The sequence below is a fragment of the Stigmatopora argus genome, chromosome 10 (assembly GCF_051989625.1).
Source record: "Stigmatopora argus isolate UIUO_Sarg chromosome 10, RoL_Sarg_1.0, whole genome shotgun sequence".
NCBI classification, from domain to species: Eukaryota; Metazoa; Chordata; class Actinopteri; order Syngnathiformes; family Syngnathidae; genus Stigmatopora; species Stigmatopora argus.
Genome location: NC_135396.1, coordinates 8599065 through 8807398, shown reverse-complemented (window position 1 = coordinate 8807398; position 208334 = coordinate 8599065). Strand labels below are relative to the sequence as shown.

Genomic DNA, 208334 nt, shown 5'->3' with positions numbered 1-208334 from the left:
GCACATGCTGGCATTAGACATTTTAAGGTAATTTTAGAAACTTCATTTGATGTTAACATCTAATATTGGGGCAGGATTTAATTCTAAGTCTTTCTTCTCTTGTAAGGAAAGACTTCCAAATCCTGCCCAACATTTTAAAAAGACTTGACGACAACTCTTTACGAGTCAAGTCTTTTTTTTTTTTTGTTTAAAAAAAATACTTGTGTAAAATATTGTCTTTTTTTGGGGCAGAATTTTCTCGTCCCAAGTTTTTTTTGTTTTAAAAACACTTGTGAAAAATATTCTAAGTCTTTTTTTGTCTGGAGAAAAGACTAATCATACTTATGTGATGTTAACTTCTTGTGCACCTGTTAATAAAAACTTTTAACTTGTCATGATACTTGCATTCTTTTACAATGAATAAGACATGTATACAGTTCAAGAAATTTTATTGCTTTTAAGATGAAGCACTGCATTCATCCAACAGCTGGAAAAATCCTCTTCAGTGGAATTCTGGGGGGCAGGAAGTCAAGTTATAAACTGGGGATTAGTTAAGTCAAAAAAACTACTTACCAGGAAGGCTCCAATAACACTGCTGAGTCAGCATGCTTTCATCCCACTGCCAAAGAAGACAACATTAAAGCCACAGGAGGGAAAAATAAATGGCAATATTAGACATACCCTTCATATGATTCTGAAACACTGGCTTGGTTTTCTTTTTGACTACTGCTGAGACTCAAAAATAAGAGTCTGTATGACAGGGGTCTTCCAAGATCAAACTCCTGGACAAGTTGATGTGGTGGGAAATATGGAAAACATACTGGACAGGAGTTGGAGACCCCTGCTCTGGAACGACAAGTACCAGTGAGGGGATATTGGTGTTCAAGACTGCCGTTCAATGTGTCACCCTTTCTTTAACGTTGATTTGGTAAACTTGGGTGGATCCTGAAGAGAAGACACAAAGTAGATTTAGTACACATGACATGAAAATAAGAAATAAAATAACCTGAAACACATGGGTCATACCTCAGCCACGACTTCGTCGATTTTTCTTTCACCTGCTTTGTGACCTCTTCCACCGTCATCGTGGCTTTAGACTGTTACAAAACACCACATCATGATTATGTAATTTGACCATTTTGATGCACAAATGACCCACATTCATTTCCCATGTTATTTCATCCTGCAAGTGTTTCAGTTAATCGTTTTAAATCCATTACTTTAAAAAAAAAAAAATGCCAAAATGTGATAATTGGTTCCATTTTTTTCTTCCTAGACGGTGGAAAAATGGTTATTTTACCATGTTTAAACTTGAGTCAAAAATGACCCCTGGGTTAAGTTGAAAGAATGTCTCACTTAGGCTTTGTCAAAACAACATTTAAAACAAAAAATAAAAAGGTCCAAGCCTAGGGTAAAGGTATTTTCATTTTACAAGTGTACCATTTATTCCGTACACCTCCACTGATGGCAATTGTTTGGGTGTGAGTTAACCACACGGGTAGCTTGCTATTTAAAATAAAAACCAAACCAGTTAGTGCGTTTTCATTCGAAATGTGAATGTATCATTTTTTTTAAAAAGCTGATTGAGCAAAGCCTTGAATACTGAACGATGATATTTAATTAATACACGGAGTGAGAAAATAGAAACTACCCATTTAAAAAATGACTCACTTAGCTGACAAACAGCTCGGTATGGCCTCAACAAGCTGCTCCTTTTCGGCCGTTTTGGTCACATTCTTGATGTTTCCCAGCATTCTGTGCTCGTGAAGGAACTGAAACACACAATGGAATGATTTCTTTTTAAACATAAAACAACTATAAGTAACGCAATGTAGCCAATTTGTTTGCAAACATTTTTCTGTCTGCAACCACGTGGGGCTACATCAGGCGAACGAAGCACGCCACCGGCAAAAAGCACACTTTGAACGAGAACTGGGGCTTCGAAATCCCCAAAAGACAACGTACCGATTGCGCTGCATTGTCCAGTAAGAACTTTATCGGGCATTTCTTCGGTAAATCATCACGTCTGAGCTGCTCTGCAGTACACTGCCATCCGGGCTCCTGGCTCATCCGCCATTTTGAATGATTGGGGGCGGGCATTTGACCTCGGTCATGCGCAGTAAAAACACACGCCCAAAATACATTGTTTTCATAATAACGAGTATTAGAGTAATACACGTTATTATGAAAACCATGTGTTTTTTGTGTCTATTTTTTGTGCATTTCACATCTCCGTCTTCAGTATTACTACGTCTGAATCAATCATACATAACTATTTTATGGCTATTGAAGAGAATTATTTACTATAATAATTCTCTTCACTATAAAACCTTTACTGCAGCTACAGTTGCGACACATAAAAATCGTCAATAATAACAATAACAAACCTCATACAATTGAAATATTATTTAGGAATACGTATATGTATTTGCTTGTGCAGCTCGCTACAGATATAATTTGGTAGCTTTGGCTAGCCAATCATAGTTTGTGAAAACGATGACGATTCCTACGCTTGGGAGAAGGCGTCGGTGTCTGATTGGTTAAAGCAACAGTTTGATCGACGCTTATTTGATGCTGCATTGCCTGTAGAACTGATTGTGAAGGCCTTCAAGTAGATTTCTGACCCTGGCGACAAATAATATGATTGTTTAAATGCTTAAATATGAAAACACACATCTGGAAGCTGTGCAACCTGGGGTAAAGCAATGAAAGGAAGCTGTCAGACAATTTGGAATCATTATTATTAAAATACATAATATTCATGGAAAAAATATATGACGGTTCACCACTGTTAGAACCAGAAATGCTTCCAAACCATGTCTGCCAGGCTTTCATCTCTTCATTTTCCAATCAAGGGATGATTCACGGCAAATTGAGTGAGTCTTTATCACATCGGATGGTCTGCTAAATACAGAAAGACTTTCTGCCCCTCAGACAGGATCAATAAGATGGTTTCACAACAAAGAAGGCCGATAGCTAAAGGCCCTCAATTCTGCCTTTGAACATTTTGAGAATCACAAGTAGCACTGTATTCTGAGAACACAGCATTCTGATAAGGCCCAGTGAGTTCTTTCCGATACTCTTACACTTCAAAATGGTAACGCTTTGGTATGGAGGAAGGATTTTAAATTCTCCTAGTTTTTCAAGATAAAGATTTTTCTGATCATTTCCTCTATGAATTAATCATGAACATTGTGCCGTGCAGGCTGAGTCACAAAATATCGAATCGTTCTCTTTCGCTTCCTCAGCAATGAGCGCCCATAGCAGACAGGGGTACTATTCAAATGTAACGGACTGACTTTTTATAGAACCCCTCTGTACAGTGGCTTACTTTGTTTTTGAGTTTTCACTCTATTGACTAAATACTCATTAGTATTATTTCTTACAGACTTCTTTACTGGTTCACAACTGTAGTTTACCATTAGCAAATAATAATAAGTGTGTTTTTGTGATACCACAAAGCACGTTATACCACTATCTGGCCCTTCGTTGAATTTAGTTTAACATGGAATTTCCAATGATGTCAAGAAGAATACGGGTCTTACAATTGGCTCCATCTATCCATTTATTTGCGAGACTCACTCCCATTTGATCCACGTCTATTTGCGCTCAGACTGAAGTGTTTTCCCCGATAAGCTTGCTGCACTGTCATCGCCAACCGTTCCTGTTTGTGCTTTTTCAGAATCCAAACTTTTGAACATCAGTCACAGCCTCTGGGCCCCAAGTGAAAATTCCCTTACTTCAGGTTCTGACAAAAAACGAATGGGAAAGCTACTTTAAAGGCAGTTTAGATTATATACGTTGGCCTGCCCTTGTTTAATTCCACCGGGAACCCGCTGAGTGTTCAATCTGTTGTATTTCATGATGCCGTTGACCATGACCTCTTGAGTTGAATGTTTGAAATTGGCCTCATTTGAGAGGCATGGAAAACTTGGATGAGCAGTTTGTTTGAAGGTTGTTGTTTTTTTCATGCTGGTTATCCATTTGTTGCTAAAATTGTCAGACTGACTAAAATTGCAGCTAAATTTGTTTTCTCCCTGTTTTCATCATGTTGTGGACTGTGAAACTTTGTACAAAATTTACTCCTGGGGTTACACTGCCACCATGTGGTTAGTTTCTAAATCCTTTCCTACATTGAGTCTGACCTTGCAGTTGAAGCAGAAATGAAATTCATTCAATCAAACTTATAATGGTCGTAGGGGGTGCTGGAGCCATTCCCGGCCAATTATGACACCTTGAATTGGCGAACGTCAAGGAGATGGACAACCATTCAAGCTCACAATCGTATCTAAGGGCAACTTAGAGTGTTTAACCTGCCTGCCCAGCATGTTTTGGGAATGTGGGAGAAAATCAGAGCACCCTGATAAAATCCACGCAAGCTCAGGGAGAACATGCAAAATCCACACAGGAAGATCTGGACCTGAGATCTCAGAACTGTGTGGCGACACACTAACTACTATTAGTCTGGGGCCTTTCAGGATGACATGACAGCACAGTTGTGACAAGTAGAATTGTGAGCATTGCCCTCGTCACAACAAAGTTAAACAATAAGATGCTGTGTCAGTATTGGATGTGGCAGGTTGCATAAATTGCTGTCATGTACGAGTTTGTGGCGGTCTTATAACGGCTGAGGTAGAAGTGGGTCTTCTCCTACACCAGATGGCGGGTATAATGTGCGTCTGTTTTTTTGTTGTTGTTGTTGCCCACTATGCTCGCTCTAATTAAACAGAGGAGATTACGTGGCGGCTTGGTCCCACTCAATCTGCTCCTGCACACAACGTGTGTGCTTGGACATGTGAATGGAGTAGCAGAAGTGACAGTCTTCTAAATCATAATCAATTTTTCCTTAGTATTCTTCACTGTGGCTGACAAAACTTGTTCCTAGCGCTGATGTATGGTGGTGCAGACAGAATGCAAAGCTCGAGTCTGATGCCACACATTTATATATTTTTGTCCTCTTTTGGCGTCTGAAACACACAAAATGACAATTTTACAAACAGGGTCTGTTTATCATGGCTGGGCAGACTTTACATTCATAAAAAATAAATACAAATGAAATAAATTTCATGATTTGCGTATCTAAAGACTTGAAAGGTCATTGAAAACTTAGTTTTATACATTTGAATACATGTTTTTTTTTTAAATCAAATAGCAGACAGAAGAGACGAAATGCATAGAATAGTAAATTGATTTAATTTTTTTGTCTTTTTTTTACCATGCCATCGAACACTGACGCATACAGAGTTGTGCCTGAATTCACACAAAGAGAACACTTTCACACACTTGTGTTAAAAAGCTGCAATGAGGGATTTTACTGTACACATGGCAAGAACAACAACCCTGATTGGATACCAGTTCGACTTTTTGACCTGGCCCTGAGGTAGACAGACATCAACATATCTAAACAATGCAAATCACAGCCTTCTAGGAAACATCAAATAAAAGGATATCAGCATCATCACAACATGGGGGCAAAAAAAAAAACCACACACACTTACAAACATTTAGAACAAAAGTGCTCTAATTCTTTTGGTCCACCGACTAAACTGGTTATAGTGCATGTCCATGTATAGAATAGATATAGAGAATCTGTGTCATGACATCACGTTGCCAAGATGTGCTATACATCGTGTTTTCACGCAAAAAATAGCCCACAGTCCGCATTCCTTGTCCATAGTAATGCAAGTAATCGCACTTGCTGGAACCTTGCATCAGAGCGTCAGCATTACAATCACAGTATGTTGCTTCCAGTTACAGTGTTTCGAGAAGTGGTTTTCATCTCGAATATGGGTGCGAGAAACAAAAAAACACAAACAGCACAGACCCACGTACTCAAGCATGTCAATGCTCTACTTAGAAAAAGAGGCACGGGGGAGTGGGGCCTTTTTTTTGTCTTTCATTTTTTTCCCAGACACATATAAAACACATTAAAGATGCATCTAAAATGATACCAAAATGTAAACAAGACACCAAATTACTGTGATACAAAAATACAACGTGTTTAACTATGGCCTGTGTTAGGCTCACAAAGGGAACGTCAACGCGGGACTGTCTGTACATGACACTTACATCACAACTGACACTAACCGCCACGCGTATGGATTTTATTCTAACAACAAAACCATAAAAAAACAAGCACAGCTTTTAATGTTCTATTTTTGTCAGTTCAGTGATTTTTAAGACATCTAATTATAGATGATTTAAAAAATTCATCAAAGCCATATTGAGGCGCTTTACATTTTTTTTCTTTCACTGATTAACCATTGTGTTTCTAATCGTGGAAAAATGGAAACCACAGCTGTATGAACAGCGGTTGTCAAGGATTTCGGAAAACAGTGTAAAATAATAGGTTGCTCTACCTGAAACTATCGCGCGATGTGGTAATAATCAGCACATATTTTGGTAACAAACAACAAATAGCAAGAACAATAACCAGCACACTGAATTAAATAGAAGCCTGCTACCTCAAAGCCAAAACCACCAACCGTAAGAGAACAAAACTACACTTTGAGGTAAAATATGTAGCCACCATTGAAAATGGGGCCTAAACTAATTTTAAAACTTGGAAACGGGAGACCATGGCTTAGCCTAGCCGATTACGTCTTTGTGAAATAATTTTTGTTTTGATGTTTGTAACGGCATAATCAAGAGAGCCATTCAGAAAGCTCATCAAGCCCAGATACTGCTACCACAAAACTGTGACCATCAGCAATTATTATTCAGTCTTAATTGAGATCAATTCTTAAACGTGACTCTTTAACAAGGCAAGAATCAGAGGTTAACTGATTATATATATATATATTTTTTATGACTGATGAGGACCTTTTTGCCACCAATATTTTTCAGTTGAGAGGGTGCCAAAGCAACAATCAAACATTAAATGCTCTCATTCTTCTTCTTTTTTTGTTTTTGTTTTTGTTTTGTTACAGAAAAGTTGTCAATCACAGCATTTTGTCGAGGAAGAATATACACAGTGGATGTTTTTGACCAGCAGACATGACTAAAATTCTCTCTTACTTGTGTCTTTGCAACTCTTTGAAGCGCCTATTTTAATTCGATTATTCCTTAGTAAAGTTGTTACCCCTTTAGTGTGGAATAACATAGTTGAGAAAATGGAATACTTGAACTTTTAGACACTGAGTCTCAATGAACCAAGCATGCCAGTTAGCAGGTGGCAGTCTTTTCCCCACATCTCAACAGTTTCACAGTTTTAATATTTGTAATTTAAAGACTCATGTAGTCACTAAACTTCTTTTTCAATCATTAAATGGCACAAATCATGTCAAAATTCAAAGTATGCAATTGTTTTTTAAGCACTTGCAAGTTGCATCTCATAGAATGACACCTCTTTAAGTTGCATTTCTATATTAAAATCATCCACTACTTACCTTTGTGTTTGTGCCCCCCGGATCCAAGACCTGCTCAGACATAACAGACATACAGATAAGTCTTTTCTATCCTCCAGTCGGCTGGCACATCCTCCGGTTTGTGGCTTTTCATGTGCTTTTGCATGGCGGCCAGGCTTGGGCAAAAGTCCTGGCATATGGTGCACTGGTACGGAGACGCGCCGTTGTGTGTGCGGAGGTGCTTGATCATAGCTGAGTAGTCTCTAGACCGTTGGTGACAGAGCTTACACTCAAACGGTTTCTCACCTGGAAAAAAAAATAATAACAGCATAATTTTAGACTTAGAAAAAAACCTTTAATTATCTGTCATTGTGAGAAAGTGTGCGAGCACACAGCACAGAGCGGGAGATATTAAATGCATTGACCAAAAACCCAAGGCAGCTATGTTTATCAATTTTTTAAATCAATTATTAAAAAAAACAATCAGGAAGAGTTAGGAGCAACGATTGCATCATTTTTAATTACTCAACTGGTCATATCGAACTATAAATACTGAAAGGATAGGATAGGATTCAAACCAATATATATTTGCATGATGATTGTTTTTTTTTTAAATGCCACATCCGATGAAAGCAGTATTTTCCCTTTTATTATTTGGTTGCAGCCGTCTTAACCAATTATTTGTCTAAAGTTATTTTTGCGTATCTTTAATCTGAACGAAATGTTAGTGCAACTGATGGGTGTTAAGTGTGAGTGTAACTGGGAAGTTTTAGCTTTTTCAACAGTAGCCAATGCATCTAGCGTGCCCATCTTGCCCTCGGCTCTCACCTGTATGGACGCGGTAGTGCGTCTCGAGCTGGTGTTTGAGGCTGAAGCGTTTGCCGCAGCTGTTGCACTCGTAAGGTTTCTCTCCTGTGTGGATGCGTTTGTGGCCCCTCAGGGTGCCATCATCTCGGAAGCAGCTCCCGCAGAACTCGCACTCGAATGGGTGATCGCCTGAGAATCAAAACGGCACACATACACACACGATAACTCACGGCGTGTCACTACCATAGCCTCCACCGCGATGTGGCACATTATCTCACGAGGCTACATTTATCCTTGGCACGACATGCCGGCGTGAATATGGAACCGTGTCCAAATAGTCCAGACAGACACATGTGCCATTGCACGTTGCTAATGTTGTGACATGAGGACACTCTTCTCAAGGGTCCGCGGATGGCTAATAAAAGGCCTCTAGATGTGTGGCGCTCTCGCCACTATACTGTAGTTAATCTATTTCTCTCCTCGGCTGATGTCCTGACTCATTTCCAATGACCTATGTGCCTCATTATCTCAGTGTCCACAGCAACAGCTAAAGCCTAGGATACATGACCCTCCTCATCACAATCCAATTCTAACCCCAATATATGCTCCGACCCACCCACCACCCCGCGCTGACATTTCAAAATGTTACTTCCACGCAGAATGGCATATAAACACGATACGCTGTCATGACAAAAACTCGCCTCTCCTTTGTCTCTTCACATCAATTATGTATTCCTTCCGTCTAGACGTCAAGCCATCCTGACAGCTCAAAGTGTTATTTAAGGTAAGAGAAGAAAGGGGGACATCGCTCTGTTTCTCGCGGCACTAAAACCCACCCTGGCTGGAACACACAAGACAAGTCATTTCCATTTGCTTTTCCTTCAATATTTATTTGGGTTCCCTCTATTGGATTGCGTGAACCACACTGGAACTGACAGCCATGAATTTGCTCAAAGCCCCCACGGGTGTCTAAGAACCCAAAAATATAAACATGGTAAAACTACCCAAAATATACACCCGCCACCCGCCATAACGGTACAGTGCTGTCATAACATAGGTGACTCATCTGATGCAGAAGAAGGCTAAGAGATGATGCTTGCTAATCAATTAACGGAAGAATTTTAGACATTTTAAAAAAAGTATTTACAGCTATCTGTAGTGCCACAAATTCCGTTTTGACAAGTTGCTTTAATGGAGAAAATATGAAATTGAACGTTTATTACCTCTAGTGCCAATGGTGAAACCTGGTGTTTAAGCAACAGGTTTGGGGGGGTGCTATCATCGTGAAGACATCAGGCAAAAAAAAATTACATTTTTTTTCCTGTGGAAGCTGTCAATGTAGCATACTAGTGATGCCATATCATACAGAGAAAAGATAACCAATGAAATAGGAAATGGAAATCTAAACAATTCAATGTTACATTGGCAAATGAACCTTTATCCTTCCTGCAAGATAGCATTCCCAAAGCTACCTTTGAGAAAAGGCATCTTATTTACAGGCACATGCAGACTTGACAAGGGAAGACCCCCGATGCCACTACAGAAGAACGATTTAATTATCTATGGGTGGGTTGACATGTTAAAAGAACGAGTACCCACAGTTTGCAGTGGCGTGGCTCTTTGTTCCTAGTGCCAGGAAAGCTATCTGCCTCAGTGGACTTCACTAAACACTGGGGATTTATTTTCTGTCTGATGTTTGGTAAGACCAAAAGAATAACGAATTGGAGCTAATCATGGCAGAGCGGATTAAAAAAACAAGATATTCACAGTGTGCTATGATGAGGATTTTCTAATACTAGTACTGACACATGGTTGGCCATTTTCCTTTAGCGCTCTGGATTGGATCTCTTAAGACTCCATCCCATGTTTGGCGTGACCGGACGTTTGGTGGAAAGACGTTTGGTCGACCGGACGTTTGGTCGACCGGACGTTTGGTCGACCGGACGTTTGGTAGAACAGACGTTTGGTCGCCGGGTTTGCTCGCTGTCAAATTATGACAGAGAGTTTACTGTTGATATTTTGATATTTAGATATTCTACCAAACGTCCGTTCTACCAAACGTCCGTTCTACCAAACGTCCGTTCTACCAAACGTCCGTTCTACCAAACGTCCGTTCTACCAAACGTCCGTTCTACCAAACGTCCGTTCTACCAAACGTCCGTTCTACCAAACGTCCGTTCTACCAAACGTCCGTTCTACCAAACGTCCGTTCTACCAAACGTCCGGGCGACCAAACGTCCGGGCGACCAAACGTCCGGGCGACCAAACGTCCGGGCGACCAAACGTCCGGGCGACCAAACGTCCGGGCGACCAAACGTCCGGGCGACCAAACGTCCGGGCGACCAAACGTCCGGGCGACCAAACGTCCGGGCGACCAAACGTCCGGGCGACCAAACGTCCGGGCGACCAAACGTCCGGGCGACCAAACGTCCGGGCGACTAAACGTCCGGGCGACCAAACATCCGGGCGACCAAACGTCCGGGCGACCAAACATCTCTCGACGAAATGTCCAAGTACCCATGTTTGGTAGTATTACAGAAGAAAAAGATAAGGTGAGCGATCGGCGGTTTGATTAAACATAATACCAATGTATTACAAGAAAAGCTGCTATTCTAAGGCTAGTCTAGTCCTGGCAGCTTTTACTCCTGAGTTTATCAATACCTATGGTGATTCTGGACAGAATTCAGACCCCCACTTCCTGTACAAGGATCAGTGAAGGCGTGAAGCAGAAGGCGTCTGCTCTTCTTACCTGTGTGAGAGCGCAGGTGTCTTTTGAGGGTGGTGTGGCTGGGGAATGGACGCTCGCAGTGGCTGCAGATGTAGCTGTGCATTCCTGCGTGGACCTCCATGTGCTGCTGCAGGGCCTTCTGGGTCTGGAAGCGCTTTGCACACAGCAGACAGAACACTGCCATGTCAGTCCCTGGAGAAGACACAAAAGGAGAGACGAAGGCGTGTGGTTATTTCAGTACGGCGTGCAGACACGGGGCCTTAAGTGGGGAAACTGGGTCACTTCAACTTTGTGTGATTCCTCAGAGGGAAAAGCTTCTTTCAAAGAGCAAGTGTCTCTACCAAAACCAACTCCCCTAAAAGCCCGCAGGCGCTTTCAGCTGTGAGCCTTTTATGCATTCTATTTCCAACCTTGAAAGTCATTGTTTTCCTGAAGAATTTCCCACCCAACATAGCGCATGCCAATCAATGGTTCCTTCCTGCTATGTTAGATGTGTAATTATTCTCTTCATTCCCCATCAGGAGCGAGCCACAGCCTGAGAAGTCCTGTGTACTGAAAGAGCCGCTGATGGTGGCTCCACCCTAAATGATGCCTTCGCTCTGCGCCCTGTGCAGAATGTTAAATAGTGATATCAGGCCATTAAAGGCAGGACTGCAGGAAAAAACACAATCCAGTTTAATCCTGTGTGTGACCTGGCATCTCTTTTGGGGCTGCTTTCCTGTTGCGCCGAGTGTGGCGAGGAATACAGATGGGCAGCCGCCGGCAGACTCGTTTAAGTCAAAATGGCTACGAGACATGTATCCTTTAGCTGTCATACTGTAGGCCACTTGATCTATGGGCTCTGGACGCCGTCACTCCAAATGCACTCTGTCGGTTGGCACCGACGCTAAATGATACGTGCGGCAATGCCGAGAATACGGCTGATCTGCGGCTTTATGGACAAAAAAAAGTGCCTCTCGAGACAGGGAGGCATTCATCGGAGATTATGATGCTCCTTATTTGTCTTGTCTGCTCAGGTTTCTGATCCTCTCCCAATGCTCGCAGCAGCGCACATCGCTCCTGACTGAGATTCAATCAGACATCTCCAATGGAGGATCATTAGTAAACACAGGACTATGCCAGCACTTCATTGGAATTCAAGTGGGGTTGCTGTGTCACATTTAAAATGCAGTCTGATGAGGTCCACTAAATCAAATCATTTGTTACTGTTATTGAAGTGCCTTGAGGCAACTGGCAATTAAATTGGAATTAACGCAGGGAAAAGGGATGCAGGGTGCTCATACTAAGAGGCAAGAGTGTCAGCCGCCTGCTTTTGGGTTCAATCAAGTTAACGGACAAGAGACAAAGAAACAAATCAAGCCCAGAAAACATTTGCCATGCTTGTAATCTTATGTGGACCAGTCCATTTTGAGGATTTGTCACAAATAGACAAACATTTGTGAGGAAGAAAACAAATGGAGGAACGCTCGTGCCTTTTTTTCCTCCACAAAATCCCCCGCAAAAGCACCATTATTAGTAGTAGCTCATCTGTAATCATTAACAGTGGGAGGAAAATATATTTTTTTTAATTCTCTGTAAAACACTGGTATAAGTGCATCATCTGTAATCATTAACAGCAAAAGGAGTGGATGAAAGACATTCCCTGGTTTTAACAGTCCTGCAGGGAGGCCATCCACTGGATTGAAGTGCACCTGTTAGAGTCTTTGGGGCTGTGAGCTTCACAAAGAGCACACAATGAAGTTCAGGCCCTCTTTGACCGAGACCATTAGTCATAGGCTCCGCATGCACTTCCCACAACCCCTCTCACCCACTGTCTTTATGCAGTTGCCTAATGACCAGAGCCCTCACCCACAGATCACAATATTTGAGTTGAAAGACAACATAGCTTCAACTCTCAACGCCTCCCTTTCTCCCCCACCCTTTGCCCTCTCCCACTGCCACATCTTATCCGCTGACCATACAAAAAATCCCTTCACCGTTTAACCAGATTTACTTTCTACACAATGCCCAAGGTGGAGGAGATCTGTTTGTATTCCCCTGGCAACAACTTAAAAAATTTGATTCGGTCAGATCTTTTCCATCTTAACTGTGTTTGATTCCTCCAGCAGAGGGAGTGCTGTTCCAATGTGTTTCAGAACGGGCAGCTGAATAACACATCATTATTATTTTACATATTTTAGAGCCACTTTAATTATCAGTCGTTTAAATGCATGGCTAATTTTTAAGCAATCTGCTCAGACAATTGACATTCACTGTATGTGTAGAACAATAAAATCATGTCTGTTAAAAATGGATTTAATTTCTAATTTAAATAGACTTTCAGGCTGGCAAGGATTGTATGGAATGTTTAGTCTTGTTTATGGGAGGTTTTTTTTCCATTTTTTTACTTTTAAAACAAAACAGATTTGATTTCTTGAAGTAAGCTTTGGGTAAAAAGTGCAGAGGAGCTTCTTTTTTTCCGCCACGGGATAAGCCCTAAGGTTGGCTGTCATTACCCCCCTGTATTCTCACTCTTAACCAGACAATAGTCTCTGGATTTAGGTTTGAAGGCCCAGTATGACCCCCTGACCCATGCCCTCCATTGGGTCAATAGCATATAATCAAAGGTATTCCTTTAAGGCCACAGTTGAGTATTGTCTTCTCAGGAATGGCAAGAATGATTTACTCGCAGGCTTATCCGTCGCAGGAAAGCACACACATTTAACCAAATGCATCACACTGCTCAAGTATGTTAATAATTCAGGATAGGTCGAGGTGGGGATGCTATTTCGGCACACTAGACCGACGTTTGCGCACGTAACCAAACAGAAGCAGTCTTGGTGCATCTGCCATCAAGAGTCCAGATTCAGTTCATACAAATGGAAAAGATGCACATCGATCTTACAAAAATTCAGATCATCTTTGTCTGAAACATGCATGTAAAACTGAAACCGGATTTAAGATTCGGAGTAAATCCAAACTATGATTTGGGTATTCATCAGAACAATATGTGACAGTGATGTTACATACGATGTCCATAGTAGTAAAAATGTAATATTAAACCTATAGAAGTTGGGAAATTATCAGGGAATATAGAGGGTTATGTCCAAATTTTACTTGTGTTGCCATAAATGTGTAACATTTAGATAAACATACAAGAATGCAGAAATATGTTTAATTTTGCCTGAGACTAGCAGATTCCAATTGAATCAGTGCAGGAATTTTTGGGGTAAATATTTCCTTTTCTGCTTGGAAACACAAAATCAATGATTTCATCTTTAACTTCATTTTTGACTCTAAGTAACTAAGTTTGTACACTCAGAGTACTCATTCAGATTCTTCACTATTGTTTTTTTCTTATTTTTTTTTAGACAAATCCATAGCTCATAGATGTTTAATTGTATAAGTGTGATTGAAAACAAAACAATAAAAAAAAACGTTTTTCAGTTTTTCATATGGGCAGGATCTCACGCTCCCTAAAAGACACAAAACCACGTGTCCAGGCAACCAGATAGGATCACGCTCCATGTTGGGGTGAAGTGTTGGAGCTAATCCCTTCATTCACAAATAAGCGCAGCCTGTTTCTTTTCACACCACAAACAAAAGTTTTCCCACCCTGAGGATCTGGGAGCAAACCCCACTGCAAATTGAACAAGAGATTGTATTCATTGACTGCCCCAATGTTGTATTTCTGCTTTTTTTTGTCTTGTCTTTGCAGTCACGACGTCTTGTTATCGCCATATTACATTTTTTATGAAAAAATAAAAAAAAATCACTACAGAATGTTCTTCCTTTAGTTCAATTATTCGAAGATGATCGTCAAAGGGCTGAAGAACATCAAAAGTTGAAGTGCTCAGCTCAGTTAGCATCAAAAGGAATATATTGCATTTTTATTCCTTGGTTTTCATGCTACCACAAAGAGATACCCTTGATGAGAAAGAAAATTATCTTACCAATCAAGTAGTCAGATTGTTTTTAAAAAAGTAAATCAGATTAGTAAATATTGTAATTAAAAACAGCATGAATTCAGATTTAAGAAAAAAAAAGAAGTGAGGTGGCTGGACAGAGTTCCTGGTTTTGACTTTAATCAAATCCAGTTTGTCCTTTTTGATTTTGGTAACAAAAAAACTTGTCAGAACAAAGCTGATAAGACTATTTTTGCCACCTCTCAGCTGAATTTTTGCGAAACCGGATTCTCAGTGCATTACAAATGAACAAGGGTTTTCTTGTTTCCCTTTAGTTCTGATTTTGAGTCTCTTGTTTTATTTCTGGCTTTGACTATCTTTGGCAGACTATAGAACTTAATAGTACATCAGTTATCATGCAACAACACACTGTCCCTGGTGAAAACCCAAATTTACAACTCTGGCCAATCAGGGGTGTTCCCTACCTTTCATCCAAGTTTGGAACAGGAAAATAGAAGACTTATCATTTTTTTTCCTCAGATGTGGTTCACGTCAATATATTTCGTTGTCAGACGACAACTGAAAGGGGACAAATTAAATTAAGATTAAATATTACACACGGCAGCTAGTGATGTCACATACGCACCAGAGAGCGAGCGGCTTTGTCCGCAGGCTGTGCTTGCTTGGCGTGTACGCCAAGTGAAGCCTCTCAGCTCAGTTGAGGCTACACACCTTACATGACCCTGTGTTCAAGCCACTCTACTGTATGTGTTCATGCACACAGCTCTCAACTATGGTGGCCACTCTACATGCACACACATACACACACACTACAGTACCTTAAACAACCCCGGGCTCTCATCAGTTGACTACTAATCTACCCGACAGAAGAACAACCAAGTCAATAATTCATGCAACAAGAGCTACATTGCTCCTATTTTAACCATTCGGAGGAGCGGTTCATTTAAGTCGCCGTTGTTCCTACAACAACGACGGTTCCCGGGATTTATGCTATTCTCTCCATTTGAATAATTTTCATGTAATAGAACTCGAGCCAGCTACAGAGTGCTTTGTCAATCATCGCAATCAAATGCTTTTTGGGCCGAGGGGGCGCAGTTCAGTCTGATTGACGGCCTGTGTGAATTAAAAGTATACCTAGTTATTGAGAGGAAGCCGCAGATTTATGACCAACCCACCGAGGTGAGCTAAAAGGTCTGTACCTTACAAAGCTGCGGCTGTATATTGAATAGACTTGCGGTGTTGTTTAATCACATGAGCCGGGCAATGCGTGGACACCGTGTAACTGCTGTGAGTACACAAAGCCAGCTCTCATGACCCGAGTCTTAAATGTAAGGTGGCACACGGCTGGACTGTCTGGTTTCCAGCATTGTACACAGTCCATTTCACCAGAGATATGATACAGTCTCCAAAATCACAACAGCCCAAAAGTCCTTACCCCCCACCCCCTAACACCCCCCCACCGGCTCCGACGGAACAAACGTCTTTGTTGTGCGAGCGATTCGGAGACAGATCCATTCTTTTATTTTCGGATCCGACAAGTAGGTCAGGAGACTATGACAGTGCTGTGTGGAGTAAACAGCAGCACATGATGTTGTTTTCCCCTGTCAATGCTGGCACCCAGCACAGCACCAGTAGTCTTTCCCACCCCTTAGGAAGTCCTCATGTAGCCCTTCTTTCCCACCCCTTGCTCTTTGATCACAGCAACCCTCGGCCATTCAACTTTGGCATATCAAAATGCTAACCAGACCTATGAAAATGAGTTGTTACATTAATCCGAAAGGAGTGTTAAGTCTTAATCTAGCAAGAGCAAAACTCATTTTGCCCACATAACAAATAAAAAATAAAAAAGTGAGTACAGTCTGACCCTCAATGTAGTAATAACCCTTTTTTCACCCACATACACAACCCGTTAAACACAGATGATTAGGTAACTTATAGTTTTTGTGACCAGAAAAAACAGAGGGCTCGTCATGGCAAGATCATGACAAAAGTAGGGAGTAATGCCCTGCTGTACTCTGCTCTTGAGACAGTGCCAAGCTTGAAAGTGAGCTCTGGATGTTTACAACTCAGGGGGTGACGAGGGTAGAAACTTCTGGGCATGAACGACACGCCTCATTGGTATTAACTATTCATACTGTGTGTGCCACCTGGAGTTACAGTTACATGCCAACGCGCCTGGAAGGGTGATCACCTTTCTCTGACTGGCGACAAAATGTGTGGGTTGAGACCGACCAGCAGGGACAATGTGACAGTACTATATTCAATTTTAGAGACTCCATAAATCAGATCAATTTAATTGATTTGTTTTCGTTATTTGTCCACTGTACTGTTTGCAAATGAAATTAAAGAATGCTTGAAATCACAGCTTTGATTTAAGACACAAGCTTCTCAATTGTGACATATTTACAGTTGAAAATCAGGTTGGCAGAAAATTTAAATAAAGGAGCCAAATTAAAGTTCAAGGACCCTTTTAAGGACACTTTGATCATGTAACAAGTAAGAGATACAGACTGAACATTGTGTTCAAAGGTTAAGAAAAGTACTTTCAATATTTTTTCAGTTGAATCTAAACAAGTACTAGTAGTATTTAGAACCTGGTCTACATTTAAAAGAATAAATAATCAAAATTCAGGAAATATTCTTTGTGGCTATACCGATTAGTCTGCAGACCAAAAGATAACACCAAATTAAGTCTTGCAAAATCATACGTGTGTCAACCACATTAAATTATTAAAATTTGAGTGTTGAAGGAATCGCAAATAACAATTTAACGCCGTTATTTGAACAGATTTGTGTTTTGCTCAGAAATGCCAATTTCTTTCAAGGTCACAAGGCCAACTATTGAACAAATTCTAGATTCTAAAGACCAACAAAATCCTGCCGAACGTGTGTTATGAAAAAAAAAACATCCACTTCAAAATGCTAATCTGTTACTATAGAATCAGCAACGTGAGATAAGTTAATCCATCAATTTTCCACATTTGATAAATCAATTAGATACCGGACTAGGGTGCTCGAATGCTAGGGATAACACAAGATACATCCCAAACCACCAAAGTACATCATCTAGGGCAGGGGTAGGGAACCTATGGCTCGGGAGCCACATGTGGCTCTTTTGATGGGTGCATCTGGCTCTTTGCTAACCTGTGAGCTAAAATATGGAAATTGCTGGAGACAGAACTGAGATATTACATGTAGAACTGCTTTAATCTTCTTCTTTTTTGCAGTAGACTCTTCTGGAATGCATCCTCTCATTGATGAGCAACAGCATAAGAATCTTTTAAAAAATATTCATTTTTTTCCACTTTAAAAGTGGTGAAATTACAAAAAAAATTGAAAAGGCACTCGTTTACATGTATGTATTTTGACTTTTAAATTCGTAGTATGGCTCACAAGGAATAACATTGGAAAATATGAATTGTTTGTGGCTCTCTTCGTCAAAAAGGTTCCCGACCCCTGATCTAGGGTATCTATTTTTGTCCTAATTACAAGGCTGTTTACCAAGGAAATGACTGAAGCTTTTATTTCTAGGATACTATTACGGCAGTGTTGCCTTAAGAGAAACAAACAACGTTCAGCTGCCTCTGTATTGCGCATGATGTTTTGACGGGTATCAGGTTAGCTAATACCCTAAAAGCAAGTTGTGACACCAAGAGTTGCTACACATTGCTCTAGTGCGTTAAAAATACAAACAAGAATAGAGTCGGACAGTGGAAATTAATTGTTAATTGTTTTGCCCCGGAGAGACTGGGCTTTAGATTTTTGCTTTAAAATGCCATTTAATTGTAGTGGATGCTGTATTTAGAACCCTTCGAGGGCAAACACTTGATTCCTTTAAGAAATTATTCATAAAATGAGAATGAATCTTAGCCTTTGGCTCCAATAAAGCCAGAGTAGCATGAATGCCGCCTTGTCTCCACTAAACGGGTCAGTTCAGTTTAGGTCACAATGGGACAGTATTTATTTTGGGGAAAAAATTACATTGTGAAATATGTTAAAGTTGGATTTGTCTGTAGCATTCTTTTGCAGCTGCAACTTCAATTCATTTGTCAAATTCCATTTTTTTTAGCACAGTCTGGAAATATATATTTTTAGGAAGAGTTCAAGTGTCATTCCTCTATGTTCGGTAGGGGTCACCAATATGGTGCCTTGGGAACCATTCATCGTGCCATGCTTACAGAAGATAGCATTGATATGATGTTTTTTTACAAAGTAAATATTAAAATTAACAAGTGTTACTTGGCGATTTTGTACTCCTGAGCTTTGTACCTCTGCTGACTCATTTCCTATTTAATTAAGGGATTCTGGTCTCCCTCTAGTCTTGGCAACCAAGTTGTGGATAGTACACTTGGAAAGCATAGTCATTTTCTGTCTCCCTGTTGTCGAGGTGCCATGCTGGCCAACTTGAGACTATAGCTAAGCTTCAATTGCCTTGAAAAGTGGACTGGCAAGGGCATCTTAGGTGAGGGTCTGAATTTCAGGGAATGGTTCAAAAGGCACTACGCCTACAGGCTGTAGGGTATAAATTGTTCACTTCACCGGAAGTTGACAAGCAAAACTCTCTGTAACGCAATGGCGTGTCAGTACGGAGCGGGAGAAATGTTCATGTTTTACATTATATAGTCATTAAATGTTCAGCTTAGTGCAGAGCACCGTCTTTATTTTCTCAGCAAGTCATTCTTATTGTCATCAGAGTCATTGTTTTAGTCTCTGCTTTTAGTTCTTCCATTTTGTGTGGGAAAAAGACAAATTCGAGGGGGGAAAAATGCTGTTCTCCATCGTGTTTACTTTGTTGGGGGTTTATGGCGTGTTTAATATGTTGTTATACATATAACATCCCAGGCTAAACGGATCGCTGCCTACACGAATGATAAACTTTTGTCAGTGGAAATGCATGACAAAGTAAGGAAATTTTATACTTTCCTTCCTCTGGCCACCAGACTGTCTGGTGGAAACGGGACTTAACTAACGGTGTAAGGTTAATAACTAAAGAACAAATTGCATTGCACTCAAAGAAATAAAATCTGCTTAAAAAATAAGAATAATAAAATAAAACAAACAAAGTTATGACCTAACATTTTGTATCCTACCTCAACATTATCCTATGCTCAGTATTAGAATAATAATTTCCATTCACCTACAGAATCTAGCCCTACAAAGTCCACAGTCTCTAAAAATACTATTTGCTTTGCTGAGCTTCTTCAATTTGTCTTTACTTACATTTGATCTTCTCTTTTAAATAAGCTATTTATATTTTATTTACAGAATCATCAATATCAAAGCAGGAATCTGACTTCTTCATCTGATCATGAGAAATGTCTATTTTTCCTGATTGGAAAAATGTTGTGGATGTTTTTGTTGACCTGATAATACAGAAAGAGAACTGTGTGTGTGTGTGCATGTGTGTGTGTGCTACTGCATAGGCAAGTGTTGTGGTTCTGTGGTTTGTGTCCAAGTGGCACGTGGTGGAGCTGGATACTGAGAAATATTAGAGGGCGACATGTGAGAGGGCCTTCCACCTCTTTCTCGATAAATTATGGAGCATCATTACAGGAACAGTATAAACCCGCCAGCATGACAAGCAAATTCCAGTTCCTAAGTCATGAGTTACACAAGCATGTGCTTGAGAGCGTATTATGTACCTGTGTGTGTTAGTCGGTGGGCATCCAGAGCCTCCTCAGAGGAAAATGTGGCTCCGCACTGATCACACACCAAAGCCTCAGCGGGAGCTGTGGGAAAACAGTGTTGAGGTCAAAAAAATCATTTGTATAATTTAAAATTCAAATGAACTTGCAATGTTGTCTAAAAAGTTAAAATGGAATAATATGACTTGCAATTTTTTTCCCCATGAAGTCCAAGTAAAAAAGATGTTTAACCCTTTAAAGCACTCATTTGATTATTTTAATTTGTTAATTATTTTGAGATTTTTCATCAAAAAAACGGTCATTTTCTAAACGTGATTTGTTGTAAGTGCTATTTTATTGATCATTTATCATGTAGTAGTCATATCATGTTGTCATGTAGGCATTGTACAATACCATTTGTGTGTGTGTGTGTGTGTGTGTGGTAAACTTGGTACTTTTCAGGTGCTCGCACAGAACAGAGGTACCAACGGGACAAACAAAATCAGCAGACAGGGTGCAATGCCCCTTCTTGCTCGCAGAACGAGCCAGGCTGAAGAGTTTTATTTACCATGCCCCTGTTATCAGCTTCTGAACAGCAAGCAGACTGTCTGCCTGAGAGGCCACACAAGGACTGGGTGTTCTCTCTCTACAGCAGACGCTTACCGCCTGCGGCACATCCTTTTCATCGGGTAGAGAGACAGAGAGACGGAGAGAGAGAGAGAGAAAAAAACCACTACAGAGTCAACACCCCAAATCCCATCACATGCACTGTAACTACACTTGCCAGTTCACCTGTGCTACGCCCTTGTCTATTGCAGTTAAAGAGAAGCTACAGCCTTCGTTTTACACTCATTGCAGTTCGACAAACAGACATTGCAACATGTCGTGCAACCTACTAGTCAAACCTTCCAAGAGTGCAAAAGTACAAATTCAGCAAATTTTATGGGCAACATCCCTTTAAATCAATCTGTAGTGTGAACATCCGAATGTTTGGCTCCCGTTTTGTTTTGGTGATTAGAAAGGTTCAAATGACAACCACGGTTGGGGTTTGTTCCTCAAAAAGGTCATATATTGTGATATCTTGCTTTACATGACCTTATTACTCCTGGCTGAAAGGAATTGGTAAGTATACTTTATTACACTTTAAGCTTGTTTTTCTAGTTACCGTATTTTTCAGACTATAAATCACACTTTTTCATAGCAAGTATAATAGCAATTATTTATTCTTATAATTATTAGAACAACTTTTCTCATTTCAAGTAAGAGGGTGATATTGAACACATTATTTCTCTGACGGACAGGCACCAGGGGGCTCGTGGCCGTTGGTTGGGGACCACTGTCTTACAGTATTCATTAATAGAATAGAAATCGAACCACACTGGCGATAGACCAAATGTGTGTTTACATGAAATGTATTGGATTTTTAAAAAAAAAAGAGAGATACAAACATACTGACTTCTTTCTACTAATTTTCTTGCTAAAAATTCTGTGATTACTTTGCATACTACTACAGATCGCCTGCGCATCACACTGAGGATGACAGATTTGATTGACTAAAAAAGACTATTTTAACCACAAGGTTAGTGGCCAATTGTCAAACCCTCATAGTAGTTTCAATTAGAACAACTTTGAAGTCAACCAGCATCACCGAAGCAATTGTGTTCCACTTTGGAGGCTCCATTCGATGCTCGCTCAAACACACACAGACACATGCACACAAACACAAACACATCCACACAGCTGTTTAGATGTGGGTTGGCTCTCACAAGAGATGTAAATCGGTTACAGATCCATACTGGCCCTGGGCTCATTCACTGATCTATTTTCTGCTCAGCTGGCTTTAAATGAAGTTAAAATGACTCATTAAAACACCCACAAGCTTTGGGAACTCAAAGCGGCGCAGCCCTAAATGTGGCCCTCTTTCAACTCGGCTGGCAAACACGGACGGTGCCACCATTGCCGAAACAAAACAACGGGGGAAAAAAAAAAACTCCAATCTGTTCATCTTTTATAGTTTGCAAAGCGCAACTAGTGTTACACTCGAGCGACACAACAGCGGCTGCAGATCCTAATGTTGTGTGACGCCGTCCGGCGCGTCGTGTTGTTTTGTGTTGTGCTGTGTGTGATTCGTGTGATAAGAGAAAGAGTGGGGGGGGGGGGGGGGGGGGGGGGTTTGCAGAACATAGTGCATTGTCTTGTGCAGTCAAAGGCACAGGGTGTGCTCTCATCCATAAACCATCAAACCGTCTCCAGACGCGGCTGCAATCGTCCTCCATCAAAACACTTTGTCTGGCATACCAAAATAAGAGCCGGCGTCGAGCTGCATACCAAATCAGCCCATTAGAGCGGCGGAGCGCTGGCTCCTTAGCAACCGGCGGGATCTGAGGCTGCTCTCCCCAAATACGTGGCGACATAGAAATGAGATCCGCATCCTTTTTGTTTGTTTTTCATGTCTCGTTACGGGGTCGGAAAACTCTCAGGTTAAAGGTGCTGCAAACAAGGCACGTTTTGTTTTGTGGGGGAAGACGATAAAAGGGACGACTGGGGAAAAGTTAAAAGATCCGCTCTCAGCTGTCACCAGGATGTCAACATGCACGGAAATAAAATCTCTACACAGCTGAGCTTCGTATTTTAGTTGCATTTTTAGTCCCTGATTATCCGACCTCCCCCCCACACCACCGCCACTACCACCACCTCCACCACCACCACCACCACCATCCCATCCCTCCCTTCTGCTCCCCACTCTCTATTTTGGATAAAGTAGCTGGGAGAGCAGTCAGGTCTGATTAAGTCTGCATTTGGGTACAGTGTGTTCCTGGACACACATCTGCGAGCGAGCCATCACACACGCTTCGGAACACTGGCAGAACACCCAGGCCTGCCGGCAGCGAGCTGATGATGTCATCAGTCAGAAAAAAAGAGGGCAGAGCTGGCAAGAGGCCCAAAAAATACGGAAGAGACTTTGCTCTGGACAAATTGGAGGGGGGTGTGAGGAGGAGAGGGAACAGGTGCAACTGAAAGCATAAGAACTCTTGTCGGCCTTACTGAGTACAGTCAGCCCACCCTCCCTGCAGATTTGCCCGCTTTTCTGCAGAACCAGCTTAAGTATTCCCCTAACGAGTCCTTGTCTGTTTAAAAAAATACTCTAAAATGCCAATAGATGGCGGCAAAGAGAAAAGTCACAGGAGAGTAGAAATTGCTGTCCTGGAAGAAAAGTCAAACTCAATCAATACAAGACTCATTCAGCCTTTAGAGCACGTGTGTCAAAGTGGCGGCCTGGGGGCCAAATCTGGCCCGCTGCATCATTTTGTGTGGTCCCGGAAAGTAAATCATGAGTGCCGACTTTCTGTTTTAGGATCAAATTAAAATGAAGAGTATATATGTATATTAAATTTCCTGATTTTCCCCCTTTTAAATCAATAATTGTATTTTTTTTAATCCATTTTTCTGTGTTTTTAGTTCAAAAATCATTTTGTAAAATCTAAAAAATATATATAAAAAAGCTAAAATAAACATTGTTTTAGATCTATAAAAACTGAATATTCAGTGCTTTTAATCCATTTATAAAAAAATATATCTAAATATTATATCTAAAATGGTCCGGCCCACATGAAATCGAGTTGACGTTAATGCGGCCCACGAACCAACCCGAGTTTGACACCCTTGCTTTACAGGGTATTTTTCGGTCATTTAAAAGCTAAAAGGAAGGTAATAGTGCAATGGAGAAAAAAAGTAAATAATAGTAATATTTGGTAGAACTAAGCAAAATAGCCATTGTTAATTTTTTTTTAAATTCTAGTTCTATTTTAGCCACTGAAATGTGAGAATCACAAAGTGTCGGGCCATCTACCCAAGCATTGGCTACCCACTGTAGTATGCAGGGTTACTGGAGGAACAAGCGTTAATGGGCCCACTAAATGAAAGTGGCTTTCTGAAAAAAAAACAGCCCATAAGCGTAAAAAAACCCGACCTTCTACCGTACCTGTGTGCGACAACATGTGCATCCGCAACCGCATGCTGTCCTGAAAGTGCTTGCCACAGAATTCACAGCCATGGCCCTTTTCGCCATCATGTAGCCTCCTGTGACAGAAGAAAAGAAAACACACACACAAAGGCAGCATATTAGCACAAGTGTGTTTTTATGGACCCATAGCCCCCCCCAACCCTCCACCCCCCTCTTGTATCCTCTTCTCAAATGCCATTGTGCTTCTTAACAAGAGGAGCCATATCATCCTTTTGCAAATTCCGGCAAGAGCCGGGCCCAGTTGAATGTGGCATCATTAGTGTAAGAGGCCCCTCTGAGTTTGTGAATCACAAAACGCGTGAATGCGGAGAGAACACAGACAATTGGATATCTGGCTAATTTCAGAGTGCAGACGTACGCGTGCCTTCACCCGCTAGCGCTGCAAGACACTGGTCACACACACACACACACACATGTGAACACGCACTCACACATACAGTATGCATGCACACGCACACACAATTTCCTCATGTAGCGGTGATGGGGAAAAAAAGAGGAAAAAAGACGACTGGCCCGAGTCGAGCCGCCAGCGAAACCCATCATATCATATCACACACATCTGAGCATGTGAGGCATCTGTACTCTCATCCTCACATCACCCCGGATTACGAAAGAAGTTATTGTAAAAGTGTGGGCAAAAATAGACCAAACGAAGAACACATTTATCGGACTGATTCATTTTACTACTCTGAAAATGATACATAGTCCAAAGAATTATGAACAGACTGACGAATTATATGGCATCAAGAAAAATCTGTTAGATTAGTAATTAAAGGTTTGAACAATGTAGTTTGTCTTTTTTTGTTGTTGCTTTTTAAATAATTTAGAATACAGTGGTAACTCTATGTACCTCTACTTACGGAATTAAATCATTCCAGAAGTGGTTTCTCAATTTGGATTTTTTCACAAGTAGACACATTTCCCATGTAAAAGCTTTAATTCATTCCACTTGTTTTAAGATCCTCCTAAAAAAAGCTCCAAAAGCAAGGAGCAAATTGGATGCATCCGAATTTGGGAGTTTTTCCTCCAACTTAAAATGCTCCCGGAGAAATTCTGTCAGTAAAGCACTCCCAAATGTCAATCTGCGAACCAGGTGCATGCTCAGTGACCCAGTTACGGACCTACTGCAACTTCACCACGTCCTCGAGCAGAACCACAACAGCATCTTAGCTCGTCGGCCCGCAGACGTGCCCACGTCCAATTCCGTGAGTAAGACAGCACATCACTAAACATCCTACAGAAAGCCAAAGTGGCACGATGCTGAAATGTCAGTGACCGCTTGGTGCCTGAATGTGTGCTAAAGATCATTGCATTGACAATAATGACCCTTCCCTGAGTGTAATTTGCGAGGGAAAAAAACGAGTGATGAAATGGCCAATTGAATGAAGGATTCAATCTAACCAAGTATAATCATTGATTTCAATGGAAATATTTCTATATGTTTATATACATGCTTTGCTTGCTACTCAAAAGAAATGTTACCATATAAAATTTTTAGTTATGTTATGCTGGTTGCTGTTACTTACTAAATTACATTAAGCAATTGGTGACTTTTTCAAAAATTTATTTATTTCGTCAAAATAAAATAAAATCAAGACATCGTTCAACCGTTGTCAAAAATAGAAACACCGTCTTGGATGTTTTTTACTGCTTTATGGAATCTAACGGATTGAATTAAGTGAATTCATTTATTCATTTTCTGAATCGCTTATCCTCACAAAGGGCGCAGGGCATGCTGGAGCATATACCAGCCAACTATGGGCACCAGGCGAGGAAAACCCTGGATTGGTGGGCAGCCAATCGCGGGGCACAAGGGGACAGACAACCATTCACAGTCACACTCATACCTAGGGGCAGTTTAGAGTATTCAACCAGCCTAGCATGCATGCTATTGGGATGTGGGAGGAAACCAGAGAAAACCCACGCACGCCCATGAAGAACATGCAAATTTGACACTAAAGTCCAAACCTGGGATTAAACCTTCGATCTCAGAACTGCGAGGTCGACACACTAACCACTCGCCACTGGGCCGCCACAACAATATCAGTAAAAAAAACAATTGATCTCTTGTCATTTAATTCCCTTCACATTCTGCGCTAGCAGAAGCTGCTTGTTTCGTTCCAAAGCGCACTTGGTCATCATCATGGTAACAAATCATTGGCCTTGTAGCAGCATTGAACAGTCACGATGAGTTGTTAGGCTAGCTTGACAAAAGTATATCGATGACTTGTTAATTTGTAGGCATTTGTTTACTCTAAAGGCAGTACTTTATGCTTCTTGCTTTGGCATTGGTAGAGATCTGTGTAAGTGCTAGTGTGGTATATGTTGCTGATATTACCTGTGCTGTTCCATGGCTTGCCGACTGTGGAGCTGCAGACCGCATTCATGGCAACACTGCGGCCCCTGAACGCACCCCTCGTGCCTTATGCCCGCTGCGAACTGGCCCAGTCTGCTGAGGATCTCCCGGTGCAGAAGGCCCTGGTGAAACAGGCCACCGTAGGCTCGTGGGTCCAGCGGAACCCCCAGGGTCGGGGCCAACGAAACGGACATTGGCTCTCCCGCACGGTTTGAACGGACGGAATAAATGGATGCTAGGTGCTTCTCGGGTATGCTGGGGAAACAGTCCAGAGAACTCCCCACCACGCTCTCCTCGGGGCTAGTGTGTAGCTCTCGGGTGCTGGTTATCACGCTGCTTCTCAGGGGTGTCCCCGGGCACTCGTCCCGGCTGGGATCTGACGCGCAGCTTCCAGACGAGAGTCCTTCGCAACAGTCCGCTTCGTCCACCTGCATGCTTTCCAACTTGATTCCCTCGACACGTTCCAAAGTGGGGGCCTCTGTGTTGCCCTGCTCCAGTTGCTGGGAAATGTCCATGTTCCTTTCCAGTTTGGGACTCAGTTCTGGAGGTGGATTTGGGTCTGTCCCTGGTGGGAGTCTGTCCGTCATATGGTACAATGCCAGGTGATGCAGAGCAGTGGGAATAGTGCGCGGGGCTCCGTCCTGGATGGAATTCTTCTTGGACATCAGGTGCCGCCAATGTCTGGGCCGACCGAGGTTGGCGTGATCTCCGCCGGAGTGCTTTCGCACCTGCGTGTTCTCGCTCTCCTCGGCCTGGATGGTCTCCAGCACCTTCAGGCACTGCTCCTCCAGAAACTCGATCTCCAGGATCTCCGCGGCGTACAGCAGGTCATCCAGGTCCTCGGCCGTGGCCTGCAGCGAGGCGGTGTACGCGTACTCCAGTATCTGCTGGAAGGTTTTGGGCGACAGGAAGTCCAGGGCGTAACGGAGGCTGCTGCGGTGGAAGAGGATCTCAAACATCTTGCTGGTGCATGCCAGGACGGTGCGATGCGCAGGGAACTCGTGACCGTCCACTGTGATGATGACGTCACACAGGGTCCCCGCCAGACGCATCTGGTTGGCACGTTGCAGCAACGTGTCGGGATGAGCCGGGTTGTGGAGATGGAGAACGCCCATGTTTCCTCAGAACCCGCTCGGACCTTGGCTGCGGCCACACATCAGGCGTCGGCCCACCTTCAGCTGGAGGTGTGTGATCTTTGGTTAGGAATGAAAGTGAACGGAGACGATCAGTAGTGGCAGCACTGCAGAAAAAATACATCTTTACTCATTGGCTGTCTTTGATGGCCTTTTCCACCCAATCCGTTTTAAATGTAAGAAGCTGGCAGCGATTAAACACTGCCAAACGTCGGAGCTAAACTGAATTGGATATCCAATGCTGTCAATATTACTGAAAGATGAGCCTTCACGGCGAGCCCCCCCAGTTTAAAGGAATTGGATCGTTATCAACGGCAGGCAATGAACCATTTCAAAGCCCAACAAATGTAAGCGCAGACTATTTTTATTGTGGGTAGTATACTTAAAACCGTGTGCGGTCGATTGGTCGCGGGTCTTTTGGTCGCCGGTGTTTTGGTCGCCCGGACCGCGACAACGGGCGACCGAAAGACCGACGACCAAAAGACCAGCGACAAAACAACACGGTCTACGCATCAATAAAAGCCAACAATGGCCATGAGCAGTTTCACTGAGCCGACGTGTGAGTGTATAAGAGTTTGTATGTACATGCGTTGTCCCTTTAAGAAGCTACGTCAGTCAGGGTCTTAACTACTTCTCCAACGAAAAACAATAAAAGTCCGGGAAATTTGGAGCTTTTCTTTAGCCTAATAATTAAGAGGGCATTAAGTATGACTAAATAATAATTCGCAGTTTGTATTTAGGGAATTTGAGCAACGATTTAAATGGTAATTATCAATAACCTTCCGGGCGACCAAAAGACCAGCGACCAATCGACCGTGTACCCTTAAAACGACTAGCACAAGACACACAACAATATATGCGCTGGTCATCACACATCTTTTCTTCTAATGCAGATGTTAGCAGTCGTACAAAGACTCTGGGAGAAAGGCGGTGAATTCTAAATGATGGACATTAAAAGGTAATCATAGATGACATCCAACACTCTGTTTAACACACCTGTGAGGTTTTACTAATAGTCATACATTTTGGTTTAACACATACATATAGGGAGGAAAAGCAGTCTTGACATATCCCACACTACTGGAAAACCTTTTATAAAACATTTAAAAATCATAAATTTTGCCATATTTTCTGCAATTTGTATTTTTTTAATGTGACAATCTGATTACAAAATGTAGTCATTTACATGTAAAATTAGTTACAGCAAAATCCAAGTGAAAAAAACGACTTAAATTCCTAAGTAGAAGTATCACTGTCCGGGGAATGAAATCTGTCTTGATTTCACCAAATACTTTCAGCTGGGGTTCACATGATCTAGGTGTGTTCTATCCTTCACCAGAAAGGGAAATTGCTCCAAAAAAAGCCCAATTATCTTCCACGCTTAAGTAGTCACGGTGGTTTAGTGTGAAGAATTGCGATGACTTTTGTCCTTTTTTTTAGATGTTATTAAGTCATGAGCGATCATAGACAACAGGTCGATTGGAGGCGCGCGTGCAGCAACAGTTTGCATGTTGCGGGGGTGATTAGTCTGCGAGCGGGCACGTCGCTCTAATAACGTCTGCATACTGAGAGAGGTGGCCGTGGCCATTTATCAAGCTACGCACGCACACGAGCGCACGCACTAAAACGCCCATCAACAGGTAGACAAAAGCTGATTAGTCCATTAAGGCAGCGCACGTTCGTAATTAGAGGCGCTCCAGACAATTAAGCCCACCGATCAATAAGTTATCAAACTATTAAGATGGACGAACGCGTGGAAACGGTGCCACGCCGTGCATTGACAATGCCCATAAACGCTTGTCCTTGCGGGTGGATTTGTCTGAGATATTTTATTTTATTATTATTTATTGGTCGTACGTGTCACCATCCGACGGACTGATGGATGGATGACGGCGTCAGGTGCAACGCATGCGATGTACACAAAGAGCCTTTCGGTGTGTTGGAAATAAATACAAAAAGAGGAATATATAACTACTACAGGTGTAGTTTTTGCCAGCAAATATCAGCTTCGGGAAAACTTGTGGCCAATTGTGGCGATAAGACCCCCGCCCCCTCAGAAGGACAGCATGTCATCCCGTTTTAAATGCTAAATCCGTATTAAATAGTGAAGTAGTTTTTGTAAAGTGATCGTCTTACCGTTCTTGTCTCCGCTGCTGCTGCTGCCCGCTGATTATCCTGATTATCCACATTTCACAGTGCCCGCTCCAAAAACTCGCTCTCGCTTCCAAGTAGACCAGTCAAGTCGTAGTAAACACAAAAAGCGCTTCCGTGTAGAGCTGTCAAAGTAAAGGCGTCACATCTGCCTTCGGGACGGCGATTGAACGGATGTATTAATTTTGTATTCTACATAATTATCATTTGTAAGAGCATTGACATTTTATACCAAAGCAAAGCTTTCATTATTTACTTAGTAAAATCATACACCCAAAAAACGTCATATTTTCTTATCCATTTTCTGACCTGCTTATCCTCACATGGGTCTTGGGGGTGCTAAAGATATACTTTATGCAAAACACTAAATAAATCATGTGGTACTTTAAACTCACTTCGCCCAAATTATTGGCTCTATTTAATTGCATCACTTTGGTCTGCAGGAAATAATGTAAGTAACTTTGAAAGTGGCATAAGAGTACTTCCGGTAAGGCAACCCTTCACTACTGCTTACTTGTCTCGTCTGTTCCTCCATGCAAGTTCGCATTGTGAGGGTCCAACTTGTGTCACAGCACAAACACTAAAAAGCACGAAGTACATAATTTGTCCTAATTTAATTAAATGCAATTTATTTCCCTGCCTTTTTAAGTTGGACAGGCACACTAACAGCGCATCAAGTCACCAGGTCTGCTGGTTATTATGGAAACATCCAAACTTTGACCTAAATGCACTTGTAAAGGTATCAGATTCTGTAGCAAATGACTTATTTTTTTAAACAAACAAACTTTATGTGACATGTATTTGAAAAGGAAAATCATAGTGTTTCCCGGCCAGTACAACCTGTTTGCAGTGCAAATCTTTCCATGACCAAGCAAAACATGGAACATGTAGCCTTTTAGCAAGGGAAGTTGGTTCCACCTGGTGGCCGACGGTTGCCATTACATCATGCAGAGCCCCCATCCTGTTAGGGCTATAGAACACAAAATGGGCCAGTATCCAAAAAAGGATGAGAAACCATGAATTTATTTTGAAAATGGCTTAGCACTCAAGACTGTACACTGCTGAGTCTTTTATCCCAGTAATAAGGGAGCAAGGTGGTCCATCAATAGTACGTTATAACGTGCCTTATTTCCACAAAAAAAAGTGTTTATTGATGGCGGAGGCTTTTCTACAAATTTTTGCAATGATTTATCTTAACAGTGGCTGGCAGCTTGATATAGATGGCTGTTTTGGTTAGCAACAAATTCCAGCAAAGTCCACAATGGCCACTATTTAAAGGAAATCCAGTCCCATCTTCCCAATCCTAAGAGCAAGTGACCACCCTGCTTCCTGACAAGCAGTTTGTACTAAAGACACAAATTGTAGGGAAAGGGTGAGGGTGAAAAAAAATCACATTACAGAACACTTGGAAGCGAAAATAAATTGGAAACGACACCCATGAATTGAAAATGAGCGATTTACATCCCAAAACGGCGTGCCTGCTTGTTAGTAGTTATGAATTCATGCCTTTCCTTTACGAGAATCACTGATACAACTTGATACCGTATACGTAGCGCTGAATGTGTGTGAGACTGACACCACCTGTTGTTATCAAGATCACGTTAGTCCATTTAGCACACCTTTCTTCTAACAATAATAGTACATTTTAATATACAGTATAATATTTATACATATTTATAGAAACAAGACGCTAATCTCTCACGACAAAGCAGATTATCATAGAAACTGGTGACAGGACGTTCTACGGACACGCGCGCACACACACACAGGCACAGTGCACAAGCTTGCAGGCAGGGATGGAAGATTTTCAAGGTCGTAAATAGTACCCCCCCCCCCCAAAATAAAATAAAAATCTGGGTGTTTTTTGCTTCGTGCGGGGGAGGAACGACCCGAATGAAACGTATTTAGAGTTTTTTGTGTGTGTAATTTCACAAACACTGATGAGGCCGGTGATGTTCGCCAAAGGGGCGAAATCCGTGGCTGTGAGGGGGGGATTGGAGGGTCTAATTCTTGAGGAGAAACCCATAAAGCTTTTAGCAACCATCTGCAGGCCAAACATGCACGAAGAAGCTGACGAGAAAGTAAAAGGGCATCACGCACACAAGACAAAATGAGGATCACAAAGGATGCCTTTTAGTTCTCATGATAATCAAATGCTCAGGTGAGTTCTGATGTATTGTCCTTGTAAATCAAATTAAAAAAATAAAAATCTGGTGACTGCAAGAGAAACTCCTCGGGTGAAGGTGCATGTTATTCGTTTTTCAATGTGTGTGTGTGTACTTAAGGGCACTGGAAATGAAAATTCCCGCAGCTGCAGAATGTTTCAAATGGAGTTATTTGTTGGTTTGTCTTTTCATGCTATGCTCTGCGCGGCTTTTGTCTGAATGACATTGTTGTGCTCGGCGGGCGTCTCCGTCAGAGCTTTGGACAGCTCCTCCTCCTGTCTATCTTTGCCGTCTGGGAAAATCTTCCTGAAAAAATGAAGGTCAAAGTTAGCGATGTTAAAAGTCAAGCTCGATATCCGTTAACATTGAATCTCAAAACAACGTCTTAACCGCATATGTAAGAAGGCCCGTGTGCTTGCGCAGCTTCCTTACATATTTCTTCACCACCATTTACAACAGTCAGGAACAGGTCATGGCGCACTGTTAAGAGTCATCCTTGATCGTATCGCCTTCCCTCACGCGTGAGAGCTTCAAGCAAATGCTCTGATGCAACAAGGAAAACTTTCATCTCGGTCTCAACGTCATAAAGCCCCTTTAAAGGTGACCTTCCCTGAAATGTTCACAAAAGTGTGATTTCATTTCAGTCACTTCTGTAAGTAAAACCTTTATTATGCAAGCAGCTGCCCACTTTCTGCTTCTTACATGCCCACCCGCCAATGGCCTAGTCAGGTTTAAATATTAACACTTGCCACTTGATACACTCACTTGTCATCAGCAAAACACAGAAAGTTTTAATTTAAAGATTTCTGGCAGGAGTGCAATGCATTGCATACATTGTGGAAACTTTGTACTGTCGCTACCACAAAATTTGAATATTAAATGCGCTAATTTACTCTGCTTTGGCAAGTTCTCTCTGAAAAGCACAGATGAGTGCATTGTCTTAAAATGCAACATCTCTGTTCTTAGCGTTGGAGGATCTTACCATGGTTCTTGCTCTACCCACATATATTTGATCACAACTAGCATTGCCAGTTTTGCTCTCTCTTGTCAGATGGCATAAACAATATTCTGTCTGGTAGTAAACTCATTCAGGAAAAGAAGCACTCTGGGAATTGGCGGTAAAATGTGTTTTTTTTTCTTTTAATAGGTAACATGGGATTGTTAGCTAGCGTCCCAATTTTAAGTTTCAATTTTATATTTTGACAGGCATACCTGAGCATGATAGTCTCAAACGAATGTGTTAACTTTGTGTATGAAAGTGGCTTCCCTTGTGCTCATCAGAACTCAGCTTTGTAAGAGCAAAACCGTACCTCCTACCATAGTGCATAACACTCCAACGCAGTTCCTAAATGCGGGGTCGATGACAACGTGGTGGTGAATGAAGAAGCAAGACACGAGTTACTCACTCACACATACAAGCACACACAGAGATAAACCTCTAGAGGGAGCCGTACTCATCGTTGACAGGAGGAGCGGTCTTGGTCAGAGTCTCCGATGATTCCTCCGAGAGGGGGAGGTCTGCTCCGTCTCCGTTGGGCAGAGAAGGGGCAGCTGGCGGGCTCTCTAAACTAATAAGATCGTCGGGAATGGCCGTGGTTTCCTCTGTGCCGTTACTCAGCTCTAAGTCGAACGTGGTGTTATCGAGACCCATGTCGCGGGCGAGTATGTCGTACATGTGCGGCGGGGATGCGTGTAGGTTGTTATGAGGCTGGAGGGAGAGAGGGGTGGGGACATCTAGGACCAGAGGGGATGCGTCTTCTGCATCCGGCCCTTTTAGAGCTTTGAGGATGGCTGAAGACGTGGTGTGAGGGTGGGGGTTATGAGGGTAGGACGGCTGGATGGGCTTCTCAGAGGCGCTGTTTGAATCGGGGTCATTGGGAATAATCGGCGGGCTGGGAGCCGGCTGCTTGTAGTCGGGAGTAAGAGGGGGGTCGGTGGCCAACGGAGATACAGGCGGGCTCGCTTTAGCCCGCAAGGCGACAAGTTTAGGAGAGTGTCTGCGCTTGGGTGGGATGGGCGTCCCGGATTTTTGAGTTCGTTCCGGGGTGCCCGGAGGAGTTTCGCTCTCCTCCTCTTGGTTGGCCGCCTGCTCGCCTCCTCTCTGGTTGACCAGCGGCGCCATCTTGGCCTCGACGGCCGCCCTGCTGATAGGGGGGGTCGGCGGGGCCGTGCAGGTCTCCGGGCTGGGCGCTGGAGCCGGGGTTGGCGCGGGCTCATTGGCCGGAGTGGACAGGCTACACGTAAGCGTGGTGGTCTCGCTAGAAGGGCTGTCTTGAGCGGGGTCAATGGTGGCCGTGGCCGTGTCAGAGGATAACGTGTCCAATGCCAGGACAGCGGTGAAGGCCGCCAGCCTGAGAGAGCAGGGAGAGAACAGAGACACACAGACTAGACACCAGGGTGACTGACACAGGAAGGGTGGCCCGAGCTGCATGCGAGGGGATTAGTCGGCCATACAAACAAAAATAAAGCCACTAAAATAAAATAACTACGACAAAAAAACATGCATTAAGCCGAGGAGAAATGAGTCATGCTGTGTGAGAGGACATTAAAGGTTTTGTTGCATCTCATACACACACCAACATGGAAGAGACCTGACTAGGATGGCTAAAATTCCAGCAGAGAACTACCACGCAGAACCACGTCGAAGCGTTAAACAGTACCAGAGGCAGTGTTTTCGTGTTCGCTTTACTGGGGACGGAAGAGGTTTTTCTTTCGCTGTCTTCTGCTGGTATTGATTTAACATTCGTATCGTCACACAGTAAACAAATACTTCTGAAAGGCGACACACTCTCAGTGGACTCCACTCAAGAATAACCAGAACTGGACTGAAATTTTGTCCTGGGAGGGGAAAGTGAATTCTTGGAAGTGGAGTGCAAAGTACAGCAACTGATGAAAATGTTTTAAGAGCAGCAAAATTATAATTAAAAGAAGAAGAAAAATCGGTGTATCTCTGGATTCTACTCACTCTGGCTCTGTGAGAGGTGTGGTTTCGTTGGGTTCTGTCGGGCCTGCTGCATTATGATTGGCTGTGCACTCATCCTCCGTCCGGACTTCCACGATCGGCTCTTTTGACTCGTCTTTCCTGTAGTACAGACAGAGGAAACGGGCAGTGTATAACAAAGTAGAAGCTGGAAGCAGACTTGTGAAAATATGGACTGGAAACATTAGTTTCCATTGTAGCTTTATTTTTAGTTACTTTTCTGTTGTTTAGAAATACGCATGAATAATAATGGTACACGGTCGATTGGTCGCCGGTCTTTTGGTCGCCCGGAAGGTTATTGATAATTACCATTTAAATTGTTGCTCAAATTCCCGAAATACAAACTGCGAATTACTATTTAGTCATACTTCATGCCCTACTAATTATTAGGCTAAAGAAAAGCTCAAAGTTTCCCGGACTTTTATTGTTTTTTGTTGGAGAACTTGTTAAGACCCTGACTGACCTAACTTCTTAAAGGGACAACGCATGTACATACAAACTCTTATACACTCACACGTCGGCTCAGTTAAACTGCTCATGGCCATTGCTGGCTTTTATTGATGCGTAGACCGTGTTGTTTTACCTTGTTTTGTCGCCGGTATTTTGGTCGTCGGTCTTTTGGTCGCCGATCTTTTGGTCGCCCGTTGTCGTGGTCCGGGCGACCAAAAGGCCGCGACCAAAAGACCGGCGACCAAAAGACCGGCGACCAATCGACCGCACACGAATAATAATATATAGCAGTCAATGAGTTAACGTCTACAAACTTGAAATTCCTAGAAGAGCAGTTTTAGACATTTCTACATTCCTTGTGAACAAACATAAAATGGATGTTTGCTATTGAATATGTTAAGATTATGCAATCAGGTTCTCCATTCAAACTGTGCATTAAGCATCCATTGACAAATGTGCGGCTACATACATGAATGCGGCCTTGCCCTCTTCAAGGTCCTTTCCTTTGGTGCTGGAGGCCGACTTGCCGCACAGGCACATGATGAGTCCGCACTTGTTGACAAAGTAGCACGTGACGTCGACTGCCAGGAGCAGCAGCACGAACGCCACCACCAGAATGCCCGCCCACAGCATGACGCCCATGGGATACCCCGGGTCCTCATCCACGTCTGACACAAATGAGAGTGACCAGAAAAGAGAAGGCACCATGCAATGGTTTAGTCCCTAAATAGGTCGTCAGATGTTCCATTATTTGGAAACAGAAACGACTCACCTCTTATTCATGCAGGGTTTTATTAATGTGGGATGAAAAGCAGCCCTTATTAGCAGTCTTCAACATTTGTAATCATTTGATGTTAGATATTATAATATTTCAAAAACTTTATTTAGTTTAACATTAATATAAAACAGTGATTTGCAGCCGCAAATCAGGAGCGCATCAATAACATGCATTAAACAATTTAAATTAATTTGCCCGTAATATGATTCATTGTCTACAAATTAATCTTTTGCCCATCCATACCATTGGTGTAAGAGTAACAGGTGAAACTTGCATGCTCTTGCATGGCAAAATCTACATAGTACCTATTGCCAATCAAAAAATAAATCATGGACCAAAACGAAAAATGTAAACCTATTAACATGGTGTCCACATATGTGGACATCAAATTTTGGCCCATGCAGACCTCAAAGTTAACACTTGATATAAAATGTGGCCTACCTGACGCAAAATGTCATGTCCACATATGTGGATGCCAGGTCCCCAATTTCATTGTATTTTTATTTTTGTTATTGATCATTATTTCTATATTTTCAAGTCTAAATAAAATCTGAATTTAGTAAGATATTAAAGCATAATTCAAGCGAATAAACACAGAAATAGACTCTGGTTATGGCCCCCAATAACACTGAAGCTGATCCATTATTTTTAAATGTCAAAGTATGGCTGTTGTGAATGTGCATCTTTCAGTGCCAATTAATAGCAATGGATGTACAGTCTATTGTGACTCCCAGTCAAAATGGATTGTACACCATGTGCAATGGCAAAGACTGAAAATACTGTGGTTTGTACATATATTAAAATCTTAAGACAGGTGTGCAGCTGTGTACAAAAAAGCACCTTTCAATTAGCATTATAGAAAACATGGTTAGGTATTCACGAAATACTTTGACATGCAGGAGAAATGTGTCCCATTTACGCACAACTCTTTGTAAAAGATCACATACACTATTCAAATAGTATAATTAGGCTCTTTCCTGGTAGATGTTTTTCTTGCTGTTTAGTTGGTCTTTATATAATATACGCACACTTCAGTGAGCATCACCCAGTGTGTAAAAGTAAAACATTCTAGTGGACCCTGCTCTAGTTTTTTCCTGCCAAATGTAGCTTGTCTACGTCAGCTAACATGTCTCACTGTCAATCTGTGCCGGTCGCGGGGTTCCACTGCCTTTGGTTCGGTTCTGTCGAAATGTTCAACGCACGTGCACACGCGTCTGTCACAGTCTGCTTTCTGAAATGTGCGCGCAGGGACAGCTCGGCTCTTCTTGCGTGGATTACGGGAACCCGCCAAAACTACGAGAGCAGCAATGCGGTGACGACGGACAGGATGAGTGAGACCACATGGCACATCACGGACGGAGAGCCCTGAGTGGCTGGAATGACAATGTCCAGAAGCGGGTCCGCAGATCAGGAACGTCGGAGGGGGAGGTGGTTGACGCGGGGGGGGGGGGGTAAAAAAGAAGGATGGAAGGGGGAAAGAGAGAAGGAAATGGGGGGGAAAAACAGAGGAAGGCAGAAAGTGAAAATATGTCGTCTGAAAAACCAAAAGGTGGAAAATCAAAGTAAAAAAGGGAAAAAACAGCAACACATTGGAAGTAAAAAGCACAAAGCGGGAAGATGGCGTCTGATGAATGGAGAAGATGGTTTCAGGGGGCCGAGGGTAAGCTTCAGTTAGAACCACTGATTAGTCGACTGTTACATCGTAGCAGCGATCAGCCCTTCTCCTACATTCTTGCCGCCACTCCTTCAAATGTACTTTTTCTTTTTAATTGTTGACTCACTGCATATCTGATGAAAGTTTTCAAGCCCTCAGGATTTTGGCGGACAAGGTACTACTGGCTCATGGAGATAAGTGTGGTGTTGAAAAGCAGAGTGTAATGTATAAGTAACTGGCGGCAATCTTGCGTCAGGATTTCGCTGGCAGACTCTTGTGTAATGGATGTGAGTAGAGTTTTTTTTTTTAATAATAAAATTGTCGAATTTTTGAAGGGTTTACAAACAGTTTAGCTCATAAGGAAACTGTATTAATGTGGCTACAATTAGATTGTATTTATTTGAAGTAAGCTGCTAATTTACTCCATCTCTGACATTTATGTATAATCAGCCATTTGGAAATGGGTTGGAAATGTGTAGCTATTTCGCAGAAAAACGCTCCACTGACTAAATTATATTCATGCAAAATAGCCGACAAGAACTGACGCTCGTCCCCATTGACTCACACACGCATCAGACATTGTTTTATATATTTGATATGGATGGCGGAGGGTTGCTTCTTAATGTTACAAAGTGGTGTTCCTACACCTATTGCATTCATCATATACTATATTGATGTTCCCTAATGTAACATACTCATGTAAGTATCTAATGTTAATGTGACCTAGTGGAAATTCGGTGTCACTACTGTCAACACACAAATTTATAGTATTAATATCTACATGCTATTATGTAGGACCCTATAAAAACATTTCTGTCTGAAGAGAGACATTTGATCGAGATGATTGCATTTTAGTGACTCATGGCTCATTAGAATTAAAAATGTATTTCAATCTATTTCGCCCCCCTGCTGCTGAAAGGTAGCAATTGAGGAAACACTGCAATGTTAGACTGAAGAAGATGGCGATTATTCAGGGCGAAGCATTTTCAAGTAGCCTGGCTCAGTTTTGCAGGAACAAACTCAAGCTCATTTGGTGACATTGTCAAAACAATCAAGTGAGGAAAAATCTTCAGGAAAAGCATATTTTCATACTAGGAAATCAATCTATTATTTCTACCTTTGAGGGCTAAACTAGAAGGTGAGCTTTGAGTGGTGCTCCTCAGTGTTGTGATTAGTTGCAGTGTTAAATTGTTAGCGGGCTAATAGGGAGAGAGAAAAGAAAGCAAGTATACCTGGCATGACGGCTGGCTGCACGGACGTCCTGACGGACATGGTGGCCCGCTGTGACTTGCCCTTCTGGTTTTCGGCCACCACGGAAATGTCGTAGTCCGTGTCCCAATCCAACCCGCTCAGGATCACATAGTCGCTGTCACTGGGCATACGGATTTCGGGTTTCCACTGCGATGACTGAATCTAAAAGCACATGTATTTGGGCTTTCAAATTAGGGTTGAAGACTAGATTAGTCTCGATCACAGATGTCAAAGTCATCCGCTCCACGAAAGTCAATTACATGCTTTGTTTTCATGTTTCCTCTAAAAAAATCTACTAAATTTTACTATAATATTTGCTATTAAGGGCCTCAAAAATAGTTGTTAATGCTAATACAAGTTAATTATTAGTTGATTAATCTTGACAATCCAATAAAGTAATCCAAAATTACAATGTGGTGGTGGCAAAGATGAATTTGACACTCCTGTCCTAAATCTTCCCATTGGGGAGTAAATCACATGCAATGTTTGGGTCTTTTCAAACATGAGTTCTGGTTCCAAAAAAGTATGAGGGATATGTTTGTTCCCTTTGAGTCACCGGTTTGAAGTGCACAAGGTAGTGGAGGATGGGCAATCCGCCGTCATCCTGCTTGATCCAGCTGACTTTCAGGGAGTTGCCTATTGGCTGAAGGACTCCTTCCAGTTTAGGAGCACTTGGTTTACCTACAGCCAGAGAGCAACAGTGACGTGATCAGAATTTTTAATTAACAAAATATCAAAATTTGTAGCGAGCAGGGTAGGTTATTAAGCGGGAGAAGCGTTTGTTTTTAACAACCGAGATGAAGTTGGAAAGTTTTACAAAGCATACACACGCTTTTGTTGTCATGGTCCTTTCTGGGTCATTGGCCCTTCCTTAGTAGATTTTCCTCCAGATGGTGGAGCCACACTCATTACTAAATAACACACGGGTGCGTGCTCGTCTGATTCAGTCTGAGTGGCACTCATACGGAATTCAAATTACTGGCTGATACAACCCTCCCGCCCTTTCTGAGGCGCCAGAGCTTTTTTACCCCCCTCAATTACTGAAATATTTACCGCAAAACAAATTAGCACCAAATGACATGTTTATGGTACTTAATGTCTCAAGATTTTGGCACTTAAGGTTAAATGAAGCAGTCTTAGTTCTTACAAGCAAGTTGCAAGGAACGGCTTTATATTCTGACTTTGACCAAGCTGCATATGATATGACAGCATGGTAGGGTTGCCAACTCCCTGGAAAAAATAGGAACGCCTTGTTTGATACTGGTTCTGTCATGTTTTGTTGTTTTTTTTTATACCCCCATTAGACCTGTCCTTTTGCCCATTGAGTTCACCTGTCGTTTCCCTGCTCGCTGCCTCTCGTGTCACCTAGGTGTTTCTAGTTGTCTCATTAACTCATGTCTGTCTATTTAAACCCTGTGTATTATTATCAGGTTTTGCTGGACCTTTATTTTTTTATTTTTGTGAGAAATTATTTCATTTTTGTTAGTTTGTTAGTAAGGAGTCTCACTCAGTGAATCCAGAAAGCCGCAGATTGAAATCAAGAGCTAGTTGCAGAAAGGGAGCTTTGTTTTTGCAGAAAAAGCATTGATTACAGTGGAACAGCCAAAAACTATGCATAAAAAGCAAAATAAAACTCCCTTTTCTTGGGCCTATTTTGTGTTTAATGCTACCACCTCAGAAAAGTACCTGTGATGGCAAAGAGGAAAATGTGATAACCAAAGGAAATAATATTCAGTATTATAGAACCCAATATTTACCTCTGCCAATAGGTAAAGGATTATGTATTTAGCTACCTGTCTGTCTGTACGCTCGTTTTCACAGGAACTAAAGAACAAATGAATCAATTATAATCAAGGAGGAAAATATGTTTGTAAAATGGAATGGAAGAGGTTATTACATTTCGGGCTAATGAGGTCAACAGTCACAGAGGTCAGAAAAGAGATTTTGAGAACAGTTGATTATGGAATTTGGCTGCTTGGGCATAGATGTGTTCTCTCATAGCAATTCACTGTTCACTGTTGTTTTACATTTGTATAAAACTTAGGAGCGTGTAATACTAATCCATTCTTTTTACATAATTTGCTAGGGGAAAATTTGGTTTTAATTTAGTACAATATGGGAGTCAACCAACAGTGCCAGACTTTGGAGGTTCCACTGCAATGTTTTGCACAAATTAGATATATATATATAGTGGTACATCTCGCTGGTAGCATCCTCTCAATAACTATTCAAGTGATGCTGATAAACATTGCAAAGGTAACCATCTCTGGCTCTCATTCGTCCTGCTAAGATGGATGCCTACTCAATTGATTAATGGCGTTTAGCTCCGACTTTGTCGTATATCCGCTTAGAAGCAATTAATGTGGCGTTTAATAGCGGCATTCGTCGATTGAAGCAATCAGTCTCAACGTCAAGTTTACCTTCTGCGCAGCATGATGTCACGATGCCATGCAAGGAGAATAAGCATCATGTGAGTTGTACATGTATGAATGGTTGAAAAGGAGAGGAACATACCAACAGACGTGTATATTAGAACATAGGACATATGACTATCATGCTAAAAGTCAGGAACGGGGCATTTGAGGCTAAGGTGGATCTCTAATGTGTGTGAAAAGGACAGCAGACATTTTAAACTAGCACACTTAACAAGAAGTGATGAGTCAATGCTAAAGGGAACAATGAAAAGAGTCAACGGCATGAAACCAAACCCAAAGGAGCTACGTTTGCCTGTTGAAATGGAACATTTGCTTTACTTCATGATTCTGACATTTGGCTATTCACAGCCCGCTAAATGGATGTCATTATTATTCCTATTTGGATCATTTGAGATGGGGTTAAAAAAAACATCATTCTAGGTCACCATAGCCACCTTTGACACGTTGATCCTTCAAAATCATCACTAGAAGCAGGAGATCAGGCATTTATCCACATTTTCTTCTTGACAGGGGATAATACTTGCCCCAAAGGCAGAAAAAGGCCAGTACGTATCTACTTGGCATTCCGTTTTGGTGCTGTTTTCTGAACAGCGATAGGGAAGAAAGGTGGACAAATACTGTATTTTTCACAGGCTATCAAAAGTGGCTTTAAAACATGTATACAAAGAACTACTACGCTTCACTAAATTGTATTTTTAATTCAAACAAATCTAACTACGGGTATTTTAGTATCACTAACAATCCTCACTAAAGAACAAACCTGTGTCTTCTGAGACAGAACCAAACACGTCATCTTAAGACAAAGAAAGCACACAATAGTAATCAATCACCTGCACAATTCACTTTCCGTTTGTGTTAATGAGGATGACGCTCAAGGTCAGGTTGAGAGTGAGCTGATTGCAAACCTCCTCAGTGAGTCTAGTGTTTTAATGTCTTCTCCTGCCTCCAGAGGGGGCTGACAGCTAGTTCATGGCATCTACAGTAGTGTTTGTTGTTGTAACTGAGATGGCACAGAAAGTCCAAATGATATTCAAAATGAAATTTAGTTGTTTAAAAAAATGGGACTAAAAAGGTTTCTCTGCTAGCTGACAGCTTTATTACATTAACCCTCACTATGATGACCTTCAGCTGCTATGTAGTGCGGCAGCTGGAAAAGCTATAATAATTTTAGCATTTCCAGAGGTGCAAGGAATATTTGTTTACGCTTGGCCCAACAGAGTAAAGCTCACCTTTCGTGGGCTTTAAAAAATGTTTTTTCAAGTTTTGGTGTTTGCTATGTGAGGACTTACGAACTGGCTCTGTCTTGAAAATCTCCACAGAACAGCTATCACCTTCCCCTTTTCCATTAATCGCAGACATCTTAACTTCGTAGTTGGTATCAGGCCGTAAGTCTGGGATGGTCAACTCGCCGAAGGAACCAGACGCTGTGAATGATCAGAAGGGCAGAGAGTAAATTAATGAAAGAGAAACCCTTTTGATGTATAGAGTTGAAATGTGCTGAAAAGTGCTGAAAACATTCACAAGCTGAGAACGAGTGACTGCTCAATCTGAGGTCTAGGCAGATACTCTTTTGGTCTGCATTTTGAAGTTTTTGTTTTTGAGTTGAAAACGCTGACAGTAGCTGTCACGAGCCAAGGCACATTGTAGTCACTGCTTTCTGGGCCCAATCCCGCAATGCACTAAACAACATGGAGACTAAACGAGCCAAAAATGAGGAGATTAAAAAAAAAAAAGCAGTTCATTAAGAGCAACACAAATGGAGACCTATTTTACAGGAACCCCAAACACCTATTGGAGCAGTTAGTGTCCTCCATTTGCGTTATGCGCTACCATGATGTTCTACGACCCCGAAAGAAATCGACAACAAAATAGTGTCAGAAGTGGGAGTAACACATTTGTAACTGGAAAAGGACGTCCGTCGAAAGAAAGGTTTTCATTTCTTCCTTTCTCAATATTTGGCGACATTGTCAAACATGCCACGTTTGTGTTCACAGAGGAAACATGCTAAATCCATTAACATCAACAGTAGCAAGCATCGGGAGTGTGACTGACAGACGGCAGGAACACACCGAAGGAATCCTAGCACTGACAGCACAAGCCAATTTGAAAGACTAATTTTGTGTATTTTTTTTTTTATTCATTCAAATTTTTCAGGCTTGAGCATGTTTTTTCTCTATTTTCTAAATCCAACAATTTATTAATTTTAATTTGACTTAACCAACACGCAGGGTTGGTTTTCATCTTTGAAGCTGTGTGTTTATTTTACTATTTTACCTCAAACTGTTGGTAGCAATCCAAATTGTACACCCCAAGAGCTATTTGAGCTTTAAGGCTCCACTGCATTCCAATTTGTAGGGTTTGGTTCACTGCTTGTATAAATTTTTCGAAGGTGTATCTTGTATAACTTCTGTTATTTTAGTATTTTTTTATTGAAAATTATATAGAATATCACCAAGAATGATGTGAAAAAGATGACATGGACCAAAAGAGAACAACATAAGCAACACCTGCTAATTCTGTATGTGGCCAGATGGTGGGAAAAAAAAATGCACTTTATCATACCATCTTTGAGTTCGTAGATCTTCTGCGACCAGCTGCCCCTGTTTTGTGTCCTCCATGATGCTTTGTACTTGAGCACAGGGACTCCTCCAGTGGACTCGGGCTCCTCAAACTGAACCAAAGCGGTGGTGGAGAAAGGCGACACCTCATTTATGAATGGAGTTGAGGGCACCTCTGTGTTAAAATGGAGGACAAGGTGTCAAGTGATATAAAGGAAGAGCATTCTCTATTGGATTTTTCCTTTTTTGAGACTTACCGGCTTGAATGAGGACAAACTCTTTGGCCTCTGTTCCCATCTCATTGGAAGCAGTGCAGTTGTAACTCCCAAAGTCATTCTCAGACACCGGTGTCACCTGCAGGAAGACAAATTCCAATCTTCTACCCCACAGGTGTCAACTCAAGGTCCGCGAAAGGAAACCACATGCATAGAGTTAATGTTTCTTGCTACAGATTGACTATCAAAAAGATAATTTGATGATTAATATGTCATTGATTAGTAGATTAAATGTGATGGCCAAACTTGGCAGACATAATGGCTCTCCGAAGGAAATCATAAGTACGATATGGTCCACAAAATATGACTTTAACCCCCCTGATGAATCCCAAGTGCAGTGATGCCATTTTTTAGTATCACAAACGCATATACTTTAGGAAAGTAGCTTTCTGCTGCAGTGCATGAGTAGCTCCAACTTAAGTTTACATTGCAAATTTTCAGTTTTGTGGTTAGTTCTAATACATTTGTTATTGTCACACATTTGCCCCTGTGGTCAGAATGTCAGAATGATCTCTTCTGGGGTGAATAAGGATTCACTGTCTTCTATTTGTTAGTTTGTGAGTTTCGCCCAGTGAATTATTCTAGCCAACTCTTGAAATCTTGATAAAGCATTCAAAGCGCATGCCTAACTTACCTGAAGGTAGCTGGCTGAGAAAGACCTGAAGATCTTAATGTTGCTCGTGTTGGCATTGGGCAAGGTCAGTCCATCTCGCAGCCAAACTATGGCAACTTGGCTGGGGTAAGCTTGCACCTCGCAGCTGATATTGACAGCATTCCCCTCCCAGGTGTATACCGCTACTTCACCGTGGATCTTAGGGGCGTCTTGGGAGAAACATGCCATATTGCGACTGTCATGTCCTCAAGGGTGTAACGATGCTTGAAATGAACATATTTATAAGATAGCGATATAAATGCTAGAATGTATTGTCAGACTAATATATATTTGAAATCGTAAAATAATGACAAAAAAACAAAAGGAAAATAGTCTCGGTTATTGAGAACATTTCCAGTGACTGCGTTTTTAGATCTTTTGATTAGATCGAATGGGTTAATCTCATTACATTTGTGATGTTTGGAAACTAGCCTAGTACTGAAGCAATATTTGAAGCAAATTGCATAATATGTTCACTTAGTTCCTCTAAAAAATTGATACCTATTTTCAAAGCATGCACTTGCATTCGCAAGATGCTGCAAAGTCATTCATGTAGAAATGTTTGGATATAAAGGGTTATTTTTTAAAAGCATTTTCGACATTGCTGATCCTTTGAACAGCACCTTATTTGGTGTAAAAAGCTGTCTTTTACATTGATTTAGCATTGCTTTTTGTGTATATTTTTCGGCAATGACAATGTTTGGCGTGTAAATACACAGACAACAGCTGTAACATTACCAGTTTAACTTCTTACATAGATAGGGCGCATGTTATTGCACTGGGGTTTATAGTCGTGTAACATCATTTTCCCCCTTTCAAGAGGATCAGGTTGAAAAATGTCAGGAAGCAATGGAAGCGAGGAGCTGCCACACAGTGAGCGCTCAGATGAAGCGCTCTGGGTGACAGGCCATATACCTCAAACCCCTTGGCCATGTTAGCATCTAGCAGTCAGATGATGTTTTTTTCCGCTCAGTTCATGTGCTTACACGAAACTAGATGTGTATGCTGCAACTATACATTTCCAAAAGACACAAATAAAACAATGATTGGCAGCTTTGGCATTTGAACTGACTGGTAAGATTACTTACAGCGAACTTCAAGATAAGCCCCCTTGTCATCTTCTCCAATGGCACTGCGGGCAGAACACAGGTACTGACCGGCATCGGTGTACTTGACGTATTTTAGCGTGAGGGAGGACACGCGAGCGTCACTCCTCACCACCACATTGCCATCCTCGCTCTGAATAGAAGCAAAATACGGCTTGGTTAAAGAGACAATATACCAATCATGCACGTGTTTATCGAGGAGAATTACGCTGAGGAGAAAAACACATTTTCCAAAAAAAGGTAACAGATGTGGAAACACAAGAGCACAGTTGACAGTAGCGGGGAGCTGATCATTAATTTACAGCAGGAGGAACCACACAGAGTTTTTCCCTCACAGCGCTTAGCAACTTGTGACGGTGTCACTTCACCTTTAAACGGTTTGTGCATTGCTTTCATTCAAGGGTCATTTCTTTTGATTATTTTTCAGGGAGTAGATTGCTTGTCATGATCACTGCTACACCGATTTGGCTGCCAAAGATTTTCTAAAAAAAATCTAATTCAGCGATGGAGAACTCATGTTGTATTCATTGGCAAGGAAATGATAACAGGCAGCTGGTTAATGAGTTATGTAAATGACTCCCACACTGAACTGATGCTACCTGCTTCAGTAGACACCTGACTTCAACCAGCTTCTTCACTTTCAGGGTCAACAACTGTCACTTTAAAACGCCCCTCAGAAAAAAGTACTTCCATTTGTAATACTGATAACGAATAGCCAAACGATAATGGCAACATCTGCTGTTATGATAGCAAATAATTGCCTCCCGCCAACCTTGAAAATGGTCTTTTATGATTGTTCCTGTGTGCATTTCATTACATCGAACTGCAAATGATAAGACATTATAAAATGCCTTTAAAAAGAATACATTTTGTCTGATTGCTGTGCTTGGAAAACTTTTGAGTTATGGTGTTGTAATTAAAAGTGGTCTTTTCAAATTTGAATTTTCCCCACCGTTTCATCAATTTTGTAAGTCACACTCTCCCTATTATTATGCAAGTACCTGCCCACTTCGCGCTTCCTCCATGCCCACTCGCTGATGGCCATATGAGATGAAAGAAAAAATTGCCAAAAACATACCTACATATTGCCATTGACTAATATGAGCAAACAGTTTATGTAGACATTATTGAAAAATGTCCAAGTCACATGTTAACTAATGAATGAGCTGCCTTGGACAGCAATGACGTCCAATCCATTTAAAATAGGAGGGTGTTCATCGTCTTTGCTATCAACCTTCCAAATTCAAATGCATTAGATTTCTACTGGTGACAAACAGAAAAGGACCACATGATTGGATTTCTATCAGCATCAATGACACTGGAAGATTTAAGGAGAATTGAGCTGTTTTCTCAGTTTATTAGAATACAATATTAAAATATATTTTCAAAGTTCACCTTTATGGATTTGTATTTGACATTTTTTGTATAGAATAGCTTTTAGGCTGTTTATTTTCCAATGCTGAGCGACGCCACAACTGGTTGATTGGCGCTCTAGGCTTTTTGTCTTTGTCTTTTTTTCTGGCTCAGATCCGAGCTGCAGGCAAAACAATACCACGGATGCTCTTACACATGTTGATTGAGGAGGCACCTAGGGTAGCCATGTAAAGAGAGACCATGATTATTTTGTATTCCAATTCAAATTAAGCTACGCATGTCTGCTGCATTCATTATGCATCGCGGGTAGCAGGATAAGAGCAATGCTTATATAACACTTTGGACTTTTATATTCTGACCATGGTCCAGAAAACATTCTATGTCAAAGTCTGCAGCATATTGACTGCCTTTGTGCAATATTTCATCATTTTTCAATTGGACACAGCTGTTTAAGAAATACTTCTTCATGGCAGCAGAAGGTCTGGCCTATATTTATCTATCCAACATTATTGATAGCACTTTTTCTAATTAAGATTATTGGTGAGTCTTTCTCAGCCAGGCAAAGGCAGATGGAAACCCTGAACTAGTTTCCAGCCAATCAGATGCCAGGCTTTGTTAGTATAAATTAATTCATTCATTATATATAAATGCGGCATCTCACGTGTCACGTTTATTTATCGGGACACATTTATCTTGATTGCAGTGTGAACGCATGTCTAAAATAACATGATGGTTATAAGCACCTTCCAAACAGAATATGAGCACACACAAAGAATTCTTGCTTTAACGGTAATACGGGAAGACGGTCTGGGAATGTCAGAGCGTGAAATCAAAAATATACTACGGAACGCATTAGCTTCAAGCTTCACCTCATCTTAACTGGCCTGGCATATGCAGAAAGAAACATTCTCTTCTGCAGCTATTCTGCCAAGCCAGACGTATTCCGCTCTAAAATGCTCGGCACGCACACACCATTGTTTCGTGCCCATAACTCTTTTATCCCCACTGGCTGGCTTCATTATGGGATGTACAGAAACACCCACAAAGTGTGACTGTGACTGCACACAACAGCATAATTCTTTGGCTTCTGACTTTTGTTTTCCCACCTCTAATGTAAACCACTCAACATTATGTCAATATAGCATTGTTAACTTAGCACCTTTCAAGTACTCCTTCAAATAAAAACAGCAAACCTCCATTGGTCTGCTCGTTCAAAAGGCACGCAGATAAGCATTTACATGGTTTCCGTCACAGCTGTGCTTACACTAGATATATGATAAATTCAGACAAAATAAATTGCCCTGCACAGAAATGCAAACATGTTCTGGGGTGGAATACCTGCGGGCAAATGTATATCTAATAGTTTTAAGATCTGGTGAATTGGTTATATTTTTAAATTATTATAATATATTTTTATTAGTATTCGACAATGGTCGAATAATATATTTAGGTCGAGAGAAATGCAAGGTGTAGCATAGGGCATAATAATGGTCTGAAATGCACTTGAGACACAAGTTGAGAACCCTGATACTTCTATTTATAAGACATTATTATAAATATTCTGGGGGGTATTTTTGTTCTTTTGTCAACAGTTGTTGGCTTAGATGCAATGAGCAAGAAATCACGCAATGGAAAAGATATTGGAATTGCTTCTTGAGATATAACAATGTGCCAAAGTTGTTTTTTTTCTGGTTAAACTAAACTCATTCATTAAATCGTGAATGCTTGAAAAGGTGACCGCAAAGCCTTGATTCGGAGAGATGAGATGCATTCGCGATCAAAATAGGGTGGAAATGAATCCAATAAATAGACTTTTTTTCTCAAATGGACCTCATCTACGGTGAATAAAAAATTCTGAGGAGCTATTATGATGTGTTATAAATCAAGTTGTAGTAAAACAGTTTCCAATAGATTGCAAGTCATATTCCACAATGCAGCCTCCAATAACTCACAAGCCTGCCGAGGTGTCTGCAACAGTCAGGCAATTTTAGCGTAACACGTTCTGTCACAATGTCAAGCCTTTATATTAAAAGGAGACTTAATAGCAGAAGAATAATACAATTTCCCCACACTATTTTTGACATTAAAAATAAGACTGTAACTGCCAAATAATTATCCATGAAGTGTGGTAAAATATTTGATTAAGGTACTGGCACGTGTTTATTTTGAAGGTCACTAATCCCCACTTTATTCAAAATCTTCTACGGTAGATCTCTAGTTAAAACATTTTTTTTTAAATCTGCCATTGATAATTGCATTCAACTCCCTTGTAATGGGAGATGGATGAGTTTAAGAAAAAAAAAAAGAAAAGTCATGCATTTAGAATACCTTATGTTGCTCAGGACGAGTCCATGATGCCTGTAGAGGAGAGAAAACAACAAACAACAACAAAAGAAGCAGAGTAATTCTTAGAAGGCAATCCTTGTGCGGGTAGAAAAATAAGAAAATAATGTTTTTTTTGGGTGCTGCAAGTAGGAAGTGTCGTATTTTATTTTTTTCCCTTTACGTCTCCAATACCTGAGCATGAAAGTTAGATTTGATTGAAATGGTCTACCCATCCATTGTGGTTATACGTTTCATATTGTCTATTGTGTGACAGTCATGGCTGGGATTTTAAATATTTTCAGTAATCCCTAGTGTCCTCCTTAGAAGAAAAACTGTGTCTGAGCTCCATTAAGACTTACGGCGACTGGCATCATGATAGGCTAAAGGCTTTCAAAGAGAAAATTAAAAAAAAGGTATTTGATTTATCAGGAGTCATTGTTTTAAAATAGCTTTGAAATGGTTGATTTGCTTTCTATTTTCTACATTTTATGCACTAAAACTATGTAATGTTGCATTTGCTTTTAATCAACTTACAGCTAAATATTTGCATTCAAATGAATAACTGGAGTTTAACAGATAATTTTCCCTTTTGAATATGTCCCAGGGACCCATTTTGTACTTTTTAAACCCCGGTAAATCTTGGCAATGATGCTGGTTGCCTTTTGCCGCTAAAGAATGTATTCAACGCCTAAATGGTCGGCACATTTGTTAACTCTTAGTAGGTTGTAATAAAGTTCACATCACATTAATTCTATTTTTATTGTAATAGTTATATTCAGCAGGAGTATTATGATACAGTTTAATGGCATGCTACAAAAACATCTACTATCAATCAGTCACTTCTGAATTTGTACTTTTTTTGGTCTTTTGACAAATAAAATAAAATAGATCCACATCTATGGCCAAATCAAAGGCCTTTGTTTGTCGAGCGCTCGTTAATAATTTAATTTAATTTTGAGACTATTTTGCTAGCACCAGTGTTTAAATTGGAATAGTGGTAACAATTACATATATTCTTCACCAAATAAGTTAATTTTAGTTCCTACCTATTTTTCTATTGCGTTGGAAAACGGAAAGTGCCTACTAGAGGATTTTTTTTTATATGGATAGGATAATAACCTGGCAATTGAAGTACTAAGTTATTAGGGGGAGGGCCCCTATTTGCAGAGACTTCATAATTAAATATTTAAGTGACTTTGAAAAAAATCCACCGAGTGTCTATATTTTACAATCAGCATACTAGAAAAGCTTTCGCACTTACTGGGACAACATGCTATGCCCATTTAAGAAGAAAACTCACCAAAGACAAGAAACTTCACATAAAGCATGCTCAGAGGAGAATGCGTTAGAGCATGAAAATGAGATGCAATGGCGTAACACGTAAAATATCAAACAGCTCTTTCATCAGATGAAACAGCGAGGAAACTTGTGAAATAAGTGAATGCAAACTGGAATAAATCACCAGCCCAAAAAAGGTGACTAAAACCATCAATGCACTCCTAGTCCAAGTCCATCCTTCATTAAGTTGCAAATGATAGAAATGCAGTTCACTGATGTAGGAGAAGTGGACTGCTTAATTGAGTTATTTACCCTGAAACTAACATCTGGACCACCATGCAAAAGTATTTGGAGGTCTAATTGAGTGTTTAAAGGTGAGCGTCAACGTGACTTCTCTATCACTGAATACAGCAAACTGCAATGCAAAATCAATACATGGTAGTGCACAAATGTCTATAGGCCACTCCTATTTTTCTTATTTTAACTACCCTTTTTACACCCACCATTCTAATGTATAAAAAAACTAAAAACCGTGCTCATTTCAAGATTACTAAACCCCCAAATCTGAGTGTGGCATGAGACTTTTGTGCAACAATAAACCTAATACACAAGGTTGTAGTACGCTTGTGGGCTATATATGAGTGTTGTTGGCAGCACGCACATTCAATCCTGTAATATCACTGAAACCTTGCACATCAGTGCAAACAGCAGTTAGCCACGTTGTCACAGTCGCTCTGCGGAGGAGCTATAGCCTTAATCTACTAGGCAGCTTAATAGTGTGGAACATCAGCACCTCATTCGTGCACAAGGCTCCACACTGCAGAGTACTGCGTCACTGTCATATGTGTTACACATGTTGGCTTAAGACCAAATGCATGGTAATAGGTGGTGTGTCTTGGGCATAACAAAAAATGAATGTGTGATAACGCAAACAACCACAGAGAATAATCATTGTGACAGCTACATCAGAACTCATTATTTTACTACCATTGAGGTTTATCTGCTGCACTGTTATCACGAGGGGACGGTATCCTGAGAACAAACCTTTGTAAATGTGCAAAACTCTGTCATTGTTTCAAACCCCTTGATTGACAAAGCATCACCACACTGCTGAGCATTCAAGCCCACACTAGCCTTTTGTTTCCAGGGAAGACAAAAAGTACAACAATATAGTTAGTCTCTGATGTCCTCCCCAAACTGGGGCCGCAATAAAAGACTTAGTCTTTTATTACACGTTAAATAATTTCTTGCGGCATGATGGTAGAAAGGTTAGCGTGTCCTCCTCACAGTTCTGAGGACCGAGGGTTGAATTTCTGACCTTTATGTGTGGAATTTGCATGTTATCCCATGTTCATCAGTTTTCTTTGGGTACTCCACTTTTCTCCCACATCCCCCAAAAACATGCATGGTAGGCTGGGTGAACACTCTAAATTATCTTTGAATGATTGTTTGTCTCCTTGTGGCCAACAATTGGCTAGTAACCAATTTAGGGTTTCCACTGCCTGCTGCTCATAGTTGACTGGGATAAGGTCCAGGACCCTCGCAACCCTTGTAAGGATAAGCGGTAAGCAAAGTTACTTAACCTTTATCACTTTTATGATAAAAAAAGAACATGAAAAGTTCTCAATGGTCCACTAAAAATTGTCTTGTTTTCCACCTGCGCTACTTTAATTTTTAGAATAATCAAAACAGTATGTTAATAGCTGAGATAAAAAAAAAACAAGGTAAGTATTCCCTAGAGGACACTCCTTTTCTGGACATAGTTGCTTTACTCCATAATTTTAATTTACGTAATCACCACTTTTATATTGTGGGATCTTGTGATCTTCTTCCTAATCCTCATAGGGGAACATGAGCTTCACACCCGATATCATACAATGATGTTGCTGAATACTGTGGTAAGCCTAGTAAAAATGCATCTCGGGGTGGTAAGTTTTACAGTGGAGGCCCGCTGTGAGAAGGGTCTAGCAAAACCAGACAAAGACGTCTTTAAGCGAGAGAAACAATGAATCTGTCAGAGCGCAGCAGCTGTAACTCGAGTTGCTTTACTTTTTGCCCTGTAACAAAAGCTGTATTACAACCAGACCCAGTGTGTGTGTGCGTGTGTGTGGTGGGAAGGCTTCCTGTCTGAAAGCTGAATGGTCTACTCACCACATTCAAATAAGTTTAGACGCTATGAATGAATGAATAAAGTTATGTTTCATGTCACTTTTGTTAACCAGAGGGAAAATGTCCCATGGAGTACTGAATATGATAAGCATTCTAATTATACTGTAGGAAAGGTCACACCCTAGAAACTGATCCTGGCAAGACAGTATGTTGAATATCCATCTGCTGGGATTTGTTTATCGAAGAGATTCCATATCATGTAATGTATGAAAATAATGCACCATATCCTCAAATGCTTATGTGAAAGCAGGTACAGTGATGCTAACTTCACTAACATTGCAACACCTTTCATTGTCTTAAAGTATCATTGGAACCAACTGGTAGGCCCTTGAAGTTTCCACTTCACTTCTCTATGAAATATTTCAGAGACTGAAGACATTCCCAAACGAGCAGCTAATTAGCTTGAGCGTTTAGCATAATGCAAAGATAAACTGGCTATTCAATGTAATACAAGCAATCGACACTGTAAAATCAGCCAATGTTTTTTTTTAATGGATGCAAACATCCTGGATGAAATACAGCTGTTGTGATGCGTACAGATGGCATGACAGATGCACATCAGATGAATAGAACAAGACAACAAAACAATTAGCAGCCATTTTACCGTGCATCTTTTTTTCACTCCACTTTCTGCGCATCTGCAGAATATTTACAACTTGGGGTTGTAAATAGATTTTTATCCAGCTCCTTGACTAGACAAAAGGGCCGTTCATGAAGCTGCTAATGGTTTCTTAGAGTCTGTACTCAGGTCAGCAAAACACACTGTTGCCACTGTGCGTGAACAATCAGAAGGTCTGAACTGTTCCTTGCCTATTTTTTGGTTTGCTGGAATTCACTTTATCGACTGCCACATTCAGATATAATCTTTGCAGCGGCCATAAATGTTTGCAAACCCATAAAATGGCTTTAAAAAGATCTTGGCAGTGTATTCGGTTTTGAACACAGGTCACTCGATAAAATGGTAGGTGTGAAGAGTTAAAGTGTGACTGTGCCTCTGCTCCGTGGGCAGAGAGAAAACAAGGAATATCGTGACGTGCTTCATATGGCGGCAGTGTTCTTTTTGCATTCGGAGTACCATGTGTCGTTCGCAATCTATTTTTGATGATCAAACACTCGCCTCGATGAGCTTGACAGGTGGCTGTAAAAACACTGAACTTCTGTTGTCCACGCACAGAAACAGGCTGGAAAAAGTAAACCATCGAAAAAAAATCTTTGCAGGCCACCATTGATGTTGCAACTTGAGTGGGCGAGCGTTTGACTCTCAAAAGACAGACGGGGAAGAGAACAACTTTTCTACACGGTCCATTTAGAGTGACCATGACAACAATGTTAGACAGTCTAGACCAGGAATTCCAAAACTGGTGCATAAGATTGAAAAGGATAAATGGGGGTTACGACACATATTGGTTACGATTTAGCCAAACGTGATTTTTTATGGAGGGGTGGTTATAATTAAAGGGTTATTTTAAAGAGTCATTGCCAAATTGGATGACATTGAGGGCCCAAGATGTCCAATTCATATTAAGCAAATGATCACTGCCAGATATCCTAGTCAAAATGGCGTTGAAAGCTGAGCATTCCTAGCCAGTCCTCTGAGTTTAAATGAATTTGTCTAAAAAGTGGGCAGGTGCAAATTGGTGCTCCATCTTTGTCTGAATGTGGTAGGGGAGCATGGGTTAAAAAGCTGTCAAATGCATCCTTATGTTTTTAAATGAAGGATTCTTTAACAACAAACTGTACTGTAACATCATTTCAGGTAAACATTTTTTATTTTATTTACTAAACCAAATGGTTCATTGTAATACAGTAACCATTTAGGAAGTGAGTTCTGGAGCAAAGTTTTGGAGAGGCTGGTCTAGACAACTACTGTATGGACATGTGCATGGATGAGTCAACCTCATGCTACAATGCAAAGACTGAGTGATCAATAGACAAGAGAACATGGTGTTTCACTTTTTCTTTTTTTTCTTTTTTTGTTACGTGACGAAAAACCACCCAAATGTCATGCTTCTACGGCAAGATAACAACTATTTACAGCTACACTCGGCGCGCATGCAGCAGTTCAGTCAGTGATTTAGTTTTCTATTTAGACTCTGGAAAACTGATTTGAGCCAAAATCTAGAGGCGAATTTTGCCACAGTACACCTGTGTGCCACACTGATTTCATACCTGATAGATCCTGTTTAGGTGTGCCTGTAGGGAGAGAATGTAGTGCATGTAATGGAGCAGCTCTACAATTCCGCCATCAAGAACACCATTCTCTCAACATTTTCCCCCTCATTACTTCACAGCCGTAGCGAGACCCTTGAGAAATAAGGCCGCATGAGCTTTGTGAGGATAATAGCCAGGCAGGCTCATTGTTTTTGATGATTTGACCATTAAATATTATGGGAGAATATTGGTCAAGGATGTAATGGACAGTAGCGCTTCATGCGCCCGATACAAAAACAAATTGAAAGCATGTGTGTAGTGTGAAGTCGAAGGGAAACAATAAAGAGGATACAGTTAAGCGTAAAATGTAGAACCCTTTCAATCACCAGCATGAGCAGGGCAATATGTGATTGAAAATACTAAATAAACACTTGATCATCCAAGTGCTCATTGTAGCAAAACAGGAAGAAGCAGACATCAAGTTTAATCACAGAGCCTGGATTCAATTAGAATGTGAAGGGGAGGATTTTTTTTCCTTTTGACATTTAGGAACATTTTTTTGACATTTGGAAATGTTTAAGTGGAATCTAATTTCCGCATCGAAAGTTGAATGCAGTATTGTGGAGGTAATTGCGTGAGAACGAGTCGCTTAATTTGGCAGATTAAATATGCGATGCACAAACATCTTGGAGTGCATTGCATGCACATTCTTTTAGATAATTATTAGACATCTTGAAATCATCTGTCTTTAAGAGATTGTCCAGTTTGATTTTGGCTACTCATGAATTTGCTTGTTCATCCATATATAAATGTAAGTAACCTGTACTGTTATCCAGTGCAGTTAAAATGTTGTTTCGCTCCAAAACACTGTCAAAGTTTTGGTGCAGACATTTAGCGTTAGTGTGCACATTAGAGATGTGCTAATTAATTCGATCAATTTATTGATGATGACTAACAATAAAAAAATATATACACTGCAGGTCTGAATATTAAAAAAAACTGGCAGTTTACTTACCTTCAGACAATTTCAAGCTATTCAATGGACTGGAACAAACTGAGTTTCATTTTCCAAAAGTATATAATATAAGGCCATGATAACAACACACTGCAAACGTGCATGAACTAATAATAAAGGCATGAAAAACCTCATTTTTGCGGAGCAAATCAGATCACCAAATAAAGTTGGCTGTCAGAAATAAATTCAGAATAAGTTTTATTTTTGGTTTACCTGCTCGCCGTCGGTAAAAACCCGGTTCCCGTAGCTCCAGCTGATGGTGGGCGTCGGATCCCCAGAAGCCTCACAAGTTAGCATGACCTGCTCCTCCATCTCGGAGGTGCTTTGATTCACAATATAGGTGATCTTAGGTTTGACTGTAAAAGACAACGTTGTTCCAAGTCGTGAGTGCTTGAATTGGGATTAGTGCAAAATGACGATGAGTGTTTTGACGTGTGAGGGGGAGGCGTTAAAGCTGAACCATAAGCCGTCTACTCCCAGCAGTAGCAAAATAACAATAACTATGCAAAGGAACCACATTTTAATTCAGGGGAAATTAAGTCTGTGTTAGAAGGCTTGGTCTCTTGAAGTTTATATTTCACCAAACTATAGCTGAGGTGTTTTGAGATTGCTGTCAGTGGAGCAAAGAAAATTAACACGCTCTCACTGAAGCGTGAAGTTGTTGTTTTCCTCGCCCTCTGCGGAGGATAAACACATTGAGGCATTCCTACACAGTAATAATTGAGGATTTTACAATATTCATTAGAGGGGACACATTTGCAACACTGTGTTAAAACTGTGAATAGCCACTGGTAATTATTTGATGAACAAAAGAGCAGCTGTCTTGTTTCTGGTGTCATTACACATTACGCATTGATTTCTGTTTTTTAATTGAATGACTAGAATATTAATATGATATCAGAGAGAGTGAAGGCAAAACAAACTAACACTAGTGTTTGTGTGGGAGCATATAAAAAAAACATGATGGCGCGATGCTTTGAAGATGACAATTGTGTTTGAATTGGAGGATATTTATAGATTGCAGAGGAGAGTAGGCTAAACCATGTGGCTGAACACCACTTCTAGATCGCATAATTAATTATAATTTCTGACTCAAATGTAGCAAAAGGAACACAGCACATACTACTACTCCAAAAAGTCATGCCTACACACTTCACAGTCTATCCTTACCTAGGGTCAGTATTTCCCACTCACCAAATACTCTCAAACTAAGCTCCTGCTCAGCTTCCCCAGCCTTGTTTTTGGCAATGCAGGTGTACTCGCCCTCATCGAGCTTGCTCACATCCATGATGGACATTTCCGAGCCATCCTCATTGAAGCTGTATTTCTCTCCCGCCTCCAAAGTTATTGTGTTTCTGGAGGATGAATAGAACATACAGCTTTTACATATTACACATACATCTGTACTTATTGGAATGAAAATAGAAACATGGTTGATTGGTAATACTATTGACTAAGCCAAAGATAAAATGGTAGCAGTCCAGGGGCCAGAAGTTTTTTTTATTTTTTTTTATTTCAATTTAATTTTTTCTATGTATAGTATTTTAATAAGTGCCACACAAAAGGTTAGAATAGGAGGACTGGCTGCGAATGCTCATGTTTCAGTGCCATTAACTGAGTTAGCCGTCCACATTTGGGAGGGATGGCAGTGCTAATTTATCAAATGGATCAATGAGTGCCTGATAAAGAGTAAAGGACAAAACACTTTTTAATTGTCTTAAGTGGATGAGGCATCCAATGACTAATTAACACAAAACATCTGATAACGAATTGTGGGTTATTAAATTATACCAAAATACAATTGATGAATCAAAGAAAATGTATAGTAGCACTATTCATGCTCCTCTTTCTAGGTGGAAACAGTTACCTTGTCCAAGTCACCATTGGTTCAGGAAAACCATCAACTGCACAGGTCAACATGGCAGATTGGCGCACATCTGCTGTGGCATTAACCTCTGACTGCCATACTCTGATTGTTGGGAGCACTGTGCAAACACACAGATAAGGTATATATGCATGTCATCTCTCTATTCACGAAAAAACAGGAAGGGGATGCAGAACCAAAATCAGTGTTGAAAACAGAACACTTTCATCTTTGAAACCTTGTCCTTTATGGCTTTGAACTCTGAAGGAGACACGCATACATCGACTAGTATAACTGCTTTGTGCTATCCAGTTGCTGTGGGCAACTGTTTCCACATTCATGCCTTAAGCTTCTAAGGATACATACAAGCATGCACACACACATACATACACGGTGAAGAAATATTTTACTAACCGTTTACGACGACCTTGATAACCCGTAAATCAATCTCGCCACGGGCCATCAGGCGTCCCTCACAGGTGTACGATCCCTCATCTGTTTTCTTTATGCCACGGATTTGAAGATGGTTGTTACCCAGCACCTTAAAGCGAACTTGATAGAGAAGATACAAGCATTGTTAGGGATTGTCGAATCATGCAAGAGTTGTGATGGACTAGTGAAAAAACTTGAAGAGTGGCCCAATGGAACCACACGGACATAGACAGGTGGTGTCTGACATATTAGAACTGTCATCATTTGGGTGGGTGGTCTAGCGTCTCACAGCGGTGGCAAACGTCAAAAATCATATTTCGTAGTGGGTAGAGAGAATTTTCAGATTTTGTGACCCTTTACCAGCGATGCATACAAAAATAAAGCCTAATGTTATCTATTTTTTAAATCGCTTTCAAATAGTTTCCTTTTTTCAATCATAAATTCTAGCAAAAAAATAAAAAAACACAGAAAATCAACTATTACTCAGATTTTCGTTTTGTGAACATGATTCCCACCTCTTTTGCCACAGCACATGTAAACATCCACCGGTTTTCCATGGGAAACAATCAAATTGGCCTTAATTGGTTTCAGTCAATTTATGGAACTTTTAAAAGGTACAAATCACCCATGTATCCACCAGTTACCACTCAGACAAAAGAACAGTAATTTTGTGTTCAACTGCACAGACCCAGATTCAGTGAGTAAATTTGTGAGTAATTTGAGATAATATCCACAAATTTCTTGTGACTCCTTTTACCAGCAAGCCACACTGGTCCCTTACCCGCCACTACACTCGCTCACCCGCTTCCCAGCGATACCAAGATGCAGCCCTCACACAGCGAAAACATCCCTCAGCCAATACCTTGTGACAGTGCACAGGGTCACTATCATGCCAAACAAGCACACAAAGGTAGTTTTCTTAAACGGTTCGCGGCACTATATATTTCTACCTTTCTCAGTAGGATGAACAATCCTTGCAAAAAATAAAAACTTGAAGCCACGAAATTGCCAAGAATGTCAATATAGATAGCTGAGTACATATTCAGACCCCCCACTGTCGAAACATATTCAATATTAATGCAGTGCATACTGTATATAACGGAATATATCCTTATAAAACACGGTTTAAAATGAAATGTTAGCCTAATAAATTCGATAGCATTAATTCAAATCACTGTTACAACCCCCGCACGAGGTTGTGATATGATGTGGGAGCGAAATCACATTCAATACACTGTGATATTGCTCGGAGTCTCTGGTGAATAGCACAGTCAATTGCATTTTTACTTTCAAAGGCAAATTACTTTTTACACTCCCTTTTTAAAAGTGAGAGTGAAATGAGAGCGCTGTCCATCACCTAAATTTACATTTCATTTTGTGTTTATTTGATTGCCATCTTACCATCTTTTTCCATCTGTATTCTAGCTCCTCTGTACTTCCACAGGATGGTAGGAGGAGGAGAACTGATGACATCACACACTATGACAGCGCTGTCCCCTTCATTGAACTCTTGCGGTGATGGTGCATTTGTGAAGGTGATTTTCTCTGAAAACAAATAAGTTAAACATGTTTTTTTCATACATATTGGTTTTATAATATATTTATGCAAAGGCATATTCTCAAAGCTTTAAATGATATGATTCCGACTGGGCAACTTTAAAACTAAATTTCTCCAACTCAGCAGGCCATAAAATATTTTGAAATATATTTGCATATTTGTGGGAAGGTGCACACGATGATTTCTTCCTACATAGGAACTTGCTTGCAATATCCTTTAACAACTATTGGAAGTATAAGGTCTGGAGGTTCAAACTCAGATTTATGAGAATAATGTAAATTATTAAAGATAATGGCCCAATATTTTTTTCATTTTACCAATCACTCAACTTGCCATATTTTATTCTTTAAACAAGCTATTTTAAAACAACTAGGTCCTTTTAAGCAGGATTTTTTCCCTCCAGAAATTAGTTTGCTCAGGTTTGCTTTCCATGTAATTTAATCAGGTTCCCCTGGCTGACTATATTTACAGCCGTGTACTTCCATTCTTAACTAACCAAACTGATTGATTGAGTTTGCTGGTGGCATTGAACCACTACGGCGACCTTAAGCACTTGACTCAGGTCAAATGTTGCAGACTCGATTGAGCTGTAATCTTATCTGGTGACGTTCCGTAGATTAGAAAGATAAAAGTGTCCTTTGTAACAGTCTGTGCCTACAGGTGCAAACAATAATTGGAAAAGGGGGTTGACATTGAGGTTAAAAAAAAGGAGTCTGGCCATGCCCCCTTTCAAAATACATGGGCATTTTACTTTGCGGAAAGTAAAATAAATATAAAAAATCTAAGCATCAAACCATTTAAACAGGCTCTCCTATGCATTATACGCATGGCTTACTGCATTCTATCAAATAAACAGTGAAAGAGGAGAAAAGCGAGGCAAAACTCAGATAGACGTGCCGATGCACGGCGTTTATGGAAAATATAAGACTTTCATCACAGTGGCTGAAAAACAGACAGAGTCATTAAGCAGCCTTGTAACGGTCTTCCGACCATTTATCGAACTGATGAAAAATCTATATGCCAAAAAAAGAGCAAAAGAGTAATGTGTTTCCCTACAGTAGTCAATACAATACTACACGTTTAATAAACAAAATGCTTGTTTTATTCGGCTTTGAGTTTGTGCAGAACATACTTACGGAATATTTTTATGTTAACCGTTGACTCCCCTTGCTGATCTCCAGTGGTGGCGACACACTTGTACGTCCCGGCATTCTCTGTCACAGCTCGGTACAGCGTGAGGATGGATGAAGTCTCGTCGTTTCGGGTCACAGTTATGTCGGGTCTGTTGGGTTCTATCCTTTCGCCACTTGGCCCAAACCAGTCTATGTGTTTTGCACCGCCGATAACTAGAGAACAGTGAGGGGGAGAAAATGTCTATCTACAATGTATCTATAATGTATATGTACAAAGTAATAAAGAAACTCAATCAGTTCCCCTGGACCGAATAGTGCTGACAATACATTTCAGTTTTATACACTGAAGCTTCTGCTTTATGGGCTTCAACTCACGCTTCACCAGTGCCGGCTGTGTGACTCAGCAACAGAGGCAGAATGACAATTACATAACCTTAAAGACTACAAAATGAATTACACATGTTGGTGGTAATTACACTCACTAGGACATTGTGCATTTTACCTAGATTTCACTGAGTACAAACAATTCAATATGTAGCGATTATCTTCCATCCATTTCCTTCGGGGTCAATGCAGATTGACAGTCATTTTATCATCTGGATTTTGTTTCAAGTGTATCATCCAAAAAGTGTGATTTTACAGTGTCAGGTCGACTTGTCGTTCTTACCTTCACACATGAAGAATTTGGACTCCCCGATACTGATTTCACCATGATTGGGTGTGATCTGCACGTCCAATGACACTAGAAAAATGACACACAACAACATCCAAGATTAAATGAAAGAATACAGAGATAAAAGTAAACTTTGTCGTGAAAAAGGACACTGTTGCAATAGCACTAACTTGACACTAAACAGTGAAAATTGAAGCACCCGTGTTTGTAAAAAAATAAATTTAAAAAAAGGAATTATGTTTAAGGTCATTAGAAAATACCAACTGTGTCTTGTCTGTTCATTACGAGATATTAATAATATATACAATAATATTAATAACACTGACTCAAAAAAGACTCATGGAGGCAGAGTTGAAAAGTCTAGATTTCTAAAAGCCTAGACTTGATCAATGTCTGAATGACAAAAAGACCATTTCTTTTTGGTCAGAATGGGGTCTGGATTGAAGCCTTTGCCTTCCTAATTAGAACAAAGCTGCACTTGTTTCCCGAGGGGAGCAGTTAGTTTCCCGGGGTTGAGAAATGTAACTAAATAGATCCCAAATCCGGCTCTATATCGTCAGGGTGTCAAGGCGAGAGCAAGTGGAATTACAAAGGGCAGGAAGCTTCAGAGAAAAGGCCAACTGAATCAGCTAGTAATGTGAAAGGATGATTAAAATTAACTTGATTTTGTCCTCTGGTGTTTTGTAACAAATCTATTAAAACATCTAATCTTGCAGTGACAAAAACGTGGAGAGTAGACATCATTTAATGCATGTCAAAACGGACAAAAAAAATTAATTACACTACTGCCGTTGATCAAAAACCTGAGTACGCGATGCAAACTTTCACACGTGCTATTTCTCACGACACTTAGCTGCGAAGTTAGGCCATTTCTGCCTCTTTAAACTGGTTCCATGGAGAAAGAATCAAACATGAGCAATGTTGATTCCCATGTGTCTGCTCATTAGTGTCACAGTAAAAATGGGTAACCTAGGACCCTAGGCGTTTGAAGTTTCAACAACCTGCAACCATATTGTCAGCTTTGGTGTACTACAAACTGACCTGCAGGGATTTTCTTCTTTTTTAAATCCTATGGTTTGTTTTGGACCACTGATCACACTCTCGGGACGTAAATGTCAGCTCCTTTTCAGTACAAACAGAGTAATCTGCCCACCCTGCTGATCGCAGAATCAATATTATTCTCCTGTTTACCAAAAAAATAAATAAAACCCTTTCCCAATTTGGGAGTTATTTGATATAAATCGAAAAATAGCCCTGATACTTAGTAGTACTATCGGAAAGCAGATGCAAAGCTCCTTTCACTGTGTAGTTAGGTACCAGACGGTAATTGCTCTCTTGTATCAAACGTTTAAGAGGCTAAAAAGCTGTGGAAGTCTTGCTAAAGGGCACAGACATGTTCAAAGCGGAGGGAGTGGGGAGGCAAGTGACACAAGAAACTGGAAATTGAATCCGAAGGCGAACCCCCTGGAGACTAATCAATTTGAAACCCAAGACTTCACACCGATAGTTAGGGAGTGTGCTTCAAGATGAGACAGGCACAAATTAAAATGTCAGTGTAATTTTTGAGACATATTCTACACTTACAGACACTAGGAAGTTCTAAATGACTACTTACTAAAACACAAGCACTATACTTATATAATTTGTTTATGCATAACAAATGGCAGATGGCATTTTCAAATGAGTCAGTGGGGCACATGTCAGTGCAAAGCAGGAGCTCTGAGAGGTAACTGAGGATTTTAACAGCCGCCACTGGCACACATGATATTTTTGATGATCTCTCAAAAATAGGTGAATAGTTCAGAAAACCACCCAAGGGGTGCCCAATTGAAGCACACATTTGAAGTGTCCAAGATCAATGTATTACTTAGCAAGCAGCTGGTTCATGTCAGAAGAGGCAACCATAAGTAGTCTCGTGAACAACTTTAAAACAATTTAACAATCTGTTGTCTTAATGAGATTGTGAACATGTTGATGATCTTAACGATCTAATATTGCCATATCGCATATCCTCACCAGATAATGGGCATTTAGCATGGCTAAAATCTCAAAACTGTTATGCATCCAACCACCCTTTGAAAAGTAAATCTGTGTTACAATTATTGAAGAAGGCTGAGGTAAGAGTAACAGAATTGGAATTTGTCAAGTTCCCTTCAAAGTAATATTCTTTGGACCAACGCCGGAAACTGAAAAGGATTTTAAAAATGAACAGGAAACTAAACTACTGGGAGATTGAATGTTTTGCCATAACTAGGTCACCATCATCTACATGAGTTCATTTTGGGTGTCTGAGCATGTCCTGGGCCAGAAAAAAAAACAAAAGACAAAAACACAGTTAGGAACATTACTCCAGTTTATGAGGAATTAAAAACTTCTGGTTAATTTTGTCCATTAAGTTGTACACAGCATTGCTCTTTGGGCATGTGTTCCAGTTTCTCTTGGCAAGGTGACTTAATAAATGAATCATGAATTGTTCATGCTCCAAATGAGTGATGTTACAGTTAGGATCGCCATTATATGCTGGGTAGAACATAATAAATGGTTGTTGTCACTGGGTGATAACATCCTGTTTTTATTCAGTCTTTGTTCCTCACTAACAAACAAACATAGCAATATTTCAAGGTGTGAGATATTTAAAAAATATATATATATACAAAACGCACTATCCATACATACTGCTCGAGTGAATAGGAATGAGAGAGACCCTTAAAATTGTGTAGTCAGTATTTTGAAAATTTTTCCTACAGAATATGCCTCTACAGCTTGGATAACAAACAGGTCTCAAGGACCTAAATTTGAACAATTTGTATCTGAATGTTTCTGTCAGACATCATAAGAGCAGAGTCATATCTGGCCTTCTGTTTGCAGTTGTTGCTAAAGACCTCTCACAAAGAAAAGAAACATTTGACATCTGCAAATAGATATGTGATTTAACATTTTCTTTAGCTGTTGCCAATGTCATATATTTATGCAGAACCATTGTGGTGACAGAGGGGCAGCTTGCAGTATCAATAATTCAGGTGTCTGTGGATCAAAAACTAACTTTTGGTGTTAAATTAATGAACCCAAAAAGCTAATATGTACTAAGTGCAGAGTTCCCAGCCATTTACTTTTGTAGAAGAAAAAACAAAACATGTAATTAATGAATTAACTGTTGAGCAGTCACATGAGTGTTTGTTCCAATTCATGATACTTTCTTTAGCCCAGCTTTTGATGCATTGTGTATTCTACCCAAGCTCACATGTGCACTCATGTGACAGATAAGAGGTTGTTTCATGTATTAAGATGATATAAGTGCTAGCCCTTGAGCGACAGTAATCAGCAACTGGTTCTTAAGTCAAATAAAATGATTGCCAAAACCCATCCTCTCGAGCTTGACTTTTTAAACATTTTAATTCAGGTTCCCTACAGGAGCGCACTGACTTTGCCACGGTTACGCTGAAAGTGACTGATAAGAGCAAGGAGACAGATACAGTATATGGAGATGGGGAATATCTGCAGTGCGTGGTCCCTTTACTCCACTGTCTCTCAGCTATCTTAGAACAAGTCCTCGGGTGAATCAGTCTTTGCCTCGACCTGAGTTATGACTCGCTTTACTTCACAATTATGCTCATTATCTATTCTGCCAGCGTAGCACACGCATGAACTTCAAAAGCACCAAACAGTTGACGGTCAGAGTTAAAAAGTTTAATGACCACTAAGCTAAAGGAGTGTGAGGCACACCTCCCCTAGGGACACCTCAAGGGGAGTAGCAGCGGCTCGAGAAAAATCAAGTATACATTTTTGAACCTGCAAAGCAACAGATATTCAAAGGAATTTATTTAGTAGGACACAGCCCGGTTACACAGTGGTTACCACGTCCGCCTCACAGTTCTGAGATCAAGGGTCTCGTAGACAAGCACATTATATACCTCGAATATAACCTCAAAAATTATAAGCGTAATACTACCATAATTGTATATTCAGTAAAGTTTTTGTAAAAAGAAGCACAGTAGTTAATTATTTTGGTCAGTACCAAAGAAATTTTTGAAAAAATTCTCTCTTGCATCAAATTTTTAATTGTTATTTTATGTTCTCCGGGGAGGCTTACTTTGTACTTTGTACTTTGCCTTTGAAGACCACTGTACCAAACCTAATAGAATGCTAAGCTTGAGGTTACAGCTAAAAATCGTAAAAGACAGACTGGTCTTTTTCCTTAGTAATCTCGCCTCATTTTTAAAGGACTCAAAATAAACGAATAGGACCAATCTTATGTTGTCCAAAATAATCTAAAATGCTATAATTAGGGGGGAATTCATTCTTAAATTATTCATCTGCACATTTGCTTCACTGCTTCCTCTCTTGTCTGACATAAATTATGTTTTTCTCTAATCAAAAGCTAATTTATAATGTATTGATCTTTTTCTGCTTCATTTTCAAGTCAGAATGTTAGAGTCTCTGCGCAGATTATTTCGATTCCCTGAAAAGAAAACGCACAATCTGCTTGGTATTCTCTCATCTTGATTCCTGAATAAGGATTTGGGGATTTAGCATTTAATAGAGAAGTTTGAGTTGTGAAAATGAAGCCATATTTAAGTTAATGTAGCTTACTTAATTTTGGTTTTGAATCGTCAAAACACCACACATCAACAATCAATACCACACTATTTACCTGATTCTTAACAAAACTATTCATGTACGATCCCAATACTGCCCTTTCACAAAAATCTTTGTTTTAACTCTCAAATGCCACCAGAGTTTTATTACTTTATCAAGATTCAAGAAACTAGTGTTTTATATTAATAATTTGCTCATTTTAAGAAATTAAGACCGTATTTGCTTGCTTCTCATGCCTCTCAACTGCATTTTCACTCCCTCACTACCAGTTGCCATGGAAACATGTTTCTCTCTCCCTTTTTTCCCCTGGTGGTCTGACATGTGGGGTGATGGTTCCACACAGGTTGCCCACAACATAATCCAAACGGACTAAATTCCACCTCGAAACCTCATTATGTTTAAATAGCCCACATTTAAACAATTAATTTCAGCCTCAGTTTGTGGCTCCCTTGTGATGGCAATAACCCGGCAGGCTTTATATTTGTAATATTCTGTAACTGGTAGAGAAATGTATCATATAAAGGGCACAGTAATCCCCTGTCCCTAAAGTGTGTTTAAAAAATGTTTTCTCCAAAATAAAAAGCAACTACTGAAAAATCGAAATGACAAACTAATTTTCGTCTCCTCCATTTTGTTTGGTTAATTACCTCAGTGCTATTTGGCAGAGCAATCAAACAAATATTGCAAAGTGAAAAATAAACATTTCACATCTAATCTGCGTCAATGTCAGTAGGGATCCAATGGTAATTTCCGGTTTTACACAACAAGAAAGTGCAGCAGAGGCAACAGCAGCAGAATCTATAATACAGCTGTTTAAATTATTCAAATTTCTATTGGCCCTCAGAAGGAAATTGGCTGCAATAGTCGTAACATGAAATTTATTGTATAATTTCTGTTACACTACATGTGAAGCATATCCCACATTGGAAATTTAAAAACTAAACATCCATTTTAATCAAGTGTGAAACATTTATTCCCATCGTTTTTGTTTTAAATATTTGCCAGATAGCAATACCCTAGTTTCTTGAGTGTTTAGTGCATATTTGAAAGTGGGAGTATAAAAACAACAAGAAGAAACTGTACTACAGATCAGACTGTTTGTAATCTTGCCCAATCCTTTGGTGGCTTTAGAATTATTAAAAAAGAAAAATTCCAACCAATAATGAATCCTTAGCGTCATAAAAGTCTTACTAATTTAACTAAGCCTTCCTTTGAGACATCCCTTTTTCTCTGGCAAAAAAACCATATCTGAGAACAGTCGAGCACTACACTTCAGTTGCAGAGCAGAATTCGCTCTCATTCAGGCAATTTTGTCTAAGTGCCCCTCAGCATCTGCCTCAGCTGTGCATCACACAGCAAAGGCCCAGGGATGTGGAAAGCAGAGCTTCTGTGGCCCATCAGGCTGTGTACTACTGTAATGATTCCATGGAAGAAAAAAAAAAGAGCACGATGACATTGAGTATTTTGTACCAGATTTTTCTTTAAAGAAAAGGGAAGACTACAAAACGATTACGCACGATTAATTGTAAACTCAAACTCTAAGCACGTTGCACAATTACCATAATATCGGATCAAAATTATACCACAAAAGCACGGGGGAAAAATGTACATTCCCCCCAGGGCTAGCAGTGAACTTTGCAACCTGTGCTCATGTCTGTATGAGCAATCTGTCTCTTGTACTAAAAGTGACATGCATAAAGCAATGGAATAGAAAGTCTCCCTCTTGGAGACTGAATTCTGTGGTCAGCGTAATGTCTTTTTTCCCCAAAGAATGAGGAGTCTGTGTAGTCTGAACAATGACTGAAATGTTAGCATCTTTGCAAACACAATGAAACACCAGAGGACAGTCTTGATTTAAAAAAAAAAAGCTAATTCTTCTCTACTAATCATGTCATCCCTCATGGATCCCCTGTTACAGCTAGCCACGACACATTCCCATGAAAAAGCAGGGCCAAATCCGCTGGATTTCTTAGAAAAAAAACAAAGCCATTTAGCTGCTTAGAGGGAATCTGTGCAATGGAATACATAGCAACTTTGCCATTTTCATGGGTGTCTAGTATTTTCTGTATTCACAAAGTGGAAATTAAAGTAGTAGCCAAGAAGATCAGAAAGGCAGGAGGTAAAACAATGACCACCCTGCCACAAGCTGCCCGGGACAACACAGAATCCCTAAGTCTGGCATATGCACACCACTCTCTCTCTCTATCTGTCGATTTACCAGGCAGACACATTGGGACAAGCTGGATAACCCTGCCAGTAACTCCACAAGGAAATACAGGAATCAATAGGAGAGAATACACCATTTCAGGAAAAAAAATTCAAATAAGAGATAAGGGGAGCAGGAGGAGAGGATGAGCATCACTAGAGAAGTCATTATATAGCATGATTGGAATAAGGAGAAACTGCACTGGTTGTTCCAATCTACAAGCACATTATGCAACAGATGTAGCTGTATCTTGCTCATTGCGCTATAAACAAGACAACGGTGTAACGGACCACTCTCCACAGTTTAGCAGTCCATGTACTCCACTGAAAGACAATTCAGTCGTTAAAAACCTTCGCTTGTTTAGAGTCAGCAAATTTTTCCTTGTCCAGCTCAACTGACTACAATTTTGGTCAAGTATATCCTGAATTGAAACCTTTGAACTACTTTGAAATTACGTTGCAAGAGCCTCGAAAATTCATGGAGGTATTTAAAGAGATTGGTCTTACATATCACAGTGACTGTTGTAACAATAAAAACGAACAAATCCCGGTTTACCCTCTTGGATAAAGTGAATTCACATATGGATCAATTGGCACACCCATGACACAAGAAATCAATAATAAAGCTTCTATTCCTTTTTAAATCAAAGCCTTCATCTCCCCATCTCCGTAAAGAAATTTTACAACATAATAGCAATGAAAATTACTTAGGTGCTTTTATTGCTCAGTCTCGTCTTGCAATCCTGCAGTCATAAAGGGATGCAAATAATGTTATCTATCAGCAATAGGAGGCATGAAGCAGAAAGAGAATGTCATTAACTGTTAGTCTGCATCTTCAATTGCTAATTAGAAAAGGTATACATTTAAGAGGGAGGAAAATGGGAATGATTACCTGCTACGACTCTAGAGTCCGATTCACAGAGGCATCAATACGCATATATATGTACACTGAATTTCTCCTCTTTAAATAATCTCTCAACCAAGAATCTTTAGCTATCAGACCATGCCATTGCTTCAGTGTTGCTATCAGATGGATTTACTGTATCCTTTTGATATGGATGTGAAATAAGTCTCCTGCAGTAAGTACTCTTTAAAATAAATCTCTTTGAGGGCTGCACATGAGTAATCTGCTCTGCTAAGAAGCTAATTTGTTACATCTTCTGGAAAATTACACTATGAATTTTTGTGGACATTTCTGTCCTAGTTCTATGGCCTGTCTTTACCTGACAAACATCTGATTTCTTGTTGAGGGAAAATAGAATAGCCAGTATTTTTACCCATCAGATGTGGAAGAAAAAAAAACATAATCACTTTTTAAAAATTAGAATATGATTATTTCTCTGCGACTGGCTGGTAACCAGTCTAGGGTGTTGGCTGTCTTCCGCCCGAAGACAACTGGGTTAGGCTCCAGCAACCCTTTTGAGGATGGGCGCTATGGAAGATGAATGAATGAATGATTATTTCTAAATTAAATTAAAAAGGGAGAGAGGTTAACGAATGAATGCTGTAATGGTGGCAAGCTCAGTTTTTATTTTGGTCGATCATTTGATTTTATACCCTGCAAGCGTTGCCAACATGCACACCCCATGATGATCTTACGAACAGCGGCAGTCCAAATAGCAATAATCACAGGACACACTTTAGTCTCCGCCTGAATGAAGCCCAGTGTTAGGATGCAACCATCATTTCATATCATATCTACAAAAGTGAGTGCTCCCTACCCTTAGTCGGTAATTAGGCGATTCATTGAATTTTTATTTTTTTTAATAATCAGCCTTTTCTAAGATCACATTATTTCCAGCAGCATATCGTTGCTTTTATGTACAGAGATGTCTCTTGTCCAATAGAAAAAAATCCATGTGACCATTAGTCTACTGCCAGTCCAATTCAAATCCACATATTTTCTATAGTAGTATGTGGTTTTATGTGTCCAGAGAAACATTTTACTTCATTAATGTCTTTGGATCTTCATTTCTCTGGATTATATAACTACATTACTCAGTTTTTTATCGCTTCTAGGAAATACAGTGTACTTCTCAATGTTTGGCTACACTCATCAGAAGTCTTTCAATTAAATCCATTAACTGATGAGAAACATTAATGCTACTTCTACATCACATCCCTTCCAAGGTTGTTTGACGTGACCAAGTCTTTGCAGCAGCTCCTTTGAGAACAACAGATGGCACGAGGCACCTTACAATGAGATTACACACACGTAGACACACATCTTGTTGACCAATCAGAGGCAGGACAGTAAAAATAGACATAGGGATCGGGTTAAACACTTGGGATTTGAATGTTCTTCCTTGGGATTGACTCTAGATTCTAGCAGCATTTTCAGTAGAAGACTAAAACTAATAAATCTTTAAATAGAAAGGACTGATGGATATTTTTGAGAATATACTATCAAATGCACTGAAAAAGAACATCTCCCCACATACATGCAATGTTTTTTTCCATTAAAAAGGTGTATATGCTACAGCAAGGTGAATGAAAGGGTAGAATTATGGCTGGAGAAAGAAAGAAAATCTCTTCAATTTTGTTGCAGCTTTGCCCCATAATATAGAAAAAACAAACTGATCGCAATCATAACCATATGCTTCTTATATTTCTTTAAATGTTTAAGTTGCCAGTGTTGACACAAAAGATGTTTTATTTTTTTGACAAGGAGTAGCAAATTACAAGTATGAATGATATCCAAATACGTCATATGTAAACTAAGGTGCTGGCTAGAGGTGGGCTCGTGTTTTGCTTATTCCATCACTGTAATTTTAGAATTATGTGCAATGTCCCCATATTAACTGGGGTATTTCAGCCAGCAGTGATAAGTACTGGTTTCTTTTGCTCCTCTAGGGCTGTCATCTGCTTTTATAGTTTATGGCATTCATGAAAAAGATGCACGGTGGGGTTTGTGGCGCATCCGGCGTCTACTGGCAGCAACAGTAAAAGAGCTCTCCGGCAGTGGATGCCAATGACTCATACTGAGTGGAGATTGTTGTGAGAGACCAAAGAGAGATGGCAACTATACAATCAACATGCTTATGTCATGTTTGGGGTTTAAACTCAGCAAACCAGTGTGGTAAAAGTATTCTTTAAAAAAAAGCTTTCTTTAAGACTAACTTAAATAATCTTCTAGTTCTGTATTGATGTCTGTATGATAGCACTGTAACCTCCTACGCCATCCCTCATCCTCATGCAGAAACTCTTTTTCTTCCTCCCAGCCTCATTTTATTCACAGGATTATTTAATCTTCAGGTTTTATCCATAAAATATATGAATTAAAACCAGGATTTTCAATTTAAGCAGCGTATTCCATATGAATTGTCGAAAGGCTAAAATAACATTCAAATTCATTCACTTTCATGGTAATTTAGTTTAAATGCAGGCAAACTAGATTGTAAAAATGAAAGGCTTTCTATTGCATTAAGAGTACTCAGGACAAGAAACATCCAGTAATTTAATCTCACATCTATACTAATGAGAACACACTTATGTGAAAAATGTGTTACCTTTCAAATATTACACTAAGAGCATTGTTTTAGGTAGATGTGTCCTTGCAAGGGGTAACATGGTCTTTTTTTTTTTAAACAGATCAACTTTTCAGCATTGCATAAAACATCGGAATGACGGTTACTATAATGAATAATAATTTATAAAAATAATAAATAATAATCATTTTTTCCTAACCGATTTAAATAACTAATTGATGTATCAGTGCACACAAAATACATTAAAGACTGCTAAAATGTCAGCACTGTCAATGCCATCTGACCTAAAAGACCTGAAATGAATAAATTCTTACAAATGTAACAATAATCCAATCAAAAATACACTCCTCTTGATTCCAGGTCAGCACCCTTAAGAGTAAATACACAATTTGCTGCTGTAGCATTACAAGCACCGACACCACTACAGCTTTAGATTCCATAATTACTGATCACTTCAGATGCATGTCCTCTACTTAAGTACACGCGATGGAAGCTGTCCAACAGTCCATGTAAATATGAGGTTGGGAAAAATATCAGCATTAATTTTTGGCTACTAAACGGAAGGCATTGCTTCTAAAACTGAGAATGCACAGTATATCCTGTTATCAACAACTGCACAGTTTATTAGACCTTCAACTAAGAAAAGAGACCCGCTTATAGTCCACACACAATTAGTCAGCCTGCCACAGACAAGCTTACTGTGACGGTCTAGTGACCTCTAACTCAAAGGAGGCCTCTAATCTCTGCAAATCTTCTATCTGAACCTCCTGTTAACTGAGTCTGCTAGCACTGTAGTCAGCCTTCAATGATATTACTACTGATTTCCATGAAGCAACCTCAACAGGATGTGTACATTATCCGCAACAGCCGCTCAGAGAGCCTGGGGTACATGAGAAAGGGGAAAGTATCAAAGTAAATGCCCATAAAGACTTATAGCTTAGAGATTGAATGCAAACTATGTGTAAACCAAATAACGGGAGACATGCGTTTTCGGGGAATCAGCAAGTGTTTAATTTATCCACCAAGAGTTCAGGCATCACTGATATAGTGTAATGGCCATTCAATGGTCATTAAATATTCATTGGGATCAATCCACAACAAACTTGCAGAAAAGGTCACGGTGAATGTGAAGCACTCAAATTACAGAGTCAAAAATATCACCTTTGAGAAATGTAACCATTTAAAATATGATTTATTTTTGTTTCCAAGCCAGGGCACATTAGTAAATCATGTTTTTTTGTGTCATTCTACATCATCTAAGAAAAACAATTGCAATAATAAGCGTCATTCCTGCTCCTACAACTTCTTGCTGTTTTGTTCTGGTTCGTACTAAAATATTTATGCCAAGTTATTAAGCAATAACATACAAACTTGGTTGGCCCCTGCAGATGTTGCCAGGTAAATTAATAATAATAAAAATGTTCTCCTATGCCCTTGGGTGGCTGTGAAAAAAATCCACCTAGAGGGTGATTTATTCAACTCAATGACACAATTTTGAACACAGAAGCTCTAATTGTAAAATGTTTCATTTTTAGCTGAGCAATTTAGCTGCAAGAATCAGTGACACAATTTTGAAGTGGATCACATACGGCTTGAGCATCTACAGCTACCCTAGAGATAGACACTTCTTAGTGTGATCTAATTATTGATTAAAAAGAGGCATCATCCTACTACAACTCGTTGTCACAACTTTGGCTAAAGGTTTTTTTTTCGTACCCACCCATAATAATGGTAAAATAATATTACCTTACTGGCCTACTGGAGGCGTCTCTACTTTTCCAGTCAAAGATGAGTTTGCTCATAAAAGAACATGAAGTTAGTAAAGGGACACGCTATGGTGACTATATCAAAACAGACCCTGAGGCACAGAAGCTAGGAATTCAACCTGCTCTGAGCTTAGTGATGCATCCCATAGTTGTTCAATATAGAACGTAGCGTGATGCACATGAATGCATAAGTGAATGTATACTGCCAAACAAAAGAAGTGGAAAGATAAATTCTAGCCATCAGCATGTTGCTTTATAATGGCCACTGTTTTTCTCTCAATCAAACACAATGTGTGCTAGCTTTTAGGTTTGATTTGTGAGGAGTCATAAGCATTTCTTTCACAGATGGGGCAAGGTACCCTCCAGCATTGATGGTGTACGACATTACATGTGAGCCTGAGTACCTCATTCAAGGCTGTAATGAGTTCAATTTGAAATTCAGCCTTGTCTTTCCGTACTTTTCTTTTGAATTACAAATGAGTACATGAAAAAAACTAAGGGTGGGAAACTGGCAATATCGTAAAAAAAGCTTTAAGAAACACTTTATTTTTCAAGTCAGCTAGTTGTGAAACCCTTGCATCTTTGTTTTATGACAATTCGGTTTATCTGGAAACACAAACAGTCACTTTATCATCTTGGAGACAAATTGTTGTAAATGCAACGACTATAACATATTTACATAAATTTGAGATGTTTGGCAACTCTACAACATTTGCATTGAAATGACTCCGAGCAGTTTTAATGTTATCGGAAAAGCCCTAGTAAGATAAACCGAAAAACAGACAGAGTTCTGATAATAAGAGTCTATGGCAGCCTAATCCTAAACATTGGCATTTAATCAGTGTGCCAAGCATGTTCCTACAGAAACCTTGATGGATCCCTTCTCTAAATCCAGCAAAGTCGAGGCCAACATATGCCTAAAGCTTTGACCAACTAATGTTGTGTCCACAGGGATGCAGCGCTCAGCAAACTGGCCTCATTTTAATATAATGAGCGACAAGAACACACTGTTCTAATTTCTAGCTGGAGCTGACATCATTCCATCTTGCTGGATATGTAAAGATTAGTAAAATGACAAAACGAATGACAGCTTGATTTGTTAAAGAGCTGTTACAATAATTTCTGCTATGTGTAACTGTGTAACCTGATTCGTATGTAGGCCTCACAAGAATTAAAGATGCAAAGAAAATAGTTATCGCTGACTCTTCGCTGTGAGCCAGTGTTAAAGGAGAGCCATTTATGGACCTCCCATAGTGCTGCTGCCTTAATATGTCACGTGAACGTGTAATGTCATCTTTTTTGCATCCTGAGGCAGCACTTCTCCTTTCAACGTTTTAGACCTGGATCTGTCTGATCCACTCCCATTCACCACTGACTCGAGTAGTACTGAAGAGGAGAAAATCACAGTCTCTCTATCTGTGACCTCTTACTTTCACTGATAAACCATCAAACAAAATAATATTTTCATAAACGGTTCAAGTGTGAGAAGGGGAATTTTACAATGACCTGTAGTATGTTTGAAAACAAAGGATTCAGTTTAGTCTACTTAAATACTCTTAACATTTGCACAAAAACATTCAAAATGAATAGGAAATAAACTCTAAACCACCCTTTGCATTTTACCTGCCCTTTTTTCTCATAGGAGCTCCTTCCCAAATGTGTCTGTGTCTTTTTAATATAAATTTGCATAATAAAACTAGACACTGCCCACAGGCTTGTTTGCATATTAAAGAATTGCAAAAGACCAAAAGAGACTCAGCTGATTTCAAAAGGAATGCATTTGGGTTTTATTTTCAGTGGTATGTTGATTAGTCATAAATAACAGGATAATTCTAGTGTACTGCAGGATTTTGGCAGTTTTAAGATGTACATAAGGAACCGTGCAGCCTTTGCAAATCAGCCACATGTCCATCTTATGCTTAGAGCATTGTGGAACGAGTCTGTGTCATCACCGCAGTGATGTAACATGGACTAAAAGATACAATACCACTGTAAACAAGTGAGCTGGCAACATGAACATTAAAAGGGAAAAATTCTTGTAGAGCTTACTTTGGTTCCTTTTCCGAAATATGGCCAATTTAACATGTTCTTTAATCACATGACCCGATTATACTGACCAGGCGCTGTCATGTTTTGTGGGATTTGGTCGTTTTTCCTGGTGTCCTGTTTGCAATATTGTACATGAGTGTCACCTGCTGTGTCTTTTCTGGCTCTCCTTCCCTTGAGGTGTTTGTGATTGTCATCAGCCCCTGTCTGTGAATTTAAACTGTCTGTTAGGGGTGCCATCATTTTTCTGTCCATGGTTATGTTGCCTTCTGTCGGTTATTATTTACTGTCCTATTCTACTCTACAGCCATGGGAAAAATATTTTACCCAGAATATTAACATCTCAATGTTGTGTTTTATCTCCAACAGAGTAATATAACTAAACAGCAATCAAATATAGCTGTTTCTAGAGTCCAATTAAATTCTCCTTCACGCATGGTCAACACTGCGAAACAATCAAAAAGAAACATGCTTCTTTTTTATTTGCACCCCTAGCATGCACATGTATCTAAATCAAAATGAGATCGTCCGCGCTGAAGGTTTTTCTCTTAATACTGAAGCCATTTGAGTGGTTTCATGCATAACAAAGTGCCATTTGCTCCAGTGATGAATGTCGTCACCCTTTACTGTGCATGCCGGCTGGGTGGTTTCTCACAACAAAGCGGCAAGGGAGGCACGTGATCTACAAAGCGCAGTCGTGACGTTCTTCTCGCAAACCTGTAAGCACGCAAGGAGGAGTTACAGCCATTACTCCCTCTCTCAGCATTTTCCCCGCCTTGAGGAACACCCTTCCTTCCTACACTCCCTCTGCAAAACAGATTAGACGGCTATCCCACTCCAAAACGTGCATCACTCGATACCACACGTCAATCCTCACATCAACTCTTTAATTATTAACTTAAATGTGTCTGATGAGTTTATCACAAATGTAATCTGAAAAGGCCCCCCCATACCACCACAACTGCTTACGTAATGACACATTTCACCAACTTAGAGGATCTCATTTCAAAGCCTTTATCAGGGAATCGGCTTACATAACAGATGATTCAGAGTAGGAGTTTGTATGTGTGTGTTTGTGAGAATGCATCAGTGTGCTTGAGAGAGAGCAAATGAAGCGGCGCTTTCCCTGACAGACCCTTGATGGGCGCCATGCAGCCCAGCATCGCCTGTCAAGGGCCACCCTCCTCCATTAATCCCCTCCTCACTGCACCTCCTGTACACAATAACAGGTGAATTACAAGTCTGCTCTATCGCCCAGTAACTCTCACTTTGTATCCTTTTAACCTTTTGTAGGGCAAGTGAATATTTTTGGTCATGGAAAAAAACTTTGTATCAAAAAGACCTGGTGTTTGTATGGGATGATGTCACAGTTTGGGTCTTGTGTTATTAATATTTAGTATAGGACAAGTGGTGTCTACATGAGCCGAAATGTAATGGGGATGCCAGGTCTCAATAATAATTCTATATTTTGTCTATTGTTAATAATGTTTTTTTTTACATTTATTTCATACGATATAAAATTCTAAACTACTGTAATTTTCGGACCACCCATCAAATTTTACAAGAAAACTATATTTCCAAAGTGGGGTGGAAAGTAGCAGCTTAGAATCCGAAAATTATTTTAATAAATTTTTAATAAAAACAAAATAAAAAATGAATGAAGACAGAGAAACACTCGTTATGGTCCCCAATAACACCATAAAGTTGCTAAATAATATACCATTAATAAGAAATAATTAAAATTTCAAACTAGCTTTGTTTTTATTTTGAAATAAAATGTTTTAAAAATTAGATGAACATTTTAAAGAACATAATTGCAGTTTTACCTTTTTTACTTAAGATTTTAGAAACCAAATACATTCAAATCAATTCAATAAGAACATTTGCTGCGAACATTTAAATAAATAAATACATTTCCCATTTTGCATGAGCGGACTGTGTGGAGGCTCAGGTTTCGGTGTCATTGTCATAGGTTCTGATAGGGTAGGCAGCATTTCTCCAAGGCAAAATGGTTTGGACATCTGGCGCCGTCAGTGGAAAACAATTATTTAAATAGACGCCCAATAAACAGTTAAATGGGAGCACATCGTTACTCCCCATCCATACCAAACAGATCCACACAAGCGCAGTGGACGACAACAACACAGCAGTGGATGGAGGCCAACATAAATCCCCTTGACACATTACCCCACACATTATCCACACCCTCCCCCTTTTCAACCTCCGAGACTGCCCCACGTCCGCCCCTTGTGGAGGACCACAATTTATGCCATACTAAATAATGCAAAGTCAGCGTTCAAAATCCAAAGAGAGTGAGATGGTGGGGGGTGAATATCGTGCACGGTGGGCAAGGAGGAAGAATTAGAACGCGGAGCGAGCAAATTAGCATTAGCTGCAGCACCTGCCTAACAGGGATCCTTGGGGGGGCGGAGGAGAGGGAAGACCCAAGGATGGCGACCGACACTCATCGCTGCTTCTCCTACTGTTAGTAATCAGAATATCACACTTTAAAGTGAGTTGATGAAAGTGTCTTACCCGCACAACCCACGAGAATCAGGGCAACAAAGATGTCCTCGAGCCGGACCATGGCAAAGTCCCCCCACACCTCCTTCACTTGAGGCGAGCGTCCGTAAGGCGAAACGGCTCGGCGGATCGCTCCTCTATCCACCCCTCCACCGGCGGTTGAGTGAGTCGCCCTCGGCTTAGCAGCGGTGACTCCTCACAAAGCGTTCATCCTCGGCTTTATGCGTTCCGTAAGGCTCTTTCAGTGGTTAATGGCAGGGCGAAGGAGGATGGCGACTCGCTGGTGCTGCTGCTGGAGGATCTAGTGGTGGTGGTGAGCGCCACAGCGCCGTTCAAAGTGTGACTGACAAGCCGAACCTGCTCACATGAGCGTATCAATGCGCGCTAGCTGGAAAATGTGCATCTCGTTAACTAGTGCGCCATTCACATTGAGATGGGAGGACCAGTGGTAAGCTCTTAACCCTTAATAGGGCACTCACTCATCCATTTTGACCAGGAGAGGCTGGGTTAGGGTTCAGCACTGCTTATTGATTGAGCACCAACTTTTCTTGTAAGATGTATTTCATATATTATTCAGGATTACGTATTCACAATTTTTGTTGATGCAGATCTGACATTTGATGCATGTTTTTTTTCTGTGTGCTATCCAAAACTGATAGCATATTTTCTCTATCATGTCACGTTTTTAGCTACCCGTTTTCATCATTCTATATTTGACATTAATGTCTTTGCCCTGAAATTCAGGGTGTCCTCCGCCTATTGCCCACAGTCGGATTGGATTTTTTTTATACATAGGACATGGCTTGTTATAGGATTCCAATTGTATGAAACATAAAATACAATAACCAAAATATGACTAAGTGAGACTCTAGTACTATTGTCAGAGTATCTTGAAAACTTGCTTATGCTATACATGCACATGTGATTGTTTTGCCACCTTTTTAATTGCAAAACCTTAACAGAACCGTAATTCAGAAAAATACAAAATAAAAATCTGTATGAATAAAAAAAATTAAAAGTCCTGATATTGGCTTTCTTGTGACGTATTGCCATCCTGCTCGCAACACAGGGTAATCACTTGAATCCAATTGTACTAATCCTTTGTTTACCTGAATGAATTAGATTACAAATCTTTGTTATATACAAATAATTGGCATAGTTTAGTATACTGCACTGCAATTGGCTGGCAGGGTGCTGCCCATAGTTGCTGGATATTGGCTCCAGCACCCCCTACAACCCTTGTGATGAAAAGCGGTACGGAAAATGAATGAATAGTACTGCATTCACATTGATTCCATGTGAAGTACAGATGAATCTAATGGAGTTGTTAAAAAAATGACTTTTACGTGGTAGCCTTTTAACAAGCTAAGGTTGTTAAAATTCATTAAAAAAATATAGAGGACACAACCTTGATGCGTGACTGTAATGGTCAAACTCATTAGAGCTGTAGGCTCATCATGAATTCAGACATACAAACTAATGTAAGCATTAAACTTGACATTCCAGGTTAGTGGCAGTGTGCCTGTGCCTGACAGACAACAGCAAAGGAAAAATGATTGTAGTCACAGTATCCCACAAGTTCTTACACATGCAGTCATAACTACAAAGAGATACGGCGACAATTGATTTCTCCTTTGTGAGAGAAACCTTAAAGCCTAGTTCAGTGTGATCATTTTCTTTTTGGTACCCCTCTCAAACCCTAGATGTGTATGACATTGAAGGACATTGTGATGACAACGCCACTAAGGATCCTGGAAAAAAATCATTCCAGGAGTATGCAAAGGCAAGACATAGAAAGTGTATTAAACTCCAGTAGGATTACTTTGAAAGGGGAAACTTCTTGTTTGAAGTTAGGATTTAAAAATCAAGATACTTTGCTAAAATGTGGATGTGCCTTCTTCCTAAAAGTACAGAAAATTACTTGTTCTTAAGTCTCAAATGGTAAATTTCATTGCTATTTATGCACCAGCAAGCATCTAAATTCAAAGACAGAAGGTTCAGTTGCTATTTTACTTCCATCCCATATCTGTTCTGAAAATTGACAAATAGAAATAATGTGGAATATTATTTCAACAGTCTTGTTAGTTGTATTTACCACCCCAGTGGCCAAGACATGGTCCCAATGTTGAACAGTCAGTGATGCAAGAGGATAGGATGTTGTTTACTTGCTCAGCAGGGAACTTCTGTAGCATTTGGTTTTTGCAAGAGTGCAGTTTGCCTTTGATTTGTGCATTTGGCCGGCAGAGAGAAGCAATGAGCCAAACTTGAATAGATGCCAATAACCTGTGAGTTGACTGAAAAAGACATCACAGAGAAATCTTCCACATGCTGTCTTTCCATCTCAGGGTAATTCCCTTTTTTTCTAATTTATTTATTTATTTTGTTTTTACTGCAAAATGTTACAGGGTGGCTGCTATGGCTTGGTGGATATCAGGCAAAATGTGCAGGGATTTATCAGTGTTGTTTGAATCATAGGTGGGAAAGGTAAGAGGCAGCCAATGACTCATAAATGCTCTCCAAATATAGTACACAGTAGTGTTTTATTCAGTGGGCACTGACGCTATACAGCACACGATGTCGTTTGTTTTGAATTTGAGGTCACCTTGTTAGTGCTTTATTTATATCTACAAATATTTAAAAAAATGGTAGCTAAACGCATTCATTCTCAATAGTGTTTCCGAAAATAACATCAATCAGAAAAGTGTAACTTTGTATTTTCTTTTGTGAAAATCTATTGAGAGGAAAGTGAAAGTTCTAAAGATTATATCCAGAAAATAGTCTTCATTTTTTCTTTCCTTTTATGAGGCATTATTTTATGTCTCAGATGTATTCTGTATTTGATTGTACTTTTACACATATTTTAACTGTGGTTTGATGTTGTGTATAATTTACGAAACCAATGATTTTATGTTTCTCTTATCAATGTTACTTCATGATGCTTATAAGCATAATATGCCATGCAATTTTTTTCTGTGCGCTATCCAAAACTGATAGCATATTTTCTCTATCATTTCACGTTTTAGCTACCCGTTTTCATCATTCTATATTTTACATAGGTGTCTTTGCCCTGCAATTCAGGGTGTCCTCCACCTACTGCCCACAGTTGGATTGGATTTTTTTATACATAGGACATAGGATACATAGGCTATTGTTATATGATTCCAATTGTATGAAACATAAAATACAATAACCAAAATATGACTAAGTGAGACTGTAGTACTATTGTCAGAGTATCTTGAAAACTTGCTTATGCTATACATGCGCACGTGGTTGTTTTGCCCCTCTTTAATCGCAAAACCTTAACAGAACCGGAATTCAGAAAAATACAAAATAAAAATCTGTATGAATAAAAAAAAATCCTGATTTTGGCTTTCTTGTGCCATCCTGCTCTCAACACAGGGTAATCACTTGAATCCAATTGTACTAATCCTTTGTTTACCTGAATGAATTAGATTACAACTCTTTGTTATATACAAATAATTGGCATCGTTTAGTATACTGCATTGCAATTGGGTGGCAGGGTGCTGCCCATAGTTGCTGGAGATTGGCTCCCGCACCCCCTACAACCCTTATAAGCATAATATGCCATGCAGGGCCAGTCTAGGGTGTTGTCTGCCTTTTGCCCGAAGACAGTTGGGTTAGGATCCAGCAACCCCCGCAACCCTTTCGAGGATGAGCGGTATAGAAGATGAATTAATCCCATGCAGGAAATTCTCACCGCACATCCTGCAGTAGTGCATCACCATTCGTCATGGCAATATGAATGCATTACTTTCCAGGTCATGGGATAAACAGGAGCACCCCTAATGGAACAGCTGTTTCCTTCTATCTTGAGTATGGTTTGACCAAAATTGTAGGATTTTTTTTCTTTTCTAATTTGGTGCATATATGTTTTACTAAAAACAAAAAAAATCTTGTATTAACTTTGAAATTAATTATGGTCTACCTAAATTAAAAACCTAACTGTTCTCCATTAAATAATCTTAAACAGGAAACCTACAGGGAGACTTTGTATTTAGTCACAACAGAAGGTCTTCAATGATAAACTTTGTTAATAAAGAATTGAATAGCTCAGAGCATGAGGCAAAATAGCACAGCAGCTGAAATTAACCTAATAGATAAAGCATATTGATGTATTTAAGCAGAGGTAGTCCTGGCTAATTTTGATCCTGAGGCCGACTACCCTCTGACTCACAGGTTCCAAGTGCCCCAAAATAGATTGTGCCCCAAGCAGTTGCCCCCATTGCCCATAGCAAAAAAACCTGTGTATTTAAGAGTAAATTAAGACTAAAATGAAAGAAGTAGAAAAAAAATGGAGAGCATTGGTGCCTTAGTTATCAAAGTTTTGGTAAATCCGCCCCCGATGAGAGTCCTCAGCACAGGTACTAACTGCGCATATCAGTTAACTTTGAGTGGGTGTTGTCACACTGTGGAATTGTTGTTGTGGGGAGTCTGATATGCTAAAGACACACAAAGAATATCTTTGTAAAGAGTCGATAGGAATCTGTGTAGGCACACATCGGGGGTCAGATTAAGCTCACATACAACCACGCACACTTGATTTCAGACATGCATATCTATTATGGGCGGCCTGACGGATGAGTGGTTAGCGTGTCGGCCTCACACTAGGGGAACTGGGTTCAAATCCAGGCAGCTCCACCTGTATGGATTGTGCATGTTCTCCCGGGCCGGCGTGGGTTTTCTCCAGGTACTCCGGTTTCCTCCCACATTCCAAAGACATGCATGGTAGGCTGATTGGACACTCTAAATTGCCCCTAGGCATGAGTGTGAATGTGAATATTTATTATATAATGACGTCACCTCATGGAGTACAGAAGGTATCATTGCAATGAATGACTGAACTATGTGACGTCACAATGGCGTGTGTAGTATTTGTCACAGCAGTAGTACAATTACATATGTAAAACACAAGACCATTGTCCATATTGTTTAAACATGTTTGGTATCTGCTGCCATCAAGTGTTGAGAAAGACTAAAGTGGTGATTAAAGACCGTCCTGACATCAGCGCTATGTAATATAATCATTTTAACACGTGAGGGAGTTGTAACATCACAAACTGAGTGATGTACATTTATAATCCCATAAAAAAAAGTGGTACTCACCCTTTCTGGCAGGTTTTTTCTACTACACGAAGCCTGTTTGGTGCAAGAGTTTTTGCTGTAAATAACATTTCATTGTGACTATTAGGAGTTTGTATATTTCCTTTGGGAACCATTAAGGTTTTTATATCTGTACATTATGACACTTGCTTAACTAGAAACATGTCATATTCTGATCCAGAATATAGTAAACCTTCAGCCTAGAGAGTATTTTGCCATTCAGTAAACACCTAAGGATTGTGTACATAAGGAAATAGGTGATGTTTTCTAATTGGGTGGTGTCAAATCTTTTCACTTCCTCATGAAAAAGAATATTCTAGAGCAGGGTTGGGCAAACGATTCCACAAAGGGCCGCAGTGGGTGAGGGTTTTCATTCCAGCCTATCAGAGAAAACCATTGCACCAATCTGGTATCTTAGAAGTGCAATCAGTTGATTGCAGTCAGGTGGTTCTTGTTTTCTGCAAAAACCTCATTGCTTAAACATTGTGCAAAAAGCTGCACCCACAGTAGCTCTAGAGTACTGGTTCTAGGGTCATGACAGTAGCAGAATATTCAAAAGGAGGATTATTTACATTATGCTGCACAATAGCAGGAGTGATGTGGTCCTGCACAAACCTGCAGAAATCATTCCACAGGCATCTGGAAGTTACCTCCAATGACTCAATGCCATGCTTCACTTGCTATAGCCTTTCATAAATCCTCTTGGTTATTTTGGAATGTGCCCTTAAGTGTTCAGCATGGGCGTAGAAGCACATACCTCGCAAGAGCTCAGGTTAGTGCTTCTTTTAATTTTTCTTCAGCTGTGTTGTCTAGACAAGAGATCAGAAAACACTTTGTGGAATATATTTCTAAGCACACACACAGAAGACTCAGATTTAGCTTCTTATAAGAAACAATATTTATGGACAATAAATGCAACTTGATCTTTTTTTTTTTTTTTACATGGTTAGAATCAACACCCCCTTCACTATTCATTTTACAGGCAGTCACACACACTAGTTAAAATAATGATGTGGTTGTACACTGAAGACACATCCAGACCATAGACCGTGACCATAAGACCTCAAAGCAGATCCCCTTATGGCAAGTAAGGAGACCAATAGCCACATTAGGTATATAGTGCTTGTCATTATTAAGACATATTCCCTTCACGGCACAAAACTGCCAACTGCAACTTCAGAGCTTTTCAGCAGATTCATGTACAAATATACTTGAAAAAAGTCATTGTTGGTGTGCTTTTTGGAAGACAGTCTGTTTTGAAGAATGTGGTAGTAATGAGCAAAAACAAATCTTGACTAGTTATTATATTTCTTATTCCGTTATTTTCTAAAGCTCATTGAAACGAAGGAATTGAACCAATTTAGAAAGTGCTGCCCATTGCATTTAAGGGAGATGAGACATTTCTATGAAAAGAAGTAACCCAAATTAGTAGTTATTAAATGTATTTTGTAACCTTTACTTCAGTTCAGTAGGATTTTCATTAGTGCCTTTTTTTGGACCCTTGAAAGTTTTCATAAATTCAAAAAAGTAATTACAAGCCTTTTTCAAATGTACAAACTCAAGTGTACATTTGTACTTGAATTGGATATCAATAGTCATTTATTTTGCAAAGACACAGAGCTGTGCTCTGAAGCCACAGGTTGCTTGGACGTCAAATGACTTTCTTGTGGCAGACAGTGCGTAACAATGACATCCTTTTTGCTCTGACACGCCAGTAAAAGCCATTAGACACTGAAAAATCCCCCCTCTCCCCCTCTTCTCGGCATATAATGCATAAGGAGCAGGATTGTAAAAATGTGTAGGTACGCTAATTAATTAAACTTGTCTTGAGGCCTGTCTTCACGCGTCAACCCGGCCCATTAATTTTCAATCCAATAGTGTTGGTTTGTCACACTGTTTTCTTTCCATTTAAAAATAACTTCTCAATTAATTATTGTGACAATGTGAAAATGGATTAACACTATTATACCATTAAATTGCCTTTCTTGAACAAGGTAAAAAAACAACAATAAAAAACAAAATAAATTTCAAGCTGCATCTATGAGCATTAGAAAGAAACCATCAGTTTTCCAGTGTAAGACACTTTGGAGCAGGGGGGCTCATTATGTAGATTGCTAAGGTGCTATTGGTAGATTGCACGACAATAATATTTTGATCCCTCTCCTTTTTTGATTTCCTTAACTAGGCTTGTATGAATTTGGCATGTCCGCAGTAACTTTTGCATGAATTGAGAGGGGATTTTCACCCCCGTTACATACGTGTTGACAAAGTCTAATGCGAGGTATATCATGACTTAATTGCTGAGATTTGTCAGTGGGCTGTAAAAAAGAAATTGTGGAAGGTCAACTCCTTGAAAAGTAGATCTTGGAGTAAAAAAGTTTGAACACCCCTGCTGTAAGCCATGTGTGATACCTTTGCACAAATGTGGTATGTTAGAAGTGGATTGCAGTCAGGTTGGTTAAAGTGTCTGTGGAACAAAAAGCTGCACTGGGAGTGGCCATCCAGGACCACCTTGCCCACCCCTGAATTCTAACCCTAAAAACAAAGTAGATCGCGGTATTTTGGCTCATTGAAAAGTACATCTTGGAGCAAAAAAAGCTGCTTCGGAGAGTTCCCTCCGATTGTATATACCATACACACAGATGGGACTGCCAGCACTATGTGGAGTTCTTGTTCATAAATTCTATGATTAATACATTTTGCTTGTAATCTGTGAAGGCATCCTGGCATGAAGGATGAGGATTCTATATTTTTTTCATCACACAAACTAATTGAAAAAGGCCAGTGGGGCGCTTCTATCGCTCATGTCCTCTGCCAGGCTGAGGTATGACTGACGGGAAAGGGTGGCAGAAAAAAAGGGAGATTTAATGAACAAGCATGTGATTGTTGAATAGGCAGGTGCTGGACTGGGCACTGCTCCATGTTTTAATAAAGATATCTGATATTGGTCGGGATTCATGTGTCCGGATAACACCTGCACTGTGTTGCTCCTTTTGTTCGGTGATGGCAATATAATATTTGGACACTAATTACGCGTGATATGTATTCATTTACGAACATGTTTATTAATGTTGGTGTTATAGTAATGAGGCAAAGAGTGAGTTTGAGTTTTTTATGTGCCAAAATTAAATATAAAGTCAATTTAAAAAGATAATTGCTTTATGAATTAATGAGGATTTTTTAAATTGTCCATTAGTTGATTCAATAGCTAAATATAACCTCAAATATATTGGAGAAAAAAAGATAATCATGATCATAATATTCATTACTAATTCAAATATTTTTATTATAATTGTAATAAAGACCTTTCTGTGCCAAAATTTCAAGAAATATGAATTCAATGGGTGCGGGCTAGCGGTTGAGTGGTTAGTGCGTCGGTCTCACAGTTCTGGGGCCCTGGGTTAGAATCCAGTTTGGTCCTCCTGTGTGGAGTTTGCAGGTTCTGCGTGGGTTTTCTCCGGGTACTCTGGTTTCTTGTTGTGTTCTTAAACTTCCAGGGTATTACAGGTTAAACCCGAGAATTTATAGTAAAAGATCATGTTTTGGGGCCATTGACATACATTCAATATATTTGAACTTGCAACGAATGATCACTGAGTCTATTTTGTACCATTCTGAAGGCTAAACAAAGTAAATATTGAGAATGACGGCCATTCAAAACAAAAAAACCTTGTCTCAAATGGTCACTGAGTCATTCCACGACTATAATTGATATCTAGAGCAATGAGTCACAGAATCAACTCATTCTTATACCAAGTGTACACAAAATCTGAAACATCAGAAAGAAAACCTTTGGAAGTTTTGTGAGCTTTTCACAGACCCCCCAAAAGATATTCAAGCAACCCTTCGGGTGCCTTTCATCTGGATTTTAGGAGATGAAAGCATAGTTTATGCCAGCATTTTCCCCTTCTAATTAATATGCAAATGTGCCCTGTTCTATAAGGGATTTATATTTAGAAGAATTCTAGCTATGGCCTCATACACAATGACTGAAAATACATCCAGTCTATTTAATGTTATTATTCATTGTGTATTTAAACATGCTTTTCAGCTCATTGTGCCTGCCAATGCTGTCAGAAGGGAGTCAGAAAAGTGCTAATTATGCCTGTACATGGTCATAACGCTTGATAATAGACAAGCCATTGCCATGACAACACATGACCAAAGGAGCTACGCTAAATTTCTTTGGCCTGAGATTTATTCCCATTTTTCATAATTAGGTTCAGAAAATATTTGCAATTACTAAAGGTGTTCATTTTTTCTGCTTGTTTTGACACATGGAAATGATTAACAAGCAAATTGATTCTTCCTACTGCTGTTTTGATTTTATCAAAAGCAAAGATAAATGGTCAAATTGATCCTTGTTAGGATTTTTATATATGCAATCTAACATTCAAATTGCTTTCTCATAGCTATTACACAACTTAACTTATTAGACTGCAGCAATATTCCCCCTTCACTTAAAATAGGCAAGCACCAAGCTATTTAAGGATAAAGTTTATGTAACCTAATTTAAGCATACTGGTAGTCTCATGAGGTGTACTTGACTTGAGTTTTAAATACAATTTCCTCTCTTTTTTTTACTAACATTGAAATACATTAGAAAAGAAAAGGTAATGGTAATGAATCAATCAATAAATAAATGCGCAGGTCCCATAATATATGGCTTATATTTGATGAAAGGGCACACATGCATATGGAAAAGTGAAATGAAACTGAATTAGTGAACAGTATACGTATATTATATTATTATGCATACTGCACGCACTTGACTTTGAAGTCAAGACAGCTATCCTCTCATCCTCTGTACACATCCAGCCATGCCAACATAAAATATTATGTGAGGGAATCTGTGGTAGACTTTTACTATGGAAGTAGTACCAGATGAAGCAGTTCAGTCATCAGATCCATTCCCATCCATTATTCATTCTGCTAGGCCCAGCAACCCATTATTTTCCATTTTGTGACATAGGAATAAAGTTATCTGGAAGAGCAGAAGCAATCATGACACTAGAAAACTGAAAAAATAAATGAAAGAAAATTGTGTGGCATAATTAATGATGCAAGTCTCCATAGCATCCTGGCTGAGAACTACAGTTATTACTTTTTTTTTAGTCTCTCCACATTAATTGAGTAGTTTCTGATGTTTTATTCCCTATATCTGAACATTTATTCCAGTACATAGATTGAATGACATCTCCTTTTGCTAGTCTCTTTTCTGTGGTTTCTTCTACTGTGGAATATGTATCACAAATGTGTATTTGGAGGTGATGTTCAAAGCACCTTGTGGGGAGACGGAGTGTGTGAGTGGCAGGCAGAACTAGCAACTGGCAAGCTGCCACAGATAATAACATCTGAAATAAATGTGATGTACGCAATTCAATCTGTATGGAGAAAGTGAGGGAGAGGGAGCGAGCGGTGAACTTGTAAATGCTATCTGCTCATCCATGGAATGAGGACTGACACGGCGGGCCCTGCCGAATAGATTGCACAATTAGCGGCCTTTTGTGGTGTTTGGATGCGTGGGGAGATTGTCACGCTCCCACAATATTCCCACAACTTCCTTCTCAATGTGCAACTTTTTCTAAAAAGAAGACAGATTGTGCACTTTGAAAAAAATAATAATTATTGCAATTTGCTATGAATGTCGGCTGTGAACCAGGCTTTTAGGTTAGAACTGTAGTCAAGACTGAGACCTTTCTATATCACAATACCCCAGGTAAAGACAGGGGGCAGTCTTTAGCAGCATTGAGCTGATAAAGCGCATGGAAACGTATTCATTGATTTTATATTTCCCTTTCACACATCATTTCTCTCTTCCTATAAAACTGCTTTGAGTGTAAAATGCACCCAACTGACGATTTATTATGTTTATATGTGCAGTGTAATTACAATTAAAGGACTGTATGTGGGTTACCATATTTAACTTGGCTATTAGGTTAATTGAAGTCTGTATTGTGCATGTTTTAATGTTGCCATGAGGTCTGCTATGATAGATTCTATCTCACCTGTGACCTGAATGAGGTCAAGTGCTATTAGAAAATGAGCAAGTGCATGTGAATCAATGTTGTGGTAATGGCAGCATTGTAACAATATTCAGTATATTGTAGTACTTAATAATAATACAACTGGGATTCCATATCTATTTTTTAGCCACTTCAGTGGTGAAGACTACAGTATATATGCTAACTTTCCGTCTATAATGATGCAAAAAAGGACCCTTTGACCCTTCACTTTTGTTGTCGCTTTTAACTAATTCACTGCCTATGACGGCAATAGATGTCCAATCCATTTAAACTAGGAATGTTTAAAATGATCATGGTTCCATGCCATTGACAGCAAAAGACGTCCAATCCTTTTTAGTGAATGTTCACGGTTTAGTGTGTTGACAGCATTGTCTAAGTCCCTCTTATCCTTGTATGTTGGTATTTGGGTTCCTTCCAGTTTGGGGCTTAGTGTATAAAGCAGAGGTGGGCAAACCGGGCCTCAAGGGCCGCTGTGGGTGCAGGTTTTTGTTCCAACCGATCCAGCATAGACACTTTAGCCAATGAGATTTCTGCAGAAAACAGGAAGCACCTGACTGCAATCCACAGATTGAATTTGTAGGACACCAGATTGGTGAAAAGGTGTCCTCTTTATGGCTTGGAATGAAAACCGGCTAGAAAGAAGGATTTGATAATGGTGCTCCCTTTCCTGGCCTAGCAGACATATTGCCAGCCGAGTATGCATTGAGTAAAGATTGATTTTTGAGTCCTCCCAAAATGCATGCATAATTCTGAAGATATTGTGTTATATAATATATAGGTGTGGTGTAGAGGTTGACTTTGGTGCATGCAGGCACGGGCTCGATTCCCGCTGGTGGCGGTATGATTGGGAGTGTGGATGGCCATTTGTCTCTGTATGCCCTACGACTGACTGGCGACCAGTCTAGGGTGTACTCTGCCTTTCGCCCAAAGACAGCTGGGTTAGGCTCCAGCAACCCTTTCAGGGATGGGGGGTATGGAAGATAAATGAATGAATGAAAATACAATATAGTATGTATAGATGTAACAATCTTGTATATGTATGTACATTAACATGAATACGAATATTCATTAATATGTGCTATCCCTTATTAAACAAATCAAACTCAAATTGGAAAGATGAAAAGACCAAAACAAATGTACAAAAAGGTACCATGATAGTTTTTTTTCCTTTTTTTGCCTCTCTTGGGTCTTCTGCAATTGAAATTTGGCAGTAAATCCATATTTATAAAAATCTGGAGATAGGATTACGTGTAGTCTAAGTGCATTATGAGAAGGAAACATAAGAGTCATGTTATGTGTGCAAAGCATGCCCATCCATTGCTCCATAATGCACAATGCTTGATGATGGCACTCAGAATGTTTGATCCCTCCTCTTTCCTCTTTCTCCCATCCGTCCCCTCCTCTCTCCCCTCCCTCCCTGCCTCCCTCCCTCCCTCTCTCTTCCTCATGCGTGCACATTACCATCCCATGGCCGTCTCTAGGTGATCTAACGCCGCCAGTCTCCAGCAGGTGTCCAACATGACGAGCACTACAAGCGGATCTCTCGCTCTCAGCCTCTTCCTTCTCGTGAGTTTGATGTCCTTCCTCACCAAAGGTAAGTTTCACTTCTCAACTATACCAATGTTTATGACGCAGCCCATTTAAAAGTGTGGGAAAAGCTTAGGAAAATCTCAAAGGGGAGGGTGACACAAGTAACTCGCGATGGCTGGCGCACGAGATCCCGCGTGTCTTTTTGACTGTTCCCCCCCTTCTCACTCCTTTTCACGTCAATATTGGACTTAGTGACGGAAAAAAATAACGTGTCGGGGCTTCTAGTGCAGCATGGCTGTCAATTCGGTGTTGTCAATAGTTACGTAGCAAATTTGGGTCCGAAATCGTGAGAAGAAAAGTAGCGCACAATTGGAAGAAAGTAGCGCTATTGGATTCAAGTTGAACGTTTTGGATAAAACACTACCGGTCTCAGGCAGAAAAACACGCATTGCAGCTGTGTCTCGATTCGCCGTGTCTTCCTTTAAGAATCTGTTTAACAGCCGACATGTCCGTGCACGAACCCCATGAATCTGTGTTTGCACTTTCACTGCATGCTGGTGCACGAGACATCCGAATTTGCACGCAAATGGCAAGCATCAACGCGTGCGTGCGTCAATTTGTGAATGTGACAGCACATTGACACTTGCTAGTGCATGTGAAGCTGTTAAAATGTCAGCATACTGCTTGCTGGGTTTCATCCAGCTTAGCAGTGTGTTTTATTTTGTTACTGTTGTCACTGGCAGGCTTGGGGAAAAAATGAAGAGCATGTATATAGTGTTGTGTGTGACAGTTTGTGGGGGAAAGAAGTGCCCATAAATGCATCAACAGGTTGACAGAAACGTGGGAAAATGTCATTGCATGATGTGAAAATGTGTAAACATTAGGTCAATAATGGCTCTTTGAGCTAATGGAGCTACTTCAACAGTATTTTTTTGCAAAAATTGGCAAACTATAATGTCACAGCATTGCATCAAATGAATGCCAAAGTAAACAATCGGTCAGTTTAATTTAAGACCTTGGTTTGTAAATAATTTCTCACCAGAGGCATCACAAACCCAATGGATGGATAACATTGTTCAATACTATCCCCAAATGTGTTGTAAGTTCCTGGAAATTTAAAATAATATATATTTTGGTCCGAATAATATTACTTAGCGCCCCATTGGGCAAGTGGTTGGCACGTCGGCCTCACATTTCTGTGATCAATCCCATTTGGACCTTCTTGTATGGAGTTTGCATGTTCTCCCTGGGCTTGCGTGGATTTTCTCCAGGTACTCCAGTTTCCTCCCACATTCCGAAAACATACATGTCAGGGTGGTTGAACACTCTAAATTGCCCCTACATATGAGTATAAGTCTCAATGGTTGTCCACCAATTCATTCAATTTGGCTGAGATAGGCTCCAGCATCCCCCGCGACCCTTGTGAGGATGAGTGGTAAAGAGAATGAATGAATATATTATATTAACTATATGATCGGGGCATTATTTATCTAAGAAATCAATATTTCTCTGCAAAGTGAGTGTTATATTACAAAAGCTGATTCATATTTTGTGTATCGAATGAATTGTCCTGTACTGGTCGTCATCACCGTCTCACTGTGATTGTTTTCCTTCAGCTCGCTGCTCGCAAAGCTTGTATTTCACAGTTGTTGATTGTATTATGTGTTGAATTGGAGTGGAACGGCATACGGCATTGTCTCACCCTCCATTCTCCCTCCACAGCGTCCTTACATTTAATTTAATTAACCTCATAGTCAAACAAAATGATGTATTGTGAGTGTGTGGTACGTGCTGTACAGTAGATGTATTCGTATTCTGATCTGGTAACAGCTGAAAAAACAAAAAACAAAACAAAAACGCGTATCCTAAAGTACAACTGGAGGTTTTTTTTCATGATTTTGTGCAAGGATGAAAATAGTTTTATTCTTTTTTCAAATCACCTAATTCTTATACTACTAAGATAGAAAATAATTATGTTTAGCTCACAAGAGTGAGCTAACTAACTTTTTATGTTAAAATCTGAAAATTATACCTAATTACTGTTAAATATTTGTACACCCCTTCATCCCCCCACTTCTCTTAATTGATGCAAACACTGGATTGTGGTAGACAAACTTTGTAAAAGAGTACTTAATACGAGATTTAGAGTGCTAATCATGTTCTTATCGTGAGTCGTCGCAGCACGTCAATCCTCTGAGGAGTCTGGTCTTACAAGAGGGTATATGTAGGAAAAGGCATTCCACTTATTGTGCATTTGAAGACATTCGGCAGGCCTGAGTGATGAGGAAGTAGATCAATGCAAAGCTGTCACTGAGCCCGTGGGCGGTGCTGAGGGACGCCATCACGGAAAACAAAAGGAAACATACCGTTGTTACGGGCAAGGGGTTTCTAAAATCCCCTCAAGCCAACATGCTGTCGCCTGGCAGCCAGCAGTTTGCCAATGTGAGTGATTGCTTGTGTCCGTCTCTCTATTCTGCTCCCCTAGTGATGATACAAGTGTTGAGATCACTCACGTTGACTTCTTGTACTGGTGGCAGGGGCCCTCACTTCATATTAGGATATACGGTGAAGTGCTTTGTTGCAGCGTAAGTCAACATGACTTTTAGATGATCTGCTATTTCATGAGTAGAATGTTGTTTTATGTTTTGTGGTTCTAAATGCCTGTTTTTAACAATACTTGTATGCTAGGGGGAAAAACTCAAATGTTATTTCTGTGTCATAAATTACAGAATTCCGCAATTTTTTTTCTTTAAGTATTTTATCAAAAATATCACAGACTTGTTATGAAAACATCTGGAAACAGTTTCAAAAATGGTATTTCTCATATATGTCCAAACTTCAAATCTCATTATACACGTATAATGATAATAAAACCATTCAATTCAATCGAGAGCAAACCCCTTCACTTAAGAAATAGCTTCTTTTATTTTTATCATAGTTAATAATTCACACACCTTACTACATAAGTCTTATTTCAGCAACCTGCTCGAGGATAATAATAATCCTGCACTTAATGGGCCGTTGATAGTACCCATGTGTGAGCCTTGCACATTAGTTCACCCCAGTACATCATTTGTAACAATAATTCTGCTCTTCTATTTAAAGAAATTAAATTTATTGCTCATCAAATTTACATTAAACAGCTTAATAAGCCCCACGCCCTAATTGCCAGATAATGCATGGCTCTACTTAATGCGCCGCTAACTAATCTTATTATTGGAAGGCTGCTCCGCATAGAGAAGTGGCAATGACTTGCGACTTGGTCAAGAGTCATTTGGGCTGCTTCGATTATGTTCATCACACTGTACATGACTGTTCTTTTCCTCTCATTCAGCTCTGCCACTGTTTTGCAGAATAGAATAACGGATAAGGAAATGCATTTACTATTTTGGAGAATTTAGTAACTTGGATCTTTTTTGTATCTCGAGTCACTCATTTGCATATAAAAAAAATTATAACCAGAAAATTTCGTATCTTGAGCCATTCGTAAGTAGGGTACTCGGATGAATCGCCGAAAGACGTTTCGCCGACGGACGTTTGACAGACGGACAGGTCGCCGAATGGACGTTTCGCCGAACGTTCATTCGGCCGAACGGCCGTTCGGCCGAATGAACGTTTGGCCGAACGGAGGTTTCGCCGAAACGGGATTCGCACGCTCGCCCCGCTCCCGGATCGTGTGTGTACAAGTTTTTCAACCTCGGCCCGCGGGCCATATACGGCCCGTTAGGATTTTTAATCCGGCCCGCCGCCGGCGTTGTCCAAATTATAGAAAAAAATCAATGATTCATTTCCCTTTGCTGCTCATCACTCTCCGTTCGGCCAAATAAACGTTCGGCGAAACGTCCATTCGGCGACCTGTCCGTCTGTCAAACGTCCGTCGGCGAAACGTCTTTCATTATGACTGTTTTTCTGGCTGTTAGTGGTAGCTAGTTAGAGATTTTGTACAGAAAAGTTCATTGTGGAGGAACTGTATAGCGAGGAAAAAAAGAAGTCCTTGGATGTGAAGTCGCTTTTACATTCTGCAAGGTTAGGCAAGTGTCGAAGTTAGCTCTACATTATGTATCAAATAAATAAAAGCAAATCGGGAAAAAATAAGTCTTAAAACCCAGGAAAATATCTTAACGACCATTTGCCTGCATTGAAATGTAGAAAAAGAGTCAATTAGGACAAACATAGCAGATGACAGGGCCTTTTAATAGTGGTGGGGACAGAAGCCTCTATTCATTCATATCTTTGCTGTGTTAATGAGGAAGGCAAGCATCAATACCGCATTGTTTTCCCTTTCGCTTGCCCCCCATTGGCCGAGGTGGATTTGACGCTAACAATCGGGAGGAGAAACTTGAAATGCCCCTGTCTGGTTTTGAATAGGACATACAGGCCACATTAGTATGGGTGATGGAGCAATCACAAGCTGCCATAAAAGGCAGCCAAGAACACTATTTTCTTTTTCTTGCGACACACCAAACTCCTATTTTTGCCTTATGGTTTTTTACAAAAACATGATTGGATTCTGGCTTGCTTCTCCCTCGGTTGTTATTTTTCAAGAATGATTTCCGTACTTTCCGGGTGGACGCGTCTCAGTTTGGGGCGCTGCGGCGAAGGCTGCAATCATATGTCTCCCGTTGCACGGATGGGCGCAGTTTGGGGAACATTCCCGGCGTCTCAATCTGTGGCTGCCATTTGTGTCACACCAAAGCAAAGCCTCATTCATTAGGTTGTCAGCGCTTACATGAACCCCACAAAAATAAACTTCCCAGTTACATTTATTCATTGGCAGGGTGTAATCTGAAAATCTGGCACTTTTTTGGTCTCCAGTAAAAAATCTGATGTTCTATTTCAACAGAAAGTTTCAGCTGTATGTTGTACTTAATTGGAGACAGAGGGAATCTCATTATTTTTTAATTTGATCTATATTTTTTTAGAGGGGGGCTTATCTGAAGCTAAAATGATCATTTGTCCAGTGTGTATTCCTACTTATGATTATCATTGACCCTTCTAGGTTTTGCATTTTGTTTTTATTGTTCCTTTATTGCCTCCTATAAGTATTATACGCTTTGCTTACTTTCTTATTCCACTTTGTTTTATACCCAACTAAAGCCAATCCGCATCATTGCTTCTGTCCAAATGAATGGCGAGTCGCTCTGACCTTGCTCTCTTTCTCCCTCTTTTTCTTAACCATAGTCGTAAATGTTTCTGGCACGGGCTATCATTTAATTTAAGGGAACCTCTGCATTTGTATTATGCTGTTACAGTCGCAAGGGGCGAGTTATGATGATAGCTTTTCAGACGCCTGGACTAGACTGACTGAGAGAGAGGAGTCAATCTTTACTCAATGCGTACTTGGCTGTCAAGATGTCTGCTAGGCCAGGAAAGGAGCACCATTATCAAATCCGTCTTTCTTTTGGTCATATTTAAACTGATGCATGCATACGTGTGTGTGTGTGTCTGTATTGATGGTGGCTCATCAGGTTCCATCAGATGTGTTTCCTGTGCTCTAATGGCAACCCATACACGTACTAACTACTGTACGGACACAGCAACGCTCTCGAGCATGTTTTATTTATTTTCACACATCTGACTCTGCTGTAATAACCAAACTAGATACTGTACTGCATAATCAGCAATCGTAAAAGAACGGTTACCGTTTTATAAACCTTTTGACGTTCATTCAGTCATTTTTTGGAGCGGTTTTGACACATTTTCACATATTTTTAGCTTGCATTTTATCATGAATCTTGCGTTATGCATGCAGAGATATTATAAAGAAAAGCCGAATCAAAGCAAGTCAGTATGTATCTGAAGAAACTGTAGTAAGGACAGTTATGCATTCAGGGGCCACTATATGATTATACGTAAGTATAGGATGTTTTAAAACATTCTTGAAAAACACCTTCAAATATTGGTACGTTTTTATAATAATATATGTGAGGCAAATCCAAAAAATAGAAAATAATTACAGCAAAACATCTTTTTGAATAATGTCTCATAAAAAAATAGTAGTAGTAGTAGTAGTAAAAAATCCTATAATAAGACGCTAAAGTGCCACAGCTGTCAGTTTTTGATAAGAATCAAAATGGAAAATAGAAATCAATTTGTGGCTGATTTATACCTTGACTGAAAGTTAAGAGACAAGTAGGGTTTTTCTTTTTCTTCACACCTTTCCGGGTGGAGTGTTGTTTGTCAATGTATTTATGCACATAGAAGCCTTATTTCCTTTCGCAGCGGGATCTGTGGCTACACACAGGGACGACTTTAGACCCCTCTTTCCACATCTGTCCACATTACTATTCCTTTTTCCTGCTCCTGCTCCTATTCTAATGTTTCCCTAATTTTATTTAAACAGTACACTCAGGGATAGAGCGAGGGGGAAAAGCCGAGCAATGATTCTGGATAGAAAATTGCAAATGCAATAAAGTAAAACCCATATCCCCACAATAAATCTTTTCTGTGTGTTTGGTTAGTAGGCCGAGTGCTACTTAAGGCGCCAAATGGAAAGATTTTTCATTACTGATTGGACGACTCTAAGAAAATGTTGATAACCCCCAAACCGAAAGTGATGTGCTTACAATTATTTAAGGTACTTTTTATGATCGCTTTAAAAAAATGTTTCAATTAAGGTTAAAATGATTTCTGCAGCGTTCAAAACAGAAAAAAAAATCTTGTGTGGTTAGCATGTCCGCCTCAGACTTCTAAGTGCACGGGTTCAAATTCAGTTCAGAGTGCAAACATTCTTATATAGAGTGGCAATATAGCTGGTTGAATTTAACCCTTAAAGCCCTGCTATTTTCCACATAAAAATGGTTTGGCCTTGGTTGATGTAGTTCTATTCTTGTTGAAACTGATTCAACAGAGTCTCTTCTATTTAGAGCCACAAAGGACAGTCCATTTCGAGGCTAATGTTGGGACACACAATTAATGGCAATTGTGACTCATCTTGCCTGCACAGATAAACAAAATGCAAGGCTAGTTGTCTCCCATGCAGTCACTTGGCCTTTAATCTTTATTTTAGCAAGATTAAGGGACCAACAAGAACAATTGTGAATTATTTGGATACCTCTCACTTTTCCTCGTCTGAACATTTTGTCTAAAGATTCATGAATGCTGCCTCCAAATCAAGGTTTAGTCATAAAAAAAAGGACAATTTTTGTGCTTTCTGAATTCATGAAGTTTGCCATTTGGCTCCCGACGACTGATTTCCAGGGTTGAGTTTGCGTGCTCTCTTATGGGCTTGCATCTGCTTTTGTGAGTAATACTGTTCATTTTGAATGGAAGGCAATATTGTGATCATTATTTCAATATCAAATTTGGACGTCTATCGCTCTCAATGGCAGCCAATGATTAAAATAATAAGATGTTTCACCGTAAAAATAAGTGGAACTTTAACCTTACAATCCTAATTGCTCAGGTTTAAAAATTCTGGTTACGTCACCGCTTCAGAAGCTGAAAACCCTTCATAAACTGAGCCAGCCCTGTACGAGCAATTAAAAAGTCACTTTCCATAATGTGCCTCCTTTAACAGGTTCTGCGCCGCCCGCCTCAGGGACGTCATGCTCCTGATTTCATCCGCATGACGACAGACCATCTTAATTACGCTCTGACGCGGTGCTCCAATCTGTCTTTGTCAGACTGATCGGGAGTGTGCAGACCAAGCACAACGGGCCTGACCAGGAGCCTATTGATTATTTCTCATACTTGAGTCATTGCTCTGCTTACACACACGCACACACGGGAGGCAATAGAGCTAATGGAAGGGGAAAGTCAAAGTCACATTGTTTACATCGCAGATGACAGCTAAATGTATTTGGGAGAAAATACGAGAATGACATGCTGCCTCTCAAATGGCATTGTGTATTGTATCCAACAAGATGCTTGCTCATCGACTGGTGAATTCAAAACATGTCACGTTTCATCCATACTAGGCCTGTTATGGATCTGTTTGTCGTCCGATGGCATCTTAAAATCTAAAATTATTGATGTTTCTGTTTACGTCCGACGGTGACGGAGCAGCGAGAGAGCATTACTCTTGCAATTTTACATGAATAATCAATGCACTTCTATATATTTGGATTATACGTAACTAAATATCAGTGAGAAGTGGTGGATTTTGCACATTAGCCTCGAGTGGAGATTTAAGTGATCTAACACACCTCTTAATACACTTGATATCACTTTGGAATTTGCATAGCAAATTGCTATGCACGATACGTGATATTTTAAAGAGTATTTCTTATATTGGATAGAGAAACTTACCGTAGTTAAAATACATCATCTCGAAACTTCTAAACAGTGAGTATAAACAACTGTTTGTTTTCTTTGTTACACAGAATCAGTCTAAAATTAAACATAATCCTATAGTGGTTTTGAAAATAATTACAGGCTAATACCATACCCAAATCATTACACGTTTTTGTTCCTTTTTCTTTTCTTCCTTCCCTCTTGGGATGTTTTTGTTGGGTCCTTTAATGAGCTGCGGGCTTTATAATACAGTTGACTGAAGTTGCTTTGTGCGTTTCTTTTGTTTTTTTCTGGTCTGGAAGCTCGATGCACAGTTAATAGTTTTTACTGGATCAAAAAGGGAGAATTCTTTGCGTGACATTTGTCTTATGCTTGGTTAACTCACTGGCTTTTATTGACCGTGCTAGACGAACCACAGTTGCTCTATAAATGACCTTTTTATTTTTATTTTATTTTTACGACACAGTGACTTTAGTATATCACTACTTGCAACACAAACTAAGCGACTACATCAACATTCCTACTGTTCAAAAGACTAAAATGTTATTTAATAAAGTACATATTTGACAGCCATTGAAAGACTTAGAAATCCTATCCGTTTGGACTGGGAAGTTCTAAAATATAAGTTTCATGAATAAATTTAACTTATGATAGAAAAAATAAACACACTACACAATCTAATAAGTAGTTTTTGGTGTGTTATCTGTTCAGATGTAAGAGTTTTCTGGTAAAACGCCTGTGGTCGTGATAGGTATGTGCCAAAGGGGGTCGAAATCTCCACTCGTCTGTCAGAATTATTTGATATTGATGGTGATCATTGTTCTTGTAGATAGGCACCACATCTTGTTGATGACATCAAGTACAAAGTAGCAGCCCAGTGTGTTCAACTTTGAGTGCAGAAAGTGAACTTTGCATGGCTCTCATGCTGTTTATCGACCGTATAGATTTTTTCCCCCTGCAAGCCTCTGCGTTGGAGGTAGTGGTGGTGGTGGTGGTGGTTGTGATGGGGTGGGGGGTCAGTCTGTCTTGTGAAAGCTGCCTGCCTTTCGTTATAAGTGCTTTCTGTTCCGCGAGCTTCAATTGTTAAATATGTAATTTACGAGCTTCCTTCTTTTTAACCACAACTTTGATTTTTGGTTTTGTGTGTGAGACAATGCCACTGTCTGAATAAACAGATACATTATTCTCCATTTTACACATTTACTGTGTGCCACTGTTGTTTCGCTCCAAACCCCTCCTGGAATGGCTGACTGAATAGCACTAGGCAGTTTGTTTAGCCTGCCTGCTATTTGCCCTTGTGTCTTTTTTCCTGGGAGAATCTGTTGTATCTGTGCACCATAGCCTACAGTATGTATGGATTGAAGTCAGGGCCACTGAGAGGCGGATGTGGCCCTGAACACTTTTGCCGAGAATGTGTTTAATGCCCTCCGTTGTTTTTCACGTAATGTTATGTTCGAGTGGCAAAATACCATTATTGTGAGAAAGTCTTGTAGGTTCACACCAGGACACTGCACATTAAAAAAAGGATATTTATTATTTGATGTGTTGACACTACATAGAAACAAACTGAGAAGACCATGTCTATACAAATCATACACCACGGTTATTCTCATACTCGGTGTTGTAGCAGATTAATGTGCCATGAGACATCATCAGGTGAGTCATGGGAAGTGATTGAATTTCACTCAGTTGGTCCCAAAATGATTTACTCTAAATAATCAATCTTTGTTCATGTGTCTTTTCCAGTGATCTTTAATGACAGTAAGAAAATTGAATTGCCCATTCACTAGATAGTATCTTATGGAAAAGGGAATGCAATCTGTATTGTAATTTGTAATGATTCCTGTCAGGAAAAATGTAAAATGGAAAAAATGGAAACTGAACGAGTAACCCCTAACCCTAGGACAAGCACTGTTTTGAATAACACCATCACATTTGTAATACATGCTAAAATAAGACATTTTACACTGTCAGAAAAATACAGCCATCCTTAAAATACAATAACAAAACCAAAATTAGCCTACTTTCACAGAAATTATACTTGTTTGAAAACATTACCCAGCATTTTACTCATTTTATGAGCTTTAAAGGTTTGATAAATGAAGACCCAAGTAAATCATAATTTTACAATTTCAGTCTTGGTATTAAGGATCCCTTGTCTGGCTCAGAAAGATTCACCAGCATGCATTTTTGAACACATATCAATACATGTAAACAGGGCCCGGCTTAGTGGCATTATTAAAAAGAATAGCTTGTCCAAACCTCATAAAGTCCAAGCATATGGTTATTGTTAGGATGCTCGAAAGTTGAGTTAATGCCTATGAGCACTAAGATGGCATCCATCAATTCAGACACTTTATTGGAAATGGTAGATGGGCTTCTCGGGAGATGTAAATGGTTTTGTTAGCGAATGGCTATGCTTGGATGGGCCTGGAGGTGCTGTGTGACAGAATGAATTGATTTGACCTGAGGGGTTCTGTAGTATTGCTCTTTCTCAAATATCAGTCAATATGTCAGACTGCATATATGGAAAACTTTCTCTATTGAGTGGAGTCTGCCAATGACCTATATAGTCTTATTCATTGCATTTTATTTTAGATTGTTTTTGCTCCAACTTGTATTACCTGAGCGTTTGTTATCTGTTGAATTTTTGAGTCCATGAATAGTTATTGGCTATGTCTCATTTGAGCATGCAAAAATTGCTTCCCAGAGTTGCTGATGGATGGTATTTGGTTTGAAAAGATGTTCTGCGGGTTCTTCATAGGGTTGAGGTCTTTGGATTGGAAAGCCATCAACCACTATTATTTGGCAGCTCTATTAGTTTTAGTATTAGTATGGCCGGAAGTATTTTAAGGATATTTTTGTCATTTCTTTTTAAGTTTCGGTGAGTTTTCATTCCAACCAATGAAGATGATACATTTTCACCAGTCTGGTGTCTTAAATGTGTAATCAGTTGATTGCCGTCTGGTGTTGCTTGTATCAGCAGAAAGCTCATTGGTGAAAACTGTTCATGCTGGATGAGGATTTTTCAATTTGACGTCTTCCGAAACTGTATTACAGAAATTCTATTTGTCACCTTCATCAAAACATCTCGTGAAGATAGAGCTGATTGTTTCTCATTAGGAGAGCACAAATCGTTCCTTTTTTGTCCATTCATGTTCTTAGGAAAGACTTGGCAGTGAATTGCAAATGACAGCAAATGTAAACGTTTTATACAAGGTGTGACAGTACCCGAATCCTTCCAATTAACACCATAATCCATTCTGATTCAATGCCAGTAGAACGTGGGTGAAATCCCTTTGCTGGCGTTCCGGAAAGATTCTCCGGCTCTTGCTCGTATATTTGCATTTTGCCATGTATCATTTTGACATGTCACCTCTCTTCTTTCACTGTATCTACTATTTATTTAAATTGCGACCTCTACCCAGCGGAGGTTAGCGCTGCATAATCCATCAAAATGGTTTGATTTCAACAAGAGAGCGTTTTGGAGTCTGGTTAAAGTATGTGTTGTGTATTTGAGGAAGTTTCACTTGATTTTTTTTTTTGTTTTCTTTTCCCTGAGGTGGAAAATAGCTAAAAATGTAACACTATAGTCATTGTTCATGACTTGAAATCCCTATTCTTCTCTCACAACAGTGTGTGTGAGTGTGCAAACCTGAGACAACAAAATAGAAATAAATAAATAATGAATTGTCTTCTAATAGACGACAATACATGACATGAGTCGTAAGTGTAACGAACCTATTTAGATTGGTTTATCTTTTTTTGTTTTAATTTTTATATTCATTACACTTTGCTTTCATTTGTGCACATTAATAAATAGTCTGAATGCTTTTTACAATTCCCCAATGCAGAAAGTACTCTGTGCTTTGTCGTTATGTACACGTTATGTCCTTTTTATGGTATTTGATGTAAAAATCAGCGACTTTATTGATATGAATAAAAAGCTAGGATCTAAGGAGACAGCATTAAAGTGAATGATTACTCTCTCTTTAATTTTACATGAAAAAAAATAAGTTGAGAAATTAAAAAGGTGGCATAAATTCACTGCTCTCTCCATTTGACACTCTGAAATGCTGCGGAGAATGAAGATAAATTACTTTCACAGCCCTGTTTTAATGGCATACAGTAACGCACAGCATAAGCCACGACTTTCTTATAAATATCTGTACAGGGGGTCCTTGATTTACGATGGTTTTCACATTGAAGGCACTGGTTTGCTGCTGGTTGTTTTAAATGTATGGCCATTACATGGTTTGCCACAAATATTTTCTGTATATGTGACCCTGCAACGGTAGGGTAGTGATTAACTGCTTGCCTGCAACTTTGTGTTTTGTGTTCCGCTTTGGTAAAACAATGAGTTAACTTTATGTATAAAGTACTTTCCTCAGAAAAGGTCACAAAGCGTTTCACATCGACAGTTCAGCTAAAACAAGATTAATGAAGTAAAAAACAAGTGTAGAAATAGAGTAAGAAATGTACATTAGCATTTAAAAGCCCAAAATTATAAACTTTAGTAGGCCCAATAAACTTAACAAAAAGCCTGAGAAACAAGAAAGTCTTCAATTGCCTTTAAACTCCGGCTATCAAAAGTTTTTACACACTAATTAAAAGATAGAATCTTGTCAGAGTCTAAAAAATGAAATACTATCAAGGTTGGTTGGAAGCCAATTCAGGGTGTCTCTCGCCTGCCTCCCATAGTTGGCTGAGATAGGCTCCTGCACCCCCCGCAACCCTTGTGAGGATAAGCTGTACGGAAAATGAATGACAGGGCTCACACAGATTCATACCATTTTTTTGTAAGCTTTTGCCTCTGCAATAATTGAAACCAATGACATTATCAAAGGCAAAGATTCCGGCAGAAGTGCACATGACTTAATGTAAAAACACTAGTTGAGACTCGTTGACTTTATCATGCAATGAATGAGTCAGAAAATGAAATAATTTCGCATCTGACAATATTAAAACTGAAAATTTTAAATGGTGCGCTTTTGGTGACGCAATAGTGAACAACTTTAATTGTCAACACGTCATTTGGTTAAAGCAGTCTAGTTAAATGTTCTGACTAAAACAACACATTAGCCGACTGACAGACTGGTTCACTTTGGTGTTTAATCCACTCAGCTCGCTGTTTGGTCGGAATAAAAAAAAAAGACTTAATTTGGCTGTGTTCATGTTGGAAACATTTCTGGACATGGTTATTTAGTACTTATTATTCTTGCCAGATGGCAGAGCCTTTACATTTGTCATTTGTACAACCTTGGAAACAAAAAAACCCTTTAAGGTCAAGGGAAAATAAGCAATCATACCTTTGCCAGGAAGTTAATTTTGCAGTTGAGGAGTTTTGTGGCAATCTGTTAGCTGATGCCTTCATTTATTGCTTAAAATTTGCCCTTGTGTTTGGAAGTAAGACTTGAAGCACTTTTGGGCATTTGGTCTCAAGGACCTGTGGTGGACCAGAGTGGAAAAATAAATCAAGCAGCATTTTTCGTTAAGGTCATAGGTTTTCCCCCTCAATTGAACTTCTTTGTACTTTTTCAATCTAAGAGTCATTAAACACAACCCCAGTAGCTTTGTGATGATGATTACCATCAAATGCTGTAATATATAGCAGATCCCTGTAGATGCTGGAATTAAATGTGTTTGATGTCTGCACAGCTTTTCAGTAGAACATGAAGCAAATATTAGGTAGGCTCAGGCTTGTCTTGTGGCTAGTGAGTTTCGATCAGACTCCGTGTGTCATGCTGTAAGTTGTAAAAAGATGGAAATGAATGAGTAAAAGACAACAACACAAGGTGGTCACTATTCACATAGTGTTTGCAAAAACTGAATTTTACCACATTGTTGATTGTTTTGTTCACCGATAAAGAGATAATTGCGGTACCTTTGACTTCTCACTGTGTCGCTTAGTGGATGAAACAGAAGGAGCCTTCACAGCTGTATGGATTGCAGTCGGTGGGTCGGCACCTGTCTGTCAAGACGTTCTTCTAATTGCCCGTGACACTATTAGCAGACCGCTGTCGCTTGTACTGTGTGTGAGTATGCGATGATGCTGGGAATGATGCTTTTGTTTCTGGTAAACAAACTTTTACTGTGACAAGTCTTGTGTTACATGCTCTCATAGATTCGTGACAAGCAATTGCATGCTTTTAAGCCATGCATTACTCGCCTCTGCATATTCATTCCTTCTTATGATGCAATTTTGACAAAACAGAGCTATTGACAATTGGCCTAACCTTACCAGTTAAGCCATCAGTCGTGTAATTACTGTGTATTAATGTGTCATGGTGACACTTAAGTTGTGATGGCCTGCGAGTTTTCCGAACTATGGTTATCGCTGCCTTATTTACAAGAGCCATTTTTTGCCAAGGAGATGTGAAGGTGACTTTGTGGTGTCAAACAGGCAAAAGGCTTTCAGACAAGCTGTCTCCTTTCAGCAAGCGTTTTAAATCATCACTCCAGCCAGCTGTATGACAATAGGCGTGATGTATAACCATTGGTATACTGGCAACGAGCCATCGCTTGTTGAAACAGCCACAGATGTCTAATGCATCTGATTTTATGCTAAATTTTGTTGACCTCAAATTAAAATTGGGGGATTTGAGGATGTTACTCTACGTCGCTATGCATCACTCCTTGATGGTTAACCAACAATAACGGGAAGTGAGCCGAAGTTGAGTGAGATTACTGGCCCTCTAAAATATGTCTGCAGTCGGTTATTTTCAAATTTGAGTGCCAAGTACTACTGGAAAACAGTAATAATATGCAGCTTAGAAGGCCTAAATTGTACGGGGAAAAACAGAGTTGGTTTGTTTTCAGTTTCAGTAACCTTCTGATATTTTCAGAATATTATAAGCATAACCTCAACATTACATAATTCTTCTTTTAAAAAAAAATAAGAAAACACAAACCAGATCATGTTAGAATAGAAAACTTTAATATGAACAAAAGAATAAACAAGCAGGAATGGCTTACAATTAATAGCAAGGTGATGGTTAATAGAACCCCCAAAGGATTAGGTTAAATGGAGTTGCTCCCAAATCTTTAACTATTGACGCAAATGACAGCAGGCAGCCATGATGCGAGTGATGGTAGCCTGGAAACACCACTGCCTGTAGATGGTTAATACCAAATAATGGGAGCAGTTAAAAAATATTGATGTTGTCATCACTTAACCAAAATGGTTTGGAAACATGAATTAATACAGGTGTCTGTTTGAATGATTGTATCACAATGTGCGTGTGTTGTCTCTGCTGGGCTTCATCTTCACCCAGACTGTCCTTGGACACCCACGTTTATGTTATAAGCCGGGCTCACGCCGCGACAATAGATCATCTCCTGCTCTTGAAGGCATTTTCTGCCGTGCACCGTAAAAAGAGCTGTAATCTGATTTCGACATGATTGACGGCAAAGCATCACCACATTTTATTGGGACAATTGCACACTCATTACGCATATGTTTGACAAGTTTGCCCCCCTGGCATTGGGAATGCTTGCGATTAATCACAAACAGGAGTGTGACAAAGAGAGATAATGAAATGATGAAATATATGTCCTGTTTGAAGATTATGTGATATTATTGATGGATGGCAGAGGCACATGTCAGAAAATAACAGCCTTAACTTCATCTATGAATGCCGAGAATATATTTTTGGGTCACTGTTGAGGTTGCTATAACTCTATGTGGATGATATTCTGTTGTTATCAGTCTTGACCTAATGTGAGATGTCTTTTCTTCCTTTCTCCTCTTGTTCAATAGAAAATGTCATTTTATTGGATAGAGGTGGATGGTCACTGCTAGACCTCGCTGTCAATATGGACAGAACATTTACAGCATCAATGGTGGCAATCGAGTCAAATGGGATGTTCGCATTATAGAAAAAAGACAATTGGCCGAATTACAGTCAATGCTGTGTCCAACCATGACCCCTCCCCCCGAAAAACTGGTATTAGAACCAGGAATGGCACAACCTGAATCAGTAGCCAACCATTCACAGCGCGTTCAATTTAATTGGGGAAAAATATGATATAAAGTATGGTTAATGGAAAACAAAAACATCACAAAAGCAGTCAATTTGTATGTAATTACTAGTTATTAAGTTTTGATTGACATTTCGTTGTCTTTTTCACCCCTAAAAATGATTACTTACGCTTTAAGAAAAGGAACAATGTATCATGCTTTATTGAAACAAACTGGATTAGCAGACTCAGCAAAACTGTAAAGCTGTATTATAGACCACGAAATTAAACGGAAATTAATAAAGACTGGGGAATTGTTGGCCAAATCATGCACTTATACTCTAGTCCCCATATAGAGCAGTATTCATGAGGCAGTAATGACCTTTCTAGTGTATATCCAGTGCTCATTTTGTTCATAATGAATTAAGACTTTTTATGGAGTCTCTTTTCAGCAGTTGAACCAGCCACAGACCAATTGAGGCGCTACCATTTTCCAACTATGTTTCATCATTCTCCTAACAGACAAATCAGTCGATAAAATGCCTTGGCACGGCAAAATATTCGAGGTATTGCGGTGGTTCTGAAACATTTTATAACACCTTTCCAACTTTCAAAGTACTATACGTATATAGGACTAACCAACACTAACTTATTGGCTATTATTTACATCATGAGCTGTCTAATCCAACTCTATCCAATTTTTGGCTGCCAGTTGAGATAAAGTAGATGCCTAGGACCATCAATTGCAAACAGAGTTAATTGTGGAAAAATGTTTCCGCCATTTTATAATATTACAAAAGCCAAGCATGACCATGATTGCCTCAAGGAAAAGAAGTTGAAGTCGAAGTTGTATCCTAGATATTTGAAAAGAAACATTTCTGAGATTACGTGAATCTTCATGTCTTTAAATACAACTAAACTTTCTATGATAAATGTACTGTTCCAGATAAATATATAAAATACAAATGATATATAAAAGGTTTGAATATTTAGTTCAATCTAACACGTACCACAAAAGGGAGCAAGGGTACCAAAGGTGACACTTGTATCACACTTTAAGAACGACAGAGCTATTGCATTTAAACAAACCGCATCAGGATGAGTTAAAACACTTCAGAATTGTGCCTAGATAGAGACAAGCGCTGAATAGCGAGAGTCTCAATTGTGATCCAAGAGCGAGAGTAACAAAATGTACCAAATTAAAAGAAAAATTCTCTCTTCAAGGTTGTGATTGCAAGGCTTAGTGCAGCAAATAAAATACTCAAAGAAGACATAAGTCTCATTAAGACCCATAAAGGACATCCTTAATAAAATCCTCTTCCTGACATGTAAGAGTTCTCTAGTGATGGCTGATTAATTGCCAGCACAAATGAAAGCATGAGAGAGACCCACTAGTTGGGAGGCTGTAATTTATCCTCAACTGTCCTTTCTTGCCCTCCTAGACTGTGTGGGCGCCACTGGGAAAATGAAGCTCCCATCCTCAAATTAAGTGCAGGACAACTTGCTAAGAAGTGGTCGTTTGTTATGGATGTTGGCTTTTTATTTCAGTTTGTTTGCTATTAGGATTACTCTATGGCTTGCTCCAATTTTCATTCAAATACAATTTTTAGGAAGCTTTCTGTTGCTTTAAGGCACATGTGTCAAAGTGGCGGCCCGGGGGCCAAATCTGGCCCGCCGCATCATTTTGTGTGGCCCGGGAAAGTAAATCATGAGTGCGGACTTTCTGTTTTAGGATCAAATTAAAATGAAGAGTATGGATGTACATTACATTTCCTGATTTTCCCCCTTTTAAATCAATAATTGTAATTTTATAAAGCATTTTTTTCCGTGTTTTTAGTTCAAAAATCATTTTGTAAAATCTAAAAATATATTTAAAAAGCTAAAATAAACATTGTTTTAGTTCTATGAAAAACTGAATATTCGGGGCTTTTAATCCAGTTCTTTTAATCCATTTATTTAAAAAAAATCTAAATATTATATCTAAAATGGTCCGGCCCACGTGAAATCAAGTTGACGGTAAAGTGGTATGTTTGCTCACGAAAAAAGCATCGGAATCCCTCATGTTCACAATCTGTAATTTGGAGTCATTTTTTGATTGAGAAAACAATTGGTGTTCATAAAATAGTCATATCTCATTATAAGCTATATACACTGAGTCATATCTTGCAAAGTATGTTTTTGGTGCGCTTAAAATGACGTTAAACAAACCACACTGAGTCACACCACACTGATGATGGTTTCATAAAATAGTCATATCTCATTATAAGCTATATACACTGAGTCATATCTTGCAAAGTATGTTTTTGGTACGCTTAAAATGACGTTAAACAAACCACACTGAGTCACGCCACACTGATGATGGCTTTTCAGTTGTATGTACAGTGATAGCAAAATATGCAAGCAATAATGAGAACATTGTTTTTAATGTCTTCATATTTAAAAATGTCATCATTTCACACCCCTGAGACAGACTTTCCTCATTGCAAGTTTTATAATGGCGATGCGTACTAATCACCTAATCATTATGTGGGATCATAAAAGAAAAAAAACTTCTTAAACAGAAGCTGTTCTACTCAAAGCTTTGTTGTGAATGCAATTAGTTGAAAAGTCCAAAGAGTCAAAACAGGAAAAAAAAAATCCTCACAATCATGTCCTTTAAATAGTGTTGTTGGGGATTTTTTTTCCCAAGAGCAGCAGCAGTGCTCCTAGTGGGCGTCACTCAGTTAACCCACAACCACAGGGTAAAAGGATATGGAGGCCATCTGGTTGCACTTTTTCTCTTAGACCGTAGCATTCAGGCTGCGTGCCCACATGCGCGCTACTGCAGGAGTGGGGTGACGGTCACGGGAGGGCCAAAAGACTCTTAAAACTCCCAGTGGGACCACTATATGAATATTCCTGCTCCTGTTTTCTGGGTTGCCTAGATGGTGACTCTGTGGCATCTGTCCACACGTTTAACTTTTGCAACCTTAGCAAAGTTGTATTTTCAGTTCTGCTGGCAAATCTATATATAAATATATGAATAAATAAACTATATATATATATTGGTTTTTATTTATTTATTAGTTTTTTTTTTTTTACATTTATTTTGTATAAAGTAACTTCAAGAACAACATGTTTTACGACAGCACAACATATACTCAGATTTTTTTTTATTAGCTTTCGATTGTGAAGTGAAACAGGAAAGAATAGAGCAGAGGTCTTGAAATGCATCAAAATTGGATCAAATTGACTTTGAGTTGGGCAGCCCAAAACCAATATTGGACTTAGGCAAGCTATTTACAGTACCTTAATCATGTTTGACAGAGGCTTTCAGTCTGAGCAAATCATTGGCCAATTCCTTTTCTCATTTTTTTGACATGGGAGTTTGTCAGCTAAGGCTTCTTCTACTATTCTTTACATTTGTTATTTGCGGAAGACCGTATAAACAAAAACAGAGCGATTAATTGTGAAGGAAGGTTCAGACTGATTGACATTGATAGCGTAGTTAAAAGCAAATGGAGGTAAGCAAATGGGGGTGAGCAATGGTCCTTGATAGACCCTCCTCCAATCATTGGATGTTCTTTCTTGAAAGCCAGCACCCCCTCCTCGCCCACTGTTGGAAGATCATCTCGAAAGGCAAATCTATTTCCCTATCTGTGGAAAGTAAAACCCTCTGTTCAAAAGAGGTGTTTAACTTTTAGAACCATAGCAATATTCTGTTAATGTTTATTGTCTGCTGAAAACAGGTAAATAGCTGGAGATATATTTTGTGCTTGAGTTGAACCTGGAGGACAATAAGGTTTTGCATCTTTAGGCAAATTAATTTGTAGATTGAGGTGTGACAGCATTTAGAGCGCAAGTGGAGAAGTGAAAATAATCAAACGACTCCCACCTTTGGATTTAATAAGCCAGAAAACCCTCATTTCACCTCTCAGTGCATGTGGGCTGTATTTAATGCTTAAATAAAATATCCAACTTTTCTTTGTGTGAAAAGCATGCTTGCACGCTGTGCAAGAGACATAAATGATGTGTTATTCAGGCATTCATCAATGGCAATATTTATCTTCCTAGCACAAAAATACAAAGTAAGAAGTATGCAGATATTCGGGTTCAGTATTAAGATGGAATATATTTGCAGTTCCTGCAAATCTAATCTTTGAAGAGAACTAAAATGAACATTGCAAAAGTGGGAACTTTAATTTTTGGTTAGTTTTAATAAATACTGTGAATGTTGCATGAGTACAGATATTAGATACTTAGGGGAATGTTAACTGTTTGCACAGTGGCGCATGTAATTTGGCCTGGGGTTCACACACAATAGGAATTTATGTGCTAACTGCTCAAGCCTATTTGAGTGACAGGTAGAGGTGGAGCTTTCCTCTATGTTGTGTCAAACACATCACTCCCTTCAAATATTTCCACAGTCAGATCCCAGAGAATTATTTTGCAAAGTGACTCTAGTAAGTCTTGAGCTAAAACTCTTATGATTAAGCGGGCAAATGAAGGAGGCAGAATAACTTTAACTTTCCGGTCGCGGTCGCCCACCAGCTGCCGGAACAGAAATAGTAGTGTATCATTAAGGCTTGCATTGAGGGAAAACACCCTATGTTTTAGTCCTAGCCAGAGGTTATGTGGCTATCACTGGGTGTATTCACGCAGTACTTTTTGCTTCGAAAAACACACTGAATTAGACTGGGGAGCCACGTTATGTCTGTGCATAATTTAATTGTTTGTTTTTTGTGTGTTTTTGTAACATTTGAAAGAAATGGGATTTAACTTGGCAACTATCGCTTAGGGAGACATCCCAATGGGCAATTTCTCTCGACACATATGCATGCACAATCTGTCTGTAGGTTTATTTTGTCAGGGATGAGTCCGACGACTGTGTACAGCGCCCCCGCATGACGCAATGCGCTGCAAATCTACACGCCTTTGAACTTTGCCTTTCATGCTTGTCCGTTAGTATTTCTATTTTGTTTTGTTTTGAAATGTTCTTCTATTCCATAGTTGAGGAGTTCCACAAAGGCTCAGAAAAATATATTTTTTTTCTTTCTTCCACTGAGAAAAGTCACAAGATTGCCCATAGTTTAATAACCATTTATGTTTGTTTAGATTGTGTACAGTTAGTGGCAGAAGAGTAGGGCAGAGTGTGGTGGGTTGTGCCAGTTTTTATGTAGTGTCTTTAAAGCAATAGCATGACACTAGTGCCTTAAAAGTGACGTTTTATTAGTTAGGGACGTTGTGAACAATCTTAAATCAAGTGTGGGAAATATAGCTTCAGAACTTACAACATTTAAACCAAGGAAACACATCAACAACCTCTTTCATTTGTTATTCCATGAGTTAATTCATTGGCTCCCATTGACGGCTATAGACTATACAATCTGTATAGTTTCATTATATCTCACATTTGGCATACTAATCGCTCTCTGCTGTGCAAACACCAAAGAGACTAAACAAATACTGAAAAAAACCTCACAGTAACACTCCAAGGAGAGTCAGTCATTGCCTGTGTGGAATTAGCACTTTTTAGTTTATTTTAGTGGGTTCTCCATTTGTACATCTGACGTTTTGCTTCTGAATAAGTTTTGCTTCATTGTGCTGTCAGATTTCAGTTGATCATTAGTCTGTCCCAATTTCATTCTCTTTTTGTTCTGTATTCGTGGCACAAAAACATTTCCCCGACAGAGTTCTGAGGAATTTCTGGGGTAAGATCCATAAAGTGCCCTCTTCTCCACCTGTTCCTGATGAATATGCAAATATACAAAGTAAAGGGTCTGATTCGCAAGTCCTTTTTATATTTTGATGAAGCGATTTATACTCTTGTTTAAATCGAGTACATTCAGATGTCCATCTATAAATGATGATTTAATATCTCCCTGACTTGTAAATCTAATTGATTGTTGTCCAGCACATCGGCCTTCTGTCTACCGGTACCAAACATTTACTATCTCCAAAGATTTTTCTGCACTAGATTTCATTTCTTTCAGTCTGGCTTTGTGTTTACGATGTCGATAAAACTATATTAAAAATGGGAGAGAAGGGTCGCAAAGTGTAAGTGAGTGGGACAAAATGTTCTTTCATTGGGTTGTACTTCAATGCATTACAGCTCTACAAGTCGTATGGAGAGGTGAAATAGTGATGGTCCATCATTTAAAAATACCATAAGCATTATTTATTGAGTTCAATATAGAGGTTTTCATACACCTAGAGCTGCTTCAAAGTGATGTACAGGCAGAGGAGTAAAACTATAGAATGGGCAAAATGAAAATTAATCCACCCAATAGAGATCTTATAATTAAAGACGGCATTAAATTGGCAAGTTCATATTGCTATCGACCGCTTAAATTGAATGCCGTGTGTAATCAATGTGAAGACCAAAGAGCAGTCGATAGCTGACAAATCAAAGCGAGAAAACATGGAGTCTTAAAGTACATGTTTTTGGAATCACAGAACTATCTTTATGTAGTGTTCATTTACAATTTGACACCGAAAAGTAACATTAATATTACAACATCGTTTTTCAATAGCCGCCTAGAGAGCAGCCAAGCGAATGTGACAGACACTTGAGGAAATCACTCCAAATGCGCAAAATCACCATGACCTCGATTATCACGAACCGCCCGGACACAATTTACCCGCCTGTCCAAATAAAGAAGACTGGAATTAGATGGGAAACATAGCAGTGTCTGAAACACAGGAACACAACATCTTAAAGCAATATGTATGGAAGTCTTAATCCTTTGCCAAAGAGGCTCTTGGTTGAAAGGTGAGGCGCTGAAGCAGCAACTAGACACCTCATATGGCGAAACATGTGCTGTAGTAAATAGTAGTTGGCTTCTCTTCAAATTGGGAAGGAAATTGAGTTTTGTTAACTTGGCACTGCAAGGTCCCCTGTTTAGAGATGGAGAGAATTGAGTGCAAATTGGCCTTTCTGGATAACACATTTTAGTATGATGTCAATATATAATTACTACATTAAACAAAACAAATATTTATTAAAAGAATTACAATGCATTACCTGCTATTTGAAAGCTATCTTAGTGTAGAACAGTGGTCTCCAAACTATTCCACATAGAGCGACAATGGATCCAAAAGTTGTGGAAAAATAAAATGCTTCTCACAGAATTATGAGCATAATGATATTCTTTTTCTTTATTCTCCGGATAATGAATAAACAATCATCATTGGGCACAATGAAATGTACACCTCACTTCCCTATGCTGATGACTATCTTGTTTAAAGTATATCAGCTGGAAAATGCGCTCCCATCATTTAAATTCCTTTGGTTCCGCAGTATGTGTTTGTGAAGAAAATACAATATTGTTCGCTCATATTGCTCATATTGCTTTTTTATCTTTAGGAATTGTTTTGCAGTTTCCATTCAGAGGCTCACAACTGCTTGAAATGTGTAATAAGACGATCATTGCCTGTTTGAATATGACCTTTACCGTGAAATAAAATAGGTGACTTTCGCGTGTGTAAATGTAGTTTGTTTGTGAGAATATGTTGACCTTATGCAAGGTTTTTTAGATAGCCTCATCATTGGCCTGCAGCTTCCTTGAGGTTTTAATGACGATGGCAGTGTGGGGGTCATGCTCCCTCTCCTTTTCTCAGCTATTCTGCTTTTCATGGTTACAAATGTCCAGTTTGTAAACATATTGTAATTGTATGTATATTTGTGCGTTGTAGCTGTTGGGTAAATGAATGGAATGTTTCCAGCCTCTCCTGCTGAAGCGCACCCATTAAACAGAATACAGGAGGAGGAAGATAAAAAGTTTGACCCAATGCGTGCCCCATGTGTTTACATGAGTAAATTGAATTGATCGCAACCTTCCTTGCAGAAAGATGTTAAATTGGAATGTAGGAGATGATTTAAAAGTTGTACAATATGGAGTAAGAACTCACTTTAAAAATTTGGCGTGTGTGTCCTGGTTAGTGGCTGGCTATGTGTGCTCTATCTCCAGGATTCTAATGTCTCTGTTTTTGCTTGGCAATTAATTTACTAAAAGGATCCTAAGTAGGAGCTGGTATTATCCAGCTTTTGGTGAACAAAGGACTTTGGAAATTGTGTACGATATTAGTGTCATTTGCAAGTTCGTACCATCCATATGTTTCACCAAAAAGGGAGATAATTTTACATAACTGCATATTTAGTTTTCAAAGATAACGGAATTCATCTTTGCAGCACCACTTTACATAGTGAAAGTGGGGGCTTTTCATGCACCCCACACACATTTTTTGTCTTAAGCTCGCCTGCCATGAAGGATGAGCCGTTAAAATGCTCCACCGAACGCTCCAGCAAGTCTAGCGTTCCCATCAGTGATGTTTGGGGCTGATATCTCCCCTGCAGGATAATTAAGGAACATTAATATTCAGTTGCGATAACCACCAGCCTGTCCAGTTTCTGCATGAGTGCCACAGAGATAAGCCTGCACTAACTTCAGTGCACTCTGTTAGTCGGTGAAAAAAAAAAAGACAACTCCATCCCCAATTCTTCTGGCGGGAACTTCTGCACCGAGATAGACAGATGGTTATGGCTTTTGGATTTCAAAGTAACAAAGTGAAACTAATGCCAACTCAAAATTTTTTCATGCCGGAGAGTGTAATGTGCTCCGGCCCCTTGTTGGCGACAACAAAGCAAATTTGCTGACTGCCACGACTCCACACATCAACCTGCTGTGTTCGAATGAAGCAGCTTTCCGCACTCGACTGCTTCTGCCTTAGGGGGTGCCGGCGCCCACGGTCCTGAGAGGTAAATGGATGAATGGGTGCTTTATGGAGATGAGGAAGCGTAATGGTACTCTCTTCTCCATCCCCGCGGCTGGAACACTGGTTCTCTGTGTCTTTTATCAGACACATGAAAGCGGGACAATACGCTAGTCTGCCATTAACAATATGGTGTCATTTGAAGCAGATTATCCTTGTGTTATAGAAGAGCCTGAGAAAAAAAAAGCCCTGGAGCACAATGGAGCAAGCAAGATTTCGGCTCTGTGAGGAAATCCAACGTTCCGCTTGATTTTATTTGAAAAATCTAATCTGCCAAAGTGGTAGACTCATTGTCATTCTTAAGAAAGACGTCTATGCTCTTATATGTCTTCCACACACCTTAAATAATAAAATGAGTGTCTGGTTTGCCTCCAATGGATTTTAGCCTTGATCCACATCTAGATGGAATTTGTATTCATTTGATATAACGTTTAGCTAAAATTTGTACTTTTATTGCATTTTACAGTCCAAAAGAGAGAACAGGTGCTAATTTTGGATCAATGTTTTATTTATTCAATTTTTATATGCTTCATTGGGTTGAAGTCTTGACCTCTTGGGGCTTCTTCATGAACCGGTAACCCATACGGTTAACTATGGACATTTTATATGTTGAATAACATATGTAGCTTTGGTTTGAATGCTGAGCCTGACAATAACACTAGTAGCTAGTAAGTCGTGTGCGGTCGATTGGTCGCCGTCTTTTGGTCGCGGTCTTTTGGTCGCCCCGACCGCGACCAAAAGACCGGCGACCAAAAGACCGATGACCAAAAGACCGGCGACAAAACAAGGTAAAACAACACGGTCTACGCATCAATAAAAGCCAACAATGGCCATGAGCAGTTTCACTGAGCCGGCGTGTGAGTGTGTAAGAGTTTGTATGTACATGAGTTGTCCCCTTAGGAAGGTACGTCAGTCAGGGTCTTAACAAGTTCTCCAACGAAAACCAATAAAAGTCCGGGAAATTTGGAGCTTTTCTTTAGCCTAATAATTAATAGGGCATTAAGTATGACATAATAGTAATTCGCAGTTTGTATTTAGGGAATTTGAGCAACGATTTAAATGGTAATTATCAATAACCTTCCGGGCGACCAAAAGACCGGCGACCAATCGACCGTGTACCCTAGTAAGTAGTATTGATCAAAGAAAGTCCTTCAACAATGATAAACAAACTTCAATCCCTTCTCTTGATTTGTACTTTAGCCTATGGCCAGCTATCCATTCTCGTCCGTGTATTGTCTTCCCCTATGGGTCGAACAGAAAGTTCAACCATCTTTCACGCTCCCGCTGACTCGCATGCGGCGAGCCTTTCACACCAAGAGTCTGCTTTGAAAGAAGCCTGCGGGTGCAACCGCTCTTCTTGCTTCCTTTGGGCTCAAACTTGAGTGACAGCAGTTTTTATTTATTTATATATATATATATATATATATATATATATATATATATATATATATATATATATATATATATATATATTTATTTATATATATATATATATATATATATTTATATATATATATAACAACCATGGCTTTTCCATCCGTACACCAGCCAAATGAAATGGTGGTTTAAAGAAATAATTACTATTTTGAAGAGAAATTACTACTGTATTTTCAATGCCATATCTGGCTTATATGCGTTCGTTTGGTAGAGGTAAATTTAAGAAAAAATGCTGTCAGAACAAATGCACAAATGCTCCATTGACCAAAATGTATTCCTTGCCACTGGTTAAGCTTTGTTCTGTTTGCCAGGTAAAAAAAAAGTTTCACAGTTTTTAGATCTAGACTTGGCCAATATACAAGCTTCCATTTTCTGGCATCACAATAGTAGGCAAGTGGTTGATGTGTTTCCTCAGTTTGTGTGTTGTAAAAGGTATTATGCCAAAGTTGCCGTGCGGTCAAGACAAGAACATTTTTTCCACTAGATCTGGTTTGTCCATCACTGTCAAAGGCAGCCAATGTTTTAAAAGAAGCTAACTTTATATGTAGGAGTGTCAGCTTTATTCTATTATTACTTAAAATATTTCCTATAGAGTTAATTACACCATGTGCTATTGCATGCAATGTGAAATGGATTACTTGTGGAAAAAGGAATACTGTCTTACTGAGCGTGAAGTGAAGTTAAAGTGACTGCCCTCGTGTTGTGACACTCCAATAAAGAAAGTAAAGGGAGCCTGCTTTGTGTGTCTATTAATCTGGCTGTGTTTGCTTTTAAGGGCTTCCGACAGTTACAAAAAAAAGGCACACCACCTTCCGCGAGCCATCGTGGTGAGGGCAAATAAATCCATAAATACTGTGTTTAAAAGGCCACGGGACCAACAAACCTTTTAAAGACCAGCAGCTAAAAATCGAGATAAAAAGGTCAGTGGAAAAATGAACTTCTTCAACAGTAGTTTGACAAAACTCCCATAGATGAGAAAAAAAGAGGCCACTCAGCCTGTGCTTTGACATCTTAACCACATGCTACCTTGTGCACACAGCATCAAGTATCGAGAGTGAGATTTAAGATGTTCTCCAACTAAAACTTTGAGTGGCACTCCAGGGTAATGTTGATAATTTTCATAAATATTTCAAGTCAATGATAGCAAGGGCACGGCCGGACCCTCGTCGTGTCTGCTATTACCAAGCTAATCTGAGCTCCCCCCTGGAGAATTTCTAGATTTAATTTAGGTATTTGGGGGATGATGCTTGACGCTGACAAGGGCCATCCATCTTCTCTTAACAGTCCTAATCTTTATAGAGGCTCCAGACTTCAGGTAGTGTGCGTGATGGATAGCACCTCTGGCTGAGGACAGTCCATTAGCAAGGTGGGGGTGAGTGGAGGCGGGAGGGATAAAACCACAAATCCAAGAGGCTGTTTGCACTGTCTGCAATGCAATTCAGACAGGTCTGGCAGCAGCAAACAGTTGCTCTAGCAGACAGAAACATGGTTTTGAATTGCACGTCAAACTTGTAAGTGCGCACATAGGCTAACTTTATTGACGACTGAAGGGAAATCAGCGAGTTGAAAGATTCAGGAAAACCTTTGGTTACCATTTTCACCATCGAAATAAATGGCTAATGAATTGACATCCGAATTCCTCGTGTTATAGCCTGCCTGTCAGAAGCTGATTTTGTTTTCGACTTTTATGTTCAATGATTTATATTTCATGTTCTATATTTATATGATGTTATTCCTTCATTTAATATAAAAAAGGGAAGAACAAAAATGCTTTCTTATGATAGCATGGGAAAATAACTGCACTTGCAGATTTAATCCTTCAATTAGTCATTGAGTCATTATCCTTTTTATTCCTTATTGAGAGTGGGAAAAAAGACATTTTTCGTGATATGTGCCATTTCCTTTTCTGTGGTTAATATGACACCTTTTTGCCATCTCTGGTGACGAAACAACCGAAATATCCAAAAGACACTTATGGATTTAATCCTTTTTCGTAAATCCCTTATTATTTAATCCTCTGTTTTTTCTCTATATTGGCACTTGTCCTGCGCTGCTGAAATGGATGAAGTATTTTAAAATTAGCACACTTGAGTATTTTGTTTTTTCAAGAACGCCCCACCTCCTCCACCACCATCACATGCAAAGAAAGAAACAAATGCAAAAGGAAATCTTTTAGATGCTTACTGAACTGAGTCCTCACTGGACTTTTTTTTTTAGCTGAACAGTGACAGCGAAATCATGCTCACCCCCACTGAATATCCACTCAGTGATGTGAATTGAATTTCTGTCCCACTCCGGATGTTTTCTTGCATTTGATAGTCAGCAGTTGTTTATTAAAGGATCAATAGTGCAGACACTGCCATCAATTAATCTTGGTACTTTCACTGAAACGATGCGTGTAATGTGCATGTGCGTATGTGTGGAAGCGGCATCATCCAGCTCTTTGCTGTTGGCCCAGAGGAGAATTGCTGCCAGTCATTTGTAGTTTGAAGAGAGATGAAGTGCCACAAATATTTCCTCCACACTGCCTGCCATTACCTTCAAATGCAACATCAAGAAGCTCACTGATGTCTTACTTTTTAAGCACTTTTTACTTTTTCCTCTCATCGGCACATAGGGAAAAAAAGACGGTTGGAATATCCACAAATTAGCTCATTTCAATCCATTAAAATTGCTAAAACAAATCTATCAATCAGTTATGTTTTATAATTTGTCACTGCTTTTTTGTTAAATGTGATACAGCAAATCAAAATTTACTGGATTTGCTTCAGTACCGCTGCACTAAATAGATCTCCACTTTTAGAAATAAATGGATAACAGACCATTTTTAGTGTTTAGTTTTTGTTCATTTTAATCTGTCTTGTACTTGATCATACAGATTGGTGCATAACTTCTTCGATCTGAACAGTGTTTCTATCAGACAGATGTACATATAAATGGTTGTGTATTGGATAATCATAACAGGACTGAAAATAGTAGGCGCCATTGGCGACAAAGGGCAGCTAGGACCTTGTTTAAACCAATGCTACAAGGAAAGTTCAAGCCCAACCATGCGTTTTGTGTTTAAACGAGAAGGACAAGAAAGGGTGGAAAAGAGTGTAGCTTTTCTCATTTCCTGTCGCTGTTTTGTGAAAGTGAATTACAATAGCGTGGAGGTTGGACACAAGACCTCTAGAACATCCCCACCATGCCAAATGAGATATGTACAAACAGTGCAGCTGCAGAAAATGAATAGGTAATGTGATAGGAAGGTTTTCTGTTGGCGTTTACACATGTTTGGTAGTGAATGAGTTATTTATATTTGAGTTGTTTTTTTTCCCCCCTCGGAGGAGTGGTCATCTTCACTAAATCCAGTCAATCTTGACACGTCAATCAATCCAATAATCCAAAAGATGGAAGGCAGCCAGTTAGTCAATTACAGCTAAAGCAGGGGTCTCAAACATGCGGCCCGCGGGCCAACTGCGGCCCGCGGGACGATAATTTGCGGCCCCCGTCTTAATATGAAAGATCAATTGTATTTTATTTTTAATTTATTTTTATTTTTATTTATTTTTTATTTTTTATTTTTTTTTTTATTTTTTTTTTTACCCCTTTCCTCATGATGGCGCCGTTTAAGTGGCAGCCAGTGGCAGTAGCTCTGTCCACTCATGTTTTTCTTGTTTTACAGCATGTTTTACATGAAAAATTAGAGGGAACATTGACATGCACCTGCTTGTGGCAGGTGTGATACTGGTGTGCCGATAGCGAGCAATGATGATGTTGTGACCGGATGATTCGCCTAAAGACGTTTCGCCGACGGACGTTTGACAGACGGACAGGTCGTACTAGTATTTGTTAGTTTAATGATTAAATACAAATACTAGTATTTGTATTTAATCATTAAACGCTGTTTTCAGCTGGATTTGACCGAATTTGAGAGCATTTTGAGCCGTTTGGCGAATGGACGTCTATAGACGTTTTTTTGCCTCCATCGCGATATCATCCAGTATTTGTATTTAATCATTAAATGCTGTTTTAGGATGGATTTGACCCGATTGCTGTCATTTTATGGCTCGGTTCTGCTACATCTGCCTGCCCAAGAGTGCTTATTCCCGGACTGCCATTGATGGTAGACGAACATTGATTTTTACTATAATTTGGACAACACCGGCGGCGGGCCGGATTAAAAATCCTAACGGGCCGTATATGGCCCGCGGGCCGAGGTTGAAAAACTTGTACACACACGATCCGGCGGGGCGAGCGTTCGAATCCCGTTTCGGCGGAACCTCCGTTCGGCCGAATGAACGTTCGGTGGAACGTCCATTCGGCGACCTGCCCGTCTGTCAAACGTCCGTCGGCGAAACGTCTTTAGGCGAATCATCCGAGTACCGATGATGTCGCTCACACTGGTACTCAGTGCGCTCGGGGAGGTTGTCTTTCTGCTCAGACCAACAAAAAATTAGAGGGAACTTTGGTTCGGAGCTGAATGAACCAATCACGGTGAGGTATACGGCTCTGGAGGGCGGGACATCGGCCGGGCTGTCCAGTGCCTCGCTCACTCACTCATTCATTCCTCCAATCAGCTGGGCGGAGGAGAAGCCGTGAGGCCGATCACTCCGCTCGGCGCGCACACTCCTCCGCTGCTCTCAGCATAGAACTGAATGAGGCGCTATGATCCGTGATCCAGCCTGTGTCAGTGTCTGTAGCCATCTCCGCGATTGAAACGGAGAGCGAAAGTGCACATGCGCCACAAACCCGCGCGACTGAATGTGAAAGATCAACCCGAGACTCATTCCAAGTGGAAAAACATATTACAGAGCCCCAGAGATGTCTCTTTCAAAGCCTGCCATGAAGAGAAAGGTCGGTGATGAGCACAGACAGTTTCAAGAAAAGTGGGGAGTGCAATATTTCTTTGTTGAACACAGGGGCACACCGACGTGTCTCATTTACACTGAAAAAGTTGCGGTGCACAAGGAATACAATTTGAAACGTAATTGTACTACGAGACATGCTGTGGAGTACGAAAAATACCAGGGAGATGAGAGAGCCAACCAGGTTGCCAGTCTTAAAACACGTCTTCTGAGGCAACAGGATCTCTTCAAGAAGGCTACCAAAGACAGTAATGCAGCAGTCAAAGCTAGCTACGCCGTTTGTGAGTTGATTGATCCTGTGCTAAGTGATCCCAAATGGCTCATGGACTTGGCTTTTCTTGTTGATATCACACATGAGCTTAATGTACTGAACAAGAAGCTACAAGGCCAGGGGCAACTTGTCAGTGCTGCCTATGACAACGTGAGAGCATTCTGCACTAAACTTGTGTTATGGAAAGCCCAGCTCTCTCAGACAAACCTTTGCCATTTCCCAGCATGCAAGGCTCTCGTGGATGCAGGCACACCATTCAGTGGTGAGAAGTATGTTGAGGCCATTTCGAAGCTACAGGAGGAATTTGATCACAGATTTGCAGACTTCAAGACACACAAAGCCACATTTCAAATTTTTGCGGACCCCTTCTCCTTTGATGTGCAAGATGCCCCTCCTGAGCTTCAAATGGAGCTCATTGACCTGCAGTGCAACTCTGCACTCAAAGCCAAGTTCAGGGAGGTGAGTGGAGAAGCAGACAAGCTTGGGCAATTTTTGAGAGAGTTGACCCCCAGCTTCCCTGAACTTTCCCGAAGGTTCAAGCGGACCATGTGCCTTTTTGGGAGCACATACTTGTGTGAGAAGCTCTTCTCCACCTTGAACTTCAATAAGTCCAAGTACAGGTCCAGACTTACTGATGAGCATATTCAAGCTCTACTGAGGGTCTCCACTGCTTCCTCCCTCAAGCCAAATGTGACTATGTGAGAAGAAGCGCTGCCAGGTCTCTAGCAGCAAGGAGTAGGCAAAAGAAGCCGTGTTCAGAATATTTCATGTTCAATGTTCCATTCAAGTTCAGAAAGTTAAAGGTTAAAGAGCTGTTAATACAGACATTTGAAACGGAATAAAAATAATTCATTTTCTCTACTTAGCCAGCCAGTGTATATCTACTGTATGCTCATTAGTATTATTTGGTTTTATATTACTGATTGATTGATTTTTTATTCATCTTTAAGTTAATTTATTTAATTCATTATTTTTTGTTAAAAAATAAAGGTATTTGATAACGTTGGAATGTTTTATCAGTGCTTTTCTTGTGGAAATCCTGATGCGGCCCAGTCTCACCCAGACTCGGCCTCTAGCGGCCCCCAGGTAAATTGAGTTCGAGACCCCTGAGCTAAAGCATGGAAGGCTGCTCGGTGACACTGTCAAATGGAGTCGGCCAATGAAACTAGAGTTGATAGTTAAATTAAATGAAAAATGCATATTAGGTTTTTTTTCCTCTGCACAACTCCACTTCTTGGAGCCTTAGCACTGGACGAAGCCAACAAAGTGGATTTAACATTCATAGTAGCAGAGAGAGAGCAACACTTGTTCTCTGAATGCCTATCTCCAGTAATTTAATTTCTTCAATAAGTGAACACAGCACAACATCACTAGTGTATTTAATTTATTTCTGTATATTTAAAAACTTTGTACCTGTTGTTAGTACAAAAAAATAAAACCATGGCCTAGAAGCTGATAAACAGATGAAATGGTTTGAATAAATGTGAGCCCCCCTCTAATTTCCTCAGGATGCTTAATGTCAATGCTAATTTTGATTCTAAAATTGTGGCAGTGCAATGAGTACATCTTTTCCAATCTTGATATCACAATCGCCCCCCCAAACTTAATGCATATCATGAAGTTTTATATTTGCATACATGGTCAAACAATATTTTGTCCCATATCTAGCATCAAGTCACGGGAATGGTGGAGGATCCTTGGCACTGCCGATATTCGCACCAAGACTTGCAAATCCGTGCTGTCCTGACGGCTACAATTAGTGTCAGCTAGAGTATTGAGTCTTTAAAAAAGATTCCTGGCCTTTTGGCTCCTAGCCTGTCTGGCTATGGATGTCTCTAATGAGTCATTAGCTGCATGGCCTCTTCCTCTCATGAGCCCACCCCGTAATGGCACACCTTTCATCTTTTTACAGAGAGCCTGTCGTTGGTCATTAGTACAGCTCTGAAGTCCCATTACCTTTACGTCAATGATGAATGAATAGAACACCACTGCCAAGAAACACAGTATCTCTAAAAGTGTCCAAGTGGTTGGACGCCACTATTAAAATAATAATTTAAATCAATGGGTATTTTTGATAATTAACCAAGAATGGAAAAAGTTTCAAATGGCACACATGTATTATGCTGATGTCAAAAGCCTAACAAATCAAATATGTTAGATACACTTTTTATCTTATAAAAACATCCACTGCTCTCTGCCTTTTCTACTGCTGCGTCAATTTCACATATTACGTCTCAAATTACCATGAAAACGGGATGCAGGAGGCACTTGTTGAGCTCCAAAGTATATGATGTGAAATGTATAATACACTTGAGTATTGATTTTATTTCCACTTGTTGAGGTGGCTCTTTGTCACCAACTGTAATTTAAACCCCAAATCCATACTCCAAACAAAAAAATCCTTAGATTTAAAACAATTCAGCAGCACTGTTTAACACAGCTTTAAACACCTAACTTCAAACTCATTAAATACTAACTTAAAACTGCACTTCAAAATCTAGTTCTTGACTGCAAACTTCAGTTTTGTCCCCAAGCTTTTGTTTCAAAACCTGACACGGATTGGCCTCAAAACATTTTTTTTCCAAATCTCCTGTTTGTTTCAAACCCCAAATTGTAATCAACTCAGTGTTTAAAACAACAACAACAACACAGCATGAAATCCCAACGTTGAGTTAAAACCTTACCAATACCACAGCGCCTAATTTGAAAGCCTTCAAATCCTAATTTAAAGTAATTTAAAGAATTAAGACCTTAATTCAGATTTAAAACCAGATCTGATTAACTGTGCTTCTTGTTATGGCCAAGGAGTGCAGCCTCATCTCAACACACAAATATCTCCCATGTCTCTTGCAATTATTCATCTATTAATTGATTGTTGGTTTGTTTTGTCATTCTTTGTAAAGTCACAACAACAACTGTAAACATACACAGACTAGAACCAAAGTTTTTCAGCAAAGAAGCTTGTTTGGCTTCATTACTTGCCGGATGATAGCTTCACATGATCCCAACCAGATTTAAGAGAGGAGCCCCTTTGGTGTAATAAAGCCAGAGCTGCTTAAAAAATACAGTGCCATCTTGTTTGTGTCGTTCAGTATCATTTTCTATGTCCTTGTCTCTCACTCTGAAATGGTTCACCTTTGTTTGGGTTGTTGTTTTCCTCATGTCAGGCTGACATTAGGATTGACAACCACAGGCAAAGTGCAAATGCACAGGTTCACAATACGAGGGGCTTAACGTGGATTGTTTTGCATAGAGTAGCGCCCGAGGAAATATCCAAAGACAAGTGCACTTCACTCACAGCAATAACAAAAAGAAAGAGAGTAGTGTGTAGTCAATTGTGTTGTTCATCAGATGCGACTCAACATAAATTAGGTTTAAGGATGATGTTCTGCATTTAAATATGAACCAAATTCATTACGGTTTTCCTAAACACAGTCCATTTTTAGTTACAAATACTATGAATTTTATTGCATGGCCCCTGTTGTATATAAAGTTCTATGTAGATTTTTCTCCTTGATAGGGGTTTTGCTGGAGTCTTTCCCAGCTGTCTTTGGACAAGAACTAGTGTACACCCAGAATTGGTGGTTGGTCATTCACAGGGCATGTCAGTCAAACTTAAATTATACAGACACAAGTGAAAGATGCAAAATTACCTTGTTGGCAGTAATTTTTTATGGTTTTAATTACTTCAAACATTAACTTCATGTATCAAAATGATTGGCATTATCCATGAATTAATTTATTGTTGTAGGATTCATAATTTAACTTTGGGTGGCCTATTATTAAGCTTAATAGGAAAAAAAAAAGAAAAGAACATCATAAGAACGATGATTATTTAACTTTTTTTTTTAACCAAAATCCAAGATGTAGTTATTCTCCGATAATTGAATTTGCTTTATTACATGACATATCAGAATCTAAAAAACACATACATTTGTCAGGGACATGAGTGAAACTTTTATTTCCTTCTACTTTTTAAATACCTTGGCTTCTCAATATTTCTTGTTTGTTTAAGATACTGCTGGGAGTCAGTGGGATGCTAGTTATTTTTGCCCTCCTTTAGTTATTAACATTGACATACTGCTCAAAGCACATAGCTCACTTTGATGTCCGCCACTGAGCTACACTGTTTGTTCATGGACTCACAGCATGGCCTGTCTGCAAAGTAGTTCTATCTGTGTGTGGGAAATACTGTGCAATATTCCAATTGACTGCAGTTAACATTAAATGTGGTCATTTCCTATAAATGTTTGAAATTGGAGCCTCATTGTTTTTATACAGAGCCTTTTGTAAGTGTAGCTGACATCGCTGACGGTCAAGGGAAATCAGTCCACAAACCTGGAATTGGTTGCTAATTGTCTCAGGGCCATGTTGACATCAAATTGTGTTTGGATGGATAGTTGGATAGAGATACCTTTATGGAGTTGCGAGTGTGACTTTAGCTATTTGTTTCAATGGTAAACTAAATTGCAAATCTGCATAATAAAAAATACTGCTGAGCTAAGGGGAATTGGCTTCAGTTATTTGAAGAACTGTGAGCTCTCAATATGAAAACGGAACTTTTGCCGCAAATAAAAAGAAGCCACTCCAATGAGTTTTTGGCAGTTCTTACCAAAGACAGACCCGCTCAGGTGGACAACCTTGAACACCCCTCCTCTTCCTTCTGGCTGACAGACCGAAATCTTCTGATTGATTATCAGTAGCCGTCTAGACGCGAGTGCTTTGGCCTCATGTCTCAGCGGCATTGTGTGGGCTAGCCTGTCCGTGTCCTGCTCTAGTGGTTGTCACCTCGCAGCCAATTTAAAAGACAAGAGTGAAAGTCTTCCACGTAGCACCTGTGACCCACGGTCCAGTGGCGAAGAAGCAGCAAGCACCACTGTTTTAATGATGTCCGGGCTCGCGAGCAGCAAAAACAACAGTTCACTGTCACTTTACGCTTTCTGAACTGAAAATTTCAAGTGTCTTCTTTTCCACTGTAGTTGGCTGCTCAAAGGATGAATGTAACGTATTATTTGTGCTAAATTTCTCAAATGTTTTGGGTAAATTCCAATTTGAAATTTGGAAAAGTATCATTTTCAAGTGTAAAAGGAAATATATATATATATATATATATATATATATATATATATATATATATATATATATATATATATATATATATATATATATATATATATATATATATATCCTCATAAGCAGACTACCCATACAGAAAAAAGAGTAAAATGCATTTAAACATATTTATAGTAATTACAACTTCAAGTTGAAATATTTTATTTAGTAACACACTGCCAAATCAAAAATATATACATGCCAGGTTCTTTGAGTTAGTTTGTGAATCCTTTTTTCTTTGTATAATTGATTTCCAACCAACTTCTATCTGAAGATTATACCAAAACGACTAAAATTAACTCAGCCTTGCTTTGTTTTTCTTCATTATAGCACTCGCTTTTTACACCCTTGATCAAAAGTTTGACACTTTCTCACTCAACTGAATGGTGAAAAGCTGAAAAAATTATCACCACATGTGTTGGCAAGGTTTAAAGTCATTGTCATTTCTCTCACTTAATTTCATACCTATGATATCACTAAAAAAAAAATCACATTTCTAACGCTATATTTCCCTATATAACTTTGAATGATGATTTCTGTGGAAATATAATATGAATTGTAATTGATGCTCTTTCTGTGACCTGTCAAGGTTAACTTGGTACAGATTTGTCTTCTATTGGTTCTGCTGCAACTCTTTGTATTTTAGTGGTATTCAGATTCACTGGCTATTTGTGATTCCAGGAAAACCTTGGCTATTCATTCCCTTATATTGAACTTCAAAGGGGGATGATTGATCGAGATCCCATTTAGCATGCATCTCGGTTGTCCTTTAGCATCCTTTTGCCGTGCTGTTGATTATCCTTATTTGTCTAGTGTAGGCCTTGTGGGGTACTCACACTTAAATGGCTACAAACAGGTGGTGAGAGTGAGACAAAAGGGTGTGCAAAGAATCAAGCTGTGTGATGTAACATCCGGCACTGGAGGACATCCTTGTCCTTTGAAGTTCGGCGAATAACACTTACCGCGAGTCTGTGCACTGAATGCTGCTCTTAAGAGACACAAACTGCATTTTTTTTACCCCTATTTTTTCCCTTTCATTTCTTTTGGGCTTGGCATAGCAGCTGCTGGCTGAGAAAGTGGCTCAATAATTAGCAGGATCACATGGTATTTATTCCAGTAGTCTTTAGTTTTTTGTTTTTTTTTAAATTGCAGGGTGGCAGACCATTTTTTAGTTATGGTTTCCCTTTGTGTATAAAGCCATGTAAATTTGTAATCACCTTATCATTGATTACACATAGAAAAAAAGTTTTGAAATTGGAAGTAAAGAAACAATTGTTTGTTCAGCTTTTGTTTATTCTGAACAGTATTAAAATATATAGGGCACTCATTTAAATACAAGGAAATTTAAAAAAAATGGCAGCAACTTCGGAGGATTAGTAGGGTCTGTTTAATTTTTGTTTTATTTTTACTATTCTGATTTATATTAACATGTCATTCATTCAGAAAATATTTTTTTTAAATGAACATTGTATTAAAAAATACAATATTCAGTAAGAATATATTCCAATCATAAGCCTGTTGACAGAATGTAAATATAGAAATAAAACCCGAGATGCTCGAGTGATGTTATATGAAGAAGGCAAAAAAGATGTTTTTTTTCTTTCTTTTTTTATCTGCATGCAAATGCCGCAAACTGATTTCCTTTCTACGACTTCAGGGACAGGCTCATTAATCTTCATGAATGAAAATATGATGACGACAACAAAAATTAACACAGAGCTCCTTGTAATATGTTGTATGCCCATTTAAAGAAAGTTTAAACCAAGCACATGCTTCCAAAAAAGAAGTTAGTTTGAGGTAATAAAGCATTTTGACTGGCCAAATAAATATTTTGTACTTAAACCCCACTGAGCATTTTTTTTTAACTTTACCCTATCTAATTTCGGATTGAAATATGAAAATAAAATATGTTATTTGTTGAAAGCTAACACGTTAAACATTATGCTTACTGATTTCAATGTCCTTTTGTCTTTTTCTCCTAGGTAAGCATTTTCCAGCTGCTGTGCTTCGGGGGGGATTATGGCTGTGTGTGTCGCCGTGGTCCACTTGCTTGCTTTGGCGGTGACATGAGTGATTGAGGTGATGTACTGCAGTGTGTCCAAAACAGAACAGAATTGCTAGAAAAGTGTGCTGATTGCTCAACTCATACACAGCCCAGTAGCGCAAATGTAACGTTCCCGGCAAGTGAGTGAGTTCTTATTTTGGAGGTGATAAATGGATTGTTGTGAACTCTTCCAAAGCAGCGCCATCGCACCGCATTGTCCGCAAAATAACTAAAACCATAACGTTCCACAGAGTGCTTTGTATAATTTGCTAAATGTCAAATATTGCATATCACTTTTCATACATATTGTGTAGTAAGTAAAAATGATGCACAGATATGATTGAACGGGTCCTCTATGAGGCAGTTACTAAAGGAAACCATTTTAAGAAAATATTTCAAGAAGTGGCATTTTCAGCGAAAAAGTATAGTTTAAACGGTTTGTTTTTTTCATCCTAACAGCCCTTCTACTTTATTCCTTTATGGCTGCACGATATTTCTTCAAACATTTTTTTATTTATTCATCTCTGGCTTAAATAGGCAACCCAGCAAAATGTCCACCATCTTTGTGTGCTTAGCCGAGCGATATGCCATCCAAATGTACTCATTGTTATTCTGAGCTGTTTTGTTGGTAATTCCTGAATGACGTCTGCCCTTGTGTTACTCTATCGACGTAAAAGCGGCAGTTTATATTCCAGTAGCTCCCCGGTATTGACACACCGAGAGAGGGAGGAGGACTACTTTTACTTAGCGGTCGGCCGAGCCTCCATTATGCATGAGCCCTGACCACCCGTCACCAGCTGTCACTGAGCAGACCGCCGAAACCCGGCTGCACCCTTGGGGTCACCGCGGTCCGTCAGGGAGGCTGTAAACTGACTCCACTGGCTTGGAAACTCCCGCCTACGTTCTCACTTACTTACTTACCCCCTTCTCGGTCAATAACGCTTCAGTTCGCCTTGACTTCCCCCCGTCGCTCCTCAAAGGCTCTCTGATCTCGTCTTTCCACGGGCAGCGCTTGTATTTTCTCGGAGTTGACGTGACAGAGGGGGACATTCGAGACACCTCGCCTGTTTTAATGCTCTGATTTGTTTCGGCATACTTATCATTAAAGGCGAGCTTTTTAAGACATTGTACAAGGAAACTCAAGGTGACTTTACTCATGCTTTAAGATCATAGCGTATACAAGCTTTGCTCACCTGAGCTTTATCTCTTACTATAAGGGAATAATTATCTCCAACATTGGGGCCCATATTATACTATACAGTGCATGTTTTTGTGTTTTGCTGCTGATAAAACAGAGTGGTTTTGTGCAGAATGTCTAGGCCACCAATGATTAGCATAATCCGAAGTATACAGATACTTTTACTATCGGCACGACAGTTGAGGGATACAGTCTTCCTAAACCGGTCACTGTTATCTGACAGTTTAGCCAATTTTGATGATGTCACCCTCCCATAATGTCGACTTTATTGCCTATTCAGCGGGTCTAAAAGTGGTACGCTGAAGCAGATGGTGCTGGAGGCAGGAGAGCAACCCTTGTCTCACCTCAGTCTGGACAGCGGAGTTCATCACTCCCTGGATGGAGTGGAGGAGTTTTGCTTGAGGCAAACCATGTTAAAAACAAAACAAAAAAAAACAAGCTGCAGCCTAGTGAAACTCCTAATGCACTAAACATTTGACCATATAGCACTGGTAATTGTGACATTTTGAAAATAACTACAAATCGGGCTATAAGATAAAAAAGAGAAGCTAAAACTTTAACAACTCTTTGACACTATAGAATGACTTATTTTTTGCAGTTTGAGCACACATCTAATGTTAAGGTAAGGTAGAACTTCCCTAATGTTTAACATTACCTGTACCAACCTGGAATTGCTTTCAATGCTGCGAGAACGCGCGATCACGCCAGGCTAAGTTTTGTTCAGATGCAATTCCAGAAGGAAGTACATTTAAGAGTTCTGCTCGCGGCTGTACTGAGGCATTTAAATGAATGACTCTCCTGCATAAATCCAGACATATGCCTATGCGATCTATTGCATAAGTAAAATCAATGAGTAGAAAGACAAGTTTGCAACCAGTCATTTTAAGAAAAAAGGAATAAATCAAGATTGACTTTGTATTTGGCGTCGTGCATTGGAATCAGAAGACGTAGACGTAGACGTATATCTTAGCATCTTTGAAAGGGGAATGTGCGACACTCTTTCAAATCTATTTAGGGTGACAGCTCAAATCATCATGAAGTGCTAATATGCACCCCCTGTAGCTGGTGGCTTTTCACAGGCACACATGTACGTTCGCAATCACACGCACAGTTCGAGCGCATGAAAATGGATGTCTTCGCAAAAGAATTCTTATCGAGAGAACGCCTTTGTGCAGAAGCATCTGATTAAAGAAAATTGAAGGGGAGTCATTTATTGCCACGGCGCCGCAGCTGTGAAGCTAATTAGAAGTGCGGCCATTTCCGGCAAACAATGTCTCAATTACAGTTTGCACATATTCTGGCAGAAAAGGCTTTTGTCGAGCATGCGCGTCTGCTTTTTTCTGCGTTTCCTGCTGATGTGGATTGATTACATAACTTATATTTTACCGCATTTGCTGTGTGATCCAGAAGCAGTGATTCATTTGTTTACATGTCTGCTTGTTTAGTGGATTTCTGGTTTTCTGAAGTCTGGTGGGTTTTACCATTTTGCAGTATTCTCTGAATAGAAGTGTGAGTGCACTCTCAAAATTCACACTCAATGCCAAAGATGGTTCAGTCGTGATAAACAAGGGAACAGCAATTTAAATAATGCATTACATGCCAAATTGCACTGGTTTTCATTGAGGATTATGCAGTGATACCTCAAATTTCCCATAGAGGTTAATTATTTTGGGGATAATGATTTCCAGAACCATCATGAAACCTTCACTAAGTGTTTGAGTGTGGTTTAAGTAACAAGTTGATGGGTAGGTATGGCAAATAAGGATAAAAAGTGCAGCTTTACCAAGCACATGCTCACAAGTCAAAATTGATTGGATGTCTATCATCAGTCCGTTTATGAGCTAATCTTAATGACAAATGAGCAAAATTGAATGTATGGCACGTGATGTCAGTGGCTGCCAATGGGGTAAAGTGTGTCCTGTAAAGAGTTGTAATATAGACATCTAATTCCACATTATCTAGTCTCCCTTGTCAAACATCACAAAACAGTTACTAGTCTTGAATGCAGCTAAAAATCACCAAAGATCCAAAGCATAGAACACAAAAACCCACCATAAATACGGCCATCATGAGAAGGTAATGTAGTAGTACTTGTTCAATCAGTGTCCTTTCTTGCACGTCTTCACATTTATTGATTTATGACGTAATCAACTGGCCAGCTTCAATAAAGCTGAATTGAGTGACAGCCGAGAGTCCGCCGTGGAGTAGCCGCATATGTCATGTGTCTGCTGGCTATTTGAATTTGAATCCCTATTCATCATTTTCTTTCTAATATTAAAGGTCACATTTGCATTGGAGTTGATAAGTATTTGGTATGCAGCGCCCATCGTGATGCTCGCTGCCAGGTAGACCAAAGTTCAGTCAGCTGGCAAGCTTTTTAGGGACTTTGCATTGTACAGTAAATGAATATGAATGTGTGGCCCACTTGTTTTGTAAAAATGAAATTGACCAAGGCGTTTTTTAGTTTACTGTAAAAATATTTTTCACAGAACTGCTACCTCTAAATTTAGAGCATCGTTTAAACATTTTCCATGAAAAGTTGCCTCTTTTAAAATTTCCTAAGATGTGAATTTAGCTGAGCAGAACACTTGTTTTGTCCCCTTCTAAGATTGCAATCAGTCGATCAGTGCAATGGAATCAATTTTGGGGAAATGTGGTTGGTTACACAGTTGACATGTTTTGAGCATGTTAAATGTGTTTGGGTAAATGATGACTAATGATGGAAATCACAAAGCATGACTGTGACTGGAGACCACACAAAAATTACTGGGCTTCAAAATAATATTCCAAAAATTGAATTAGCATAATATGACATAACTAGTTCACGGACATTAATGGCGATGGATAATCATTAACAGCTCTTCTTGTTAAAATGGATTAAACTTCTATCAGCAACATGATTCACTGTCAAGCCTTCTAGTTCAAATTTAAATGTATCACTCTTACTGGCAGACAACGGTTCAATTTTAGGGCTAAGATTTGAGTCGTCTCGCCATTTAAAGGGTAATATAACATTTTTATCATGTCTATCTCTGTGGAAAGAATCTTGTTTATAAAGTTATAAGAGCAGAATTTTCTCATGTATAATATTGGATAAAAGCGTAAATAAAAGCCAGTACTTTCCATTGCCTCCCGACAGGGTGCCAGAAATGTTATCAATGCCTTTACTAGTTCAGCCAAACAAATATGAGTATGCCAAATTTTCCGTTCTATCTCGTTATGCGATTAAACTCATGAAAAACAAACCTGAGCTCGAATCTATGTGTCCTTGTACATTGGTGGAATGTACTATATCATAAATATGTTCTCAAGTGGTTGAATTTTTTTAAGTTTACACATCAAAAGTCTAAGAAATTTGCAATTAGCATACATAAATACTTTCAGCAACTGTTTTCTATACTATGTATGCCTTTTCAAAGTAAGTTAAAATGAAAGCAAATCATCACCAGTTATGTATTGCTCAGTCACAACTTTGCAGAAATAATTGATTACATCAAACAGGCCTAGTGCATGAAACCTATGAACCATTTTAAATGCTACTAATAAATATTGCTTGCTTTGTTTATAAGTCGACAATCTATTCTAGAATGTTTGTTTTTGATAAATCACACCAGTATTTCATGATGGTCCACTCAGCCATGAGGCTCTCTCATCTCGTGATGGCCTCCTCCATCACTGAGGCATGTAAATCAGGACGCTGGTGCCTTGCGCTCTTCAGCCGTCCGACTCAATTTCACACTTCTAGCAGCGGGCAAAGATGCAGATGATTGCCGAGGATTTTAATCACTCATAATGACCTGGCATTGTCGCCCAAAGCGATCAAATAAAATCATATTGAAACCTCTGATACAAATAGAAAATGCAACAAGACAGGACTGCTTTTTCTTGTAGTTCACTACTAATGATTTTCTAAAAAGTATATTCACCTGTACATACCAACTGTGTTAAATATAGACAGATTAATCATACAAAATTTAGAATTTAGTCCAAACACAAGGCATTCATCGACTGATTGGGCGCAGCGTCAATTTTAGAGGAAATTCTAGAATTTTTAAGTGCGCCCTATAGGGGTGAAAATACGGTATTATTCTGCATTCCCAAGCTCGGGACCATCTTGAACCTTTCTGATATAATGCCTTCAAAACATCAGAGCTTTAGGCAGCCATGGAATAATGGAAATGTAGTGACGCAGATCGAGTGCAGAACTTGAATTACTGTACAATGCTAGAAAATGGCCCCTGGGCCATAGTTTGCAGAGCTGTCTTAGCAGGGATGTAGTTTTCAAAATGTTGGTGAGGTCGTGTTGCTTTCTATCTAGCAGAGCTTATAAGCTGAGCCTTTGTGTTGCAGTTTCTAAATGATGGACAGCAGTAGACGGTTGTGTCAGACAGACAGTGACTGAGGCAGCGCATTGTCATATTTGGGTTAATGCTGGAAGTAAGACGAATGCACCGAGCTGACGGTGCTCCATCAAACATGTCTTGAAGGAGCTCGGGATGTCTGGCTTACCTTATACGTAATTTTTTTCTTAAATAAAATTACATACCACCTCTTTATGAAATATGAGATGTAATTAAACCTGCATGGCAAAGATCCAAGGTTCTCTACAGCAGTGAACCCACTAATCAAACAGGACATCTGTGCCAAAAAGGCCTTTAGCTTAAAAACCAATATCTTAGCCTACGACATACATATTAATGTTCTTCTTTATTTCTTGCATTTTAAAGTCAGGAGTAAGCTAGTCGCGATATGCAATTAATCGCCAATAAAAGTCGATAAATGAAAATATCTTCGGTAATTTTCCTAGCTGCAAATTTTCGCCTCGTGCGTGCTTGCATATTTTTACGCTTACCTCCCCTTTACATGGTATTACGTTGTTTTCATTAAAGCTCCCCTGCAATTCGCTTTCCTGTTCTAAAACACCAACTGTAGCCTGTCACGGAATTCTTTGGGGAAAAAGATGGTCTGTAGTCAATTGTGCATAAGTGCATCTTGACCTCCCAATGACTTATGAACACTGTCTGGAAAGCCAACTAATGACGGTGTGTGGTCACCGAACAAAATTAAAATTAATCCAAGCAGTTATTGTTGGAGCTTCTCCACAAGACAGTTTTTGGTGTGACAAGTTTGTCTTTTTATAGCGTACTTTAAGTGCTTGTGCTGGCAGGCCCCATGCGCAGCGTAAAGCTTGTAAGATCCAACTATCGGAGTAAAATAGCCGCCGCACAGCATCCTGTGGGTTCCCCAAACACTGAATGCTATAAAAGGGACACGCTTTCAAGGAGTCTCATAAGAAAACCAATAAGTAGACCCAGTTGGTTGAGAAAAATAAAACATGTTACAGGTTTATGCTGCTCAAGTTCTTAAGGTGCTTTGGTACATCTCCTTGACAAGGTTAGGAGTTTAAATTTGGGATGGACTATACACCACCTGAATATACACAGTAACAGAAGTTTATTTCACTGACAGAATCGATTTATATCTGTGCATATTGTGCTGTGTGATTTCACTTCCTGTTCCTGATTTTGGAACGAAAAATACAATTCTTACATTTGTATCTATTTCTTTGATTGATCTATGATTGCCACATGAGGTGGGGAACAAAAAAACATCAAATTACTAGTTGGAGCAGTTGAGATAGACTCGTCTAACTTTAATGACTTCAGAGAGTCCATATATGGAAGCAGTTTATATTGTGAAGTGATTACATTACATTCTTAAAGGCTATTGTGGAGTCTACTGTGAGACTTCACATTATCTAAGATCATCTTAATTACAGCACAGGCAATCTGTTTACTACATACTCAGACTTCACATTTGAATGAAACGGAGACAGAGTATCTGCTCCTTATTTGGTTAGTAACAGACAGGCTTTCATTCATCAAACTGAATAACATTCCGGATTGACTTTAGACTTATTTGGATTCGATTTCCCAGAGGATCTGACATGTCTCAACACAAACACACATTCTGCTTGTCAAACAATGACACATACAGTCAAACGCCTTTATTTATTTATTTTGTACATAACAACTCGACTCAGGCGGATGTGGCAGGGGTAAAGTGGTTATCTCAGATAAGAAATGCCTATCCTTCAACTGGAAATCACATTTCCTGCTCCCACATTTTATCTGTAGGGGCCACCTGTGGCAATAACGATGAGTTGAATGGCCAGTGCTGGGGACACGCGAGGGGGCATTGGTGCCAATATCCTCTTAGATCCACGGCGGGGGACATTGCTGTGAATGCTTAAAAATCACACCTGAATGAGCCGTTTGTGGCAAAAAGTCAAATGGTCTTCCAGATGGTGCTACAAAGTACTACAATTCCCAATGTGGTGCTGTCTGCTCAAGTCATGAGGTCATCCAAGTGAATCTACAATGTTCACTTCACTTGTAATCATTTCAAACCGCTCGGGTTCTGTGGAGCCATCCCAGTCCAAGCATTCTGTATTCGAAGACAAATAGTCTGCTTATAAGACTCCCGCTCTAAATATCTTTAGAATTGAAAACTGATTCCTTTCACTTCTGAATTGTCAGGTCCCTTTTGACCTTGGCGAAGAAATACATTTCCCAATAGACTGAATAAATTTTGCCCTTGAGCATCTGTAATGGAATGTTAATACTTTGCAGGTGCCAAGGTGATGTTATGCAGTGTGTTTTTCAGCTTGATTATTTTTAGTTAACACACAGTTGGTCACAATCGTTTATTTTATTTGAATTTTGGAATGACAGGTCATTGAACTTTGCAATGAGTCATTTTTCTAGTAGACCAGTAACAGTTTAAAGTGAGTTATTTTCTTTAGTCCGTTTAACTAATTAGTGAGAAAAATATGGCATTGTAGCTCACTCATTTTTTCAATAATACCCACTGGTTATTTAGTATTTATTTTATTATAGATAAATAAAATTACAAATTGATTTTTGTGTCTGTCATTGACAAGGATAGACAGCAGATTAATTTAAACTGGGATTACTACTTGCTATGCTTGCTCATCTTTCAGTGTCCATTTTGACTGTGAGGGCTTGCAAGGAATAACAAAAATGGCAGCCTGTGAGCTAGATGAGTGTCCATTGAATGGTTCTTGTGTGTTTTTATTTATTTTCTTATGTATGTCCTTGCCTGGACATGTTCCTACTAGCATGGAAAATAATCTGTGACCAAGATAAATGGAGATGCACAGTCTAACTGCCTCATCTGTTACAATTGCTTACATAAATATTGGCACAGGATCTTCTCACTATCTCCTGAGCTGGCAGCCCCGAGTACTGGGTGGGGAGAAAAAAACGGGGAGATCTCTTAATATTTGGCAAAGTCACCGGCGGCGGTAACAAGGGGATACTTCGTCATAGTCACGGTGTCTGTCAGGTACCATAGAGCTTGCCAGCATTTTCAATTTCTGCTTCCCCCCTCTCTCTTAGCAATGTGCCAAGGTGGGAAAAATAGCAATCTGTGTATAATCTTATTTGTTTAACACAGTGAATGGGGCAGCTGAAAATTGGTCTGAAGGACACCTGCTGAGATACTAAAAGCAGGAACGTGGCATGAGGATGTAGCAGGAAAAATGCCTCTCAGGGAAGGGTCACCAGATGGCATGAAAGTCATCGCTCTTTATTCCTGATGGAATGGGAGGGGACCTATTTAGCAGTCACTTGTTCATCTTCTTGTGTGAAATTGCCGTAAAGTTTTTGTCACTGCGGCATTTCAGCTCAGGATGGAAGCAATAGTGTTTGAAAACATGTCAATATTTTGGATGAGAGAAAGAGTTTTACTATTGTTGTCGCCAGAGATGGCCAGCATTGCTTTAGTACTCTGCATTGTGGGAATGTTTGTATCTCATTCACCGCTATTGACAGCAATCTTCATCGATTAGTTGAAAGGCAGGTATGTGTTTATGTACTAAACTTTGAGAATAACTTTTTAAGGTAAATTATTGCAAGTGAAATCCGATGTAAAATGAGTTGGTCTATGCCTATCATGACACTTTTCCTCCTGTGCCATCATTGGTACCCTCTGCACACCGGTGCCACTCCAATGGACATCCTTTAGAATGGAGTCCCTTATCACTTGCAGAGAGGTTCAAATTCCGTCAATCCGGCTTCACCTGTCACCACTCCTAATGGCTTGCGTTGCGGAGGCCCCGGTTAAACAAAGCAGAGTGCGGTGTGCTCTCCCACTGAGAGTGTTACAGAGACAAAACACAAGTGCAACATGGCCGACGTGACCTTCCGTCAGCCTTTTAAGTCACCGCTGGGAGCTGACTAAGACGGAAGTTGACCATCTGTTTCAACTGGCCAAGTGAGAGACTGGAGTATAGTAGGCAGTTGCTGAAGCTTCAAATGAAGTGCAGTCGTCGCCGTGCAACATTTAAAAACTCCAGTTGAGGTACTTTTAATTTTCCACCATTTTTTTTGGTTTGTTTACTTTCACAAAAATAAGTAAAAGAGAGTAATTTAGGTTATTGTGGGGTGATTTAGGTAATTCACCATTCAATTATGATCATTAAAAACATGTATAGAATTGTTTTTCAAGTTATTTTTTAACATTGGCACTGTGTCCTTTAATAAGGATACAAACTTATGGAACTCCACATTTATAAATTGTGCTAATGGACTCACCGACTGGGGAGTGAAAAGCAGCGGGGAAGCGAAGCCACCATACCCACACACTCGGCTCCATCTGCCCATTGTGTTTGCCCTTGGAAGCCCAACACAGCGGCCAGCGCAGGCAAGTTAATGAGCATTGCGCAAAGGTTAAGTAAACAGGAGGGGTTGGCCTAACTGGAAAATGACTACCTCCCTCCATCATCACAGACCATCGCTGAGCAACGCTGGCCATACTCTCATGCCATTATCAGCTCTGATTTTAATGATGCGTGGGTAACACTTACAGCAGTATGCCAGTTGAGCATATTGGCACCCCTAGTTGCTCAAATGTTTGAGGTCTAATTGGCCTCCATTGCCAAGGGATCTGGTGAAATAAGACCCAATTTCATTTGCCTTGGAAGCGCTTCTTGGACTGTGTGAGCGAAGCTGAGTCTAAAGGGAATAGGGTGAGGTGTTCTCATTCTCACAATCCTTCATAGTTTGGACTCTTCCCTCGGAGTTGTATACCATGATGGATAGCCAGATTGTGATTCAGCATTCTGTGCCTTTGCGGTGCCAGGTCGTTGTCTCGCCGGACGTCCATTGTTCTCCGGTCGGCCGGAAGAGTCACCTTTATCCGATTGATATAAATGGGATATACTGAAACTGAGACATTAATTACAAAGTTTATCTCCCTGTTAAAGTACACTAATAAAGGACTGTAATAAGGCATCCATCATAGCAACTCTGGGTGGAGAGTGGCTAAGGGCACCGGCCAGAGGTCAGCAAAGTTTGATGACTGAAACGTATGAGGCCACAAGAGCATTTCATGGACCACTAAGGGTGCTCATTGTGTCCATCGTGATCTTTTGTACCGCAACATCGCAATGTGCCTAGTGGAATACTCATACTTTTTGTGAGCACGCATTTCTGACGCTTAACAATTATCAGGATCTTATGTGTGGTGCCGACAGCCTTGCCTAACATAAATTAGTTGCTCAAACTTAATGTCTATCACAGATCTCTTGTCTTAAATCTATTAGTCACTACTCTAACCCATTATTCCAGGATACGGTGCTCATTGTCAGCATGCGCTATGCTGTTTTGTCAAAGCCTAAGTGTAAAAACTGTTTTCATGCTATCGCCTGTAGTCGATGGTGACAAATGTGCAGCGTGCGCCAGTGACATTATATGCCAATCGCTACAGGCTTCAGTTGCTCCTGTTGATAAACAAAATGGGCCCATGCCAGAAAAAAAGCACCTGCAGAGAGGATTGGAGTTCTTTTAAGCCAATGGCGTAGAATGACCGTCAAAGGTCATTTCATTGTTACAAATATGTGATTTAAAGGCATGACATTCCCATTCTTTTTCTCCATGAGCGTGAATGACTGACATTTCAGAGTATTCCCTCCAATTGCGATGAGCACTCAACAACAATGATCAAGCTGCATATTCAACATCTTTCACCTTTTAGATACTATTTTTTAAGCTTGATTTATTTATTTTTTAATTTGCCCCGGGCTTGTTGAAATTCTTAGATCTTGGGAGATGTACTAGTTGATTACCAGTATCTGTTATGAAGCAAGCCTTGCAAAATTCAAGTTTAGTCCAAACATAAAAGAATCTGTTGGATCAGTCATTTGGCTCTATTTGTCCAAACCAAAAAGTAAACCTTTTGTCACATTTATAAATCTATAAAAAGGCGTCTTCACATCATATGAACCGTTCAAGGGTCTTTAAATATGTTTTCTAGGACATAGCAGCAAATTGACCATGCAAGTGCAATTTTAGCGATCATATTGTGGCTTTTGGCTGTGACTCAGAAATGATGTCTGACATCTCCACTGCTGTTCTACTGTGCTAAGATTGCACCAGCTGTCTCCCATTTGCTTTCTAATGTCGCCTTTGTTCATTCTGAATCAGTCGTCTGATGGCAGCCTTACTGGAGGGCATTGTCCCTTGTGCGTGAGACCCCAAAGAGGCAGCGACACATTTACTGGTAGCTGGTGCATCAAGGTAAATGATAGTTTAGTTGTACAAACATTGCCTTGTCTTTACCTGGCCTCAATCTTGATTGGGCATTACATATAGCCTTTATCCACACTCAGTCTCTCTTGGTCTTGAGCTTGACTCTGTGTTCACATTATTGTTTGATCATTGCCTTACAGTGCCTAAAAAATGCTCCATATCGATCCCAACATTGTCTCGATTTTGACTATTTCTTACCGCCTTGGTCTTGGTTTACTCCTGATTACTTGGTGTTGACTCCTGACATTGTTTTGGGTCTTGACCCGGCCTTGCCATTCCTCACTTTTGATCTTATGCTGCATCACATTTCCTCTACCTTGAGCTTTACCCACATTACTTCAACATGGTTTTATATCGCCTCTATCCTCTTCGTGATACATCTGACATTTCCTTCTTGTCGGTCATGAAAATGCCTTAGGCTGTGTCAGTGTCGGTTTTATTTCTGGCTCACATTGTTCAAGCGTTTAAACCTTTAGCTAGCCTTGGTCTTGACTTGGTCTTTGCATTGATTCGGGCTTCACTTTTCATCACATTACTTCATTTTGGAAATGAGTCGGCCTCATTACCTGCAGTCTTGGCTCTCTCACTTTGCCATGTTCATGGACTGCTTAAATTGTCCCCAATATATTTTTGAATGCATCATACATTGCCTCCATCTTGACTCGGTGTTTACTTCTCTTGCCCGTGTTTTTACTCTTGACATGTTTTTGTCTTCGGTCCTAGTCTTCAACTTGTCTAAACCTGTAATAATCTTGTCCTTGATTGTTTCTCAAATAATCTCAGACCTTATTTGTTCTCAATATATGTATTGTTTATGGTAAGATTATTCTCGTGTTGCGCGTTTTTATTCTTGTAAAAACATAGATGGAGAGGGAATAAGGCTCATGAGAATTTGAGTTAAATAGCTTCTAATGCTTTATGGTTTTGATCTTAATAGGAGAACAGAAACATACACCCCCAATTGTGGCGGCAAGCTAACAAACAACCACATGACACATCGAGTTCGAATGAATCATGGGCCAGCCACATTTGTGGTTAAAGGCGTGCCTCTTCATCCTCAAACAGGTGTCTTCATGTGCTACATTGTGTAAGCTTAATGCACATTCAGTGATGATCTTCTTACAAAAGAATAGCTTCTCATATGCAAAGCAGCCCTTTTACTCCTGAAGATCTATTATTCAGCTTCTTGTTTGCAGAGCCCATCGTCAAACGCGCTTTGGTTCATTCAACCAATCGGAAAAAAGTCCACATGTGGAAAAAAAGACAATGATAGCAATTAGTCGTATTGAGATGACAATGTGAGTTTCTTTTCTCGTCTCGTCTCCCTTTGGTACCATTCTTAATCAGAAAATCTGTGGACTGTGATCCGCGACCATCATCCAGTTAAATATAGAGCTGCTTTCGTCTAAATAGGACAATGTGGACTGCATGTGTGGTGCACAGCTGTCAATTACACTACATGGTTCAAGTGACACAGTTCCCATTTTTTGTGCTTCCAAATTGGATAAGGAGAAAGGGTAAAAAAAAAATCTTCAGATTGGGATTAAACTCCTGCTACATGTGGATAAAACCCAGTTTTACCTCAATTTATACCAATGTGGAAAGGGTCATTTAACATTTGTATTATGTATCTCTTAACTAAATATTATATACAGTGTTCTCCCTGTTATGGTGTTCCATATAAAGAACACAAGCATATTTGAGATATCCATCTGGGAAAGCGCCGATTGAAGCCTTTTAATGGGATGAACCTTAAATACAAAATACAGCTGCTCATTAGACAATGACGCTTCTCATCACACTTATCAACAACCAATCATCAATAATACACAGTCTGACGTATTGGTTAAAGGAAATCGTGAAAACATTGCTTCCCATTCAAAAAACTCTTACTGACATTCTTCCTTTAATGAGGAAATTAAGTGTAATTCTGAAAAACCTTTGGAAATGGACCGATCTAGAATAACTGCTATGCTCTGCACCATTTTAGTATTCGACTAAATAGTCGCTTTGGGGATGTCACGTGTGCAGCTCCAACTTCTTTTGCAGTGATTGGCACAGTCATCATAAGGACGAAAGCTGGTTAGATGACTTGAGGTCGGCAAGAAGGTACTGCAGGATGAATGAATAAATCCGGGAGAGCTGCCTTGCTTGCAAGACTACCGTCCTCCTACATTCATTTACTTTACTTAATTCAAGACTTTAAACGCCCTAGGATGGAGTAAGCATATGAATGATTGTCAACAATTTCCATGTGATTGGCGAGTAATTAGTCAATAGTGAGTCCTTCCTCTCACCCAAAGGCAGCTGGAATAGGCTTCATTTCATGTCTCATCATACATAGTGATATTTTGTCCCAGCCTAAGTGTAAATCCAGTCTATCCTCAATGAGATTTCAACAAGATAAAACTGAACTATCATCACAGCCGCCTCATGTCAGCGCCCGCAACGCACACCAGGGCAGCGTTTTAGGGCTTTTGAACGAACCGGTGAAAATGAAAGTGTCAACGCTCGCTCTTCATTCTGCTGGCAACACAGATTTCACCCCATGCAGGTGGGCCAAAGCTCTGTGGTTCGCCTGGGGGCAAGCTGTCGCACTTCCCGCCTCGCTGGCTCGTCTGTCATTGGCCAGAGCCAAAATCTAGAGGATCTTTGCCTGCAGACTTTTTAAAAGTCTCCGGCGAGAGGTCATATATTGAATTAGAAAGGCAGCAGGGGTGTATATATATATTGGTACTGCAGCAAAAGCAAAGTATTAAACTTCATTTTTGTAGCCTCGAGCATTGCGTGCACTGTCAGTCTGGCCTGGTTCGCTGAGTGACTTTGCAGTGTATTTCCATGGGAGAAAAAAATATATACATTTATCAGGGTCAAGCGCTGTATTTTACTCAACTCTGAATTAATATTTATTATTAAAGACACAATTGCAAGGAGTATAATATTTTCTTGACATGAAACCTCATAAAAAAAGTACAAAACACTCATGTGAGCAGCCTACAACTGCCTTGCAACATTGTAACATGGTGAAGTGCACATCATTTGTCTTTAAAATGGCCACAACAGAGAATACCACTACTAGCTACCTCAATAGAGTTATGAAGCCTTTATGATTGCAGCTACACTAAGCGTGCTTTGACGAGCCCCGAGGTGTTGTGGGAAATCAGTTTGCCAATAAAATGTCTCTTCAAAGCTACCTATAGTTTGTCAGCACTCACATTTTTGTCTTACAAATTATTAATGAAACAATTTTGACATACGTTTTCTGCAATTGAACAAAACAAAAGCATTCCCTTCCTTTTTTATGGCTTTACAAAGATTGCTTTACTTTAAATACACCTTATTCAGCTTTCAAAAAACTGATGACCTCGAGAATTAAGAATATTGATTGTGACTATAGATAGCTTGGTGGCAGACTTAAATATTATAAAGATGATTCGGTGACTGATACTAATTATTGCAATTTGAGCTTAGTTGCTAAAACATCATACTGGCCTTTTCATGATAAATATAAGCCACTTTTTCGTTTTAATTCTAATTTATATAAGTCATAACGGTAATGTATAAATAATATAGGGTTTCACAGGAACATCGTTCTAAGTGCAATAAATTATGAGTTGTGCCTCTAACATTACGCTATGTACTGCCCTGCAAATGCTGACATGAAGTAAATTCTGCAAAACATTTGAAGCATGACACAATTCAACATTAAGATGTGAATCATATTTCCAATTTAATGAGAATAGCTCAGGTAATTCATAATGTTTAGCTACAGTCTTCAACATGGATCAAAGTTTAGCTAAAATAGTACCAACATGTTCATGATACTGCCAAAATATTTTTCGTGTTAATGCAAAGTTACATTAAAATATGACTGCCAAATATCTTATTATAAAATATATTGTAAAGTTTTGATTCAACAAATATTATAATATTTCAGCCTACATTTGTTTTTACATACATTTAATATATTTACCCAGTGGAAAGTATTCATATGCTTTCACCTCGCAGAAACACTTAGAAGGTCGTAACCAAGTCTGCATAAATCATCCATAAAATGTCAGATAAACTAAAAGCCACTGTAAAGTTGTGATGTTATTTATGATTACAATAGCTTCCAGCCATTATGAAGCTGTGACATGAGGGTTGATCTAAACTTGTGGTTGAACCCTCCGTTCTGTCAATTGACTTGCCGTGAGGTACAATGTCCAACGTTTTTTCAACATTTTGCTCATGGAGTTCAAATCTGCATTTAAAAGTTCATAAAATTAATTCTCAGGGATGTTTTGTTTTTGCATAAGTCACTTCAGTCAGTCTATCCGGCCATTTTCAAGCAAGATGTTTTTTTATAATATGATAATGAATTATTCGCACAAAACTTAATGAGTGGTGGCCTTCTGCCGACATTTGGCTGATTGTTTTTTTTCCCCCCAATGGCGTCAAGAATTAAATCACATCTTAACTCCTGTCTTCCAGGCAAACTTTGAGACATTCAAATTAGAATGTTTCTGACATTATTTTCCCAAGAATGTATTTAATTTACGTAATTTGTAATTGTAGCATTCACAATATTCATTCAACTGCTAGTGGCACGCAAACTGTTTTCTATAATTCATAAGGGCAAGAGATTTTGTGGAATAGCTTGCCTGCCTGCTCTATTTAGATGTATGTAAACTGGGAGAATAGTGCTCTACGTTCTGGTTGTATCATATTACTTTTGAAACAGGAAGTCAAGCATTTTATTTTAAATCAGGTATTTCTTTAGGCATTTTGACTAGTGTCCTTCAAGGATTAACTTGTCTTAAAGATTGTGTTTGATTGCTCCTACATTTGAAGTCCAAGGATTAGACAAATGGGTAGCATAAAATTGTGAGTATTCATCTACTTGGCTATGTTTTGCTCATCTATAAACATATATTCGTAGTGATAAATAGGTTATTTTTTTTTCTCCTGAATCATCACAAAGCAATATGCTACAGCTTCAGCATTCTTGCACTGAAGGTCAACAGTGTTTGTGCACTTTTACGTGTGTGTCAGACTGAAGAGGTAATCACATTTCTGTCGCCCACGTTTTGACTGAGCAATGGGAAAATGAGGATGAGGAGACAAAATGTGTAAGGGAAGAAAAGAAATGACATGCAAACACAGTCTAGTCAACCTGCAAGGTTTTGGTGAGTTGTAATACATAAGGAGATTGATGATTCTAACGGGACGGGTGTGAGGAAAGTAGCTGGTAGCCTGCACTGGAGTTGTTGACAAGACAAATGTTTGTTGATGGGCTGGTAATAATCATTCGTAATCAGAGCGCGGCAAATGTTTTTCTATCACGGTTTTGAGAGATGGCCTGAAGGGCTCTAATCAAACACCAAATGCAGTCCAAGAGCCACTACTAGAACATTTGCCAAACATTGTTTATCCTGCTACTTTTTACATGACAAGTCTGAGAGACACTTTTAAATGCAAAAGCTTCAGAAAGACATTGATTTTTCAAATCGAGATGGAGTGCATTTTGTCACGGAACAGGGATTCCCCACTGGTGAGTTGTGGGGAAAATGTTTTTCTGTCTGTCTGTCTATCTGTACATAGCTACTTACATCCAAAGTATCATAAATTACCATATGAAAAAGCCTTACCTTCAGTAACGTCAGAATGTTCTAAGGATTTTAGTTGATGAATTGCACGTGTGGATCCCTCATGCTCGACACCTGACACTGAACAATCTGACCGTGCATGTTGACCTCGTAGAAGACTCTTGACGTTTTCCCTGTTCGTGGCCTCATTTCAAATCATATAGAAATCCCAGAAAATCAATATTGTTTGATTTAAAATGATTAAATATAGGCTAAATATGTTTTAAAGGTTTAATAAGAAAAGAAAAAAGCCTCCTTTAAAATTATAGAGGCCTATTAAAAAGATGGTGTTCGGACAAACTGGTTAGATTGAACTTTAACGCGTGTCATTCGGCAAACAACCTCCCTCTCCTACATGCCTGCAATTCGTCGTGAGGAGAATGCACATTGCATTAATCTGACTAATGAGCTATCACGTTGCATAAATAAATCCAGTGCAACAATAATGTATTTTAATAGAAAATGCTAAGGGCCGCTCGAATGAAAAATTGCCTCTCAAAAGTTATCGCCCGTAGAATAAATCTTTTTTTCTTTTCGGCTCCGTATTTTGACGAGTAGAAGTTGATTTTAATAATTGATTATCGCGAAGTGCTTTAAGAGAGCATTGCCTGATAAGCGAAGAATAGAATTTAGCATTGAATCCTCATCGATCCACTGAAGAACGTTTAGTGGAGTAGTAGCACACTCTGGGATTATTTATGGATCTTACTTGACCCTGGGAGACTGTGTTTAAGGCCCCCATATTGACTGGCTACTGCTGGATATGCACATGTACTTCTGACCGGGCATAAGTTTGCTAAATACAAGATTGAAAATGCACTCAGTAACATTAAAATTGTTAGCCGTATCTTGGAGATGTCGACCAACAATAATGCCTCAAAAACCCATGCTTTAATACACAGGAAGGCAACCAGTTGTGTTTGGTAGTCATTTGTCCTTTTTAGGCCATTTTGTTAGGGTCTTTCCTCAATTCAGATTCTTGCGAGTTATAGTCTTATGTATGTATTTGTCTTTGACTGTTATCAGAACATAGCTGTGAAGTTGGATTACCGTAATTTCCTGAATAAAATACACACCATTGTGCCATTGTGTACTGTATTTATGAACCTCTTTGGTAATTACCTCTTCATGATCCCCATTTTCTCTTTGCACAACCTGGTGATTTCAGTAGGACGAGCCCTGAAACCAAATGGTTCTTCACTCTCCGCCTTAGCCAATCTTGTATGCTTCTGGTGCAGTTTAAAAAGAGGGACCAATCACAAGTAAATGGAAATTTGAGAGGCTTACAGACTAAACTCATTTTTCCTACTCCCTTAAGATCTTCCGAGTGTTCTGCCAATAATTAAAAATAATAATTTTTTGCCTTAATGGTCCATGGTTGAGGTTCAAGCTCACTTCTGTAATGCTCTACACCTAAACTCTTTGTACACATTACTTAACTACATATGATAACTTTTTATTAAGATGTTTTTAAAATGTTTTTATTCATGTTTTGGATGTATATATCTGACTTACATAAGTTTCCCGTTTGAAATAACTATTGATGCTCTGATGACAAATTGGTCTCATGCGCTTGCTACATCAATGAATTCAAGTTGCTTTTGTAAACTTTGAACATCCCCGCCAAGGCAAAGAGAGAAAAAAGCTTTAAAGGTACAATTTCTTTGGCAGATGTATGAGGAATGATGTTAGGTGATGTTAGTTAAACATTTCAACGCATAAAGCTGAGATCCCATGCTGACATCCCACCTATCCACCTGTTGATCTCCATTCTTCCCCACAGCCTGATGAAGCCAACAGAATCACATTATCTGCAAAAGGCCTGGCAATGGATGATCAAAGTTAGCGCTAAGCGTTCAAATGGATTAAACATCTATTGCTGTTACTGTAAAGGAGTGATTGAAAAGTCATGTGGTTTGGTTGACTTTAAGTGTTGTACAAGTAAAAAGGTGCAGTAGTTCACTAGTCATCTAAGTGCTTCAAACACATTAGTAACCATGCAAGTAAGGCTTTAATTTGGATTAAATCATCATGATTGGCCCTTTAATTTATCTTCTGTGTGCGTACTGAGAAGGTGCACATGCATTTGCAGCTGGGTCACAGGTAACTGACAGGCCTTTGCATCTCTTCTCCTTTTGAAGCGTTGTCAGTTTTGAGACATCGAAACCCTGTAATGTAGAACCACAGGCAACTATTTCTTAGAGATGAAAGCATTTGAAGATTCATCAAAGAGCAGAAAAACATGAAAATATGTTTGTAAGGCTGGTAGAAGCATACAAGTAATAACGCACGGCTCAGCATGAGCCGGTCAATTCAGGCTAACGAACGGTGTCGTTAACGACTGCAACGGCATCTGCATCCTGACTGACCGGGCGTGTCGTTGGGGTTGACAGAGTGCTGGTGTGTTCTGTAGCCGTAATGAGCATTACAGTATGTGTCGGCAGCTGATTGGTATGCGGTGCGAACCTGCTTAATTGTTTCCCTCCGCAAACCCCTCTCCCCCTACTGTCCCACGGCTCCCCTGATTCGGATCCATTTAGCCTGTACTTTTCCTCATTATGCAAAGCCTTCACTATCGCTAGCTTGTGTGTAAGGTGTTTGGGATTGATGGAATTGACACTGTAATTTAATTTAAAATAAAAAAGTCATCCCCACTTCCTGGGCAACCCTTGAATATAAAGCAGAGTGAAGAAATTTAAGCAGATTACTTTTTGAATTGTTGTGTGCGCGAGCATTTTGGTTGGAGTCAGTGGGCCTAAAATGACAAGGAAAATCAAATATCCTCCTGTCATTGTGTTTTATTAAGCCTTTCCACGGCAGAAGCGTTTTTTTAAATTATTATTATATCTTTTTTAAATAATTCCATAAAACTGCAGAAAAAGCAGCCGAGTCCCGAAGTGGACTTGCCAATGAAGTGTGCTGCCTTTCATCTTGTTGACAAATCAACTGTGAGAAACAGCTCTGCAAGGCTGGGAGTTGCTGCAAAGAGCAACGAGGAGCTGTGTTGAGCTGCACTCCAGTAAGCCCAGGGATGAAAACCTCCTCTGATGCTGATCCCAAGCAGCACCGACATAGCCCTGATCTTCCTCAAACAGACACACTCCATGACACGCCATGTTGAGGTGTCAAGCAAACCAATGTCAAGAAATGCTGTCTGTCTCTGACTGTACAAGGTCTCTGCGCATTAATACATCTGCAATGTGGATAAACATGAAGTTTGCTCAGAGATTTGGCAGGAAGTAAACACCCAAATATGCTTTAGGGCTTTTATTCCCGAACAGTGTGTAGTGACAGATCATCAGGTGAGCCGCGGGTAATTTACAAATTATTTACCACTTTGTACCCACATGAGGACATTTGAACCATGGCGTGCTTCCCACTTCCTGTTCTGTTGCTCTCCTTTCCAATATTTACTTCAACTATCCTGCCTGAATTAATTTTTAAGTTGTGTTGTTTATTTCGAATGTTTAAAGTCGTGGTTGGAGTGATGGGATTACCTTATTTTTGTACTATTAGGCTCACTTGAGTAGACATTTCACCAGAGAAAATAGTAGCATTTTAGGGGGATTATATTTAATCAGAGACTGAGAAAAACAATCATACATTACAGTAATAACAAAAAACAGTCTAAATAGGGGTCTGTTACAGTAAGATCCGGCATGCCTTCGGCACCCCTCTCTGGGCTGTGAGTATGGAAAAACACCACAATATTATATATTGTATTAGTCATGTCTGAGTGCCTGCCATGGTACTTTTTCAAAGTCCATATTTTCCAAAACACAGTAATTCTGATTGTGACATGTCTCTGAATTCATTTCATGACAGTACACGTTTATTTATTATTTCAAAACTATTACAATTAGGAAAATGATTGGGTACCCCAAATGCACCAAATGTATGGTAGAATGACACGTTGAATATATCTTGGAGTTCAGTTCATCTCTAGGATTGTACAAAGTGCCTCTGGATGTCATTAATAACTAGTGAGAGGAGATATTGCTTTCATTTGGTTTGATGAATTATTGAAAGGAATGCTTTATAAACAGCAGCGGTCTAGAATTTTGGTCTGCCCTTTTGTTCTGTTGCTTCAAGCCCAATTCTGCTTTCAACTGTATTTAATGCTAGAATCATTCATTATTTGGTTTGGGTTATCCCCACATTATATATGACACAGAGTAAAGAAATGCATAATCGTCCCCCTTTAAAAGCTTTTCATGATTTAATATTTCAATGCTAATTCACTGTGTTTAGTGGGAGCGATTTACATTACATGCAGTCATTTGTCATGTCCATTGATAGTATAAAATATTGATCAAATGTGAGTTTTCAGCAAAGCATCTTCCATCACAGAGTACAAACTGCATTATTCATATTGTCAGTAAGTGTGCATTGTGTTCAAGTCACACAAACATCGACACTGAGCCTTGTTATCTTTCGCTAGGAAAACAGTTGTTTGTTTTGATCACACGCTGCTCGCCAACTGAAGGTATAGGCCTGGCTCGTCGCAAATATGAACGCGCCTGTCGTTTGGGCACTCGGGTGGTCCGCCTGATTGGCGAGGGGACTTTGATGTGGCCAAGCCAGATCTGACTCTCTGATGTGGAGCTCGACACAGATGATGACATTATGCGAGCCTGCATCAGAAGACTTGGCACGTAGAACAAAAAAATTCCCCGCACGACGTCTCCTTCCTCGCCACTCTCATCGTCCTTTCACAAACAAGCAAATGAACTCCTGTTGAAATAAACACAGCCGACCGGGTTGAGTTTAAATTGACGTTTGTGCAATGCATGCAAACGGTGGCGCTCCAAAAGTAGTTACGGAGGTGTCATGGGTGTTTGGGGAAGATGTAGAAAAGCCATTACACTTTTGAACTGTGCAAATAGCTGTAGCCCACTGAGACCCACCCGAGTGGCGTTTGCGATGCACTAACAACACAGTCAAATGAAACTGAGGCTGTGTGTAAATATTTTGTATACTTGTTGTTGCATGATATCCCCCCCTCAAACACTTCCACCCTTCAACCCACGCATGAAGATAGTAGAGGTTACTTTTGCCAATGAAAGCTTATCACAAACCAAACATCAGCACCAAACATTAGAGCACGAAAGAGACCAAGGTCCAACTTACAGATGGATTACACGAAGGCAGGTTCAAAGTTTTGCCCTTATGTTTGTAAATGGGAAGCTCATACAAAGTAAAAGGTACATTCCGGTCCAGGTAGAGGTTTAACTACAGTCATTTTTTGGCTAGGTTCAGTGATGATTTGCTTTGAAATGTGCATTGAGTTCCAGACCACATCTCTATATATTGCAAGTCAAAATCATAACTTTTACTTTTCCAGTGTAAAATAAAATGGGAAAAAAACAAAAAGCACAGACCTTAATGGATTAAACAATTAAAGGATTTGTTAATATAGATCAAATGTATGCATCAAGGCTGTGATGTTTTTGATGTCAGCAATGCTTTTCAAAGTTTTGCCAGTTAAAGAACTGGATGCAAATAGGTTAAATGAACAGGTGCAATGTGATCTATTCATTCAGAGCCTAATGGTGATTTTCTACCTTTAGATACCACATCTGAAAAGGAGTCTTTTCAAAACCTTGTGTATTTCTCAGGGTCATTTTAGTATTATGCGGCCGTTCTTGCTCACACTTCCTTGAGCTTTTCTTTGGGGGGAGAAAGAGAGAATCAGTGTTATGAGTCTTTTATTTTTAGCAGATATGTTAAACTCAATGCTATTCAAGATAAGCAAATATATTCAATTCCTTTACTGGAGATAATCTAAATAAACCTTTAATGTCATTGCTGGCTATCCCATGATTCTCAAAGTGTAGATTTCTGTAATTCAGCTTTCCACTCGTGGTACTCTCCATAATATTTGCTTGTGTAATACCACCGCGTCACCTAAAATCATCATTATTGCACTCGTTTGCAACCGCACAAATTGATTCCAATTGAAGTAAAGTCCATTTTTCAGGATCCTAGAGCTTAGACGTTATGTTTTCAAATTGACTTTAGACACTACCCTCCATTTGAACATGTGCTCAGCCTGTAATAACTTAGGATTCACATGGCGAATCTTGCCAAAGAACACAAGGCTACTTTCTTCACGGATACAGATGTTACTGAAGACCACAGCAAGGCTCTCTGTCACTGATGCTAATTGGAAGCCTAATATAGCATATTAAACATGCGCTTTGCCCACACTACCAGTCGCCATGGTTATATAGCTCCTTGGGGGGCTGAGTCTGATTGCTGGCACCAGCCTCAATCATCGTGATACTTCTCTTTTTCCTTCTACCTCCCCTCACAGGGTGTTCATAACAGGCGGTCCCCGTGGAAAGCCGACTGACAGGTAGGAAGTGATCAAAGAGGTTTATTCCTCCTGTTTCATGTCGGCCTCGGAGAGTCGCATTTTCACCGCCGTTTCTATTAATGGCCTCGTGATGGCTCCTTCACCCAAAACACACGTGCATTCACGTCACGTTTGACAGCTGTTAACATGCTTCTCGAATTCAGTTGACGCGTTCACCTGCCGCTGCTGCGCTTCCCTCCTGTCTAATATGATACGGACTCTCTCCACGTGCACCCCGACTCTTGAGACTTGGCACAACTGTCATCTGATCTGTATCGCACATCCATTAAATTTCAACGAACTGGATGGGAAAAGACAGGCATTGCCACCCAGACAGTCTGTTGGTCTGTTTACCTTTGCCAACCTCAATCCTGCCGGACTATCTCCAACTCAGGTGCTTAGCCTTGCTGTTGTATCTCAAGCCCCATCTTGTCCACAATAGTCTGACCGTGTGCTGGTCTTCGTATTCTCTTGCCTGATCTCTTCAGCCTGTTCAGTCAATTGGAGCGATCCCGATTGTGTTTGAGAGAGCCACAACTCGGTTCACAGGGGATGTTTTTATTTCTTTCTTTCTTTCTGGGAATAAAGTAAAAGAATTGCTAAAAGAAGAAGAACAAAAAGGCTTTGTCTTGAAGATTAAAACTTCAGGGTCACTGTGATGGCTTTTAATTAAACTGTGATGTAGTTTGCTGATCTTTAAACTTGTACAAGTGTGCTATTTGCATATGTAGATGTTGTCGTCTGAGTTAATATAAGTTGGTTCAATTGCCAATTGGTTGTCCAAAGGCGTGTGTGATTTTATTAAATTGATTATAATTAGCCAATGTTAAGTGGAGTGTGTTCGGTAATCAAATAAGATGATTGAAATCTTCTACGCCAAGTTTGTGAATGTGATGTTCTTGACCTATGAGTTTTCAGCTTCGCAATGCCCGTGCCTCATCTGCTATTTATTCCCCTCCACCAGTGTTTCTGTTTAGCTAGTGCGTGGTACTTGTCTGTGTTTGTGCGCCGGGAGTATCTTTGCCTTCGTTTATTTTAAAATGATGTTCCCCCTCAAAAGAAAGCTGGGTCTTCTAGCGATGTTGGTGCAGCCAAAAAGAATGAGCACATTTGTTTTCACACAGACCTTACGTCACCAAATGTCAGTTCAACCAGCCTACCCTGCATGTTTTTGGGATGTGGAAGGAAACTGGAGTATCCGAAGAAAACCCCCGCAAGTTGAGGGAGAAGTGTCGGACTCATGTTGCCTGTGACTAGTACTGCAGCAAGTGCCCTTACTAAAGGCAGTAAAAATGATTTTGTACCAAAAACGAAATAAGTTTTAAAATCTCATTGTCGCTTAGCTTGCGATGTGCATAGCCACAGATTGTGAAAGTTTTAAAATGAACTCATCTTTAAGACATCTATTTTCAAGGACAATTAATTGGTTTTAAGTAAATAATGATACTAATATTTACTGTAATTTATCAGCCCAAACGAACCTACTCCCAGTCTTGCAGCTGATCGCCCTGCAATTCAACATAATTCCTCACAGTGTCGGGATAAAAAGCCGAGAAATCTGGGAGAGTTATTGATAGCTGTTTGTTTTGCTTGCTTAATACAAATACAACATGAACTGGGCGGCCGATTCATCACCTGAGAGAAGCCTGCTTTTCATGGAGTCTCAGCAGAGCTCCCGCTCGAAAATAATCCATTTTCCGGCAGTGTGAGGAGCCAAGCACTAATGGTAAATATTCATGCAGGTCCAGTCTAAATGATGTGGCCATTGGCACGCCGTAAGAGTACACTCTACAGGAAGGAAGAAAATGTCAAGCAGTGAAAAAATGAAAGGAGAGAAGTTGTAGATTACCATCATGGTGTGAATTTTTCTTCCAACCATGATAAATGCACCTTTATTTTTAAAAAGCAACACTATATATCAAAAGTATTTTGTTAATATTTGTAACAATTTGATGGCAAAATGTTTACTCTACATATTGGGCATATATTGAAATATTGTTTATTTCGTACATTCATTTTTGGCTTCTGCTTCCCCTCACAAGGGTTATAGGCTTTATTTATCACATTATTTTTTGTTGTTAATTTTTACGGGCATATTTGCAGAATGTTCTGTGTTGTCATTTTTTGGAGGTTGTTAACAGGAGAATAATTTATAATAACTCCTATGCGAGTAGTGAATCAAAGACGATTCCACAGTGAAAGGTCGATACCACAGCACCTCTTTATGGCAGGCTGGATCGATGTGGATCACGGTTAACGGTTTGAGTCCAATTGACCTGCAAATATCATGCCACTGTGTCGAACCGTGAGATGACGCCGTCTTCATCACTTCTGCCACGAAATTGTTTTCTAGACATTTATAGGTCGCTCTGTCGTGATAGCAGTGAGCACCCTGGAGGGAAAAGGGCAACATATAATAGAAGAGGCTGACTGGGAGGACTCCAATTGAGAACATCATGGAGATGGCATGAAGGGGGTTGGGATGTTAAATGGCTTCATACTGATAGATACACATTTATACACGCTTGAGGGGTAGTCAGGGACGTAAATCAGGATTACCTCTTATACGGTGGCTGGGAAGTGTCAGAAGCATAAATTTCAAATGCTTTGAGGGAAAAGTAAAAAAACAAAAAGGAATGAACGCCACCATGATCTTATGACGCGGTGTCTTTGATCCTTGTGGCGTGGTGCTGCTGTCAAGATTGTTTGAAAGTGCGGATTTGAACTCTGTTTTTATTTGGCGGCGATCGACCACGCAAAACCATAGCTATCATAGTTTTAATTTTATGGTAAACAAAATATGCTCGCTCACCGGGTGTGCCGACTCCATATAGTCGTTATTCTAGAAAAATGGGGAAAAGCTATCAATGCTCTACACGGGGACTTTATGTAACATGTCTAATGGAACAACTGATATAAAAGCAATCTCAATAGTTAGAGGAAAATATTACGAGCTGCACAATGGCTTGGCGAGGGGAGCCCATGTGGTGTGAGGACGAAGATGATACAAAAAATAAGGCAAACATTGAATATACAGTTTTTACTGTTTAACTTTGTGACTGTTTTCTTTTGCATTCGCTCTCTCTCTCTCTCTGTTACCCTCTCGTTTTTCACCAGGAGTATGTGACACCAACACATAAAATAAACATTGAAACCGTTTATTCCGCCTTGTTTATTGTGACTGTGGTCATCCCAGTTGTCACTATAAGATGTCAGATATCGTGCGATAATCAGGCAGGATCTGTTCTTGTAGTGTAAAAACCCATTCGTTCTAAGACACACGGCGACATCATGACACAACGTTGCGTCATCTAACACTGCAGAATCATAGTGTTACTTACTCCATTACTGTTTTGGGAAAGTATGAAGCAGAAGTGGTCACAAACTGGTATCTACCATTGTAAGTCTGCTTCTGGTATAGTTATTCTGTGTTCTTGTTGTTCTCATTGGCGTGTTTTTTTTCTTTTACGCAGTCTTTGGACTATAATACACACTACTGAAACACTCACATTTTAGTGAATTCATTTAGTTTTACACATATGTTTCTGAGGGATTAACACCTTTCATAACAAAAAAAGTGCTAACATTCACACACAACACTTTTCCTGCAGAATGCCTAATGAGACCTGGGGCCTGAAATGGTTCCATCAAGGAAATTTACACCCCACCGCTACCATGTTTTCCTCCTCTCCCGCACGCTGTCCGGGCTCTCCAACGCACATCTGATTGATAGCGCCGATTTGACTGAGAAAAGGGAAATGGAAAATTGAAAAATGGTGTGGGAAGATTGGAAACAACGCACTGATTATAAAATGAGGAGGAAACAAAAGGCTTCCCCTCCATCTCCCATCTCGTTTTTACTGGCGAGGCAGCAGGTGTGTGTCACACAGGTGCCTGATTGAGCCGCACAAAAAGACATTACGAGCGCAAACAAATGGACATGGTTAGCGTCCCCGGATGCGTTTTGGACTGATAGAGGTGATTATGAGCATATGAGGAGAGGCGACGCAGAGAATGAGCACAGGTGTTGAAAGAATAAGGAGGAGAAGTTAGTTTTGTATCATGATGATATTAACCCACCCATGCAATTATCCGTGTGCCTACTGGAGAAGAGCAATTTAGTTGTTGTTTTTTGCAGCAATTTAGATGGTACTAATAATTGAGCATTTTAACACTAATGCAGCACTGATCTGGAAAAGCAGATGTTCATCGGCTGATGATGTAAAGTTATACTACCACTTATAGGTACACAAGTGTACTAATTATTATCTAAATGTTTTCACTCGATAGCAACTGTGACCGGACGTTTCGTCGAAAGACGTTTGGTCGACCGGATGTTTGGTCGACCGGACGTTTGGTCGACCGGACGTTTGGTCGAACGGACGTTTGGTCGAACGGACGTTTGGTCGAACGGACGTTTGGTCGAACGGACGTTTGGTCGAACGGACGTTTGGTCGAACGGACGTTTGGTAGAACGGACGTTTGGTAGAACGGACGTTTGGTAGAACGGGTTTGCATGCAATTGATAGATTTTAACATTGGGTGAATAGAGATTTAATGACTATTATTTAACATTGAGTGAATAGGGTTAGGGTTAAACAAATGAAAGTCTTGTGACTCAAACCTCGGGACTCGCGAACCCGTTCTACCAAACGTCCGTTCTACCAAACGTCCGGTCGACCTAACGTCCAGTCGACTAAACGCCCGGGGACCAAACGTCTTTCGACGAAACGTCCAAGTACCGATAGCAACACTAAAGTAATTGCCTCGCTGTTGCAATACCTTTGGAAGGGCAGCGTAGGCATTTTGTCCGAGTCCTTATGTTTTACATATTGGTAGCTAATAATTGAACCTTTTTTGGTTTCTGAAAATGAGGAGAATTTGTAAAAACTGTGGCATACAATACCTGCTACCTGCTCATAGAAAAGATTAAAATGGCTTTGTTAGGTCTCATAAACGAATCCTGGCTGAGGTCCTGCTGGTTTTATATTCTCCCAGCGCTTCTAGAGAACAAGTGGCTGTGCAGCAGCTGTCTCTTGAACCTGCCGTTTGGACCCCTCCTCTTCCACTTACCCCTTTGACCAGCCTGCTTTCCACCGAGCCGGCTGTGGCGATGACAGGCGCTGTCACACTCATCTCCTAATGTCCTAATTACAGCGCTTTCTCCTTTTTCTTTCTTTTTTTTTCCAACCTATCTCTCCATGTACACCGTCACAATTGTGCGTGTTCTTTGTGAATAAGCAGATATACTAGCAGACAAGTATGTTGCCCCTGTGATTTCTCCCAGGAGAGAGACGACAGTGTGGTATGTCCTAACAATAGCAAAAAGGTTTCATTGAAGGCTTTCTGGAGGCCAAAAACATTTTTATTCACAGCCTGCATAAATGCTGGAATAATTTCTACTGAGGCCCTCAGACTCCAAAAATAAACAATACTTACTTTAGGGTTGAAGATCAAATTGCTAATTGTGAAAACGTTTGTTTGATATAGCGTTTATAAGGTTAATTTGTGCTGGAGAATCTTTTAAAAATAAAAATCTAACATCTTCAATGATTTGTTGTCGTACATTTCCAAGTATATACAGTCAAAGTCACTGTAAGCCGTAAAGCAGGTCTGCTTTCTGCTCAAGCACAACTCTTCTTTGAACAGACTTGCTTATTTAAGTTTAAAAAAAGAAAGAACACAGTGAGGCAGAAAAGACGCCTTAGCAAGTAGAATTTTCAAAAGATTTGAGGGTGGTCCAAAATAGACAACATGAATAAAATGGGATGTGTCACTTGGTGGCTGGTGGTGGTGGCAGCGGCAGCCAGTTTTTTACAACATCTTCAGAAGTCAACCGTTCTTGTTAACACAAGCAACGGATGCGACTGCGGCCATTGGTGAGAAGAAATCGGTGCACCTCGCAGGGAATCCGCTGGCTTACTCTGTTATTTATGGAGCTGTGAAGTCACTGCATTTGTCACAATCAGCAGTCTTAATAGTCTGTCACTATAATTCACTGTCGCCTTCCTATCAATGTTTATTTGAGACATCCTGACAGGTTTTCTTTCATTAGGTCAAGATAATTTTTTCCCTCTTTTGTCATATGGATTATTATCGTTCTTTGTCATTAGGCAATGTCGGGACTATTTTTAAAGTGAATACCTCTGTCAGTGGCAGCAGAAACAGAGTCGAATTTTTAAGGTGGAATTTTACAAGAAATAAATGACAATAAAAAACTAATTTAATCTGTTAGTGAGGTCATCATATACCTATATCTGTTTCCTTTTGCAATTGTCCGTTACAATTTTTATCAGTTTTATCGCATTAGATAATTTTAGGTCTTGGGAACATTTTTATTATTGAGTTTTAAAGCCCCGTAAAAGGGAAGTCAACATCAATTAACAATTCGCAGGCTAAATATAAGACAATTATGGTGGAGCGTGACATATCTAGGATTGGCCAATGTTGCACGACACTCCGCTGTCCGCCAATGCTGAGTTGCAGCTCATGGCCAGCTGTATGTTTTGCAGTTTAATCGTGTAATCGACATAACATACGCCTGAAGCAAACTCTATTTTAAGGGATATGACGGTACTATAAGGAGTGAGCATATCTTTATGGCCAGGTTTTGGATGAGGAAGTTGCAAATGCCCTAAAAATCCACTGGAGGCGCCTAGTCTTTATAAAGTGAAAAAAGGAGGAAACCCAGGTTTTTGCTGATATCATTAGATACTAGTAGATATTTCTATAACTCAGCAATTCAGCAATAATCTATTATTATCAAACATAGTTAATGTATTCACAAGCAAAAAATGACTTGACCAGACATTTGTATTTTTTGATTTGCAGGTTTAAACATAGCTTCAAAGAGACTATCCTTAATGTTGAACGACGGGGTGTTTATCATTGTAGAAAAAATCCTCTCTCACTATGTCACTCAAAAATACCATTATTTTCTCTGTAAAGGCATTTTCTTTTATGGTGCTAAAATCTCATTTCATTATGCATGATCATTATTTTCTCTGTAAAAGCATTTACTTCTTTGGAGCTAAAATCACATTTCATTATGCAAGTGTACCTAACAAAGTGATCCATGGAATATAATGGCAGAGGAAATGAATCCAAGGCAGATCTGCAGTTATTCTTCTTTTTTTCCATTATTTGCAGGTGCTTGGTAATCAAGCTTTTACATCTCCAAGGACTGACAGATTGATTATAATTTCAGAAAGGTTGTCATGGCGATGCACTGTAAACTTGATGGGGATGCTTTCAGAATTAAATCTAGTTAAAGGTTGTGCAAAAATAAAGGAAGCAACAGAAGCGGCACCAATGATTCGTAAACAAAACTCCCAAATAATAATTAACTAATTTGAGTAGCAATCACATTCCATGGACTTAAAGTCCCATTTCCATTGATTTTTACACACTAATTAAATGATAGAATCTGGTCAAAGAGTAGTCAAAAATAAACAACCAAGACTTGCTCACTCACAGACCCATGTCATTGTTAATTATGGCAAATTGCTCACATGCTAATGATCTAACACCAGTATATTTTATGGCAGTTTAGCCCTAAAGAAATAACACCCAATTCATTAGCCACGTGTCATTTGTTATCAGGTCAAAGCGGTATTTGGTAAACTGTTTGGATTAAAACAACAGAATAAACTATTTACGAGCCTTCATTGTGCTCAATTCACTCATCTTACTTTTTGTTATATTATGTGTTTATTTAGGTGAACGTTTAATTTTATTACAGTGGGCTTGCCTTTTACAACACTCGGTCAAACTCAAAAACGATAGATACACACATCAATAAAACATACTACATTGAAACATCAAATTGAGTAAGTAAAACATATGGTTTAAGCTGTGAGTTGGAGGTGGTAAAACAGAGTCAGAAGTCTTTATATGTTCAGAGAGGGTGTTCCACAGGTAGGCAGCTGAGCGAAAGGCTCTGGACTCCATGCTGGTTAAACGGGCAGGTGGGATCATAAGTTGATTGGATAACAAAGAACTTGGAGTGCAGATGTAGTAGTAATAGGCCAACTACTGAGGGGCCAGGCGGTTTGAAGCACAGATGGTTAGAAGAAGGGTTTTCTATGATGATGGGGAACTTTGTGAGAAGCCTGAGGATTTTTTTCTGAACGGTTGTGATGTGACTCAAAGAAAGAGTCCTTATAATACAAAGTACAGAAGAATTATGTTAAGTGACATAATCATGGCAGTGAAAAGACACATTTTAATGATTCCGCCACCCAAAAATTCCCTTATGTGGTTCGGTAGAAAAATACTGTATCAACTGTGTCTTCTCTTCAGTATCTTGGGATCTTACTTTGACATATACTGTTAACAATATTTCACAGGTGTTGTGGATTTTTGGAATATCGTGTGAAGTAATGACACTCCTTATTACAAAAATAATGCAACAGGCTCACACATCCGCTGTGCGTATCACGCAGCAAATGTATTTGCCGTCTTCTCCGTCACAATGCCGAAGAAAAGAGAGGTTAGTGTGCAGATTGGGATGAAAAAAGAGTGGAGGAGACAAGGATGGACATTATTGGGGGGACGCTTGGCCTGCCTGCTCTCATCCTGCGTGATTGACAGATGGGTGCATCGGCTGCACTCTCGCCGAGGCATTTTCCCGCCCCGAAATCTGTCCATCAGAGCTTGTCTAAGCAGAGCGACAGCCATGACATCTAATCACAGGGCAGCCGGCGCCTCATAACTTGTGGCTAATGTGCTGCAGGTAACACAGGGAGAGACACGCCGCCAGAAAGGCGCTATAAATAGTCTGGGTAGCGGCAACTGACAGGAAGTGGATCATTTTGATGGCGAGGGAAGGTGTCGCCAGACTATATCACAAGTCTGTTTAGTTTTAAGTCTCATGAAACTCAACTGTGTCTATGAATTTGACCCCACAAAGCGACTGGAGCATAATGTTTTATTTCCTTGCTGTCACTTTGGCTGAATCACCTCAAAGTCCCCGACCTAAGTATCTAAGTACTTGTAAAGCAGGATTGGTGTGTCTTTTTTTATTTAAACGATGAGCTAACCACTGTTTCCCTTGAGCGATCACTACAGAATTTGTTATATTTTGCTTCTAGGTCAGGAAGTTATTTTTTAATTGCAAATTCCAGTGCAGAGTTGTTAGTGTATGTTTCATAGTAAGATAACTAAGGTCAGCAGGTGGAATCCAGGCTTGAAACTTTCTTTTCTAAAAGTTCCCTTGTTTTGGGTGGTTTTATTTATAATAGAGAATCCCACAACATTTAACTATGACACTAAATCTGCAGAATTGATGCCGCTAGTCGAGCAAAGAGCCCCAAAATTGTATGGACAATTGCCAACATATTTTCCATGTGTTAAAAGTGATGTACTGTATTTAAAACCTTTAGTTTATTTAAATTAAGAAAATAGCTATTGCCATTGTGTCTACTGCACACACTACCTACTAATTAATTGTAAAATGGTTTGATTTGGTGATGTCCTGACTCCTTTAGCACTCTTTGACAAAAGTGCATTCTGTTGAATCGTCAGACAAAACCAGCAAAAAAAAAGTTTTGACTGCCACTCAGAGTGTCAGAGCATTCTACCCGCCTTCCGCTCACAACTTTTTCCCGTCCGCCATGTGTGATTTGTCAGTGGTGATTTTATGTACCCCGCCCCTAAGGGATAGCGGGGATTGCTGAAATGCCGGCAATGCACAAAGATGTGTAACAAGGACGTGTGTCACACCTTGCACCCTTATTACACTGCCAATGACAAATGGGACAAGCTGTCTGCCCAACGTTTGTGCTGCATGGACGCACGCATTGCTCACTCCAAGCTCACTTGTCTGGGTGCAATGTGCTGCTACAACATACTGGGGGGAGTCTGCACACATCAATGGTGATTTGCTGGAGACAATTGTGTTGTCTTGTCAGTAGGCAGGAAGAGGGAGTGACACCTCTCCAGTAGTTAGTGTTATTTTCGCTTGCAGGTAGTTTCCAATGTGTCTTTTGTATTTTAGACAGAACACGGAGTAACCTGAAATTCATTCTGGTGGATATTTGGTCAAAAAATGATATGCATTATCTCCCCAGATTTTTTTAAGTAAAGGTGGCACTGAATGTAGCAATAATTATATTGACTAAACTGCATTATTGAATGATAATATACAAATTTGTATTTATTGAAAATATATTCGACCTTACAAATAAAATAGAATGATAAATGAAATACATCTTGTAATATTTGGTCACATCATCCTACCATTGAACGTTTCCCATACAAAAACATCAGAATGCGTTGATGCTTAGAAGAAAATGAATGACACCATCTCTCTTGAGGTTATTCTACCAATCCCTGCAGAGGTCTTCTGTGGGGACTTTGGGAGTGTGCCCAGCTCCAAAGCTTTGCATGAGGTGCCATGCTGGGTGGGCAGCGTTCCGAGTGTGTGCCCACCCTTTTTAAGCACACATACCATGTCCCTTGAGAGTTCATAGCTGTGGTTGCCATGCCTTTAAAATCATTACCTTTTTAAAGATCAAGTCAAAGAAGAAAAATTACACAAAATAATTCAGTAATTATGCTGTATATTAGTCTGAAGTAGGGGCTGTCATTTCATGTTAATTATTTCCAATTGAATTGAACACCCTTTAATTGACCCGATTGCTATCATCAACAATGCAGTTTTTTTCTACTTGCTTTTCTACCTGCTCATAAACTGTTTTTTCTGGTCTTGTCTTCCTCATCTGCTGCATCAGGAGCTGCTGAAACCATCACAGGTACTGTGCTTCTCTTTTGCTTCCCTTTTCCCTCGTCCTGTCTGTTCTTCTGAGCCGATTAAAATTGGGCTTTTATTTCTGAAATGAGAGGCATGCTGTATTTTGTGTGTTCTAGACAGTTCCCCCCCCAAAAAAAATTTTGTTTGGGTAATTGGTTACCCCATTTGTGTGCTTTTATAGTGATGCTGCTGAGGTACCTATAATTGAATACATTGCATTCAATAATAAATCATTGTTCTTCATTGCAGAACCACAATGAAATAACAAAATAGCCCATAGGGGTTTCATACATATTTTTTTTTGCCCGACAGCATGGATATCTAAAATGAAGCTTGCATTGATGAGGACGTTTCGTTAGTTTCCCGTGAAATGTTGTGATCTCCCCTGTTCCACTCCATTTCATCTATGGTCGAACTGAAATGTATTGAGGCTTATATCCGTGCATACAATATTAACCTTTGGTGCAATAAAAAAAATCATGTAACTTGCTTGATGAAAAAACAGCTAAAACGATAGCTGCCACAAAAATGAAACCTCGCGGATGAGGGTGCTGCATGCAAAACTGCATGTCTTTTAATATAGTGACAGTGGGACTTTTATAACATTTTCTCATTACTATTTATTTCATGTTTACGTCTTCCCTTTGAACGTATAACTGATGCATTTAGCAAATCCCAATAGGTTTTTTATTGTGACTAAAAACATGTTTCCCTCTCAAGATGAGAGCTTCTTTTAGCTTGAGAAATACAACTAGTCCGTTTCAATCCTTTTTTGTGTTATTCGATCATTAAACAAGGATTATACTTGGATAAAGTTGGTGAAATTTGGATGTTTGAGTTTTTTCAAAACCTTCTTGCGCAGAGGTTCCAGAAGTTGTGATTAGATCCTTTAAGATCCAAATCCCTGTTGCTTTTGAAGAAGCTTTTCATCATATAAGGATGAAGCTCTAATGACTGAACAGTATAAAGAGACATGACATGGAGAAAGAGGCAGCATCAGAGACAGAAAAGTTTTATTGTTAATGATGTTCTGTAGAACCGCTTGTTGCTATAAAGGAGACGCTGACTCAGGCAATTGGATACTCGATAGGCTGCTTTTGATGTTAACCCAACCCACCCGCCTTCAAAAAAAAAAAAAGAAAGCGAACATAATCAAAGCGAACATCTTCTATAAGGTGCCTAAACCACAGAATCCTTCGACTTTTACTAAAACTGATCTGGTTTCTTCAGATATTGCTGCTATCCAATTAAAATTGTGCATCCCAGATGAAAGGCAATTAATTAGGTCACTGAAACAACCTGATTTTGATGTTGCAAAATACAAACAAAACCGATAAAGCGAGACACGCTTGACTGAAGACCCGGTGCATAGATGCTGTTAAGAAATAAGCCCTGAGCTTATTAGCATCACTCATCAAAGGCAAAGTGAACATTGTCGGGTGTGTCCACAGTCGTATTCCCAACATTGTATTTAGGCTTGAATAAAAAAATATTTTTTTTAGCAAGGAAGAGTAACACAAAAGACAAGAAATTCATTTTAAAAAAAGAAAAAAGGAGTTACAAGGGCCTCTTTTGTCTTTTTCCATGATGGGAGAACTACCTTATCTTGACATATCAGCAAATTTGCAAAGCACATTTCATTTGGTAATGCATTGACCCAAAACTCAAACTCAAAAGTACATAACCTTTCGAGAAGTTGTGCAACTTTGGCGTCTTGCATATTTTGAATCGCAATGAATTGAATTGAATGCTTTTATTGTCATTATACGAGTATAATGAGATTTAAAACTTTCACCATAGTGCACAAATACCAACAGACAGACAAATAAATAATCAACAAATAAGAAATGAATAGATAAGTAGTCCAAGTGAAGTCAGCTGAGTGAAGTTTTTTTCCGTCTGAAGTCCAGGCAGAGTCTATGGACGCAACAACAAACAAGCAAACACATAGAAAATCAATTTATAGTAATCATAAATAGATAATCACTAAATAGTAATGATGAATAAATAATCACGAAATAGTAATTGATAAATAAGTGGTCAACATAATAAATAAGTATTATACGTAGTATTAATAAGTTTATTATTGTTTGAAGGCATTGCCATTACATATTTATGTTTACTTTCTAAGTTTGTCATGACTCATTTGATGTTCAGAATGCGTTTTTGTTGTTGTTGTTGTTTTGCTGTATTTGTACACGACATTGTTATTTTTTACTGTGAGCATAATCGCAACATTAGTTTACCTACAGAGCTGTGGCAACCTTAAAGAAGACAAAGAAGTGGTCTTGTCGTTGCCGATGGCGGCGGGTAGGGAATCCGTTGTAAAAACAATATCAAAACAAAATTTCAGGGCTAACAACCAACTTTTAAAATGGAAAAATCTTGGCTTAGGCATTAAGAACTGTGTTAGAACTATTTCCAAAATACCTGTTTCTTTAATGTCTTGAAATGTTAGGATTGATGTGCAAATCTTACAAATCGCTCATTTAATGTGTAGCAACTGTAGCTATCATAACGGTTATGGAAATGTTTTAATATCGATTAATATCTTGCCGGGCCAAATTATTAAGTGTTTTGGATTTTATGGCATTGCTCAAAATTGTATCGCTAAGCTCCACACATCCCTTATGGAGAAATTTCTTTGTAAGTCACGATAAACATGGATGCACAATTTCGTAGCAACTGGACGCATTGTGGTGGGCGTTAATACATTCAAATCAAATCTTAACTGTCAAATACAGATATATTTTTAATTTGAAACAAAAGATAGCTTGTGTTCCTTTTTATGAATAATGGGTTGGGTGTAGAAATTCTCAGGGATGCCTCAGGTCCACAAAGTTCTGCACATACTTTATTAGGAGAAATATCAATTTTAACAATTTTGTGTCACCTTTCTGTCTATTGTATCGCCGTAAAATTGTTTGGGGATTAGGTGGATTCCCTAGGAGGTGCTCAGTCAGGTTCAACCATTGGAAATGGCTGCAAGGCCCCGAGGTGATGCCTTTTGCTAATATTTTTCAACAACCTGGGGAAGTTTTTGACACGTAATTGACAAAAAGTCACAACTCGAACTTGTTAGCGTCACTCAACTGTCCAGTATACCTGTTTTAAAATCAAAGATAATTGAATTGGATGTTTGGAAGGGGAGCCATATCAGCCGACCCCTTTGAGGGGAACACAGTTGACAGCACACAAATGCACTTTCGTTCTCTAACAGGTTACATCTAAGTGTTTTCTGGGGGAAGGTTGTTGTTAGAAAATAATTGTTAAAACGACAGTAACAAAAACGCTCTCATTCTTAACTGTTGAATTTAATTAAAACGTCATGTTTAAGAAACATTTGTCTCCATTCGCTACCAATTGCTTCTTGGTCAATGCAGATTACCTGAATTCACCACATTCAATCATTTACTCAGACACCCTGGCCGCAGATACTAATAATTTCTCATTCTTCCATAAGAGATTACTGATCGTGACTGAAGCTTGAATATTCCTTCAATTTTTTTAAACTGTTAGGGGTTTAGCTCTCTTTTATTTAATGAATGAGTACCAGACTCCTTGATGGCAGATTGTGCATCCCCATGGTCTGCCTCGGCCTTGCTCAGTATGTTGTGATGCGTCAAGAGCCAAGCAGTCATGTGTAAAGATACAGGCACTTTACTCTTCCAGACAGCTGCTGGAATGAGTGTGCATTTATCAGCCAGTCACCTGTGCCCAAATCACCCCCTTACCCCCATTCGCCCACAACCAGCACTACCACCCACCATTCGGGATTAATGACTGTCTCTCCTCATTTGCACCCAATCATGAGCGGGATGCAGAGGCAATTGAAAATGTTTACTTCAATCGCCAAAGCCCTCCATGTTCCACAAAGTGGCCCGTTTTCACTTTGATGGGATTGCTAATCACAGCCATGTTATTTATGTGTTTTGAATTGGAGATGAGCCTAGGCTAAGAAGGATGCTGGAACACCACCAACTTTGCTCAGGGCTGTAGAGGATTTATTTACAGTTACTTTTTCTGTGACCAGCAGATTGGGAGAAGAGAGTCCCTGGCCTTGCACTGCCAGAATTGAAATCAGCCATTTTGCTTTTAACAAAACATCAAATATAAACTGACGCTTTTGTTTCATCTTTTTGTGGCTGTATATCATCAAAACTGCAATTAGGTCATCAGTAAAAAATTGCTAGACCTGAGCAACCACTAAATACCAACACTACCACAAAACAGCTTTTGAAACCATCACTTTAAGCAGTTTAGTTTAGCAGTTTAGAATAAATTACGAGTACTGTAAGTACTGTAGCAAAGAAAAAATAACCTCTATATTGGAGGACGAAGCAGCTGCTGCACAGGCTCATTGTGCGGCATCTGCAGGCAGCGAGTAGGCCAGGATCATTGGTTCATTTGCATGTCAAGAACGGACCTTCCTCCAAGGATAACATTACGTATACAAGTTCTGGTTTGAAGGAGCTGTAAAGAAAAAAAACCACTCTGTTGATCTAGTAAAGCCATCGCTAAGCAAAGCACGTTTGGGACATCACCTATCTATCCATAACAATGCCTTGACATCTTTTCCCCTTAAAGACCACCTCATTAAACGGTGAAGGTGGCCTTAAAAAGCTGTTTTGACGAGTGATTGGTATGCTGGACAGCGATTTCACTGACAGCAAAAGCAAAAAGAAACGACAATATCCATTGAAAGTAATACGTTCAAAATGAACTATGACTGCTGTGCTTACCTCCTAAACATTGCATAGGCAAATAGGCAAGTGACACAATAGAAGAACACACGTGCCCTCCAATGGCTAACTTGTACCTACAGGGAAGAATAAGTCTGATTAATTTCATTAATCGGCACACACCGAATCCGAAACAACCCGCCACGAGTCGTGATTGTGATGTAAACGCAATCCGACTTATGCGGCCTTTCATACTAAATTTGTATCATCCCAATAACTGCCATTTTTGTGGGAAAAAAATGTAAGAGTACATGGTGTATTTTTGCATCCGGTGCTTGTTTTTGAAAAGAAAACGAACATTAAAAGTACTTGCTTTGACATGTTGGGATATACGTGAAAAGTTTGTTTTGGTACTTTCAGTCTTCAAACAAGAATTTACGTCGCTCAATTAAAAGCAGGATGATGAAAACACTGCCCTTTAATTCACTACAGAAAAGCCCTGTGTAGTCTTTGTGCTTGGTACAGCAATATCTTATTGTCTCACACAACTTTCTTCAGCAAGATTATAAACTTCATTTTGACAATACGCTTAAAGGGCACATCACACCTCAACACACAAAATCTTATTAATATTGTGCAAACAGTCCTGATGCTGTCTAAACTGTGAATTAGTGGTGCAAAGAGCAAGTCGTCTAGATTTTAGTGCAGACGTCGACATTATTCCCATGCATTATCTGCTGACATTTTGTCCGTTTTCACCGATTACCTCGCTTTTGTCCAAAACCAAGGGGCCCGGCATCAGAGCGGAATCAAACGGCTGGCTTTTTGCATCAGACGATTGGTCCGATGAGCTGTTATTTTTCAAACAGAAGGTTAATTTCTTATTGCAGGAGTTCACGGTGAATCATGTTAGTTTGCCTGTCTGTTTCTATTATCTCTCCGGGGGCGAAACAAATGCACGTTCCTCTTTTATTTTTCCCTTTTATTATTCCTCTCCACTTTGTAAATGTCACAAAGCAATAGAGGTTTGTGTGACGACTCGGGCATGTAAATGCGCTTTTGATGTTTGCGCCTGCGTCTGCAGCTGATAGCGCTGTGCCTCCATTGGTGTGAATCTGAGACATTCTAATGTATTCCTGGCCTGGGTAAAAATAGAACAAGGTGACTTTAAATTCTCTCCCAGAAAACAACAAAGGGGGAACAAAAGGCTTTTTGCGAGTGTGAGAGGTGTGAGTTACGACGACAAGGTCCTGGGCCTGTCTCGGAACAGCGCTTGTGTACCGAGAGCCTCTATGAAGCTCCTTTCCATGCCAAGAGACACACGATAGCACACTGAGCACACATTGGTCACATGGGTGCTCAGATGGAGGGCTCTGATAAAGCTTTGCCCACCAACACCATCCAGCAGCTCTCCCGTCTCTTTTGAAAATATCGTGTCAATCATTAGAGTGGCCGAAAATGCATTATGATAGAACAAGACGGCTTTAAGAGTCAAAGAAAAACAATAGACAAAAGTTTCATTGTCATGTCCCTTTTTTCTTCATAATGAATATGCCATTACCAAACATAATCATATAAAAGAGTAAATGGGTCAGTTTCACGATAAAGTGCCTCTTGGTGTCCTCATTGGAATCACTTAGTAGTCATGGTGTACATTTAGGAAAATAATGAGATTCTGAAGTCCTATTACAGGATAAGTGCCCTAACATTTGCACATATTAAATATGATGAGGCACCAAAATGTGTTTACGTTATTGAATTAACTTTGTAATGGTTTTTCATATATTGAACAAGTCACGCTCACTTCTAACTGCAGTGTCTGTGTGTGGTTACATCTTACAAAAAAGCTGTATTTCTTGTTCACAACTAGTGTTTATTATTTGAATGAATGTTATATGATCTCCGATGGAAAATAAAAAGGACGTCACTGTATCTACTGTTGTCATAGACACGTTGTCAAATCATGATTTTATTTTTATTATTTTTCATTGTTCATATATCCTTCTCAGCTTCATAGAGTGATAGAACAAGCTGATATTTTTTTTACTGGATTCTATCAGGCTCAATTAGCCTTGGTCTCAAATTGTTGCCATTAAACACTAATTGGTGTACTGTGAATCAAGGAGGATCAATAATTCAATGTTAAAGTCCTTAATGTCAATATTATCGACTATTGAATATATTGTTGAATATTGTTACATATGTGACTTTGTAGTACTTATAAGCAGTTTACATATGACATCAATTTTCATCAATATAATTTTCCGCCCCCACAAGTTCCACCTTACACTCCTTTGTCTTCTAGCTGCTGATTGCCAGCTTCCCTTCATGGGCAGCCAAGCTTGCAGCCCATCTGGCGTTGACTCACACAGACCCCTCTCTCGGTTCTGTGGGCAGCAGGGGGGATCAATAGTGACAGACATGGCACTTTTATACTAAATGGATTAGACTTCAGCTACACTATCGACATAAGATTTGTTAGTGTAGTGTCACATTGTTGCGTTGTGTTGACAAAAGAAGCGCAAATATTTTTGAAGCATAACATGGATCTTATTGATGATATTAAGTCGGATTGTAACCTCATTTTGTGTGTGTGTTGAAGTGGAAGGTCAGAACCTGGCGACGGACAATGTGTCGGTGGTGGAAGGCGAGATGGCTACCATCAGCTGCAGAGTTAAGAACAACGACGACTCGGTCATCCAGCTGCTCAACCCCAATAGACAGACCATCTATTTTAGGGATGTCAGACGTAAGTCAAAACAACATTATTTAAACCTAATGTGTATTGGTTCATACAGAAACCAAATAAGATACAATTGAGTGTGATTGTATGTTTAAAAAATTATCCATTTCTTTTTTCCTATTGCAAAGTACCACTGTTCTTAATCATGAATAAATCTGATTATTTTACATTTAATTGAAATCACCATGACACCACAGCCTCTGCATTGACTTAAAAATTATGAGAATGAGCGGCATAGTCTCAAACTTTTCACTGGCTACCATTTAATCAGTTGTCTTAATAGGTCATTAGTTGGGGCTTCTCCTTATTAATTTCTAAGAAAAGGTTATCATGAGCTTTTATGAAATATATAGCCATATTTCTACCATAGTTATGAATATATCCAGAGATATTGGCTATGCTGTGGTTTCAATGGTGGATTTTCATATAATTAAAAGGTTGGCCTGATTGTCTTGGAGTTTGCTTTCTTCATTATGATCAATCAAAAATGTAGAAGGATTTTGTGCAAATGTGAGTTTATAGGAAGAAGAAATTTGTGGGCATAGTGTGATAGCAGGATTGGATTTATTGTCTGTTTGTACTGTTCTTAAGTGCAAGTTTTCCATTTCAAAGTAAGCTCACATTGGGAAATGGTTCAATTTGAAGAGAATGTTTCTCAGTGTTCTCACCCAAAAAATCCCATGGGAACAATTTACTATTGTCTCAAATATTGTTTTCATTTGTTCATTCATTTTCCATGTCTTTTATCCTCACGAGGGTCGTGGGGGTGCTATCCCAGCTAACTACGGGTGAGTCGGCGGGGTGCTCACTGAATTGGTTGCCAGACAATCTTAATATTGTTGTGCTCTGCGTAAAATAAGAGGCATTGTCTAGTTGTTGTATTTTATACTTCAAAAATAGTGATTTCTGTGTCTGCCAGTGTTAATTTTGGGTGTCACATCGTTGGCAAATTAGGGCGCACCTCATAAGAAATAAGTGGGCTTTTTGGTGATCCATTATGTGAGCAGCTGGAAGGATGCTACCACAGTGCTCGCTTTTTCTTTGCGTCGTATGTGCAAAACGTGATTTCCATCTGTCCTTGACGTTTGCCACTTTAGCACAAGTCATTAAGCTCAGGAAGCAGGCGAGATTAATATAAGATAATTCTCCGCTTGGCCATAATGGGAATACTTTTGTGTCCTTGTCACTGTTCGATTTTACGATAATCTCTTAGATTAGGAGATTGAATGTTATGATTATGCATGAGCATATGGGCCTCGTCTACTTTTCACTTGTGTTTTTTTGCACCTCTTTCACTCGTTTTTGTCTGGGATGCAAGCCAGCCTTCAAGGTGATAGAGAACATTTGCGTCTATAGCCCATCCCAGCTGTTGCTGCAAATTGGTCCCCATTTTCCCAAATGCGTTCTGAGATTAGAAAATATTTTAAAGTATGCCGTAGATGTGACATTTTTCATCCTTTGCTTTTTTTCACGGAACCCTGCAAAGCAGGACGTCTGCTGCATGTGTGGTGCTATTCTGCGTGGTGACGGTTATATAATCAGAACAATTAAATTCAAAAGCCTCCTCTGGAGAAACAGTGAAAAACGGTTTGAGCTAATATTGTTGAATACATTGCAAAAAGAAATTGAATTATTTTGAAACCCAAATATCTTGAAATTCTGCAATGAGCCGATCAAACAGAAGATGCATTATGCATTTTGCAAGTAAACTCAATGTTATTAAAAAAAGGTGCCTTATTAATTTGACACACCAACTATAGGGGAGTTCATTTCAATCCATTTAAAACTGGTTTGTGAGTGGTCCTCGTTATCAGGCTGTTTTTATTTTGACATAATGAGACAACTAACAGCACAATGCCAGTTTGAGTACATTCCATGAGAGCTACAGCGAAATTTGTCATATAAATCTATGGGCAAACCCGTTTTTTTTTTCATTGGATCAAGAAACACAACAGACTTGTCAAGATGTAATAAGCTTTGAAATGAAAGTGTTGGGCAGGGGTACTATTCTACAATCTGTTACTCCCCAAGGATCATGCACCTTACCCTCAAATCATTGCCAATGTTAGCTGTCAAACATGGTGACTGGACACAATGAAAGAAGGTGTTAGACAAGTCCGTCAGCGACAGTGACACAAAGGCTGTCCTAGAAGAAAAACACATATATACCAGCATCCGCATTTACCCGCGCCAATAAAGAGCAAATAAACACATTTCTACTGCCACGAGTAGATAAAAAAACACCTTACAGGCTGACACGGGGACAGTCTTGTCGAGGCGAAGCATTTATTCGGCAAGATCTATGCAAAATGACACGCAATTTGGCAGAGCTGACATCTGTGATGGGAAAAATTAGGTTTTATCCGAGGGTCTTTGTGATGAGGCGATTTTTACACAGATATTTATGCCCTGGGGTGCATCTGAAGGAAACTGACTTTTAAAAAGTGGATTTTAAAAGGCTGGAAAAGTCATGATGTTTCAAATGAAGCCACCAAGTGAGTCAGTCAAAAGATGAATGGTCAGATACGTAGCTATTTTTTAAAAACATTGGCATGCATGAATAAGAAAAAGAAAATCCTGTCCTAGATCCCCCATGCCTAAATTCAGCAGCTGCTTTTAAATTAAAATTAAGGATAAATATATATTTTTACAGACCGATCTCATTTTCTAAAAGATCTATCTGACAAGTTGTCCGTGCCAAATTGCTATCTCTTCGGCACATAATTATTTCACCTTCTAAAAGCACCGAGTAGCAGGAACATAAACATTTTAAGTGCACTTGTAAGCACTTTTACCTCTCTGCACGCTACGTTGTTTGTGTTGTTTAATCTCCTGGAGTTGTCTCAGGGGTGGCAGGATTTCCCTCACTAACAGGTGTTGTGACTCTCCAAGTTACACGAGCGCCATTGTTCCCTTCTGAGTCCTCAATGAGAGCTCTCAAATTATATAGGGGGAGGGGATGAGATTTCATGTTCATGTTGCCCTGAGACCTTGAGTAATGATCGTGATAATAACTGCCATGCCTGACGGGAATACCAAAAATGTCCTGGCGCTTTAAGCGTGCACTCGGTTATCTCTGCAGAGAACAAGATAAAAGAGGAGAGGTCAGACGATCAAATGGAGTCCCTCTGATCAAATCAGCCAAAGATGTTTATGTAAAAGAGCACATTAGGATGAAAAGATGGGTTCAACTGAGCATGAATATGTTAATGAGAATGTAATTCAGTTGTACTGATATTAATCTGCTATCATTGACTTGCATGCTCAGACCCGGGATTTAGGCATGTTGGAAATAAAAACAGCAATTATTTCCCATAGATGAGCAAGGCATTTATTTATTCTGTTTATTTGTTTGGTGTGAATCCTATGCAATGCCTCACATCCTTCATCTCACTTTATCTTGTGGCACATGCTTGATATACTCACTTGCATCCCTCCTCTCTTCCTATCTTACTGGCGAAATGTACCATATGCACACTTTCTCACACTTGCCATACTTTGTATATGTGCAGTAGCATATGCACTTCCTCCTGCTTTTTTTTACTTGTTTTTTTCTCCTTCCCACTTTAGTCATCATTGCTATTATTTGTAATTTGTGTGAATGCACTGCCTACCTCCCACTTTGTAGGGAACACTTTGCACACCTTCCCATGATTTTTTCCCTCCTCTTCTAACACCCTACAGTTTTATCGTACCTGTGACTCTTCTACTCTTGCTCTAAAACATTACATAGATTGGAATCTGTACCGCTTCCAGCATTTTTGAATTCTTGTATAATATACTGTATGCGACAACTGTGTGTATGTACACAATAACACTCAGGTTTGAACTCACTGTCACTTTTATGAGCTAACCTATTTCTTTTTTGTTGTTATTCTCTAATTTTACGTTCAAGTGCAACAATAACTTCACCCAGTCTGTGAACGATTCCCTTTTTCTTTGACTATCCTGCTTTGTTGGTCAAACACGCTTTTTCATGCTGATTGTCTAAAATCCATTCATTTATTTTCCATTCCGCTTATCCATACAAGAGTTACGAGGGTGCTGGAGCCAATGCTAGCCATTTTTTTAGTATTAGGCAGGGCGCAGCTTAAATTGGTTGCCAGCTAACAAACAACCATTCACACTCACACTCATGTGTAAGGAGAATTTAGTGTTCACGCAACCTACCATGCATGTTTTGGGAATGTGGGAGGATACCAAAGTACCTGGAGAAAACTCACTCAGGCAAGGGGAGAACATGTAAATTCCACACAAGAAGGTCGGAACGGAGGCGGACATTCTGACCGCTCGTACCCTGTGAATTGTCTGAATTACAAATAGAAAACTGTTTAGTGTGCCAGGACTTTTGAATGAATTTTCATGTGGGCTGCAGAAATTTGGGCCTATTTTGTTTTAAATTACAGCAGAAAATGTTGTTTTAGCAGTATACTTGAGTTATTCTTGAATACATTCTGTATTATTCAATTGGAGTGTAATGCATCCATCCATGACAAGAAGTAGCAGGCTGGTTTAAGAGTTGCCAGCTTGTTAGGAGTCCTCATGAGCACTCCTCACACTTTCCTGTCTTGGCGAGTGCTTCGTCGACTGTGAAGCTACTTTATAAATCAACTTGTAAGAATTACTTTGAAGCCCACTTTTCTTTGACTCAATTAAGGAAAGAGCCCACTAACATCCTCACACTCCTATTTCACTTTTTCCACTCATTCCCTTTTATTTTCCTCCATTTTCTCACTAATTCTCACCCTTTCATTTGCTATGTTCCCCTTTTTTCTCCTGGACATTTCCTTTAACTCATTGGTGCTAAACTCTTACTTATATATACTCCACCAGCCCTGAAGGACAGCCGGTTCCAGCTGGTGAATTTCTCCGACAACGAGCTGCGGGTGTCTCTGTCCAATGTGTCACTCTCCGACGAGGGACGCTATGTGTGCCAGCTCTACACTGACCCCCCTCAGGAGGCTTACGCGGACATCACAGTTCTCGGTAGGTTGGAGGCAGATATGCCTCCCTTTCCCATCAAAAGTATGAAACACCCAATTGCCATTTTTATCTTGCTGGTGATAGCCAGCATTTTGCATTACTGCATTCGGCCCCTACTCTAACTAGAATGTATTTTAACTTATAAATTATCTCCCCCGACTCTCTTCTATCACTTTCTTTTTTAAATCTGATTTTTGCTGTCCAGCAAATAGACAACCTCCACTTTAACCCTTATGTTACGTTTCCTATGTGTCTGGGATACATCTCCCCTCACATACTACATTTTCTGAATAATGAATCGTACTTTTGTCATAGTTTCACTGGGCCTGCGACTTATTCTAATATATAGTTGTTTTTTTAAAAACTGATAGTTAGAGAAAGGGCATATTCGGTACGTCCAGAGTTGTTCAGAAATGAGTATACTGAATCTAAAGAGTGGATTTGGAAATGATATGGAAAAATTTGGATAGGGAAAAAATATATATACAGGGTGTCCCCCCAAAAAATATATGCACATTAAAAATAATTGTAAACGTGGTGTTTAATTAGAATTTTATTATTTCAAAAGTGTGAGAATATTTACAAGTATCATTTTTTGTCTTTTCGTGCATTTTGACTAATGATGATTGTAAATATTCTCACACTTTCGAAATAATAAAATTCTAATTAAACACCACGTTTACAATTATTTTTAGTGTGGATACATTTTTTTGGGACACCCTGTATATAAACAAGAATAAACAACACACTGTTATTAATGCTTGCACCTTGGTCTCATTGATGGGTGGGAAATAAAATTCAAGAACTTTATAAATGCATATTTCAATATATACTTATATAAGCCTCACATGAGTGTAAGTGGAAGAGCAAGCCAAACTGGAAAAACAAAAACAAAATTTGTATCATAGTCTAGAAATTGCAGCATATTGTGTAAATGTTCCCTCCGACTTAACTTCCCACGTTTTCTAATATTTCCTGTCACGTGTAGCACACACTCACCTGTCGGGTGACTATTTCCCCCTTTTGTTTGCTTTTTTTAATGTCACCCTGCTGCTTTATGGATCGTAGACATCTTTAATCCCATCATCTTTAGCCCCCCGAAACAAAATGTCAGCAATTAGCCGCCCTCAGTGCGAAAAAGGAGCAGATGCTCAAACCGATGGCGTATGCCGCGTCGGTCTTGGCAGCTGTGTTGACTGTGTGAATTCCTGTGAATGTTGACTTGGCTGTTTCCAAACCATTCCCCTTTGAGAGTCAGCTGTGCCTTCACTGTGCTTCTTTGCGGTGAAATGGCTCTAGTTAAGCTTTATTATACAAGCCGACATCCTTGGGGGATTGAAAGGAATTAAAAGCACTTATAGTAATTGCTTTACTTGTACAATTGAGGTTAACAGTAGCAGCAGTTCGACGCTAAACTGAGGGTTGCATTGAAGAGTCCTCAGAATGAACACCCCACTGACTTTTGGCTTTCAAGCGACTAGAGTTCAGCCCGATGACTAATTCGCGGAAATATGGAAAGAGTATCCTGCTTTTTAGCTAAAGAGGAGTTATGTGGCCTGGTGTGAGGACATCTTTTTCATATTTAAATCCAGACTGATTCATGCTTTTCTGTGAGTTATTCTCGAGCACTCAAAGGCAACAGCAGTAAAGTTTTTAAATTTGTTTGGGCCAGAAAGAAAGAATCTTTGCTTGAATAGAAAAGTCTGCAAGGAAACTTTGGATAGAATGTTATTCTTCCATTTTACACACAAATAATATTTAACCATAATAAAGTTTTGAGGCCAATTTACAACATTTAACAGCCCACAGAATAGTCAAAAAGTCAAAAAAGCCTTTATTGTCATTATTCACAGCTGCATATAACGAAATATTGTCCTATTTTATGTTCTAAGATAATTAATGAACCTAACAAAGAATAGATTAGACACTCATCAGAAAATAAATTGTCCTCACCTTCACTCTGTAGCAGGAGTAAAATCTGGTGTTTTTTATTTTTTTTCTTTTTCGCTAGAAATAGCATTTTCGGACTAACAAGTAGAGAAAATTAGTGTTTTTTTTTTTTTTTTTAAAGAAACAATGTAGAAGGCTTTTTGGTGAAAAAATAATTAATTTCAATGTCAGTGTCTTTTGTTTTTTTATCTCTAATTTTTCATTTTCTACTCACGTTTTATTACCCACTGCAACGTATTTTATGTGTGTGGTATTCATATAATTGGCCCAACTATTGTCATTTCTCGTCTTCTTCGTAAGTGAATTGCCAAATTCAAGAAGTCATGCAAAGTCATGTTGGTTGCACAAATATTTGATAAGTATTCTGCAACTTTGAAATGTGTACCCGTTTTGTACATCCATCCTGTGCACCTTTATAACTGTTGCCATCACTTTGTGTACCAGTCCCACCGGGTAGCCCGATCATCGACAGTCGAGATGATGTGGTCAGTGAGGGCAACGAGACGGAGCTCATCTGCACGGCCAGTGGCAGCAAGCCAGCAGCCTCCATCCGATGGATGAAAGGAGATGAGGAAATGACAGGTAGGTCCAAATTCCTTGGAGCAACCTACAGATTGTGCTCAGTTGCACATAAAACCTAGGTGGATGCACTATTTAGGGTACTTGGTCGTTTGGTCGCCGGTCTTTTGGTCGCCCGGAAGGTTATTGATAATTACCATTTAAATTCCCTAAATACAAACTGCGAATTATTATTTAGTCATACTTAATGCCCTATTAATTATTAGGCTAAAGAAAAGCTCCAAATTTCCCGTAGTTTTATTGTGTTTTGTTGGAGAACTTGTTAAGACCCTGACTGACGTCCCTTCCTAAGGGGACAACTCATGTACATATAAACTCCTATAGACTCACATGTCGGCTCAGTGAAACTGCTCATGGCCATTATTGGCTTTTATTGATGCGTAGACCGTGTTGTTTTACCTTGTTTTGTCGCCGGTCTTTTGGTCGCCCGTTGTTTGGGTCCGGGCGACCAAAAGACCGGCGACCAAACGACCGCACACGACTATTTAGCACCTACCTAATGTTTTTATCGTATGACCAATAGCATATGCTGAATGCTATTGAAATATAGCATTTGAAAAGTTTGTCATCCTTGTCCAAATATGTAAACATGACAGAACAACAAGAATTAATTTTAACTTTTTAGTATAATGCATTACAGTTCAGTATTTGGGCAAAGCATGGTATAGTAATAATCTCAAAATTTCCATTGAATAAAAATTAGATGAAGATGCTTAGGATTGTTTGACCTTTTCTAAGGTTTACTCCCTTAGTGTACTGTTCTAGTTCATTATTTATTATTTTTGCTTGCTCAGCCGAAGAATAGCACCATCAAATTGCACATTAATAGCTTCATGTTGCTGAGTGTTTCTCATAAATCATCCGTATCCGCGTCTTGGAGTGTGATTTAAAATTCCCCAAATATTCACTTTCAAGGTTCTGTTAAACACATTGAAGGCTGATGGAATTTCAGACCATGAATCTATTCTGATACCTTGAAAGAATCTATACACAGCAAACTCGCAGTCGGTGTTATGAATTCATATTTGTGCATTTCATCTTCATTTCCGCATCTAGGGCTCTTGCACCGAGGTGTAACCTGAGGGTGTGGAATAATCCTTATTGCCTCTCCGTTATTATTAAGGATCCTCAATTTTTCATTATGGTACAGCTAGAGGAGGTAGTCATTTTGGTTCTATCGTATTTGCGTGTGTGCGTGTGTTGATTGTAGAATTTTACGTGCATTCTAATCGAGAGGATTCAATGGTCTTGTCAAGAGATGAAATATTTAGACAAGGGCCGAATTGACGTTAAATGTCATTTGCACCTCCAGTATTCCCTGGGAAACTTTTCTTATGAGAAATTATGTTAGGCACCTTCAATGCAGTAATTAGAACAGTCCATGACAATAAAGTTTATCCACAACAGTGGGAATTTCCATAAAAGTGCACTATTTTAAACAGTGGCTGCAATTGACAAGATTACTGCAGTTTTCAGATTATAAATCTTTTTTTTCTTCCACAGAATTTATATTCCCGAGCAATTTATATGTGAAATTATTAAAGGTAACCCCAACTAAAATGATCTTTATGCATCGTGCTGTGTCACGTTCTCATTGCTCGTAATGTCTAATATAAATAATCAGCTCTAAAGAGCTGAACTGATACCCATTAGATAGAGATATCACAGTTTTTAATTATTTGTATGAATTGTGTTTTAGCAGCGCAGGCATGACAACTATAACTGTGGAATAATTTAAGCATTTCTATTAGCATGGGGTTTTCAATCAATAATCAAGCCTTGAGGTTTTTCATTGGCGGGTTCTGGCCCGAGAGACGGAATCAGCACACTTGGGGGCAACATTAACATAAATTACAGCAGCAAAATGATTTCAATAATGTGGAAACTAGCTCGTCTACTGCTGGCCTTTTACAAAGTTGTTTCCGTTGTCTGAATGATTTTCATAATTTTCAAGTGTTTTGTCAAACAGCCTGCAGTGGATGAAATTTTAAACGGTCTCAATTTTTAGCTCAATAGGAAAATATTTTAGCGGTTCATATGCCGTGCTCCCAATCAATAAAAAATGCAAACATTATTAAGATTTTTTTAAGCATTACTGTAAGAGTCAACTCAATGTTTTTACATTATTCCCAAGGCCAAAGCTCAGAATTCTTTTAGACGCTAAAATATTAACTGAAGAAGTTTTGGTTGGTTAGGGATGATTTGATCGCAACTTTTTATTTACAAGCGCTATGTTTTTTGGTTTATTTTTTTTAGCTTGTTTTGCATGCACGTCATCTAAAAAGCTGTCTGATTTTCTAATTCAATATTCTGTTCAGACCGCGTTTGACAGCGGCAAGTGTCACCCTGGCTGAGGTTACGCTTGATTGCGTTGGGATTGATCAGTGGTTGATGCTCACAAGTGTGTTTTGATTAGACGTCTGCGCCACGACACTCAAATCGGGTCCGCATTGAGATTCAAGTCCCCGAGACGGTTTGATTTGCGACTGTTTTTTGTTTTTCTTCATCTGCTTGTCGATGTTGATAATTGACAAGCATCAACATTGATAAGTACACTTTCTGACCCTCATCTTGAAAATGCAACCCAGGAAAGTTCTTGTCATGTCTTGTTTTTCAGAAAAGACACATTTTAAAACCAGATCCCCCACTTTGTTTTTGCTCTGATAGTAGCAAAAGTAGTAGTGCTACAACATGAGCGGTATGAATAAGTTTTGACTTAGATTAGATACATCAACCAGTCTAAGATGTAGTCCAACTTTTGCCTGAAGTTAGCTGTGATAGGCTCCAGCACGTAAACAAGCGGTGTTGAAAATGAATGAATACAAATGTTCGGTTTATATTACATTGAACATCCACCCGAACTCTAAGTGTGTTGGCATCATCATCAAGTGCTTGGTGTCCAGTGGGGGCTCCCCTTGTGACCGTACTGAAATGGAAGTGCGCCGCAGGTCAGACTGGGGTGCCGTAATTATTTCCCCACTTCATTAAGTGCGAGTAAAGCGTCGAACTCAGCACTGCAGCTCATTCGCTGCCCCCTTGGCATTGTAATGCTCTCCAAATGAAGCAGTGCCGAGTTGACAACAGATTACTGCCGACAGCTCAAAAATACTATAAAGGGCAGCCATTATCAAGTTTATATTAGCCTTCAAATTTCATTTAGAATTCCTCTTTACCACTAAAATAAAATCTAAATACTAGTTCAACTCACACCTTTATAATGCCAAATATGTTTTTCATGATTCGAGCACTAAATGTGCAGTTTCTGCAATGATAGGGTTTACAGTGCTTGGAAAAAGTACTCGCACTCTTTAGAATCTCAGGTATTGTAGAAGTAACCTTTGACGAAAGTCAATGATTAAATACATTGCTTTGTTAATGTATAATGTGAGCCACAGGTTGAATGTGCTGCTATGTATAATTAACAGGGAACATTCCATCAAATGTATTTTATGTACACCTGTCTACTCATATTTGCAGTTATCTGAGTCAGTTGGAATGATAGTAACATTCTTTTAATAGAATTTAACTTATTGCCTGCCATTGACAATCACATACAGGAAATTAACTTTTACCGGGAGCGCTAGGTGTGATTTTTAGTCAAAATGGATTGTATTTCAGGTGCCGTCAATCGCACAGTAATTTAAATGAGTCCCGGTTAATGAAGGTCTCTCTTTCCCTCTTTCTTAGGTGAAACGACGGTAGAGGAGATGTACGACCGGATGTTTACTGTCACCAGCCGAGTGCGATTCTCAGTCACCAAAGAGGACGACGGCATGCCGGTGGACTGTGTTGTGGACCACCCGGCCGCCAACGATCTTTTGGCTCAACGAAACCTTGAAGTGCTATGTGAGCATCTACTCTAACAGCCTAACTCCATAATTACACACTGCGCTACAGACAATGGCAAATAGTCAAATACTACTTCCAAAAATGTGAGAATTATGCCTCTAATGTGAGGGCAAACCACGTTCTTGCATACATTAAAAGATGAACATTTATATTATTGTTTTTAAACTGAATTTTAGTGCTGTGTAAAACAAATGGGAAAAAGGTATACACAAGGACTTTTGCCTAATGTACTTAAAAAAAAAACTTCTTACAATTTTGTAACATTTAAAGAGCAGTAAAAAATATTAGAGGCATTAGATGCATTTGCTTTTGCATTACTTCTTCAAGGCATCCTTTTTTAGGCTATATAATCTAAAAAAAAGTTTTAAGTATAACAACAGTGTATTTATATACAAACACTTCCTTTCCCATGAGAGCTGAAGTCATTTATACTCTTCATAAAGATGGGTAGCATGCATTTTTATGTTTAGTTATTGCTTTTATATACATATATGGGCGTACTAATCACTCGGCCGTCACTAAAGTTAATTAAATCAATTTTAATGACACAGAAACAACTAAAGTAATTGCGGTCTCTTAATCAAGATTTTAGGCACAAAAACAAGTCAAAACATGATGTGTCTTATTTGTGGATTTTTGGAGGTTCATAACCAGAATGTTTTAGGTGTAAATATCGTTTAATGCAATGGCTTATAGGCAACGGGAACCTTCTACATGCACAATGCACTTTTCTTATAAAATCTAGTGTTTGTGTCTTATAGGCAGGTGTGGTTTATAGTCCCAAATCACAGTAATTGCCCTCTTGAAACTAATAACGGGTTGTGCCACCCTTGGCTGAAACAACAGAAATCACGCATTTGCGATAATTGGGGATGAGTCCCCATGTGGAGATAAATCCAGCCCACTCCTCTCGGCAGAATTGTTTCAACTCTGCAATACTGGGTCAATTTTAAGCATCAAATGCCTGTTAATGGACACCACAATGATCTCAGTTGAATTTAAATCTGGACACTAAAACTTTCCTTTTTTTATTTCATATATATTTATTTATTTATGGACTTTGTGTGTTTTGTATCGTTGTCCTTCTGCATGATCTAAGAGCCCTTGAGTTTGAAGGCGCAAAGGGATAAAGTCATTTCAGTTGGCCAGCCACTCCTGGGAAGGTTTGCCACTGTTCCCACTTTTCTCCATTTGTTGATAATGACGGTGGTTCTTTGGAGTCCTAAAGTCTTGGAAATGACTTTAAAGCCATTTCCAGACTGATAGATTTCCCAATCACTATCTCATTTTTTTCTTCTTGCTTTTCTTTGGATCACAACATACCGTGTTCATGAAATCTTAAAACCTACCTCACTTTGTCTGACATGTTCTATTTAACTGAATTATTAATTAAAAAAATCTGCTTGGTGGCACATTGTTTTTTTAGAAAATGACTTAGACAAGAGACAAAATGTTGTAATATCCGCCGCTAAAGAAAAAGTGTATTTTATATTTTTGTTAACTACTATTCCCTTGAAAATGAAAGAAAATTATTGCCCCTCTGTATTAAAAATTAAAATCCCACCTTCTGGTACTGCGACCTCCAATTGTGATGTTTACTACAGATGACTTTAATTTGAAGAATTAGCTTGATCAGTGACCATAACTCTCACTGAAAAAAAAGATTATTTATAGCAATGCTTCTGTTACCAGGCGCTGCTGTAGCTAACCAAATTGTGACAGATAAATGAGACTGTCATTGCATACCTAGAAAGGTTAAATCACCCTATTGTAGGTAGTACAGCATATTCATTTTAGTCTACTTTTTTTTATTTTTAATCTGACCTTTCAAGGAAAAACAGAAAGCTTGACTGCAAGTGCTTGACATTTTGGTAATCTTTAGCACACATTGATAAGGGGAGAGAAATCATTTTGCTGTAAGCTACTATAGGCTGAGTAGATGTCAAATGTGCACATTAGGTAATCCTTTTCATCCTGCACCACTTTTCACTCCTGGCAATTTTTTTTCCTTTTGCTTCAGTGCCTCTCCTTCTTTTCGTGTTTCAATTGTAGTAAGAATTTTATTTTAGTTTTGTCTGGTGTAAGGAGGACTATAAAAACAGGCCAGCCTTGTTAAGAGTTTATGATACGAGTCAATAACTGTCTTATTTTATTTCTCAGATAAACCTGAAGTCAAGATTGTGGTGACGTATCCCGAAGGATTAACTCGAGAGGGCGACAATCTTGATCTGACGTGCATCGCGGGAGGAAAACCGCAGTGAGTGCATGCGAACAGTACAGACAATCGGTGGTGCAAAGTCGACATATCGGATTATTTTCAATTAGGGTGGGGTCATCTCCACAACATCTATGCAAATTTCTTATTCCCTTTTTTCTTGCAGTCCTCATGTGATCAACTGGCTAAGGGTGGACGAGGATGTTCCGCCTCACGCCGTTGTCACCGGTTCGGACCTCTACATCGAGAACCTCAACAAGTCGTTTAATGGCACGTATCGCTGCGTGGCCTCCAACATCATCGGCGAGGCTTACGACGACTACATTCTCCACGTGTATGGTAAGTAGGTACTTAACTCCATCAATGTTGAACAAGACAAGATTAAGGTTGGTTGGTTTGGGTGTAATTGGTAGGATGGTCATATGTGACGTTTCGCCAAAGTGGTTAAAGGTAGGTTCTATGGTTTAGAGATAGGTCGGTGTTTCGTGGTAAAGTTTAGGAAAGTTACATATAGTATATATGTGTGTATATGTGTATATATGTGTGTGTATGTGTATATGTGTATGTATATGTATGTATGTGTATGTATATGTATATATATATATATGTATATATATATATATATATATATATATATATATATATTTATAAATATTTTTTATATATTTGTATATGTGTATGTATATATATATATTTTTTTTTATATATTTATGTGTGTATATAAATGTGTGTGTGTATATATATATATATATATATGTGTGTGTGTATATATGTGTGTATGTATATATATATATACACACATATAAACACGTATGTGTATATGTGTGTATGTATATATATATACATATACATATATACATATACATATATATATATACATACATATATATACATATACACACATATACATACATATACATACATATATATGTGTGTATTTTTTTCTATAATAGCAGTTTGTGGGTGATTGTTAGATACGGGCAAACAAACAGCGGGATGTCAGAAGAAGACTGTGCCTTAAAGGTAAAACCTGTTGTGAAGAACCAGCCTCGTATTGGCTTTTATGAGAAATTTGATTGTAGCCTTCACTACGATGATATTGTTTTGATTTTTGCTCGTCCGCCTCATATGAGTTGACTTGACAACCATTGTCAAAAAGCAAACAATGTCCCTGTTTGTTTATCTGGCTCCAAAGCAAATGACTACGACAGCTGTTGAAAATGTGCATTTGTGCACATAAATACAATGTTTTCTTTTTCTCCTCATAGCTGGTCCGTGTTGCCAATTGTGTAGCTGGCAGGGTTTTAGCCAAGGAGCTTGTAAAGAACTCGTCAATGTTGATAAATTGAACAAGTGTCATTCACCAAACGGCCTTCGAGGAAGCTCTGCAGTTGCCTCTGTAGAAACTTTTCTTTACTTGTATTTTTCTCGAATTTTCTACAGCGCTTGTCTTGCTCATTGTCATAGCAGGAGGTGATAACATAACCATGCTATTATATCCTAGTCATTTTCTCTTATAATTTTGATAAAGACCAAATGTTATAGATTCTTTTTGCAAATGTAGTTTTGAACCCCCCGCAACGCTTGTGAGAACTAGCAGTACAGAAGATTCATAAATGAAAGCAATTTATGTTATGATGATGGGCGGAGGGCCCCGAAGCAGTCACAAAAACAGCTTTGGTCGTGCCCATTTTTCTTTATTCCAATGTACCAGACAAAGCAAAGGCACAAGGGAAGAAGCGAAGGCAGTTCGGTGAGTTTGGCGTGGGGGTCGAGAGTCGTGAAGTCCGTGGGATAATCCAAGACGAATGTACCAGATCTGTGAAGAAAGAAACATGGTCCTAAGACAAAACAAGAATTTGTAGATCAGATAACAAAAACAGGATGAAACGCGAGAAGGTACCAACAGTGAACTGATAGAGATGATCCAGTGATGTGGTCCAGTTCTAGCTGGCTTGTGTAGTTCAGTGATGGTGGTGGGTCACACCTGGTGTTGCTCGACCTGTCTGGTGCTGGACTTGTGATTGGACGACCGGTGCATCCCCGCACCTGTCTATCCCTGGGACTGACAAAATATTTGAATGTAAATAAAAGCATTACAGATTTATCGACCTATAAATTGGCCCCTGGAATGGCAGAATTGATATTAGCATAGGTACTAATTGTCGCAGCATCCAGTTTTGTTTTATGTTTTTTTATTTGTTTGTTTAGATGAGGTATTATTACTGCAGTTCGCAAAGAATGAGGATTTATAATCTGCATTATGTCTGGGAATATGCAATGGAAAACTGTTTTTAAAAAGTTTCAAGAAAGAATATCTGTATTAGTTAAGTCAGTTTTTTTTTTAAAATAACCTTAACTATTGAACTGCATGCCAAAGACAAAATTCCTCATTGTCTGATTGTGTTGCCTATCACAGGTAAAAATCAGGTTCAATAAGTATTTTTAAATTTCAGTAGAGGTGCAGTGGCCAATATGAACAAAAGAAGAAAATGCTTTTGTGCTTGGTTTATTTTTCAGACTGAAAAAGTGAAGAAATACACTATAGATAAATGAAGGACGAATGGGAATCAAACTTTCAAAGTTTTCCAGATGATTTTTTTTTCCTCAAATGACCTTCTGGAGGTTTGAAAAGTTCAATGTGAATGCTGTTGTCAGTTTTTTATTTTGTGAATGTGTAGGGAGAAAATAGCCTTGGCGGGCACAAGGCCCCCCAACACACATACACACACATATGCATACCCACACAATATTACCTTGCTAATCCAAACCTCTCAGGTGAAAAAATATTCAGTGTTCTGGTAATTAATCTCTAAAATAGTCAGTGGTGTTTGAAAGCTAATCCTACAGTGAAGTTAGCAAAACTCTCTTTTGAATTTTGAATAATACAAAATTGGGATCTAACTTCATTGTTATTATGAGTAAAACTAGTGGAAAATGCCCATGCAAATGACATACTGGTGCATACCAGAATATTAACACCCGTCAAGGAATATTTAAAGTAGATTTTGTGTTGGACAAGTAAAGAAGATGGTGCTTTGATTTGTTTTAACTTCCTATATAATCCTTGTCGCTTCAATTAGCGACTTGCTATATACATATTTTAACAATTTCCATTCAACAGCGGGTTGAAAATGGCCGTTGCCGTTTTAGCCGATTCTGAAGAGAGACAGGAGATTGTTAAAAATGTGCTCATAACCGCTTATAATTATGTCTGCGACTCTCACTCCTCTTTTGCGCAGGATTTAGTGCCATCCCAAATCGTGTTGCGTTCCGTCGGGGTCTTTGTTGTCCCAGAGTAATCATGCCCACTACAGTTGTTTAATTAGTGTGTTTGTGCACTACAGATTGGCCCTCATGTGACAACCTTGTCCACTGTTGTCTTTTTTTTTTTTCCAAATGCCACTTGTACGTTGCCCAATTATTTCATATAAGCTATTGTCTTTTTGTTCTATTTAGTTTTAAGTGTTTTTGTAGCCACGTCCAATTATTTTTCAACATGCTCTATAGTGGGGTTAACACTTAGGTCAGTAAGACTCTGTTTAGCCACTTTGCCAATAACCCCATTATGTTTTTTTGCTACAAGGCTTCCATTTGGACACCGATTGTGGAAATGTCTATATTTTGGCCATCGTCTAATGGAAGATATCCATTCCGTTCAGGAAGGCTTTTGAACCATCAATTTGTTCAGATTTCGATTTTCTCCAAGAGGAATACAAAGTAGATTTTTAGAAGCGAAATAAATTCTAATATTGACCATATTAACCTGTGTCAGGCTTAGGTTTACATTCAATTTGGTGCCATTTTTGTGTGACACCATGTTTTTTATTCATAGCACTCGAGATTAATTCGATAGTAAACATGGAATTATCAGGGCGGTGGGAATTTTGCAATATTTCTCTCCTACTGGAAGTAAAAATGATCCTTTAGGGGACTCAAGTAATTACATTTTCTATGCTGGCCAACGAAGCAGCATGAATGTCACTCCCTCCAGCCACCTCTATTTTATGTTGTAAATAGTGATGATGTTTCATTGTGCGACTTGCCTAGTTAGGTGAATGTGTTTGTATTATTGATGCCAATCCCCATCAAATCAAGTCCTGTTGTTGTGAGTGTAGACATGCTGTTCTGTAAGGGGAAGGAGAAAACAGGCATCTTTACTCTCTGATTGCTGCTATTATTCACATCTAAGCTTCGTTAGTCTGTCTACTGTTTAACTTAACACTGATTTCCATGACCTGTGAATCCTCTACAGAGCAAAAGTAAAAGATTTTCTGTATGTTTATGTTAGATGTGCAGACAGCGGTCAAGGATGTGGCCATATTCATGATACGGTAAATCTGTTAATCAATCTGTTTCATGATGAACAGCATTTTAAAAATGTTTTATCAATTTCACATCAGTTCTTTATGAGGTAGTTTTGTTTTTCAAATAAGCAAAAATTGTCAATAATATATATCTATATAAACCAACATTGAGGCTTTCAATGCAGTATACTGAAGTTGAAAATGCAGACTGACCCCCAACATATGAGTAAAGTCGAAACCAAATGACAACAAGTAGATGTAGTGTTGCATGTAAACACATTTCACAGTTTTGTTTGACTCGCTGTTCAAATTCTATCCTACCTGATTGCTTATCTTTAGGAAATATGGCCCCATCCCAAAATAAACTCCAACCCGTGCCTTCATAATGCACAGGCTCCAAGTCATTCGGCCTGGGAAATTGCCCATGGAGAATTGCTGTTTGCCTTGATATTATATGTGCCACATCCTATCACGGCCTTTGTCAAGACCCTCTACCCCTGAATGGCCAATTTCCCCTTTTTCCACATGCTGACATTTCTGCTATCGGACCGCCTTGGGTTACTGGGAGCGGAATGGAGCCCACCTTCCTCTTCAATGCTGTCAGAGGGGAGTCTCGGCACGATCCCCTGATCCCTTCCCCACCATCGCAGCCGTGCACTCCATCCCCGGCGGCGGCCTTACTCCGCCCTTGATGTTTTATCATTAGTTTGGAAGTGTGAGCTCCCCTGCTGCTGTCTTCAGATGGAATGCAGACAGTAACAGGGCAGGGAGACAGCCAGGCAATTTCCCCCTGCTGCGACTCTCCCGCAACAAGGGGTCGCACTATCTTTCCCTCCCACAGTCCCACTATATATCCTCCTGATGAGGTACCTTATAGCCCCAAACACCGGCACTTACCTGAATCGCCCGCCGTCTGACATCCATTTCCTTTGTTTGTTTGTTTTCGTCTGTTTGTTCGTTCTTTTGATGCTAGCTGGTGAGCGACGAGCCCTAATGGGCGCCACGTGGCAACAGGCTGTCGCCGATTGGGTTCACCTCAGTGGTTTCATCACTTCCTTGTCTTAATTCTCTGGGGAGATTTTGGGGGAAATGGGGACGCTGCCAAATGACTCGGCACAGTCGAATTGCCTTGTTAATTTGAATGACAAGGGAATATGACATGTTTTATTGACACGCATCACTCAAATATGCCTGTGTTGTGCATTGTGACTCAACAGATGGACCAGTTGGAAAGCTATTGATGCAGCTATTAGATGTTCTAAACTTAAGCACCATGCATTTGTATGCTCTTTAAATCTGTATGCATAGACAATTGGGTGAACTTGTGGTATGAGTATTGCACAACTGTCTGTTTGTCAACAATTCGGCTTGCTAGACTTTCTGTGCTGCTAGGATGGTTTTAAGAGTAGTAAGTTTATTGCAATTAGTGATTGTGAAAGTCAAAATATGTGCTTGAAATGGTTTGCGCCTCGGGCCTGTAAGAATCGTAATGTTTTTTTGGTGAGAGGGCAGAATGTTTGTTCAGTTTTTTTTATCTGTCAATTCTTAATAGAACGCATATACGTGAGACACACGACACATTTAAAAATATATATAAAAAAAGAAAAATAATGAGTAAAAGACAGTTGTTCAAGTGCGCCCTACTAGTTTGCTTGATTGTCTTATTCATGAGGACTAAGGGTGAACTATTAAATTAACCTTAATCTGATTTTTAATAGTCTGTAATGTCTGCATACTGGAGTTCTGTTTTTGCAGAAACCTGCAATTTTTCAACTCAGAAACGTGTTCTCCACAACGAGATGCTGTTCAATAATGGAAGATTTTGTTTTGAAGTCCCAGGGCAGTATAAAAAAAAATGGAGTAGCTTTCAGGAGAAAGACATGCAGCTGTAGTTCTCCCCCATTATGCCTAAATACTTGATGAAAAAACGATTTTCTGCCATAGTGTACAGAATTCCTGTTAAAGTTCATTTACGCTACCCTATAAACGGTATGGTTTTGACAGGAAAATGTTTTTTTTCTCAACAGAAAATGACAAAAAATGAAATCCATTAAACTGTAAGACGGCTCATTACGTGCTGCTTTTGTCTCGCTGACGGCCGCTAAAGTTGCAGAGCGTAGCAAAGAAAAAAAAAAGCATGATGTCCTCCGTTGATGTCGTTAAATCTGTTTTCGTGCCCTCCCATGTGCTTGTTGGTGCTAATCTGGTAACGCTGAATAATAAGCATTGATTTAAAGTTGACAGCATTTTTATTAGCTGGAAGATAAGCTTTGTCTCGGCGGGTTTTACATTGTGACTTCTATGTCTCCGTTTTGTTTGAGTTCAGGAAGTATACTGAATGAATTGGGATGTATTTAGAATTTGTCGCCACTCATAAAAATTTCATTAGAATTTAGTCCAAAATGGAAGAGTAGAGGAAAATATTCAAAATGAATTATTTTAGGTAATTTCGGTGTAAAACTTTTGGAATAAAATTGTATCTAATTTTCTGTTTCTGTTTCTTGCCACTTTAAATTGAAGTCTAGTCTCAAACTAAATATATAAATAAAAAAGAGGAGAACACGTTTTGCGGGTGGTGGTCATAGTTAGTTGTGATTAGCAATTCTTTAAATGTTCTTTCCTCTGTAACCACGGCATGTTTGTATTTTCTGTAACCACCTAATGGCCATCTTTTGGCCCTAACTTTAGTCCCTGTCATGAGCCCAAACCTTTACTATTTCTCCCCGAAAAAATGATGTCAGTTCTTACAGCCTTTTGACGTGGATGGCCTTTGTCTTCTTTACTCTTGGCTTTCTCATTTCTTATTTTTTGTTTTTCTTTACTGTTTTCATCTAGATGCTCCCACTACTATCCCCACACCCACCTCCAACCCAGTCAACACGCAAGGTACTGTACACCTCCCCGTCACCACCACCACCACCATTGTGCTCCTCTCTATAATGGATTTGTGTGTATGTGTGTGCATGATCATGTGTGTGCATGATCATGTGTGAACAGGCGTTTTTCATCAGATAGGCTATGATGGGGGGCATTAAGGACAAAATTCAGGATGCCTCCAGTGCACCCTAGTCATGTGTTAGACGTCCGCTCTATAATCTTATCAGCATCTGCAGATGTATTACCACCAACAGGGGTCCATCAGATGTGAAAACTCTTTACATCTAATATACAGTTTATATTTTGTCTTAGTAAGGGCAGACACATCCACCATAATCATTCAAGGGAATAAAAGACAAATTGTTGGACGAGGTGCTCGCCTTTGATTGGGCTCTAAATGTGAATCTCAATATTAAGTGCATTTCAAACACAGCACATCATGGCGGTGAGGACGCCCTGGGAGGTGGCATTTGGATATGCCACAACATGACATTTCCCTTAAAAAGGAGGGGAAAATACGCTTGAAGAACAGGTCAGTTTATTAGTGGTAGCGGGAGACTGAACTGATGCAAGTTCAATTTGTGCACAATAACTTTTGCCTACCTGTGTAAAGTACTCAACAATTTGTGTCCAAACACTCAATTCAATCCCTGTTTGTCTGGCTATGAAGGCGATATGCCATTTTGGCTCAGAGGTCTGACGGTGAATGATGGCTGCCAGGCCTCTCAGTCAAAACAGCTAGGACATCTATCGGCATCAATTGCAATCTATGGGTTTGCAATTAATTAATCACTTATTACAATTTATTGCTTCAATTGAATCTGGAAAATTACTATGAACAATGAAGTCATGTTGGTGCAATCTGGGGGATTTCCTGTTGATTTGGTGTCGCATCCTTGGGTATTCGGGGCAAGATAAGGCCCCATGTTGATTTATTGTGTGATTCTGGATCACTTCTTGATGACTTGGGGTCTCCTACTTTTCAATGGAAAGGTGGGCATGACTTGAATTGAAACAGAAGTCAGACTAGCCTGACCTTACTTAACTCATGTTTTTTTTCCTCATTATTTTTGAACACCTGCTCTATAACCGCTTCCTTTAGTTCCTAACAAATTCATGATTCAAAATAATCTTAATATACAACTCGATCCATTTTGCCGCACATTTTCCCCACGAGCCCTTCTCTGTAACATTCTAAAAGAAGAAAGAGGATCTAGCACAATTTATGCAGTGCATGCTGGGATGATGTAATTGAGCCTCTTCATATTTTGGTATTCCTCTAAAGGTCCTGTCATCGGAGCCACGCTAAGACGCTGTGCCTAAATGTTGCTCTACACCTTAACCAGCATAACAGTGAAAAATAAATAGACTTGTTGTAGCATAGAGCATTTTTTTTTGTTAAAAAAGCAACTGTGGCATTACTGAGTAAGAGGCTACCCTGTTTATGGTGCCGACGTATTTTCATATACAGAGAAAGAAACATGAAGCGGCATGTCACACACAAAAAAAGGTCTTTTAGTCTGTGTCAAGTGTCAGTTGTTGTCGTCTTTGCTCGACTTTGAATTCGGGTGACAAGGCGGCTTTCTTTCTTGTCATGGCAGAGCGGGAGCAAACCCCACAATAAATGGCTGCCGTGTTGTTTCATGTTTGTAAAAAGTTTCAAAAGAGTTCAAATTGTCGGGTCTCAAAGGCTGTTTTTGTGTGTGAGAGTAAACCTCTCGGGAGTGAGATAAGTCACCCTTTCAAAAGAGTAGTTTTGTTTCATCTGTTTGAAAGTTTCTTGCAATAAGTTTCGTATTAAAGATCAAAACATTTATCAGGCGTATCCAAACATGTCAACTCGCAATGTTGCGCCAAGGTCGAAAACAATGTATCTGTTTTGTTCTCATTAGGATTTCAGCTTGTTTGCGGTCTTGATTTTGGCCATCGCCATATCATGTCATATCTTAGACACAAGGATGTGTCGTAAATGCAATCCGACTTGTGGTATCGATTATCACTTCACAATCACTCATGCAAATAAGCGCACAGGTGAAAATGTCTGCGCAACCGACCCCTTTGACCCCTCCCACAGGTGGTGAACCCATGGAAATGGGAACCCACGTAGCCTCTTCAGCCCCAATAGGTGCATGTATTAAAGATCCCGGAACAAATGGTGCTAATTCAATGTAAAATAAGTCTCTATTTACGAAAATATCCAAGTTCCAAAACCACATCTGGAAGTAGAGCTACCACTGAACTCGATTTTATTAATGTCAACCATTTTTATCTCCATACGCCCCCTATAAAAAAAAGCTTAATTTGCAGCACGTATAAGTCATGGTAGCACTAAACAGTGATTAGAGAGTAAGAAAAGAGAAAATAATTCCAAAAGCCAGTTTTAGTGAGGGCAAAGACTATCCAGAATCCTCAGCTCGGGAGCAGGCTGAGATAATTCTTCCGAGTCGTCATATACTCCGAGATGAGCCGAGGCAGGGACATCATATCCCAGCTAAGCTCTCACTAGACGCCCCCGACGCTTTGGGCCAGCCTGGCTCCATACGGAACACAGAATTAGGTTGTCGGGTTGATTGAACAGATGAGGTATCCTCGGATTGGCAGCTCGGGAGCTTGCCTCCGTCCGCGCCGGTCTTGTCTGGAGGTGCCTACGGTGAAATATGCAGGTTTTCTGAGGTCATGCTTGCAAAGATGGGGAAATAGAAGGCATACATTTAAAGATGAGTGATGCTACAGCTTTACGATGTACAATGCAAACCTTGATACAGTTCCCAGCACTAGTCTGGTTAAATCTCGGGAGTGGGGTGGTTGTCCTTCTATCAACAAGCATGTAGTGAAATTCATGCCATATTTTCCTCTGTTTATTCGCGCGGCACATGGAAGTGTTGTTGTTGTTGTTGTTTTCTTTCCGACAATTGTGGGAATCACGCACCAGATGGGAGAGTGAGAAGTCCATTCCGAGTGGATTTTTGCGGCTATTAGAAGCCGCGATGTTTTCACTAGAGTGGAGTTTCGAAGTTCTTTTTCCAAAATTGACAACAATGCAGTTGGCTCTGAGAAGTCTCCTGCGTGTCGTTGTCTTCTCATTGGAAAAATTAAGGAATCGTTAAGAAATGGAAATTATATTTTTCTCTCTCTCACACACCTTTGTTTAGTATTATTCCCAGTTGATTTTTTTTAGCAGTTTACATTTGCTTAATGAAGAAAGTGAGTCAGTTTTGTTTCATTTAATTGGTCCCTGGGGAGAAGCAGGTTGAGTATGCCAGCCCAACCTCAAGTGGGGCTTCATTACGCTAATGTTGCTTTTTTCATGGAGCAGTTGCATGTAATTAAAAGAAGAAAAAACTGCACATTAGATGTTGTATGAAGCCTAAACAATTCCCTGGTCATCATTTTTCAATTCCTGGCAATATTTAAACAAGAAAAAAAAAATTGAGCTCAAAAACCTCAGCGTTTTTGTTTATTCAACATATTGTTTAACCGTTCAAATTTCTTTCTTACCCTTTCTTAAATCCCAACACGTGTATGTTGTCAAAATGTGTTTTTTTTTCAAAGGCCATTGGGAATCTATTTAGCAAGCTAGTCGACAGCAATGAAAAGTACGATGCTCTGCAAATTATTTGCATAAAGGTTACCCTTGTACACTTATGCATCATCTTGCCCTTTGAAAGTGAATACAAAATATGCGGACATTTTTCAATACCTTTTTGTCAAACGGCTATTAACAGGATAGAAGTTAATAAAGAGTCGACGCTTCAATTGTACTGAGTCTATTCACTGAAGTATTTACTCCTATCAATACACAGACATTCTGTGCACACCTATGAATTGATTTGTATGCAGGGTGGGGAGGGGGGTTAGCCCAAGTGTGACAGATGTGATTTGTTTGCTGAAAAAGAGTATAAACCAAATGCAATGAATAAAAAAAAATTCAAAAAAATTCAAAAAAATACTCAACTCACGTAGAATGTTGGTAGCAACCAATGACATCATATAGAGTTGTTTTAAAAAATCCATTTTAACTTGAAAAATAAAACGTAAAACTCCCTAGAAAAACATTTTTTGCTGTTGGGTTATCACCAACCACTTTTAATGTTGCTAACCTAACAGCACGAGGTGGAATTACGTTTTATTGTACCTTTCGCCAATCCGTTTGAGGAGGATTTATTTGTCTTGGATGTCACTATATACCGCTGGCATATTTACGACAACAATAAAAGAATTCCGATAACATTAAAACAACAAGCATAGCAACACGTGGCTCTCTAAATAGTTGCCATACTCAAAGCAAAATAGTAATTAAAAAGTCATTTACAATTCTAAAAGAAATATTTTAATCCCATTAGTTTTAGCGTTAATTGGCTGACAAGAAATTAAAACGTACATGCAAAGACAAGAGAGAGGTGACACAGGAAATGGTGTTGTGCAGAGCAGATTTCTCCATCACGTAGACGTGGGCATTACTTGCAAATCCCTTTTATCCCCCCCCCCCACACCACCACCATAAATCCCCGCGGCCTGCTCACATCCTGTCAAGATGTCGTTGCCGGCATGTCAGCGCTCCCGCACGAAACACTGAGCGAAGCCTAGCTCACGGCGTGGACAAGCAGCCACATTATAGACATCATCAAATTGCGCTTATTACAAGAGGGAGGCCAGACAGGCTGCTGTCTGTTGTAATACTAGGTGACATTTCAATGTGACACATAGTGGGATATGTATGGCGCATGTCTATTTATTGAATTTCTCTTGGGGATCTCGCTCATGATCCCGACAGAATCCTGCCTTGTCGACACCAGGTGCATATTTGAACCGGCAGGACCAGATGAGTCGGGCAGAAACATGGAAATGCGGGATGCCGCGGACGTCAAAAGCAGCTCAAATCAATCCGCTGTGATTTCTTTACCTGAATGAATTCAGCAGTATTAACACATAAATCAGCTTATTTTAATTACAGACACCAGAGTTTAGATGCCAAACTCAAGGTCTGTGGCCATTTACATCTTAACACAGGTGTAATAGTTGCTCAAATAGGGGAAATACTTTGAAAAAAGTATCATAAAATCATACATAAAAGATAGGAATCCTGCTTTTAAATATAGAGCAGCGGAAACTATGCTAGATGGTAAAAAGCAATCATCCAAACAAAATTGTGAAAGTACAAATAATTTGTAGGTTTTTTTTTTGTCAATTATGTGAGGCATTTTGCCAAAAATCTTTTTCTAACCATGCATTTCAATGTGCTTAAGTTATTGAATAGAATGAGTTCCGTTGTAAGAAAAGCATGAATATGACCTTGAAAAATGGGTATTAAGTAAACTCAACAACATCATAATAGTAAATCTATGTTATAACACACTGACTATAGTGTTTTTGTGGGATTTTTTTTGCATTAGTATAGGTCTGTCTAACCCCGGCCCCCTCTCCCATCCCCTTTACTTGTTAAATAACTCTCCCTGGATGTGCAGAGGCATGTTTCCAGGCGGATGTGTCAAATGGAAGGGAACAAGGTGAGGTCAGGGAAGAAAATTGGTGGAGTTTTTTTTTTTTTACATAACACAGAGCACTGTACACGATGCTTTTTAGGGCATGGATGTTCATTAAAGCTTTTCCTTTCCCTAAGGAACTTGGCTGTGGTTCCTGGCGAACCCAGCCACACCAAGCACACATCCAAGTCTCTTTTGTGGGTTTGTGAATGTGAAACCAAACCCCATAAAAATACTCTTTGATTTATTTCATCGCGCTTGCATTTATGACAAAAAAAAGGTTTTCCCTTTTTTTTTTAATATAAAGCGTTTCCTCATTCCGTTAGTGCTATTTTATCTTGGAGTAATATGCTGCAACTTTCCATTCTTCCCAAACCTCTCTGGTCTTTATATACAGTGTGAGACATGTTTTATGTACCTCATGTTGCTAAGGAAACAGCGTCGTGAGCAGTAAGGGATTATGGCAATTCTTTTTAAAAGGACAATATCTGCCCAGTAACAAGCAACTGTCCATGAAAAGTGGCAGGTGTGACTATGCCAACCTTCCTAGTTAAAAAATGTACATGTCTTCCCTCATCCAAGGTGAGAATGACGCCAAAAACACCAAAAAGGTCAAATTCACTCACTGTCCATCTTTAAATTATGGAAAGAGTTTTTTTCCTTAAATGTGTGACTATCATTATAACTTTCCAAAAAAAAAAAAAAGGACACTTTAATTGTGAAAAATCTAGTGGATACATTTTGCCATATAAATTGGACCACTGCTACTGCACACCCTTTGAAAAAAACAAAAAACAAATTTGTTCTGTCTGAAATTAATAGAAGTAATCAGGTCAATTTGCCAGTCGATAGTGCAGTGGAAATTAGATTCAGTGTGTAACATTGTGTGTAATTTCAGTCGAATTAGGTCCAAAGGTGTCCAATCCTTTGAACTGAGAGGATGGCAGGGATTGGTTATTTTGCAAACTTTAAATCAAATTATCGTATGTTGAATACTGGTGGCACAAAACTCATTCTGAAACTGAATATATATTTTGTGTTTATTTCATACAGACACCAAAAAGTGGGGAAAATGGATTCTAAAACTTAATGTAGCTAAGTTGAATTCATCTGGATGTGCGACAGTTCATCTTTGCTTACTTACGTATTCCCTTTTTATTTCACTGTTCTGTTTTTATCGATGACAAAATCTAAGTTGGACATGAGTCAACTTAACTGTCCCGTTTTGGTATGGATCGTACCTAAGCGAGGTTGCTCTATCATTTTTATTTCCATTATTTTGGATGCGGGCCTATTTAAAAGAAGAACTTAGTAAGATATTGTTCCCCTCCATTGTCACTCTCTGCCGATGTCTGGGAGCAGAATCGCTCAAGTCGAGTGCATGACTAGTGAGATTGGTGGCAAATTGAGTTGCGCTCTCATGCAGCAAAGAATAGCGGCGCCATTTCCCCCCTCCCACTCCCACCGCCGTCAGCCGCCACTCCTCCATCACTCCCGCGTGTACCGATCGCAGACGATTGATAAACGCCTCTGAACTATTCCGGGCTTGGAAATTTAAAGGCTTCAAATGTGGCTTTGTTCTTTTTGGGGCGTGGGGGCGCACAGATAAATGTGCCTTAATGTGAGAGAGCGATGCTCCGTGACACCTGAGGCAGCCTCACATTTCTCCGCTTGGTTGGAATTTATCTGCCGAATGGCGTCTCCCTCTGTCACGATGGAGCTCTATATGACTTCCGCAAATGGCCTCTTATGAAGCACAATATATTTTATTGTGTGTGAACTGGTGCTTAAACTGCAGGTAAAGTCCACTGGATTGCGGTGTACATATTAATGTTTTTACGTCCAACCACATTGTGTATTGTCTACACCAGGGGTCGGGAACCTTTTTGACAGAAAGAGCCATAAACAATGCATATTTTCAAATGTTATTCCTTGAAAGCCATACTCAGAATTAAAAAGAAAAAAAATCATAAAAATGTCAGGTTTTTTAGTTATTTCACTGCTTTTAAAGTACAAAAAGTCCCTGAATTATTTGACAACATTAATACGCTGCTGCTAATCAGTGAGGATCAATAAGAGTATGCATGAAGAAGAATATAATGAAAAAAATAATAGTAATTTAAGCAGCACTAGAGGTAGTGTCAACGCCATAATTGGTGCGTTTGGGACTCAGATTTCTCACCAGTGGTTTCCATATTTTATCTCACAGGTTAACGGAGAGCCAATGCACCCATCAAACACGAATCTTATAAAACATGGCGTGGAGCGTAATTCTTGTTCTTTTCACATACCGCTATTTTAACCTGTGAATACACATTACATTTGAAAGGCTATGGTAAGTGCACTTGAAACTCTAAAAGAGAATCTCAAGTGAAAAGCTTAGCAGTAAAAAGGCGCTATTTGAATTAGCCAGTTACAGTGTGTCGTTAAGTAAGAACAAAACGTTTTAATAGTCGATTTGTGGGACTCTTTAGTAAAACCGTTTAGCATTTATTTCCCCGCTTGGATCCCTAGGGGGGAGCAACTGGGGCCATTGTTGCATGTCATTTTATTTTATTTTTTCAGTAGACAACAAAAACTGGCACTTCTCAGAGCTGAAGTTCCTTTGAGGTAAAGTCAAGTGAAGAAACTTAGAAAAACCTGTTTTGATTCAATAACCGTTGGTCACAAAATAATACCGTATTTTCACGACTATAAGGCGCACATAAAAGTCTTAAATTTTCTCCAAAATAGACAGGGTGCCTTATAATCCAGTGTGCTTTATATATGGACCAATACTAAAATTGTTATCACAATAAAATAAAACAAATTAGTCGATAGGGTACACCATCCTCTACAGTCCTCACAACTACGGCAAGCAGCCCCCGACTCTACTATTTTCCCCATAGAAAAAGTACTGCACAGTGACTGCTGGGATATATAGTTCTTTTGTCAATACACCCAATGGAATGTGGCCTGGCCATCGACATCAACACAGCGTTACGAAGCATGGAAGACAGCATTGGAATAGTTACGCTAGCTACTAGCTAGCTACTAGCTAGCTACTATTCACGAATGGATTGTGGCCACCTGGACGAACGTATAAAACTGAGCGTTTTCGATGACTCATTTGGACAATTCTTCAATTCGGACACAGAAAATGAGGACTTTGATGGATTTGTGAGTGATGATGACGTGACTACATTGTAAAATGGCTACATAAAGTACAACCGAACTCAGTTTTGCTTCCGTTGCCTTTTTAAAAACGTATTTTTAGCGTGTGGGTGTAGCGTGTATGTTTACGCTGGTGTATGTTTTGCCATGCCTGGCTGCGTCTATAAAAACGGTGCGTCCTTTGTGTGTGTAAAATCGTGACCGGACGTTTGGTCGCCGGACGTTTGGTCGCCCGGACGTTTGGTCGCCCGGACGTTTGGTCGCCTGGACGTTTAGTCGCCCGGGTGAATATAATTTTGAAAGCTGGTTTCAACAGTAGATATTTAGATATTAAACTCTCTCTCTCTCATGAATATAATTTTGAGAGCTGGTTTCAACAGTAAACTCTCTGTCATGTTGTCAAACGTCCGGCGACCAAACGTCAGGCGACCAAACGTCCGGGCGACCAAACGTCCGGCGACCAAACGTCCGGCGACCAAACGTCCGAGTACCGTGTAAAATACAGAAATAGCACTTGTTACTGACACTGCGGCTAAAAATACGATGCGCCGTATAGTCGTGAAAATACGGTAAATTGGCTGATGTCCATCTTCACCTTTTTCTCAAGACAATTTACCAAAAAAATGCTGTATTTTATACGTTGCTTATTTACAATTTGAAAATGTGCTCCATTTCTGGAGTGACCCTCGTCTTTCAAAAATGGAAAAGGTCATCTGTATATGCTCTCAAATAATTTAGCGACACTCTTATTTTCAGACTCCCGAGCGGGCGAGGGTGCGCCTCCCAAACTTGACCACGCAGTGATTGGAGGGGTGGTTGCCGTGGTGATGTTCGCCATCCTCTGCGCGCTCATTGTTCTCGGTCGATACTTTGCCAGACACAAAGGTAAAGCACGACCAATCACACTTGACCATGAACTCATCCCGAGGGTCTTTTGTTGTCCGATGATAAGATTTTCAAGAGCTTTTCAAAATAAATATATATATTTCTATACATGTGCAGGCACTTACTTCACGCACGAAGCCAAAGGGGCGGACGACGCCGCGGATGCCGACACGGCCATCATCAACGCCGAGGGAGGACACAACAACACAGATGAGAAGAAAGAGTATTACATTTAAAGTGTGGAAGGAAGAGTAGTGATGCTGTGGCAGCATTGAGTCTAACTGATTGTGTGCTTGGGGGGGAGAGGGCAGGGGGTTTGAGAGGGAGAGACAGTAAGATTGGCGTGGTCTCGTGTCGGGAAGAAGCCGAGTCTCCTATCTAAAAAAACAAACAAAAAAAACCAACCTTCCTGGACTGCTGGGGCCTAAACTTCTGTTAACTTTCTTTCTTTCGCAGACTATTTTGTGCCTTGTTCTCTTTTAGTTGCCCCCCCCACAAATGTGCTTGTTGATTTAGATTAGTTTGTTTGTGGACTCAGAGATGAACGTGGCCTGTTGTGTGCGCGTGTGTGTCTCTGTTAGCTTTTAGTTTGAATGTCACTGAGCATCAAAATGAAGCTCGTCCCAATTTTTTTTGTTAAAGTAATTTTAAATGAGACATTTTTGGACATTCAACTAATTTAAAAAAACCTCAGATGTTTTCCTACTAAATCTGTTAGTTGTTTTGGCCCAAATTCTCCATATATTCAAAAAAATGACATTACATCGTCTAGAATTTTAGTCATTTACTGCCAGGTGGATGGATATATCAATGACATAATGTCCAACATTTTCAAGTTACATCTGAGGCTGTTGGTTTACATTTGGACATTAGATTAAAAAATTAGATGAAAAGTAGACATTTTATTAGAAACACAATAAAGGTGGATTGAGACATCGACTTTTGCAAACCTAATGCAATTAAATTTTGTGTTCATATGTGCAATTGGTTGTTCAAATAATAATTTCACAGAAAAAAGGCATGGTAAAAAAAGTCAAATTATTTTTAGAAAGCGCTATCCTAATGAGAAAATCAGCAAGTCAAATGATTAGGGATAAAATAGAACTCTTCGTAAAAAGTATCACTCATTAACATACAATTCATTTTATTACGACAATCAAGCTAACCTTTTTATGGAAAGTTTTTCCCTCAGAACAGCCAAATAATACTTGGTCTTTTTTTTAATGGACGTGAATTTAATCTATCGTGGTAATAAATGCTAGACAAAAAAATCCTATTAAATGAATCAATAATGCTTTACTCCATTGGGATGCTTTTTAATTAGATTTTCCAAGTTAAAAAAAATGAAAGAGGACCAAAATGACGACTTTCACCGAATTGTGACAAAACTACAACATTATTGTCTTCAGACAATGCAATATGTTTTTATTTAGTAATGAATTTCTCAACAAAAATCTAACTTGTTTACATTAAAACTTCATAATACTAAAACTTAAGTCATTCTTACACTGTTTACCAGAACAATGTTTTTCTTTTAGTAAGATAAAAACGTCATTCAAATTTATAGTACTTTAATTTCAGGTACTTTATATTAGATTCTATTTTTTTTAATTTATTTTATTCACATAAAATATGCCCCTTGTTTTCATAAGATTGATCTTATTTTATTAAAAATATTCTCATGACATTCCATTTCAAACTTCCTGAATTTTGATTCTGTATGTGTATTGTGTTTTTGTTTCTCTTCATAGATTTTGTGGTACTATTTTGAAAAGTGCAGTGAATTCCTCAGTCCTGCATTGAAGTGGTATCTTGTATATTTGTGTCCTCTTTCTAACTGGCTGGATACGATGTTCGTCGACGTTGTCGCTGCCTGACGCAGCGTTTGGCAAAGCCCTGGGCGTTCCTGTTGTACAAAAGCTTAGATGATCCCACATGTTGTATTTATTCCGTATGATTAAATTTGGTGATTCCAATCGTTCAGTGGAGCAGTATTTCTTTTTTTTTTACTGGAAAGCGGTCAGTGTTAAACCACCAGATCAGCTAAACAGAACCGATGAAGGAAATAAAGTGAACAATTTGTGATGTAAAAAAAAAAGACAAATCATTTTAAAATATAATATCGACTTTTGGAAAAATTGAATGTATGTTTGATGAAAATATGATTTTTTTTTTTTAAATATTTGTTTTTTGACAAAGGATACTTGGAAATAGTTAGATTTTTTTCAGTGTTGTATGTATTTTTTGCCCATATTATTGTAATGCAGAGTTACCCATTAATTCTAAGGGAAAAAAAATATTGAAATGTGAGTGCAAACTCGGCTTAACAATACTACATGTAGTATCATAGTGCTCTATATCCAAAAATAATCTTTGAAAAATAAATTTTTACTTTTACTGATTAATGCTAACATGCAAATATTGAGGCACGTGCTTTACTACATACTTTTTAAGTCTACTATTTTTCAAATTATGTGTGAGGCTCATGTTGGAGAGAAATTTGAACTAAACGTGGTTTTGACTTGAGTTGTGCACTCAAAAAAATATGGAGTTTGGTGTTAGAATATTCTTTTTCACAGAAAAATGAAATTCGACCATTCTTTTTTACAGTTAAACTGGAACATTTTGTTTTTTGAGGGAATTATATATTGTGGTCTTATTTTTTTTTATTTCAATGTTCAACCTGTTCTTTTAACACTTTCATACCCAATTCTCAAATAAATCGACATAAGGTTCAACAATACGTGTATCACTTTGTATATGACAGTTTATATTCATTTGATGATGATTTTTTTTCCGTTGATGTGAGTAACACCAACATCGCTCTAACCCTCTTTGTCAGATTTTTTGGGAATATTTGATGTTTCTCCTTATTGTTATATTAGTACGTTTGTGTTCACTCTCTCAGGTTCATGAGTGTTTTAATGATTGTGGTTTCTTTTGCATCTCAGGTAGATTGCAAATGTATGTAAAAAAAATAATAATAATAATATTAATAATAAGAGAGATAGAAAAGGATAACCCCTGCCCACAGAGTAAATACTGTACCTAGCAGCAGCTATTCAAACCAATGTACATACATTTTTGAGCTGTGTGTGCGTGTGTGTGTGTGTGTATTCTTAATGATAATGGTGCACTGTCACACTTCATATGAATTTGCAAAGTCCACAAAGATAAGTAGATGGAGCACGATGTGTACAGTCAGTTGGTGTTTCTCCTGCAGTTAAATAAGTTGTAAATGTTTTGCATACATAATAAGATGTATTTCCTGTAACATGTCGTGGAGCAGAAGGTGGGGACCCCTTTGTGTTTTACAACTCCCCCACATATTGCTTCAACATTGTCTTTTTATTGGTTTTCTTGGGTGTAGTAAATACTTACTTTGTCTTCTGGCCCTGCATATTTTGTTTTGGGTCGCCAATATTTTTACAAAGTTTAAAAAAAACAACAACCTGATGAGTACTTGTCTTAATAAAAAAGATGTTGAAAGTCATTGTTGTCCTTTGTTAGATCTTTGGATTTCCAGGCCATCAAGAGGACACCTTTTCACCAATTTGGTAATCAGTGTTTTGCAGTCAGGTGCTTCTTGTTTTCTGCAGGAATCTCATTGGTCGATGTGCCTGTGCTGGATCGTCTGGAACAAAAACCTGCACCCACAGCGGACCCACTTGAGGACTGGTTTGGCCACCTCTGAGATAGCAAGTCATCATGTCTCATTGCCATTGATGGCAAAAGATGTCCAATCCATTGATGACTGGAAGGCTGGAAGGAATGACAGCAGTGGACTGCAGGTCTTAACGAGGTGAAGTTAAGTTTTTTTTAATGTATATTTTCTTTTCTTACCAAAAACAGTCACTTGGTCTACGGCAATGGTGTCAGACACGGGTTGGTTCGCGGGCCCCTTTAACGTCAACTTGAGTTCACGTGGGCCGGACCATTTTAGATATAATATTTAGTTTTCTTTTAATAAATGGATTAAAATAACTGGCTTAAAAGCCCTGAATATTCCGTTTTTATAGATCTAAAACAATGTTTATTTTAGCTTTTTTTTAATATATATATGTTTAGATTTTACAAAATGATTTTTGAACTAAAAACACAGAAAAAATGGATTTAAAAAATGACAATTATTGATTTAAAAGGGGGAAATTCAGGAAATGTAATATACATCTATACTCTTCATTTTAATTTGATCCTAAAACAGAAAGTTGGCACTCATGATTTACTTTCCCAGGCCACACCAAAATGATGCGGAGGGCCAGATTTGGCCCCCGGGCCGCCACTTTGACACCTGTGGTCTACGGTGAACATGAAAGCCAGCCCCTCTTGTTGCAGTTGAAACTGTTGAATATATGCAGACATGGTTGAGCGTGTGAAGATACGAGGCCTCATGAATGACAAGTTTGACGTGAGGAGACGTGTTCCCGATGACTCCTTGACTGACAAGGACAAGCTCACTGACCTCCTGTGAGGTGCCGTGTCAGCGCCTTGACAAATTGATGGGCCTTTTTCCACCATTTTACACCAACAGCTATTGCACGTTGCCAACACTTGAATTGAAATTGAAAACATTACACACGAGTTTTTTTAAATAACCGCTTTATCCTCATTAGGCTTGCAGGGGGGTGCTGGAGCCTATCCCAACTGACTCTGGCCCAGAGGTGGGGGACACCTGAATTGGTGGCCAGCCAATTGCAGGACACAAGGAGACATGCAACCACTCACGCTGTCCAATCAGCCTACCATGCCTGTTTTTGGAATGTGGGAGGAAACCGGAGTACCCGGAGGAAACCCACGCAGGCTCGGGGAGAACATGCAAACTCCACATAGATGGACATGACCTGGATTTGAACCCAGGACCCCAGAGCTGTGAGGCCGATGCGCGAACCACTCGCTCCACCGCGCCGCCCTTGCTTCAATATGTTAAATGAAAATAAATTAAGGTTAAAAACAACTAAGAGGTTAAACAAACTTAGTAGTAAGTACCAATGAAAACATTGCTTAATATAAGAAAAATACTCTTGCTGGATCATATTTTTATTTATTCATTCATTCATTTTCTAAACCTTTCATCCTCACAAGGGGTGCTGGAGCCTATCCCAGATAACTATGGGCACCAGGTGGGGTACAACACCCTGAGTCACGCTCAAACTCAAAATCTTAAATTGAGAACAACATTAAAGTCAACCAGCTTCTCCAATCAAGACCGTATCTTCACAAAAGCACATTGATGAAGTCATCTGTGATCTTAGCTTAGTATTTGCAGGTAGTATTTCCACTCCTGTGTTTAATTTTAATTTAGAAGGACACATTTAGGCGTAATTAGCACAATGGGGAAATTGCGAGTGAACAAACGTGCAGGCGTACCTTAATTGCTTGATTGAGATTGATCGGAACCATGCTGAGCCGTAATGACGACATGCGGGAACAAACAAGGAACGGCACCAAGATATGCCAGAATACTTCGCACTCATCGTGCCCATTCATTAGTCCGCTTGCAAAAGCCACAGAAAGCTGCCCTTATTCTAAACTATATATTATTTTTAGTTCATCACAAATGTTTTTTTGTGAAAGGTGTCAATGACTAAATTTGGAGTGTTGGTCCTATGCACAAATGAAAAGGATAACTTTCATGTTTTTCGTGGGACGTAAAATGAGAGTTTTGTTTTCGGGTACTTAAAAACACAATGAAGTGATTGTTTTTGCTGTGTTTTGAGATCTTTTCTGACATCATTCTTGAGTGTCTTTTGAAAATGTGCTTTTTGAACACTTGGCAATGTTTATTCCAAG

The 208334-nt window shown here is 39.4% G+C and overlaps 3 protein-coding genes and 2 long non-coding RNA genes across 17 annotated transcripts; 1 reads left to right on the top strand and 4 right to left on the bottom strand.

Moving 5' to 3' along the window:
• Positions 1 to 3525: 3525 nt before the first annotated feature.
• Positions 3526 to 30189, bottom strand: zbtb16b (zinc finger and BTB domain containing 16b). Of its 3 annotated transcripts, none has more exons than XM_077611327.1 (8): positions 30039 to 30189; positions 26752 to 27962; positions 24372 to 24469; positions 20408 to 20494; positions 10882 to 11052; positions 8154 to 8321; positions 7368 to 7631; positions 3526 to 4946 (listed from the first exon to the last, which is right to left on the bottom strand). In XM_077611327.1, the coding sequence occupies exons 2-7, from the start codon at positions 27882 to 27884 to the stop codon at positions 7402 to 7404; spliced, it is 1887 nt and encodes a 628-aa protein (XP_077467453.1). In that variant the 5' UTR covers positions 27885 to 27962; positions 30039 to 30189; the 3' UTR covers positions 3526 to 4946; positions 7368 to 7401. The 3 variants fall into 3 exon arrangements, with proteins under 3 accessions (XP_077467453.1, XP_077467454.1, XP_077467455.1); XM_077611328.1 differs by having other exon boundaries at positions 26752 to 28009; positions 30039 to 30174; XM_077611329.1 differs by lacking the exon at positions 3526 to 4946 and having other exon boundaries at positions 5150 to 7631.
• An 866-nt stretch (positions 30190 to 31055) lies between these two features.
• ncam1b (neural cell adhesion molecule 1b) lies at positions 31056 to 84315 on the bottom strand. Of its 9 annotated transcripts, none has more exons than XM_077610790.1 (21): positions 84078 to 84315; positions 62324 to 62398; positions 61660 to 61869; positions 60367 to 60510; positions 58948 to 59085; positions 58537 to 58654; positions 57864 to 58024; positions 56883 to 57025; positions 55673 to 55696; positions 50060 to 50089; positions 46340 to 46490; positions 45234 to 45421; positions 44582 to 44678; positions 44329 to 44499; positions 43056 to 43190; positions 39888 to 40012; positions 39313 to 39493; positions 36118 to 36316; positions 35184 to 35300; positions 33673 to 34569; positions 31056 to 32524 (listed from the first exon to the last, which is right to left on the bottom strand). In XM_077610790.1, the coding sequence occupies exons 2-21, from the start codon at positions 62331 to 62333 to the stop codon at positions 32407 to 32409; spliced, it is 3357 nt and encodes a 1118-aa protein (XP_077466916.1). In that variant the 5' UTR covers positions 62334 to 62398; positions 84078 to 84315; the 3' UTR covers positions 31056 to 32406. The 9 variants fall into 9 exon arrangements, with proteins under 9 accessions (XP_077466916.1, XP_077466915.1, XP_077466912.1 ...); XM_077610789.1 differs by lacking the exon at positions 84078 to 84315 and adding an exon at positions 78966 to 79315 and having other exon boundaries at positions 33655 to 34569; XM_077610786.1 differs by lacking the exon at positions 84078 to 84315 and adding an exon at positions 78966 to 79315.
• Positions 84316 to 84582: 267 nt separating this feature from the next.
• On the top strand, positions 84583 to 204532 carry cadm1b (cell adhesion molecule 1b). Of its 3 annotated transcripts, XM_077611475.1 has the most exons (12): positions 84585 to 84846; positions 91582 to 91694; positions 164819 to 164839; positions 172123 to 172269; positions 177097 to 177249; positions 179641 to 179778; positions 183463 to 183621; positions 185785 to 185881; positions 186006 to 186178; positions 192982 to 193032; positions 202416 to 202544; positions 202662 to 204532. In XM_077611475.1, the coding sequence occupies exons 2-12, from the start codon at positions 91619 to 91621 to the stop codon at positions 202778 to 202780; spliced, it is 1263 nt and encodes a 420-aa protein (XP_077467601.1). In that variant the 5' UTR covers positions 84585 to 84846; positions 91582 to 91618; the 3' UTR covers positions 202781 to 204532. The 3 variants fall into 3 exon arrangements, with proteins under 3 accessions (XP_077467603.1, XP_077467601.1, XP_077467602.1); XM_077611477.1 differs by lacking the exon at positions 192982 to 193032 and having other exon boundaries at positions 84583 to 84846; XM_077611476.1 differs by lacking the exon at positions 164819 to 164839.
• On the bottom strand, positions 165835 to 173161 carry LOC144083531 (uncharacterized). The gene is made up of 2 exons (XR_013303572.1): positions 169581 to 173161; positions 165835 to 166755 (listed from the first exon to the last, which is right to left on the bottom strand). It is a non-coding gene; the product is annotated as an uncharacterized LOC144083531 (long non-coding RNA).
• Positions 174147 to 175169, bottom strand: LOC144083532 (uncharacterized). The gene is made up of 3 exons (XR_013303573.1): positions 175059 to 175169; positions 174513 to 174600; positions 174147 to 174409 (listed from the first exon to the last, which is right to left on the bottom strand). It is a non-coding gene; the product is annotated as an uncharacterized LOC144083532 (long non-coding RNA).
• Positions 204533 to 208334: the final 3802 nt, after the last annotated feature.

Bases quoted from the DNA above. Each gene is read 5' to 3' on its own strand.
- zbtb16b (XM_077611327.1), bottom strand. From the start codon at position 27,884: ATGGGCGTTCTCCATCTCCACAACCCGGCTCATCCCGACACGTTGCTG. The intron at 24,470-26,751 runs GTAATATCAGCA...CTTCTGTCACAG, and splicing joins CAAGCCATGGAACAGCACAG to GAGGCTACATGATGGCGAAA. The intron at 8,322-10,881 runs GTAAGAAGAGCA...TTTGATTCTCAG, and splicing joins ACACCTGCGCTCTCACACAG to GCGATCACCCATTCGAGTGC.
- ncam1b (XM_077610786.1), bottom strand. From the start codon at position 79,017: ATGGTCCGGCTCGAGGACATCTTTGTTGCCCTGATTCTCGTGGGTTGT. The intron at 40,013-43,055 runs GTAAGTCCTCAC...CTCTGGCTGTAG, and splicing joins TTTCAAGACAGAGCCAGTTC to GTAAACCAAGTGCTCCTAAA. The intron at 39,494-39,887 runs GTGACTCAAAGG...ATGTGCTTTTAG, and splicing joins ACCTTGTGCACTTCAAACCG to ATTCAGTCATCGCAGTGGAA.
- cadm1b (XM_077611475.1), top strand. From the start codon at position 91,619: ATGACGAGCACTACAAGCGGATCTCTCGCTCTCAGCCTCTTCCTTCTC. The intron at 177,250-179,640 runs GTAGGTTGGAGG...TTTGTGTACCAG, and splicing joins CGCGGACATCACAGTTCTCG to TCCCACCGGGTAGCCCGATC. The intron at 202,545-202,661 runs GTAAAGCACGAC...ATACATGTGCAG, and splicing joins ATACTTTGCCAGACACAAAG to GCACTTACTTCACGCACGAA.